Here is a 250,133-nt window from a genome sequence, read left to right as displayed (position 1 = left end):
AGTTGTCCTAGTTACTTTTCTATTACTGTGATGAAACATGACCCAGGCAACTTATCAGAAGTATTTAATTTGACTTACGGTTTTAGAGTGTTAGAATCCAGGACGTGGAGCAAAGGAACAGCGGAGAGTACCTCCAAACTTACTCCCAGTGATACACCTCTTCCTCCAAGGCCCCACCTCCTGATCCTACCCAGACAGTTCCACCAACTGAGGTTCAAGTGAGCCTCTGGGAGCCATCCTCATTCATTCCACCACACTCCAATCCCTGACCACTATAGGTTTGTGGCTCTCACATTGCAAAATGCACTTAGTCCAACTTCAAAAGTCCCATACTATTCCACAGTCTCAACCTTGTTTCAAAGTCTTTCCTGAGACTCGCACTCAATCATAACCCCATAAAAAAGAAAAGCAAATCGCATAGGTCCAATATACAATGGTACAGTGTACACATTACCATTCCAAAAGTGAAGAAGCTTCCAAACCCCTGGTATATCCTTCATAGCTCTAAAGCCAGAACCACATGGATGACACTGCCAAATTTGACTATCTACTTGAGATGGAACCTGGTCCCCTTTAAGTGACATTTGCAGAAACTTTCCTTTGTGGCTGCTTTTTAGCAGAAAATTTCTGAGACTTCTTACAAGTTAGAAGCATAGCTGGCTGGAGTCTTGCCCTTAGGGCACCCCCTCCCTGCCCCCTTTATCCCATTTCCCATCAGGTTACTCTTTCAGAACAAGCCTTAGCACCAACATTATGTTTCTTATTTTTCTTTTTCTCCTGTACATTTTGTATTACTCTTTTTCATTCTGGACCTGCATAAGAGTGCTTACTAATAATCAAACAACAGAGTCAACATTAGGCCATCTTGAAATCTCCAACAAGCCAGACAGTGCACACTTTTAATCCCAGCACTTGGGAGGCAAAGATAGGCGAATCTCTTAATTCAAAGCCAGCCTGGTCTACACAGTGAGTTCCAGTACTGCCAGGGCTACACAGAGAATCCCTGTCAGAGAGAGAAAGAAAGATACATCCACCAAAGAAAATTATTCCATTATTATTCAGCCTCAGGCAGACTCTTAGGACAAGAGCAAAAGGCAGCCACATTCTTTGCCAAAATATTACATGTATGATCTCTGCCCAGTTGTTTCTACTTTACTCTCTCCTAAAACCTCTTGAGCTAGGCCTTCATAGTCCACAATGCTTTTAGTACTGCTGTCCTCTAAGCGCCAACAAGGGTAGTCCATTAAGTCTTGTTTATAGCATTTAAATATTTTTCTAATCCAAAATCACATTTCTCCAAAAACAGTGTGGTCAAACCTACCATAGAAATAGCTCACTTTCTGGTACCTACTTTTGTCTTAGTTACTTTTCTATTGTTATGAAACACATGACCCAGGCAACTTATAAAGAGAAAGTGTTTAATTTGGCTTATGATTTTAGACAGTTTGAGTCCATGATATCAGAGAGAAGAAAACAATTGAGAGATAACAACTTGATCTTTGCCACCAGGCAAAGAGGGAGAGGGAGAGAGAGAGAGAAAGGGAGGGAGGAGACTGGGAACTCCTGTGAATTTTTTGTTTTGTTTTGTTTTTTATTTTTTTTTTAAACTTCAAAGACCATTCCAGTGCTACACACCCTCTTGAGGCCGCACCTCCTAAACCTTCCTAAGCATCTCCATCAACCAGAAACCAAGCATTAAAATATGTGAGCCAATGGAACCATTTCTCATTGGTGGTGGTGGTCTGGTTAGGTTTGATTTTTGTCAAGGCAGGATCTCATGAAGCCTAGGCCAGCCTCAAAATACTACGTAGCTGAGGATGGCCTTGAACTCCTGACCCTTCTACCTCCACCTCCTGAATTCCAGAAATGCAGTCATGAACCAGAGCCAGTTTATGGGATGCTGAGAATGGAACCCAGAGTTTTGTGCATGCCAGATAAGAACTCTGTCAACTGAGTCACAACCACACAACTGAAGTCAGTTGTCCATGTTTGAAGTCAGCACACCAAATTCTTGGTTTCTCTTTAGAAGAGATCACACTCACAGCCCTTCTGTTACTCAAGGTAGTGACTTGCTGTGACCACGTAGTGACGTTCTTCTCTCAACCCTGGTCTGGATGGCTTCCCCAACCTCCCAGCACAGCAGCAGCTTCCCCAGTCTATGACCTGCCCCACCTCGTGTGCATCAGAGCTTATCACTCCTGGCCCATGAAGGGACTTCAGGGAGGGCCTAAAAGGTTCCCCATTAGTACATGGTGCTGTAATCTTAGTGTCTGTGAGAGGAGCAGGGTTTTCCAAACATGTTTATGTTCATCATCTTTTCACTGTGCAACTTCCTGGAAAGATGTGAACCAATATCTAATTATGCCAGGCAGGCCAACACTGACAAAAAAAAAGGAATGATTCCACCCAAACCTGGCTTAGTTAGCTCAGTTAGTTAATTGGCATTACTCACAGAAGATGGGTGGCTCAAAGATAGCTACATCACAGAACAGCTAACCCCAGCACAGGTGGCAGGTCATGAACACAGGCTCCCTGCTCAACCTGCACACAGCTCACAGGACGAATTCCCTCTCCCCACACTTGTTATGCACTTGTTACTTTAATGTTGAAAGAACACTGGGGAGAGATTTGTGAATCTTGTCATCTTTGTTTACTTCCTGAGTCTGATACCCTGTCCCCCCTTGGGAGATGTTTCATTTTGGAGAAAATCACTACACAACATGGTTACTGTGCAACACTCCACTCCAAAAACCTACCAGCCCAAACAGTTACTGTTTACTTTGAAAAATTACCATTTTTCATGATTCTAGCTGCATGTAGACTGTGCCAATCTGGGTTAGGATCAGTGACTTTAGACAAGAAGTTTTAGTATGTGTTGTTTTCTTGCACACTAAGAATGGACCTTGGGATATCCGCGCATGCCAGGCAATTGCTCCCCAGTGAGATACACCCCCAGCCCTTGAAATGGGTGGCTTCAGTTGCCGCCACCAGTATCTAGCATCAGCTGAGGGCAGGCTAGGGCTGTCTGGCCTGTGGTAGTGATTGCCAATGTAGTTTAGCTTCACACAGTGCCTCATCCTCCAGGAGCCTAGCTCAGGCTGGTGGTCAAGGTGGAGGTAGATCTGAGAGAAGGAGGAAGGGGGAAGGAGCATAAAACTCCCACTGAGAATCTCACTTTGCTGTCTTCCAGTAGATAAAACAGATAACCAGTCCAGTCTAGGTTAAAGAGAGGAGACACAGGCAGATGTGTCTAGAGACACTGGGTTGGGTACCTGGGATCCACTTTGGCGTACTCTTAAGAACAGTCCTCAAGCCTGGCTATAGCTCAGAGTATCTTGCATTAGAATGTTCCACAGCTTGAGCTTCCTGACTTTATCTCAAGAGAAATCTTATGGGTGCAGGGAGAGGACTCTGAATCTAAAGCAAGTATACTTGTCAGGAGCAGGGTGTCATGGTAGCAGCTACCTAGTGCCCAGTTAACCTGAGAGCAAGATGTCTTTTTGTTCTTCCAAGTGCTGGCAGCTAAGCTTGGCAAGTGACAGGACCGTGAACCAGCTTGGTAGATGCAGATCCAGGGAACACAGGAGGGCGTGGAAAGGGTTTATCATGGCATGCTTTGGGACTCTGGCAAAATGACTTGAGTAAGCTAAGCTGTATGAACTCCTCATGGCTCTGCAGAGTATTTTCTAATTTGCCTAAGAGTCTGTCTTTGTCTACACAACATCTAGTCACACTTTTAAATTTTTTTTTGAGGAGAAAAAGTCTGTGTAAGGATTTGGGGACCCCTCAGGACCAGTATAGGGCCCACCCAGACACCAAATTCTCACCACAAAGGAGATTTATTATCCAGAAAGACAAGCAAGGCATTGGGGAAGCTGCCTCTAGATTGGGCAAGGCAGACAACAAGCAGAAGATGTTGTTTGCAATGTAAATTGTTAAAGAGAAAAGGAGAAGTCTGTGCTAAGATGGGTTAGTAAGACCTGACTGGATAGGTTAGGCGGCAGTGTAGCCAAGTAATGGATTTTGATTGCTGGACCTTAGTGTTTAGTTTCAGGAATAAGTCAGTGACCAAATAATGGAACAGATCTTGGGAATAGCTTTAGGAATGTAATATAATGGTTTAGTAAGAAAGAGGAAAAGACAAACTTGTCTACAGTGGTTAGGCCTGTTAGAACCCTTCATTCTGGCTGGACAAGAAATTGTTGTATAGCCCAGGCTGTCTTTGAATTTACAATGCTCCTCCTTCTTGATGAATTACTAAGCCTAGCTTTTTGTTTATTTTTGAGACAGTTTCCTGATATGTAGCCAAGGCTGGCTTTAAACTCAGGATCCTCTTGCATCAGCTTCCCAAGTGCTAGGATTACAGCTGTGTGCCACCATGCCTGGCTCAGCCTGTTTCTATGTAGCTGGCCCACCCTGGAAGGACCTAAGCAAGTGGTTTATGTAAAAGGTGCTCCCGAAAGTGCTGGTAGGGGACAAAAGGGGAGGTATCATGTTATAAGAGGACATTGGCACTGCTCAAGGCTAATTTCTATTTTTAAAAGCCTGATATAGAAATTAAACACGTGTGTGTGTGTGTGTGTGTGTGTGTGTGTGTGTGTGTGTGTGTCTATGGCTCATATTAGATTCTCAAAGGAGTTCATGCCTTGGGAAAAATCTGGAATCCAGGAAACAGTTCAGGTTTTCACATTATGTTCCCTGAGAAACATCTTGGTTGGTTCAGAGAGCAGGATCTGGAACAACTGAGGAGTAGTCAGCGCTAGCCACCTCTGTCTCTCTGTCAATCACCTTCACCTCCTGGCAGCTGTGACCCCTGCCACCAAGGCCCTACCCAAACTTCCACAGTGGTTGCTTCTGCCAAGACAGTACCATGACATCCCAGAGGTAGCAGCTCTGGGCCACAGGAAGACTGGGGGCAGGTTTTGCCCTCTCTGGATTACACCAGTAATCCCATAATTTTAGAGGCAGAAGCAGAAGGACCAGGAGTTCAAGGTCATCCTTAGTCTTACAAGAGTTCAAGGCTGGGATACAAGAAACCATGTCAGAAAAATGAAAACAGTGCAAGCACCACAGAAATGGGCCTCACATGTGGCTCAGTGGTAGAGTGATTGCCTAGCATGAACAAGGCCTGGGTTTGGACCTCAGCACTGCAATAACAGCAAGTAATTAACAACGACAATAATAATCAAAATAATAAAGATCATTGACAATATCACCAATTGCTGTCGGTGATTTGGAGACAACTAGTTTATCAGTGTCTCTTGGGAAGATGGACTCACACACACACACACACACACACACACACACACACCGCTGCAGTCCCGTTTCATTGCTATTCCTGAAGAACAGAACAAGGAAGAATTCTGGCCAGGCTTTCCATCAGTGGATCCATCTCCTGCTGCTCCGGATCTGGGGTGAGTGCCAGCATGAAGTCCATGCTTTCTCACCTGGCCTCCAGCCAGAAACCACCCCTTAGCCTGGTGAGCTGTAGAAATGAGCCTGACTCTAAGTAAGGCTGACAGAGAAGAGCAATGAGGGGCTTCAGGGCCAGGTTGGGTCTGAGGCTGAGCACAGAGCTTCCATTAGGCAGAAGTTGGGGCAGTGGTGCAGGTCAGTGCTGGTTGGTAGCGGTGGACACCAGGATGGGCTAAAGAAAACCAGATCTGAATCCTGATTTCAATATGCTGTGCCTCAAGTGTTAAGCCACGCTGCAGGCAAAACACAAAAACACCAAAGGGAAGCTGCAACTAGTGGGAGGTCACCAAACAGTGATCTCACCTTCTGTGGATGCAGGAAAGGAGAAGAATTAAGTCCTTGGTATCCAAGAAGACCCACTACTCCCGTGGAGTGTCTGGGAAAGTAGTATCAATCTTGGAGTTCCTGAGTCAGAGCAACTCCAGGTCAGGGACAACCACCACCATCAACAGGAGCACCCTGAGACCAGATCCAACCTGAACTAAGTTATCCTGAGCTGACCAGGAATATCCTGTCACTCAGAGATATAAGGGTTTTTAGTTATTAAAATATCATAAAGGAGCAGCGCCTCAGGAAGAAAATGGACTCTGGAGGGGGACAAGAACAGCTGGCGTCACCCCATCACCACCTGGAACTGGGCAGAAGCCCTGGGTGGAACTATGTTCCTCCAGTCAAGGTTAAGTACTGCACAGATTAGAAAGAAATGTAGTGCCTGGCAGGTGATTCCTGTAGGAAGTAGAGCCCTGACTCCCCATCACAGCTCTTTGGACGGTGCTCAGCCACAGTTAAACGACCAGGTGCTAAGGTGACCATCTCCAGCCACCTGCCCCCTGTAATCCTTCAGCTCACCTTGCCCTTTCCAAACCATGTGATTGGCCCCAGAAATATTCATGTAATCCAGGCCAGCCAGTCACTACACTGCATTCTATCCCCAAATCACAGTGATTGGTCCAGATTGGTTATATGACCATGCTGGCAATCAAGTGCCTGTCATGCTCTCTGACAACTATGATTGGCTCAGAATGGGCGCAGACCCCTGCAAGCTAAGTGTTCTGGAACTTTGGGAAGGGAAGTTCCCTTCTGGACTCTCCTGGGAGATGGAGGAGGGCCCCAAACAGTGATGATCCCTCGGTATAAAAGGCCTCCCTGAGGAAAGAGCCAACCTATTGGAAGCACAGTAAATGGTGAGATGCGGCCTAGTCCCAGTCGGTCCCAGCCCTTGACTCCAGATCCAGGACATAGGAGATGGAGCATCCATAAGGTCTCAGCTTTTAAAAGAAAGTCAAAGTATAATGTCTGTCCTTGTCCCCTCAAGGGCAGCAAATTAAGGCTCCCTCTGCACACAGGCAGAGAGCTGGATCTCTGCTGTGGGGTCCCCACACCCCAGCTGTGGCATCGTCTGTATCCAGCATGGTTCCAGGTGTCTGGACTGGCTCTCTTTTCATCCTGGACACTGCATGATTCCAGAAGCACTCAAACGGCCAGCAGGTTCCCAGCCAGTTATCTGGACACCATTGAGCCACTGTGGGACTGGCCAGAGGAGGAGGAAGAGGTGGTGGCGCTGAGCTGAGAGAAACGACTGGCGCAGGATTCCAGGCTCGACATGGAGCCCCTGGGGAAGGAGCATGTGTATACCTTAAGTTATCTCCCAGGCAAAAGCTGCTAACACTACAAATGAGGCCCCAGGGCTCCTTCCTCAAGACTGCTAACCACCAGGGGCCAACCAAAGCACGGGGGGAAGCCAGTGGTGCCATAACGAGCAAAGAGGAGCTACCAGCTCCCTGAACCTCGTTCCCAGGGACCAGTCAAGCCTGGGCAGCCAGGAGCTGCACTATCTAGAATGAAGCAGAAAAATACACAGCCTGGGAATATCTCAGCCCCAGACTTGTTCCCTCTGGTCTTCTTCAGTCAAAACTAAGGATGGTAGTGCAAGTCTGTAAACCCAGCACCCAAGAGGTGGAGGCAGGAGGAGTATGAGGCCCAGGCCATCCTGGGCTTCTGTCCAGTTGACTCCACTCTAGATATCAGAGCAGAGCAGGCCAGAAAGACTTTCTAGTTTCTTTTTGTTTTCTGAGATAGTTTCTTATTATGTAGCCCACGCTGAACTCAAACTTGGGATCCTCCTGTCTCAGCCTCTTAAGAGCTACCACATATAGCTACATTTGTTCTTGACAAGTGAAATAAAAGGGGGTGGGCATAGTTCCATTGGTAAAGTTCCTGCCTGGCATGCATTGAACTTGGGGCTTGATTCCCAGTACTACATAAAGCCAGGAATGGAGGTACACACATGTTATCCCAGCACTTGGCAGGTAAGAGGATCAGAAGTTCAAGACCTTCCCCAACCACATAGTGAGCTCAAGTCCAACCTATATTTCATGAGACTCTGACTCAAAACTAATGAAAATTTAAGATTAAATGTGTAAAGGGGGAAGAAACTGAAGACATTGCCTACTTCACTTCTGAGTACCTACTATGTGTCAAGTGAACCATATCATCTGTGGTTCCCAATTAGCAGTTGGGCTTTCTAAACCTCAGGGAGTTAAAGGGACTTGTCTCCTTAGTACAAGGCAACTGGGAAGCTCGGTGAGGGGGGGGGCTCTTAATCTGTTCCAGAATATTTTAGGATAGTTGCAAACTGAAGAATTCGGGGGTGAAGGGTAGTCTCCCCTCTTCCTTCCTGGCCTAGTGCACTGAGATCCTTGAAGGGAGGTTCTGCTGCTACAAAGGGTGAAGGTCCAGCATTACAGCCTCTTTCTCACACTAAGGGGCTCCACTGAATTCTTAGAGAGGGCTATTGATGCCCATCCAGGAGAAATGACCCCGGGCCACTGCATGGTTGGTCAACAATCACAGAAGCAGCCATGTCTGCAGAGCGGGTCAGAGTCCCAGGGCCCCTACCTAAAGTCTTCGGACGCCAGCACTTCACAGTAATACAGCAGCTTGCTCTTGGGGCCAGGGCTGTGCAGAGCTGTCAGAACGTCATCCACACCCGGGAGGCTGCAGGCCACACTCTCAGAGGGGCTGTGAATCTGCCACTGGAGCAGGTATGTGCCAGGCCACTGAGTCACATGGGAACCCTGAAACACAGAACCCACAGTAAGACCAGGTCCTCCTGGGGAAGAGATGGAGAGATGGGTTCCCCTGGAAACAAGATGGGGAGTTGAGTCCCTCTGGGGATAGTTTGGGGACCTGTGTCCTACTGGGGATGATATGGGGCATGGGTCTTCCTGATGCTATGTGGGGCTGGGTCCTCCTGAGGACAATATGGGGCACTGAGTTCCCCTGGACCTTCGTGGATCTCCTGTAACAAGGCTTGGGAAAGGAGTCTTTTTCTATTTGGTCTTTTTCAATATCCCAGGAAATCCTTTTAAGTGTTTTCTTTCCAAAGCCTCCTTGCGGTGACTGCTGTACCCAGGGACCAGAGTTTCCTGCTCAATGTAGGGGAGTAGACACTAGGGTATAGGGACGGGTTTGTGGGATGCTGTTTCCACTAATGAGGTGAGGTCTGCAATCCAATGGCTTCTGAGAATCCACTAGGAGGGTGGGCTGTTAGGAAGAATGTGTGACTGGGCAGGGATGGGGAAGTGGGAAGATTAGGGGGGCAGCTCTGAGGAAACATTGTGGGGTATTCAGTGGGATGGTAGGGAGCTAGCTATGACCTGCATGAATCATTTGTTTCATGGAACCTTTGGTAAGGTTCATGATGCCCATGGAGCCAGAGGACTCTCACTGTGTGTGTGTGTGTGTGTGAGCATATATGTACATGTGTGTGTTTATGTGTAAATGTATTTATGTGTGTATGTGTAAATGTGTATATGTACATGTGTATGATTGAGAGAGAGAGTGAAGAGAGAGAGGGAGTGTGTGTGTGTGTGTGTGTGTGTGTGTGTGTGTGTGTGTGTGTGTGTATGCAGGGGTATAACATTCTGCTGGTAATACTGGCCTTGTGGGGAAATTGGGACAAGCAAGGTAGCTTACAGCCCAGTTACACATCCATGTTGGCCCTAGACCCATGGATTCTCAGCTACCATGAAAAGCTTCATGCCAGAGTCACAGGATGCAGGAGATGTGGACTCCCAGCCATACATTCAGAATGTCATAGTGGGGTTTTTGGGGGGGTTCTGAGGCCCAGGTCTTGGGATGCTGGACCTGGCTGGATCTCAGGACCTTACCACTTGCCCTCCCGTGCAGACCTCTGACTCTACAGCTCACTCCAGCCCCATGCCATCTCCAGCTTCTTTCTCCATCCTGGTTCTTGCCATCCCTTCCACCTCTCCCAGCCCTGGCCAACCCAAGACCCTCTTCTGTAATGAACTCATATGGAGAAGTGGGGCTTGGGGTCCCAAAGCCCCATCCTCCACCCACCATGAAGTGATGACATGGGCTGAACAGTGTTTCCCCAAATCCATGTCTACCCAGAACCTCAGAAAGATGACCTTGTTAGAATATTTCTCCCATTTTTCAGCTAATGATTTAGGGTCAACTAAACACAACTACTGCTATCCTTACAGGAGAAAGGGGAGGGAACTTAAGGCACAAAACAAAGACATGGAGGACAGAGCCATAGGAGGAGAGGATGGGATTGCAGTTATGTGTCCACAAGCTGGGGACCCACTAACGGGCCAAGAAAGAACCCTTCCTCCATCTTTTAGGGAACCCCTGAAGGCCCCTTGACTTTAGACCTGTAGCCTCCTAAATTTAGAGACAAGAAATTTTGTTTGACTTAAATGGCACCAGCAGTTGTCATGTGGGGCCCCCATGTGCATGTATGTGCTTGTGCATGAGTCTGTATGTGTGTCCACACCTGGTTTTTCTCCACATGGGTTCTGAGTATCAAACCCGGGTTTTTGTGTTTACAAAAAAGACAAGCACTTTACTGACTGAGCTATAGCCTCAGCCTCACTTAGGCCATGTAGGCCCTTTAATGACTTCTTCTCCTCGTGGAGAAACTGAGGCTCCAAGATCTCCCTGGGACTCCAGCTGCCTCTTAGCATCCTCCCTCTGTGTAGCCTTCTGGAGTGGAGGGGGAACCTCCTATTACACAGTCACTGTGGGCCTGTCTCCCCAGCCTCCCCAGTCTGCCCAGTCTCCCCAGTCACCCTGTGGGGTCACAGAGACTGGAAGCACATCCACTTTGTCCACAGCTGTCTCCCCAGAGACCAGGCCTAGGACGGATGCTTGATACTCCATGCTGAGTTAGTAAGCAAAGTCCACACCTACACACCTGAATGCTCTGACCTTCCCGGCAGATGAGGGGCGCCTCTACACGGCTGTAATCTGCCCCGAGGACCCAGCTCTTGTCAATCAGCTGCCCACTGGCTCTAACCCCAGGCTCCTGGGGACCGAGATTGGGTGCCTGCTTTACATGGTACAAATTGAACACCACATCTCCTCGAAGGATGTCAAAGTCCCAGGTGATGACTGACTCTCCTTCTGGAATAGCCATGGCAACCTGCATAAGGGGAGCAGAGGTGGAGTCCCAGGGTCAGGGTGTTCTTCTCCGGTCATCTATTTATCTCCCTGTGGTCAGGATGAGCTTCTAAGACTACCCACTATCCACTCCTCCAAGAACCCCCCCTCTGAAAGGCCTGGTTACCTGGGGTGAACTGCAGATGCTGGGGGTATAAGGGTACCCAGGGATTCTGCAACCCTCCCATGTCCCAAAGCTTCTTGGACAGAGCTGAAACTGAGTGACTTGAATCACCCCACACCCAATCTGAAGGATCTGAGACACCACCCCACCCAGACCCTCCCAGACAAGGTAGCACCAAGTGGCACCTCATGGGGGGTCCCGCGGAACACGCTAGCTGCATGGTAGGTCTCACTCCACTGGCGAAGCTGGTCAGCCTGCTCCTGTTCCTCTTCAGTCATATACAGGGACTTGGGGACCAGGCCTCCTTCTGGAACATTACACTGAGAGGAGATTTCAAAAACTAAAAAGATTGGCATATCAGGTTGCCTCATAGGTGCCCTATGAGCCCTGGAACCACTTAGACTAGTGAACTCTATTGAGCTGGGCAGTGTGGCTGTGGCACCACCCTCTGAAGCCCTCAGAACTGATGGCAGGGTGAGATACCCTCTTCTCATTTAATGAAAGAGGGAAAACAGGGTGTTGGAAGAGGCTAGGCTGCTTTCCCAAGATCACACAAGAGAACATGGCTGACCAGGCACAACACTGGGCCAAGTGTGATGGTACAGCATTCAGGAAGTTGAGGAAGGGGAAGCCCAAGCTCTGGACCAGCCTGAGCTAAACAGCTTCAGCAAGTACTCCTAAATGCTGCACCATCTCTCCAGCCCTCTCTGCCTTTGAAAGAACCAAAGGAAAGCCCCACCTCAAGAGATGTCACACCTCTAGGGAAGCTTCTACAACCAGCCCCGTCCCCACTTGAAAGTAAAGGGGATCCCCTAAGGTGCTCTTTGTCAGCTTCCTGACCCCAGAAGTCTGGGTTCCCAGGACCAGCAGCCAGACTCACCACACTCTGTCCTCCTAGGAAGTCGGGGATCACAGCCTTGTCCAGGTAGTCCACCAGGCCGCCAGGGCCCTGGTAATTGCTGCCACTGTAGATGAGGAACTTCCTCCTGGTGTTCTCATTGATGAAGGGGCTGACCTGGGGACAGGACAAGGGTGAGTTACAAAGCAGAGTCAGAACTGGGCACTTTATTGGTTGGTTTTTATTTCATTTTGTTTATAGTCTGGTTGTGTTTTTGTTGTTGTTTACTTTTTTGTTTTGGTTTGTTTTTGCGTTTTGAAAAGGGTTTCACTCTGTGGCTCAGACTGGTATCGAACTGGGCTTCTTTCTGCCTCAGCTTTTTGGATGCTGGGTCTACAGGCATGCACTACCAGACCTAGCTCAGAATTGATCTTTTTAAAAAACGTTTTTTGTTTGTGCTTATTAATTTTAGGGTGGGCATCTGTGGAAGTCAGAGGATAACTTTTGGGAGTTCTTTTTCTCCTCTGGAGTATGTTCCTGGAATTGAACTGGGGTGGTCAGGCTTGGCCACAGCAGTCTTTCCTGCTGAGCCCTGTCACCTGCCCCAACTTGACCCCAAGCATGGCATAACTGGACATGGTGGTACATGCCCATAATCTCAACACTCTTGATGATAGAAGCAGGAGGATTAGAAGCTCAAGGTTATCCTTGGGTGAGTACTGAATTTAGGCTACCTTGGGTTAAATGAAATCCTAGTTTTAAAAAAGGAAACATACTAAAACTACAAAAGTTGAGCTTGTGTGTGTTTATACAACTCCTTTGGAGTTGAACAAGATAGAAATCATATCAATTCAAAATATAGCTGTTTTAGAACTGTAGAGATGGTTTAGCGGTTAAGAGTACTGGCTGATCTTCCAGAGAACCCAGGTTCAATTCCCAGCATCCACATGGGAGTTCACAACTGTCTGTAACTCTAATTCCAGGGGATCCAACACCCTCACACAGACACTTATGCAGGCAAAACACCAAAGTAAATAAAATAAATCATTATAAATTATATATATATATGTGTGTATATATATATGTGTGTGTGTGTGTGTGTGTGTGTGTGACCGGGTGATAGTGGCTCATGTCTTTAATCCTAGCATTCAGGAGGCAGAGGCAGGTGGATCTCTGTGAGTTCGAGGCCAGCCTGGTAGACAGAGTGAATGCCAGGACAGGCCCCACAGAGAAACCCTGCCTCAAAAAACAAAGTAAACCAAAGAAAATTATATATATATATATATATATACCTATTTTGTGTCAAGAAAGTACTATTAAGTGAAAAAGACATCCTGATGATAAATATATTAATCTAAGCTTGCAATCATCAGGAAGTTTTATCTGCTGAACCCTGCTACCAGCCCTGACTTACTTGCTTTTTTGACACAGAATCTCACTATGTAGACCTGGCTATCCTGAAACTCAATATATAGATCTGACTGGCCTATAACTCACAGAAATGCTCCTGCCTCTGCCTTCTGAATGGACATGACTCAGTTAGTGAAGTGCTTGTCACAACTGGATCTGGATCTCCAGAACACACACGCGTTTAAAAAAAAAAAAAAAAAAAAAGCAGGGTTTGGTGGCACCCATTGGTAAACCCAGTGCTTGGGAGTTGGTGGGTCAATGATAGGCGAGCCCCTGGGGCTCTCTGGCCAGCCAGCCTAGCCTTATGAGTGAGCTCCAGGTTCGAGGAGAGACCGTCTCAAAAACTAAGGTGGAGAGCTCTGAGGAAGGACACCCAAGGTTGATCTCTAACTGACACACGAATGTACATATGTGCACATGCACCTGACATACATGTGCAACCATGTGAATACATACCTAAGTAGAAAAGTGTTAAATTAAAAGTGCAGGTTTCACATGCTTTTGTTCATCAGGTCATAAAACCCCTACCATGATCCAGTTATATTTCCATCTCCTGGAAAGGACCCTGACAACCTTGGAGCCGCATCATCTCTGCGGCTCTATGCGTTCAGGATCATTCACCCGCTGCATGGCCCCACTCTGGCTCACCAGCGTCCATAGCACCGGGAAGACGCGGGGCGCGCGCACGATGAGCAGCCGGCCCAGGGTCTCAGGGTAGTTGTCCTCTACCACCTCGATCATCCGCAGCAGGGCCTTCACCCCTGGCCGCCACAGATGCCGCATGTTGAGGCCCTCCAGGTCCAGTAGGCAGGTCCAGGAACTATGACAGACACAGGGCCCCAGGCTCTACCTGGCTCTGCCACCTCCCAGGGCCTCCAGCACTGCCCCCACCCCCTACCCAGGCACCTGGGATGGAGCAAAGGGCTCAGGAAGGCAGGGCTGGGGACAGGGACACAGGACATTTTCACAGTCCCTATCTGAAGGTTACTCAGCCCAGGAATGGAAATGTGCAGGAGGAAGAGGCAGACAATGGGTCACTAGAGGGGACAGGTTATATCAGAGCTGAAGAAGGCTGGCCTTGGAAAGCAGAGGGGTGGGGCTATGGAGCTGAGGATGGAACCAGTCATTAGTTCAGCCAGAGTCCCAGTTTCTCCACCAGCAAAACCCAGGGCAGAAAGGGGCCCTGCCTCACCAGATCATCATAAGAATTAGGAGACAGCACTGTCCCACAGCGCCTAGCCAGCTACCTGACCGCACACATGCGCGGTCAGAGTTAGTTAGCTAGCCTGCTTTGGGGGTTTTGCCCCCAACTCGGGTTCTTGCCTGATGGGACGGCCAAACTGCCTCGTGTTCCCTTCGCATCTCTTCTGTCCTTCCTCGTTGACAGAAAGAACCTAGAAGGCAGGCATGGTACTGACAACAGCTGACTATGCTGCTCCACCCGCAGGCCAATGATGTCAGCAAATGACCCACTCACGTGCTGCAGCAGCGCCTCCTCGCCTACCGCCTTCATCAGGCCTTTGGTGTCCATCTGGCCCAGGCGCAGGATGTACAGGGGGCGACCGTCTTCGCGGGTGGACGGAGCCCAGCAAAGAGAAGACATATATTTTAGGGGAGTGTTGACAACAGAAACCCGTCAAAGCTGTGCACAAGAACTTAACTTGCCTCTTAGGAGCAGAGGTCATGCTGGGGGTTCACCAAGGGACTCAGGACACTTACTGTGCCTGCTTCAGACAGCACCTGGCCACCCCTTATGAAAACTGAACACAACGACACATTCAGAAATGGAGCAGGGAGCCTGAGTCAGATGTGGGGACACCTGCTCCATCTCAACACCTTTTCTGCCTAAAATTGAAATCGGTAGTTTCCTTATCATTTTTGTTTTGTTTTGTTTTGTTTTTAGGGATGGGAAGACTGCTTTGTCCAATGCCCGGGTCCCATGTCTTTTTGTTTGGTTTGTTTTTAAGCCAGGCAGAGCCATGAATAGAGATTCATATGCAGTGGTCCATACGTTCAGTCCCAGCAGGAAGGAGGCAGACAGGTGGGTCTCTGTAAATATGAAGCCAGCCTCGTGTGTGTAGTTGTAATACCAGTGCTGGGGAGTCAGAGACAGAAGGGTCCCTGGGGCTTCTGGCCACCCAGTCTATTGTTGTCTAATCACTCCAGGTTCAGTGAGACACCCACATCAAACAATAAGGTTGTCTTCTTATCTCCACACTCACACATGCACTGTGTGAGAGTTTTGCTCTGTGAAGCTACCTGAATTAGGGAATGACCAACCACAACTTCTGGGGATATAGAGTTGAGTCTCTCTGAGTGTTTGTCACATATTTGTCTCCTTATCACCAGATAGCTTTGCCTCCTGCATTCCTACCTAAGCACGTTATTATACAGATCATGGATTCACTGAACTTGACCTCAAAACTGGAAGCACCGTAACTCAGAGAACGAAACTGACTGAGCACAGTATCTTCTATAGGAGGCCTGCACGCAGGAGCCAGCGCCCCAGCCCTGTGCCCTAAACTGTAACTTGTGTTTGTCTGTCCCTCTTCTGGTACTAAGGTTGGGAGCCAGGGCCTCATGCTGGCAGATGCCCAACCACTAGGTCACATCTCCAGCCCGCTCTTCACTTTATGTTTTGAAATAGGGTCTCACTAAGTTCCCAGACTGGCCTTGAATTCACTCTGTAGCCAACACATGCTTTAAACTTGCAATCCTCCTCTCTCAGCTGCTGAAGTACCTGGGACGTTGGACCTGAACTACTAGGCAAATAGTGCTGGCCATTTTAAACAGCAAAACAGCCAACAAAAAAAAAAATTCAAAAATTGAGAGGTAGAGAGATGGCTTAAGCAATTTAAAACAACACATGTTCTTTCAGAGGTCCAGAGTTCAGTTGCCAGCACCACAGTAGGCAGCTCTGACTGCCTGCAACTACAGTTCCAAGGGATTCAATGCCTCTCTGGCTTCTGTGGAGACACACACACACACACACACACACACACACACACACACACACACACACACAGCATTCAAACACACATAAAAATAAATCTTCCCAAAACACAAAAATGTCACAAATAAGGCACACGAAAAGGACACTTGTTTAGAATGAGGCAGATACAAGAAAACACATGGGCTGGAGTGGTTGGGAGCACTGGATGCTCTTCCAGAGGATCTGGGTTCAATTCCAACACCCATCTACAAAGTAGTTCACAACCTTCTTTAGGTATACATGTACTGCAAAATATACATTCATATAAAATAAGGTTTAAGAGAAAAAAAAAGAAGACACAGCATGGGCTTGGCCACCTTAATAGAGATACTATGTGCTAGATGACTCTGTATGTGTGTGTGGTTTGCACGGAGAGGCCAGAAGTCAACATCAGATGTCATCCTCTATATCTTTTAATTAATTAATTAATTAGTCTATTTATTTATTCTCTCCATCGTGATTTTTTGTGTTGTTTTCTTTCTTTCTTGTTTTTTTGTTGTTGTTGTTGTTTTGAGACAAGGTTTCTCTGTGTAACCCTGGCTCTTCTGGAACTAGCTCTTGTAGGCCAGACTGGCCTGAAACTCAGAGGTCCTCCTGCCTCTGCCTCCTGAGTGCTAGGATTAAAAGTGTGTGCAGACATGGCTCAGTGTCCATCATGGTTTTTTGTTTTGTTTTGTTTTTATGTGACATGATCTCTTGGTAAACCTAGAGCTCACCAATTTTCCTAGATAGACTAGTGAGCCTCAGATAGCCCCCTGTCTCCACAGTGAGCCACAGATAGTCCACATCACTGAGACTACAAACACATGCAACTGCACCTGGCTCTCCAGTGAGTGCTGGGGACTGAATTTGGGCCTCATCTGGCACAGCCAGCACTTTACTGACTGAGCCATCTCCCCAACCTCTCAGAGCACTGAAAATTTTTACCACTCCACACATGTCCTTGAACAAACTCCTAGATCTGGGGATTTCAAAGTAGCAATTAGGGAGAATTCACAAATATGGAACCATGAATAAGGAGTCAACTATGTATTGAGAAATCAACCAGCCTGTTCTTCAGGAGACCAAGCATTTGCCATTAGCATCATGTACACCACTTTTCATAAAAGACCTTAAAGAGCATAACAATCATTGGCTTTGTGGCTCTATACTTTTTAAGTCTGAAAAGGGTACCTATAGTGTTCCCCAAGAACTTATGTCCTCCAGAACCTTCAGATGGAACCTAAGTTGTAAATTTACAATCTAAGTTGTTAATGGAGTTGCAGATGTCAATTAAGGACCTCAAGATAACATCAGGTTGTATGTGGGGTTGATTCTAAATGACCTAGGGCTCCTGTAAGGTGGTAAAAGGACATGCAGGGACACCTACAGGGAAGACAATGTCAAGTGGGAGCAGAAACTAAGAACGATACAGCTACAAACTCGGGGACCATCAAAAGCTGAAAGAGGCTGAGTAGGACACTCCCCTGGAGCTTCTTGACCCCATTTATTTGTTTGCTTATTTGTTTGTCTATGAATTACAGGATATGTAGCCCAGGCTGACTTTGAACTCACTACATAGCTGAGAATAAGCTTGATCATTCTGCCTTCACCTCCTGAGCGTTGGGATTTCAGATGTGTCCCACCAAACCCAGATCTGTGAAATGCTGAGGATCCAACCAAAGACTTTGTGTATGTAGGCAGCCCTCCACCAGCTGAACCACATCCCTAGTCCTGCTGTCTTCTGACCTCAGACTTCCAACCTCCAGAGCTGGCATCTGCTCTTTTAGTACCAGCTTGCTAAGGCTACCTAAGTAAATCCATACTACATAAACAAGAGTGTGATGTGTGATGACCCTGGGGCAGAAACACCTTCCCCAGACCAAAATCTATGCCTATTCCACCTTCTGCATACCTGGGTAACACGTTACAAGTATCCCCAGATGCCCCAGAAATCTAAAAGGGAATTTGAGGTGTCAGCATGGGGTGCATCATTTAGAGAGTCCTCAGCATTCACACACAGCTCAGGTGTGGGACGAACCTAAGTCCTGGTAGTGCCAGCCTCCGGCATAGAACTCCTGCAGGGGAGCAGGAGGCTGCCAGGTCTGCAGAAGGTGATCCACCTGGTGCTGCTTCCTCCAGCTCAGGGACTGGCACAGCATGTCCCGGGCCTTGTCTAGGTGGAAATCTCGTGCTCGCAGGAAGCGCAGAATGTGCTCATCTTTGGGGATCTGAGACACAGAGAAGAGAGAAGACCACAGAATGGTACTTTCAACCCTTCAGACACAGTGACAGAAATGAACCTCTACCTCATCTGCAAAACAGCTGGGGAAAGTAGTCCAAAACAGGGGCAGGGGCTGTGGTGAACAGCTGTGCACTGTGGCTGCCTAGCATCCTTCTGTTTGTCTTAGAAATATCAGCTTTCCTTGGAGTGACTCCTCCTCTCCCCCTTCTCCCCCCTCCCCCTTCTACTCCTCCTCCTTTCCCAATATAACAGTAGTGTAAAACCAGTCCTAGTACAAGCTGTCTTTTCTGAGGTTCTTCCTTTGAGCCAGATTCCACCCCAAGCATTTGATGTGGACCCATGCTTGTGACCCACATGATATGAATAATATTCCCATTTTATATTTGCAGACATGGAAGCAGACAGGTCATACCATGGGCCAACACTGAGCAACTCTTTTGCCTGGCCCCAGGGCTGGGGAGGGAAAGGTAAGCAATCCATGTTAAACAAGAAGTTCTGATTCAATAGCGCTGACAACAGAATCCTGCTTGGAACTGAGGTATGTGGTGGTGCTCATGTTACTGGAGCTAGAGCTTAAAGGAGAAATCTAGACAATCTGCAATCACCCTTATCAAGTCATGTGATCCTTAGAAAAGGACAGTGTCTGTGGTCAAATGAGCATGGTACTATATAGCTATGATTCTCAATTGCACCTGATCTACCTCTCTCTCTCTCTCTCTCTCTCTCTCTCTCACACACACACACACACACTCACACACACACACACACGTATGCATATCCCCAGGGGGGACATATGCCCATGCCAAGGGCCATTTCAAATTGTCATACCTGAATGAGAAAAGGTACTGGCATCTACTGACTGGAGCCTAGGGATGTTACCAGGTACCCTACAACACACATAGTAAACACCTACTCCAAAGAACTTTCTGATCCCAAACATCACTGGCAGAAGGGTGGTGGCATCAGTATGTGTAAAGTACAGACTGGAAAGATGTAATACAAATAAATCGAAATTAAAGTTTTAGTATTACTGATAGCATAAGCTTGCTTATCTTTCCTAGGCTGATCCTTGTCATTAAAGTGCATGCCCAACACCCACCTTGCCTTTGTGAGTCTCCTGTAACCAGTGCCGAAGCTGGACCAGGCAACTCTCCTGCATGGGCGTGAGATGGCCCAGGCACCTCTCGATGTAGTCTGCATCCAGCTTGTCCCCTTGAGGGAGGAAATGGGGATTTCAGGGCAGGAGAAGACAGGGGTCCATCTGCCTCTTCTCCCTCAATTTTCCCTTTTTTTTTTTTTTTTTTTTTTTTTTTTTTTGAGACAGGATCTCATGTACTCCAGGCTAGATTCAAATATATATATATATAGCAGAGGCTATCCTTGAGCTCCTGGTCTTCTGACCTATACCCCCCTAGTGCTAGGCTACAGGTATGTGCCACTACATGTGGTGTCTTAAGGTTACTATTGCTGGGATGAAACACTGTGACCAAAGCAAGTTGGGGAAGACAGGGTTTATTTGGCTTACACTTCCATGTCACTGTTCATCATGGAAGGAAGTCAGGAGAGGAACTGAAACAGGAGCTGGTGCAAAGGCCATGGAAGGGTTTGCTTCCTGGTTGGTTGTTGCTCATCACAGCTTGTTTGCTGTGTTCTTATAGAACTAAGGACCATCAGTCCAGGAGTGGCCCCACCCACAATGGGCTGGGCCCTCCCCATCAATCACTAATTAAGAAAATGCCCAACAGCCAGATCTTATGGAGGCATTTTCTCAGTGGAGGTTCCCTCCTTTCAGATAATTCTAGTTTGTGTCAAGTTGACATAAAACTAGCTAACATGTCTGTTGACGTGGGTCTTTACCACATGGCTGACATTCTGTGTGGCCCTCTCTACTTGTTGAACTCTGGAATGTGGTTCCTAGCCAAGCTGTGGAAACAGCCACAAAGGCTCCAAAATCATCTTTCTAAATGGCTACCTAGATGGTTATAAAAACTTATGCTGGGCAAACCTAGACTTGGTGTGGAGATGATTCTCACACTCTGTGCTGACGACTGTCAACTCCCAACCTTTACTTTCCACTTTTAACATCGTATCGTGAGCACTTTCTATAGCAATAAAGACTTAACTGTGCCCAGACATGGTGGTGCACACCTATAAATTCAGCACTTGAGAGGTAGAGACAAGAGGATTAAGAGTTAAAAATCAGTCTGAGATACATGAGATAATATCTCAAAATAAATATGTCTCAAAAATACATAAATAAGGCCAGGAATGGTCCTAGAACTGTACTCAGGAGGCAGAGGCAAGCTGATCTCTATGAATTTGAGACCAGCTTGATTTACATAGCAAGTTTTAGGTCATCCAGAGACACATGGTAAGACCCTGTCTCCAAAAATAAAATAAAATGATGCTGTCCTATGTATATAGTACATATATTTTTTTCATTCCTTGAGTACAAAGATGTACCACATTATTTGTAATTAAAACACATACATGTGCATATATGCACAACACACACACACACACACACACACACCTAAAACAAGCATACTGATGCACACCTATAATCCCAACACTAGAGAGGAGAAGGGAGAAAGCAGGGGGATGAGGAGTTCATGGTCACCCTCAGCTCCACAACAAATTCAAGGCCAGCCTGGACATTTGAGACCCTGTTTTAAAACAAACAAAACACTAGGGTGTTGGTGAGATGGCTCATTAGGTAAATGCATTTGCTACCAAACCTGATGACCTGAGTTCCATCCCCAAAACCCACATGGTAGAAGGAAAGAAATGACTCCCACAAGTTGTCCTCTGACCTCACGAATGAGCTCTCTCTCTCTCTCTCTCTCACACACACACACACACACACACATACACACACACACACACACACACACACACACACACACACTGATTTCACATACTATATGATGATTTGTGTTAAGTTCTAAAGTAGGCTAAAATGGCTTGCATCATGCCTGTAAGTTCAAGGTCATCCTCAGGTGTGTACTAAATCCAGGGCCAGCCTCTGTCTCAAACAAGAATAATAATAATGAACCGTATTAGTAAGCAAGACATACAGTGTTCATATGGTGCTATGAAGTGTGAGGGTATGCATGCCATGCTATTCTGACATTAGTGAGAAATTATAAAGTACAAATAGGATGCATGACATGCTCCCACCTGTCCCATGTTTCCTAAGTGTGAGTATGCATGTGATGCATGTGCACATGTGTGTGGGGTGTGTGTGCCCCTCATGTGCCATATGCCCCTAGCAGCTTCATGAAACACAAAACTATTGAAGACCCTAGGGAGAGGGAAGGAATCTTCATCCTTTTCTTTTGTGTGTGTCTGTGTGTTCGTGTGCATATATAACAGATGCATGTGTATATGCATACACGTATATAAAAGCTAACCTCAGGGACCATCTTCCTTGGTTTTGTTTGAGGAAGAATGTCTCACTGGCCTAGGGCTCTCTAGTTAGGACCAATTAGGCTCGGCTGGAACCTCTCCAGTGCTAAGATTATGAGTGGGTGCCACCACACCTGCTGGCTTTTTGTGTGGGTGGGGGATGCAATTCATGCAAGGCAAGCACTTTATTGGCTGAACCACCCCTCCGCCTTTACTTCTCTTTTCATCTTCCAGTTTGTTTAGATATTTTGCTACCATGATCTTGCATTACTCATGCAACTAAAAATATCCTCAAACCACCAGAGGTCAGTCCCTGGTCTAGAAACAGATCGACTCTGAGAAGCAGAGGGAGGAGGCTGAGTGGGTGCCAGACTGTCCCCAACTGTGGCAACCGACAGCAACCCTCCCTCCTCTCAGGGAGCCAGGCAGTATGGCAGGCTTCCTAGAGCCAGAGGTGAGAGCACAGACTTGGACACTGACTCTCTGCAGCCTCCTACCGTCAGCTGTGGCCATCTCAGGGTCAGGGCCTGGGGCATCACTGGGGCCATGTGTCTCCATGGAGCTGGGGCACTGGTGCGCAGCCTGGCTTCGGGCATCTTCCTCCCGGACTGGGGCAGGTGTCCAGCGGGGAATGTGAGATGTTCCCTGGGAAATGAGCTCACTCAGGTAGTGCTCAATCACCTCCTTCCCCTGGAAGCAACAGACCCAAAGATGTCACCAAGCAAGTAGCACTGTGACATCACCACACCAGCTCTGAGGAACCAGACATGCTTAGGTCCCAGTCCTGACATATTGCACAGCTAAAACATGGCCAAATGGAGTGGAGATTAGCAAGACTAAACGCGGAACAAATGCAGATAGCTCAGTTTTATATTGGAAACATATCAGGTAAAGTATACCACCAGAAGCTGTTCACCTGGTGAAAGGCCACTATCTGACCTGGAGTCTGAGGCCACTGAACCAAGCAGTGACTTTGGTGAAACCCAATGGAGGATTCTAGGGAGTTTTTTTTTTTTTTTAATTGTTGAGCCACACCCTCAGCCCCTCACTGTGGATTCCAGGCAGGGGTTGCACCCCTAAGTCAGGCCCCTGGCCTTAGTGACACTTTTGCTTTAGTGACCGGTCCTGAGGATTGAAGCTAGGGCCTCATATATGCTAGGCAAGCACTCTACCACTGCCTATGTCTCCAGCTATTTGTCTGGCTGGGTTGACTAGCCTAGCCTTGAACTTGCTGCAGCACCTAGGAGACAATGTCAGGATGCCTCCAGTACAAGCCAGTTCTTCCCACTGGTGACCTCACTGACATGGTCATGACCTCACTGCTTATTTTAGGAACAAGAAGACTGAGGCCCAGGAAAGTCGGGGCTGTAGCCCAATGCCACGGGGTTGTTGGTGGCAGAGTGAGCCTGTGCACCTCCCTGTAGTGGCTAGCACAGCCTCCCTCACCCTCTTGACATTGGCAGTGTACTGCTTCATGGCGATCTTCTCCAAGGTGCTTTCAAAGCCAAAGAAGGACCGGACATCCAGGGATGCAGACTGTTCAAAGCAAGTCCAGTCTTCATTCTCAGGATGGACCTGCAAGATGGGAAGGGACCAGGGCCTCGGTATGGCGGTGTTGTGCCCTCTCCAGAGGCTGGTCTAGCCACCAGAGCCTGCCATGGACAGCATTTCCCACCCAGTCAATGATGCAAAGTCTAAGTCTAGTTTGGCATGGTGGCGTACACCTATAATCCCAGCACTGAGAGGCTGAGGCAAGAGAATCAAATGCTCCAGGCCAGCCTGATCTACAGAGTGAGTTGCAGGGCAGCCAGGGCTATGTAGAGACCCTGTCTCAAAAAAAAAAAAAAAAAAAAAAAAAAAGAAAAAAAAAGAAAAGAAAGAAAAGAAAAGAAAATTATATGCATAAAGAGATAAAATTGTGTATGCATAATGCCCAGACCATTTATATAATATAATTATCAATGTGTTTATATATATTTCAATAGTTGTGTTATATATTTATATTATTAAAATCCTTGTATGTCCATAAACTTATTTATATATGTCAACAATTAAAAGCAATCTTAGCTAGGCACGATGACACACACCTATAGGAAGAGAATGTAATGTTTCCAGGCTAGCCTGGACTACAGAGTGAAATTTGATCTAAAAGGAGAGGGGAATAAAAAACCACTCATGAGGGGCCAGGAGAATGTGGGGAGGGGGAACTGGAGGGACACACAGGGCCCAGCCCTAGGACAGCATCAGGGTCATGCACAAGTCAAGCAAGCTCGTTCTCCATGCAGCGGCAGTTCAGGGGCACACAATGGCCAGGCAAGCTCACTCTCCATGCAGCGGCAATTCAGGGGCACACATAGGCCAGGCAAGCTCGCTCACTGTGTAGCGGCAATTTTCCTTCACTGTCACCCGGCTCGCGAAGGTCTCGTTGTGCGCATCTATGAGCAGTGTTCTCTCTCTCCAGTTCAGGACATTTCTCTGAACGAAGATCACATGCTCCACACCAGCAATCTGCAAAGGAGCCCAAGGGAGAGGAGCTGGCCCGCAGGTCGCCCACCCTGATTCCTGATCTCAGCCCACACAGCCTGGGTCACCCTTTAGCTAGGACTTCAAGTTCCATCTCCTGTCACTCTCTAGCTTGGCTCATGCCATCCCCAATCTAGAAACAGACACCCTGTTCCCTCTGCCACCCAGTCCAACAAGAGGCACCCAGCCTGGGTGTGATGACTCCTGCTCTCAACACCATCCACACTTGCTCAGGCTATGCTCAGTACTGAATTCAGGTCCTGTGGACACACACTCAGCCTTTTCCAAAAACTCCCACCCTGAGGACCCTCAGTACGTTATACTGTCACCACCATCAAGGCAAAGGTCCCCCAACCCAGGCACCTATCAGGGGTCCTTTGTCCTGCCACCAGACAGCCTGGCCCTAGTCGCAGCACTGCCATCCAACCACCTCCACCACCCAGCTGTGGCCCAAACCCTGGGACCGGCACCCCCCACTGTACATGCCTGGATCCACCTACCCACTGCCTGGGCTCCCTGACCTCTAGTCCTCCTAGATCTCAAAGCTCCAGCATCCCCATTTCATCGCAAGTGGACCTGTTCACACCGCGCGCACCGCACATCCAGACGCCCGGTGCCCACCTTCTTGAGCAGCCGCGGGGCATCCACACGCAGCTGGCAGCTCCGCTCCACCGTGTGCACAGCCCCATCTGCGCTTGTCCACTCTCCCAGGATTTCGCTACCCAGGAAAACAGGAATGAGAGGGCAAGTGGGGAAACGCTTCTCGTAAGCCTGTGGACAGAGCCGAGCAACAGTGAGCCGGTATTTCATTCCTGAGAGGGACTCTTCCTAGACAGAAGCGTCCAACCACAATGACAACATGCACATCTTGACTCCTTTTCAGAGCAGTGATACTCACTTTTCCAGTTTTGTTTGTTTGTTTGTTTGTTTGTTTTTGTTGGGGGGGGTTCAGTTTTGGTTTAGTTTTAATTTTTCGAGACAGGGTTTCTCTGTGTATCTCTGGCTGTCCTAGAACTCACTTTGTAGACCAGGCTGGCCTCCAACTCACAGGGATCTGCCTGTCTCTGCCCTCGAAGTGCTGGGATTAAAGGCGTGCACCACCACAACCTGGCCAATACACTCTTTTTAAATTTTTCACTTATTTACTTTGGTGGCATTGGGGATTGAACCCAACCGGGCAAGCACTCTAACACTGAGCTATATCCTCAGACCCCTTTACTTTTTATTTTGAGACAGGGTCTCCATAAATTGATCATCTTGGCCTTGAACACACTCTGAAGTTCAAAGCAGCCTCACAGCCTCCTCAGGCAAGGGTGACAGCCTGGCCAATACTAAAAGAAAAAAAAAAGAATGTCTTTCTCAGGAAAGTTACCTGAGCCTTTCTAACTTGAGCCAGGCAGAATGGCTCCTACACACACACACACACACACACACACACACACACACACACACACACACACACAAAAGGTCTCCCCCTCCAAAATAAGGCTGTTCTGCCAACCACAAGACATTCCTGGGAATATACCACTAACTCTGACATGAGCACCCATGGAGGGGCTTCAAGAAGCATGACCCTTGGCCCTCAGAGAAGTCTGGAAATTTGCATTAAGGATGTGGGACTCGAGATGTGCATATTAAGAAGGAATGTTCCATATCATATGCACATATATTTATCCAGAAAACGTAATGAGAGTGAGGATTCTCCATACAAGCTGTAGTTTGGTCACCTATGGCCCCATTACCATTACCAAGTACAAAAGCCTGTAGTCGGCGTGGATGACAAAGAACTAACTGCTGAGTGTCAGAAAAAGTTACACAACTGCCCTGTGGGTGGGAGAGAAAGACAAACACAGAGACAGACAAAGAGACAGAGAGATAGAGAACCTGATAAAATGCAACACCCCTTCCTGACTGAAAACCACCAATAAACTGGGAGCCACCGAGGAAAAACCCATAGTTAACTTCATACTCAAGGGTGGGAGACTGAATACTTTGTCCAGCAAGTCAGAAGTAAGACTCAAGTGTGAGTCCTCACTTCGGTTTAAAACTGCAGTTCAGGTTCAGGCCAGGAATCCAGTCTGAAAGGAATTGAAACTATTTCTATTTATAGACTGCATTATCTTACATAAAGAAACCTTGAAATATCTCTTCCCACCCTACACACACACACACACACACACACACACACACACACACATGAATTTATTGTGTTACAGGTAGTTCTTTCCTGCCATCCTGGTCCCACAGCCACATTAGCCCCAAATGAACACTCAGAGACATATTAGTTGTAATACTGTTGGCTGATGACTAGGGCTTCTTATTGGCTAGCTCTGTCTTAATTATTAACCCATAACTACTAATCTATGTATTTCTACATGGTCTTCTCTTACTGGAGAATGCTTCACTCACATCCTCTCTTTCCAGGAATCACATGACAACTGCTCTCTGCCTACACCTCCCAGAATTCTCCTCAACTCTTAGACTTGCCTATCTTGCTGTCCTATTGGCCAACAGTGTTATTAACAGTTATTAAAATCTTTTTTTTTTAAGAAGAAAGGATAGCTTGAAAGGTAAAGGCACTCCTCAACAAGCCTGATGAGCTGAGTTTAATTTCCAAAACCTACATAGAAGAGAGAACCAACTCCCATATACACACCACAGACATACCACAATAAATGGGGAAAGTTTAAGAATGAAAGAAAGCTGGGCAGTGGTGATGCATGCCTTTAATCCCAGCACTTGGGAGGTGGAGGCAGGCAGATCTCTGTGAGTGTGAAGCCAGCCTGGTCTACAGAGTGAGTTCCAGGACAGCCTGGACTGTTACACAGAGAAGCCCTGTCTCAAAAAAAAAAAAAAAAAAAAAAAAAAAACTAAATAAATAATTAATTAATTAAAAAGAAAAGAAAAAAAAAAAAGGATTAAACAAGGTTTAAATGAACCAGGTATGATTGCACATACCTATAATCCCAGCACTCAGTAGGCAGAGCCAGGAAAATCAACACAAGTTCAAGGCCTGCTTGTTTTACATTGAGAGTTCCAGGCTACAAATAACACTGTGTCTCAGGGGGAAAAAAACAAAAACAAAAAACTTTGAGTGCACACCCATAATCCCAGCACTTAGGAAATAGAGGAAGGAGGCTAATCTTTCAGCATGTTCAAGGCCAGCTGATACATGAGTGATACATGAGACCCAGTCTCAATAATTATTAATAGTTGAAAAATAAATATCTGATCCAAAAATGTATGTGAATATAGACATATAAATTCAATTATAAATATCACTAGCAAGTATTTACAGTATATGTATAGAAATGATATGTGTCTACAGCTGTATAAGTGTGTGTAGAGATACATATGTTCTACATACAAACATGTAAGTCGTTTAAATATGGTACTTATTTTACATGTGAACATATTTACCATAGTATATACATATGGTTGATTTAGGGGGATGGAACCCATTGTTTCACATATGCTAAGCATGCATTCTACCAGGGAGCTATGCTCCCAGCCTTGTTGACAGGGGGTCCATTGTTTTTCCATTTTTTTAAGAGAGAATCTCATATAGCCCAGTCTGCCTTTGAACTCACTGTGTATAAAGGATGTTCTTGGACTTCTGATCTGCCTGCTGGGATGATAGGTGTGTACCATCTGGCTAGTATGGTATATCTTCTGTGTGTGTGTGTGTGTGTGTGTGTGTGTGTGTGTGATCATCCCATGGATGCTTGTTTCAATCATGACAAATGAGTCTGTACCTGGGTTCCAATTCTTTCATGCATGAACTGTGCAGTTCTAGATGCTTCCAACCAGACTCAGCTCTTAGCCTGGCACAACCCACATGTGCCAGACCTGGAACCAACACAAACTCCAAAAATAGTGGCAGCATCTGAGGACAGTGACTGCCTCTCTGTCCCTTCAGCTCCTGGGAGGAGACACCACCCTGACCCTGAAGGAGAAGAGGCCCCATGAAGTACAGAAAGGTTAGAGGTCAGTGAGGACATTCCTCCACTGGGGGCAGGGCAGACATGGTTCCCCTGGACTGCCAGGCAAACACGACACCCCATCGCTACTATATGTGGGGTCTTATCACCCTGGACAATGCACCCTGGGACTCCTGGTTTTGAGACAAAAACACTCACCCTGGCAGGAATGAAGGAAGACATTCTAAGGAGACACTTGAGGGGGAAAGCCTCAACCCTACACAAAAAAACTACAGACAACTAAGGATGCTGAGAATGGGAGAAACAGTCTTCTCAGGGAAGAACATGCCAGTTGGTTATGATTATACAATGCCAATGGTCAGCCCTGAAAACTTCCACACAAGTAACATTATACAGACTGTCCAGACTGTTTTTTTATATATTTAGAGATATACATATGCATACATAACACTTAATGAAAACAGAGGTCATAAATTTGAAAGGGAGCAAGAAAGGGTATATGAGAGGGTTTGGAAGGTATTGCCTTTTCCAGACAAGGTGGTGTCCTGAACACAATGATAGGGTGGGTAGGATAAGCTGGCTCTTCTCAGGCACCAAATGCAGGAAGGAGGGTGGGGCTGACTTAGACTCCACCTCCCCTCTGGGTAGCAGCTGTAGAGTGCTATCCTCTGAGCAAAACAGCCACCATCTTTATCAGATCAGCGGTGCCTGCTTGCAGTTGTCACTACTGACTAGACGCGTTCTCATGGAAGGAATGGAGATCAGTGATCCTTACCTGAGTCTGGCTACTCCTTCTGCCACTTGTATGCAATTCTTCCCTAAGCTCATGTGGGGGTCTCGGGTGGTGCTAAAGAACATGATGTATTATATAGCTTAACTGAAAGAAGGATTCTGGCTATGTAGCTGTGGGGAAGCCTTCATCCTTGCTGCAGAATCACTCTCCAGTACGGTATCTTTGGGGTCACACACACTCCTATAAGCAATCCCTCTGTAAGTCCAATGAACTCATCAGTTCCCCATATGGAACTTTAGCACATGGTTGAGACCTTATTGAGGGGTAGATGTCATTTATAACTCCCCAGGAAAGAAATGCTCTCAGCAGTAATAGATGTTGCATTTGGGAAGTGGGCATAGTGTTCAGTGCATGAACCCAGGCAGGCCTGGTTTCTGCTATCTCCTAACTAGGGGACTTTGGGTAAGCCACTGATCCTCTCAGAGCCTCCATTTATCCATCTCCAGAATGAGGTGGTTAAGCACTTGTATCACCAGAGATCAGCAAGGATATCACTGATGGGGAATCAAGCAGAGCTGTCACTACAGCAAGTCTGGGCTGTTCTCCCCTGGCTGCGAGTTCTCTTTTGTAGCATCCTTGGAATGATGTCTTCTTTTGGCTAATTAGGAAGCCAGAGCTTGCTGATTCAGCCCAGGTCACACAGAATGAAATGATAAATTTAGACTTGAATTCAGAGTACCCAGCCCCCACTCTCCTCCAGGAATCCCTTGCTCAGCATTCGCTCCTGTGGGAGGCTTAGAAACAGAAACAGACATTGTGCTCAAGGCCTGTCCAGCCACATCTTTTCCTTTTCTTTCTTATGTCTTTCAATTCCAGCCAGGCCAAGGCTGCACCACCCCCTGCCTTGGACTGCTGTCAAGTCCCCACTACCGACTAGTGAAATGAGTGGGCAGGGGAACAAGTCTGCAGCTGGGAGCAGCTCCAACAGTAAAGTGACTGCCTTACAGCTTATAAGCACAAGGATTGACTTTAGTTCCTAAGAACCATGTAAAAGAAGCTGGGTAAGGTGGTGCATGCTTGTAATTCCAGTGATGAAGGGATTCAAAGTGGAGACAGGTGGATCTCTGGGGCTCACTGGCCAACCAACCTCGCCTATTGGATGAGTTCCAGGCCAATGAGAGAACTTGCCTCAAAAAATCAAGATGGACAGCACCTGAGGAACAAGACCTGATGTTGACCTCTGGCCTCAACATATGTAATATGCAAAGTTTCTCTATTTCTCTCTCTCTCTGTCTCTCTCTCTCTCTGTGTGTGTGTGTGTGTGTGTGTGTGTGTGTGTGTGTCCCCGTATCTCTCCCTGTCTCTCTCATACAAAGACACACACACACACACACATCCCTCATATTCCTTACTTTGGCCTCTAAGTCCATCTGCCCACCTCCCTCTTAGCATCCCCCCAACCCTGTTCCAGCAACATTAGCCTTACTAGTTCTGAAACGCATCCAGCTTGCCCTGCCACAGGACCTTATACCTCTGTTCCCATGCTTGAAAAGCTCATCTATTGGGGTGACTGAGAAGAGAGGAAGGAATGAGTCACCAGGACTTTCTGGAGGGAGCTACCCTTCTTCCAGGGACTCATCCTGGGCACCTCCCCTGCACAACTGCCTCCTCTCCATACTTTTGCCCATTCATTTCCTTGACAGCTCTTATCAACAGTCCTAGTGATAGACAGTGTGGGGGGTAGGGACTTCCTACAGAAGTCCTCAGCCCCATCCTTGGCTCCATCCCCAACACACAAATGACAGCGCAGTCAAGGAACCCATATCACCATGTCACAGCCCCAGAATCACCTGAATGGCATTCAGGAAGAGAAGACAGGCCACAGGTTCGCACGCACCACAGCCAAAGGATGGCCTGCTTCCCATGGGGGAGAATTCCATCTGGACACCCCAGATAACAGGCTTGGGGGATGCTGGCTCTCAGCAGGTGGCTCTCTACAACTGTCTTCACCCAGAGGCCCCAGAGCTCCAGTGCAATCAGGGAGGCAGACAACCCAAAGCTACCTGGCAGAGATGAGGACAGTGATCACAGTGGAACACTGGACACCGCTGTTCCCCTTACAAAATACTAACCACAAGGAATAACGATGTGGAAGCCGGTGTCTTCCATCACAGTTCTGTGAGACTCCCCCTCCGCTGGTGCCAGGGAAGGCAAGGGACTAGCCTACGGAGAGGGCAACCCATGACTGAGCCACTCTTTCCTGCCTTTCACATTTCATGTTCTCATCCTAAAGCCAGGAAAACAGGATGCTGCTCCAGCCACAGAAAGATAGGCCACTCCTTCTTACACCAGGGCAGCAACTACAAGGGCCTTTGCCTTCTTACAGAAGAATGTTCTAGAAAATGGTCGCTGTCCCGAAAAGCTTGCTTGAGCTCATAGTGGTGAGTTCCAGGAGGGTCATGTGTACAGTGCAGCTGTCAGCCTGTCACTGTAGCAACACGAACAGTGAGCACTAAGGGTCAGTCACTGTGAGTCAGGATGGAACATTCCAGGCATTTCACACCACCCCTTCCAACAGTCCAAGAAAGTAGGCAATAGTCATGTGGGTGTGAAGAAACCAAATTTCATAGAGGCTGAGCCACTTGCCCACAATCACACAGCTTGTGAGGAGAGTCGGTAACATTTGATCCTCTGACCCCAAAAGTATGGGTTCTTAGTTCTTACATTGTGTTACCTCTCAAGCCACATACAAAATGTACATATACACACCACAAACACACACATGGGGGAGGTATGATGGAGGGCGTCAGCTCATACTTCCATATCATGTTAAATGCAGCCCTGACACTCCTAGCCCATTGCTTCTTGGGTAGTTACTCAAGGACTTGGGAGTGTGTTTGCCCTCCCTCCTCCACCCCAAGCAGCGAGCCTCTCTGAGGGCCTGTTGAGCTAGCCCTGCATCCTCTTCCTATGCTGGGCTCAGAAAAGGCACAGACATTCAAGTGTCTACTCAGTGCATGGCAGCTCTGCCTTGAAGGTAATAGGGTGACTGAGTGCTGCTCCCAGCAGTGGCTCACAACACATGCGTTTGCCACAAACCTACTCCACAACCTCTGCCCTTTCCAAGAAGCCTCAGCCACTAGCTCATATCCCCATACTTGGCCTGGCCACCCACTAAGGAAGCCTGAGCCTGTCAAGACCAAATAGGCATGTGATGCGGCCTTCTGGGGTCAGAGAGCCACAGAAGGATCAAATTACAGCCCCTTTGCCAGGTGGTGCTGGAGGGAGGGGGGTGTTGAACAACCAGGCTTATCTGCTAAGCAAAAGAGCAGGTCCAAGGCCTAGAGCCTGTTCTGCAAGGCCACATCCTATGGGACCTCTATTTTTCAGAATGAGACTGATACCCTTAGCAGGTAGAGAAGGAGGACTGGAGTGGGCAGTCCTGCATCCCTGGCTGGATGCCCGCCTCCTGGCAGCAGGTCTGACACAAGTTTCCCCTCACTGTGGCTTGAATCTTTAACATCCCCCTCTCTCACAAAGGACACATTTTGATTGAGTTTCACTTACTTGGCCCCCAGTGAAACACTACTGGGAGACCTCGAAGACTATAAAAACCAATGCCTGGGCTGGACAGACAACTCAGCAGCCAAGAGCTCCCACTACTCTTCCAGAGGATCTGAGTCTCACTCCCAACACTCATGTCAGGTGCCTCACAACTGCTGTAACTCTAATTCTGGGGCATCCAATGCCTCTGGCCCCCATGGGCACCTGCACTTACATGCACACACACACACACACACACACACACACACACACACACACACACACGGGGGTGGAGCTCTGGGCTTGGCGTGCAGGGTCAGTGAGATGGTTCAGCAGGCAGAGGTGCTTGCTGCTAAGTGACCTGAGATTGACCCACAAGGCAGAAGAAGAAAACTGGCTCAGAAGTTGTCTTCTGACTTTCACACACTTGTACTGTGGCACAGGCACTGCCCACCCCACCTCCTTAAACCCAACAAGCAAAGTTCAAACATTAATACAACTTGGATGGAGCTGAATGAAGTAAACCAGGCACAAAAGGGAAAACACAGTATGCTTTCTTCCCGTCGAGATTCTGAGGATGGCTCAGTTTGTAGACAAAGCAATGTGGAGGGTCTCCAGGGTCCAGGGCAGTGGTGGAGCAAGAGGTGTTTTGCAGGTTGTCTCAGTTGGGCAGTGAGAGGCCTCTGGGGGTGCCAGTTGCCCAGCAATGCATTTGTCCCTAATGTCACTGACAGTAGACTTAAAACAGTTGCCATGGTGGGGCTTTGTCTTGTTGCTGTTGTTTATGGAGCTAAAGCTGGAACCCAGAGGCCCCTGTGCACTCAGCATGTGCCCTGATACGGAGCTGCAGCCCAGCCCGCAGCAGTGAACTCCACTGTGAGAGACAAGCGGTTTCTCAGCATGAGGAATGAGACCTGACGCCTGTTTTGGCTTCTGCACCGAGGCCTCTGTGTTGTTGACTACCCTAGCAGGCCTGTGACACACAGTCATCACCCCAGCACTTAGAAGCTGGGTCAGGAATTCAAGACCAATCTTAGCTGCATATTGCATTTGAGTCTTGCTTACATGAAAGCTTGGGGGTTGCGGGGGGGGGGCAAAATGCCTTAAAAGTGCCAGATAGGAACGTGGAGAGATGGTTTAGCTGTTAATATTGGCTGCTCTTACAAAGGACCAAGGTTTGATTCCTAGCTTCCCCATGATGGCTCACAACCATCTATAACTCTAGTTACAGGAGCTCTAACACCCTCTTCTGAACTCTGTAGTCACCAGACATACATATGATACACACACACACACACACTATGCAATTAAAACACTCATACATAAAATAGTTTTTTAATCTAAAAAGAATTTTTTAATGCCAGACATGGCAGCACAGTACTATAATCTCAGCATTCAGGAAACAGAAGCAGGAGGATAGACACAAGTCCAAAGCCACCCTGGCAAACGAACAATAAAGATAAATAAGAACTTGGGAGATGGCTCTGTGGGTAAGAATGCACAGGCATGAGAATCTGAGCTAGAATTCCAACCCCCAGCACTGTTGTTGGCCGAGAAAGGAGGATCACTGGCACGTACTAACTCAAATCAGTGAGGGACCCTGTCAAGGTGGGCAGCAATGCACACACGTGCACAGACATTACACCATACACACATACACACAAAGAAAAGAGAAAACCCGACCAGCAGACAGACACGGTACCACCTTCCAGAAATTTCTTTAATGAAAAAGATCCTTAAAAACAAGTATACAAGTCAACAGAAGGATGACACAGGTCCGCTGCAAAAGCAACCAATGATCTGGTGCCTGAAGGAGCGAATGCGTACAGGTTGGGATGATGGCTGAGGACCCTCTCCTGTCCACTCTAGCCTCTGACATCAGGAAACTCTTTGCTGGGCAGTGATAAGGATAGTCCAAATCAGAGTTCATCACCAAGGCAGAATTGCTTCCCTTCATCAGTTAGCAACCAGATCAAATGAAGCCCCAGGGAACTCATTTAATCTCACTTAAATAAGGCCCCAGATGCTTTATTAAAAGGATGTCCACAGCAACCAGTCCACTGGAACTGCTTTTGGCCTGAGCTGCAAGAGTATCCTGCTCCTTATTAATGATCCATTTGCTCAATTACGTGCTGTGTATCAAGACAGCACAGCCAAGGTTTTAAATATTTTAACACTAAATTGCAGGAGGATGGAACCATGTCTTCACAACCCATGGAAAATCTACTGCTTACAAAATTCCACTCCAAGCCCTCTTTCCTCCTTATATTTGCAGAACTAAAGGGGATTTGGAGCCCAAAACAACCTGGGACAGTGGTCACACAAGTAAGGACAAGGTCATTTCTAAAGTCTCATTGTCAAGGGTTGGCTCAGGGCTTTACCAAATCTAACAATGTAAGCTAATTCTATGAGTCTCTCAATTCTGGTGCCAGCTCTGCTGTGTGCTGGGTGTTACTGACAAAGGACAAAATGACACCAAAAGTTAAAGGAACATAGTGTTAGCTTTGTATGCAGGTGAGGGCTCAAAAGAACACAGACTGATTTCTGAAGAATGAGGAATTTACTACAAGAGTTACTAAGTCATTGGACAGCCAAAGCAGCAATAATATGCTAGACTCTGCAGAGTTCAGGCTCCAGCTCCAGGGAAGGCAGCATGGCGGAGTTTCAGCAGAGAAGGAAGCCTCTTCCAGGTTCAGAGCAACCAGGCAGCCAGGCTCTCTGCTTCCCAAGCAGGAGGCAGGGAAGAGAGCAGGAAACAGGATCTGTGTGCTCTTTAGTACAGATGTACTTTCCAGGTGAGATTATAGACATTTCCCAGTAGGGGGTCTGTTGGGTTCTACCTTTACATTCTCACACACAGGAAGAGGAAAAAGTCTCTCACCCTGGGGTCTGAAGTTTGTTTCCTGGGTCTGGGTCAAGAAATTTCATTGCAGCTCATAAAGACAAAATCTCCTTCAGAGAGAGTTGAGTCTTGCTAAAGACATCTTAAATGAGAATATCAAAAGCAACAAACTGTGGCTAGTTACAGTGTGGGTACCAAGTGTGGGGCTGTTAACTTCATCCCCAGGCCCACATTTGAAAGCAACCTCAAAAGGTGGGTGTCTTACCCTGTCTCTCTCAGCCCATTCATTCACTTGAAGCAGGTAGGAGCTAAGCTGCCTCAAACTCTCCCTTTTTGCTTCTGTTCAAAACTTTATCAAATCAGCCAGGCTGTGGTGGCACATGCCATTAATCCCAGCACTCAGGAGGCAGAGGCAGGCGGATTTCTGTGAGTTCCAGGCCAGCCTGGTCTATCTATAAGAGATAGTTCCAGGACTGCTATGGCTACACAGAGAAACCCTGTCTTGGAAAAAAATCAGATCATTCTATTATATTAGTCAATATGTAAATTGCATTGCTAATCATAAAATAGAATATAGCTTTAAAACATGAAGGGCCTAGAGAGATGTTCAGTAGTTAAAAGCATTTACTGCTCTTCTCGATGACCCCAATTCTGTTCTCAGCACCAATGTCAGGAAGCTTACAAGCACCTACAACTCCAGCTCTAGTAAGGCTGATGTCTCTAAACTCACACCATAGACACCTCCACATAGGTGTATATGCCCACCCATGGACACATGCACATAACTTGCAATAAAATAAATCTTTCTAAAGTTGTTACTGGATGATGTCATACATACTTTTAATCCCAGCACTTGTGAGGCAGAGACAGGCAGATCTCTTAAGTTGAGGTTATCCTGGCTTACACAATAAGTTCTGGGCCAAGTCAAGTCTACGGAGTAAGACCCTGACTGCCCCAAAAAAGTATTGAAAAGGGTTTTTAATAAAATGAAGGTGGAGAATGATTAAGGAAATATGGCACCTGACATTGACCTCTGGTTTTCTCATACACATACATATATAAGTATACATCCACTCTGAATATACATATATTACATACATATACAAATACACATCAACCCCCCTTTTTCTTTTTCATTTTGAAGTTTTCACTATGTAGCAAAAGTTGGACTTAAATCTTCAATCTTCCTGCCTCAGCGTGCCAAGTGCATGAGCCACCATGCCCAGCTTAAAAAATCCAAGCTCTCTCTCTCTCCCCGTGTGTGTGTGTGTGTGTGTGTGTGTGTGTGTGTGTGTGTGTGTACATCAGAAGTGTTGATACCAGTGTCTTCCTCCATTATTCTCCCTTTTTTTGGGGGGGGTATCTTTCAAGACAGGGTTTCTCTGTGTAGCTTTGCAGACCAGGCTGGCCTCAAACTCACAGAGATCCACCTGCCTCTGCCTCTGCCTCTGCCTCTGCCTCTGCCTCTGCCTCTGCCTCTGCCTCTGCCTCTGCCTCTGCCTCTGCCTCTGCCTCTGCCTGAGTGCTGGGATTAAAGATGAGCACCACCACCACCACCCAGATTCATCTTATTTTTGAGGCAGAATTGTTCACTAAGCCTGGAGCTCAGTGCATTTCTACTAGACTGACTAACCAGTGAGTCCTGAAGATCTGCCTGTCTCTGTACCCCCAACCTGAGGGTTAGAGGTGCACACTATTATACCCAGCTTCTATATGATTGCAGGGGAATCCTAACTCAGGTCCTCGTAGTTGCACAGCAAGCCCTTTGCCCACTGAGCCATCTCCTTGGTCAAATCTTTTAAAATAGTCTCCACACTTAGGCTGATGCAGGAGGATTGCTGTGAGTTCCAGGCCAGCCTGAGCAACAGCCTGAGTGAGATCTTATCTCAAAATAAAATCAATCGTGTTAGTGAGATGGCTAAAGACCTGAGTTCAATTCCCAGAATTCATATGGCAAAAGAATCCAGACAATTGTCCTCTGACCTCCACATAAATTCATATCCTCTTCTCTCTCTCTCTCTCTCTCTCTCTCTCTCTCTCTCTCTCTCTCTCTCTCTCTCTCTCTCTCTCTCTCTCTCTCTCAAACTTTCAGCTTTCAGAAATCTTGCTGGAGAGATAGCTCTTCCAGAGGACCAGGGTTCAGTTCCCAGCACCCACACTCTGTTCCAATACACCCAGTTCCACACCCAGTTCCAATATACTCTGGCCTCAGTGGGCGTCAAATGCACAAGATGCTCATAAACTCATGCAGGCACACATACACACACATAAATACTAATTAATAAATGAATAAATATCTTAAGAGTTTTAGAAGTCAGGAAATCAATAGGTGTTCTGGGAAGTGTTTTCAGCTTCTGCTGCTGGACTTTTGAAGCATGAAGGGGTGATTCAGTTCTTCAGACACTTCTGTTAAACAGAAGCCAACCAGCTCCTCAGATGCCTGGAGGCCACTGAGTTCATTCCCAGTGGTCCAGCCTGGAACCCACGCTGAGGGCAAGTATCAACTAAGGAACAAAGAAGGGCATTAAGGGCAGAAAAACCCTTTTGTGCCTCCAGAGCCACAAGTTCCATGTAGTTATGTAGCTGTTTGAGGGACAATAGCATTTTGTCAGCAGTTAGCAAAGCATCTTTGTCTATGAAGACACTGCAGGATCCGGACACGGACAAGAACAGGACAGGATGAACGAAGAGAGGAGATGGCTATGACCTACCCTCCAGAGAACACTTTGAAGATGATGCAGTGCAATTTGCTATTTAATTTGTTTGTTGTTTGGCTTTAGAGACAGCATCTCTCTAGATAGCCCTAGCTAGTACTCTTCATATAGTCCAGGCTGACTTCAAACTCACAGAGATCCCCTCTGCCTCAGCCTCCCAAGTGCTGGAAACCTTCCTTTTTCTTCTTTTTTTAAAAATTGGGGATGGAGGGGGCTTGAGATAGTGTCACATGTGGCTCAGGCTAGCCCTGTAGCTCACAGTGATTTTGGTCCCCTAAGCCTCCTGTCTCCACCATCCTCTCACCTACTGCTAGGGTTCTGGGCATGCGCCACCACATCAGATTGTGGATATTTGTTATAACCTATGCATGATAAACTGAGATTACATTTATTAAGCCTACACAGCAGATCATTTTCCACCCTATAGACATGTGTGCTGGCTTTGTGGCTGAAAGCCCTGGTTTTAAAACAACCCCAGAGGGTGAGGACAGGTTCTCTTCTACTCAGTAGATGGATGGATTCTGAAGCTTGGAAAGTGTCAGTAGCCAGGAGCAAAGAGGACTTACAGTCACCTACCATTATCCCCTCAGAGATTTTTTAAAATTTTGATATACATTTATTTATTTATTTATTTATTTGGGAGGCTGTGTGTGTGGAGTCTTCCAGCATTCGGGTACCAGGAATGGAACTTGGGTCCACGAAAGCAGCCACCTTTACCCAATGGGTCATCTCAGCAGACTTTTCTCCTTTACTCAGGGTCTCAAGTAGCTCAGGCTAGCCTTAAACTCTTGAGATGATGATAACCTAGCCTCCTGCCTGCAAGCTTCTGGACTGGAATTATAGTTGAGCATCACCATATGAAATCATGAGATTCTGAGGACTGAGCCCAGGGCTTTGTTCATGCTGAGCACACACTCCACTAACAGAGATACAGCCCCTCATCTAGTATTTTTTCCTTCTTCTCTGCTAGGTATGGAGTGAGCTTTGTGCTGGGATGCGCGTGCACATGTGTGCACGTATGTGCACACGCGCGCGCGTGTGCACACACACACACACACAGAGTTAATCACCATGACAACCTTATACCAGAGTGTGGAATGAAACTGTGTGAATCTAGTACTTCTCACCCAAGTGGCTGAGTCTCACCGTCTGGAATTACAGCCCCATAGCAAAGAAGGGGAACCCTATAGCCTGCCTGGAGAAGAGTCACAGTAAGAGCCAGAATTCATGGCTCATTTCCTCTTCATCAAATCCTCTGCAGGAGCCTGCAGATATCGGTACATTCAACTGCTCATCACCATGATTTGGAAAGCCAGGGAGTGCCACTTTAAAGATAGACAGAAGAGGGATGGTTGGGACTGAAATAACCTGTTCCAAGATGACCTATCTTTTCACCTCAGCATCCTGGGAATCAAACATGTGGAATGATGCCTTCATCATCTATCTGACTAGAAAACATAAGATGTGAGCTTGTAGAGTTGGACCAAACAGGACATATGCACAGATCCACCAGCTGAGATGGGTTCTTCGAAAGAAGGCTGGGGTTAGCAGTAGGGATGGGGTGCAGCAGAATGGTTGGACACTAGTGTTGAACACTAGCAGGGATGTCCAACCCTTGGATGGTTGTAGTCTACTACTATATTGGGCTACATTCATAGCTATCCTGGGACACAAGAAGCCCATGGGCCACAAGTTGGACATATTTGCAAGATATTTCAGTATAATTATTTATAAAACTTTGTCTTATGTTCTCTCTGTCTCTCTCTCTCTCTCTCTCTCTCTCTCTCTCTCTCTCTGTGTGTGTGTGTGTGTGTGTGTGTGTGTGTGTGTGTGTGTGTGTACTAGGCATGGAACTCAAAGAATTCTGCAAGCTCAGCAAACATTCACCACTGTGTTTTGCTTCAGCTCTAAACCTTGTGTGATAACAGGGAATACTATATGTCACAGGTACCTACTATGTGTCAATCATTTGGCTTCTGGGACACCAGCCACTTCTGTTACTCTCCACCACAAGCCTGTAGCACTGTCCTTGTTTCTCCAAGGACAGACTGAAGCTCCAGGAGGCAGAGTGAAGGAACCCAGAGAAGGAACCCAAGGCATACCCCAGCTCTGGTCTCAGTGCAAAGACCTGGTCCAGGACTCCAAGGATCTAGGGTCAGTCCTAGGCAATCAACTGCCTCCCTGCAAGACATTCATACTTATTTGCATACTCAGACTTGAAGGCTACATCAACATCCCCTATTTTTGCTTCTGTGTAGCCCAGGATGACTTTGAATTCCTGATCATCCTACTCCAGCCTCTCGAATGCTGGGATTATAGGCACATACCACTACACTAGATCTTGTATTCTATCTTCTAGGCAGAGTTCCAAGAGTCATGACAGATGGAAGGGGGTGGTCAGGAAAAGAAGTCAGGGCAGCTGAATAGTTCAGTAATTCTTTTCCATTTCACAGTCTGAAATGTCTCCTCTCCTTCCCACCATAACTGACCTCCAGTTACAAAAGGGCCCAAGAACTTACCGCCATGACCAGCTCAAATGGATACTTGTACACTCGGACAGGAGACTGGTATTTTTGCACCATGTTCGAACTCAGACACCACCAGGACAGAGTGAGCACAGAGCCTTGGAATAAAGAGTTACTAGTGAGGTGGCAGCTCCCTTCACACAAAGCACGGACACTACATTGTCAGGACAGCTGCAGCCCTCAGTGACCCTGTCCACTCTCCTCCTAACCCTAAAAGTAAGAAACTGATAGAATTTGCAGCTTACCCAGGCCAGATCTACTACCCATTACCCTATCCACACTCACCCCCTGAAAGCAAGCTGTCTCCCCATCCCCACTCTCTCAGAGGCCTCCAAAAGCACTCTCAGTGTCACCCACTCAAACAGGCACATGCATTTCAACGCTGACATTCCCATGATTGTCCTCACATGTTCACCCCATGGCTTGCCATGGATACCTTGCTCTATTGCCCACCCTCCACCCCCAGTATTTTTGTACCTGCCGTTTCATTTTATTCCATAATACCCTAACACATGTACTTTTCTGTAGATTCCTCCTGCACTCCACTCCCACACAGAACAGACCTTGTACATGCAGCACAGAACTTCGCAAGGCACTCAGCTCCCTGTAGCAACTCCACACACACGCACACTATTCCCCAGGTGCATACAGTGCGCACCCACACAAAACTATTCAAACATGCATGCACGCGCAGGCCCCACACAGCCCCGCTCACCCTCAGAGCACTGGAGACACAGCACAATGTTCTGGCACCTGATTGACCAGAGAGCTGAGCTTGCCAGAGTCCCAGCAGGCACGTTGCCCGGAGGGCAGAGCCTTGGAGCTCAACAGCCTTAACCTGGCACCAGCCTCTTGTTCAATCCTACATTTGCAGTGGCCCGGCGCTTAAAAGAGAGACCAGAGCGGTGACAGACGTGCCCCGTCTGGAGAGCTCCAGGACCCAGGACAGCGGGAGAACTTAGTCAGGCATGACCCCGCCCCTCCAGGCTTACCTTGCTCCCTGATTGGTCTGGTCCCAACCCCCGGCCAGACTGCCCCCTGTCTTAAGCCCTGCTCCTGGTTTTTACAAGTCCCTCACTTGGTCACGCCTTCTACCCCGTCCTTTCTTCCAATTGGCCATGGCTCGAGAAAGCCCCGCCTATAATGAACACGTCCACGGCCACCCAGACTCAGGGACGGCTCCGCCCCCAGCCCAAGCTCCGCCCCAATGAGGACCCAGACTCCAGGCCCCGCCCCTTCTCACCTTCTCGGGAATCTGCCCGTAGGTACTGCGCACTACTTGGCTAGTTCAGAGCAAACTCGCTGTGTATAAACCTTTCCTTCATCCCACTGTACCTGAACTTTTTGTTGTTGTTTGGTTTGTTTTGAGACGGAACTCACACGGTAGACCAGTCCACCCTCGAACTGCAGCTATCCTTCCTCAACCACCCGTGTGTTGGGATTACAGATGCGCTCCACTGAGTCGGGCGGACACCTGGCCTTGAGCTCAGCTCCTCTACCTAGTCTCACTTCAGAGGCTGCACTGGTCCTTTCCGCATGCGTTTTAATTCTCTCTTCACATCTTTACAATCTGTCAAGCCCTCGAACATTAAATAAATTCGGCAGGCTGGAGAGAGAGCTCAGCAGTCAAAATACGCGGAGTTTGATTCCCAGCACCCAGGTCAAGCACTCACAATGTCCTGTAACCCCACACTGTGGGGAACCGGCTCCTCTTAAAGCCTCTACAGGCACCTGCATTCACGTACATATACCTACACATACACGTAATTTAAAATAATAAAAATAAATCTTAAAAAATAAAGTAATATTTATTATTTGAGCATTTAGACGTGGTGAAAAGTGCTGAGGAGGAGATAATCAGGAAAGGATGCATGCGGTCACCCTGGGAGGGAGGCACTTGCCCATTCTTCTAACTTCAGCTGCATCCAAACCCTGCCAGTCTTCCCAGGGTGCCCAGGGACCAACCTCACTCCATTCAGCCCTCCATTTTTCCAATCTACTGTTTTAGCTTGCAAGAACAAAGGAGATGGTTCGGGCACCGTTGCCATTATCTTGTCATGGCTGTCCAGGTAGCCACAAGAGATCCTACCAGGATTTAGCAGACAGCATGTGCTAGGTTATAAAGTACAGAAATAGGAGTCAAAATTCTGAGTCTTACCACAGGGTGGCAGCAAAAGACAACCCAAGTTGCCATAGGTGATTGTTTAGTCCCAGGTGTCATATCCTAGCTGGACTCTATGAGGGGACCTGTTCTCTGCCCGGGAATCAGCAAGACACACAGAGACTGTAACACTATCAGCTGGTGTTTTCCCAACGCTATGATTAAGTCACAACCTCTTCTGCTCCAAAACTGAGGAAAATGGATGCATGTGAGGACTGAGCTCCCTCCTGCCCCAGTGCAAGTGGTGTGCATTTATATATCACCACCTCCACCCACACACAACTTCCTAACTCTGGTCTGCCTATCATCCCTACTCCATTTGTACATACCCTTCCAGAACGACTTTCAAATATGAACGTACATACTCCCCAAAACAGGTGCCGTAGTGAGGAAACGGCTTGTCAGAACACTGTGCTGTATTAAACACTAAGATGGCTGATTTATGTTCTATAAAATTCACCTCAAGTAAAACAAAACTGGAGAGCTGGAACATTGGGAGTGCTTGCCTGGCTTCCATGAGGTTCTGGATTCCACGCACTGCATCACAGTATCCCATCTGTAAAATCAGCACACAGAAATGGAAACAAGAGGATCAGAAGTTCAAGGTCATCTTGAGGCCAGCATGGGCTACATGAGGCCCTGCCTCAAAAAAATAAATAGGGGCTGGAGAGATGGGTCAGTGGTTAAGAGTGCTTGTTGCTCTTGCAGAGGACCCAAGTTCAATTCCCAGCACCTACACCAGGTGGCTCACACCTGCCTTTAACTCCAGCACCAGAATCCCCAATGCCCTTTTCTGGCTTCCAACAGTACCTGCACACATCAAATGAATCAAATGAACGGGAGTTATTTAAAAAAAAAAAAGTAAGCCTTAATAAGTGTAAATAGTAAATCAGTAACTTAGGTCTAGGGAGATGGCCCAGTGGGTAACAGCACCTGCTAAGCAAGTGTGAACACAAGAACTCCCTAGCATGCTTGTGAATGTCAAGCAGGGGTGGCTATCCACCTGTACCCTCAGCATGTGTGCAGAAGAAGATGGCGATCCCTGGAGCAAGCTTACTAACAGAATTAGTGAACTTCTGACTCAAGTGAGAGACCCCCCATCTCAAAATGTAAAGTGGGGAGTTCTCAGAAAGACCCCTAGCCAGATGCGGTGGTGGTGCACACACCTCTAATCCCAGCACTTGGGAGGCAGAGGCAGGTAGATCTCTGAATTTGAGGTCAGCCTGGTCTACAGAATGAATTCCAGTACAGCCAGAGCTACACAGAGAAACCCTGTGTCTTAGTTAGGGTTACTGTTTGTTGTGTGATATATTTTACTATGTTAAGGTTAAAACCCTTCTTTTTATTTAGACAGAAAAGAGGAGATGATGGGAGATGTCATTATGTATGTATGTTTCTCATACTGGTTAATAATAAAGCACTGTTGGCCAATAGGAAAGGAAGATAGGAGGGACTAGGAAATAAGGAGGAAAGAGGAAGTAGTAAAGAGAGCCAAGATGGAGAGTTGGGAGAAAGCAGTATGCCGGCCGGCTCCCCGGTAAGAGAAACACATAGATCAGCAGAAATGGGTTAATACTTAAGACAGAGCTAGCCGATAAGAAAGTAGTAACTGGCCAACAGTATAATATCTAATACAGAGTCTCTGTGTGTTATTTGGGGCTGGCGCGGCGGCGGGACAAGACCAGTGGCAGAAGGCAGAAAAACAGTACTCATTACAACTGTTGCTGTAATGAAACATTATGACCCAAAGCAACTTGGGGAGGAAAGAGATTATTTGGCTTACACTGCCACATCAGTGTTCATCATAGAAGGAAGTCAGGACAGGAACTCATAGAGGGCAGGAACCTGGAGGCAGGAGCTGATGCAGAGGCCATGGAGGGTGCTATTTACAGGCTTGATCCTCGAGGCATGCTCAGCCTGCTTTCTTGTAGAACCCAGGACCACCATCCCAGGGATGGCACCACCTACAATGGGCTGGGCCCTCCGCCATCAATCACTAATTAAGAAAATGCCTTACATGCTTGCCTACAGCCAGATCTTATGGAGTCATTTTCCTAATTAAGGTTCTCTCTTCTCAGATGACTTCAACTTGTGTCAGGTTGAGATAAAAGAAGCCAGTACAACCGTCTCAAAAAAAAAAAAAAAAAAACAAAACAAAAGAATGGAAGCAGATACCTAGCTTCCACTCACATTTGCACACACAAGCATCTACATTCTCATGTACACATGTACACACACAGTAAAATAAAAACATATAGAGTGAGAGTACCCATTGTAATCATCTGCAGTTCAGCAGATCTCAGTGTATTTGAAAGACTGTAACCAGAGTGACAGTATGGGTTCACAACACTGCTACTCCCAGAAGGATGCCCACACCCACAAAGCAGTCTCTCCTCTCGGCTTGCCCTAGCTGCAGCTTAATCTAGGGTCTAGATTGCATTCTTTTTGTTGTTTTGTTTGTTTTTTGGTGAGTGGTTGGTTGATTTTTTTGTTGTTGTTGTTTTGTTTTGTTTTGTTTTTTTTTTTGAGACAGGTTTTCTCTGTGTAGTCCTGGCTGTCCCGGGACTCGTTCTGTAGACCAGGCTGGCCTTGAACTCACAGAGATCCACCTGCCTTTGCCTCCCCTGTGCTTGGATCACTCCCTGGCAAAATTGTATGCTCTCTTCAAATCTCCGCACACAGCCCAGGGCCTCCTTGTTGCTCAGGTGTTCCTGGTGACTTTGCAGCCTTGATTGGACAGGAACAGGTCCCTGCCCACTCTGATCTCCAGCCTGTCCATAAAGGCTTCTGGACTCCACTCAGAGTCACCTGTGAGCCAAAGGTCATATAAAGGTGAGAAGACTTTAAGTAAAGGAGGACCCTCAGCCTGGGGTGAGGGGCACACAGGGCTGAGCAGCTGAGCAGGCAGTGCAGATGCTTTCACAGATCCACCCAGTGGATTCTGGCCCTCTGCTCACAGGTGGGTGGCCACACTGTCCCCTCTTATATTTTATTTAACTTTAAAATTAATTTTATTTTAAATTCTGTGTGTGTTTATCTATGTATAGTATGTGAATATGATGACAGATGCTGGCAGAGCCAAAGACATTGGGTTCCCTGGAGCTGGAATTAGAGCTGGGAATTAAACTCTGGTCCTCTGTAAGAGCAGCAAGCACACGTAAATGCCAGACTATCTCTGTTGCAATTATGTCTTTTGACTTTCTTGCTATATAGCCAAGGCTGGCCTTGAACTTACCATGTTCCTATCTTCCCATCCTCTCATCTTGGCCTCCTGTGGTGTGAGCTGCCACTGCTTTGGTCAAGAATTTTGTTTGTTTTGTTTTATCCAGAGCTGGGGATGGACCCTAGGGCCTCTCTCCAGGCTGCTGGGCAAGTGCAATGTCCCCACCCTTCCTTCCTTTCTGTGACTGAGTCATACTCCTCTGAGGACAGGCTACATTTCAGTCATCTGTGGACAAGCATCTGGGCTGACAGCATGGCTTTCACAGGTGGATAAGAAGCATGTGAATAATGGGGAGCTAATCCAGACAGGCAGCCTGCCAGCCAGAGAAGAGTCAAACTCAGACGATGAGGCCACGAGCTTGCTCTCACGGCCACATCACCACAGGAGCCTTCATGCGTTCTGAGCCTGGGCACACTCCCTCCGATTCTCTTGCTTGTTTCTTGTTTCGTTGATTGGAGGTTTCTGAAACAGGGTCTTACTCTATATCCCAGGGTGTAGGCAAGTCAGGTGACTCACTAGGTCATCCAGACCTCAAACCTGCAATGACCTTCCTACATCAACCCCTTGTGTGCTGGAATCTCAGGCATGAACCACAGCTCTGGTTTTTGTTGTTTTTTATTGAGACTTACCATGTAGCTCAAGCTAGTCTTGACTTCACAGTCCTCTGCCTTGGTCTCCTGAGCCTCCAACAAGAGGCTCCAAGGTGCACCACCATGTCCAGTTCTTGGGTTTTGAAACACTTCCAAAAGGGCAGAGATAGGGTGTGATTTGAAAGCATCTCTGCCTGAGCAGTGTCCCTTTTGGGACCTGGGTGGTCACTGCCTACCCTTTGGGGGAATATATTTGGAGGGTAGCTATTATAGGAGACAAAGGCTGGAAAAGAGATCCTCCTTAGTCCTTACTCCCTGCCTTCTCCAAGGTCCTTTCTTCTGCTTGCCCCCAGAGACTGGACAACCCCAGGTACAGGATCCCTGAAGGCTAGGGTAGGAGCCACTGTAGGCAGAATTTTCTGTCCTGCCTGCCACTCCCCAAATAACCACACAATTAATATTAATTATAAAGGATTGGCTAATAGCTCAGGCTTGTTTTTAGCTAGCTCTTACAACTTTAATTGATCCATTTCTATCCTTCTGTGTGCTGCTCCAGGCTCGTTTACCTCATGTACGTACTTCCCATCCTGCTTGTTCTGAGTCCCATGGCATCTCAGACTCTGCCCTTCTTCTTCCCAGCATTCTCTCTATCCTGAAAATCCTGCCTAGCCACTGGCCAATCAGCTTTTTACTAACAATGAGAGCAGCACATCTTCAGTGTACAGAATAATTATTCCACAGCAAGCCTCCGTCCTAGTTCCTGGGCTGCTGTCAACCAGCAGCAAACTTGTGGCTTAAAACACAATACAAATTCATATCTCACAATCCTAGAGGCCTGGAAGTTGAAATGGGCCCCACTAGGCCTTCTACGGGCTCTGAAGGGAGATGGTTTCTGGTCTCACTGGGGCACAAGGCCATCTACAGAGAGGCTTCATGAGGGGAGAGAGCCAACAAATAGAGCCCTACATAGTGTGGCCATGCTGAGGCTAAGGGAGAGCTGGGCACTGTCACTGTACCCCCAAACACACAAACAAGGCTCAGCCTATGCTGGGCCCCCTCCCTCCATGATCCTACAGTAAGGGGAGAGGATCCTGTTACTTCCTGCCCCTCCTTACCACACCCTGAGCTCTCCAGGAAAGGAGAGATAGAGCAATCCCCTTTCTCTCAAGATCAATGCAGGAGGGGAAGGGTTTGGGCACTGGCTTTCATCTCCATGTCCCCAGTTACTAGGCAAAAATGGAACACAGATCCAATATGTGCTGAGGGAGAGCCAGGCAGGTGCTGGGTGTGGAAGCTGCTGAGAAGCAAACAGCACAACTGGCCCTGGGTGCAAGGAGAGACAAGGAGCCAGTTCTGCGGCCCTTGATGGGGCACTAAAAAGCAGGGCGAGGGTAGACCGGAGTGGGGCGAGCAGGCAAAGACTAAGGAGGTGTAAAGGTCCTGCGGCAGGAGTGCATTCCCAGGGAGGCGGCTGAGGAGGAGAATAGATGGGCTGGCCAGGGTCTGAGTGTGAGAGCACAGATTTTGGGGTTGTCTGCTCAGCCTCTGGCTGCTGTGCTTAGAATAGACTAGTGAACAAGTGAGGAGAGAGGAAGGTGTGGAGGAGGTGAAAAGCAGGAAGGAGGGTGGAGAGGGAGAGAGGGAATATCTTGGGAACAGAGAAGATGAAGAGATGAAGAAGGCCTGAAAACAGAGGAAGAGGAGCCCAAAACAGGGAGAGGGTGCCTGGGAAGAGGGAAAAGAAGGAGGGTGCAGGAGGAGGAAGGAAGATCCTGAGGAGGGAGAAGAAGAGGCCTAGGAAGAGGGAGAAGGAGGAGGGGTGTGGGAGGAGGGAGAAGGAGGAGGAGTCTGGGAGGAGGGAGAAGGAGGAGGGGTGCGGGAGGAGGGAGAAGGAGGAGGAGTCTGGGAGGAGGGAGAAGGAGGAGGGGTGTGGGAGGAGAGAGAAGGAGGAGGGGTGTGGGAGGAGGGAGAAGGAGGAGGAGTCTAGGAGGAGGAGTCTTGGAGGAGGGAGAAGGAGGAGGGGTGTGGGAGGAGGGAGAAGGAGGAGGAGTCTGGGAGGAGGGAGAAGGAGGAGGGGTGTGGGAGGAAGGAAAGGTGAGAAGAGCCTGGGAGGAGAGAGAGAGAGAGGAGGGGTTTGGGAGAAGGGAGAAGGAGGAGTCTGGAAGTGCACAGTCTCCTGCAGAGCTGGGAATGAGAAAGAGTAGGTGAGGGGTGAGGCCTTGGATCTAAAGCTCAGATAAATGCTACATGTGGCAGGTCCCAAGGATGACTTTTGTGGATGACGGGGAAACTGAGGCGAGCCTGCAACCGGAGGAAGGAGAATCCCATTCCTGCACACTGTCACCCCTAGAGGTCAGACAGGAGCCTGTGACAATGACAGGGGTCAGGGGGTTCTCACCCTTCCTGTGGGATTCTGTCCACAGGCTTGGACAGATCACAGGATGCCATGGGCTGAACAATTAAAGCCTTGTTCACAGAGCAGACTGCAGGTCCTCTGTCCCCACCAACCAGCTGACTTTCTAGAGCTGCTCAATATGACAACGCCCAACACACAGACAGTCAAGTTTACATGGCACTTCCACATAAGCAAAATAAACAGCCAAATTGTCAGCCCCCCAGTTAGACCTGGTGGCACAGGCCTGCACTGCAGCCGCTGTAGAGGGTGAGGCAGGAGGGTAAAGTTCAAGGCCAATGGGGGATGCGGTGTAAGTTCAAAGCCAGGCTAGACAACTTAGTGAGATACTATCACAAGATATAAATAAATAAGTAAATATCTATTTGTCTTTTTTATTTTGTTTTTGCTTTTTGAGACAGGGTCTTGCTATGTGGTTCTGGCTATCCTGGAACTCACTATGTAGACCAGCGGGTCTTGAATTCACAGAGATCTGCCTCCTGAGTGCTAGGATTAAAGACATGGGCCACTATGTCTACCTATAAATAAATATTTTAAAAGGCTCAGAAGGACACTTGCATTCATGCAGTCTCATGTTCAATCCTCAGAAATGGAAAGGAAAATCCCAGCAGGCAGCAGCCTGCAGCTCCAGGTTCATCCCAGCATCTCCCATGCTGGGGAAGCTCCTGGATAGGGCTCCTCCCACAAGCAGTAGGGTAGGAAACTTTGGTGAGGATAGGGATGGCCAGCCCACAGGAAAGGATGGTGCCTGGACTCTGGGCTGAGTTGTAGGGTGCTTTGTCCAGAGCTGGGATTGATTCATCAGTCTGGGCCCTTGGCCCAGGCCTAGGATTAAGCCCTGAATCTGTGATCTGAGAAGGGCTGGGAGAGCAGCCGATGGGCACTTGGCCACTGGGTCCCAGACTGGAATGTTTGAGCTCAGCAGAGAGGGAACAAAAGTCAAAGTAGACTTAATAGGCAGAGCCTGGCAGGATGGCCACAGAAATAGAGACATTTTAGTCAGGCCCACTCACACTACCTCACGGGCTTTCCTTCCTTGAGCCATTCCATCTCCACATCCCTGCTGCCTGCACGCCTTCCAGATGTGGAGGTTGCTCACTTATCTGCACTCCCTGACTGGGTGGCACTTGCGTGTTTTCTTTCTTTTCTTTTTTTAGGGTGGGAAGTGGCTGGGGGAGCAGCTCAGTGTGTAAAGTATCTGACATGCATGAGGGCCTGGTTTACTGCACCTACATAAAGTTGGGGCTGGGGATGAACTTGACTTAGCAGATAAAAGCATTTGCCACACTTGCACAGGACCCAGGCTCATTTCCCAGAACCCACAAGGCAGCTCACAACTGGTTGTAACTCCCATTCCAGAGATCCAATGCCCTCTTTTGCACAAGAAACACATGTGGAACACATAAATACATTCAGTCAAACCTCATTCACATAAACAAGAAATAAATACATATATTTATTTATTTATTTATTTTTATTTATTTATTTATTGGGCTTTTTCAAGACAGGGATTTTTTGTGTAGCCCTGGCTATCCTGGAACTCACTCTGTAGACAAGGCTAGCCTTGAACTCAGAGATCAGTCTGCCTCTGCCTCCCAAGTGCTGGGATTAAAAGCATGTACCACTTCTGCCCAGCTCAATATATTTTTTAAATGAGGCTAGTAGAGCACAGTATAGTTTCATTGCTAGGGGGGTAGAGACAGGCAGATCCTTGGGAGCTCTCTGGCTACCTGGCAGCAAGGCCCAGGTCACAGTGGGAGACCCTATCTCAAAAGAACTCAAAGTGACCACTGTAGGCAGTGCCTGAGGAACACCTGCCCAAGGTCGTCTCCACATGCACATGTGTGCAAATGCACCCATGCAAACACAAGAATATGCAAATGTATGGACACAGAGAGGAAAAAAAAATCAAAGTGGCCGCCTGCTTTCCCATTCCACCATCTTCCCAATGGGAAGGGCCTGGCACACAGGATGTGTCTTGTAACTCCTGGGCTGGACAGACAGAAGGTGCTATGTAAATGAACGATTGCATAAGAAGGAAGCACAAGGGGCCTTGGGTCCACCTCTTTCTCTGGCAAGTAATGCAGGAGGACATGAGGGACCCCGTGCCTATAACTGAAGGTCTTATCTTCCCCAACACCCTCAGGCCTGAGCCTGACCACCTTCCCCTGTGTTCTCAGGACCCCACTCAGTGGTGTCTTTATGTGTATTGCCCCTTTGTCTGCTGGGCTGCTGTTTGGGGACCTTGAATTTACCCCATCTCCTGTCCTCACCCTGCTTCTCCATAGCAGGGCCCTCTGAGGGCCCCGCCCTGATATCATGTACTGAGGAGTCTGAAGTTGACTTGTCAAATAATATCTGCTTAATAAGTATTGGGTGGTGTGATGGGCTGGGGATGTGGCATGGTTGACCGAGTGCTCACCTAGCACACACTGGCTGCCATCCCAGCACCACAGAAACCAGGTACTCTTGTAATTCCAGTACTTAGGAGGTAGAGGCAGAAGAATTGGAAATTCAAGGTCATCCTCAGCTATATAATGAGCTTGAGGTTGGCCTGACCTACAAAGGGAGCTTGAGGCCAGCTGGATTGCATGAGATCCTGTCTATAAACGAATAAGTAAATATTGGATGGATGAATGAATAAATGAATGAATGAAGAAACCTCTGCTTTAACTCTTGCCTTGTGCTTTGGAGATCTTCCCTGGGGCCACGCTCATTCACTCAGTGAGAATACCAAACATGGTCTTTGTCCAGCAAATGGTTAATGCTGGCAGTGGTGGGGATGAGGGAGCTTGGCCAGCACATGGTCCTGAGTTTCCAGGAGATGCCATGAGAGGCATGTCAGGATCATACAGCTACATGAAAAGCAGGGAGAGGAAGTAGCTCATCCATCATTTCCATCAGGGTTTGACAGCTGGGTGCTTATAGGCTAATTGGCTGTGAGAATGTGCTTTTCATTACCTGTCATTGTTTTGCATCTTCATTGAGTCTATGGAGTTGCTCTCAGGATGCTCCCATTTTGCAGATATGGAAACTGGGGTTCTGAGATTTGAAGATATTTGTTCAGTGTCACACCACAAGGAGATGAAAGAACTCAGACTGGACATCTCAGCTCCCAAGTTCTTCTCATTTAACAGAGGGCAAATCACCTTCACAAGGTCACACAACTGGAAGAATGGCTAAGCTGACATTTGAACCCAGATGGGCTTCAAGCTCACATCTGGTTTGATTTCTAGTTCTGTGCCTTGTAGCCTGACTCATCACTTGGGATTCTGGGCATTGGAGAGAACAAGGCCCTGACCTTCTGACCTGACCAGCCCCAGGGTCATTCACACCCTAGACACTGGCCCAAGAATGCAGCTGCACTGGTCTGGTCTACATGAGCCTGGCAGAGCTCAGAAGGGGAGGAGCGGGCAGCAGGCAGGAAGAAGCAACTGGGTATAGACAGGAGACAGGACAGTCTGTCCTGCAGGGATGCTGTGCCTGGCAGAGCCTGTTCAGCCCCACCTAGAGCCCTGCCAGGGTGATCTCCTTGTAGAGGAACTTTCATGGCAGGTGTGAGAGGACCAGGGATAACCCTAGAGTGAGGTGTCTGAGCTTCAGACTCACCCCTTTGTGGCTAGGTCATATAGGGAGAGAGCCAGGGCCCTGGGACCCAGAGCAATCACTTTTTAATTGTAGTGGGAGTTGTCTATATTTTGGCAACATACACAACTGTACAGATGCATACCAGAGCCTAGGGAGGGTAGCATGGACTCATGGGAGCCTGTCCTCCTGGAGTGACCACTGAGTGGGGCTACCCATCAGGCAGGAGAGGCTGGCAGGACCTCAGTGAGTGAGGACCTGAGGTGAATGCTCTAGGGGTGACTCGGGAGCAAGAAGACTCAATGAGTCAGTCATCCTGGACCCTCTTCTGTGCCTGCTTCCAGAGCTCAGCTTCCCCTCTTGCCAAAAGGAAACTATGGGGAGCTCCAGGGAGGGGGGAGCAACTTGGGGTTAGGTATGAGTCAGCCCATGTGAGCTGAAGGGCCAGCTCGACTTCCCATCTAAAGAATTGTCCTGCAAGAAAAGTAAATATGCGTTACACAATACAGGGCAAAGCTGGGCCAGCCCCCTCCTGTCCTCTGGGGGTGTAGGGTGGAGAGAGGCCTCTATACCCAGGGCTGTGAACACATCCCTATGTACTGACTGCCCCCTACATACAAGGTGAAGCAGTCCAGAGTGGCTAAGCCGCTGGCTTTGAACTCAGATAGTCCCCAAACCACCTGCTTCTGTGGTCCAAAGGATGGCTGCTCACTAAAAAGCAGTTTCCATCTGATTGGTTATCCCAGTGGGTAGAATGTGGTATGGATAAAATGCAGTTCTTGAACCCTCTAAAGACCCATTCAGCCATAATGTTGGAGGACAAACCTGAAATTGCATGCAGAGCCTCACACATGCCAGGCAAGAAGTATACCACTGAACTCTCCGCTTTTTAGGTTTTGCTGTTTGGAGACAGAGTCCTATTAAGTCCCTCAGGCTAGCCTCAAACTCACCCTGGAGCTGCAGCCCTTGGATCTTCCTGCTTCAGCCTCAGCTGAAATGACAAGTCTCTGCCTCCATACCTGGCTGGAATCTGTTTCTGTCTGTTTCTGTTCCCCAGGTGAAGGTGGAACCATGCAGGAGTAAGAGAGGGACTATCCATGAGAGGATGGACCTGGACCTCCACCCGGGGAGGAGAAGGCTCCATCCTGGTCCTGTAAGCATGGCCCTCTGTTCCCTGGCTGAGAGAATGTCGTTCTTCCTGTTTCAAACTGGTTCAAAGTGAGCTTGGAGTGTGCATTCCTCTCCAACTTCTGGGGAAATACTGAGCACAAGGAGGGTGTGACCCTTGCAACAGTGAAGACAGAGCAACAATGAAGTCCCTCCTTCCAGCTTTGGAAAGGGACAGGTATGAGAGACCAAGGGTCACTGGTTGCTGAGCACTGGATGGCCCTGCAGGTGCCTCCTCGAAGGGGTTTGATCATCCTGGAACAAGTATCCACCCAGCCCCAGTGCTGGCCTCCCCACCCCCGCCACAGCAGAGCAGATGAGTCACTTGGCAAAAGACAGCTTGGCAATGTCGAGCTAACCCCATCTGGCCCCCAGAGGATGTACGGGTGAGGGCAGAGGCCCGAGGCCCAGCCCCATCCTGCCTGCCCGCAGATGTGTGTGGAGAACATGTGCACACGCACGTGCACACACACCCAAGCACACACACAGCTGCACCAGCTCTGGGCTGGCTGTTTTAGAACTAGGAGTGAGAAGGTGGGTGAGGGCCAAATGGAATTCCTCCCTTAATCTGTTAATTCTCTCCAACACTCCTGGGCTGGGCCCAGCTGAGTCAGTGGGCACCAGGCCCAGTTGCCCTGAGCCTGGGAGTGGAAGCTCTGGTGGGTAGAGAGAGGGGTGACCACACTTTGGCCATTTGCAGCTGGAAGATGGGGCCACAGACCTGTCAGGCACTATGACTCTCAGTATGGCTCCCTTCCCAAGAGAAAAAGTCAAGAAACCAAGTCCCTGCTGAGCAGGGAGTCCCAGAATCTTCACTTCACAGGCAGCACTTAAGAGAGCAGATCATCAGAGATGTAGCAGATCATCAGTAAGATGCTAGCAATACTGTTGTTTCCCTGCAGCACTCCAAGCTTGCAGGCCTGGAGCTCCCTGTGCAGAGTCTTCCCCAAAGCACTGCACACACACACACCCACTCACCCACCCAGGAATTGTTGAGAAAAGGATCTGAGTGTTTGGGGAAATGTGGCGTTTTAGTCAGAGCTGTACCTGGCATCCAATGAGCTGACAGCCTGTAGCAAAGGACACATCCCTGTTTTTGTTGAGCTCTCTAATCACAATCAGGCTGTGCTAGAGACTCACTGTGAAGGATCTCATCCCACAGCAGTCACTCAGCTTTATCCCACTTCATAGATGGAGAAAACTGAGGCTCAGACAGGCAAAGGGGCTTCATCATTCCCCACAGCTGAAAAGAGGCCTAGTGAAGATTCAGATGCCAGTCGGTCCTGGCTGCCTCCCTCCTTATTCCCACCCACCAACTCCCCGGAGCTGCACTCCTCCCCTCAATCTCCATACATTAAAAAGTATATTTATTTTTTTAAATTATGTGTATGTGTGTGAGTATATATGTCGGTGCATACATGGGTATATGCTCATCACAGTAGGTACCTGTGGAATCCTGAAGAAGGCTTCAGATCTGCCAGCCACCTAACAGGGGTCTCTCTTAGCTGCTGAGCCACATCCACACTCCCTCCCCAGCACCAACCTCCTCTTTTTAAACCCATGGGACTGGAGACAGCTGAACTTGAATCCAAGTCTCTTGATGCTCTAATCAATGCCCGTAGTTGTCTGTCCTTGACTGATCACTCTCAAGACCTCCCCACTTGAACTCTAAGCCCTTTGGCTGTCTGTGGCATCTCTCTAGAGGGCATCTTGGACCCAGATGAGCTCCCACCCCCACCCCCACCTTATCCCCGCCCACCCCAGGGTGGCACTGAGTACTCTCAGCTATTTCTTCCACTGTCACTCCTACCCAGACTTAGTTTTCCATCAGTCAACAAAAACATGTGTCCTTTGCTGCAGGCCCTGTGAGCTCGTGGGATGTCAGTACAGCTCTGAATGGAATAAAACTCCATGTTTCCACCACCAATCTCCTGCTCCCAGCCCTGTCCCATCCCAGAACACTCTGGCAGGATTGTGCAACGTTGCTATTCTCAGCCAGAACTAAGCAGCTTTTATGACCTACCATGAAGTCCCTATCATGCCAGGGCCCGGGGTTATGAAAATTTCAAGGGATATTTATGCTCTCTCCTACCCCCGCCTCAGCTAGCCTGGGTAGCAGTAGTGGCCAAGCTTCTTGCTTGTTTGAGCTTGGCTCTTTGGTGAATTAGCTTCAGGAATCTCCTATAGCTCTTCCTGATGTGGATGGATTATTATTCTTTGTCAAAGGAGGAAACCGAGGCATAGAAATCTTGACTGATCATAGGTGGCCACAGGATCTGAATTCAGTCCCACGCTATGGCTGTGGCCATCAGTCTCGTTGCCCCCACCAGACTGCGATTTGTTGACCATGCACAGACCCTCACCCCCACCTCCAGTCTGCCAGTCTGTCTGAGGTTCCAGCTGGGAGTCATCAAAAGAGGACTGTCTTAGTGACTCGGTAAGCCCAGGTAAGCCCTTCAGCCAGGGGGCTCGCCAGGCCCGACGTGTATGATGAGCGCAGCCTTGTCGTGTTCTGGCACAGGAGGACTGGGAGTCCCGGTTCTGGCTACCCAATGCGCAGCCTCTGCAGTACCAGGCGGCGGGGGCGGTGACCAGCGGGGACCTAGGGAACGCGCCTGAAGCCCCGCCCGCAAGGTAAGCGCCACCTTCCCGGGGAGCGGCAGTCAAGAGAGTGGCGGGCGATCACCCCGCCCTATCCCAGTAGTGACTAGAACCCGCGGCCCTCCTCACTAGGGGCTCTGCGCGCCGCTGCTGCCTTTCACCTGAGCCCGCCGCCCACTTTCGGTGCGCGCCGGACCTGTCGCCCGTCCCAGGTCCCTCTGTCCCAAGCGCCACCATGCACTCGCTCTTCAGGAAGAGAAACAAAGGCAAATACAGCCCAACGGTGCAGACCCGGAGGTGAGGGGGCACCCTGGGCTGGAATGCGGGAGACACGGAGCTGAGCCAGGGATGCGTGGGGACGCCGGGCAGAGGTCCCTCCGGAGCTGGGACGTTCCGCCCTGGTGGGAACAGTGAGGGGCAGTAAGAGACACGAGGGCCTCTAGAGCCCCAGAGTGCGCTACTTGGGGGTCTAGATGGTGGGTCTTGAGTAGGGAGTACAAGGCACTGACTGTACCCCAAGCTGTAGAGTTGTCCTGAGCCTGGAATCTCGGTTGTGAAGCGTTGTGTGGTTACTCTGAGACTTAAAGAAGATAAGCTGGGTGTAGGGTGCTCCCCTGAGGGACTTGTAGACTGAGCAGGTGCGGCTGGCGTTGGGCTGAGAGGGATGGTGGCTCCAAGGCCACCTGTCCTAACTCTCCCCAGCTGTACCTGCCTGCTTTCGCTGGAGCACTGAAAAGACGCGGTGGGTGCAGGGACCACGGGGACCCAGGCTCTCTAGAGTCCAGGCTCGGCCCGACTGGGTGGGGACCGGCCTCTTTCTCGCTGCATGATTTCTGAGGGGTGTGGCTCCCGGCGCTCCCACCCCCCCAACCCCGAAACTGGCCGCGTCTGCGATCCCTGGGTTCCCAGGGCCGCCCGAGAAGCGAATGACATGTCTTGATGCGTCTGGATGGAGAAGCAACCCACGTCGGTTTTGATAAGCCTAATGTATTCATTCGCTTAATAACCGGTTTGGGGGAGACTGGTGGAGTTGCTGAGATCGAGGGAGTGGGTGGGACTCGTGCCTCTGCCTTGATACCTCACTAGGGGAAGTGGGGGGTGGTCCCCCAAAGGACTTTAGGCAGATGAGAAGTAATAAATGTTACAGCTCACCTGGCTAAGGGATGCTACACCTCGCTGTCCTCCTCCATTAGCCCATGAGCAGGTCCTCCCCGCTCCCCCGACTCGGTGTGAAGGCAAGAGGAGAGGGAGGCTCTGGGCCCCGAGTTTCCCCACTGGCTGTCTCTGAGACAGGTGCCATGGGCACTGCAGCCAGGAGTGTGGACCTCAGCGTCTTCTGCTTTCAGAAACACTGCTGCCCGGTGGTCCCACTCAAAGAGCTGTTTGAAGCTCAGGCTAATTTCTTCCTTTGTTCTGAGGTCCCCTCCCCTCTCCTGCCCTCCCTCATCAACCCTGTCTTTCACAACTCCAGACACTGGGCCAGGCCCTTCATACTGTTCCTCTGTGGCTGATCCAGCTGGCTGTCAGACTCAGCTGGGGTCCCATCCAGTCCTTGTGCTGCTCTCTTGAGTATTGCACAATTGGATGGATACTCCATGCCAGTCCCACAAGGGGTCAGGCCCCTGTGGTCCTCAACAAAAAAAGAGTCACAGATCCCAGGACCTGGTCCAAGTCCCACCCTCATACTCCCAGCCCTCCAGCCCTGAAGGCTTGGGCTGGGACCTAACAGCAAAGCCAAGCCATCAAGGGAAGGAAGGAAGGAAGAGCTCCATCTTTTCCAGCTGCAGGGGCTCTGAGAGCCGGTGGTTAAGTACAGGAGTCCTGCCCTCTTCCTGGCCTAGGCAGTCCCACTTTGCCCTTGGCTGGCAGCCTTGGCATGGACCTCAGCTCAGAGGTCTCTTGCTCCATGACAGGGTGAAGCCTCCTTTGGGCTCCCATAGTGGTCACCCAGGCCTGAGTCCTCAGGGACCAGATACACTTCTCTTCATGGTCTCCTAGCCTAGGGTGCCCTCTGTTTGTTCCCACCCCTTGCTGGAGGACTAGCTCCTGACAAAACTGTGGGGTAGAGCCACTTTGTGACTACTCAGTCTCACGCACGCGCGTGCATGCGTGCATGTGTGATTTTCCTTATTTTTGGAAATATGGCCTGGCCTTGAACTCCATCCTCCTGCCTCAGCCTCCCCAGAGCTGGAACTATAAGAATCACTGTAACATTGGATGGTGCCCAGCCAGCCCTGTAGCAAGCACAACGATGGTGGTGGTATATATGTTCCTTATCATGGGCTGGCAAACTTCGGATGCTAGCCATAGGCAACCCCCCCCCAAGTCATTCCCTCACTCTGAGTTCTCTGTGGCTCCTCTGATGTTGTTTGAGGGAGAGAGCAGTCTTGGGGGAAACTGGGTAGGAACTCAGGTCCAGGGAGCAAAAGGCTTCCTGCTTATCCTAGTTTTGCTATACAGGTGGGAAGCCCTGGACCTCAGTTTCCCTGCCTTCAAGGATCAGGGTGATCAACCTTTGGCCTGTGAAGGGCAGGAGAAAAAATTCTCAGCATGTCAGAAGTACCCAGGCAAGAATTATTAGTGTCTTCCCAAGCTCAGGGGACCCAGCAAGCCTGAGGGAACTTTCCACCCAGGCATCCAAGGAGTTGAACAACACAAATCTCTGCCAAGGGACAAAGAGGCACTCCCCCTGTTTGTGTGCCTTTTAGCAGCTGACAGGGTTGAGGGGTGCTAGGCAGGGTGTGAACCCCGCTGCTCCTGTCGCCCTGGTTCCTAATGACAGGTGTGGAAGTTGGTGTTCACACCTGAACTAATGACAGGGCCAGGCTTGGTGGTACAGGTCACTGAGGATAGCATCCAGGCTAACAGGGAAGTTCTGGAGGGTGCATGCTCCCACTCTCCTGGTTGTGCATCTTAGTGGGGATTCTTGACTTTTCTGAGGCACCATCTCACCTGGAATGGGGATAACAGTGTCTGCCTGTTAGTACTGACTAAGGATGAAGGGAAATAACCCAGAGATAAGGGCGAGATGTACCTACTATACCCAGGAACAAGCCATGACATTCCCAGTGGGTGGAGCAAAGCTGAGGGAGGCCTTGACCACTCCCTACACTCAGTTGCTGGCGTCATACTAGGGAGATAAGACGAGGTTAAGCTTAAACACAGGTATGACCATGTGACTGTTGGATTGATGGGGCCAGGAGGACACAGCATCGTTTTAGCCAGACAGGCCTGCAGCTCACCCACTCTGATTTCTGGAGTTGTGTACATGAGGTTGTCAGGTCAGAGGACATCCAGGTCAGGGAGGACTTCCTGAGAAAGATGTCTGAGTGGAGCACTTAAGATCATCTGGCTTTTGGGTCAGACAAAAACTTGACTTCAATGAGCCGTCTCTGTGAGTTCCGGGCCAGCCCAGTCTACATAGAGAGACCTTGTCTAAAAAGTTAAATAGAACTGATCTCACAGCTCCACTTCCAGTCATGTGCCCACCCCCATCCTGCCTGAATATCATGCTCTCTCCCAGGGCTTGACTGCCCTTCTCGGCCCCATCCAGTCTTCAGAAGAAGGCTGTGTTAGTTACTCATTGCTGTGGCAAAATACCAGCGAAAGCCACTAAAGGAGGGGAGGGTTTCCTTCAGCTCACAGTTCTGGGATACAGCCTGTCACAATGGGGAAGTATGGTGGCAGGAGAGTGAGGCAGCTGGTCACCCTGCACCCTCAGTGTGCAAAAAAGGATGAATGCCGGTCCCGAGCTCACTTTGTTCTTTTTCTTTAGTCTGAGACCACAGCTCATGGGTTGGTGCTGTCAGCATTTAGGGTGGGTCTTTGCACCTCAACTAACCTAATCTGGACACTCTCTGGGAGACATGCCTGGAAGTTTGTCTCCAAAATGAGTCTAGATCTTATCAAGTTGGCAGTCAAGAATAGCATCATAAATGGCTCCGCCCCAATGGGATCCTGTATATCGAGAGGGGACTGACAAGAGGCATGTTTTGGGGCACCCTGACCATCTTGGTGGCTAAGAGCAGTGTTTGATGTTCATTAGGCTGTGATACGGTAATGTGTCATTCTGACTGCATGCCCACAGATGAGCTGGGTTCCACTTCCCAGAGGTGAACACTGAGGATAAATGTAAAGGTAACACCCTAGGCTCTCACAAATGGCCTATGCTGGGGCCCAGTTCCTGAGGAAGAGTCCTACCCCCATCCCTGAGGCTGGAGGCAGCCTGTCCAGGGACTCTCAAGCCAGATGGCAGCTACTATGCCCTCCCCCATTGTTCTTAGGGATAGGGTTGGAGAAATTTTGTTTAGGAAGGGTTTCAACTTACTATGTAACCCAAGGAAGCTTTGAACTCACTATATATCCAAGTCTGGATTCAAACTTATTCTGTAGCCCAGGCTGACCCCAATTAACTATGTAGCCCAGATAAGTTTTGAACAGATGACAGTTCTACTGCCTAAGCTCCCCATGTGTTGGGATTGCCTTCATGAGCCTCCCGCTCTGGTCTGGCTGCTCTCTTCTCTGCAGACAATGACAGATGAAGAGATCTGGGACAGAGCTAGGCTCAGCCTGTGCGCAGGCATTGTCACTGGCCAGCCTTGGGGGGAGGGGGGAAGCTTGGGAAGCTCAGCTCAGTCAACACCCTATAAGTGTTAGTTAACACCGAAAGCTGAGGGGCTGGGGACCAGGCACTCCCAGGGTATAGCAATCCCCTGTAGGCAGTGTGGGACCTCGCTGGGGCTGCTGGGGCTGTCTGTGCCCTCCTGCCTGCCTCAGCATGTCCTGGCAGCAGAAGAGGAACTGGCCTCCAGGCTTTGTTCTTTCTGCTTTTGTAGTCTTGGCCTCCTAAGCCTGAGAGGGCTCCTGCTACCCAAGTTCTCCCTTAAATGGCTCCTCACTCACGCTGCCTCCAGAACTCACAGCCCTTTGGCATTCCTGTTCTAACCCAGGGGTTCATCTCCCTGCTGCAGACATGGCCACTGCTGCGCATGATGACAATGCCCACACTGCTTAACTTTACTTTTTGTTCTGGGACACTGGCAAATGCCACCCTGCACTGCCTGAGTGCCTGTCCTGTCTCCATGCTGCTCTGAACCACAAGGCCTTTGGCCAGACTGTGCCTCCTGCCTAAAGTACCCTTTCCCCTTCTCTGTTGCTTCTTCTCCCCAATTTACTTTGGTTCTCAGGGAAGCCACCCCCCCCCACGCACACCCCCCACAGCCTTTCTACTGAGACACACCCATCCTCCCAGCCCATTGTCTCACCTAAGTCAGTGTTATCTTAGGGTCATTTGGGTTTGTGTGGTATCCGACAGGACCATGAATGAAAGAATGGGGGCAGCTATTAGATCAGAGGCTGGGGAATGGAGAAGGTAAGTAGATGGATGGGGTAGTTCTCTCTAGAAAAGGGAATACTAGGGCTTGATGGGTGTGTCCCCACCCCCATGCAGTCTCTGTCCTGGACTAGGGAGGAGGCAGAGTAAACAACATGTAACAATGAAGGGTACTGGGTACCGAAACATAGGAAGGAGGAGGGGTGGGGGAGGGGATGGGAGGTGATCTAAGCAGAGCCCAAGGGCAGGCAGGAGATGGACTGATAATTTCAGAGGGGATTTGACAAGGTGCATTGTACCCTAAGGGGGTCATCTGAGTAGGTAAAGCAAGTGATGAAAGGTGAGAAACATAAGTAGGTTTCTAAAATGCACAAAGAGCAACTGGGTGTGGTGATTGATGCAGGCCTGCAATCCCAGCACTGGGGAGGCTGAGGCAGGAGACTGACTTCAGGGACAATCTAGGCACTTTATTTCAAAACAAGACAAAAGTAACTAACAACAGCAATGAAAATGAAAAAAGAAAAAAAAAAACACAAAGCAATTTTATTGATAACTAATGTTTGGAATTAGATGAACAGATGTATTAAAAATATAAATGAGGTGGCTGGAGAGATGGCCCAGCAGTTAAGAACACATGTTACTTTTACAGAAGACCTGGGTTTGTTCTTAATACCACATGGTAGTTCACAACCTTCTTCAACTCAGTCCCAGGGGGTCCAACGCCCTTTTCTGATGTGTGTATAGACAGACACAGAGGCAAAACGCCCATAAGAATAATAAATATGTAAAAATAAAAATAAAGTTATATATTTCTGAAAGGGGGGATGGATAGGTGATATAAATGGCCTTCAATTTCTTTTTAAAGAAAACCTGAAGTGAAAATGGCCATGGAAGGACATCCACTTAGTCCTAGTGGCAGATAGGGGTGACCAATCCTTTTTGGTACTATTCTGCTGGCTCAACTGTGCCATGATGATTTACCTCTCAGAGTGGCATTCTAATGCTCAGAGGCACCCTGGTTAGCTTGAGCCCTGTAAATACCCATGGAATCTTCAAGATTGGCTTCATCATCCCAAGTGACTTGACCTCTGTGTACAATGAGAACCAGACTCCCAGAGGCCATAAGGTGGGCGGCCTTCCCTGGGCAGAAACAGTTTAGGCCTTAAAAATAGAGCAGGAATTACTACCCCAGCAACCACCCAGTGTAGGATTTACTTCCCCAGTATTAATAACTGGGTGTGGGGGAATTTATTGTGTAATTACTACCAAAGTTTCTAGTAGGGAAAGTATCAGCCAGTTGGCTAATCAATCTGGCATTTGTTGAACACCACCTATATGTGGCTTTCTCTTAAGATTGTCTCCCAGTGGAGACTTGTAATTGTTCTTCATCCATGTTGCTCAGCTTTAACAGTTTCTGTGCTTCAGTTCCTTGTTCTCAGACCTGGCTGTATTTCAGAATACCCTGAGGAGACCTACCAGGATATATCTCACCTCAGACTAGTGAAGTCTGAACCTTCTGAGCAGTCAGGAGTAACCACAGCAGTGATGCTGATGTCATGCTTGGCCCTGCCTTTCAGGGGTGTGTAGATTATACTTCCCCTTTCAGTGGCAGCTCCCTGGAATGCCACCTTCTGTTCCTTTATGCTCATCGTTCTTGTAACACTTAGTTTCAGGTGTGTCTTAAAATGTCATACAGGTCAGGCCTGGTGGTGCACACCTTTTTGTCTTGATTTTTTGAGACAGGGGTTCTCTTCATAGCCCTGGCTGTCCTGAAACTCACTCTGTAGGCCATGATGGCCTCAGACTCACAGAGATCCACCTGCCTCTGCCTCCAGAGTGTTGGAATTGAAAGCATACTCCACTGCAGGTGGTGATGCACACCCAATTCTTGAAAGGTAGAGTCAGGTTGATCTCTGTGAGTTCCAGGCCAGCCTGGGAGGGCTATCTATCCTATCTATCTATCTATCTATCTATCTATCTATCTATCTATCTATCTATCTTTGTACAGACATCTCATGTAGCCCAAGATGGCCTTAAACTTGCTATGTAGCTAAGGATCACATTGGACTCCTGATCCTCCTTCCTCCATTTCCCAAATATTGAATTTACAACAATGAGTCATCATGCCCAAGTTATGAGGTACTGGGGATTAAACCCATGCTTTGTGTGTGCCAGACAATCACTCTGCTAACTTGAACTAGATCCTCAGTCCCTTAATTATAGAGTTTAACTCACTTATATCTATTGTAGTGACCAATGTGTTTGGATCCACTCTGTTGTTTTGCTGTTTATAGTGCTTCTGTCTTTTATTTATTTGTTCTTTTCTCGTTTTTATTGGATTGAGCTAAATTTTCTACAGTTAAATTTAGAATAAGAGCATCTGTAATCCTAACACTCAGGAGGCTGAAACAGGAGGACTGCAAGTTCAATATCAGCCTGGTCTGAATGGGACTAATGAGGCTGAAAATACCCTGGCCTAGGCAATCGTCCTAATTATAATCACTGGGTGTTTTCTTAGCCCTCCTATTAACCTATAAAGTTTAGAACAATAAAGATTTACTCATCTTTAGGGTGGGTCCATCTATAACCCTTAATTCCGTGCTTGTATAAGCTTGGGGCTTGGGATATAGGCATTTAATGGCATGTCTACAGCTCATATCTCCAGGGGCTTATGGTCAAAGTCCTGTCCCCAAGGTCTGTGACAGGGGAAGGGATATGGCAAGGAGTAGAGGAGCAGGAGTGAGATGTATGTCTATGGCATACCTGTTGGGCTGCTGTAATTCTCAGTATAGACATTGACTGACTAGTCTAAAAAAAATACCACGAAGCAATTCTACTGATCCCTCTGGGCACAGATGTACAACTGTTAAGAGAATCACAAGGCCCCCACCACATCAGTCCGCTCTAAAGCTCGGCATTCTACCTCCATGGGAGACAATGTCACCCATCTTGGCAGGTGGCCTGAGGGTCAGAGAGGGAGCCTGTGTCATCACTGGGTGGGGAGTGCGGCCCATGTTCCTGCCATGCTGGTTCCTAGCACTTGAAAGTCCTGTTCAGAGGAACAGGTGGGGAGTCCCTTGTGGTCACTTCTAAAAGAATGACTCAGCCTCAGTTTACCACCACTGATTGTTACCTTACCTGTTACCTGGGATTAATTGTACTGACAAAGATGCCAACAAGATGTCAATTACTTTGTCACTCTTGGTAGTGAATGCCTCACCCTTTTTGTCCCTGGTGTCTCTTGTCACTTTGTCTGGGGTGGGTGGGGTTTAATATTGATGTCCCCTTGGACTAGGGAGGTTGTTTTGAAACCCAGCTGCTTACATCAAATCCTGATACCACACTTTCTTAGCTATGTGATCTTGGACAGGTTTCTAAAGTTTGCAAAGCCTCAGATAACTTCATCTGGAAAAAGGTGTAGGAGTGTAGCAGTGTAGCAGTGTAGGAGTGTAGCAGTGTAGGAGTGTAGCAGTGTAAGAGTGTAGGAGTGTAGGAGTGTAGCAGTGTAACAGTGTAGGGATGTAGGAGTGTAGGGATGTAGGAGTGTAGGAGTGTAGGATTGTGGCAGTGTAAGAGTGTAGCAGTGTAGGATTGTAGCAGTGTAGCAGTGTAGGAGTGTAGCAGTGTAGGAGTGTAGGGATGTAGGAGTGTAGGGATGTAGGAGTGTAGCAGTGTAACAGTGTAGGATTGTAGCAGTGTAGGAGTGTAGCAGTGTAGCAGTGTAGCAGTGTAGGATTGTGGCAGTGTAGCAGTGTAGGAGTGTAACAGTGTAACAGTATAGGATTGTAGCAGTGTAGCAGTGTAGGAGTGTAGCAGTGTAGCAGTGTAGCAGTGTAGGATTGTGGCAGTGTAGGAATGCAGGAGTGTAGGAATGCAGGAGTGTAGGAGTTGCTGATGTTTTATAGAGTACCTGCTCAGTTTAATGCTGCTAATGGAGTCCCAAACACATGCAAGGCCTGGAATTAAAGACCATTGGAAAGTAGTGTATGGTGGTCCACCCCTGCAATTCCAATGACAGGGAGGTGGAGGCAAGAGGATCGTCAGCTAAAGGCCAATCTGAGCTGCATAAAGAGATCCTGTCTCAAAAACAAAACAACACACACACACATTCAAATAAAACAAAACTCAAAAGAGGGCTGAGGAGAGGGCTCCATCGGAAAATGTCTTACAAGTGTGAGTACCTGAGTTCAATCCTGGAACACAGGTAAAAAGCTGGATGTGGTATCAGGCACCCATTGTTCCAGTGATAGTGAGTGTAACGTCGAAGCATGCTGGCCACCTCACCTGGACTACTTAGTAAAGGACCAGGCTATACGTGAGCCTGCTTCAACAGTTGAGGTTGTCCTCTGACCTCCACATGGACATACAGGCACACCCACAAACATGTCCACTCTTACACACACACACCCTGAATGAAATGTAATAAGAAAGGAAAGAAAAGAGCCCTGCCCCAGTAACTTAAAGTGCTACCCTTCACAGGTCCTTAGATTTATTTATTTACTTTTTGAGACAGACTTTAGAGCCTGTCCTGTAGACCAGGCTGGCCTCAAACTCACAAAAATCCACCTGCCTTTGCCTCTACCTCCTGGGTGCTGGGATTAAAGTCTTGCACCACCACCACCCCAGGTCCTTAGGTTTTAATAAATAAAAATTATGACACATGAAAAGGCTGAGCAATCAGCCCCTTGTGCATGCTCTGTGTTTAATTCCTGACATTCCAGTCACGTTCCGAGTCACTGTGTAGAGGAGACCAGGTTGGGGGTGCTACCACACCCAAGTCAGCCTGTATCAAACCTGATGCCCCAGGAGCCAGTGAGCCCATCCCTGGTTCCAGTGACCAGTAAGACCCAGAATGGCAGGTGGGACCTAGAATATGCAGTAGCTGTGGCCTGCAGGAGGCTCTGGGGAGGTGAGCAGTTCCCAGGAAGGGATGGGTGTACATTCCCACGTTCCAGGCATTCCTGCTCAGACAGTTCCCCATCTGCACACACCCAACACTCACCAAGACCAAATTAACCCCAAAAGGGAGGAACTGAGACAGGACCAAGGCCTGGTGCATAGGGACTGATTCAGGCCTGGAGAGTCAGATATCTATGGCAAGAATGGAGTGCCAAATACCCAAGGCCCTACCTCTACACAAGGACGAGAGCAAAGATGTGCTGGGCAGGCAGGGACAGCTGGGGAGGGGTGGTGGCAGAGACCTGGCCTCTCTAGGGTCACTAGGGAGCAACTGACTCTCAGAATGTCTGCTCTTGGGGAAAGGATTTCTCTCAGTCTGGGAACAAGCCAAGTCCCCCATCTCCACCCTGTGTCCTGGGGGCCCAAGACGCTGCAGCTGGTATCCAGAACATCATCTTACACTGGCCCTCTTTACTCATACCAGGGCTCAGATAGGCATGGCTGAAGCTCTGGATCATCTGGGAGTCAGGTTTCAAGGAGCTGGAGGCAAAGGCCTGGCCAGTGTGCGTGTGTTAAGGTGGAGTGGGTGTCAGGGAGTAAATGCCGACTTTATCAAGTATCCATAGGTACCAGACCCTGAGTGAGGCAGATGGATGCACCTACTGCTCGACTGCTTCACCCTAATGCTATACACAGAACCTCCTGGAGTCACCCCCGCCCCATCATGCTGCATGACTTCCATGTCAGACTTGGGAGACTTCATATGAAAGAGTGGCCCCTGATGGTACAGTCCTATCCTAGCTATTCCCATGCCATGGGAAAACTAAGGCTCACTGACAATGTAATAAGAAGGGAGGAACCCAAGCGTTTAACGAACAGCTCTGCTCCCCACCCCTGACTGTGGAAAAGGACAAATGACCCTGCATAAAATAACAGTTGGTCAGGGGTCCAGCATGATGGGAGTCAGGGTCTCTCAAAGACACCTATATCCCTTCCTAGAGTGCTTGTGTGTGGGTATGCCCGGTGGATGTCCCTGTTCCTGGCTCCTCTGATGGGTGTCTGCTGGGCTTGACCATTGAGCTGTCCTTGCCATGCTGTGAAATCACATAGCACAGGGCTTAAATTCCAATTTCCCGCTTTGTGGGGACTATCACTGTGTCCCCAGCATAAAGCAGGCCAGGCTGTAGCTACTGAACTAACAGCCACACCTAACTGGCCAGAACCAGTCTGTGGCTCCCTGCCCCGCCCCCTAGGTTGCTCTGCTCCAAATACATCCTAGGGACACAATGAGATACCTGTTCCTGTTTCGGTCCCCAGGAAGCTCTTGTCAGGTCCTCATGTTCTCAGACCCAGCCCTGGTTATGCCTATTTGTCCCCATTGCCTGTGTTTGCCTGCGTTTTAGGGTTACTATTGCTATGATGGGACACTATGACTAAAGCAACTGGGGGAGCAAAAGGTTTATTCAGCTTATACCTCCACATCAGACTCCTTCATGAAGGAAATCAGGGAAGGAGTTTGGAGGCAGGAGCTGATGCAGGGGCCATGGAGGGATGTTGCTTGCTGGCTTGCTCCATGTGACTTGCCCAGCCTGCTTTCTTACAGACCCCAGGACCACCAACTTAGGACCCACAATAGCCTGGGTCCTCCCCTATCAATCACTAATTTAAAAAATGTCCTATAGGCTTGCCTACAGCCTGATCTTATAGAGGCATTTTCTTAATTGAAGTCCCCTCCTTTCTCACGGCTTAACTAGTCAGAACAAGCTCCAAGGAGGCACCAGCAGCCAGCCTGACCCCACTCCATCCTAGGAGAAGGAAGAGGGACATGAGAGGGCTTCACTGGACTTGCAAGACTCTTTCAGCTGTCAGTCCCAATCCACAGTTAGGCCTGGGCTGAAAGGGCCATTTCTGGGGCCTGCGAAGTTTGCTCCTTCACATTCAATGGAGTGTGAGCCAAGGCTGTGAGGTGGCATTTCTCAGGCCTCAGCATGGCTCCCCAACTGCTTTAAGTAGATGTCTGATGGGCCTCACTGAGCCCTCCTCAGTTTGCTGGAAAACCCAGAAATATAGAAGGAACCATGTCCCTTTAAGGGAAATGGAGATTTGTTCTATTTCTCCAGCATCCTCCTTAATGTCACTGTCTTCCCAGGCCCCTGGTGGCATCAGGTTCCCAGGGTCCTTTGTTCTTTTCTGTCTGCTGTAAAGGAAGTCCCTCTGTCTTTGTGTTTGGGGGCCTTTGCCCATTTGGGCATATATGTGGGATGTAGACCATAGGGTCACTGAGAAGGAGCCCCAGAAGTGACATGGTATTGTCTTCGGTGACAAGTAACAGGTGTCAGGTCCCCTGCTAAGTACCATCTTGGCCTTGCCGAACCTGCATCAGCATGTCAGCAATCAGCCACCCCCCCCCCCAAGAGGAGGAAGGTCTGTCTGCAAAGCCACACAGTATGGTGGCAGTATCAGTCACAGTTCCATTTTTAATGCCAACCCTAGAGGGAGGGATACTGCAGAGAGCTAGTGACCCCAGGGGCATTATTACTGCTGAGGTGCCAGGCCACCCGTGTGCATTCCTGGAGCACACTGGTGTTCCTGTGTGGTCAGATAAATAGTAGTACTGCGCTGAGGAGCATAAATGATCACAGATCCTCTTTTAGATGCCAGTCTGAACCCCCAGCTCAGTCCTTGAGTCCCATAAATGTCTTTGGAAGTCAGTTTGGATGTCAGATGTAGCTTTTAACTAGGCAACAGGATGTACTAATCCCATTGTAGGGATGATGAAACAGGGTCATGGGATAAACAATTCACTTGGCATGGTGATACAGGTCTGTCACCACAGCTACCAGGGAAACTGAGGCAGAGGGTTCAAACGTTCAAGCCTTGCCTGAGTGCAGAGTGAGTTCAAGGCCAGCCAGTACAACTTTGACCTTGTCTTCCAATAACTAAAAAGAAGGTTGGGGGCTGTCGCTCAGGGGTGGAGCACTTTCCTAGCATGTATAAGGCTCTGGGTTCAATCCTCAGTACAAAAAGAATAGAACCATTTTTGGTTGGTGCAGCCAGGATCTGAACCCTATCTGGTTCCAGATGCAGGTCTTTCCCCTCCACAGCTGTCCTCCTGTGTGGTGCCTTTATTTCCAAAATGGCCTGGGCAATGGGCAGATGGAGTTGATGGCTGAGACACCTTCAAATGACAATGTGCGCTGGCTGTCCTGACGGCTCACACCCTACTAACTTCTGGGCATGGAAGTGAGGCTGGGCATGCCCTTTTAGTGGGGTCCTTACTAGTCCTGAGCTCTTCTGGGGATGAATGGGTGGGAGTGCTTCAGTTTCCCTGTTCCAACCAGGTGGCTGCCAACTGTGGGTGGGACAACTGGGGTGAGGGAGGTGGGAAGGGCTGTATCTCAGCCTCCATTGAGGCCATCAAGAGTAGCTGCCCAGTGTGGTTCATCAGTGAGATTAAAAGCCCAACCTGCCAGGCCTGTTCCTATGCCCCTCCCTGTGGCTCCCACTCCCACATTCCTGTGCTGCTGGCATGGAACTCTGCAGCTCTCACAGTGACACACGTGGCCATTGCTCTCTTACTCAAGCCCCAAACCCAAAGAGCAAAAGCACAGAGTGTTCCAGCCCTAACTCTCAGCACTTTTCTATAAAGCAGAATAAATAATGCTGACCTGGAGAGATGGTTCAGCAGTTGAGAACACTGACTGCTCTTTCAGAGGACCTGGCTTGGCATCCCAGTACAACACAGAAGCTCACAACTATCTAGTAACTCCAGTTCTGGAGGATGCAGTGCCCTCTTTTGGTCCCCATTGGACACACACATACATACAGGCAAAACACATATACACATAAATTGTTTTTAAATTACAATAAATGATGCCACTTAATTTTAGAGGGCAGCAGGATTCCTGAACGGTGCCATGTGTACAAGGGCCCTGTTCAGCACTGGGCTGGTGACAGTTCACTCTGGAAGCATTCACTGACATCTTCCGGGTGACTGGGGTTGCCTGTCCCTGAGAAGCCAGGCCAGAAGTCAGACTGGGGTATGTAGCAATTTGGGCCTAGCATGACATAACTGCCTTGTGCTGTCATGCCTGCTGTCTCTGCTGGCCACTGGCCAGGTGGCTCTGCTCCTTAGGGTTGTCAGGGCCACTGATGACTCCTCCAGCTTCTGCTATTCAGCTTCACCAGTCCTAAGGTCACCTCATGGGAGAATAGGTAGCACAAGAGGGTGTCTCCTAAGAAGACCTGAGTGAGCTTGGCTAAGTAGCTGGAGGAGTGTTTGCACCAATCATAGCCTCTCATGCGCAAATAAAGGTGGTGTTTGCACCAATCACAGCAATCCCCATGCTAGGCCCTGCAGGAAGTGTTTTCTCTCTACCTGGGTAGACAAGGTCAGCTCCAGTTCATTGAAGCTTTCATAGCAAAAGATGGCATGCAAACCTTCAGGGTGGAGCGTTTGGCTTTGATCAATGAGTGATTTTCTAAAGGTGTGTACTATGGAGTGTTCTAGTTGGCTGGGACTGGCATGAGGGCAGTTCCTCTGGCTATTTGACTGACAGTATTTTTTGTTCAAAGCAGCAAGCCAGAGTTCAACAATTGCCAGCTAAGGGAGTCACATGGCACCATTCCCCAAACCTTGGCTTATTTGTAGGAAAAGTAAACACCAGCCATGCTGACAATATAAACTTAACTTACTACTATCACTAATAGTGACACCGACAGATTTTGACAATGCTAAACACCAGCCGATCACCCCAGGTAGAAGTGGGTACCTTCACCTGTGTCAGCCCCAGCCTCAGAGAGAAGGGTCCCTTGGTCCCAGTGGTTTAAAGCCAAACCTGGACAACAGAGACCCTGTCTCACCCCTACCACATATCCTTAGCCACTGTACACAGACTTTAGTTTATATTGCAGGAGTAGATTCCTGGGCCTTGTGCACTGAGCCATACCCCAGACTCACTCTAACTATTCTTGTTGTTATTTATCTGTTGTTGATTTTTTTTTCTAAGACACGGTCTCACACTGTATAATTTCCTTTGTAACCCAGGCTGACTTTGAACTTGCAATAATCCCCCTGCTTCAGCTGCTGAGAACAGATGTGTGTCACTATGCCCAGCCAGCCATCTCTTTAGAAAGAATTTTTTGAGACAAAATACACTAACTCTGCAACTAACTTACTCAGGGGACGCAACTGGCAGGTTTAGTGTGTTCATAGATGTGTATAGCAACGACATAAGTAATTCTAGAACATTTTATCATTCCCAACTCCCAATGCCATCCACCATCATCCTTAGCATTCCTGAACCCTCTCCCAACCTCATCTGCTCTGCTTTCTACTCCTGGGGACACATCCATGTGTCCCTTCACATCTGGCATCTTGCCCTAAGTGTCCTTCCCATTCCCAGGTTCATCCTTATTGTAGCAGGTGTCAGAGCTTCCCTTGTATTGTGTTTGAGCCATGTAGATGGGCTACATTTTACTTATCTGCTCAGTGATTGATAGACATTTGTGTTGTTTCAGATTCTCATCTGTTTTCAATCATGTTGGGTAGACAGAAGCATCATTTTCTCTCTCTTAGGTTTAGATCCAGAAGTGAGGATACATTGGGCTGAATGGTGAGTCTACGTTCAGCTATTGGTTTATTTCCCTATTTGTTTGTTTTGAGACGAGATCTCTCAATGTAGCTCTGGCTGTCCTGAGCCAGATATATAGACCAGGCTGGCCTTAAACTCACAGAAATCTACCTACTTCTGCTTTCAAAGTGCTGAAATTAAAGGCATGCTCTACCATACTCCATTTATTTATTTGTTTACTTATTTATTTGTGAGGCAGGGCCTCATGTAGCCCAGGCTAATCTCCAATTTGCTACATATTGGAGGATGACCTTGAACTCCTGATCCCCCTGCCTCTGCCTCTTGAGTGTTGGGATCACAGGTGTGAGCTACCACACTTGACTTTATTCTATGGTGTGTGTGTGTGTTGTGTGTGTGTGTTGTGTGTGTGTGTGTGGTTGCGTGTGCTCGCGCATGTGTGCACATACAGGTACAGTCACAAGAGGCCACCTTAAGTCCTCTATCACTCTCTGCATTGTTTCATTGAGACAGGGTCTCTTAATGAACCTGAGTCTCTCTCATTCTTTCTCTCTTCCATGGCTAAGCTGGCAGCCAACGAGCATCAGCAATCCCCAGCATCTGCCTTTGTTGGTGCTAGGGTTGCAGAGGTGGGTGGTACCATGCCAGCTCTTGCATGGGGACTAAGATCCAAACTCAGATCCTTACTGAGTCATCTTTCCAGTCCCTCATTTTCCCCCCTTTGAAGACAGGGCCTCAGATACCCCAGGCTGGCCTCAAATTTGTTACGTAGCCTCAAACCCCTGATGCTCTGATGCTGCAGCCCTACCTCCTGAGTGCTGGGGTTGCACTTCATGTGTTCAGTGCCCCCACCCTCGGGCCTCTCACATTCTCCCCAGCAGCACATGATGCTGGGTGATTTCCATGTCCTTGTTAGCAGTTGATACTGTTTTTGTTATTCTTTATTATTATTATAACCATTTCAAAGTGGGTAAAAGTGTGGTGGTTTTGAGCACATGACATCTTAAACTAATCTATTAAGTATGAACTGTGTGCTATATGACCTGCAAGATTGTCAAATGGAAATGTTAAGGGCATGGACTCTGGGCACTGCCTCAGTTGGAATCCTGGCTCTGTCATGCAATTACTAAGTGACTCAGGGAAGATTACCTAACCGCTCTGGTCCTCATTTTCCACATCTATAAAGTTGGGATAATAATATGGTTCTCCATCATGCTAATTACAGGATTTTAAGAAGATAATGTCAGAAGGCAGTAGGAACCTGGCATGCAGAAAGTCAGTATTGGCGCCTGTTGTTATCATGATGCATGTTGTTGCCCTGTGTTGGGTCATAAGACTTTTGCAGTATCCATCTGGGTAGCAATCAGTGCTCAGGAAGAGAACTGCTGCTCTCTATCCACAGGCTGTGTGACTCAAGGAGAGTGTTTTCATGTCTCTGAGCCTTTTTAAAAATCTCATCCATAAAGTTCTGCACAAGCTTCTCTAAGTCGGTATGAGAATGATGCCAAGGTAGTGTTGCTGTCACTCAGCCAATGCCAGACGAGCAGGATGCCTTTGTGCTCATCCTCATTCAACAGATAGGGAAACTGAGGCACATTTCCTGTCTGGAATTGCTCAAGTTCCAACTGGCCTCTCTTGGTTCCCAACTCTGTGCGCCCCATCCTGTACGTTGATCTCTGTTGAAACAGAGACAGAGTTCCACAGGTATCAAACCTGTGGCGAGGCTGGCCAAGCAATGACACATTCCCGAGGGGAGCTGGGAGGTCCTGACAGTGGCTCACATTCATTGGCAGGAGAGTGTCAAGGAGAGTCTCACTATCTCCAGAAGCAGTGGACAGGCTGCTGGTTAGTGACAGGTGCAGGAGTCAGGGGATTCCTTCTCCTACAGTCTACCCACAGAGGAATGGGAGAACATGGTGGGCCTTGAGCTCACCTCTCTGGGAAACTCAGCATACCCCTCCCAGTCCAGCTTCTGCATGAATTCCCAAATTCTGATCCCTCTTGGCTCACCCCTCATACACCAGGGTCTATTGCTGGGCTTCCCAGAGCCTGTTATTGGCTTGTGACTTTGTCTGGGTAGGGGAGGCTTCCTAACTGCCTAGACTGACAGAGGTTAGTTCTTGAGTGACTTACACAAAGAGAGCTCCTGGGCCTTCTCTTGGGAAAACCTGCTTCCTCAGTTGATTCTGTAGATGTGGTGGCCTGAGTGGTCTTCTCCATGAGTCTCCATTCCACGTGACCTTTCCTGACACAGGGCAGGCCCTTGGCAAAGTTGAGGAGGTGGGCAGGTGCTGTCATAGTTTCCATTTGCTACTCACTTCTGCCCCCAGCTTTGTTCACCTCATTAGTACCGGCCCAGCTGGTCCTCAACCACTGGTGGGTATCCAAATCCCCAGGAGAACCTGAAAAACAAACAGCAATAGTATAGTGTCCTGAGCTCTGGAGATGGAGGTTTGTGGCAGTGCACAAGATCCTCAGTCCCTACTGGGTTAGGAGGGTCATTTTGAGGATCTAGCACCCCACTTGCCCCAGCCTAACAGAACAGGATGCACCCTGGACCTACCATTCCCTGTAGCCTCTCCTTATTACACACATCTTTCAAACCCCAGCTGAATATTATGCACCTGTGGGAAGGAGTAGAGTTTTCACAAAGATTGTGGCTGGGATGGACCTCATAAATACTGGGAGAATGCAGACATGAAGGGCCACAGATAAAGCATCCAGCATAAAATGCACACAGGTAGAGTAGTGGTTACAAGGGGGTGGGGGAGAGGGAGGTGGGAAGCAGTTGCTAATGGGAATGAGGTTCTAGGGATGACATACATAGTCTTCAGTTAGATAGTGGTAATGGCTGTGAAACTCTAAATACATTAAAGCTCACTGTGTGTATATTTTCAATGGGCGAGTCAATGTGGTGTGAATTACGTCTCTAAGAATATACTGAACTTGGCCCAGTGGCCTGTGCCTATTGTCTTATCAGTCAGCCAGCCAGGTCCTTCTGCTCTATTGAAATCATGGGTGGGGGAGGAGCTGTGCGAGGGTGGGGCTTTATTATTAACAAGGTTCTAGGTACTGCCCCTGGTTGAGTGACAGCAGATAGTTATGATGGCAGGTAGGTGCAGCAGCAGAAGCAGCCACTAGAGTCTCTAGCCTTGGGCAGGCCTCAGGGACCAGGACCTTTGGCCCTTAATGCTAGGGCAGGCACTCCATCGCTGACCTGATCGTCAGCCCTTTTTTTGCTTTTTATTTGGAGACAGGATCTTACTATGTTGCCCTAACCAGACTTGAACTCACTGTGTAACCCTGTCAGGCTTTGAATGTGAGAGCCTCCTGCCTCAGCCTCCCAAGTAGATGGGATGGTAGACCTGTACCACCAGGCTCAGCCATACTGCAACCGAGGCAGATCTGGGTCACTGGGACTCTCAGCCCCCTCAAGTGTTCCAGTGCTCTGGTTGGCTTAAGAAACCAGAATTCTGGCCAGGTGATGGTGGCACACACCTTTAATCCCCACTCTCAGGAGACAGAGACAGGTGCATCTCTGAGTCAAGGCCAGCCTGGTCTCAGAGAGAGTTCCAGGACAGTCAGGGCTACACAGAGAAACCCTGTCTTGAAAAACGAAACCAACCAACCAACCAACCAAACAAACAAACAAAAACAGAATTCCTCAATCCTGATAGCCTAGCACTACAGATCTCTATGGCCTCACATCACAGCTTTTGTTCCCTTTGCCATTGTTAACTGCTGTTCGTGCTTAACCCCATCTGCTTTTGGGGCTGCTGGAATCCTCGCTTTTGCAATGATACCTAATCTGACAATTTCAGAGGAGGCAGCATAGAAGGGAACCTTCCAGCCAACTCCCCAAGTGAAGTATCACGGGCTTATATAGGCAAAAGAGGTATCTGCACCAATCACAGTATACCCTGCATGCAAATGAAGGTTCATAGTTGCTCCAATCACTGCACTTTCTCTTTAATGCCAATCACAGCGGTCTTTGATAGAATGCAGGGGAAGTGCTCCTGCTCTGCCTTGGGTAGGAATAGCTGTAGGGTCTGTCATCTTGAGTACACCAAGTTCTGTGACATCAAAAAGTCTAATGCAAAACTATTTCAAACAGTTCTTACTCCAGCTGCCTTCAGGAGCCATGATAACTAACTGTGGCTGTCATGTAGTTTATTCATGGTGTCCATAGAGTCCTCAGAACACACAGAGCTGGCATAAGGGTAGTCCTGTATGTGCCTGACCCACAGACAACCAAGGCATGAGGCAACCAGGGCAACAAGGGGGAGTCCATTCTCAATGTCTTTGTTTATTTGTTGGACCATGCACATCAGCAGCATCTACAATAAGAACCCAAATGACTATCAATAATACCCATAGTGTTTTTTTGTTTTTTTTTTTTACAGACGTCAACAGTACTTTAAGGGTTAAGCGTTCCAACTTGCCAAGTGTCACAAAAAGAGCTGGGTCCCCTCATTTATGTCTCAGTTCCAATATGGATGGCTTGAGTTAGGGGTGGAAGCCAGCCAACCCAAAGAGGTCAACTCCATAAAAATAAATAAATAAAATAAATAAACAAGAGATCTGTGCTTTGACATCATGAACGAATATAAGCTTTAAATCCAATGGACAAAGTGAGGTCTGGTGCCCCTGCCTTGTGCACTGTTTGTGGTGTTGGTGGCTTTATCCTGTGTGGGACAAGGCAGTTCCTGGAAGTCTGGCTGGGTTGGCAGGTCCTGCTTGGAACCTAGGATGGGCCAGCCTGGGAGGCTGGAGGCTAGGGGCTTGCACTGAGCAACACCTCCCTGCTCCTTCCATCCACAGCATCTCCAACAAGGAACTATCAGATCTGATTGAGCAGCTGCAGAAGAATGCGGACCAGGTGGAGAGGAACATTGTGGACACTGAGGCAAAGATGCAGAGTGTAAGTGCCCAGCTCTCCCCGTCAGGGCCATCTCCGTCTTAGTCTTCACTTAGTAACACCAGCCCCAGGGTCACCCACATCCAGAAATCTTTGTGGTTGCTACAAGAAGCACAGCTCTTGGCATCTAGAGAGTGAAGACAAGAGTCCTGCAGTAGTCAGCATAGCTGTGGCTGAGACTTATCCAGCCCAGAGCCTATAGGATGCTGAGTTCCTGCACTGGGTCTTACATAGACTGAGAAATCGGTAGGAAAAAATGGGAGAGGTGAATTGGTAACACAGTAGTGGGTTTTTTGGAGTTTTTTGTTTTTGCTTTTTGTTTGTTTTTTCCAGCTTATATCGTCCTCAAGGACATAGGCAGAGCTTCTCATGGGGGGGGGGGGCGCTTCTTCTGGGCAGAGCCTTCCTGTGGAAGGATCTTCCAGGTCTGGAGGAGGACTCTTAGGAGTCTAACATGGGGTAGGATCTGCACTGAGTGATGTCTCCACTGTCTGACTCCTTCTCAAAGGGTAGGAGCTCTCACCTAGTCAGGGTGTTACAGGTTCCAGAACAATGTGGGGTTCCACAGGGACACCAGGGGCATTCTCCCTGTGCTGGGGAATACATATCACTTTCCAATTCTTTTTCCTCCGTCCACCGCCTGGAACTCCAGCTCCGGGGAGAAAACCCAGGGCATTGGGCATGCTAGGTGAGTCCTCTTCTGACCTTCTAGACGAGGTGCTGGGGACTAGTCAGTGACAGCGGCCCCAAGAGTGCCTACAAGGGGGACTGCTAAACTGGACAGAAAACGAAAGGTGAGAAGCCGGGTTACATTTGAATTTCAGAGTACATTCTCCCTGAGTGTCAGCAGGCCCTGGTACTGTCCAGGGCTCACTTACAGTGTGGATTGTTGTTTATCTGGAATTCAAGTGTAGCCAAGAGCTGTGTTTCATTTAGCATCTTAGTCACTAGGTGACTAAGAGCCAGCTCTGAGTGGTGGTGAACTGGGGGTGGGGAAGCCGTGGTCTGTAAGGCACCTCTGTTGTGGCTGCTTTTGCTTCCACAGCCACTTCTGACAATGTGTGCAATCCCAGGGCCAGTCTACAGACAGCCCAGAGTGCCCAGAAGATGGGGAGGGGGGGAGTAGCAGGTGGCAAGTAGGGACACTGGGGTCAGGAAACAAGGGAGTCAGTCCTAGCCCAGGATGGCTCTGTAGGGACTCAGGAATGGAGTCACCTTTCCCCTGTCTGGGATCCTGAAGCACTCCTTCCCAACCTCTATCCCCCACCACTCAGAATGCCTGTCCCTCCCAATGTTCCTCTATAACTGTTTTTCCGCTATCCCCTCTCCTGGTGCCCTGCAATGTTTTGTTTGTTTCTTTCCTAAATGAAAATCATCTTGTTGGGCTGTGTCTGTTTTTCCTTACAACCAACGTCGTGTGAGCTCATTACTAACATTTTAGGACAGATAAACAATATGATGGAGGGACATTATCCATCTGCAGAGGTGGCCAACCTTCTGCAGATGTGTGCGTGTGTGCGTGTGTGCGTGTGTATACATGCATGTGTGGAAGGGTGCATGTTCATGCTTGCCCTAGGGTTTCCCGAGGAATGACTCGAACTCAAAGTAACAGTCTGCCTGTGCTAGAGATGGGCCCCGGGACAGTGTGCGCATTAAGCAGGTGCTCTCACACTGAGCAGCACCCCAACCCTGAGCTGCTTCTTTTTTGTTTGTTTTGTTTTGTTTTGTTTTGTTTTTTTCCAGACAGGGTTTCTCTGTGTAGCTTTGTATACCAGGCTGGCCTCGAACTCACAGACATCCACCCACCTGAGCAGCTGCTTCTTAATTTCAACAGAACAAAGTTGAAAAAGCAGCAGACACTTTTTTGGCTTTTATTTTATTTTTTTGACACAGTGTTTCTCTGTGTGGTCCTGTCCGTCCTAGAGTCCTAGAACTCGCTCTGTAGACCAGACTGGCCTTGATCCACCTGCCTCTGCCCCCTCAGTGCTGGGAAAGGCACTAGAGCCCATCCACTTTTTGAAGAGTACATGGTCCAAACCATCTCCTTCCTCTGACCTTTCCTTTCTCCATTCCCCCTCCTTCCTTTCCCCCTTCCTTCCTCCTTCTCTTGTTTGCCGAAGACATCATTATTTATTCATTTACACTGCCCAAACGGTTTCCTGAAGTTTTTCATTTTTTGTAATTAGTGAGAATTACTTGTGTAACAAACTTAACTGCTTAAAGGGCAATAAAGACAAAGTTGGCACCATCCGCATCCCCCAGGAGCGCCCTCCACCCTGAGGTAATTGCCTCCTGCTCTCCCTTCCCCAGCCCCTACCCCAGTCACTCCCCTACTCTGTCTTTGTGGTGCATGACCTGCATATCCCTGGGACAGAGCTATCCAGTGAGGTGTCCTCTGTGCAGATATCTGCTGCTGCAGACAAGCCTCAAGGATGGAGCAGTGTCCCTTCGTAGTTCCTCCTCCAGACCTGGCTGGTGCCCACACTGGACCATCTCGCCCGCCCTCCCACCTGTCCATTAGTGAGCCTGTCAGTCCCTCTGATCTGAGAGACCGTTTTATCGGGATAAAACTCACAGAAAGAGCCCAGAAGTGGCTTCCAGATATGATCTATAAATTCACCCCTGTGAATCTGCTTTGGTGGACAGTCACCTAGATATGATAGAATACCTAGATAGGAATTTTCTAGAAAGCTGTTGGTGCTCATCCCCTAGGGGCAACCACTCCCTAACTCCTCTCACTCATTCCTCATCCATTAGTTTGACTGACTTGAGCTCTCAGTCCCCAACCCAGTGTCCCCTGAGTAGGTCTCCTCATCTCAGCCAGATGTGTTCCACCCATATCATGTGTGGGCCTAAGTAATGATTAACAGACTCTCCTTCTGTTGAATTAATCTTTGACACTGGAGCTACCCAGGTTGGCCTTGGGCCTGTCAGTGATTGAGAGGATGAAACTACACCAAAGCCAGGAAGCATGTTGTGTTGCCTGCCTCAGTCTGGTATAGCCCAGGCTGGCTTGGCAGTGACTATGTAGCCGAGTCTGGTTCTTTCTCCTCTCCTCCCCACCTGTGTTTGTTTTTGTTAAAAAAAAAAAAAATCATTTATTATTTATTTATTTTGTGAGTCTGTGTGTGTGTGTGTGTGTGTGTGTGTGTGTGTGTGTGTGTGTTCACACCATGGCACATGTACAAAGGTCACAAAGACAACTTGTAGGAGTTGGTTTTCTCTGTCTCCTGTGCAGGTCCTGGGATGAACTCAATTCATCAGGCTAATGGCAGATGCCCTACCCACTGGACAACCCTATCAGCTCCCTTCCTTAGTTTCAGTTTTGATTTTAAAGATTTGTTTTTGTTGTATGTGTGTGGATGTTTGGTCTGCTTTTATATCAGTATGTCATATTCATACCTGGTTCCCATGGAGCCTGAGGCCTGAAGAGGGCTTTGGGTCCTCTGGACCTGGAGTTCCAGATGGTTGTGAGCAGCTGTGTGGGTGCTGGGAACTGAGCCCAGGCCCTCTGCAAGAGCAGCTAATGTTCTTAACCAGAGCTATCTCTCCAACACCTTTTCCCTTTGGGTTTTAAAATAAGGTCTTGCTGTAAAGGGTTGGCTGACCTCGAATCGATTCTCCTGCCTCTGCCCCTCCGGTGCTAAGATCGCCTTCATACACCACCACACCCTTTCTTCTCACTTTAAAAAGCGATGCCTGCTTTGCACCTTACGAGGTCCCTGTGGCCTAAGGGCACCATCCAGTATTCGTAGGACCTCTGTAGAGTGATGGTCAGGGTCAGTGGACTCTCTGCCGTTTCTTTTCATGCTCTTCCGCCTCCTGCCCGAGTCTGCCTCTTGGAGAGTTTTCACTTTAATGGGATCCCATACCCCTGGTCCCTCTGTCTTTCTCTCTGGTCTTGTCTCCCTGGTGGGATTACCTCTACCACTGAGCTCTACCCCCAGCCTGCTTTCTCTCTTCTGGGTTTTGTGGTGCTGAGATAGAATGCAGTTCTTGCACCTGCTAGGCAAGCATCCACACACTGAACTGCTTCCGATCCTCAACTTTCCTTTTCTGAAATCAGGTGGAGATGGGGACCCCAAAACCAACTAGCGGGAGCCCCAATATTGTCTACCCTGCATTCAGTCCACTCACTGCCATCCTTACCTCCCCTTTTGAACTCAGAGACTCTTAGGGTTTCATCCCTGGATGCCAGGTTGGTGCTAAAACACCAGCAGGCTTCACAGCTGCTGTAGTAGACACACTGTATTTAGATATACTGTCCTGGAGCTGGAGAGATGGCTCAGTGATTAAGAGCACTTGCCATTCATTCAGAGGACCAGTTTGGTACCCAGCACCCATGTTGAACAGTTCACAACTACCTGTAAATCTAGCTCCAAGGGATTTAACACCCTACTGGTCTCTTCAGGTACCCAAACATGTGTGTACACACACATAAGCATACATAATAAATACAAAATAATTCCTTTTAAAAAGACAGAGATTCTAGACTCACAAGGACACCTTCAACTCTAAGTAAGTATCTACCACCCACTCTTCCTTCCATCACCACTGTGGCCAGCCCAGCACAGAACAGCCCAGCTCACCCATATCAAGTGCTTCAAACACTACCCTCTATTCCAGTTCATAACCAAATGCTGACAGCCTCATGCATGGCTCCTGAAAGCCTCAACTCAGGCATAAAAGGAGCCATGTGATTGGCTCTTCCTTGGATTCCTTCTGTGCTGGGCCATGTGATTGGCTCTTCCTTGGATTCCTTCTGTGCTCAGGGCCAAGTAATTGACTCTTCCTTGGATTCCTTCTGTGCTCTGGGCCATGTGATTGGTTCTTCCTTGGATTCCTTCTGTGCTCTGGGCCATGTGATTGGTTCTTCCTTGGATTCCTGTGCTCTGGGTCCACAAGTCATGTGAACAGCCTTCACTCTGCTCTGGTTTTTCCTCTCACCGTTGCCTCTGGCCAAGTAGCCTCTCACAGATGCCTCAATCATCGCTTGCTTTCTCTTTCCTCAGGACCTTTGTACAAGCAGTTCCCTCTGCCTAGGACATACCTCCCTTCTTCTGCCCTTCATCCTAGATTATGTTAGCACCTCAGAGGGGCTTCCCTGAGCTGGAGCTAAAGTGGGTCGGTCCCCTTGTTCCCTCTCTGATGCCTGTGAGGTTTCTGTCAGCTTGCCTTGCAGGGCGTCTCCCAGCTTGGGTTATGAACACCAAGAACGCAGAGTCCCGCCTAGGTACCAGTGGGGCCATTCACCCCTGTGTCTCGGTACCCAGCTATGTTTGCTGAGTGCCAGTCTGGACAAAGCCAGAAGAGCCCCTGTCTGGCCCTGCCCCCCCCCCCAGGCCCTGTGGTATCCACTATTATCCTTCTTTTCCTTCTCAGGACTTGGCCCGACTGCAAGAGGGGCAGCCCCCTGAGCACCGGGATGCTTGCCTCCAGAAGGTGTCTGATTCGGAGAAGCTGCTCTACGTGCTGGAGGCAGATGCGGCCATTGCCAAGCACATGAAGCACCCACAGGGGGACATGATCGCTGAGGAGTAAGTCCCTTCTCTGTGGTTCCCCAGGGGGCATGCTAGGCTGGGGTTCAGGAAGGAGGGCTGGTGCTCTCCAGCTCTAAGGACCACGCTCCGCTGTAGCGTGCACACAGCACAGGTGGACAGGTGTATAGCAGAGGCCTTACGTTATACTCAATGACAAGGCCATAGCTGGGGACTCCGGCTTTGGCAATTGCTGTGTCCACTGCTAAAGCACGGTAAATAAGAATCTGGGAAACGATAGGCTGATGGATGTTTATTTGGGGAGAGGTTACTTACACCAGAAACATGACCGCCACAGGTTCCCATCCCATTCTGTCTCTGGCCAGGAATGTAAGAGAGCGAGCTGGGGTCTGGTACCCCAGACCTAGTCTCCCTGGGTCACGTCCACACCTGTCCCCACGCCCAAATGGGCATGGTCAGCACAACAGGTGTGGGTGGGGTGGATCTCACCACACACTGCTTCAGGATTCCATGGTCTTTGTGTCTTCTGAGCTTATGGCCCACGCGCAGCTCACCATGGCTGAACCAGCACCCACTCCATACAGTCAGGGGTCTTTCCATGCCCCATGCCCCATGCCCCCTGTGCTTGTCCCCATGTGACATACCCCTGCCTGTACCTGTGCTGGGCATGTGCTCTAGAGAACAGTGGTCTTGCCTATTTCCTCAAAAACCTTCTATAGCAGCCCTTCAGAAAACAGAGAGGGAAAGTTGGGGAACAACATGATTCAGAAGCAGTGTGGTGCCCAGGGCCACTGTCCCCCTCCTCAGGTCATTGATCTGAAGCCCAAGCCGAGACCCAAGGCTCCTCTAGGGCTTAGATAGTGCTCATTTGGGCAAGTCCCACTAACTCGGTAGCTTATTCCCCCACACAGCATCCGCCAGCTGAAAGAGCGCGTGACCAACCTACGGGGAAAACACAAGCAGATGTACAGCTTGGCAGTGAAGGAGGCAGACCCGAAGGTCAACTGGGCTGCATTGGTGGAGGAGAAGCTGGTATGGCCTGGAGCAGGAGCATCTCACAGCACCCTGGCCCTGCTGAGTGGGGGTCACCATTATGAAGTCTCCTGAAATTGCATAAGGAGAGGAGCAGGACTCAGAGAAGGACAGTGCCCAGCCTAGAGTCCCACAGTTAGACCTCGCTCCCCTCCAACTATGCCCCTCATGCCCAGCTCATTGGTGTCCTAGCAGGACTATGTGGGCAGATTGGACAAGCTGAATGTCCTTGTGGCATGTCTCAGCAACTGTTAGCAGTGTGACCCTGGAAAGGGACTCCCCCTCACCTGTTTACCTGTAAAATGAAAACAGTGACCAGGGTCCCACAGGTCACTGTGAGATTAAGGCATGAACATCAGCAGTGGTTCAGATAGATGCCTGCCACCATGCACTCCAGAAAAAGTGAAGGGAAAGGCACTCACTGGCTCCTGTGGGCTTGCTTTAGTCTGCCCTCACCCACATCTTCTTCCTGCCATCTCTCCACCTACCCACCAGGATAAGCTGAGCAGCCAGGGCTTTGGGACTGACCTTCCTCTGGTGGACAGCCAGGTGGAACAACACAACATCTTCCACAATGAAGTCAAAGCCATCGGGCCCCATCTGGCTAAGGACAAGGACAAGGTGTGCATGTGGTGGACTCTTGGAGGTGTGGGGTGGAGAAGGGCACACTTGGTCTAACCTCATTCCTTGGCTCTACCTACAGGAGCAGAACAGTGAACTCCAAGCGAAGTACCAGAAGTTGCTGGTGAGAAGCCCTGGGAGATGGGAGAGACCTGGGGGGTAGGGAGACTTCTGGGCTGGGGACTCGGGACATCATGACCTTCTGAAGGTGACACTGTACTCCAGTGCCACCATAGCAGTCTGTGAGGTGCTGGGAATGGAAGCTAGGGTTCCATGCAATCTAGGTGAGCATTCTACCAAAGAGCTATACTAAGCCTTACTGAATTCTTTATGCAGCATTGCTACATGCACTTTCTAGAGCATGGCCCAGGCATATGTGTTCACATGTGCCTGCATGTATGAATGTGTGCATGCTTGTCATTTTATTTATTTATTTTTTTGTCTTGTTTTGTTTTTGAGACAGGGTTTTTCTGTATAGTACTGACTGTCTTAGAACTCACTTTGTAGACCAGGCTGGCCTTGAACTCAGAGATCTGCTTGCCTCTATCTCCTGAGTGCTGAGATTAAAGGTGTGTGCCACCACCACTGGGCATCATTTCATTTTACAGGATGACTGCAGGCTTCCCTGCCTTCCACAACCCTTCTTTGCCTTCAGAGGCCTCAGATGCCCTCTGAACATAACCCTAAGGACCTGAGATGGAGCTTGGTTTGGAGAGTGCTTGCCTAGCAGACACAAAGCCCTGGGCTCCATCCCCAGCACCAAATAAAGTCGGGCATGGTGGTGCACACCTCTCATCCTAGCACTTGAAAGAACGATCAGGAGTTTGGGGTCACCCTCAGCTACATAGCAAATTTGAGGCAACCTAAGCTACTTGAGACCCTGTCTTAAGTGAGCAAATGAATGATTAAAAAGCAAATGTAGAAGATATGGCTGCTGAGTGCCAGCTATGTGCCAATCCGTATGCCCTGTGTGGGAGCAGTTTACAGATGTCAAACTAAAGCTTCAAGGAGACATCAGTCCCAAGGATATGTTTCCTTTGTTCACTGTTATGTCCCCGGTGATATGTCCCCAAACTGTGCTGCACATCTAGTTAGTGTTCCATAAACACTGTGAATGTTCAAAGGGTCATGTGATTCATCCAAAAGGGGTCTGCCTGGCTGGGAAACTGCTGACCTGGGCCCTGTAAGAGGTGGGTCCCAGTACTGCCTTCACCTCACGCTCGTCCCACAGGCAGCGTCACAGGCACGGCAGCAACACCTGAGCTCACTGCAGGACTACATGCAACGCTGCACCAACGAGCTGTACTGGCTAGACCAGCAGGCCAAGGGCCGCATTCAGTATGACTGGAGCGACCGCAACCTTGACTACCCCAGCCGCAGGCGCCAGTATGAGGTGGGCACAAGGCCAGGTGCAGTTCTGGTGTGGGACCCAGGGCTGTCAAGCGAGGCGCTGACCCTCACCTGCTTCCTGGTAGAATTTCATCAACCGGAACCTGGAGGCCAAAGAAGAGAGAATCAACAAACTGCACACGGAGGGCGACCAACTGCTGGCGGCTGAGCACCCAGGGAGAAACTCCATTGAGGTGTGTGATGCCCAGGAGATGGTCTGCTGGAGCTGGGGGCTCCTAGCTGCACCTTATGACCATTGAGCCATCTGTCTTTGTCACCAACACCCCCACCCCACCACCACCATTGCCTTGGTCCTCTCCCAAACTTTACCTGTGCTGCTGATTTTGCCTGTTTGTTTCCTGAGGCTGCCATGGGATGGCACGTGCTCACAGGTCTGGAGGCTGACCTGTGAGCCCCAGCCCCAGTGCTGCCCCTCAGAGGCTCCCCTCTCTTCCATCCATGGCTGGTCCTCTTATCTTCATTCGGGAACTGGACCTCCATCTCTGCCGGCAGCTTCTCCTTGCTTTTTCTTCTGCCTGTCTGTGTCATTTCTTCCTGTTTTCTGTTGAGACAGCCTCCCTGTGTAGCTCAGGCTGGCCTCAGACTCACTCTCTGTATGTCTCTGTCTGTCTGTCTCCTCTCCTTGCTGCTTCCTCTCTCTCATCTCACTGTGTAGCCCTGGCTAACCTCAAACCCAAAGAAATCCACCTGCCTCTGCCTCCCAAGCGCTGGAATTAAAGGTGTGGGTCACATGCCAAGCTTGAGCTGTAACTCTAGATCCCCTTGCCTTACCCTCCTGAGTCCTGACCACCACACAAGCTGTTTCCCTCCTTTTAAATGACCTAATTCCACCATGATTTCACATTGCAATCTTCATTCATTCCAGTCTTTACCCTATTTCCAAGTGGTTCAGGTGGAGAGAGCCTAGGGGGCACTCAGCCTGCTCTAGGCAAACACCCATAGAAGCTTTGTTCTTTTCCAGTGCTGGGGATAGGACCCCAGGCCTTGAACATACTAGGCCAGCATTCTATTATTCAATTTATTCTTAGTCCTCTATGGGACTCAGTTGAGACTGAGTTTCACGTAGCCCAGGCTAGCCATGGACTTGCTATATAGCAAGGATGGCAGGATACTTCTGAGCCCCTGCTTCTGCCTCTCCAGTACTGGGATTGCAGGTGCATGTTACCATTCCTATTGTTTATGTGGTTCTGGGTTGTGCATGCTGCACGGTACTCTTTGATGGAGCTGTAGCCCTCTTTGTGGGAATTTGTTAAAGGCACCACTTTGAGTAGACAGAACCCTCAACTTGGTTTTTTACATGCTATCCCTCCTTGGCTTTGCAGTATGTAACCCTGTCTTTGTCCCATCTCAACATGAGCTGGCTACCTTGTGGGGGCCTTCACCTTGGAGGGAGCCCCCCTTTCTCTACCCTCCCCACCTGATTCCCACCAGTCCCTCTCTTGGTGTCCCAGATACCTGGGCCGCAGTAATGGGTCTCTCATCTCCCTGGCAGGCACACATGGAGGCCGTGCATGCGGAGTGGAAGGAGTACCTGAACCTACTCATTTGTGAGGAGAGCCACCTGAAGTACATGGAGGACTACCACCAGGTACCTGCCTGGCTCCCGGCATGGTAGAGGGTTTGGGAGTTCCTGGGAGCATGCAGGACCTCTCAAATACATGTGGAGGTCTGAGGACAGCTTTCCACAAGTGAGTTCTATCAGGGAACTGAACTCACGTCATTGTGCCTATGCCATGAGCACTTTTACCTGCCAAGTGATCTCACTAGACCAAGGTTTTTATTTTTTGATCCTATGTAGCCCAGGCTAACCATTGTCTATGTAATAGAGGATGAACTTGACTCTCAATCCTCCTGCCTTCACTCCACATGTTGGGTTTAATTTTGCTGGGTTATATAAAACATAAAACTTGCCATAGAAAACTATCATTTCTACCCCCACCTTTTTGAGACAAATTCTCAATATATAGCCCAGATTGTCCTTGAATTCAAACTCTCAACAATTCTCCTGCATCAGCCTCTTGAGCTGCCATAACCAGTTCATTTTTTACCACTTAACCAATTGTTACATTCACAATACAGGACAACCTCACCCTCTGTTTCCTCAACTTTCTCATCAGCCAAATAGAAAACTGAGTACCCAGCACCCTCTTCCTTCCCCCATCCCCTGATGACCTCTGACTTACTCCTTGTCTCTGGATTTGCCTGGTATTGGCAAGAGTGGGCATAAGGGATACAGGGACCATGTCTCTTGTCCTTGTGTGTCTGGCTTTTCTCACTGAGCACAGTGTCCTGGCACTCACCTCTGTGTAGCATGTTTCTGCACTTCGTTCCTTTTTATGGCCTATTGTCTGGGTGCGCACCTGTTTACATACCCATCTATCCATACAAATTGACATTTTTATGGGACTGTGTGTTTCTAATAAGAGCTGTAGGTGATTGTCATAATGGAGGGTCTTCCCCAGTACTAGGGATTGAATCCAAGATCTCACACTTGCCAGGCAAGGGCTCTGTCTCTGAACTACATCCCCAGCTTTCCTTTTACCTTTTGTTTGGAGACAGTCTTACTAAGTGGTGAACTTGAACTCACTGTAGTCCAGGCAAACTTGAACTTGTGATCCTTCTGCCCCAGTCTCCTGAGTGGCTAGAATGACAGTACCACCCGGCCTGTTTGATTTGACATTTTAAGATTGGAACTTGAACTCAGCAGACACTGCATGTCTCTTGGTGGAATGTCTGCGCCACACGGGACTTCACAAAGGTCCCAAAATCCTACTCAAGGCAGCAGTCTTGAATCAAGACTAGCTAGGCATTGGTGGTCCATGCCTTTAGTCCCAGCACTTGGGAGGCAGAGGCAGGCGGATCTCTGCGAGTTTGAGGCCAGCCTGGTCTACAGAGTTGGTTTCAGGACAGGTTCCAAAACAATATAGAGAAACCCTGTCTCAAAAAAACAGAACAATAACAACAACAAAGAGTTAATAGACTGAAGAATGGGCAAGGGCACTTTCTAGAACAAAAAAGGGAGGTAGCTAGCCAGGCTTAGAATTGAAGTATGGTTAGGTGCTGCTTAATGGCTTAACGGTGCAGATAATTTCTGGGAAATGCATGGTTGGGTGAATTTGTAAGTGCAAAAACCCATGGAGGATACTTACCCCAACGTTTTCAATGTGTGAGATGTTTGTAAGGTACCTGTCATATGGAAGGCCCTTACCTGAAGGTTTGCATGTGACTGTATTGTTAGGGTGTTCCTGGCACACGGAGAGAAACCTGAACTTACCAGTATCCAAAGGACAGTATCCAAAGGAATACAATATAGAAATGGGGTGTTGGGGAGCCAGCTTCTTCCCTGAGACCCTGGGGAGTCAGGCTGAAGAGGGAGTGTCCCACAACTCAAACAGGTCACATCTTAGGTGAAGGGTGAGTGGGAGGCCCAGGCATACCTAGAAGATATGCATGAAGCCACAGCCAGAAGTCGGGGTGCTGTGGTAGTTTTCCATCTGTGATGGTATCCTTGGGTCTCCCCCAGTTCCACAAAGACATGAAGGATGCTCAGGAGCTGCTCTGCAAAGTGGACTCGGACTTGAACCACAAATACAGCCCTGACTTCAAGGACCGGTATCAGATAGAGCTGCTGCTGCGGGAGCTGGATGTGAGTGACAGCATGAAGGGGTCCTCAAGCCTCCCCTGCCCTGGACCTGAGCAGACCCACCCAGGGCCTGCCCCACCCTCCTCTGGGGCATGGAAGCTGGCCTTACCTGGCCCTGCGCTGCTCTTACAGGACCAGGAGAAGGCTCTGGATAAGTATGAGGATGTGGTGCGGGGGCTGCAGAGGCGAGGACAGCAAGTGGTGCCACTCAAGTATCGCCGCGAAACACCGCTCAAGCCCATTCCTGTGGAGGCCCTCTGTGACTTTGAGGGTGACCAGGTCAGTCACTACCTGGAACCCTAGGCAGCCTGGACCTACGACACACAAGTCTTAGGAGTAGCTAGGCCTGGGGCCTCAACAATCATCTCCCATGGCTGTCATCTTTGTGCACCCTTTCACCTAGGGGTAGCTATGCTCCGCCATGCCCTCTTCCTGTCCATACTGTCCTGTCTTCATCTTAGAAGCTAAGCCACCCTAGTCATTCTAGCTAGAGTCCTGGGGCCCCTCATTGGCCCACTTTGTAATGTGAGCCACCTCTAACCTGCCCTTGTGGCTGGGGAATGCCAGCTTCTCATCGGCCAGGCCTCAACCACATGTTCGTCTGGAGACTGGAATATAGGAGAGGTGTGCCACTCGGACTAGGGATGAGCAGGGATGGTTCCACAAAGTGAAATCAAGGGGCTGGGGATATAGCTCAGTGAGTAGAACACTGATCTAGCATGCCTGAAATCCTGGAGTTCAGTCCTCTACATTGCAGAAACCAGGCTTGGATGATGCACACACTTGTAAACTCAGCACTCTGGGAGTAGAGGCAAGAGGATCCAAAGTTCAAAGTATCCTCAGCAGCACAGTGAAACTGAAGCTAGCCAAGGCTACATGAGACCTTGCCACAAAAACAAAACTGGAGTTGAAGTTGAGATTGGTGTTGAGCTGGAACTCAACAGTGTTCTCTTTTTGCTGGCTCATGCCCTCTGTGGCCCAAATAAGAGGTGGGCTAAGACTCCCCACATCTAAGAGTTAAGAGGACAATGAGGCAGGGGGAGACTGGGCTTCCAGTGCTGAGGTGAATCATGACTGTTGGGTCTGTCCCACCAGGGCCTGATCTCTCGGGGCTATAGCTACACGCTGCAGAAGAACAATGGAGAGAGCTGGGAACTGACAGATAGCACAGGGAAGAAGCTGAGCGCACCTGCCGTCTGCTTCATCATTCCGCCCACCGACCCAGAGGCCTTGGCTTTTGCTGACAGGTACAGGAGGACATGATATTGGACCCACGCCTGGGCTCCACAGGCCTACCCCTATTCCAAGGGGTAGCGTTGTCTTTGGCACAGTGGCTGTGCCTTAACCTGCTATTTCAGCCAGTAATTGCGACTCAGCAGCTACCAGCCAGCCTCCATGGCAGCACAGCGGTTCAGCCACTCAGGCCATAGCCTGGTGGGAATTTTGTTCCCGCAGGCACCAGCTCTGTCACTGTCGCTAAAGGTAGCTTTAACTAAATCTCTATCATTCTATTTATAAATAAGACTGGAGATTCAAAGGCTGGGGTGAAAACCTGCTAGCTCAGAGAGGTTGAGTAGCCACTAGCTGACCTCTCCTTGTTGGCATCACCAAAAGGGAGTATCCTTCTTTTCCACCAAAATAAAAAAAGCTGCCCCACTCAAGATCCCTCTCTACTGCATCTCTCCCTCTGATGATCTATGAATAGCAACTAACTCAGCCTCGTGACCCAAAGTTAGTTTTATTTAAGTACTGCAAATGCACACTCGGGGTTCACAGTGTGATCAAATATACCCCAATAATATCTCTCATCCCGGCCTCCCTTAAAGGCTCCAGGAACAGTGGCAGCTTAGGCTGGCTCGCTGAACTGGCTGGCTGAGGGCCAGCATAGCAAGCATTTCCTCTTAGTAACGCTAGGCCTTTGCAAGTTTTAGCATCCCACCCGCAGCACCCATGCCCTGCTCTGCTGACTCCAGTCATCATTTTGCAAACTTATTAGGTCCCCACACTTCCTTTCTGTTTTCAAGCTCTTTCAACACTTCTGCTACGATCTGTGCTTTGGCCTTGCTGGGCCCTGGCCCCTTGATGACAGTATCTGGTGACAAGTCATTCAGTCGCTTGAGAATTCCTTTCTCAATGAGTAGACTCAAGGGAATGCCTTTATTTATTCATCTCCTAGACATTTATCAAGCACCTACTGTGCACTGCCCCCTTGGAGGTCACATGTTAGAGAACACTAGTGAACAGGTGGTTTTAGATAGAAGGGCTTGCAATGAAAGGTAAAGGAGTGTGGAAAAGGATAAAGGCAGAAGCGATTCCTCCCAAACATTGCTGCAGTGGCTCACATGGGACTTTCATTATATTACTTATTGGGGAGGGGGTACATGTGCATGCACCAGCACATGTATGGAGGTGAAAGGACAACTTGATAGAGCTGTTTCCATCTTTCCACCATGTAGGTTCTAGGGATCAAATGCAAGTCATCTGGGCTTGGTGGCAAGCATCTTTACCCACTGAGCCATCTTGTCAGCCCCACATAGTACTTTTGACTTTTAAAACCCTACAGGGAACTGCTTGGCTCCCATGGGCTGTTGCCCAACCCAGGCTGGGGACCTGGAAAGAGGGTGGTATGAGGCCTAGGTCCCCAGTACGTTCTTGTTCTCACAGCCTGGGCAGCCAGTACCGAAGTGTGCGGCAGAAGGCAGCTGGAAGCAAGCATACACTCCAGCAGCGGCATGAGGTGCTAAGGACAGAGAACCCTGGAGGTGGGTAGCAGGGCTTCCTGCAAGGGGTCAGGGACATGGAAGAGGGGCTGGACCAGACGCCGTGCTGTGCATGGGTGATAGATATCTGCTAGAGGGCTGAGCAAGGGAGGCCAGGCCAGCCCAGGGTCCCAGCTGGTTCTTGGGGCCTCGTGCTCCTCACTGCCATCCCTGATTGTTGTCTCTCCAACAGATACCTCTGACCTGCAAGGGCGACAGCTTCTAGCTGGCTTGGACAAAGTGGCCAGTGACCTGGACCGACAGGAAAAGGCCATCACAGGGATCCTAAGGCCACCACTTGAGCATGGACGGGCAATAGAAGATAGTGCTGAACGGGCCAAGGACCTCAAGGTATTATCAGGCTGGGGCTCAGGTTAGGCCCTTGACTCTCTGGTGTTCCTGCTCAAAGTTCTACCTCTATGGCATCTTGGGATATTCAAAGCAGATGCTAGATAATTATGGAGGTCAGGTGAGGGGTTGTCCCAAGGATCAGGCTCCAAATAGATGTCCTGTCCTAGTGTTTGGCCATGCCCCGAGATGTGACCTAGAACTGCTTGCGAATGGCTTTTTAGCCTGAGGTTATGGCCATAATAATGGTAGCAGGAACTGGTAGCAGGAACAGCGAGGCTGTGGCCAAGGGCTATGTGGGCTGTGGAATTGCAGGCCAGTTCACTTCAGCTTGCCCTGAGATGCCAGTGTTTCTAAAGCAAATGGTCCTCATGTGAGCATTGCAACGACCAGGCAAGATGTAGATGTCTCCATTTATCATCACCTGCTTTCATGCCCTTCTGCCTGACAACTCTTTGTGGTAGGGCCTGTCACCCCTGTTTTAGAGGTAAAAGTTCAGAAAAATTCAGTGGTCTCTGCTGCCTGGTACAGAGGTGAGGGATAGGGGCACAGGCCCACAGTATCCCTCCCCATGCTCTGTGGAGTCATGGGATGGGTACTTCAGTGTATCTGCCTGGCAGGCTGGCCAAGATTCCATGGTCTCTTCCAGGAGGGGTGTATGGAGTATCTGGTATACACTGACAACCTGCCTGTTGTCTGAGCCACTGTCAGTAAAGTGCTAGCCTTGCATAACTCACATGCAAGAATGAGGGCCTGAATTCAGTCTCCAGCACTCATATAAAAAGCTAGGCTTGGGGGGGCAAACTTGTAATTCCACTGCTGAGGAGGCAAGATCAGGAGGATCTGTGAGGTTTGCTGGCTGGCCAGCCAGCCTGATTAAGAAGCCTCTGTTTCTGTCAAAATCAAACACTAACAAACAAGGTACAAGAGAGGCTCCGTTTATAAAGTGCCTGCACACAAGTGTGAGGACCTGGATTCAGATTCTTAGCACCTGTGTAAAACAAAATACCCTAGCATGGTTGCACTTGTCTGTAAATCTGACTTTGCTCACCAGTAAGTCTACCCCATCAGTACACACTGTTCTCAGTGAGAGACCCTGTCTTGGAAGACAAGATAGTAATCTAGAAAGAATTGGCATTGACCTCTGACCTCCACCTGCACATTCATTCCAACCCACTCTACCCCACCTCCCCCTCACTTCAAAACAAGGCAGATGGCTTTCAAAGAACATCTGAGGGTGACCTCTGGTTTCCTGTAAACGCACATATACTCACCCATGTTGTGCACATCCACACACAAACACAAAAAGACCACAGAGCACTGGGCTGGTGACTGGGCCTCAGATGGACACCCCAGTGAGGTGGACCTTCTCAGCCATTCTCACTGTCCCAGGGAAAGTCCTTGGGGAAAGAGAGCTAGCTGCTGAGCTGTGGTTGATCTGGGAAGTCTTGATACCCATAGAACATTACCAGTGAGCTGCTGCACATTGAGCCAGAGAAGATACAGCGTACAGCCGAGTGTGAGGCCTTTGTGCAGGCCCTCCCAGGCAGTAGCACTGCGCCCTTGCTGAGGACCCGGATGGAAGACACCAACCAGAAATACGAACGACTGGTACAGCTGCTAGATGCAGCCCAGGAAAAGTAGGTGGCAGGTGGACAGTAGGGTGGACACTGTGTGTGGGGTAAAGGGGCCACCTAACCCCTACACATATGATGTTAACCTGTGTCCTTAGGATGGATGTGGTCAACCGCTTGGAAAAGAGTCTTCATCAAGGCAGGGGACTACTGGCTTCGCAAGAGAACCGGCTGACCCAGGATGATACAATGCCTGAAAGTGGCCACATGTCAGACAGCAAGAGGCAGGAGCTGGAGGTAAACCTAGAGCCTGGGAGCCATGAAGTCCTTTATCTGGCTCAGGACAACTGCCTCCATCACTAGATGAGGGTGGGAGAGCCCTAAACATTCAGAGCATCTGGTGTACCAAGCTGGAAGTTAGAAACATAGGAAGTGGCATCTCTCTTGGCTGTTCCTAGGGCCGGTGCATCCTGGGAGGTATTAGTTACTATATTTTATATATATATATTAATATATTATATATATTTATATATATTACTATATTTTTTATATATGAATGTTTTGCCTGCATATTTATCTGTGCACTACCTGCCTGGTGCTCACATAAACCAGAAGAGGGCACTGGGTCTCCCTGGGACTAGAGTTAGAACAGATGGTTGTAAAACACCATGTGGGTGCTGGGAATTGAACTTGGGCTCTCTGGAAGAGCAGCCAGTACTTTTAACCTCTGAGCCATCTCTCCATCCTGGGCAGGGGGGTGTTTAAGGCCACTATTTCACAATGGGGTTTTATAGAAAACAGGTTTCTGAATCTCTGGTAAGCATCCTGGACCTGCAGCTTCTGGGCAGGTCCACAGTGGCTGTGGCCTAAGCACAGGTCTGCCTGCCTAAGCACTAAGGCACTTCAGTGAGTGGCCTGCGGCAGGCCTCATCTATCTCCTTCTCATGACCAACCTTGGAGCAAAGAGATTGGGCTCAGTGAGGACTTCATGGCTGGAAGAGGGCAGGTACATATGCCATCCCTTTAACAGTTTGCACAAGTTAACTTTTTATTGTTTATTGTAATACGAAAGGACATTGCAAAAGTGGCCTAGATTTGATAGGTGTGGGGGCTGAGCCATCCTTCCTGCTCCTAGCCCTGAACCTCCTCCCAAAGCAGGAGGTCCCAGTGCTCTAGTGATGCTGCCAGGCCCTTAGAACTCTGGCCACGACATGAGTCTCTTTGCCCATCTGACAGGCCATAGCTTCTGAGCTGCAGGCCCAGAAGTCCCTCCTGGATGAGGTGGAACAGAACCTGCAGGTGGCCAAGCAGTGCTCCAACTCACTGGCCAACCACTTCCAAGAGCATTGTCCTGACCTGGAGCGCCAGGAGGCCGAGGTACACAAACTGAACCAACGTTTCAACAACCTCAGCCAGCAGGTGGAACGCAGGTGAGGGGTACCACAGACAAGTGGGCTGGGGCAAGGGCCTGGCTTAGCTAGCCTGCCTTGAGATACTAGGGGGATGGGGATCCTCTGGTATCACCCAAGACCATCTGTGTTTGTTTGTTTGTTTGTTTTTTTGTTTGTTTTGAGGGGTTGGTGTGTGTGTATGTGTGTATGTGGTGTGCATGTCCATAAGCATGTTTGTATGTGTAGGTACAGGTGTATGTGTAGGCATGTGGAGGCCGGAAGTTGGCATCAGTAACCATCCTTGATTATTCTTCGGCATTATTCACTGAGGCAAGCTTTCTCTGTCAAGCCCAGAATTCACCAATATAGCTAGACTCACACCGGTCACCTTGCTTTGGGGATCCATGTCCACATTCTAAGATTGAAATTACAGTTGAGCCACATGCCTACTCAGAATTTACATGGGTTCTGAGGATCCAAACTCCAGTCCTCATGCATGCACAGTATTAACTTTTAACTGCTGAGCCATCTCCCCAGCCCTAGTTTCCTTTTTAAAAATAAAGTGATACACAGAAAATAAGTCAATGCATTGTCCCTAGGCAAGCTATCCGCACTGTGTGTGTGTGTGTGTGTGTGTGTGAGAGAGAGAGAGAGAGAGAGAGAGATCTGTGTATGTGTGTGTGTAGATGTCATGGGATATGTGGAGGTCAAAGGATCATTTTGGATGTTGGTCCTTTAAAAATATTTATTAATTATGTATACAATGTTCTACCTGCATGTATGCCTGCATGCCAGAATAGGGCACCAGATCTCATTAAAGATGGTTGTGAGCCACCATATGGTTGCTGGGAATTGAACTCAGGACCTCTGGAAGAGCAGCCAGTGCTCTTTAGCACTGAGCCATCTCTTCAACCTCATATATTTTTTTTCCTTACCATCTACCTTATTTACAGGGTCTTAGTTCACATGGGATAAGTCAAGCTAGCTCAGTCAGGTTAGCTGCCTGGGAGTTTTCTGAGCTCCTCCCATCTCCTGCATCATCTCCCATCTCTTCCCATCTCCCTGTAGCAACACTGGGATTACAGATACCTATGTTACTATATCTGGCTTTTACATGGGGTCTGGAGAGCTGAACCCAAGTGATCAGGCTTGCATAGCAAGTGCTTTTTCCCATTGAAGTACCTCCCTAGCCTCACCTTACCTCTCTAGCCCCACCCATCTTTCCATGTCTCTAAAGCCAGGTGGGTGTGGCAGCATCAGTGTGAACTGTTGCTTGTCTCTCTGTCAAAGAAGAGCTGTGCTGTCAGTATTGTTTCCTCCACTTCTGCTTGCATGCCACAGTGTCTATCCCTAGTAAATCTGTCTGAGGTTAATAGGGTTATGATCATTTCAAAGAACTTGGTGTTCCAGAGCTTTCTCTCCTATGTTCCTTTCCCTTGGCTTCCTTTATGTAGCTTACATTGGGTTTAATGTGCCTGTCTTCTTTTCTAAGGTGGGAGCTTAGATTGTTGTGGTTTCAAAGAGGTTTCCCTTCCCTCACGTAAGCTTTAACACTATAAAAGCACTGCAATGCTGAAATTTTCATCTTGAGGGAACTGGAGGATTCCCCAGCCGCCACTGTGGCCTCCCTTTGCTTAAGTGATACACACTGGGCCCTTGTGCCTGTCAGGATGCAGCTCCTAACCCTCCCATCAATAATCCATGTTTAACCATTGCAGTCTGGAACTGTTTAAAGTTTGTCCAGCTCAGTTACAGCTGGCTTTTCTACTCTATTAAAACTCGGTGTGGCTATGAAGATAGCTTCAGTCAGAATAGGCCTTGTCACACAAACATGAGGACTGAGTTTTATCTCCAGCACACATGTAAAGGGTAGGAGGCATGATGACACAGATTTATAATCCTAGAGCTGGGGAGGTGGAAACAGGTGGACCCCTTGGAGCTCACTGGCCTACATACATACCTACATATATACAAACCAAGAAAGAACCCCCAAACAGAGAGATCAGTGAGACTTCCACCTGCTGTATAGACCTGATTGGCTTTGTCCCCTCAGGATCCAGAGCCTGCAGAGTGCTAGGGCTGCCTACAATGAGTACCGCCGTGGTTATGATCAAGTGCTCCAGTTCTTGGCTAACACCCCCAGCTACCAGCCCCAAGAGACAGACAGCCTCAGCCAGGTGGAGACCAAGCTGAAGAACCAGAAGGTAAGATGGCTGCTTCTACTTTGCATAGTCTGTTTGGATCAGAAATCCTCAAGTCCAATGGGGCAAGACAAAGGACCAGCCACAGCTTTCAGTATCACCTCACAAGCACTGCATGTCTCGCTCCCCTCTTCCCTCTCGGTGCCCTTCATAGGGCTTGACCCAACAGATATTCATGTGGCTTGGCTACATGGTGCCTGATGAGAAGAACATAGGGAACCTTGTTAGGGAAGATCTCCTTATATAAGTTGGGCTTCCTGCCTCTTTGGTGCCACAAGGACCTCAGAAATCCAATGGCTGCAGCTAAATGACTTAAAAAGTACTTGCCATGCAAACATGAGGACCTGAATTTGATCCCCAGAACCCACTTAAAAAGCCAGGCATGGCCTAAGCATGTCTATAATCCTAGCACTGAGCAGGAGGAAAGAGGGACAAATGGATCCCTAAAATTTACTGGCTTGCAAGCATAGCCAAATTGGTTGAGTTCCAGATTTAGTGAGAGATCCTGTCTCAAAAAATAAGTAAAGCACAACAGAGGAAGGCACATGATGTAGACCTCCACATGTGCACACACAGAGATAGAGTCAGAAACAGAGAAATCCAGTGGCTGACATTCAACTTGCTGTTCTTTCCTGGGCTTCTGTTTCCTCGTTCTCAAACAAGTTCCTCAGGCTTGGCTCACAAGCCCACTGGAGGATTACATGCTCTGTCGGAGCAGTGCCTGGCATTTCAGAACACAATAAACACCTGTTTCCTGGCATAGATAAGCATCTTCGTGTCTCTTGCTCCAGGCCTTGGCACTGCCCTTTGTGGTAAACAAATGTACACAAGAAAGCCATCATTACACTTGTTGACTTTAGGTTCTAAGGATTCAGACTTTTGATGGGTGTGTGTGTGTGTGTGTGTTTGTATACATGCATGCACATGCAAATGCATGATTTGGTTTTGGTTTCTAGTATCTTTTGTTTTACAGAATTTACTTGATGAAATAGCAAGCAGGGAACAGGAGGTGCAGAAGGTCTATGCGGATTCCCAGCAGTACCAGCAAGCTGTGAAGGTGAGCCATGAACCCTATTAGAGTACACAGGAGGGGATTTTGCATTAAGAGATGCAGAGAAATCTGGACAGGTTACTGGGAAAACAGGCAGTAGCCAAGTGTTAAGTCCAGCCCTTTGACAAAACAGTATGGCACCAAGTACACAGTATCATCAGAGTTATACTCTTTGAAACAGTAAACTCTTTGTAGGCATTTACCCTAAAAGAAAATAAAACAACAGAACAGTGTACACCAAACAAAATTATGTGACAGTTCTATAGCAAGAAAGCAAACTAGCAAAGCCTGTGCAGAAACATTTGTGTGAATGATCACATCTACTTGATGGGAAATGTCAAGGTCTGTGATAGAGGAGAGGAAGAAGAGTTCAGGATATAGTGTTCACTAAGAAAGCAGCATCTAGCCTCTGGGCCTGTTGGAAAGCTTCAAGAGTCATTTGGTTTGTCTCTGCAATAGTGGGAATTTCAGGGCACATTTTCTTGAATGTATGTAACTGTCTTAGTAGCTCTCAGGACCTCCTGTCAGCCGGCTCAGGTACAGATGTGAGGAGGATGCGCAAGATTGTAAAATGGCTCCTGGCCAAGGGCAGGTCAAGATCCTTAGAGGGAGCATAAATCATTACAGCTTCTTCTTTGCTGCTGTTAACTGATTACTGCACTGCCTTTCTTTTACCCAGGACTATGAACTTGAAGCAGAGAAGCTGAGGTCCCTGCTAGACTTGGAGAATGGACGGAACAGTCATGTGAATAAGAGAGCCAGGCTGCAGTCTCCTGCTGCCAAGGTGAAGGAAGAGGTAAGCTGTGAGTGCAGACTGCCAAGGGCTCTCTGGATACAGGCCTCTGTGATACACATGGAAGAGGAGGAAGAACTCATTTTTGGGCAGTAATAGCAAAACTCCTAAGAGGAAGCCTGGTAGGGGTTCTGGCCCAGTGCCAGACACACGAGAAACTCCCATCTTGCTCCCCTGTGTGAGTCTGTAGTGCAGAACAATACATCCTGCAACACATGTGAAAAGAATATTTTGAAAGATTTTTCTCAAAGGTCATGGACCAAGACTCAACCTGGGTCTTTTGAGTCTATCTCTTCACCAATGGATGGAGCTATGGGTAGGAATAGGGAAGTACCACTCCTTTCCCCACTTGCCAGGCTCTTCCTAGCCTGTGCCCAAGTGCTCTATTTTTCTTCTAACCTGTTAGCTTACCTGTTAACTGCTCTCCTAAAATTTCTCTGTAGGAAGCTGCTCTTGCTGCCAAGTTCACAGAAGTTAATGCCATCAACAGACAGAGACTGCAGAACTTGGAGTTTGCACTTAATCTCCTGAGACAGGTAATCCATTTTAGTCAGAACTACTTCAGATTGTCCTACAAGATGAGAAACAAAAGACTTCTCTGCCTCAGAGACACAGCCCATGAATGGAAAGAGTGTCCTCTGTTGACATTTCTGACAAGGACCAATGCAAATGCTAGCCTGAGCCAGCCTTCTACACAAGCATGGAATAACTTCCATACCAATTCAAAAGACATTTGCTAAGGACCTATCAAAGGGGTTTTTTGTTTGTTTGTTTGTTTGTTTGTTTTTGTTTTTAATGAGTGTTTTGCCTGCTTGTATGTATGTGTACTACATGTGTGCCTGATACCCAAGGAGGTCAGAAGAAGGCATTGCATCCCCCAGAACTGGAATTTCAGATGGCTGTGAGTCATGTGAGTGCCAAGAACTGAACCTGGGTCCTCTGTAAGAGCAACAAGTGCTCTTAACCTCCAAGCCATCTCTCTAGCCCCCAAAGTTATTTTTAATGGTATGTTTGTATATGTGGATTCACATATATGCAGGTGCATGTACATGCTCATTTGTGTGGAGACAAGAAGGTTTTCTATTGGCTTGGGACTTATCAATTAAGCTAGACTAGCTGGCCAGTAAGCCCCAGGGAGCTTCCGGTCTCCACCTCCCTGGTGCAAGGATTATAGGTTCATACACACTAGCACACCACACCCAACATTTTCACATCAGTGCTAGGGACAGAATTTAAGTCCTTGTGCTTCCAAGGACTTGATCCTTCCAGTCCCAAAAGTTACCTTTTAGGACCTTATGACATTTATGACAGAATTATCTGACATATCAAGAAACTATCAGTAACTCAGCACTCCTCAGCAGTGTGCTGGCTATTAAGCAATGACGTGGCACCTTAAGCCAAGATGGTACTCTGCCTCTCCAGTCAATAACAGCAGAACAGACTACTGTTTGCATAGAAAAAGTAAATGTGAGCAGGGCATTGGTGGCACACACCTTTAATCGCAGCACTTAGGAGGCAGAGGCAGGTGGATCTCTGTGAGTTCAAGGCCAGTCTGGTCTATAGAGCTAGTTCCAAAAACCAGAGAAACCCTGCCTCAAAGAAACAAAACAAAACCAAAAAAAAAAAAAAAAAAAAAGAAAGAAAAAGTAAACATGGAGGTCACTAAAAATATACATTGAAAATGTCTCCAAGGACAACAGATATCCCCTAGGGACAGGGCAGAGATAGGAGACTGGTGTCACTTCAAACTCCTCTGTGCCTACAAAATTTTGCCTTGTTCAATTTTTAAAGGAGTAAAAGGAACCTGGGAAGACTAGTGGAGTTCCCAGAAGATCAAAGGACAATAGCCTGACCTGTTCTAGGTGAGGAGACCTACTTATCTCTAACCAGACATTCATTGTCTTCTTTGTCATAGCAGCCAGAAGCAGGAGTGACCCATGAGACCCTGCAAGGGGGCAAGGTGAGCTCCAGCACAGAGGAAACATGGAAGATTAAGAAGGAACTGGAGGAGGAGATGGAGCGAAGGCAGCAGCTGGAAAATGAGGTCAGGAGTGCCCAGGAGGAAATCCAAACCCTGAAGGATCAGGGGCCTCAAGAGTCATTGGTGAGGAAGGAGGTGCTGAAGAAGGTGCCAGACCCCAACCTGGAAGAGAGCTTCCAGCAGCTGCAGCAGAACCTGGCTGATGAACAACACAAGAACCAGCTGTTGCAGGAGGAGCTGGGAGCACTACAGCTTCGGCTGCAGTCCCTAGAGCAGGAGACCAGGGATGGGGGACAAGAGTATGTAGTCAAGGAGGTCTTGCGCATTGAGCCAGACAGAGCCCAAGAGGATGAGGTCCTGCAGCTTCGGGAGGAGCTGGAGGCACTGAGGCGACAGAAAGGTGCCCGAGAGGCTGAGGTGCTCCTCCTACAGCAGCGTGTGGCAGCCCTGGCTGCTGAGAAGAGCAGAGTGCAGGAGAAGGTCACTGAGAGGGAAGTGGTAAAGCTGCAGAATGACCCTCAGCTGGAGGCAGAATACCAGAGGCTGCAAGAGGAGCACCAGCAAGAGGGCACACTCAGGGAGAGGCAGGAAGAGGAGCTGAGTTTCCTGCAGGCCAAGCTCAGGAGACTGGAGAAAGAACGGGCCATGGCAGAAGGCAAGATCACCGTCAAGGAGGTGCTCAAGGTAGAGAAAGATGCAGCCATAGGGAGGGAGGTCAATGAACTCACCCGCCAGTATGAGGATGAGGCTGCCAAGGCTCGCACTGGCCAGCGGGAGAAGACAGAGCTTCTTAGAAAGATATGGGCACTGGAAGAGGAGAATGCCAAGGTGGTGGTACAGGAGAAGGTCCGAGAGATCGTGCGACCAGACCCCAAGGCAGAGAGTGAAGTGGCCAACCTCCGACTGGAGCTGGTGGAACAGGAGCGCAAATTCAGGGCTGCTGAGGAGCAGCTGAAGAGCTACCAGAGTGAGTTGGAGGCCCTCCGGAAGCGTGGGCCACAGGTAGAAGTCAAAGAGGTGACCAAAGAGGTCATAAGATACACAACTGACCCAGAGACCGAGCAGGAGCTCCAGCGGCTCAGGGAGGAGATCATGGACAAGACCAGGCTAATAGAAAGGTGTGACCTGGAAATCTACCAGCTGAAGCAGGAGATCCAGGCCCTGAAGGACACCAAGCCGCAGGTGCAGACTAGAGAGGTGGTCCAGGAGATCCTGCAGTTCCAAGAAGACCCCCAAACCAAGAAGGAGGTAGAGTCACTTCGTATAAAGCTGTCAGAAGAACAGAAGAAACAGGTGGACCTAGAAGGGGAGCGGGCATCCCAGGAAGAGAAGATCCGACGCAAGGAGGAAGAGTTGGCACAGGGCAAGGAAAGGGTTGTACGCCAGGAGGTGGTACAGTATGAAGATGAGCCAGACTTAAGAGCTGAGGTGACTGCCTTCACAGACAGCATTGATGCTGAGCTGCGACAGATCGACAAGCTTTATGTGGAGCTGAGAAAGCTACAGCACCGCCGAGCAGAGCTAGAGAGGCAGTTGGAGGAACTAGAGCGTGAGCGGCAGGCACGCAGGGCAGCTGAGCTGGAGGTGCAGAGGCTGCAGCAGCGGCTGGCTGCACTGGAGCAGGAGGAGGCCAAAGCTGGTGAGAAGGTGACCCACACACAGAAGGTGGTGCTGCAGCAGGACCCACAGCAGACTAGGGAGCATGCCCTGCTCCGAGCCCAGCTGGAGGAAGAGCGGCATCGGAGACAGCTACTGGAGGGCGAGATTGAACCTCTTCGTAGAAAGCTGGCTAACCTGGAGAAGACAGAGATCAAGGAAAAGGTGGTCTTCTCTGAGAGTGTCCAGGTGGAAAAAGGTGACACTGAACAAGAAATACAGAGGCTCAAGAAGAGCCTGGAAGAGGAAAGCCGGAGCAAGAGGGAGCTGGATATAGAGATGACCCGGCTGGAAGCCAAGTTATCTGAGTTAGAATTCTACAATTCTAAGTCTTCCAAGGAACTAGATTTCCTAAGAGAAGAAAACCACAAGCTGCAGCTAGAGCGGCAAAACCTGCAGCTGGAGACACGGAGACTACAGTCAGAGATTGAAATGGCAGCAACCGAAACTCGAGATCTGAGGAACATTACAAAGATAGACTCTGGAACCCACCTCAACTCTAGGCTGTGGACTCTAGAGAAGGAACTGGATGATCTCAAGAAGATGTCCAAAGACAAGGATCTAGAGATAGATGAACTACAGAGGCGATTGGGCTCTGTGGCCGTCAAGAGAGAGCAGAGGGAGAACCACCTGAGACGCTCCATAGTTGTTATTGACCCTGACACAGGCCGCGAGCTGTCTCCAGAGGAGGCCCACCGGGCTGGGCTCATCGACTGGAATATGTTTGTGAAGCTCAGAAGCCAGGAGTGCGACTGGGAGGAGATATCAGTGAAAGGCCCTAATGGAGAGTCATCAGTGATTCATGACAGAAAGTCTGGCAAGAAGTTCTCTATTGAGGATGCTCTGCGTAGTGGAAGGCTAACCTCTGCTCAGTATGACCGCTATGTCAACAAGGATATGTCCATTCAGGAGCTGGCAGTCTTGGTTTCTGGGCAGAAGTAGGCCTGGCTCTTCTGCCTGGCTCTTCTTGGAGGGTGATGGCTGGCTTACTCCTACTCAGCAACCTCCTGGGTGTCTTCTGTTCCCCAGTCCTCATGCAGGCTTTTGAGCTAAGTGTTTTATCTACACTGTATCAGGCTGTTTACAGTGCAGCTATGGTAATACCAGCACAGACACCAACTGGGTAGGCAACTCTTAGCTCAGCATTATCCAGTCTGAGTAAGTGACATGCTCCCACTCTGATGATTTAATAACCTTGATATTTTCTTTCCATTTCCTATGTGCTCCATCATCAGAGCTGGTAACTGGAAACTACAGCACAAGAAAATATTGCAGACACTCACAAAAACAGCATGGGCTTTTTAGCATGTCACACAGTAATGCTGAGAGCAGTAGTCCTCTTTTCTACCTCTTTCTATTCATCAAGACTGGGTCATTGGGGCTGCTGACCCTCCTCACCATTTCAGTACCTGCTCAGTAGTCATTCCTCCCATGAGACAGACTGGGCTCTAAATGTGTCCAGAATCCATAATGCCTGGCTTTTGGTGCTAGAAAGCTAGCCAGGATGTGCCAAAAAGACAGGCATCAACAACTATTTCCCAGTTCTGAAATGAAAAGATCTTAGTAATGGATGGTATGGTAGCCTTACTTTTAGTACCTTACAAGTCCTCATTATCTCACTGGCATTTAGATATACGAAAGTTGATTGTTAATCAAACAAATTTCTGCTTCTCTGTATCTCATGTATTAGTAAGAAAATGGGAAGTGATGGGGAACTTTATGGCATGAAAATAAATATCTGGTGGCTTGATTCTAACTCAGAGTAAGTATGATTCCTTTATATGAGGCTGATCCTTGGCTCTCAGCCACAATGGGCATTCCATACATCGGGGCTCCTATCTACTGAAGAATCACTTACAAATACAATAAAAACAAAAGAATGAGGAAAGACATTTTGGAAACCTCAAAACAATTTATTGTGTTGCTTTATACAAGATTAACAATTTCCACACCACCCCCTAACACCAACCATAGTTGCTGCACAAAAGCCACAGCCCCTCTCACACCTAAGAAACGGCCATGCCTGGTTTAGTGCTCAGAGCCTTACACCCACCAAAGAAATCCTTGCATCCCACTGAGCGCTCTCTACCCCCACCCTCTGCTGTAGCCGGGCTGCAGGTCTCCCTGGCCATGGCTGTTTAAGTCACTCACTCTTTCATTACCACAAATAAAGCATAAACAAGGAAAAGAAATCTCATAAACTCCCCATCAAAGAAACGTTTCCCTGAGGCAAGAGGCATCGCTAGATTCCTAAAGATGAGGGCATCCTGTTCTAGCTGCACACGCAGTGGCACATGGGGAGAAGGGAGCACCAAAGGGGTGGGGTGCTGGGGCCCGTTGTTTGACGGGCAGAGGAGCCTGGAGAGTTCCCACTGCTCAGCTTTGCTGGCGGCCTCAGCTCGGCTTAGAGCTCAGCTATACAAATCTCTTCTTTGGCTCTTTTTGCTACTACCTAAGACTATTCTGTAAACAAACTGGAAATCCAAGTTGCAAAAAATATATGTAATAAAAGGACAAGGAATCCACATGGCCCAATGTAAAAACAATTGGTTCTTTCATACAAAAGGAATCAGAACAGAGGCCAGACCAAAGAACTGACAAGGTCTTGCTCCCAGTAAGGTGGAAAGGTGACCACCTCCCCAGAAATAGAGAGCTGAGTTCCAACCCTTGCAGCAGGAACCAAAAGCACACCAGACTCACCCTGGATGGGCAGAGAGTGGTGATCACCTTCCCCAATGTTGTCTGGCTAGGCAGTCAGCCAGACCCACTGTGTGGTAGATTTACAGGATAAGCAAGGGCCCTCCAAATCCATATGAAACAGCCACTGGGTGAGTGTGGTAGCCTAGTGATGGAAGCTCTGCAGTCACTATCTTTGTCCTCTGTCCACTCTCCAGACTCTCTGCACATCCCCCTGCACACAGACGCTGGCTGTCCAGACAGCACCAGTACCCCAGACCTGCTCTCTGTGACAAATGCTACAGAGAGGCCTGTCTTGTGGCTCTGCCAGAGAGATTTCTAATAAGACAGAGTGGAATGTCTGCCTGTGGCTTGGAACCCCTGGGCTCTCAGACACAAGAGGACTGAGGAGCTCCCCTGTAGCCCACCTGCATCAACTCTAAAAAAACACAACAGATCTGTAGTTTCATGGGAACCTGGGATTTGGGGGCTCAGATGACTTTCAAGTCAGGACAGCACAGATTATGATGTGCAGTCATAAAAAAACCCAATTAAATAAAACTGTCTTAAATACAGACTAGCTTTAAAAAAGGTCTTCATCTCAGATCCACTCAGTGGGCTGAATGGATAGATTCGAGTTGTCAAAGTCTGCTCCACCAAAAAGGCACTGGAATTAAGTCTTCCTATAATGTGATGTGTGAAGAGCAGTCCCATTCTATCCAATGCATTCAATGGTAATGACGAAAACAGCCCAAAATAGTTGTCTTTAAAAATCCTACCACGATTGTTGAATCTATAGACCTCTTTCTCTATAAGAGCTTCATTGTCATGTTCTGAGGAGAAACTGGCCCCTACAAGAGCACACATTAGGTGTTCTTAGTATTTTGCAAGGTCTCCCACCTGTGGCTCTGGCCTGGGTCTTGTCCTCTTGAGCACAAACACAGCCTGAGGATGGGATGGAATCACAACCATCCAGATTTCAATGTGGCCAGGAGGAGTCCCTGACCAGTAGGGAGCTCTGACATACTCACACCAAGTGCCAGGAGTTGGGCAGACCTAGACCCCAGTAGCCAACAGATCTGCCACAGGAGTTCATGCACACTGTGCTTCCCAACACAGTCTAGGCACACTTCCCAGCCTAGAGCTGCCCCTTGATGTCGTCCAGCGACAAAGCCATAAGGCCCAGAGCACCAGGTCAGTAAGTGCTTTGTAAGCAGCAGAAGCTGCCCCTTGGTTGAAGGCCCATCAGAAGTGCTAAGAAGTGCTCCATTTCAAACTCATTCCTGCTCCAGAAGAAAAGCAGTGGACAGGAAGAGCACAGCAAATGTCTGTGATCAGAGACCTACATGTTGAACTTCCTCCCAGACCTATGTCATTTGATTCCATCCTCTAAAGTGGTCACAATTTCCTTGGTACAACAGGCCCTTTCCCATGAAGCTGTGAAGCATCTGGAAAAGAATAAGCAAAAAGAGAACATTCTTTAAGCACTCAAATTCCTCTAGACAGCATAAACAAACTTCACAGGAATGGTAAGTAGCAAATATCCCCAAAAAGTGGCTGTGTGCATTACTACTTGCAACATCCTGCATCATGCATGAGCACTAGCATTGTGCAGGCAAGGAGCTGAAGAGCACTATCTACAGAACAAGAACTCTGCAATATGACAGGGGCCACTGCAAGGCCTGATAACCACACAGAATGTTCATTCTCTTGCCATCAAAATGCACTCAGGTACCAGAGGGACAAAGGCAAAAGCAACAGCATCAAGTCCACATGGGAAGAAAGAAAGCAGAGCAGAAATACGTCTCAGCTCCCTGCTAATTATTTTGCATAGCTGTTCTTCTGATTGCCTACAATGTTTTTTCTTTTCCTCTTTGTGGTACTGGGGCTTTATATATACTAGGCAAGTGCTTGACCAATGAAATACATCCTCAACCCTTCAGATAGCTTTGGAAGACCCAGGAGGGAAAACAGGAAAATGGTACAAAAAGTGGCTTTGTTTTTTTCCACCCCATCCAGTCTCCCTCCCCGCTCTGTTGAATGAAAACTCCACAGACCCAGAGTCTGTTTCTACTCTTCAATTACTTTGTTTCTCTCAAAGAGGGCCATTTCCAAAGAAAGTGGAGGTGGCACCATCTCACTTTCTCACCACACAGGAGATGAGGAGCCACCCACACTGCACTTAATTTAAGTGCAGAGGAAGTCCTCAGATGTGACTGCTTCTTCAGAGGAAAGGAATGACAATTGACACTGGCTTTGCTCCTCAAAGAAACCTACAAATTCACCCTTACCCTAACAAGACCTCTGATATTCACTAGAGTTCTCAGCTTTTAAGACAAGGGTACAAGGGGCACACAAGCAGATCGCAAAGCAGACAAGGAGCTGTGAGCCCAGATTGTCCATGAGCAGTCAAAGGCACACATAGCCCTCGATTCTGCCCTATACAATTCCCCATGATCCCTAAGCTCAGCCCTCCTCTCCCAAGTACAGCCCTGAGTTCTTTTCAGAACAAGTGTAAAGTGTTAAGAACACTAGGTCAAAACACTAGGTTCTCATCAGGCTCCTAAGCCAAAATCCCACGAGGTTCCTATATCTAAGAATCCAGGAATCAGGACAGAGTGAGATCAGTCCACTTACTACAAGATGGCTGCCTGCAGCAAATATTCCCCATTCTCATGTTCTCAAGCTGTCAATACATGTACCCAGGGCTTTTAGAGCTGCCTACTTCTACAAGCACCATTCAGTCAGGAGACACTTGCTTCATTCCTGGTATGCTTCCAAATCTGTTTTAAAGGAAGGTTTACACCAGGGTAGATTGAAAACTGCTTCTCTTTCTGGTCCATACTAACTCTCTCACAGTCATGTATTATGTTCCCTTCCAGTCCTGTGAATATTTATTCCTTTCAAAGAGTATCTGCCACCTGACAATGCTTGGCAGGTACTTAGTATTTCACTATGAAGGCCCTAAAGTGCTTGGTTAACCTTTGGACAATAGCCACCATTATCTTCCTTCTCTTTATATACATATTAAGAGTTGGAGTACCTGTTTCACATTCAGGCTCTACCATATACTGTTGTCACACAGGTTAAGTCAGACTCTGTGGCTATTCCAAAAGGAAACCAGGAAAAGCCTCTGGTAGTACAGGCTTCTTTTATTCTGGAACTCAAAGCCAAAGAGCCTCAAAGGACAAAGCAAATACAAAACAGTGATGGTGAAGCAGAGATGGCTAAAAGCGCCACAGCAAAGCACCTAAGGGTGGAGGGTTATGGCCCACAGGGCTCATGGCACACTGCCCACCTGGCATTTACCTGGCAGACTCTGTGGGACATGGGTGGACACAGCAGTATGTGGGAGAGGCGCTGTGTGGGGTGGGCTGGAGTGCAAGCCAGCCAGAAGACCTGAGAGAAAACAGGAGGGGAGAGAACAAAACACACACATTGAAGACAGAACAGAAAAGCAGCTCGGGAGATTCAGAGCCCCAGGCAACCTGTGGGCCAATCTGGAACAAAACAGCTATACCAGGTAATAAGCAGCTTCCCAGGAAAAGGGGTGCTCCCAGTCACACCAAACACACAGAGGACCCAACATGGCACACAAACAACATAAGAACTGAGACAAGAAACAAGAACTTACTGTGGCTGAGGCCATGATGGAAGGTCCCAGGGGCTGGGCCTGTAACAATGGCATCCTTAGAGACCCCTGCTTTGGCAGAGGAGTCTGAACTGAAGGAGAGCACGTGAAATGGGACAGAGGTTATGATTCCCAGTGAGTTTGAGTTCATAGTCCCCTGAAGCTTGGGGTTGCTGGATTTATAGGATGAAGACAGCAGGCTTAAGGAAGGAGTGTTGGACAGCAGCATTGCCCCTCCGGTTCCTTTCTGGAGAGGAAACACAAACACAATAAGAACCTTACCTATGAGAGTACCTACTACTCAGCACTCAAAAGAGGAATGGGGCAGTCTCTGAGCCAGCATTTAGGGGCTTCCAGTGCACAGAGATAATTTTTAAAATAGGAAATATGTTTCTTTTATGAAGCAGAGAAATAATATATCATGTATGACATCCCAGAAGTGGTGGCAGATGCCTTTAATCCCAGCACTCAGGAGGCAGAGGCAGGAGGATCTCTGAGTTTGAGGCCAGCCTGGTCTACAAAGTGAGTTCCAGGACAGTCAAGGATACACAGAGAAACTCGGTCTCAAAAAAACAAAAACAAACAAATAATATGTATAGTTATTATATATAATGCATATACCATGTGGATATCCATAATTCATATACAAACTAATAAATATAAAATAAATTTATATACATTAATTTAAATTTATTACATAAATTTATGTAACACATATATGGACTGGGATAGCTCAGTGAAGACCTTTGAGGTTTTGGTTTGTTGGTTTTCTCTGTGTAGCCCTTACTGTTACTGTAGACCAGGCTGTCCTAGAACTCAAAGATCTAACTGCCTCTGCCTCCCAAGTGCTGGAATTAAAGGCATGCACCACCACTGCCTAGCCATTGTAGTTTTAAAAAATTGACTATTCTTCCCTAGGACCCAGGTTTGATTCCCAACACCTATTATGATGGCTCACAATGGTATTAACTACAGCCCCAAGGGATCCAACATCTTCATCTGGCCTCTGTGGGCACCAGGCATGCAACATGATACACATGCAGACAAAACACTTATAATTAAGCATACACACACACACACAAAACAAACAAACAAACTCCACCCCCACCCCAGCCAAGAAGTTATCTTCATGATGAATTTAAAATCTAGAGGAGCCCTGGGTCCCACCCAAAGCTTTCATGAATATGGACAGTATGGCAAGTTTCTCATTTAAAAAGATCCAACTGAAAATGGTTCCCCACATATTCATGTTCACGTGAAAGTGAACAGTTCTGTCCCATCGATGGCCTTTTAAAGTTAATTGGAAAGCTTCACTGTAGCACTATGGTGAAATGTGGCTGGTGAAATCTAACTGCACCAGATCATACTCAAACTTTCAATGAAACTAGCTAGTATGTATTCATGAACCCTGATACTAAAGTAAGTTAAAGCATAAATGAACTAAAAGAAGTCCTGTTCAACTAGGCATGGTGGCACACACCTTTAATCCCAATACTCAGGAGGCAAAGTCGAGTGTTTGTGTGTGTGTGTGTGTGTGTGGTTTTGTTCATTGAGCTGAGTTGCAGCTTATCACACTATATGCCCTTATCTCGCTTTGACAGATTACAGACACCTCAGAAAGATCATGGATTGTCACCAAAAGCATAAGTTTGATAGCTATCTTCAGCATGGTTGCAAACCAAGGGCTCACAGGAAACAGAAGTCCTTGTTCTATTTTTGAGACAGGGTCTCATAATAGGCCCAAACTGGTCTTTTATGTGGCTAAGGATGACCTTGAACTTCTGATCCTGATGACTCTACCTCCCAGCATTCGGTTATAAGTATGCATCACCATGCCTAGTTTGTGTGCTGGGACTTCATGTACACTGATCAAGCATTCTACCAACTGAGCTAAAGAATCAACCTATAATGTATTGTCACGGCAACATTACGTCAATGGTTTCCTTTTGCCTTTTTTGTCGTAGCAGTAGTAGGGATAGAATATAGGGTCTTGTAAATGCTAGACAAATACTCTATCACTGAGCTAGAGCCTCAGCCCTGAGGCCTGGGTTTAAATCCCAATACTCCATATACAACTGGGTGTGGTAGCATGAGTCTATAATCTGATGCATCCATAAAAGGATATGTCCTATAAACTCAATGGCCAGCTAGCCTGATGCAACAGTGAACAACAAAGAGACCCTGTCTCAAACAAGATAAAGGGTGAAGACTAACCTTAACACACCATGGCACACATTTGCCCCCACTCATTCTACCACATGTGTACACACACCATTTTTTTTCTTCTGAAAACTGATGTGCACAGTCACTATTCAGGTTGGCAAGAAGAATCAAGACCTTGCTGGACTGACCTGTCTACACCTTTTTTCCTTTTGCTCTTACAAGACAGGGTTTCTCTGTAGCTCTGGCTGTCCTGGAACTCACTCTTTAGACCAGGTCAGCATTGGACCCATAGAGATCCACCTGTCTCTGCCTCCCAAGTGTTGGGATTAAAGGCGTGCATCACCACAGCCTGGTTTATGTGCTTTGTAACTGCTGAACCAACTCTCAGACCTCTTTTCAATTTAAGGCAGGGTCTGATGTATCCAGGCTGTCAAACTAGGTATGTAGCCAAGACTGGCTTTTGAACTCCTGATTCTCCTGCTTCTATCTTTGGGATTATAGATATGCAACACTACCCTGGCCAGACTTCTAGTTTACACACACAGACACACACACACCCCATAACACATCTTCCCTGATAGGGTCTGTCAAAATACCTTTGACCTACAGAGTTCTTTCAAGCCAATCAGAGAACTGCAACCAGAAGGTACTACCAGTTTGTGCTGAGGCATAAACACTTCCTGATTGCCACCTAATAACTGAAGGTATTTCCATCTTTGATTCAGAGGGCAGAGGCAGGTTCTGGCACTCACTCTATTTCTCACAGGCTCAATCTCTCCAGGGACCCAATAGCAACAAATATTCCCTTCTGTTTTCCTTCCTGCTAAGAAGATGTTCAGGTTATACTGGTCCTCCAACCACCAGTAAAAGTGAGACTAAACAGGAAATCCAGTACTCTCTCCTGGGTCTAATCTCACTTACTGTACCACCTGACTGTTTCAGACCATCTGCAGACTAAGGCAAGGTAAGCAGCCTTGTCCCCAAATCTCCTGCAGCTGGGGCAGGTTGCAATGCTGGGATACTCACTGGCAAGGAGGTAGACGATGTGAGGGAGGAGGTGAGTAACTTTGCCACTCCCTGCGTCCCACCACCAGAATCTCCATTTGGACCTCCAGGTGGAGCCACCAGGGTCAGCTTCTGAGAAACAGGTGTTTTTTTCACAGCAGAACTTGGGGCAGCTCGGCTTGAAGGTTGTCCCACTGAGGGAGACTGCATACTAGGGAGCAAGGTCCCAGAAACGGAACTCTGCACTTGGGCTCCTGCAGGTGATGGACTGCTAGAAGAAGCCCCATGTTTAGAGACTGAACCACTAAAGGGATTATTCTTATAAGATGACCCCACAGAGCTGGCTGTATGCTGCTTTGCTGGGTGGCTCAAGGGAGTAGAGGATAAGGCTGTGGTCTTATGAGAGCTGCTGCTGGAGGCTGGTGAACTTCCAGAGGATGGCATAGTGGCATGGAAGGTCTGGCCTTTGGCTGCTGTCTTTACCAGCTGCACGAAGGAACGATGACACTGTGGAGAGGCAGCCTTTGGGCCTTGCAGCTTGTTGACAAAGGGGGCTGAGGGTGTGAAGCTTTTCTGCTGTTGAGTGCCTGCATGAAAGACTTTGACTTGGGAGCTAGGCATGGGGGCAGCTGCCTGGGGTCCATGAGACGTCCGTGGCAAACTGTGGTGCTTTGCTTTGGACTGGTGCAATTCAGACATACTCTTGCTGAGGGTACCTTGGCCAGACAGCTCTTTGTAGCCAGAACTTTCTGGCTTTTTCTCCTGAGAAGACTGCCCCAGTGCTAAAGCCTGTTCAGCTAGAAAATTGAGAGGTGACTGCAAAGCATTAGTAGGTGGAGGTGCAGAAGAGCTCGTCTTTGCAAAGTTCCGTTTCTCTTCTGTACACAAAACACCAGCAACTTTTTCTGCTGGTGCTTTGGAGGGTGCAGGCAGTGTGAATTCAGAACTGTTGGCTGCTCTGCTGTTCAATACAGCCAGCTCTTTAGACACGGTTTCCACAGAAGAGGCTGGATTCCGGACCAAGTCTTCATCCAGTGAGTCCTCCAGGGTGACAGAAACAGGGTCACTGAGGCCACAAGTTGCCTGGGATGAAAGCTCCCTGTTGGTTGCTCCAATACTCAGGCCTCCACCCTGATGTTCTGAGAGCAAAGTAATGGGACCACCAAGCTGTCCTGATGAGATGGAAACCTTTTTATCGGGCTTAGCAGATGATTCCTAAAGGAAAGCAGAAATGCTCATAGTGAGAAGTACCAATACTGGCCTGTTACGAAGATGTCAACAAGTAAATTCACGCTTACTGGGTAATTATAAGACAAGTGATGGATGAGAGTAGGTACCATGTCTGCCTTGCTTTGTAGTACTATCTGGCATGTATTTAGCTGGTGGAGGTTGGTTTTAGGTCAACATGCTTTGCACTAAATATACACATGCCCACAGTAAAATTTTTCTTCTTTTAGTTTTTGAAATAGTACAAGATTTGCTCAGATATTGTGTTGGCTAGTTTTATACTAATACAAGCTAGAGTCATAATCTCAGTTGGAAAAAATACCCACACAAGACTGGTCTGTGAGCATGCCTGTGGCACATTTTTTTGATACATGATTGATATAGAAGGGCCCAGCTCACTGTGGGCAGAGCCATTCCTGTGCTGGTGGTCCTAAGTGCTATAAAAAAGCAGACTGAGTAAGCCATGAGGAACAATTAGTAAGCAGCACTCCTCTATGACCACTGTATCAGTTCTTGCCTGCAGGCTCCTGTCTCCTTGAGTTCTTGTCCTAACTTCCCTGGATGATAGACTATAAACTGTTGCTTTTAGTCATAGTATTTTATCACAGCAATAGAAAGCTAACCAAGACAAGTCTATAGGCATTCACACTATCTTGAAATGTTCCTGGCTGAAATTAGACTGATGAGAATTACTTTCAATTAACTTACTTTTCCTGAATACCTGACTCCCTAGCCATTCTCATGGGAACAGAAATGGAATCTATACCGTTGCTCCTGAATTCCAGTACTGAACATATTGTAGGACAATTTAAACATCTGTTCTAAAACCTCTTTAAGCAGGGCTAAGGAAACCCCAAGCCTCATCTGGTAAAAGTCTAGCAAGTACCAATGTTCCCTGTGATGTCTAAGATGTTTTTCACATTTCTGTGCTCCATCCATTGTAGTTCCCGGTGGTTCTCCCTGGTAACTAACAGAGTCACTTCTCCTTCCTGCTACTGCTACAAACTAACTGGCCCACAGGTGTATACTTCCTCCCCAAGAGGTCTACTACACTGCTCAACTTTCACATTTACAGTGACCCTGTACTGCACTCAGACTCATATTGAGTCCCACAGGAACTGGGCTGGCTGATTACTGCTGTGAAAAACTGAGGCTAGAAAGGGTTAAATGGCTCAGCTCAGATATCTGTCTTGTTCAAGGGTGCCATCTGAGTAACTGTTCTCAATGAAGCTTACCAAGCTGCCATGATCACTCAAGAGATTTCCTGAGCATGGCTTCAGAACAGTTGGCTCATGGCCAGAGCAAGCTGACTCACCTTCACCTTGATTTTCGATGGAGCTATTACTTTCTTCTTGGCCCTGTTTGAAGAAATGAACACAGAAATGGTTCAAATGAGACCCACAAAAGGAGATTAAAACAGCAGTGTCCCAAGAAATAAAATTCTAAGGTACTTACAGGAGTGATGTTAGGTGCCCATGGCCTCGCCGGCTCTCTTTAAATAGAGTCCTAAAAGAAAAAGGGCTGGTGTATCTTATCTGCCCCAGTATGCCACAACTCTGCTTCTAGAGCTTTTCCTAGAGGCCCTGGTACTCAGTAGCATTTATTCTAGCTGACTAGAGAGCCACTAGAGGGCCTAATGTGCCCTCACCAACTCACCTAAAGCCAAACATCTAGGCTTTACCAAGAAAATCAATGACTGTGCTGCAACCTCTCATAGCTAAAAATTCCCTAAGGCAGTGGTGCTTTTCTTAATGGTATTCTAACCCTACCCAAGGAGAAATGCGAAGTAGCATACATAGCATGCCCTTATTTTTTCAGAGACACTCAATAAAAATTAATCTTTATATAACCTAACCTACAAAGAAAGAATACTAATTCCCAAGGTTCCCATCATCTGTCCAAATCACTGATGAATCATTATCTATCTTTATCTAACCTCCCAAGCCCTCCATAAGGTAGACATAGTCCATTCATGGGTGGCAACACATGTGAAGGAGCTTCTGGGACAGAAGCCCAACAATAGACTTCAACATGGAGTCAGCACTGCTCCTTGTGAAACTTTTTAGAACTATGAGGAAGTCCATCTCTCAGCCTCTGGTACGGCCACTGAATCAAAACAACAAATCCTATACTGTGAAGAAACGAGAATGCAGCCAATCCTCCCACTAAAGTGGGACAAGAACTGAAATCTCCAAGTAAGATTTCTCTTCTAGGTTAAGAAAACTCCTTTATATATATCCCAGTATGTCCCCAGGTTCTCAAGTGATATCAGAATTGAATCAGTGAGACAGTGACTTCTGAGGTAAGGCATCATTGTCAGCCCAAACTAACCTGCCTCACCACAAGGGCCTCACCTGGCTTGCATCCAGCCTTTGGGCCAGAGAGGCTTGACCTCAGCATCCAAAAAAGCTTTCACACAGTCCTCCCAGGCCTGGGCTTTGCTGTTCCTCTCCAGATCACGGCTCTCCAATTTGATCTTCACCACCTGGCACAAAAGCTCCCTGAGAAGCAGACAGAGATCAGAAACTTCCTACCACCCCAAATGCTGTTTCACAGTTGCCACTGTGTGCTTTCAGCAACCCATGAAAGTAATTAATCCTAACCTTCATTAGCAATATGGGGACAGGCTCAGATACTGGTCTCACAAACCCTCCAATGATGCAAGATCCCAGTTTGTGCACACCTGATTTCATCATTCCACTGGAATTTCTTCCGGGGTCCCATTATCCTCCGGCCCCCCTTTTCTTCATCTTCTTCCTCATCAGAACAAATACGTTCTCTCTGCTCCTTGTCTTTCTCTTCTTCCAGCATCCTACAGAGGAAACAGAAGGAGCCCTGAGGTTCTCCTGCCCACCAGCTTCCCCTTTCTCCCTTCTACAATAGTCTCCTTGATTTAAGATCAGAAAGTGCTGAAAATCCTAGAATTGTGTTGGAAATGTAAGTAAATATTGAGAAGTGTAGAAAGAAGAGACAGAGACCCAGAGAGATAGCTCAGTGGTTAAGAGCATGTACTGTTCTTACAGAGGATCCAAATTCAGTTCCCAGTACCCCAGCTCACAACCACCTGTAACTAGAGCTCCAGGGTATCTGACTCCCTTCTGGATGCTGCAAGTATATGCACATTTCCATATACAGACTCACACACACACACTCACACATTCTCTCTCTCTCTCTCTCTCTCTCTCTCTCTCTCTCTCTCTCTCTCTCTCTCTCTCTCTCTCTCTCACACACACACACACACACACACACACACACACACACACACGTTATTTTAAGAGAGGGTAGAAGAGATACAGAAAGATAATGACACCCAAATGAGATGGGACACACTTACTTAGCAACTTTTGCTTGTGTGTGTGCTTGGCATTCATCCTGGTACTTGGCCACTTGCTCAGGCATGGCCCTACCAATGGCATCCTTGAGCTTCTGGAGTGGTTCCTTTAGTCGCCCACCCTAAGAAAGGACACAGAACAGATTTGGCTCATGTTATCACTTTTGCAGTGAGGACCCACAATGAGCTATCAAAAGGAGACAGTGTAGCATATATGATTCCTATGCAGACTCTGCCACTCACCTGTTCATAAAGGTGAAGTTTCCGAGCACGCTTGACCAGAGCATCCTTGCTGCAGGGCAGGAATGAAGCCAGATAAGCAAACACTCCAGAACGGATTTGGCTAGTCAGCTCCCGTGTTTGCACCTCTATGCTGAAGAACACAACAGTCATTAATGGCCTACAGTTTGCTGCAAGTTTCCTCTTCCTTAGGTTGCAGACTGGAGAAGAAAGCTAAAAACCAAAAGTAGTCTGAACCTTATCTTAATGGTCACACAATGTAACCATGTGACCACAGCAGCAACATAAGGAAAAACTCAAGCTTACTGAACTTGGCTAGGAAAAGTGGGTAAAGGCTCTTAGCTCAAGGACAAGACCAAGGCAAAGGTAGTCAAGAGAACAAAGCCAAGAACTAGGCAGTGGTGGCATGCACCTTTAATCTCAGCACTCAAGAGGCAGAGGCAGGTTAAGATCTGTGAGTTCAAGGTTTTCAGAGTGAGTTCCAAGGCTACCTGTCTTGGGAGAAAAAAAAAATAGAGAGAAAGAGAGGAATAGAAGAGAGAAATAGAGAGAACAAAGCCAAAGATAAAAAGGTATGAGCATTAAATTCCATAAACAAAGAAAACATAAAAGCTTTTAAAAGTGAAAGTAAAATTGCCTGAGATTGTCAGGAAGTATTTTTCAGTAATATTTTGAAGATTTATTTTTCTTTTATGCAGGACATTTTACCTGCATGTACATATTGCTAATCATGTGCATGCTTGGTACCCATGAATCCCTGAACCTGGAGCCAGTTGTTAAGGGCAATTGTGAGCCACCATGTGTATGCTAGGAAACAAATCCAGGTCCTTTGAAAGAGTAATGGCAAGTTCTCTTATTCATTAAATCATCTCTCCAACCCATGCCAGCATGTTTTGATTTTTCAGTTACTAGCTCTACCCATGATCACAAGATCAGGGAAATCCTCACCTCTCTAGTTTCTCCAGCTGACAAACAGGAAAAGCCTGAACTTTCTGTATGTGGCACCTTCAAGTAGGTTCTTTGGTTGACACAAAACTCTCAGGTGCTCTTTGAGGCCCTGTTCTTCCTGAACCAAAATGTCCAACCATATCCTATTCAGTGCAGACCATTTGTGGAAACATTCTCAAATCTTGACAAATGTTCTTACATAGGCAAATGCCTCTGTTGACCTGACATAGAGATTTGGTTTAGATATGTATATTTGCTGCTGTCCTTTTAATCCAGTTTATACAGCAAAGTACCTCAGATGTTTGGGGCTCAAGGCAGAGAATGACAAGATGAAATGTGCTGGAAACACAAGTAAAAATAAGGATGAACTCTGAGAGGAATCCCAATGCAGCCTGAGATTACCAAGCTATCACTCATTCATCTGGATTCTCTCTTTTCATCTCATACTTGCCAAGTAATCCTCTTCCAAAGGCCATGACAGTACATATATTACAGCATTTTAATAATATCTGTGGCTGAAGATTAGTAAGGCCTAATATTTACAGAGACAGGGATCTAGTGTCCCTGTTTCATTCTAAACAGGAAAACAGAGACAAACAGATACTCACTCTAGCAAGATGCCATTAATATCTTGAGTGAAGAACTTCTGTTTGCTCTCTCCCTCAGCAGCTCTGGCAGCCTGATTCACAGGAGACAGACAGTAACAAGTATTAGTGCCCTTTTTCAAGCATCCCTCACACTCACCAGCAGGCACAGGTGTTACAGCACCTGTGGGCAAGTTCTTGGGACTTAACAATACTAATCATGGAAGAGAAAGCAGTGATCTTGAGTCTATCTGGTTAGAAGTCAACTCAACCAGCAATACAGCTTCTGTGTACAGGCCAACTACACTGTAAACTGGGATCTCTATACTGTCAATGGTAGAAAAGCAACTAAGACCTTAAGCAAACCTACAAGATTTAAAGCAGTGGTTCTCAACCTTCCTAATACTGTGACCCTTCAATACAGTTTCTCATGTTGTGGTGACTCCCCGTTTTCCAGGTGCTTTCATAGGCTCTTCTTCTTCATTGTCCTCATCATCTTCATCCTCTCCATCATCATCCTCTTCAGCCACATTCTTGGTTTTCACAGGAGTAACTTTTGCAGGAGTTTTCTTTCCTTTGTCAGGTGTGATCTCCATAGCTTCTTCAGTCATTTTACTCCTCCTCCTCCTCTTCATCATCATCATCCTCATCCTCTGAGGCAGGAGTAGCAGCTACCTTTGCTGATTTCATTCCCTTCATTACTGGTGGCTCAAATTCCTCCTCCTCATCACTGTCTTCCTTCTTGGCATTCTTACCGTTCTTAGCCCCCTTTTTACCAGGTGTTGCTACCAATGCTTTTGCTTGGTGGCTCCCTTCTTTCCAGGTGTAGCAACTGCCTTGGCTGGTGTAACTGCTTTTTCCCTGGGGTAACAGCAGCTTTCTTAGCTGGTGTGGGAATTGCAACTTTTTTGTTTGCGAAAATAACCAACTTCTTTGCTGGAATTGTGGTAGCTTTTTTTCCTTTTTTTTTTTTTTTTTTTTTTTTTTTTTTTTTCCCTGAGGGATGACAATCTCTTCTTCACTGCTGTCATCTTCTCCATCTTCTGACATTTCTTCATCTTCACTATCCTCTTCCACCTCCTTTGGGGAAGGAGCCATTTTCTTGGAATCACCGTGGGTTTTGCCAGCCTTTGTGAGTTTCACCATGGTGGCGGGTTCTGACAACAGCACATGTGGTGGAGTGCGCAGCTCAGAAGAGCCTAGAACCCAGTGGAACTCGACGGCAGCAATAGGCTCTGAAGACACTGGAGCACGTATGACTGACTGCAAGCTTCAGCTAGTATCTCAAGCAAAAACCCAACTTACTCTTTTGCTTAAACTTATACTACTAGTTCTAAGATAGAATCCAGAAGTATCCTTAATCAATTCAATCTAATTCCTTAAACAGATAGTCAAATGTTATATTGTTCACCAGACTCATCAACAGGCTTTTATTAAGTCACGAATGAACTTGAACTCTGTGTTTATATGCACTTTGTGTGTTTGTGTGTGCATATGCACACACGTGCTCATGCTCATGGTATTTATCTGTGTGCTATGTGTGTACATGTGTGCACACACAGACATCAGAGGAGCATGTCACTCTCTGCTTTATTCCTTTGAGGTGTGGTCTCTCTCTGAATCAGTCATTTTTGGTTAGGCTTGTAGTCAGCAAGCCCCACTGATCCTTCTGTTCCACCCCATCCCAAGGTTGCAGGCACATGCTAGACCACACTTAGTTTTGTTACATAAGTGCTTGGAATCCAAAACTCAGGTCCTTATGGTTGTGCAACTAGCAGTCTTACCCACTGAGCCATCCCTCGGCTCCTAGCCTTGAACTCTTGATTCTCCAACCTTTACTCTGTGAACTGTAATTATAAGGACATGCAGTACCACACCAGGTTACACATTTATTTTTTAGCCATTAAGCCATTTCTCCAGCACTTAAAAAGCTTTCTGCCTGTATAACTTTTTTAGAAATGTTTCTTTCTGAAGCCTTTTAACTGCATAGCTATATTTTAGAGGATCTGGAGATTACCTGGGTGCTACACTTTAAAATAAATCCAAATTAAAAACCAACTGAAGTAGGACTTGGTGATACACACCCATAAGCCCAATTGCTCCAGGGTCTGAATCAGGATTCCAAATTGGAGAAAAGGCTGAGTAACTCAGTGAGACAACCATGATCTCCTGAAAGCCTTGATAATGAGGTCCAGCCAGAGTCTGACTAGGCTAATGTGTTGTTTGAATGCAGTCACAAGTGTGAGCTCTGACAAGATCAGAAAAGAGCCATTTAGTGCCAGCCTAGTCAGGTTTTAGGATTCCTTTTTTTAATGTAAGCAACAGAAATGGACAAGTACCTCTTCTAAAGTCAAGATTTAAAATTTATCTTATTTTTAAAAAGAGAGGAAAATGAAATTAGGGAAGTTAAAAAATAAAGCAAGAAATACTTAAATGCTACCAACAATTATGCACACCAAGTTTAATTTTGGAGTCAAGACAGGGTCTCACGCAGCTCAGGCAAATCTTGAACTTCCTTTGTTGCCAAAAATGACCTTGAACAACACATTCTCCTGCTATCACCTCCAAACTATTGGAATTATAGGACTATCTAATTTAATCTTTAAAATGCCATGTTCATTTCAAGATCTAGCCTAGAACTCTTTATTAAGAATACAAGTATCAGCCAGGCAGTGATGGTGCATGGCTTTAGTCCCAGCACTTGGGAGACAGAGATAGGCAGATCTCTATGAATTCAAGGCCAGCCTGGTCCAAGTTCTAGGACAGGCTCCATAGCTACAGACAAACAAAAAACAAATATCTACATGTGGCTTTTGGAATTCTATGTAATGGTCTGTGTCCAAATACATTCTTCTCTGGAAAGACTACCTTTCCCAGTAAACTGTTAAAAAGGATTAGTTATCCATGCACACATATGAAGGGCTCCAGGTACAGCAAAATCTGTAATGCCCAGGAGTCATTATTCAGAAGAGACAACTTGCCAAATAGCATGTTTACCCAGAGAAGCATTCTCACTAAATTCTCTCCCCCCAAAAAGTGAAATAATAGGTTACTACTCTTATCATAATCTACTATGGGAACGAAGACATACCCAAGAATTTTATTTTGACTTTTCTGTAAAATAAGCAATGGTCTACTATTGCCTAGTATTTTTCATTTAATTAACAAGACTTTGAGAGACTACCAAAAAAAAAAAAAAAAAAAAAATAGTGCTTACAAATTGAAGCATTGAAAAGAACAAATGATTTTTAAAACATGAATTCTGAACAACAGACAGTATGTTCAAACATGCCATGTACAGAATCAACTGCTCTCCCTGCAATAGAAAATTATACTATAAGTCCCTGACATGGCACAATTCATTAAAGCATTACATTCAAGAAGAACACTTGTGTTCAATACTACATACACATGGGCTAACATGGAGGAACCACAGATGTAAATAAGATGTTTTGTTTGCTTTGTATATTGTGTTTAATGTCTTCTCTAAGTGAGATAAACATTTCTAGATGAAGCTAACACTTTACACTGTCTTAAAATATGAAATATCACTAGTTGAAATACAGTTCTAGGAGCATTTGTGCTCAACTGCTATATATTTTGAACTAGTGATTCTTATAGTATTTTCAGCTATCTCATGCTAAAGACTGCTTGCTCTTCTTTGGAACAGGAACAGTGCCCATAATGTTAAGCTCCCATGTGTCACCATGCAGGTTAACATCTGACGAACCCAACACAAGGGATCAAGTAAAACCCAGTAGCAGCTAAGCATATGCTATGTTTATGCATGTGTTTACAAACCAGTAAATTTTCAAAATCTCTGGAAGAATTCAAAGATGACACTCTACCTCAACTACCTGCTGGCAAGAGCAGGGCTGATCAACCACAAAAGCAAAGGTGAGTTATGGGAAAGAAACGAATAGAAAACAGATCAAGAGAAAAAAACCTCCCCAAAGTAAAATTCCAGAGAGGTGGAAAAAAAAAAAAAAAAAAAAAAAAAAAAAAAAATGAAGCCTGGTAGGCAAAGCTTACACTGTGTCCTCCTTGGGATTAGATAAGAACTTGAAAACTTTACACTTTCACTTCCCAACTCACTTTCTTGGGCATCAAGCTTCACAAGATATAGAGCTATTATCAACCTACCCAAACAGCTTCCAGGAAAGCCTAGCCATACTTTGTCCCCATACCTGAGCCAGCTCCTTAACACGCTTCTCCAGGGGTGTTGGAAGGCCTTCAGGAAAGGAAGAGGGCTGCCTGAATTCCTGATCCAATCCCACTCCAAGGGAATCACTTCCATCATCCATATCTTGGAAAGGGCTTCCTTCTGGAGACTCACTTAGAAGCTGTTCCAAGTCCAAATCTGTTAGGGAGTCCATGGCAGTGGCAGCTTGGAGCAAGTCGTTGTCAGAAGTGGAGCCAAAGAGTGACAACAAGGGGTCAGAAGTGCCCTCCAATTCCCTCAGGCCCTGAGCTTCTATTGACGACACAGCTACAGGCTTATGTTCCTCCTCCCTCTTTTTCTGAGCCTCTTTCTCCTTCTGAAATTTCTTTAGCATCTCTCTAACATTTAATGACCCAGAGTACTTCTTCTTCTTTTTCTCCTTACTGGCATTTAAGGCTGTGAAGCTGTAAGCAAGAGGAAAAATGATTACTCAGGTTGCAGGACTCTCCATGAGAAATTCAGTAACCTTCATCCCTGTACCCAGGAAATGGTCTCCACAAAAGCCTCTGTTTTGTCAGTCCACTTGTTAACATGCCTCCATTCTCTTGGCATAGAGAATTCATTCTTGCTGGACCAAAGCTTGAGTGTGAATAGAGATTAGCAACACAGTGTCATATACTGCTAAATATCCAGTGGGCTTTTAAGAACCATTTGCAGGTTTAAATAAATGTGAAAAATGGGAGGGACAAGAAAAGTATTTTAAGGAAGAAAACATGAAAACCAAAGAAAGAACAGCAGCAACGTGAAGGTAGCTGGGCTAACTAAGTAGGACTCATGACCACAGACATAAGAAAATAGCAGAAAACAAAAGAACTGGGGCAGAGAGGAGTTCTAAGAGAACAAGGAGCATCATTAATCATATGGTGACAGAAATAGCTGCTGACACTGACAGAGGCACACAGGCACACAAGCTGACACAAAAGGAGAGTGGCTGACAGAACAGCCCTGTCAGAGGAGAGGTGAAAGGAGAGTCAGCCCCTATAGCTTCTTTTGAAGCTGGAGAAGAGGGAGAGGGCAAGTCAGCTCCTGGTGTTGTGCCCTCATAGACCACTTTATCCTAGTGGTCTGCTGCCTCTCACCCGGCTTTGGAAAACTTGGACTTTTTCGATTTCTTCTCCTTGTCATAAGTGTCATCTTTTTTCTTCTTCTTTATCTTTTCACCACTTTCTTTCAACTTCCTCTTCTAAGAATTAAAGACAAAGTACAGTTATACAACTTCCTGAGTCAGAGAGCAAATACACTAGACAGCACTGGTCTTGCCCCAAATGAGGTACATCTTCAGACCCATTTCATTTCCTTCATGAACAAAAAAGGCTTCTATCTCAAAGCAGTCCCTGGACAAAATCTATAGCATCCCATCAACAGTGTTTCCTTCAAACACTCAAATGGAGACCATGGTAGCTGTTCTGAGGCAGATTTGGAATAAGATGTGGGTGAGCCCTCTCATTTTAAATAATGGGCAGTGGTAGGCAAACTCTAAAATACACTTAATCTAAGGCTGAACAGTTTTCAGTGGGTGACAAGCCCTAGAACTAAAGTCCTCTCCAACTCCACAGTAAAGAAGCCAGTAAGAGTGGGGCACACTTCATTGGTCCACATGGATAAAATGACTGAGGCCTGACCAGTATCCCCATATTCACATCATGTTAAGACAATTCTACCTTTCCACTAGTTTCCTAAGCCATCCTAAAAGGTTGCATATTCTAGAGTCACCTACTGATCTCACAGTCACATCAAAAAGTATCTCTGAAATACAAAAGGAAAAATATCCTAACCTTTGGAGATTTTTTCTTCTTTTCCTTAATGAAGTCATCCTCAGATTCTGAAGCTTGTCTAAACTGTAAGGTTCCCGAGTTAATGTAAAATCCTCCATACTTTGTGGTCAAAGAGGCAGGGACAAGTTCATCATACTAAGGGGGGAAAACATACCATCAGCTCCCATGTCTAGTTCAATAGCTCAAGGTACAAAGAACACCTTAAGAGATGCAACTAGGATTTTCTGTTACTCTTCATACACCATGCTAAGACATCCTCTCCTCAATCACCAACATGCAAGCTACTTAGGAGTTTTACAAAGAAGAGGTTGTTATTTTCATAGAAAAAAAAAAAAAAAAAAAAAACAAAGTTCAGGAAGACCCTTCCTCTCAAGTTCAGGGTTGTTTGTGCAAGGAGGACAAACTGAGATGTCACAACCCTGCCACACTATAATACATTCATTCATTAACTACTCACCGCCTCAGAGTTATCAATGAAAGAATCCGATTCATCATAGCCATACCCCATATCAATCAAATCCTGTATACGGTCTTTCCTACGTTTCTTTCCACCCTGAAATTTAAAAGCAAGGGGTCACATGCTTTTTGATAAGTACAATGAATTAAATGTTGTCTTGAGTCTTATCAGCTAGTGATTAAAGGTTGAAAAGCACTAAACATACAACCCTCACCCTGTCTCTCTCCTTTCTCTCTCTCTCACACAAACACACACCCCCTACATATATCCCAATCCCTTCTCTAAAGATCTCTGAAAAATAGGGCAGATTTGTATCTGCATAAAAAGCCTAACACAGAAGAATGAAATAAATGAATTATTCTGCTCTGAAACAAAACACATCCTCTAAGGCCTTATTTGCCCATTTAACTCACACATTTCTCCTGCCACATGAGAGTCTGAACTTAATACATTTGTTTAATAGCTGTTTTCTATTTCCTCTGAGTGCTACATCTATTTCCAGATCACTTCTGACTATATGATAATCCACTAAATGAACATGAAAATGCCTGGAGACTGCTCTCACTAATGAGGGTTGTTCTGCCCACACATAAGTCTTACATATTTTTCTTCGAATTTCCGTGCAAGGGCCTCCACCTTATGCCTTTCTTTTTCTTCATCGTTGAAAGGATCCAACACATCTTTTTTCTAGAAAGAGTTTATTCCACAAAAATAAATCACACACATATAGAAGAAAGTCATAGTCCTGGTTAAACACCCTTCAATGACTACCCAACACTTATAAATTGGGTAATGAAAACTATTATTCAGAAATAGCACGGTGTTGCCATCACATCATGTTTTAATGTTTAAAAAATAATCTCAACAAGAATATCAGTTCATTGTAATCCTAGCTACTAGAAAAGCTGAGGACAAGGACCTCAACTTCAAAGCCAGCAGGACTACAGAGTGAGGTCAAGGCTAACCTAGGCAATGCACTGAGAGCTTGTCTTAAACTAAACAAAAAAGAGGCTGAGGGCCTAGTTTAGTGTTATTGCCCTTGCATGATCAAGGCCTTAGGCTTAACCCAGTAGCCATGAACACATTAAAGAGAGAGAAGGTGACCAGGAAGTGGTGGTACATGCCTTTAATGCCAGCATTTGCAAGGCACAGCCAGGTAGATCTCTGAGTTCAAGGGCAATCTGGTCTACCCAGTGAGTTCCAGGAAAGGCAGAGCTATTATACAGTAGAGAAACTCTGTTTTGAAAAACAAAAGAGTGAGAGAGGGAGGAGAGGGAGGGAGGGAAGGAGAGAAAGAGAAAGAGAAAGAGAGAAAGAGGAAGGAGAAAGAAAACACGAAAACTTGATCAAGGTCTACAGAGCAGAGAGCCTTTCTAGAGATGTTCAATGTCTACAGAACTGTGTTCAATAAAGTTGATTCTTTTTGTAACAATTTAAGGTACTTGAAAACATTTTAAGGTGTCTAAAGGTTTCATAAAACTTCTAAAATAGTCAAGGTCCCAAAAGGTTAAAACTGGTGTCTGGGGAAACAGCTCAGGAATTAAAAGCACTGACTTCTCTTTAAATGCCTTGGATTCAACTCCCAGTATCCACATTAAACAGAGAGACAAAAAAAGTTTTAGGTTTTTTGGGGTTTTTTTTTTGTTTGTTTGTTTTGACTTTTTGAGACAGGATTTCTCTATGTAGCCCTGGAACTCAACTTGTAGACCTGGTTGGCCTCAAACTCAGAGATCTACATGCCTCCCAAATGCTAGGATTAAATGTGTGCACCAGCAAAGATTTTTTTTTAAAAAAATAATAGTTAAAAACCACACTTTGGCAGGACATATTAAAATTGAAATGATACAGCAAAGATTAGCATGGTCCCTGTTGTGATGATAACATACAAACTCATGAAGCATTCCATATTAAGAAAAAAAAAAAAAAAAAAAGGTTAAAAACCCACTGAATGGCCAGGCAGTAGTAGCACAGCCTTTAATCCCAGCACTCGAGAGGCACAGGCAGCAGATGATCTCTGTGAGTTTGAAATCAACCGAGTCTACAGAGGCAATTCCAGGACAGCTAGGGCTGTCTAGTAAGCACAAGGCATTGAAGAAAAGGACCAAAACCATACTACTCTTGGAAACATACCTTCAAGGACCCACTGTCATAACCTTCATCTGCCAACCTCAATTATCATCCCAAATATTTTCATCTAGTCTTCTAAAGTTTACCTTTACTCCATAAATTTACTCATGCAATTTTTTAATGAAGTAATTTTCCATAGCTGGATTTATGTTCTTAGACAAGGAGTTTTAATATGCCACAACTTCAGAGTAGAAATAAAATACTGACAAATGTATGTTTGCTTCAAAAGTCTCTAGGCCAGGCATGGAGGCACATATCTGTAATCTCAGAACTTGGAAAACAGAAGCAAAAGAGTAGAGTTCTAGGCCAGCCCAAAGACTCAATTTCCAACCTCAAACAAACAAAAAAGAAAAAATTCCTTTATTCCACATTCCTGTCTACTAAAACCCACCCACCCAAAAGCTCAGTTACATGATTTTATAGTAAGTGTATATACTGTGATACTGTGGTATATACAAAAATACAAACATTTAAAAATGTAATACATGAGTGGATTTTATTTTTTAATTTTATTTTTGTAAAATGCTTTGTCTGAAAGTATATATGTGTAGCATATGTATGCCTGGTGTCCAAAAAGGGCAGAAGAGGACATCAGATCCCCTGGAACTAGAGTTACAGGTGGTTGTGAGCCACCATGTGGATGCTGGAAATGGAACTTGAGTCCTGTATAGAAAAGCAGCCAGTACTCTTAAGCATACAGCCATCTCTCCAAAAATACAGGCTGTTTTTAAAAACAGGTACTTGTTTGTATCTTCTAACATTTCTACAATGATCACATACAACTTAAATGGCTAAAATAATGTTAGAAATCCCGTTTTTGAGCTGGGTGTTGGTGGCGCATGGCATTAATCCCAGCACTCAGAAGGCAGAGGCAGGCGGATCTCTGTGAGTCCAAGGCCAACCTGGTCTACAAAGACAGAGAAACCCTGTCTCAAAAAAAAAAAAAAAAAAAAATCCCAAGAAATCCTAGTTTTGAGTTCTACCCAATTCAACATGAATTCCTCAAAGCCAATTTCACACATTTCAATTACTATTCTGGATGGAAGGTTCCCCTCTGTCCAAACACAGCATCCTGGCCATTATTAAGCTCAGCCAAAGCCCTTTGGTGCTTAAATCTCAAAGTTTAACTATTGCTATCTGTTCTGCTAGATTTTCTTAAAATACTGTAAATTTCCATGAAGCAGGGGCAGTTTTTCCACTTTTAAATGGTCCTCACCATGCAGGACTTCACATTGCAAAGAATATGTGCTAGCTGAACCAACACACAAATGTAGCAGATTATACTAGGGGACCTCATGCATGACTATACTCAGGACATGTAAAACTGACTCAGGAATTGTAAAACTGAAGTTCAGGAGTGATTCCCATGAAACTTTATCCAAATTTCTCTGTGTATATTCCATACAGTTTTCTGCAATATTGAATATAATATGGAGCTTCTCTACCCCAGCTGCCTAAACAAACAAACAAACAAAACAAAAAACAAGGTAAGTTAGAGCACTGGAGTTCTAATTTCAATTGCTCTACACATCTGGTTTGAGCCCATGGATAAATGTTAACCTACTCCTGTTAATGTCTCTTTCTCTTAGGGAAGAGGATATTATTCCTATATTGAAAAAGGAACTGTAAACAGATTTTAAATTATTTTTCTCATTCTGCTTACTGGCCCTTATACAACATGATGACTCTTTATATAGATGCATTGATTTATTCTGTTAGGAAGCTATCAATCAAGACAACAGTTTCGGCTGGAAAGATGGCTCAGCAACTAAGAGTATTTGCAGAGGACCTGGGGTCTCCTTCCAAGCACCCACATAGTAGTATACAATCCTCTGTAACTCTAGCTCCAACTTCTTCTTCTAGCTTCCACACCCAACACACAGGGTACAGACACATGTAGTCCAAACATTCATACATAAAAATAATGGAGCTGGAGAAATGGCTAAGTGTTTGAGAGTGCTGGTTGCTCTTGCAGAGGACCTGGGTTCAATTCCCAGCACCCACATAATGGTTCACCATCATCTATAATTCCAGTTCCATGAGACCTGACACCTTCTAGTTTCTATGGGTACCAGGTACACAGGCAGTATACACACACACACACACACACACACACACACACACACACACACACACACACAAAATGTGTGTGTATGGAAAACACTAATAACTTTAAGAATAATAAATCACACTTTCGGTGTGGTGGCATATGCCTTAATCTCACCACCCAGAAGGTGGAAGAAGGTTCAGGAATTCAAAGGCATCTTGCTATATGGTAAGTTATGAAGCCAGCCTGGGATACATGAGACACTGAGAAAGGAAAGAAAGAAAATGATAGATAACCCTATACATAGGAAAGTGGAGAATTCTAACTAGACATGGTGCCTCCAAACACCCCTAAAATGAGTCAGGCTAAGTGAGTACTTGGCACTGAGACACTATGCTAGAGACTTTACCAACATGACCTCACTCCACCCTCACTGTGAGCCAGGTGCTTTATCCTTGTTCTAGTAAAAGCCATTCTAGAGACCAAAATATCACAAGTGTGATCCTACTCACCTTCTCCTCCTAGCCTAATACAGTACACTAGTATACAGAAAATGCTTAAAATGCTCTTCATCTAGCTCCTACTCCTGATATATGATTCTATATACATACAACACAAAGATATACAAAACTTATCTTGAGTGACAGTGGTAGCCTATAAAGATGTTCTTTGAGGCAAACAGAAGTGTTTCTAGTATCCTGCTAAATGTTGTATTTTGTGAATCATATACAGTTGCATGGCTTGTGCTGAGTTTGTGGAAATCCACAAACTTTATCAAATGTATCCTTCCTGTATGTATGACTTAACTAAAAATTGTACTTAAGATTTTTAGTTGGAATACAGTGGTATAAGCATGCAATCCTGTCATTTAGGAGTCTGCCACAGGAGAATCCTAAATTCAAGATCATCCTGGGTTATAAAGTAAGAATATGCTACTTGGTTTTTGAGCAATCTTGGATGAAAGACCTCAACAGAGAAAATGTGTTCATCAGATAGACCCTACGTAGGCATTTCTTGATAAATGATTGATGTGGGAATGGCAGCTCTGGGTGGTGACACCCCTAGGCAAGTGGCCCTAAGTTGTGTAAGAAAGGTAACTAAGCAATGCAAAAGGAACAAGCCAATAAAACAGTATTCCATAGTCCTACTTCTGTTCTTGCCTTAATTTCCCTGTAGTGTAAGCTGTAAACTGAAATAATCCTTTCCTCCTCCCCAAGTTGCTTTTGTGTCTCTGTTTGTCACAACAATGGAAACCAAAGACTTGAAACTATATAAAAACACACAATTTTAAAAAATGTTAACGAGCCAGGTAATGGTGGCACATGCCTTTAATCCCAGCTCTTGGGAGGTGGATGGATCTCTGTGAGTTCGAGGCCAGCTTTATCTACAGAGCAAGTTCCAGGACAGCCTCCAAAGCTATACAGAGAAACCCCATCTCAAAAAAAAAAAAAAAAAAAAAAAAAAAGCAGATTTCTACATATCCAGAAACAAAAAAACTACTCTCAAGGCACTACTGGTCAGAAGAGACGTCCATAAATCAGGAGGATTCTTTTTTGTTTGTTTGTTTTTTGAGACAGGGTTTGTCTGTGGCTTTGGAGGCTATCCTGGAACTTGCTCTTGTAGACCAGGCTGGTCTTAAACTCACAGAGATCTGCCTGCCTCTGCCTCCGGAGTGCTGGGACTAAAGGTGTGCACCACCACTGCCCAGCTAGAAGGATTCTTAAAAGAAGTCTCTTCCCACCCAGTGCTTGCCCTAGATAAGTGGTAATCTTGGGGAAGTCCAGGCCTCTCTAGTCTCACTTCCCTGATGTAAAGAAAGGCCCATGTGAACATTTTGGTGTCTCCATATTAGGTCTGCAGAACAACTCTGGATCTACTGGAATGTACCTTGTCTCCAGGATGAAGGCCTTTCACCTTCCCTCGGATGTTCTTCACCAGCTCTGGGTAGAAGAACTCTGGGCAGCGTTTGTGATCTGGTTCAAAGAGGGTGAGTGTAATCCGAACAGCAGCTGCAGCTGGCTCACAGTCTTGATGCTGTTCTGTTCCTCCAACTTCCTCTTTCCTGGACTTCTTCAAAAATGCAGGATTCAAAGAACCTGGGAGAGAGGTGAACTGGACCCTGTGGGGCTCCGACATGGCTACCAACAAGTCTTAGCAGGTGTCACTGCATGATTTCTGTTAACAATGAAAAGAAGGGCCAGGTCAAACTAAAATAACAAAGATAAACATTTTCAAAGTAACAAAAATAGTTGTCAATTACACAGATTTTAAAAAATTTCCTTGTCAAGAAGAATTCATTGACAAATTAAAATTTCCTTAACTCATTTAAGTAATAGTTATAAATATAAAGTTTTCCTATTTTAGAAATAATCCCACATCAAATAATTCAGGTCAAAGCCTGTGTATTAATGCAGTCAAACTTTTTTTCTCATTTCCTTTGTACCTAGGAAGCCCTTTACAAACAGACCATATTAGAAGAAATCACCCAGTCAGTCTTCTATAGATACTCACTTTTAACTCTAACCTAAATTGAACTAAATATACTCTAAGATCTAAGGTCTGAAGACAGGCTCTAATTTGTTTGTTCCCCAGTACCAATTATTGAATAAGCTTCCTTTCCCTACTGATTTGCCATAGATCAAAGCAGACTTCATATACTTACAGTCCATGCAAAAAGCCATGTACTTGAGAGATTATTTAACTAGTACTACTCTGTCTTGAAAACTCTTACATTTTTAGTATACTAAAGTTAAAAGTTCATCTTTGTTTTCTTTTTAAAAATAATAACTGGGGGATGGAGAGACAGCTCAGCAGTTAAGAGCATGAGCTGTTTTTCCAGTGGACCCGGGTTGAATTCCTAGCACCCAAATGACAGTTCACAACTGTCTGTAACTCCAAGATCTGACACCCTCACACAGACATATATGCAGTTAAAACACCAATGAACATAAAATAAAAATAAATTATTAAAAAATAACTGGCTTTTAACCTATTTCAGAACAACTTTAGACTCATTTCCCTCCAAAATATGATTGTAATTCACAAAATGAGTAATAAATACGAATTCATTCAGGATGATTTGTCTATCTCCACATAGATGCATATATACAGATGTACTAGGATATAGCCAAAATTCATTATCATCATAAAAAGGTGATAAAGATCAGATAAGGGAGTAAAAACTATACAAATGAGTTTTAAAAAAATCATTCTAATCAGGCACGAAGCAGTAAAATAGATTGGCCTGTGGAAAATGTTTACCAACATGCACCAAGATACTGAAAAAAAAAAAAAAAAGAACCCTAAAAGAAACTTCCAAGGGTCTCAGGACATGGGTAGAAATTCACCTGACTGTGAAAATAAACCTGAACTGAAAGTTAAAAGCTTACAGGCTCCCCTTTGAGAGGAAGCACAATCTTACTGTAAAAAATGGATCAGCAAATTACTCAAATGGATGAAGAAAGTGACAACCAGATTCTAGTCTTTCTGTCCCGCCAAAAACTTTTAAATGTAGCCTCATCTCAGTCCAGGTTTTTAGAAGGCACACCTCAAACCCACATAGCTAGTAACAACACTCCTGTTAGCTGTAAAAGTCTCCACAAGCCTTAGCCAGCAGGAGACAAACTAGAAGACAAAGTAAATCACCTATTAACTCTTATAAGTCCAATTTTGGTTATCACAACATACTATTTTGCTCTTGAACTAGGCCATTTAACTTACTATAAGGCTTACAAGTTTACCTCTTTAGAAATATGAAGTAGCAGGGCAGTGGTAGTGCATGTCTTTAATCAGAAGGCAGAGGCAGGCATATCTCTTGTGAGTTTGAGGCCAAGAACTACAGCCTGGTCTGCAGCCAGGGCTACACAGAGAAATGCTGTTTGGAAATATCCCCACCACCAGAAGAAGAAAAAAAAAGAGAGAGAAGAAATATGAAGTACTTGAGAGAATTAAGAAAACAGCTACATGTAGTTTAAAATACTTAAGATAATTTAATTCACCTGGTTTAAAATAGTTAAGAAAGTTTAATCTGTTTAAACTGATGCTGAAACATTTGTCAAAGTTTTACTTTCACATGCATGTATGCATGAGTGTGCATGTGTAAAAACTTACAGAAGTTGGTTCTTTCATTTCATCATGTGGGTTCCAGGGACTGAATGTAGGTCTTCAGGCTTGGAGGCAGGCACCCTTATCTGCTGAACCATCTTGCAGACCCTCAAGTAATTTTTTGACATATAAATTCTTAAATTTATAAACAAAACATCAACAAAATTTCACAAGTCTTAAAAATAACTAAGACTGGACTGGAGATGTAGCTCAGTAGAGTGCTTCCCTAGTACACCATGGGCCCTGAGCTCAACTGCCATAGTGTTAAACTGGGAACGGTAATATACACCTGTAAACTCAGCATTATGAAGGTGGAGGCAGGTGGCTTGAAAGTTTAAAATTACTCTTGCTACATAAGGAGTTGAATGCCAGCTTGGATTGCATGAAACTATCTCCAAATAAAATGACCCCCCCCCAAAAAAAAACCCACTAAATATTAAGGGTTTTCTTTCTTCTTTCTTTCTTTTTTTTTTTTTTTTTAAGACAGGGATTCAGTATAGCCTGGCTGTGAGATTAGGTTTTAAATATTCTGAATGAGTTGAATATTAGAATGCCATAAAGTGGGGGGGAGGTTCTTTTTTAAAAAGAATGTTCCTGGAGAGAGGTGATAGTACATGCCTTTAATCCTCCCAGTAGAAGTGGGCAGATCTTTTTTGAGTTTGAGGCCAGACTGGTGTACAGCGTTTTATTGTCTGCAGAAATGACAACTTTTCTTTCAATTTATTTTTGTTTCCTACCTTATTTCATTAGCTAGAATTAGACAATGAATCCTTTGCTCTATTCCTTGCTTTAATGGGATCACGTCTAGGTCTAATTGTAAAAATTCACATTTAATTCTTTAATTCCTCCAAAATTCTAATTTCTAAATTAAGAAAACTTGAATTTTATGAAATATTAAATACGTTTTAAATGGTCAGTTTGTGTTTAAAATAACACACAGTATAAATGAAAGTCCCTACAACTAATCTGTAGTATTTCTGAGAAACTTATTTCCAAAGGAAAAAAACACACTGGGGTCAATCAACCTAAGGCACCCACCCAGCTTCACCCTACCGTCCCCAGAGCAATTTACAATCAAAGCCTCTACATGGGGACACTGCCTTGGGGGTAATGGGCATGACCCCACACCTTCCGAGCTGGCACTGACTCAAGAAAGTAAGCTGTAAGTTAAGTCCACTCTTAAGTCCACGTACTCCCCAGCCGTCTGTTCTAGAAGTGAGACTTAACTCAAAAGTCAGGCTTCAACACCTTCTGCGGAAGTTAGGGCAGCCGCCCTGCCCCTGTGTAGCTAACAGTTCCCACTACGCTGTCATCTGTCTTCCAGCTGTCACAACTTCTTGCAAAGTGTGACTCTACTTACAAAGGCTAACGCGGGAGGCTGGACCAGACCGCAGCACACACCGTTGTCCACAGAGCCGACGCGGGCCGCAGACGTCCCCCCGCGGCGGTCCTCATGCCGGCCCGGGACCCCCGGGCTGCGGCGCGGCTCAGCGGCCCGCTCCCGAGAGCTGCGAGCGGGCGCGCGGAGAGCCCGCGCCGCGGCCCATGGCCGGGTCCCCAGACCGTGGGAAGGGAGCCTCTCTACAAACCGCCGCTTTCTCTCGCCAGCCGGGCGGAGGGGGGTGGATTGGGAGGGAGCGGAGATATGCCAAGTCCACGTCCAAGAAAACAAGTCAGGCGACGCCGAGGTCGCTTGGCGCGGACGCCGCTCCGGAAACTGACCGTCGAGCGGGGCGCTCCTCAGCAGGCTGGAGCTCCCGCCTCGCGCGCGGGCTCGCGGGAAACCAGCGCCTCTCGGGCCCCCCGGCTTAGACCGAGATGGGCTTCCAGGCCGCGGCGGGGTCAGTCAGGGCAGCATCTGAGCTCCAACACCCGTCCGCCCGGCACCTCAGGCTCAAGAACGGCCCGCGGCCCGCGCCCGACTAACCGCCGTAACGGAAGCGGCCAGAAAGACTTGAGATGAGTCCAGAGCCCCGGAAACGAGGTGGTCAGCTCAGTCGGCTCCCTTTCGCGCTAGTCCGGCCGCGCCGCCTCCGCCGCGGCTGCTTTGGACCGTGGACGCTTCGTTGTCACGAGCCGGAGGGAGGAGGGGACAGGAGCCGGGAGCCTCTGGGCTTCGACGCGCTGAGAGCGCGGCGCTTAAGTCACGGGTCTCCACGCCGCCCAATGAGCGGCAGCGGCGCGATGACGTCAGCACACCCGCTTGCCGGATGACAGCAGACTCCCGTCACGTGGTCAGGCCCACTCCAATGGGCGGTGCCGCGGCGACCTGGAGTTCCCGGCTGCCTGTGCGGCGGCGGTGGTTGGGTGATAAGATGGCGGCTGTGAGTCTGCGGCTCGGCGACTTGGTGTGGTGAGTCCCGGTGGCCAGGGCTGAAGGGAAGACAAGACGGCTCGAAGCTGTTTTTTCCTAGGTGCAGCGTTGGCGGCTGGCCCAGGAGTTTCTTTATTATGCGCTCCTGGCGGCGCAGAGTGCGGAAGACGAGGTGCCGCCGCGCTGCGAACGACGCTTGGGCGGAAGGGGCTGTCCGGTCCCCGGGGGACCGAGGCCGAGGGTGGCCGCGGCAGTCCGGGCTCTGAACCCAGAGGCCATCCCAGGGGAGGGCTATGGCTCTGGAACCCGGACGCTGGCTGCCAGGGCAGAGAACTCCGTTGTCGTGCGGGTTTCTGAGTCCCGGGGTCTCTCCAGGGCTCCTCTCAAAGCAGGAGAGGCTATCTCGTGGGGGACAGAGCAGTACAAACCCGCGTTCCGATGGGACAGATGTGGGCTCGAGGCTCTGTCCCAGGTGGCGAAATCAGACTGCCTGAAGCTGCCCCATGAAGAAACCGAGAGGAGGGGGCACTTTTCCTTTGCAAACGATGGCTAGGCGGTGACCAGTGCCTCTTGTTCTGTTCCTTGTGTCCCCGACAACAGCCCGAATCAAGACTGACCATTGTCTCCTTGAAGCTGCGTAGTTTCCCGATCTAGAGGAAGGTTTCCATGATCATTTGTCAAAGGAAGGCTGATCTTGTGGCGTATTAAACCAGACCTAGGGAAAGTCTGTTTACAAAAGAGAATTGTATCCAACCCTGTCACCGGGACGCCCCAGACCATTGACTCTTAATGCTTTTGTTATTCTGTGTTCCTTCTCAGTGGAAGAATGCATACACACAATCTATCTCTCTCTCCCTCCCCCTCCCTCCTGTATTCCATGTTTGAGGGTCCTGAACCCAGCTGTGGAAGTTTGCCTGCTTTTGTTCTAGCCCTTGAAAGTGACAGGCTAGAGTTATAGGAGTATAAATTACTTGTTGAGTGGGTTGAAGGAGATGGACTGGCTTTTCCAGGACAAGTTCTGACTCTGTATTATTTTCTCTAGGGGGAAACTGGGCCGATATCCTCCTTGGCCGGGAAAGGTGAGTGTATTGCTGCTATTAAAGGAGGACATTTGAAGTTAGGGATGTGGGAGAATGTGCTGCGTTTCCCTCAGTCTCCAACATTGACTTAAAATGGGCTCATTCAGATAAGACTTAGTATTTTACTCTAGTTATCAGTCAGTTTTGAAAGTATATCAAACCAGAGTATTTAATGTGTGGTAATCATCACATCTTTCTTCAGTTAAGAGATGTTTTTTGTTGTTGTAAAATTTGTTGTTTATTATCTTGGAAATCAATTGTGATCAGAATGTAGTAGCATTATGCTTAGATCAAGAGAGAAGAAACAGATTCTCCAGGAAGAGAGAAGTCTAAATGTAGGTTAGTAGAAAGCCAAAGTATTTTTGTCCCAACTAAGTTTAAATCTTCTTCCCCTGTTACCATATGTGCTGCTCTGCAGAAGTTGACATTCCAGATTTTTTGAGAAGTGATCCATCAGAACTTTCCAAATGTTCTGGTTTTTTAGACTTGCTAGCAATCCAGGAAATGTCTGTAGACTTTTTGCAATATGGTGTTTCCTATGCCTCAGTGGTCCTTTATTTTCACCATTTCCTGTCTTTAACTCTTGCTGCACTGAACGTATTTTGAGTGATGTTTTCTGTTTCTTCATTGATCACATATCACATGGGGGTAGGGGTGATATTGCTGCTAATTTTAACTGCTTGTATACCAGGAGCCATAGTAGTAAAAACTGTATCTACTTAACAGTACACAACCTGTTAGCTATTGGTTATTTAAGGAATATTTGCACATTTCCACACATCACAATAGAAAAGTGCCAGATATGGGACAAATATAAAGCCTTGGTTTCTTTGGGATTTTTCCCCCAGGCAAGTTAGAGCTATGGCAAATTACTTTTCTAGTAGGCTCCTTTGTTATCATTCCTTTTTTCCCTTTTATCCTTCAGATTGTTAATCCACCTAAGGACTTGAAGAAACCACGTGGAAAGAAATGCTTCTTTGTGAAGTTTTTTGGAACAGAAGACCAGTGAGTAGTAGTATTCCCTGAGAGTTCATTTTGCCATTGGGTGTTCCCCTGAGTCTGAACTGCTTTGGGAATGTTCTAAGACTTCTTAGTTCAGGCTTACTGAAGTGTGTGAAAACTGTCATCTCATTCTGGCTTCATACCTAAATAAAAGGTGGTATTCTTTCATATCTGGCAAAAATTATTCTGGGCATAATAGTAATATCCCTCAGGTAAGAACCAGAATTCATAACATATTATAGTCACATTGAAGTAGTTTCTTATATCTTCAACATTTCTTGATTGCTTCTCTCTCATCATTTTTTAAAAATTGTGTGGCCTTGTGAATGGAACCTAGTGTCTTACCCAGGCTAAACAAGCCGTTGACCACTAAACTACATACATACCCAGATGATTTTCTTTTAATGACCATGTAGTGTGGTCTGTTTCTGAGGTTCACTAAAAGCTAAGGTGTTATTTGGTAAAAGTATTTGTTTAGTCCTGTTCTTATTTGTAAGACAAAATAACTTGCCTTGTCATTGTAATTATAAAGCTTTATTTCCCAATGTGTGCTGAACTGGAGGAATCTAGAACCATTACTTTGAGGGTCTCTGATATTACAGAAAGCAGTTTTAAGAAGTTACACAGAGGAAAGGATGTGTATTAATTTGAATTTGCAGTGGCTTAACTCTCCTCAGTACAAGATGATTGTCTCATTCTGGCTAGGTAACCTGATTTAAGCTGATGTTTTTAAGTTTAAAATTTGATTTTTCTGCTAAATCTGATACTGATGGCTAAAATATTTATTCCTTAAAAACAACATATAATATTATATATGAAAGTCCCTAACACATGTGCTTCACACATTCAGGAATTTAAGTGTTGGAGTACTCTTCCAGGTTTCAGTTTACATAGTATATTGACCTTCACAATACAGATGTACCCTGCCCCCATATTCTTCTCACCAGCCAACTTACCAGCTTTGTGGTGGCAATGGAAGGTTACTCTGAGTTGTAAGAGCAGAGCCTGTGGAAGAGGAATATTGTTCAGTACCATGAATTGAGATTGGACTATAGCTCAGTGGTAGAGCACTTGCCTATCGTGTACAAAGCCTTGGGTTCAATCCCCATTACCACCACTACCCCACCCGCCTCAGGAAGGAAGGAAAGTGTTATTGCCATAGACTACTTAAAGATTATCCTGATAAGAAAAACAGGTATTGGTTGTATTGCCAGTGCTAGATGATGAAAGAATTCCTAGGACAGTGAATATTGTGGTCCTCACCTTTTGGGAGCTCAATAAGGGAACGAGGTTTAATAGTTCAGTGGTGATAGTGTGCAGAATAACCAGGGTAACTAGGAACCAATGAAGGAAGAAAGCAAGGTCTAGGAAAGCTGATGGATGACAAGACGGGAATCTAGTTCTAAAGCATGAATAGAGTTTGGATGATCAGGAACAAAAAAGGCAATGTGAACTTTTATTGGGCAATGGGAAAGAAGAGGCTTCTTGTCTGGGATAACTGATACTAGGGAATCATAGGCTAATTTTAACTGCTTGTATACCAGGAGCCATAGTAGTAACATAGTAGTGACTAATTGAAAAACTAGACATGTCTGAAAGAAATATGGGAACTCATTTGGATTATTTAAAGTCTGAAAGCCATTACTTGGTAATTTTTTTAGTGTAAGAATCCTAGAGGGATATAGTGGTTTCTCTACATACATAAAATATTAGAACTAAGTAAGACACAGGGAATCTGAGTTGCATAAACTTGAGTACCCAGTGATAAAGAGCATGTGCTGAATACATATGTAATAACCTGTTGCTGGTAGTGATGGTATGACTTCTAAACAGTAAGCTCTCTTGAGTAGGTTGCATAGCAAATAGATACAAGGCAACTAGTACCTATAAATGACTTTAAGCGTCTTAGCTCATTGATCGAGTCCACATTTAAAAAATTCTTTTAGAAGGGCTCAGGATAAAGCTTAGTATAATATGTGTTTAACATTCATGAGGCCCTGGGTCAATGTCCAGTACTTCCCAAAAGATGAAACCCACTGTGTTTCTTTGTTTGTTTGTTTGTTTGTTTGAGTGGGCAGAGAACAAGTGATAAGGGTTTCCAGCACTGCTGTTGAGGACAGCCTCCTTGGTGCTCAGTGTTAAGGTTGATTTATTTAGGGGTCAGTGTACTATCTCTGCAGATCAGCTGGTAGCAACTGAGTACTTGGGGTAGTAGCTCTGATTTTCTTGTCTGCCTAACATGTATCAGATAACTGATTCTACCTGCTCTTTGATCTAAGCAAGACATTTCACCTTTCTAAGCCATCATCCTCATATGGGAATGCTTTGTGAGGAAAAGCAGCATCACTTGTAACATGAAAAGATATTTTTTTCCACTTTTGTACTGGGCTCTCCAGGAAAACTGTGCGGTGTAGTTATGTCACCCAGATGACCAGATAGAGCTAATCAAGATCCAGAGAACCCAGGAGAGTAGGGCTCTTTGCTATGAGAAAGCAAAACCTGAAGAAAAAAAGGAAGCTGAGTTAGGAGCCAGCTAGTGACTATCAAAAGTTCTGCAAGGGACAGTGTTGTATGATTGATTATTCAAGAACAGCACAAAGACTCCTGTGTGAAGTAGTTACTTTGAAGGTGATTTAACTGAATGTTTTAGAGATAAAAACCAGTTTCTAAAGGGCAACTATGTCTGTGGCTGTGGTGGAACCTTTAAGGCTGACATTAGGGATGAGGGTAAGTGTGACCCTGGCTGACTTCATCGGTGACTGGACCTAGCCCAATGAATGGGGTTCAACCCATGCTATTATATTCCTGAGAAACATAGCATTCAGTCAGATATACTCAATTTCAAAACTGACACATAAATTAATGGAAAATATATGTAATTAAATTTTACTTTAGCAAGAGCCTTTATTACAGAATATGTATAATACATAGCCTCTTGAGTAATATTATTAGTATCTTATGATGACCCTGAAAAGATGGTTCAACAATTAGGAGCACTTACTGCTTGCTCTTTGGGACAACTGAATTTGCTTCCCACATTAAGTGATCTTTTGACTTCCAAGGGCACCTATATGTACATGGAACACATTAACTCACATGGCGCACACACATACACATAAATAAAAAGCAAAAATAAGTGTCTGTGTATGATATATTATTATCCTAAAATTTTGGACATTTGGCTTTTCGTTTCCTTTTTTACCAAAACAGCTAACAAATTATGTTGGCATCCCACAGTTAGGAAAATAAGGCCAAACCTACTTCATCAAGCCTCCATGTTGAGGACAGGACTTAATGAGATAGATTCAGCTCTCCATAACAACTTTCCCCACTTACTCTAAAATCTAAAGGAAAAATAACTTCAGCAAAACTTTATTAACTATACCATAGACCACAGTTTAACATCATGAATCAGTGTCCAACTTGGTCAGGTCTGTTCTTTGTTGCCACTCATCAAAGAAGAAACGAGGCTTGGAGTTTAAAATTTTGACCTGACATTGGCAAGATAGCTGCACGGTTTAGAGCACTTGCAGCTACCCTAGAAGACCCTCATTGGTTCCCAGCACCCATGGTATATAGCTCATAATTACCTATTACTCTAGTTCCAAAGGGCCTGACACTTTCTGCTCTTCATTAGCACCTGTACACACATCAAATACACACACACTTACACATGCAAATACAAATAAATAAATCTTTTTAAAAAAATTGATCAGGGCCTGGAGAGATGACTTGGTTAAGAGCACTGGCTGCACTTCCAGAGGACCTGGGTTCAATTCTCAGCAACCACATGACAGCTCACACCCTCCAGTTCAGGACTTCTGATACCCTCACACTGATATATATGTAGGCAAAACACCAATGAACATAAAAACAAATTAACAAATTATGTATTTAAATTTTTTTTTTTTTTTTTTTTTTTTTTTTTTTTTTGGCTGGGTGGTGGTAGCACACGCCTTTAATCCTAACCCTGTCTTGAAGAAGAAAAAAAAAGACCTGATTCTTTCAAGTTGTTTCCTAACCTCTACTTGTACTGTCATACCCACAAACACACTCAACACTATTGAAAATTTTTGGTTTGATCCATAGCTGGAGATAGTGAAATGAGAAAGTATTCATTTAGTTTGTAGGTACTCAGAGCCACCAATTTAAGAATACTATTGCAGGAGCTGAAGTGATAGCTCAGTGGTTAAAAGCAATGGCTTCTCTTTCAGAGGACCAAGGTTCAATTTCTAAATACCACATGGTGCTCACAACTATCTGTGACTCCAGTTCCATACAATTCCATGAGCACCAGACATACACATGGTGCACAGATATACATGCAGGTAAAACACAGATAAACAACAAATTAAAATAAATAAATCTTTAAAAATAATGATGATAAATCAAGGGAAGGCCCTAAGGAGTTTCTCTTTAAAAGAATATGGTAGACCAGGCAGTGGTGGTACATGCCTTTACTCGCATCACTTGGGGAGGCAGAGGCAGGTGGATCTATGGGAGTGCCAAGACAGACTTAAAAGCTACACAGAGAAACCCCCTGTTTCAAAAAACCAAAAAAAAAAAAAAAAAAATACTATGGGCAAATTGGTTGTGACTAGTGACCTCAGTTTCCATGGCAATCTTTATGGCCAGTTCTTCTCCCCTCTGCTTTCAGGAAGTGGATAGGGGTGGTGTTCTGATTCTTCTCACATGAGGGCCAGGAGCTGCAAGTTTAAATGGTAAGATGTCCAGGATCCCAGACTCAGGAACCTTTAACATCAAGCCACATATAGGGTGAGCCAGGCCTAGTTGATATAAGGTGAAGGCGCTAAAATCCATGGTTGATGATGAAAAACGTACTGGTTTAGAACTGTGTGAGCATGCCTTTTTCTTTTCTCCTGGCATTAACCAATCCACTTTCTCTAAATCTGACACCCTTTAAATAGTTGAAAAAGAATTGAGCTAAGTAAGTAGTGAGGTCCAGTGTTCTGGATATTTGACTAGCACAACCTCTGCCTGTGCCAGGGCAGAATGGATTAGATTCTCCCTCCCTATAACAGGAATACCTCATGTCCAAATATGGCTAATGACAGTGCCATGAGTGAACAGATGTCATGTAAAAGAATTATAGAAACTGACCCATAGAGGAGTGGTGACTATTGCTTAATGTAAGCGACACAGCTAAAAGGTCCCTTCTGACACTTGAGGATGTCACCAAGTATCCTAGTTAAATTTCTGTTGATGTGATAAACACCATAACCACAAGCAGTTTCAAAAGAAGGATTCTTTCGATCTTATGCCTCCAGATCACAGTGAGGCTTTGAGAGAAGTAAGGTAGGAACCATAGAAGAATGCTGCCTATCTGCTTATTCACCCAGTTGTCTTATACAGTCCAAGACCAACTTTCCAGTTGTGACACTGCCCACAGGGTGCTGGACCCTCCCCTATCAACAGTCAAGACATTTCCCCCATGAACTACAGGCCAGTCTGATCTGAGTTCTCCCTCGTTTGAGACTTCCTCATCCTGAGAAGGGATTAGATCAAATTCATTAGATCTAATCCATGCTTGATTATATTAAGTGGACAATAAAAACTAACCAGGACACCAAATTCTAGAAAGAAAATTTTCTAAATGCATCTTAATTGCAAGTCTGTTGGTGTTTTCTTTTGACAGTGGTGGTAATGATAGTGGTGTTTTGTTGTTGTTGTAGTTTTGAAACAGGATCTCTTATAACTTACCCTGACTTAAAACTGGTGATCCTCCTTCCTCCACTTCCCAAGTACTGGACTCACAGAAGTGCTCAGCCACACTTGGCTTTGTTGGTGTCTTTAAGGTAAACTTTGCTTGAAATAAGCTGAGACATTTCCATATTGCCTTTGTGTGAGTATGCATGTGTCTGTTTCCTGGTGCCTTCATTTCTAAATAGCCCTAAATTGGAGGTGTCACACGTCATCTTCAGTGTCTAAGTTCAGATCAAGAATGAGACCCATATAGTCTGATTGGGCTTTCTGCTCCTGTGTCTTTTTATGTCATCCCATCCTATTGTCCTATTGTCATGTATCACCATTTCAAAACCCCAGCCCAGGTTCTTACCTCTAAGCAGTAGCAAAGGTTGTCATATGGTTTTTCACTTGAGAAAGCAGCTCCAAAATAGAAAATTTTATTTAAGTGGACTAATCTGTGAATGGCTTAGTGGCAGATCTGTCCTGTCTTCCTTTTGAAGAGTTTGTAGGAAGTATGACAAGACACCATGGTAGGAACATACTGTCAGCCATGTCAGATGTCACATAGGCCTCTAAGCCAGGAAATCTGGGGCAGCATCTACTGAGCAGCTGGAATGGCTTTTACAATTACTTTTGAATCAAGTGATACCTTTTCTTTAGCCCTTCAGGTAAAATAGTTTCTTCCTGAATTTTTTTTTTTTTTTAAGACAGGGTTTCTTTGTGTAGCCCTGGCTGTCCTGGAATTCACTCTGTAGACCAGGCTGGCCTCACCTCAATCTGGCTGACTACTTCCTTTTTTTGTTTTGTGGTTTGGGAAGTGTTTTTTGTTTTTTGGTGTTGTTTTTGTTTGTTTGTTTGTTTGCTTGTTTTGTTTTGGGTTTTGGGTTTTTTGTTTGTTTTGTTATTTTTTGTTTTCGGGGGGTTTGTGTGTGTGTATTCTTGTTTTGTTTGGGTTTTTGAGACAGGGCTCTCTGCAAAACAGTTCTGGCTGACCTGGAAGTCAGAAGAAATCTGCCTGCAGCTGCCTCTCAAGTGCTGGGAATAACACACCCAGCTCAGATAAACTAATTTCTTGGGTTGTACCATTCCAGAGATACAGAATCAAGAAGTTGTGTATTCCTTTCGTGTGACTAGTAGCACATTACAGTAGTGCTCCTTCTGCTGTTTACATTTAACAGATATCTGACTGTGTGACCCCACTGATTGCCAGTTAGAGCTTGTTTTCCAGCATTTTCTACTACAATGTATAATTAACTCCCTTGTACATAAAAGTAAAGCTTCATACTTTAGGCATGATTCTTTTTGACTTCCCCATCTATGGCAAAATGGTCTTGAGTGAGTACAGCTTCTAAATCCTAGGAAAAGGTGGTGAAACAGTAGCTCGCTACAGAAAACAAAACAGCTTTGTAAGTCTGAGTGACCAGCTTATTGGTAGAGCAGAGCAAATGACTAGCATGTACAAGCCCTGGCTTCATCCTAGCACTCCCCCCCACCACCCCAAAAAATGAGAGCAGTTTTTAAATTGCCATCATCAGATCTAGGAATGTAACTTAAGTAAAATCTTTGTTTAGCATGTATAATGCTCTGGATTTGATCCTGATTACTGCATTAATCAGACACAGTGATATACACCTATAGTCATAACCCTAGTAGCACTTGAGAAGTAAAAATAAAAGGATCAAAGATTTAAGGTCATCCTTAGTAACATATGGAGTTTGAGGCCAACCTGGGCTACATGAGATCATTGCCTCCAAAAATTAAAATTAGTGTGGTAATGAATGCCATTAGTCCCAGCACTTGGGATACAGTCCCAGCACTTGGGATACAGAGGCAGGCAGATCTCTTGAGTTCAAGGCCTGGTCTAAGGACTGAGTTCCAGAAAAGCCAGGGCTACATAGAGAGACACTTTGTCAAAAAATAAATAAATTTAAATTTAATTAAGGCCAGCTCTGGTAATGCGCACACTTTTAATTGCAGCATTTGAGAGGCAAAGGCAGGCAGATCTCTATGCATTTGTAGGTAGCCTGGTTGACAGTGAAAAACCCAAGGGTCTAATGAATACCAAGCTAGACCCCGTCCCTCCCGATTTATTGATTTATTTGTTGCTTTTATTATTTATTTAGTTTTTAATACTGAAGAGTTACCCAGCCAATGGGCTGGAGAGATGTTTCTGTGGTTGAGTGTGCTGGCTGCTCTTCCAGAGGACTCAGGTTTGATTCCCAGCACTCACAACCTTCTATAACTCCAGGTCTAGGGACATCACCTTCTGGCCTCCATAGTAGTACTAGGCACATGTGGTATATCAACATACATGTAGACAAAACATCCATACACATGAACTAAAACAAAATAAAATAGTTGCCCATATGAGTAACTTTCCACCCACTGGCAAAGCAGTCCTTCTAGCTCCTAAAAATGGCTGGAAGGTATCATTTGCCAGCATCAGTTTCATACCAGCCTAGGCTGCTTTGCTGTTCCTCCAGGATTAAGCAGATGGGGCTTTGTGATGTGACCATAGAACACATTTTGTTTGGATGGCCAAAGTGTGGTTTGCTTTCTAGAGGTGATCCTTCTGGGTTTTGGTGAGCTAGCATTTTATTGGCTGTATTTTGGTGAGGCAGGATGCCTCTCTGATACTTGATCCATTTTCTGAGTAGATTAACATTTCTCTTTTTAATTCTCTCAAAGTTATATTTGTATTGTCAGTTTATTTGAATATTTCAAAGATCATTTTATCGAGGAAATTTTCATTGTAGTTTCTCAAAGTCCTGTGAGGAAGGTGAGTAGAATTTTGTGTGTATTTCTTCTTACAGAAATCATAAACCTTTTAAAACATTTTGACCAAAAAAAAAACGGGCTCTGATTTATTGGTTTTTCTTCCACAGAAGCCTTCATCCTTGCCCCTAAATCAGAAGTTAGTCAGAGGAGGCAAGCATGGCAATGACATAAAGGACTGAATGGGATTATTGCCTGTAGAGCATCTAATGTAGTTTTGCAGCTCTGTAAAGGGTGGACAGTAAGGGTCTTGAGAACCATGATGCTTTAGGCTTCATCCTGACACTGGTGTGGTCTCAGAAATGAACCACCAGTTAGTACTGCATCTTTACTGCCTTTACCTCTGTCTTTAGAATTCTGTAAATACAGTGAGAAGTAGGGATTGGGGTCTCTAGAGACATATTGGCCAGCATTAATGGATCAATACTTTAGTTCATGTTTCTTCCTTGTGGATTGGATTCATGGCTCTCTTGTCAGATTGCAAACTATAACTGAGCTGGCCACTGGAAAACATCTCACTCCACTGCTGTGGTTGAGCCTGTGTGTCAGAGGCCAATGCCTATCTCTGTGTGTTCTTTGCCTTAGTCATAGATAACCATGCCTGCCTTAGTGTGCTGTCTCAAATTTGTGGGCTAAGGTCTCAGGGCTACCATATTTGTTCTTGACTCACCCTCAAAACTGCTTGTACAACACTCAGAGTGCAGAAAGATGGAGGTGGATAAAAAAAAAACACTTTGGCCATTATGCATGAATATTCTCTGGCTCTTTTTAAGGAAAGAAACTTCACCTATTGATGTGATCCAGTTTCTATATCCTTAGCCTGGCCCACTTTTTCTGAAGGATATGCTGTGAGATCCTATGAGTATTACAGAGGAAAACATGTAAATTGTCCTGTACCTTTTCAGGTACAACTAATACATGTAATGTGTTCTCATTTGCGCTTCAAATCTGGAGGATCATAAGCCACAGAAAGTCTACTTCAGGAGACTTGCTCAGGGTTCTGTGACAGACCAGATACCTCAGAAGTACAGCTGACTGCTTTTTTTTTTTTTTTTTTTTTTTTTAATACTTTAATGTGCTACATTAACAATTAAAGGAGTTCATTTTGCATTTCAAGAAAAATGCCATTTAAAGCCTCCATTTATGACTGCTGCCCTCATCCTGAACCATATGTATGTATAGGTTAGTAGCCATGGATACCATCATTTAAGAACAAGTGTAGGCTCAATTGCTGCAAATATCTAAAAAACAGCTAACTCGTTGCATTTGGGTAGAGTTCTCAGTTGATAGCTAGTAGTTCAATCCTCAGCACTACCTTTAATCCCAGCATTTGGGAGGTGGAAGCAAAAGAATCAGGAGTTCATGAGTCCTTGTCTTTTATTATTATTATTATTATTATTATTATTATTATTATTATTTGTTATTGTAATGTGGGTGGATGTTTTGCCTGCAAGTATGTCTGTGCAGTATGTATGTGCAGTCCAGATCCCCTGGGTGCTGGGAATTGAACAAGGGTATTCTGGAAGAGAATCCAGTGATCTTAACCACTGAGCCACCTCTCCAACCTGAGTCTTTGTCTTTTTAAAAAAAAAAAAAAAAGTGTTTCATTAGTCTGATTACATTCCTAACTATAGATAGGTTCTAGGTTGTTGAACAAATTTTGTATATCTGATTCAAATAGCTGACTAAGCCACTTATACCAGTAATTTCAGTATTCAAGAGGTAAAGATAGAGGAGTGCCTGGTCTACATGTGAATTCCAGGACATAGAGAGCTATGTATTGAGAGCCTGTCTCAAAAAAAGAACAAATAAATAATAGTTAAGCAGCAACAGTTGTTTCCTTTTGTGGAAGTGATCTCATGTTTTATAATGTTTGCAGGTATCCTTGGCTTTCATGCTGCACACTGAAGACAGCAGACTGTCTACAGACTTCTCCTGCAGTGTGTGGTTGGGTGCGGAAAGCCATCAAATGAGAGTGAAAATAAAGTATATGACCATGATTCCACTTAAGGAAAATTCTGTTTGTTTCAAGAAAATATACTTTGGGCTTAAGAGTTTGAGACAAATGGTTGGTGAGGTTTATACCTCTTTCAGTTTCTAACTAAAGCAAATGGGTGTTCAAATCCTACTCTGGTGAGATCACAGGAATGTGTTGACAAATGCAGTATGAATAAAATTCTTTCTGTGTTTGTTCTCTACTAGCGCTTGGATCAAAGTGGAACAGCTAAAGCCTTATCATGCTCACAAAGAGGAAATGATAAAGATCAACAAGGGCAAACGGTTCCAGCAAGCTGTGGATGCTGTTGAAGAGTTCCTCAGGAGAGCCAAAGGGAAAGACCAGGTGAGAGAGACTTCAGCAGTTCCCCTCCAACATCAGGCCGGTGGTTTTGCATGGTTACTAGCAGATGAACTGTGTCATAGACTCACTCCATTACCACGAGATGCCTAGTAAGAGAACAACTGTGGTCCCAGATCTTATGCCTGTGGCTCACCTTTCTGAAGCCACTTTTTTCTGAGGCATGTTGCTTTTAGAAGTAGCTCAGCTTTGGAGTGCAACTAAGAGCTTAGGAGCACAGCCACATCCTAGCTTTGGGGCTGTAGACAAGTGACTTGATTTTCTTTTTAAAAGCTGTTTTTCCAGTGCAAATGGGTGAGCAGGGATCCTGTTTCTCAGGGTGACTATGAAGACAGTTCACAGAAGTGCCAAGAGTACTACATGGCCAATGTTGGTAGTGGCTGTTTAGTGGTCATCATTATTATTGTTGAACTTTCAGACATCATCCCACACTTCTGCTGATGATAAGAACCGGCGTAATTCCAGTGAGGAGAGAAGTAGGCCAAACTCAGGCGATGAGAAACGCAAGCTTAGCCTGTCTGAAGGGAAGGTGAAGAAGAACATGGGAGAAGGAAAGAAGAGGGTGACTTCGGGCTCTGCAGAGAGAGGCTCCAAATGCCTCAAAAGAGCCCAAGAGCAAAGTCCCCGGAAGCGGGGTCGGCCCCCAAAGGACGAGAAGGTTTGTCTTACCACTATAGCTTCCCCGACTAGTCCCTTTTTAAAGTAGAGCCATGCTCTGAAGTATCATGTTACTCATCTAGTAGGTTTGGCATCTATAAATAAAGTGAAAGCAAAATACACAGACATAGTAGGGGCAGGAGGTGGTGACAGAATAGCAGTCTGAGTTGCTTAGGTACCCAGACCTGGGCAGGAGGAAGGGAGGGAAAGCACTGTAGAGGTGAGCATGCAGATCATGTGAGGCATGATTCTTGCATGAGTATCCTAGTAGGTAGAGGAAAGGGGCAAACAGGTACAGGTAGGTTAACCCAGGGTCGCGGAGGACTATGAAGTAAATTCAAGATAGTGGAAGCACCTAAGAAGCTATTTGAGCTGGTTGTTGAGATGGCATTGTATGCTAGGCTGGGCCTTTGTGATTGTGAGGACAGAAAAGGGGGCTTGAAGCCAAATAGAAAGCCAGAGTCACTGATAAATCCATAAGAGATGGTAGCATTTCCTGGAAGGAATAGGGAGAGATGTGTCAGAGGAAGCCCTTCTATGATTTGGCAGTTGGTTATATGGAGGGGTGTAGATGAAAAGGAAAGAGAAAGTGGAGTCAAGCTTCACTCCTAGAAGATAGTGCTCTTGCTTTCTTACATGATCAGGAGTCAGGAAATGGAGCTGTCTCACAGAAGAGTGAGCTGGCTTTTGGGGAGATTTGGGGTTTGCTGTTGTCATTGTTTATGGAACTAAGGGTAGAGCCTGGACCTTCACACATGGTAAGCAAACACTCTACCCTAAGCTACATTCTTCATTTTTTGAGTGTAATGCATTTGAAGCATGGCCCAAACCGTAGTAGAGCTGTAGACTTTGGAAGCCATCTTGGATGAACAACAGCCTTGGAATTTGAGAAGGGGTGCTCAAAAGAAAGGCTAAACTGTAAAGAGAATATTTGTTTAGGGCTAGTAAAGTTGGAAGTGTGGCCAGATGAATCCAGGAAGAAATGACACATCTCTCACCTGTGTCTAACAAGTCTTGAATTTCAGGAAGTAGAAGTAGGTGGCCTTTGAGTTGTGAGGAACACATTAGGAAACGTGCAACTAGAATAAAAGAAGCAGAAGCCAGATGGCTGATGAACAGTGGGAGATAAAACCTTGATGAAACACTAGATGCCAGAGCAAGACTGGCAGGTTCAATCAAACACCAGTGAACATAGAGCAAATGAAGCTGCCTTGAGTTTGCAAAAGAGCAGGAGAGCTTACTGCGTCTTGGGGCTGGCCCAGTTACACTCCATCCAACTGCTGCCAGATTGTCTGCTTTCCATGAGAGGAAGGAGCTGGAAATACAGAATTATATGCGAAACACCCTAAGTTTAAATATTTAAATCTGATTCACATTTTTAAAACATTTCAGGGTTCCAAAAAAATATTTTTGGCTAAGTTCAGCCTGGCCTGCCTCTGTGGGGGGTAGGGGGGATTCTCTGATTAGAGTAGGCCCATCATACTACCCTAAGGCTAAGAGAAAAGAAGGAAGAGAGCAAGAGTCTCCCTGTGAGCATGCTCAGGAGGTAGGGAGCTTCAGAGAACTGCAAACCCCCAGTGAATAGGGGTCTTTGCAAGGAGTGTGGCCTGAAAGAAGCCCCCAAAAGATGTAATGTAATTTTCAATCAAAAAGGAATTGGAGCTGTCATGTTTTATACTGTCTTCCATATTAATACCATCTTCAGGCAAGCTGCTCATAGATTCCTGAATCATCCTGGACAGAAACAGTTTCCTATTATATAAAGCAGAATACAGTGGCCAGGTTAGGACAAAGGACCTATGTTTGGATTATAACCTATGGTTTGTTGCAACTGATTGACTATGGCCAAGTTCCTTTCCTTCAGTTTCCTAGTGTGATCCTGGTATCTCATAGGTTTACTGTGAGAATTGAGTGGGTCCACAGGTAGTGTTGAGAACCATACCTGGAGAGCAGTGGGTTTCCAGGATAGGAGCCAGGTATATAGTGAGAACTGAGGTGGAAAGTCACTTAAGTCTAGCCTTCTCAAGCTTGCTTCTCCTATCTCAAGAGTTCCCTCAAGCTGATAATGAAAAGTAGTCCACCCCTACAACAGGGTAACTCATTGGGTGATAGTAACTTTTAACCAGGTTTCAGTCTAGGGAAAACCTGCTCTTAACCCCTAGCTGGGTCCTTTCTGGGTGGTTTTAGGCTGGGCTTGTGCTCAGTATGAAGTGCTGGGAGTGTGCCCTGGTAATAGAGTGACAGTGCATCTGACCTCATCTGTCCTGTAGCTCAGAGTGCGGGTGTGTTGCCATAGCAATTGTCATTTGGCTGGCAGTAAGCAGCACAGGCTCCTAGCTGTAGAGTCCCAGATGAGTGCCATTCTGTTGTGGTGTAATCTTCTGCCTGCTATAGATAACTGAAAAAAGCCAACCTTGATCTCAGAGGTGGCAAACGCTTGTCTAGACTGCTATTTCAGATCTTGCTTTGATCCCATGTCTTTGCTGGGCTCTGTTGCTCTGACCATGCCCACTTGGGTATGGTCACATATGAGGACATGCTGAGTAGGCTGGTCTGGGGTCCTGAACCCCCAACTCGCTCTCTTGGTTCCAGTGGGGTCACAGAGAGCAGCCTGGGTGTGGATCCTTGGAGGGAGAACTTGTGGGTCATTGGTTTCTTATGTAAGTGACTTCTCCCAGAATAAAATATTATATAAACCATATTTTATCCTCATCCTGTGTATCTTAATCTATGCAGCATTAGGGCTTTCCTTTCCTACTTCTAACCTAAGAACTACAGCTTCAGCCTCAAATGAATACAATCCCAGAAAAAGTACAGTTAGGCCTGTGGTACTCCTAAAATTTCACATTCACACCAAGAAGAGTGAATTAGGGATAGAGGTCTTTCTTTCATGTTTGGATCAAAAGCTACAAACTCCTTGCTCCCATTCTCTCATCTGTGGAACTCTACTGTCCCATCTTCTTTGAATACAAATTAAAATTCACCAGCCTTTTGTCAGATGCTGTGTAGTAATGCTATTGGAGGCTTCTGTGTTAGTTCAAATAGAGATTGTATCTGCCACTGCAGAGTGGTCTTTGGAGCAGCACTACACTAGCTTCTATACTACACAGATGCTTGTTTGGCAGCTTCACCACAGACCAAATGTCTAGACAGGAAGCCTAAGAGCTGTACAGACATGGCCCCTCAGGAAGAGAGATACCCAATTCTCTAATACATGTTCAGCTTCATCTACATGCCAGCAGGATTCTCAGTGTGCAGTAGAGTGGAAGGAAAACACACTTATAATAGCACCAACCCTGGGTCCAAATTGCTGGAATTTGAATTGTTCTGTTTATTTTGGGGGGTTGGTTGGTTGGGTTTGTTTGTTTGTTTGTTTGTTTTTGGTGGATGTGTATATTTTGAGGCCTTGAACTGTGCAGCCTGGTCTCAGGCTGGCCTCAAACTCAGAGATATACCAGTGTTTTCTTCTTGGGGGGCTGGGATGAAAAGGTATGTGCCACTATTCCCTAGAGTTTGAATTTTTAATCTAACTCACAATTGATAAATACTACTTGATCTTTTTGCACCTCAGTTTTCTGTAAAAGGAAGACAGTATTAGTTCTCCATTGTGAGTAATGGAAACTACACAAGACCATATATGTAAATTAAGACTAAGATGACTTTTAAAACCTTTGCTGTCATTATAATCAACATCTCCTTCAAATGGGAGAAGGTATAGAGAGGTCAGCTAAAGCTACTTTGATGAGGGGACTTTTCCATGGTGCCTTAAAGTAAGCCTGTGAGTCACGTAGACATGATGGAAGACCATCATCAATAATACAGAAGTTCTGAGGCCAGTTCATGTTTGCGGTCTTTGGGATGGAGGAATGGAGTGCTGGTAAATTAGAGAATGGCAAGGGAAGAGAAGGAATTAGGATTCAGACCAGGCAGTGGTGGTGCACACCTTTAATCCCAGTGCTTGGAAGGCAGAGGTAGGTAGATCTCTGTGAGTTTGAAGCCAGCCTGGTCTACAAAGTGAGTTCCAGGGCAGCCAGGACTATTAACAGAGAGACCCTGACTCGAAGAAAAAAAAAAAAAAAACACCACCCCAGAAAAAAATAAATAAATAAGGAAAAAATAAATAAATAAGGAAAAGAATTAGGACTTGGGTCAGATATGAGAGTAGACTAAGGCGACTGACTGACTTAGAGCCTTCCCTGAAGGCTGCCATAGCAAACTTTAGCTTCATGGTGAGAAGTGGGGATCTGGCTTTGGGCAGATACAATAAGCTCTGACTTGGGCTGGGGTGCAGAGACTAAGTTGCATGGGACCAGAATGAAGCAGGAGATTAATTTTTCAGCTGCTTGCTGACAATGATGTTGGTATGACAGCCAGTGTAGTATGAGTGACAAGGGAGAAGGGTGGCTTTATAGTGGTAAAGCAGTGACCACCGTTCTTTGAGTCAGAGGGTAATCAAAGTAGTAGAGGAAGAGGCCTGGCTCCAGGAAAGTGAAATTGGAGCTAAGCGGCTGTGGGACCAGGCAAGAAAGAAACTCAGTCAACAGTGGAATATTTGTGGGTACATGGGCATTCACCCTGATACCCCACCAAGGTGGGTGAGGTATAAGGTATTATCACAGTGGTTATGGTAGAGGCCAGACCAGCTTTGTTCAAGGGAATGAGACACAGGCCATATATATAAATAGCTGCTCATTTGAGACCACCCCAAATATATTCTGGCATTCATCATCACTTTCAAATCTGGGCAGGTCCTCAGCAGTACCAGGCAGTTTTTGTTTTCTTAAGACAAGATAAATTTGCTCTGAAGCCACTATTTTCTTAGTGATTTTACTTGTCATAAAGAATTCCCTTGTAACTTGCTGGCAGCTTCCTAATTGACCTGCATTCATGTGACATAAATGTATGAGTGGGTTTTGTGATTATAGGACTAGAGAAGGCTCACTTTGTGTGGACAGGAAGCAGTTGCCTTTCTTCTCCCACTTAGAGCTTTGCCCAGGAGTTTCCACTTGAACTTACACTTAAACTGTGGAGCTTGTCAGGAGCTTAGTTTGGGGTTGAGTGGCCAAAAGGGAAACCAAGTATCCTGATGCTCTCTCTGGTTTTCTCCTGTAGGACCTCACCATCCCAGAATCTAGCACTGTAAAGGGGATGATGGCTGGACCAATGGCTGCATTTAAATGGCAGCCAACTGCAAGCGAGGTAAAGAACTTTGCCTGCTGGTAGGACTGGCCACAATGTCAGAACAAGCACACAGCAGATTTTTTTGACTTCTATGTGACCCTCTCTCCCTTCCCCCCCCCCCCCTTTTTCTGGTTGTTTGGTTTTATTTTATTGGAAAGCAGTACAGAAGTCTAGGAGGTAAATACTGAAATCTTCTATCCTCAGTATACTCAAAAAGTGTTTTAGGTTTGAGGTTCTAGGAAGTTTGCCTGCTTAGCATCATATATGGGATTATAGACCCACTATCATTCTTATTGTTTGGGGTAGGATTGCTCTTATATTTATTGTAAATACCATCTCTTCCATAAATACTCTTTTTTTGTCCTCTGTTGCCCCCAACCACCACCTTTGAGAAAGTAGTTTTTTCTGGGGATGGTTGAGATAGAGGTTATTCTGTGACAGAGTCTTCCTAGGTAATCCATGCCAGCCTCAAAGTAGAGAGCCTTCTGCCTCAGATACCGAGGTAAGGTACTATGATTATAGAAATGTAGCCACCAAGACCAGCTAATGTTGATGTTTTGTAGCCTGGGGTCACACTGTGCCTCCACCTGATACTAGGTGTAGTTTTCAACAGTTGTGGAAATCTATGGTCGTGACCACTATAATTAGAATTGATCCCAGAAAGCTGAGCCCTACAAGAATCTGGCCTGAGACCCAAGGAGACCAGAGCTCTGAAACCAGAACTGGAATTGCTGTGGCTTATATAGCCAGGCCAATTCATGCCTCGTGAATGCTTAGTACTAAAATGAAGAAGAGCTTTGTAATATTTCTCCACAGAGTTACTAGAGTAATTGATCTTAACCTGCAGAAACATCTGTCTTTTTTGTACTTGAGCCAATTTTCCCTTAACTAGAATGGCAGTTTATGAAAGGCAAATCTAGTAGAGGCTGAAGCGAGATGATCATAGGTTCATAGCCTGCCTGAGTAACCAAGTGAGTTGAAGGGCCAGCCTGAATAACTTAGATACTATCTCAAAACAAAAAGCAAAGAGACAGCATTCTGGAAGCATGGGTGGATCTAAGTGAGAGTGTTTCCAAAACACTGCCTTAGAAGTAGAACTCAGTGGTAGAACACTTGCCAGGTATGGACAAGGCCCCTAGATTCAATCATTAGTATGGGAAATAAAAAGAGATAACTGGGGTCAGGGGATGGCTCACGCTTTTAATACCAATAAAGAGTCAGAGGCAGGTGGATCTCTGTGACTTTGAGGCCAGCCTGGTCTACATAGCAAGTCCCAAGAAAGCCAGGAGTACACAGAAAAACTCTGACCCAAAAAAATAGAAGTTTCAATTAACTGAAAGTTCGGTCTACAACTTTAATCCCAGAACTCGGGAGGCAGAGGCAGGCAGATCTCTGTGAGTTCGAGGTCAGTCTGGTCTACAAACCATACCCTGGAGAAAAAAAAAAAATAGAAGTTACCCAAAATCTTTGAAGGAGACTTGGTTGGAGAAACCATGCAGCAAGGAGGGTGTCCCTCTTCTAGACAAGAGGAAGTGACTTTCATAGAGGGCAGCTCATTTGATTTCCTTGTCTTCTGATTTCAGCCAGTCAAAGATGCAGATCCTCATTTCCATCATTTTCTGCTGAGTCAAACAGAGAAGGTAAGTCTTCACTTGGGGCAGACCTGTTTATGAATGCCATATCAACAAGCTAAGTAACAGTGTAGGCCCATGAGAAAATCAAGTGCCAATGAAATTAAAAATCAAAGCTTTTTAAACTCATGCACTTACATTGCCGAGATATCAGCAGTTGCCTTCACAGCCTAAGGCAGGAGGAGCTAGACATGGAGGCTGTCTCCATGAGGTTGCCCATGCTGCCTGCTGGCACACCCTTTGACTCTGTGGTCAGGATAGCTTCCCAGCCCTGTGGCTATGGCAGGGAACTTTACTAAAGTTTGTGATGCAAAGATCCTGTAGCAATGAATGGCTTTAGGAGTTAGGCAGATTTGATTTCCAGCTCAGCTTTTACTGACCAGCTCCATGGTGATGCATATAAGTTGGCACCTCTGATGCTTAGAGTCAGACAGAGACCTTCAAAGAGCTATGTGGAGTATTGAGATATTGAGTGTTTTTTTCTGAATTTGTTAAAATTATGCAACAAAGAAATACCCTGTGTTATTGCCTCTCTTTAGGCCTAACCATTTAGAGAAATTACCATGTAGAATTATTACACTTAAGAAGTTGTCTGTTTTCTCCCTCTTTATTAGCCAGCTGTTTGTTACCAGGCGATCACAAAGAAGTTGAAAGTATGTGAAGAGGTATGTAGGCTCCCTGCCTTCGAATTTTCATTTCACCTGTGGCCTCACTGTGTGTCAAACTGCTAGATGATTATCTGTGCTTCCTGTCCCTAGGAAACTGGCTCCACCTCCATCCAGGCCGCAGACAGCACAGCCGTGAATGGCAGCATCACACCCACAGACAAAAAGTAAGACCTTGGATGATGAGGCCTCTGGATTCTGTTAGAGCTGAGGAAGTGGCACCAAGGGAACCCTGAAGGGCTATGTATAAACCTGATAATAATTTGGCAACAGTTTCACTTATCAGAGGAAGTTGTCATTCCCAACCCACTTCCCATGGGGTCTTCCCTTGGGAATAAGCTTAGGTCTTGAGTCCCTAATAATCAGTGAGTCTGAGCTACTTCAGAAGTTCTCATAGCCTCCTAAAAGATGGCTTGCAAAGCCCATCCTGGATAGGGCTTCTCAATTGATAAGTGTGTCTAGGGTGCAGCCCAAGAATTCATTTCCAGCTGGGTGATGGTGGCACACACCTTTAATCCCAGTATGTAGAAGGCATAGGCAGGCAGATCTCTATGAGTTAGTTCAAAGTTAGCCTGGTCTACAGAGCGAGTTCGAGGACAGCTAAGATACACAGAGAAACCCTGTCTCAAAAAAAAAAAAAAGAATTCATTTCCTTACAAGTAGCAAAACTGCCTTTACAGCCACTGCTAGTCTGGAGCCACTCTTGGAAATTTGGCTCAGTATATAAATTTTCCTTGCGTGATAGGAACTCCAAGATTAGCCATGGGGAGATGGGGAGAGACATGCAGGTTTTTGGAATAAGGCCTTTGTCTTGACTTACTCATTTCTCCCTGTGTTACCTCCCTGCCCTTTCTATGCACCTGTCAGCTGCTCTCCACCTTGCCTACACAATGGGCCCCAAGCCTTCCAGAGACTTGTCTTTACGGCCTCATTGTTGCTTCAGCTGAGCCTACAGTTATTTGGTAAAAAGGGTTTCATTACTAAAGAAGTGTGTTGTGAGTGATATAACAGTATGAATTTGTATCTTCCACATAGTTCTCTCACAAACTAAATTCAATATATCTTTTGACATTCAAACTGTTGAAATCCTAATTATACAAGTTCTTCTTGAACTCCCCTCCGCAGAAGAGACAAGCTTTTAGAAACTGATCAAAGGTTTTGGGGTGGGAGGCTAGGGCACAGAAGGATCGGGAGTTCTAGGCCAACATGGACTGTTTAGCACAACCATATCTCAAAATGGTGAGGGCCAGGCATAGAAGGTATGTATTCTTTAGTAAGGATTGTATTCATTTTAAAAACAAGACCAGCACAGGGCTAATGCTTAAGTCCTCATATTCTCACCCAAGACCTTGACTGCCTCTGAAGGCAACTCTTTTTTTTTCTTGTCGTTTTGTTTTGTTTTTCTGGATAGGCTTCTCTGTGTAGCCCTGGCTGTCCTGGAACTCACTCTGTAGACCAGACTAGCCTCACTCATAGCTGCCTGCCTGCCTCCCAAGTGCTAGAACTAAAGGCCAGGAGGTGCCACCACCTCCTGTCAAGACATGTCTTCCTTAATATGAGTTTGGAGTCAGTCACTTGAAGCAACTAGTCCACATTAATCCACACTGACATAGAGACTGTTGGACTGTTACTTGTCGTGTTGGAAATAGTTTGTTCATAGATTCTTTTTCCTGTCTTGATAGGCTTTATGGGGGAAATTGTACTACAAAAGAGAGCTGTGAATGGCAAAAACGTCTTAGCATAAAACCTAGTGGTCAGAGAACCCTGTTTTGTTGAGAAAGGTGGTAGCTTTGATTCACATAATGTGTGTGTTGGGACAGAGTGGTGAATACTGGGTATTCTTGCTAGGGTAAGGGAAACCTCCAAGTAGTCATTTTCCAATTGTGCCTGCCAGTGAGATTCCAGAAAAAACAAAAGTATGGAGAGGATTCAGAGAGCCTTTCTAGGGGAGAATGTTGAGAGCTGAGAAAAAAATAAAAATAAAAAACAAGAAGATAGTGAAATTTCTGAAAAAAGGAAAGCATTTAACTATAGTACCATGCAAGAAGAAATAAAGGTATATAAAAAACAGTTGGGTATAGTGGTTCACCCTGGATTCTAGCACTCAGGAAGCTGACTCAGAAATATTGCTCTAAATTGAGGTTACTGAGCAACCTATCTGGCCAGACTGGGCTACAAAGTAAGATCCTGTCTCAATTAAAAATAAAAAGTCTGGAGAGATGGCTCAGTTGGTAAAGCTTCTTCCACATAATCCAGTACCTAAATTCTGTTCCCAGTACCACATGAAAAAGCCAGGCATGGTGGTACATACCTACAATCTCAGTGCTAAGGAGACAAATAGATCACCAGGGCTCACTGGCCAGCCAGCTTTGCCTGCTTAGCAAGTTTCAGACCAGCGAGAACCCTTGTCTCCCAAAAAAGTTATTTGTGTCTGAGGAATGACACTTAAGGTTATCTTCTGACTTAAACATACTCATAAAGTACAAGAACCGAAAAAGACATTTAGAGCTAGGTGTTGGCGCACTCCTTTAGTCCCAGCACTCGGGAGGCAGAGGCAGGCAGATCTCTGTGAATTGGAGGCCAGCCTGGTCTACAGAGCTAGTTTCAGGATAGACTTCAAAGTAATAGAGAGAAATCCTGTCTCGAAAAAAAGAAAAGACATTTAAAAGCAAGATGAAGATCTCTATACACGTACATAAAGATAGTAGTAGTAGTAGTAGCAAGCAGTTCCACTGAGTTCTCCAGTAGCAGAAAGGAATAAGGAAGTCAAAGGTAGGCAAAATTTGCCATATGCACTTTAGTCACAGAGAGTTGTGATGGGTTGAGAAGGAGCAGTGCTTTGGAGGACATGTAGGTGAGGAAGTCAAAGATGAGTGCCTGGGAGAACACATATTAGTGCCTCCTGCGTTTTGGAGGTTGCCTGGCTATCAACACTGTCTTCAGTGGTTTGTGGATTTGGGGCACACTATGTGTGGATTTGGGCCTAGTGCAAGGGATTGCTGAACAGGAAGCCATACAGGAACTGATGACAGTTCTGTTTGTTACTGGAGTAGAATTAAAAGCTCCAATACTCTGTCAGAAGCAAGGGAACCCACAATTGTAATACTTGCCATGAGCCATGGAAGTCATGATGGTCAAAGATTTAGACATGGCCATATATATTTAGGGACCCTTATTGACCATCCAGAAGAAGAAGAAAGAAGTACAGTGCTGGACCAAGGCTGTAAAGCATTTCTTAACATGAAACTGCCCTGAGTTTGATGCCCAGTGTCATAAAAGAAAAATACATTGTTAACATTGTTAATTGTGCTGCAGGCTGGACATGCCTTTCTCTGGACCAATCAGTCTTTGTCTCTTTCAGGATAGGATTTTTGGGCCTTGGCTTAATGGGAAGTGGCATCGTCTCCAACTTGCTAAAAATGGGTCACACAGTGACTGTTTGGAACCGGACTGCAGAGAAAGTAAGTATTAAGGGTGAGGTTTGTCACTTAAGGTGGAGTAACTAAGGGTAACTTAGTTTCTACTCAGTGTTCTGCACCTAGGAAAAACAACCTAAGCTTAGAACAGGCAGAAGGATATATAAGATGTTGTTATGAAAATTTAAGTATTTAAAACTACTCAAGGTATACCACACATGATAGATAGCACATGTCGTAATTCCAGCACTTAGGCAATTGAGGCTTGAGGGCTGCCTTTCATTCTAGGCCTGCATAGGTTATGTAGGAAGTCCCAGACACAGTGAGACCTTTTCTCAAAAATAAAAAGAAGAAGCCTGACATGGTAATGCATGCCTTTAATCCCAGCACTCAGAAGGCAGAGGCAGGTGGATCTCTGTGAGTTCAAAGCTAGCTTGGTCTATAGGGGACGTTATAAGAAACCATGTTTCAAAAAAAAAAAAAAAGAAATGAAAAAAACCTAGCTGCAAAGGTGGCTCAACAATTAAAAGAGTGTTTATTGTGTACTACTCCTCCAGAGGTCTAGAGTTCAGTTCCTAGCATATACATTAGGTGGCTTACAACCACTTGTAATTCCAGGTCTTGTAGCTCCAATGTCCTCTTCTGGCTTCTGGACACCTGTGTTCATGTGTCTATACATACATACACATATATAAAAAAAAAAAATCTTTTTTAAAAAAAGTACAGATAACAATAGCAACAGAAATACCCATTGCTATAAAATGAAGGGTTCCCTATCACATGGACCATGTAGGCAGACCAGCTTCATTCTTTGTAACCACCACACCATACCTGGGATGTGGTCCATTCTGAGCAGGGTGAGCAGCACGGAATTATGCAGTAATGAACTGCAGCAGGAAATGAGAGAGCATTGTTCTTTCATGGAATAAAGAACCAGAGATTAGAAAGGTGTGTTCCCTTTTGAGACATGTGGTATGCTTTACCCCTGTGAATGATTAATAACTACAGGAGAGCTGATCACTAAAGGAGGCATTGGCACTAAATGGTGACAAAATATTAACAAAAATATCTTAGGGACTGGGTGTGGTGGTATATGCCTTTAATCCCAGCAGAGGCAAAAAGATCTGGGTTCAAGGCCAGTCTGGCCTACAATATAAGTTCCAGTCCAGCCAGGGCTACACAGTGAGACCTTGTCTCAAAAAAGAATATTTTAGGGTCTGGAGTATAGGTCAGTGCTAGAGCGAAGCCCTGGTTCTTTTCCCCAGTACCTCCACTCCCATTTTTTTTTTTTTTTTTTACTGAATTGGGTGCCTTTCAATAACAGAAAAATGATTGGGTTTTGTGGGGAACCTGGAATCATGTGTTGAGCATTGAGTAGATGCTATGGGGAACTAACCCAGGTAAGACCCTAAAGCTCCACTGTAGTCTTTGTGACTCCTGCTTTCTTCTCAAGACTGAAAATGCTGCAAGTAAGGGAAAACAGGGTGTCTAGGCATGTGTGGTAACTGGGATGTTTCCCTTTGAGAGAAGTGCCTCTGGCTGCCCTTTTTCTTCATTAGGAAACATGGACAAGAAAGTGAAGCATCTAAGAATCAAGTCAGACAGGCCCAAATTCAAATCACAGATGTGCTGTTTACCTTATGTGGCAATACACTCTGCTTGTCTCCACCTGTGTGAGTAGCAGAGTGAGAGCACCTATTTTATAGAGGGAAGAAAGTACTCAATACAGGGCCTGGCAAGAGACTGCTGTAAAAAGCCGTTTAGTCCTGTAATAATTAATCCCCTTGGAATTTCTTTTAAGACTGTTGACAAGAAATGGTCTTTTTGGCTGGGCATGATGGTTCTTGCTTTCAAACCCAGCACTTGGAAGGCAGAGGCATTGAGTTCTCTATGAGGCCAGCCTGGTCTACATATACATAGCAAGTTACAGGCCAACCAGGGGTACATAGTGAGATGCTGACATACACACACTCACTCATAAAAGAAAAGGTTGTTGGGCAGTGGTAGGGCACACCTTTAATCCCAGTGCTTGGGAGGCAGAGGCAGGCAGATCTCTATGAGTTCAAGGCCAGCCTGGCCTACACAGCAAGTTCCAGGACAGGCTCCAAAGCAATACAGAGAACCTGTCTCAAAAAAATAAAAGTTCTGGGACTGGGGAGATGGCTTAGTAGGTAAAGGTGCTTGCCACCAGTTCTACCCACCTGAGTCCTGAAATTGATCACTAGGACTCATATTCTAAAAGGAAGGACTCCTGACCTCTGACCTGTAACAAGAAAAATAAATAAATAAATAAATGACCCAGAGACTGATATTGGGGTTCAAACTTCAAGCTGAATATCAGAAAAGCAAAGCACCTGGCCATTAGCTTCTTACCTCTACCTCAGGCTGAATGGACTGGTCCTGTCTCCATGATTTCTCACCAAGACTCAGACCGTAACCTCTCCCCAGCATGGCTGAAGAACGAATGCTACTATCTTCAGTGTGTCTGGAAAATGAATGCCTCTCTGAGACCTTGCTTCTGTCTTATACACTACCCTAAAGTTGGGATTAAAGGTGTGAGCTATAATTCTTTTTTGGACTGATTCATTCTTGTGTAGATCTGGGTGGCCTTGTACTCACAGAGATCCATCTATCTCTTAATCCTGAGTCCTAGTATTAAAAATGTATCACCACTGCCTGATCTCTATAGTTTGAATCTGACTTTGCTTTTCTGAATCCTCAGTCAAGCTTTAATAAATCATAAGTAATATTTCACTACACTGACCCACATGTTCACATATACATGTCATTAAGTAAATAAATATAAAAGCAAGAAAAAACTTTGAATGGTTCTTTGGCCAGGTATAGAGCCACAGCTGCTCAGGAGGCTGAGGCCAGATTTCCCAGGCCAGACTGGCTGCACAACACAGTGAGACTCCAATATCAAAATGACAGCAAAATAGAGTGATCTGCTTATGCTTCTGAAATAATAAATATGAAATATGGTTTTAATTTCCAGGGGGAAAAAAAGTAAATGGGGTAGTGATGGTGTATGCCTTTAATTTCAACACTTGGGAGGCAGAGACAGACAGATCTCTGTGGGTTTGAGGCCAGCCTGGTCTACATAGCTAGTTCCAGAACTACCAGAGCTGTTACACAGAGAAACCCTGTCTTGGGGGTGGGGGAGTAAAACTGAGTTATGATGGCTCATGCATAGGCAGAAGGATCATCATCAGTTCAAAGCCAGCCTGGGCTACCTAGCAAGTTGAAGACTAATGTGAGCTACAGAATTAAACACCGTCAAAATTTCTCTTTCCCTTCCCTCCTTTCATTCATTCATTTTTTGGAGGTGGGGGGGATGTCTATTTGAAACAGGGTTTTTCTGCATAGACCAGGCTGGCCTCAAATTTACAAAGAGCCACCTGCCTCCCTCTCTCTCTCTCTCTCTCTCTCTCTCTGTGTGTGTGTGTGTGTGTGTGTGTGTGTGTGTGTGTGTGTCTCCGTGGTCACACGCACTAACCCCACACACACACTGCTAGGATTAAAGGTTTGTGCCATCACCACTGCCTGAGGTAGGGGGGAAATAAGGATAAGTGGTGAGCTAAAGAAATGGCTCAACAGTTACTAATACTTGCAGAGAACCAAGATTCAGTTCTCACTGCTATTGTGGTAGCTCATAGCCAATTGTAATTCCAGTTTACACCTTCTTCTGACCTTTAAGGCCACCAGGTGCACATATGGCATATATACTTATATTCAGACAAACATTCATCTATTTAAAACATCTGTCTTTAAATAAAAGGAGAGGGAGCCAGTGGTTCTCCTGTTACTTCCATGCCCACCATTCTTTGCAGGAAATACATGTAGACCTGTTTTCTCTCTAAAATATAATTGAGTTGCTGTTCACTGAGGTCCCAAGTTCAAAGCCCTAATATCCATATAAAAGCTGAGCTTTTACAATTAAAGTTGAGGCCAATTTAGGAAGACATTGGATATTGATCTCTGGCCTCCAAATTTATGTGTACATGAGTCCACACATAGTACGCCTGTAAATGTAAACACATAAAATAACATTTAAAAATTCAAAAGATGGACACTCAGTGAGAACTCTTGCCTAGCATGGAAAGAAAACCTAAAGCCTCACTACCTGATGGTTACCATAGAACTCTAAGCCCCCAAATAGACTATACAGCACTTGCCTCCAACAAATGCTACTTCATTGCAAGGTAGGGAGGAGCAGCAAAGGCTGATCAGAGAACTGTCTTTAGGAAATCTGCAAAGACCATCTAAAAACAATCAAAATTCTCTAAAGAAAAAGATAAATAAGGGGACTAGAGAGATGGCTCCGTGGTTAAGAGCACCTGATTGTTCTTCCAGAGATCCTGAGTTCAATTCCCAGCAACCTCATGGTGGCTCACAACCATCTGTAATAGGATCAGATTCCCTTTTCTGATTTGCATGAGGACAGAGCACTTATACATAAAATACTTGAATAAATAAATATTTAAAAAAAAGATAAGTAGGGAGTTTTGTTGTCGTTATTTTAAACGTTTTTGAGACAGGGTCTTACTATATAGCTCTGGCTTTGCCTAGAACTCAGTATGTGAGTTAAAGACTGACCTTAAACTCCCAGAGATCCACCTTCTGCCTGCCGAGTGCAAGGATGAATGGTGTGCACCACTACATCTGGCCTTAAATGTACTTTATATTTTATGTATACAAAAGTTTTGCCTGTATATGTGTATAGATACTCCATGCATGCCTGATGCCCTTGGAAACAAGAAGAGGGTATTGGATCCTCTGGCTGGAGTTACAGAAGGTTGTGAGCTGCTCTGTGGGTGCTAGGAATAAAACCCAAGTCCTTTGGAAAATGAGCAAGTGCTTTTAACTGCTGAGACATCTCTACAGTTCTAGATCAATAGCTATTGGGTAATTTCCAAAACAGAAATTAGACAGTATTGAATGTCCACCAACTAAAAGTAGTTGTGGTAATATGATAAAAAAAAAAAAGACAAACATGGTTCAGTGGGTAAAGGTACTTGCTGCCAAGACTGACAACCAACATCAGTCCCCAGAATCCTTGTGGTGGAAGGAAAACTGACTCAAGCAAATTGTTCTGTGACTTTCACATGTGCACATACATGCACACAAATAAAATTAATGCAATTCAAAAAAAAAAAATTTAATGGTCTTGGAGGGATGGCTCAGCAGTTAAGAACACTGCTTAGTCTTTCAGAGGATATAGTTTCAGTTCCGGAACCCACAATGGTGGCTTTCAAACATCCATAACTCCAGATCCAGGGGATCCAGCACCTTCAGCTGAACATCAAGGGTACCAAGCAGACATGTGGTGCCTGTACATACATGCAAGCAAAACACTCGTACATAAAAATAAACCTTTTTTTTTAAGGTTTTTTTTTTTTTTTTAAGACAAAAACCTGCTTACAAAATTGTATACCCAAGTTATTCTGATTATATCTTTCAATACCTTTTTGGGGGGGTTTTGAGACTGTTTCTCTGCGTGGCCCTGGGTATCTTGGATAGATGAAGCTGGCCTCATACTCAAAGATTTGCCTGCCTCTGCCTCCTGAGTGCTGAGGTTAAAGGCAGGCACCACCTCTGCCTAGCTTTCTCTTTCAGTATATTTTATGGGGGGGAATGTACATTGAAATGCCTGTGTTCTAACTTAAAGGATATTCCGGATGATTTTAATTTAGACACAAAGATGGTAAGTCTTCAAGACCCTTTATAAGTCTTAACCCTGGCTAATGGACTTGGGACCAGCCCAAGAGGGAATGGTGGTCAGAAGAAAGGGACTGTACAGCCTAGGCCTGCTCCTCTGCATGTGCTAGTGGCTCAGGTCACCAGGCTGTTTTGTGACAGCTCTACCAGCACAGAGGAGCTGGCCATAGGCACTGTTCATATCCTGCTCTTCAAACTGGCGGCCTTCAACAGACATTGGCTTTGTGTTTGCGAAGCAGCATATTCTAGATACCATGTCTATCTACAAAAACAGGATAGTCTGTAAAGTCTCTGCCTTCTTATACTCAAGAAGTCAGGCCTCCAGCTCCAGTGTCCTGGGGCCTCAGCCTGGGAGACCAGCCAGGGGTCCACATAGGCCAGAGGGCCTGTCCAGCATGTTTGTTGTGCATTGCATGCACCTCACGTTAGGATCTGTGACTTTTGCAGTGTGATTTGTTCATCCAGGAGGGGGCCCGCCTAGGAAGAACCCCCGCTGAAGTTGTTTCAACTTGTGACATCACTTTCGCCTGTGTGTCGGATCCAAAGGCAGCCAAGGACGTAAGGATCCCCCTTCCCTCTACACCTCAGGTCGTAGCCAAGAGAGCTGCCTGGCCTTCTCCCCTTCTCCCCTGCACACTGAGTGAGTGTTTGCATGAGGGGGAATATCCCATCTGGGGGCCAACTCCTATTGGGAAAGTTGTTGTCAAGGTTAATGCAAAACTTCTAGAGTCCCTAAAGTCTACTGAAACATTTTTCTGAACTAGCTCTAGTATTCTATTGAACTAGACTGTTGGTAACTGAGTGTGCCTTCTTTTGGTCCAAGGGCCAACTCCTGTTTTAATTATTGCTGAATTTACATGTGTTACAAAGTCAAGTGCACTAGTGATCCTATTAAACTGAGTGATCTAGTCCATAGAAGCCCCCATAATAAGTAAACCATTGGAAGAGAACACAAAGGTAAAGGGGGACATTCTGGAGTGACTTTTTATTGTTATTGTTTTAAACAAAATGTCACTATGTAGCCCTCACTGGTCTGGAACTTACTATGTAGGAGATGAGACTGGCCTGGAACTCACAGAAATCCATCTGCCTGGAATTACTTTTCTGTTCCATACATTTTGATTTTTCGAGACAGGGTTTCTCTGTATTGCTTTGGAGCCTGTCCTAGAACTAGCTCTGTAGACCAGGCTGGCCTCAAACTCACAGAGATCTGCCTGTCTCTGCCTCCCAAGTGCTGGGACTAAAGGTGCGTGCACCACCAATGCCTGTCTTCTGTCCCATACATATTAAGTGACCCCTTCCTTTTCATTTTTAATAATTAACTTCTGATCAGGAAGTGAGCCCCCCAAAACCAACAAACTGTGTTCTGCAGGAACTTCTGAGCACTTAACTGCAAGCCTGGGCTATTGCTTCTCCATTGTGTCCCTACAGCTGGTGCTGGGCCCCAGCGGTGTGCTGCAAGGGATCCGCCCTGGGAAGTGCTATGTGGACATGTCAACGGTGGATGCAGATACAGTCACCGAGCTGGCCCAGGTAGCAGCCTTATCTAGGCTGGCTCTGGATCATCTTTTCAGTGGGAGCCCAAGACCCAGGCTGACCACACCCAAGTACGGGCAGTTTGGTTACACTAGAGCCAAAGCCAGAGCGGACGTCGGGAGCCTTGGGACTAGCCTTTTGACTGTCCCCCTTCAGAGCCTCAGCTGGTTGGAACTGCCATGGAAGGTCACTGCAGGCTAGTAGACAGGAGGCCCCATGCTGTCAGCCCTCCTGCAGTGAGAAGCCTCCAGACTGCCTATGTAGCCTTTTTGGCTTAAGCAACTATCTACAGTTGAGTCTAGCATAGTGTCCTCCTCCCAATCTTCTGGGCCCACTGTGTTCTGAGGGTGGCTGAGTTCAGTAATGGGCAGGGTCCAGTGGGCAGGAATTCAACCAAGGTTTCTATATGACTACGTTTGCCCCTTGGTCTCTGAGAACCAGAATGCTGGAAATCAAGATGCAGACTGTAGCTTCCTTCTTCCTTTCTGTGACTCACTTCTGTTTAGAGGATATGCCGTCTGACCCACTATAGTTGTGGTAGGCTTTAGAACCTTAGTGTAGATAATCACATGCTAACATAGCCTATGATGAGGCACCATGACCCCCATGTTCCTTCCTCCATATTTGGAGAAACAAGACCCATCTAAAGTTGTGGCTTTCCTTACAGGTGATTGTATCCAGAGGGGGCCGCTTTCTGGAAGCTCCAGTCTCAGGGAATCAGCAGCTGTCCAATGATGGGATGTTGGTAATTTTAGCAGCAGGAGACAGGGGCTTATATGAGGACTGCAGCAGCTGCTTCCAGGCAATGGGGAAGACTTCCTTCTTTTTAGGTAATATATCTGCCCACCTGTCTGGACATGTTGGGCCTGAAGACTTGGGGGCAGGGGGACACACTGGTGACAGTGTCTGTCCCACATAGCCTTCCCACCAGGCTCCCTAAAAGAAGGCTTCTTTTGCCAGGCACAATTAGTACCTGGATGTGGAAAGGAATCTGTTCTGTCCAGGACAAATGAAAGAGATTTTCAGGGTGGTGCGTGATGGCAGATAAGGATGACCTGCCTATAGGATTCTTGAAACATAGCCTTTGTCCTGCAGGTGAAGTTGGCAATGCAGCCAAGATGATGCTGATTGTGAACATGGTCCAAGGGAGCTTCATGGCTACCATCGCTGAGGGGCTGACACTGGCTCAGGTGACAGGCCAGTCACAGCAAACACTCTTGGACATCCTCAATCAGGGACAGTTGGCCAGTATCTTCCTGGACCAGAAGTGCCAAAGTAAGTCACCTTTGGCCTCTCTTGCATTTTTTTTTATTTCATTAGAACTGAGCAGCTGGACCAGTCCATTCAGGAGAGAGAGTCTTTTCATGGTTCATTATGTTTAAGTCAGTCCTTGACCCAGTCAGAGGAGTCCCAGAGACACAGTGAATGGTTTTTTAAGGCCCCAAGCTGGGGCTCCCAGTCTGTAGGAGATGGGGAAGGACAGGGCTATACCCTTGGAAAGGTTGGAGGTGAGCCTGATACTCCAAGGCAATTTTCATATAAGTCTTTAGACTTCTGATGAATGGCTTTCCCCCCTCAGATATCCTACAAGGGAACTTTAAACCTGACTTCTACCTGAAATACATTCAGAAGGATCTCCGCCTGGCTATTGCACTGGGTGATGCAGTCAACCACCCCACCCCCATGGCAGCTGCAGCCAATGAGGTAACTTGACATCAAGGGGTCCAGGCCCTAGATCCTTGCCTTTAGTTATTATTTCTGTCCTGCTTGCTTAGCTTTTCTTTCCATTTTATGGATCTTGTAGACCCTCCTGCTGCTCAGCCACTTGAGTGTTAGGATTACAGATGTATACCCCCACACCTGACTCTTAAGTTGTTTGTTTGTTTGTAGTTTTTGGTATTTTGGTTTTTCGAGATAGGGCTTCTCTGTGTAGTCTGACTGTCTGGAACTTCTCCATAGACCAAGCTGTCCTTGACGCATGTGCCACCACCATCTGGCTAAATTTTTATATTTTATTCTCACTACACTGAGCCAAGAAAGGAAAAGAACACTGTGTGTAGAATTTCACTATTTCTGTCTTTAAATTAGGATCTGAATTCTTTCTATCTAGTCCTGAAGGAGGAACCCTAGGTCTACCTCTGACATGAGCCATAGTAATTTATTGTTACTATTTCCTTCATGATGTCTTCTTTGCTCTGTGAATTTTTTAGTTTGTCTAGCCAGGTGTGGCAGTAAATACCTGTCTGTATCCTTGGATTGGAGGCCAGCCTGCACAACTTCATGAGAGTCAGTCAGAAATAAGTTTTAAAAGGAAGACTGAAGCTGGGAGGTGGCACACACCTTCAGTCCCAGCACTTATGAGGCAGAGGGCAGCCTGGTCTACAGAGCCAGTTCCAGCCAGGGCTGTTACACAGAGAAACCCTGTCTTGGGGGTGTGGGGGGGGGGAGAACAGGAGTGACTGACGATAACATTTCTTGGTAGAGTGATTGCATAACATGTATAAGACCCTGGGTTCAATTCCTAATGCCACAAAAAAAAAAAAAAAAAAAATGGAAACATAATGTGAGTTTGTGCAGTGGCTGGTTTGTGTTGTTTGGTAATTAATCAAAGTGGTTGACTGTTCACATATTTCAGCTGTGACTGCAGGACAATATCATAGTGCTAGGGTTACAGGTGTACCTGTTTGAATCGTGTCATGTTTACATGGCCTATGGTTGTATGGTCGAGACTTACATTTTTGTCCATCTTCAGTATCCACTTACCAATTACAGTGTTGTCCATTGACATCATTTCATATCATGTAATATGTTATATCACATGATCACTTTTGAGAAGCTTCTTTGGAAAAGGAGTCCCTGTTGTCCTGGCTGCTTCTTTAAGCCTAGGCTAACATATTCTCTCCTATCAATCTCCTAAGTAGGTGGGATTTTAGTTCCCATTTAATTTCTTTTTTTAAATGCTTCTTTAAAAACGATTTATTTTTAATTATGTATGCACATGAGTGCTGGTACCACAGAGACAAAAGATGCTGGATCCCCCAAGAGACAGAGGCAGCTGTAAGCCAACTAAAGCAGGGCCCTCTCCAAGAGAGAACAGCAAGTGCTCTTCACCACTGAGCCATCTCTACACACACACCCTCCACCCACCCCACCCCCACCCTCACCTTACCCCCGCATTTAATTTCTAACCATGAGCTCTTGGCAGAGAATTCCTTTTATATTTGTAGCTTCTTCATAAAATCCATCTTAGATGTGGTTAGGAAGGGTTCTTTGTGGGCTTGTGCTTGGGCGAGCTTCTTAGTGGTTCCAAGTTGTTTCTGCTATGGCTGCAGAATTTTGTTTATTTCACACTGGAACATAGACTTTGAAACCCCTGGAATCATGTAAGTTCAGGGTCTGCACTGCACAAGACCCTGAGTGCAGGTTCCCAAAAGTAGCGCCTCCATTAGCGTGCTGCCCCTCTATTGAAGAACAATTGGATTTGGAGCTGTCCTTTTAACATTTGTTTCTGTCGGTCCCTTTCTTTGTGCCTTCTTTCTCATCTTCTCTAAGTTGTGTGTTTGTGGTAGAATTTCATTTTCATTCATATCTTTGCTTTTTGACAGTACTTTGCTTTTCTGCAATGGTTATTGTCAGTATTCGATGGATAGCCTTAACTTGACCTCAGAATTCATCCTGTACTAACTTGCAAAAATAAAACAAACAAAAAAAAAAAAAAGAAAACCTAACCACCTTGTTCACTTTACCACATACTTGACCCTAACCATAGTTTCTCAACTAGTTCTTCTAGATAGCTATTTCCATCTTTCTGGGGATTTTTTTGTTAAAAATTAGGTTTCTCTGGCATTTTTCCTTTCAGCTGGAAGGCTCCTAAGAGTTTCTTGTCAAACCCGGCAGTAGTGCATACCTTTAATCCTGGCACTCAGGAGGCAGAGGCAGACAGATCTCTGAGTTTGAGGCCAGCCTGGTCTACAGAGTGAGTTTCAGGACAGCCAAGACTACACAGGAAAAAAAAAAAAAAAAAAAGCAACAAAAAATAATTTCTTATCTCATTCCTGCCAGTGATGATTTTTTTAGATGTTGGGCCTAGAAAGCTGTTCAGCTGTGTGCATTGTCCTTTCTGTGTCTCACCCTGTGCATTATAGCCAAGCATATCACCTCAGCAAAACTGGCTACCCTGTTACCTGTCACACAGTAGCTTTGATTCTTTTCAAGCTTTTATATGACTAGAGTCTTGGATGGCTGCTATTGTCAGATTCTTCTCTAGGTTCTGGGAACATGCTGATACACAGGCAGCTTCCCCCCCATCCCCCCCCCCACTTCTTCACATCACTTTTATTTTAATGAAGGAAATAGAAAAATAGGCTGAAGCTTTTAAACAAGTAAAGATTTCAGGGTGTAAGAAATAGAGTTTGGAGGAGGTAGTCTGTACTGTAGAAAATGCTCAGCAGGTAAGAGTTTGCACAGATATAGTGAAAACATGCATACACATAAAATAAACAGCACCTTTAATCCAGGAGGTAGATCCAGGGATCTCTGTAAGTTTGAGGCCAGCCTGGTCTACACAGGGCTGTTACACAGAGAACCCATCTTGAAAAAACAAAATAATTAAACCACGCACGGTAGTGCCTTTCACCTGTAATCTCAGCACTTGGAAAGAAGAGACAGGAGAATCAGGAGTTCAAGATCATCTTCAGTTGTATCTTCAGTTCAAAACAAGCTTAGGGTGTAGACAAAAAATAAAAAGCTGGATGTGGTATCACACATCTTTAATCACAGCTCTCTAGAAGCAAAGGCAGACAGATCACTGAATTCAATGACAGCCTGGTCTACATAGTGAGTTCCAAAACAGCCAGGGCTACATACATAATGGGAGGGTGGGGGAGACAAACATGTGATCATTGTAGGAAAGCCCTGTTACAAACAACAGTAAAACTCAAATACTGGGGCTGATGGCTCAGTAGTTAAGAGCACTGGCTGCTTTTTCAGAGGACCTGGGTTCAATTCCCAGCACCTATAGGGCAGGTCACAACCATCTGTAACTCTAGTTCCAGAGGATTCAACACCCTTTTTTGGCCTCTAAGAACACTGGGCATACAGATGATGTAAAGACATACATGCAGACATGTGAAATAATAAAAAATTTAAATTAAATAAAACAAGATAACAGGTAGTGAGTAAATCACAGGGGCACAGCTGCTATGTTGATGAGGAGCTCAAGGGAGCCTTTGTGAAGTTAGATGCCAACCATTTTTAAGAAAGTATTCCATGCAGCAGGAACAAGAGGGTACATTGGTGCTGGGAACAATAAAAACACCCTGGAGAATTTTCTGCATTGAGGGCTGCCACCATGACTCCTAATGGCACTGTACACGTCATATCTCTAAGTATGTGTAACTCTCTGAGTAAAGCCATTTGGGTTGTGACCATTGCTTCTGCAGATCAGGCTGTGACAGAAGCCCATGTAGGCTGGGGCATTTGCCCCACATAGAGCCAGGATTCAAACCAGGATCCAGACATCCCAGCCAGTCCTGCCTGCTAAGCAAACGGCAAGAATCATCTGGAAGTGTCTCCATGTTATCAGGGCTGAGTCTTCACACATTAGCTCTGAAGCTATAGACTAACATGTACCTCTTTTTTTCCAGGTATACAAAAGAGCCAAGGCACTGGACCAGTCTGACAATGATATGTCTGCCGTGTACAGAGCCTACATACACTAAGCCTTGCCCACCCATCTACCCCTCCCATCTTCCCTCTGGCCCCTCTTCCCAGTGTGGGGTCAGGGTTCTGGGACTTAGCTCTGGACCAGTCACCTGTCTCCATTTCCTTTTATACAGACTTTGAAACTTGCATCAGCACAGTAAACAGCAGCAACTCTCCTTCCCTGAGACCCTGGGCAGGGATTTAAGGATCTCCACAGGTGACTGTGAAGAAGCTCTTGAGCTGGGCATTGGCCCTGCAGCAGGAGGCTGTGTATTCTGTTTCTCTTGTGTTCTCTTTCTCTCTCTCTCTCTCTCTCTCTCTCTCTCTATTCTGTTTCTCTTGTGTTCTCTCTCTCTCTCTCTCTCTCTCTCTCTCTGCCTCCCCCCCCCCTCTCTCTCTCTCTCTCTCTCTCACACACACACACACACACACATTCTCTGTCTGTTTCTCTCTCGCACACCCACCCCAGGATGCAAGCTGCCCAGAAACTGCTGCCTGGCTGTTCTTCCTCCAAGTTTGTCTCAGCCCCCTTCTGGTCAAGGAACTAGAGTTGGCAGGGAGCACAGGAGGCTGTCTCTCAACTTCCCCAGGAAAGGGGCTGTCAGAGGGTCCATGACCCCCACTGGACCCCTGGAAGGAAAGACCCCTGAGCCATAATGAACCAGTAGACTCCCAAAGGAGGCACTGTGGGCCTCCAGCTGAGGAGGATTTTCCTGTAGACACTACCATTATGCAGCAGCTCCCAGAACACTTCTGTGAACTGAAGATAGACAATGTGACCACACAGACACCTCTTCAGGGGGAGCAGAGTCCACAGGCTCTGTTCACTGGCTCAATGGCTAGAGCCTGCTCCTCCCTGGAGGTTTTGTTTGGATTTGCATTCCAGCCCATGGGAAGGGGTCTTGAGGGCACTGGGAGCAGTGGAGTGTGAGGGTGGCCACTTCCTTTTTCCGTTAGTGGCAGTCTCTAGCTGGGCCACCTGTTCAGCCTGCTCTACACAGGTCCCCTGCATGCCCCTCTTTCCCTTTTCCTCCCATGGAGATAGTATTTCTGTCCCGTCCTGTTTTGACCCAGACCCAGCCTGACCACCAATAATAAACATTTCATAGATGAGCACTTCATAGGCTGGGCTTTTGAGGTGGAACCTCACTTCTGCCAGTATCAATGTTCCAAGTCCTGGGTTTGTTGGGACAGAAGAGACTGGGCCTTATTCTACTAACCTAACTGCTCCTCAGAGGTGGAGCCAGTCATCCGTAGGCCCTAGCATTTCTCCTTGGAGAGGGACCAGAGAGGCTTAAAATGTCAAATGAGAGGAATCACCTGAGGTGTCTGCCTTCCTCCTCGTGAGTTTGTGTTTCCAAAGCCACAATTTGACTTTTCCACTGGGAAGAACCTGGGATAAAGATCTCAGGACATGGGCATGGAGCAAAGAATGCTTGTGGGATTCTGCACAATTGCTCATTCACTGGGAAGCTGAACCTGTTTCTGTCTGAACACATCCTGTCTTGGTCCTGGGTTTTGGGGGTGGGGAAGATGCTGTAAGGAAACCGGTTAGTCAATGTTGTCTTAATATTGTTGACAATTCTGTAAAGTTCCTTTTTATGACTATTTCTGTTTAAGCTATTTCACCTTTCGTTTTGAAATCCTTCCCTTTAAGGAGAAAATGTGACATTGTGAAAATGCTTGTAAGAAAGCCCCTCCTCCCTCTTTTCCTTTAAATGACAAATCTAGGTAATTAAGGTTGTGAATTTTTATTTTCGCTTTGTTTTTAATGAGCATTGTCTTTCGGAATAGGATTGTGTGATAATGTTTAAATGGCAAAAACAAAACATGATTTTGTGCAATTAACAAAGCTACTGCAAGAAAAAAGAAAAATAAAACATTTCTTGGTACCACAGCTGTGACACTTGTGCCAGAACACTTTGGGGACCTAGAGCGGGAGCCAGAGGGCGTCCATGTCCAGGCCTCCTTCCAATGTCAGCCCATCTGAGTCCTCCATCTGCATCCCTGCTGGGCGGACGCCACCTGGCGGAGCAATACAGGGACAGCGCAATGAGGGACGGCCCCGCTGGCCAATCAGTAAGCAATAGGGAATAGGTCGGTTGCCATAGCGGCCCGCCCTTACTTTGGAACACAGCTTAAGGGTTGATGGGCGGTGAAGCGTGGCCAGTCCGCCTTCTGGTGAGTCAGGATCCGGAGCCATAGCTGGTCTTGTGAGGCGGAATCGGCTTGGGGGTGGAGCTTGTGCCCAATCTGCCAGTCAGTCACGGGAGGAGGAGAGGGGCGGGCGCGGCGCACCAAGCTCCAGACTACAGACCTCAGAGACGGCGCGGGGCCGCGACTATGGCGACCGCGATGGCTGCGAGCGCCGCGGAGCGGGCAGTGCTGGTGAGACGCGGGCGGCGGGTGGCGGGTGGCAGGCGGCGGGGACAGACGGGTTTGACGCTTAACTGTCCGTAGGAGGAGGAGTTCCGCTGGTTGCTGAACGCTGAGGTGCATGCCGTGCTAAGACAGCTGCAGGACATCCTCAAGGTAAGGGCCGGTCACGCCCGGCCTGCCATGCCTCTTTCCACCGGTCCGCAGCGGCGACTGCTGAGCGTGGGGCGTTCAGGTACCCACGCTCTCAGAAGAATTACAGTGCAGATGCAGGCGGCATGCGTGTGTGCCGCGAGGTCTTAGACCCCAGAGTTAACACGGGATTTTGAGTGGGGACTGCTTTGAAACGGTGACAGCTTGTAATCCCAGCGGCTAGAGGATCATGAGTTAGAAGCTCGCCATGGGCTACATACATCATGAAACACTGTCTCAAAACAAAAACTGATAATCCGGGCTCTGAAGGATCCCCCTCCCTTCAGTGTTATCTCAGCCAAGTTACCCACATCTCTGAGCCTGTACCCTCCCCCAACCAGGCTCACAGAGCTGTTGTGAAGATGAATAAACCGTCTCCCAAAATGTCTAGCACGGTGATCTAGGAAAGCATGACTGTGAATACTGCATGATTCCATGCCTCTGCCCCCAATATCCTAATACTGCACTCCAGTTAGCTAGGTAATGTGCCTCTCCGTTCTGTGTTCCTACCTGGCTGCTCCTGGTAGGTACTCTGGACCATGGAATGAACAGGTGTAAGCTTGGAGGATTGGTGGGGCAAAGGTAGAGGAGCCAGGTCAGGCCTGCCCACCTTGTCCTTTCCCTGGCTAATCTGACAAGGTATCTAGGGCCTTAGAATGGAGCACTGACCAGACTGAGGTGTTGGGGATGCCCTATCTTCCACAGGAGGCCTCTCTCCGCTTTACTCTCCCAGGACCCAGCACGGAAGGACCTACCAAACAGGAGAACTTCATTCTAGGCAGCTGTGGGTGAGCTGGATTGGAAGGAGCTTTTGGGAGGGTACTCTTGGAGCACCTGGGGAAGGAAATGCTGGTAATGCTATGAGACAGCCTGCAGGGGGAGGGGGCAATAGCAGGCACCCCTCTGACTCCTGTGTGTTATAGCACAGACCAGGTGAAGGGTGTGCTGACTCTTCAAGGGGATGCCCTCAGCCAGGCGGTGAGTTATGTCTCCACCCCCTCCCCCGGGGGCCCTATCCATAACAGTCCTGCTGGTGATGAGGATGGCCTCTTAGCTCTGCCACCAGCTAGCTGCATGACCATGGGCAGGAACCATGTCCTCTCTGACAGGCAGCCCTCACACTACCTCATGAGACAGGTGTATAGATTGTATGAGGGACAAGAAATGGGTGGCTTTACATTTAGCTTAACCTGGCATCTGGACTGTGTGCATTGTGAGCATTAGCAGCTTGGGCATGCTGGTCCTGGATCAGAGTTGAAATGGTCAACATCTGAGCTATGCACTATGCAAGGCCTCAAGGCATGGGGACAGTCCCTCTCTGTGCCTCAGTCTTGATTTTACAGCACTCCCCTCCTCTCCAGACCTTCCCCTTTCTCAACTTCGTTTCCCTTTCACTGCTTCCTGGTTCTCCTGGGCCTGGTTTCCTATTTCTTGACATTCCTGATCACTTAACCCCAAAGTGAGGGCTCAGCCACCCATCTACTGCATTCCTGGCTTGGGGGTTAAGAAGCACAGGGATACCTCTGCCTGCTTATCACACTCTGGCCCTTAGGATGTAAATTTGAAGATGCCTCGGAACAACCAGTTGTTACACTTCGCCTTCCGGGAGGACAAGCAATGGAAGCTACAACAAGTGAGATCCCTTTCCCAGCACAGGCCCAAGCACAGGCCTCCCTGGTGTTGCCATCCATGGGGAAGTCTGGCAGTAGGGACTTGGACCACAGCAAACATAGGCTGTTTCCTAGCAGAACTACTAGGGTGGTGGTGCTTTAGGGGCCCACAGCCTGCTCCACATGAGGGATGTGAAACTGCTCTACCTTAATGACTTTGGCCATGTGAGGACAGCTAAAAGTCCCTTTGAATGTCACTTACTCAAGAGGAGCTTCCCATGTACCTGGGATTATATGCAGGCCTTCTGCCTACCCATAGGCCATAGGACACACAGGGGCATGAATACACACACCCTGACCTGAAACTGGTCCATACCTTAGGGTCTTTGCCTATGTGTGCTGGCCTTTCTGAAGCCCTACTCTTTCCTACTCCTGTGGGTTTTTTTTTTTTTTTTGGGGGGGTTGGTTGGTTGGTTGGTTGGTTTCTCTGTATATCCCTAGCTGACCTGGAACTTTCTCTATAGACCAGGCTGGCCTTGAACTCAGAGATCTGCCTCTGCCTCTGTCTCATGAATGCTGGGACTAAAGGTGTGCACCACCACCCACTCCTGTGGCCTTTCCTAATTCACAGGTCTCTCCCATCCTTGCTTGTTTCCTCCCTTGATCCCTGCAAGCTTATTACTTTGTGGCTGTACTAGGGGTTGTCTTTTGCAGGGCCAAGAGCCAGTGTACCTTGGCAGCCAGGATTGTCCAGGGCCTGGCCATTCAATTTCAAAGCTACAGCTCTGGAGGGTACTGTGACCATAGGTGGCACTACCTCCTCCTGAGAGGTTTGCCCATCAAGTAGGGTCCTATGTTAGGGGATCAGGCAGAGAACCCAGAAACGGGACTGCCCTAAAACTAATCGACTTTGGTTATATGGGTGGTGGGGCTATTCCCAGATCCAGGACGCCAGGAACCACGTGAGCCAAGCTATTTACCTCCTGGCAAACCGGGATGAGAACTACCAGTTCAAGACAGGAGCCGAGGTCCTCAAGGTGACTCTTCCTGTCCTACCCACTTACCCTGAACAGTGCCAGTCCCCATGTGCCCAGGCTTCACTGGAAGCCACTCCTTCTCCACTCAGTGCTCACGGGTCTGGCCACAGTTATTGGCTTATAAGCTAGATCGCAGTATCAGGCCTGGTTCCGGTCCCGGGGCCTCAATGTGAGATATGCAACCTTAAGTTCTTTGCTACTCTGATCTCCCATTTGCTCGTGTGTTAAAAGCTCATCTGTAGTGATACCTGTACTAATTCAAGCAAAGTGCCCCATTCCCTGAGATCTACCTGTTAGTAGTCCTATTGCAGTGGTGGTAAAAACCTGTTACAGAACAAGAGCCACAGGGTATGTGGGGACAGCCAACTCAGATGCCTAGGACTCTAGCTTTTTTTCCAAGAGCCCCCAGGTGATAGGCCCTCAAAATGGCAAGTACCCCTGCTAGGGTTGCAAAGTTTAGGCCTGGGAACCATCGTCACCTGGCAGGAGCAGAAACTACAGATGCTGCTCACTGATGCTAGGGGGTGGGACCTGAGGGTCCCCACTGCTACCACCTAAGTAGCAGCAGTCACCTACCCCTTCCCAGCTCATGGATGCTGTGATGCTGCAACTGACCAGAGCCAGAAACCGGCTCACTACCCCAGCCACCCTCACCCTACCAGAGATTGCTGCCAGTGGCCTCACGGTTAGTAACCCACAGACAGCCCTTGTCCCAAGAGAAATGTCCCTACTGAGAAGCCCAGCCAGTTAGAGTTCTGTGCCTGAACAGTTTTCTGGGTTAAGTTCTTGGCCTCCATCCTACATCCTGCCCCCAATGTGAACCCAGTTTCCAGCCAGTGGTTTCCAACCTAGCAGCACATGGAGATTATGGAGACACATGGGAGCCTTTAGTACCCCAGCCTATGGAGATAGGGGATAGGGCTGGGGTCCCCTCCCCAGGGTAATTCCAGACCCTGTAGTGGTACAGTCTAAAGTGGGAGAGGGCCTCATCCCTGCTCCCTCCTCCCCCCAGCGGATGTTCGCACCTACCCTACCCTCTGACCTGCTGGTCAATGTCTACATCAACCTCAACAAGCTGTGTCTCACCGTGTACCAGCTTCACGCCCTGCAGCCCACCTCCACCAAGGTAAAGTTCTACCTGCCTCCCAGTGACCCCCACACCAGCCCTGCTGGAGACTCTCCACCTAGACCTCACAGTCTCTGTTGCTTCTGCCTAGAACTTCCGCCCCTCTGGAGGTGCAGTGCTCCACAGCCCTGGGGCCATGTTGTAAGTATATAGTAAGATGTCCTAAAGCCCTTTCCCTCCTACCCTCTTTGCATCTTGGGGACCAGGTCCAGACCTACTCTCAGGAATCCACTTCTCATCTTTTCCCCAGTGAGTGGGGCTCACAGCGCCTAGAGGTGAGCCATGTACACAAGGTAGAATGTGTGATCCCCTGGCTCAATGACGCCCTGGTGTACTTCACTGTCTCCCTGCAGCTCTGCCAGCAGCTCAAGGATAAGGTGTGTCCGGGGCATATGGGGAAGGGGAGGCAATTCAGGGGCCACATCACACTTCCCAAGTGCCCCCAAGTTGTACTGTACACACTAGTTGACTGGCAACAGTTCCTAGACAGGCCCCTCCTCTCTAACGTGGCACCCCACCTGGGCTCTGGGGGATAGCACCCACTGACCACACCTGTAGCACCTCCTTGGTCACACCCGTTGAAGCCAGTGGACACACTCACCTGTTGGTGACCACACCCCCTTCCCCTGTAGATCTCTGTGTTTTCCAGCTACTGGAGCTCCCGACCCTTCTGAGCAAGCACCTGCCAGAATACTACTCCCAGGATGGTAGCCCTGCCTTAGAGTCCCTCTCCCCAACACAAATCCCTTGTAGTGCCTGTCACTGTCAGGCACCCCCAAGTTATTGCTCTCAAAACTCACCACCCTGTGACACATTTGCACTGCTGGAAGAAAATATTAAAGAGAGGGGCTGCTGGCTTGGTTGTTACGATTGGAGGGGGTTAGAGGAGAGGCAGTCAAGTAGGTGGGCTGAAGTGTGGCCATGCTCCTAACCCTGCCTTCCTGGACATGATGGGAACTTTTGGACTAAGGTGAAACAAGGCCCAGGGCTCTCCTCTCTCCCGTTCTCTCGGTGAGAGATGGGGGTTGTGAGATGCAGGAAGGAAGAGGAGCCCAGGAGGGGGAAGTATCCCTGTGAATAAGCTGCAGGGCCAGGATGGTTTGTTCTGTGACTTCAGCCCAACTCTAGGAAATAAAGACCAGATTTTGACTGGAGCCCTGTTTTCTGTCCGTTTCCTTGCTTAGTAGGGACTAGGTTGAAGGATCAGTGGCCTTTCGTGTTCCCTTCACCTGACTTCCCCCACTCAACACCATGTCAAGGCCTTGGAAGTGCAGTCTGACCTGGAGTTTACAATCCTCCTGCCTCAGCCTCTTGTGTGCTGGCATCATAGCCTGCAGCACAGCAGAACACACCTTTGAGAAAGGGACTCCTGGCTGCAGAGCAGCCTTGTGGAGTAGTGGTCAGAGTCAGCCTGAGAGGTCAGGTCCTGAGTGCAAGGGGCCACATGTGTATCGTGGCCACCACATGGTCACGGCGGGGTTAGAACACAGTCCAGACTCAGGCTTTGGCAAACATTGGCTATGTTACTGTCATTCAGCAGGACCCATGCCGAGATCTAGTGTTAAGGTTCCAGAGCCAAGTTATCCACACCCTTGGGCTTTTCCTGCAAGAGAGACGGAGAAATCCTGTGGATAACACTCCAAAGCTCTGCCTGAACCCTCTGCAGCAGACCCTGCCCCTGCCTGCTGTCACTTATGAGGCTGCTCTGAGTGACACCCACCCCTTCCCGGGTTCATCATCCCAGGCTCACCTTCCGGGGCCTGGGGGAGGTGCTGCAGCAGCAGTGAATGACAACCAGTAACAGCAACACCATCACAGTGCCTGGGGACCAGACAGGCAGGCATCCAGATGTGGCCCCTGCCCCCGCAGGTAGAAGCCTGGGATCAGGAGCCACACTCACCCACAAAAGTGAGAAAGATCACAAAGGCAGTGATGTCCCATTCAGACTGGAACAGCTGGTGACTCTTCAGCCTCCCCAGTACTTCCTCAGCAGTGGCCTCCAGCTCCTGCCTCAGTTCATCAGCAGACTGTCCCATTCTGGCTACCTGCCCCAGCCCCCAAAGGGCATCTCAGTCCAGGCCTCTCTCAGGTCATCCACAACTCTGACCATACCCTAAAATGACCTGACCCCTCCTGCTTTCCCCTGCTCTGCCCCATGAGACCAGCACCCCCTCCCTTCCTAGTTACACCTCTCACTTCACCTCCTCCCCCAGACCTGCTTGTCTCCCCCACCCCCACCCTTACCTGAGCAGCCCCTACCCACCCACCATCCCCTTAACCTTCTGTCTCCCTAGCAAGGCTGTTTCCAGTGTATCGCCTGCACTCCAGTGGGGCCCTCTCCCCAAGCCAGGCAACTCACACTGCTTCCTGCTTCCGGATCCACACCACCTGAAACCTTAGCAACCAGCCCCGCCCTCCCCTAGGGGGCCATCTGAGGCCGTAGCACTGGCAGAGGCCAGGGCTCAGCTGACTGCAGGCGTTGGGGAAGAAAGCCACAGGCTGTCATTTGGCTCTACCCCAGACTTTTTCTTCACCTATTCGCAGTATCCCAGCTGTTTTACTTACTTTTCTATTGCTTTGACAAAACACGATGACCAAGGTAATTTATGAAGGAAAGCATTTAATGGGGAATCACAGTTCCAGAACTTAAGAGTCTGTAAGGACATGATGCCCTTGACTTGGAACCTCTGGCCTTCCCCCCAATGAAAGCAGATCTCACTTTCCCCTGTATTCTTAACACCTGAGAGTCCAGATGCTATCTATATTCAGATAATGCTCACACATGTGGTTAGGGTTAGGGTATGACAACAATTTCTTTTTTCCTTTTGGTTTTTCAAGACAGGGTTTTCCCATGTAACCCTGGATATCCTGGAACTAGCTCTATATAGACCCAGCTGGCCTTGAAGTCACAGAGATCCACCTGCCTCTGCCTCCCGAGTGCTGGGATTAAAGGATGTGACACCATAGCATGGCCATGCCACCACTGCCTAACATAACCACTTAAAAAAAATTATTTATGTATATGAGTGCTCTATCTGCAGGCCAGAAGAGGGCATCAGACCACATTATAGATGGTTGTGAGCCATCACATGGGTGCTGGGAATTGAACCCAGAACCTCTGAAGAGCAGCTAGTGCCCTTGGCCAATGTTGGGCCCCTCACCTTACACTTGTCCTGGCTTATTCACAGAATGCTCCTAAAGAGATAACCTCACTCTTCCCAATTTTTCAAATGTACAAACAGAGGACTGGGAACACAGTGCAGTTAGTAAAGTGCCTGGCAGCCTTGATCCCTAGCGCCACATGAACTGGGCTTGTAATCCCAGTGCTTAGGTGTAAAAAAGACCAGACGTTCAAGGTTATCCTCAACTACATAATAAATCTGAAAACATGAGACCCTGTTTCAAAGAAGAATTGGGGCCAGAGGTGGTGACCCACACCTTTAATCCCAGCACTGGGGAGAAAAAGGTAGCCGCCTACCTCTTGAGTTTGAGCCCACCCTGGTGTACAGGGTGAGCTCCAGGACAGCTAAGGCTACACAGAGAAACCCTGCCTCAAAAAAAAAAAAAAAAAAATGGGGGAGGCTGTCAAGAGAGGTCAGCAGGTAGTAAATAGTGCCTACCAACAAGCTGAGCGACTTGAGTTCAATCCCTGGGGCTCACGTGATGGAAGGAGAGGGCTCTGTCAAGCTGTCCTCACCTCCACATGCACACTGTCTCACACACAGTGAACTAAATCAATAAACAAGTGGCATTGTAACATTAAGCAACTAATCGAGGTAAAGCCTTATACTCCTAATGGATTCATTTTCTGCTGTGATGTACACACCACAAGCTCAGTGGCTCCAAAGAGGTCGAGCAGATCCTCTTGGTTGCATAGGTCACCCTCCAATGTGGACTGGCTGGGCTGTGCAGGGGGGGGGGGGTTGATAATGCTTGCTTTCCCTAGCCTGCAAGACCCTGCCAATGTGTGATCTTATTAGGCACATCCTCTGGCCCTGTTTTAGTAGTCCTATCAGTAAAACTGAACATGAACAGTGTCTGTTTCCTCAGGCACTTGTTTGTTTTATTCCAGAGAAAGTGTCTCTCTACATAGGCCTGGCTGTTGTGGAACTGACTATGTAGACCAAGCTGTCCTTGAACTAATAGAAACCCACCACTGGGATTGAAGGTGTGTACCACCAAACCCAGCCTCAGGATATGGGAATTCCACACACTGACGATCCCATGGAATTTTCTCAGGTGCAGTGTTAAGATGCTTGTATTTCATTATGACAAAATAGCAAAGAAAAACCAGGAAGGCAAGGTTGATTTTGGTTCATGGCTTTAGTTCATGGTAGCAAAATGTCTGTCCTAGTTAGGGATTATATTGCTGTGATGAAACTCCATAACCAGCTGGGGTTGGTGGCACACGCCTTTAGTCCCAGCACTTGAGAGGCAGAGTCAGGTGGATCTCTCTGAGTTTGAGGCCAGCCTGATCTACAGAGCAAGTCCCAGGACAGCCAGAACTGTTACACAGAGAAACCCTGTCTCCAAAAAAAAGAAAAGAAAAGAAAAGAAGGAACGCCATAACCAAAAGCAACTTGGGAAGGAAAGGGTTTATTTGTTTTACATATCCTGAATCACAATCCACTGAGGGAAGCCAAAGCAAAAACTTACACAGGGAAGGAATGTGAACAGAAGTTTCTGTTCCGCCCATTCTGTTCTGCAGCCATTTATTCCAAAAAACAAAACAAAACACAGAAGCTATGTTAATTACTATTAATTGTTTGGCTGATGGCTTAAGCTTCTTATTGGCTCTCTCTTAATTATTAACCTATTTCTATTAATCTATGTATTTCCGTGTGGCCTTTGCTTACCTGGTGATGCCCATTTTATCTTGAGACTCACTCTCTGTGTCCCTCCTCCCAGAATTCTCCTAGTCTGACAGTTCTGCCTATACTTCTTGCCTGGCTACATGCTGCCTGTCCATTGGCAGAAACAGCTTTATTCATCAACCAATAAGAGAAGCATTGAGTTCAATCCCTGGGACTCACGTGATGGAAGGAGAGGGCTCTGTCAAGCTGTCCTCACCTCCACATGCACACTGTCTCACACACAGTGAACTAAATCAATAAACAAGTGGCATTGTATCATTAAGCAACTAATCGAGGTAAAGCCTTATACTCCTAATGGATTCATTTTCTGCTGTGATGTACACACCACAAGCTCAGCATACAGCACGACATCATCCCACATCACAGGAACATGGAGGCCATGCTGTGGCTGGTGGTGGTGGTGGCACATCCCTTTAATCCCAGCACTCGTGAGGCAGAGGCAGGTGGATCTCTGGAGTTCCAGGCCAGGCTGGTCTACAAATCAGGTTCCAGGACAGCCAGAGCTGTTATACACATACCCTATCTTTAAAAAATCACAAATAAATAAAAATTTAAAAAATTAAAAGGCAGGTGATAAGGCAAATTTCTCATTTTGAGTCCAGCCTGGTCTATAGAGTGACTTCTAGGACAGACAGAGCTACACAGAGAAACCCTGTCTCTAAGAAGGAAGGAAGGAAGGAAGGAAGGAAGGAAAGAAGGAAGGAAGGAAGGGGAAGGGAGAGAGGGAAGGAGAGGGAAGAAGGGAAGGAGGGAGGGAAGGAGGAAGAAAGGAAAAGAAAAAACTTTTGTAAGGTTGGGCTGTAGAGCTGGGTGTGGCAGCACATTCCTTTTCTCCCAGCACTCCAGAGGCAGAGACAGGCAGAGAGATCTCTGTGAGTTCAAGGCCAGCATGGTCTACAGAGCTAGTTCCAGAAGCTGTTACACACAAAAAAAAAAAAACAAAAACAAAAAACAAAAAAAAACCTGTCTTGAAAAACCACACATACATACATGTAGCCGGAGTTTCTGTTCCGCCTGGTCTCACCACCCTTCAGCCCCAAATAAACACACACAGACTTACAGACTCATATTAATTAGAAACTGTTTGGCCGATGGCTTAAGGTTCTTACTGGCTAGTTCTCTCTCAATTATTAACCCATTTCTATTAAACTGTGTATCCCCATGTGGTTTTGGCTTACTGGAGAATGCTCCAGCATATTAAATCTTTCAGCAACTACTCATGGCATCTCTCTGGTAGCCTCTCTCCATCTTCCTCTGTCCACAATTCTCCTAGTCTGGTAGCCTGACTATCTTTCTACCTGACTACTGGCCAATCAACCAATAAGAAAAACATATATACAAAAGGACATGCCCCCCCACACACACACATACACACAATTGGGCTGTAGTCAAGCCTGTGGAACATTGTCTTACTTAGTGGTTGGTGGGGGAGGGCCCAGACTATTGTGGGTGGTGCCACCCTTGGGCTGGTGGTCCTGGGTTCTATAAGGAAGCAGGCTGAGCAAGCCATGAGAAGCAAGCCAGTGAGCACCACCCTTCATGGCCTCTGCATGAGCTCCTGCCTCCAGGTTCCTGCCCTGCTTGACTTCCTCTGATGAACTGTGATGTGGGTGGAAGCTTAAGCCAAAATAAACCCTTTTCCTCCCCAGCTTGCTTTTGACACAGTGTTTCATCACAGCAACAATAGACTAAGACACCTTTACCCCCTGAGCCATCTCACCAGCCTAGAAATCTTGGGTTAAAGCCAACATAGTCAACCACTCTTGTAGCTTCTCTATGTGTGAACTTTGCTGGTTGGTAACCCCCAGCAATCCAAAGACCGACAGGCCTTACACAGGCCCTCCTTTGCTGAAGCCCCACCCCTTCCCATACCGCTCTCTCACCCAGTGAGGAGGTCGGTGCCCTCACTCTGGTCCAGGGAATGTACCCTGCCACTCTGTCCCTGCTGTCTCAGAATCTGGGCCTCTGCCATGTGGTTCCCATGTAGAACAGCCCAACCAAAGCCCTCCTTGTCTAGATTTTTGGAAAGAGTTATGTGAGAAAAGCTAACTGAGATGGAGCACACTGGAATCCTAACACTTGAGGGTCACAGACAAACAAATCAAAGTTCCAGATCACCCTGGTTACATCTGGACATTGAAAACAGCCTGGGCATATGGCGCCCTGTCTCAAAAGCAAAGCCATATGTGGCCCATTCAAGAGGGCAGAGTGGCCAGGGCTTTTTATTTATTCTTGGGTTTTAGAGTCAGGGCTGTCCTGGAACTGGCTCTGTAGACCAGACTGGCCTTGAACTCAGAGATCTAAGTTTTATTACCATTATTCTATTATTCTAAAAGATGTCATCAGATTCCCTAGGACTGTAGTTATATAGATGGTTGTGAGCCACCATGCAGGTGCTAGGATCAAACTCAGGTCCCACTGCTCGAACTGCAATCCCACCCACCCTACAATTTTTTTTTTTTTTTTTTTTTTTTTTTTTGAGATTTGATGTAACTGTATAGATGAAAATGGCTTCAAGTTCAAAATCCTCCTGTCTCAGCCTCTCAAGTCATCTAAAAATATACTGGTGTAGGACATATCCCTGTAAACAGGAAACAGGAGGAACAGACTGCCTGCCTCCCCAGCTCAGCTACTTCCCCCTCCACGTGCGACGGCAGGCTTCCCGCTCTTATCTGTAACCTGAGATGAAAATCATGACTTCATAAGGTGCAGATTACTTCGAACCCCAGGGTTTCCCAGCAGGCAGGCGCCTGTTTACCCATGGAGTGCCTGTTTCTAGGCCAGGGGATCTCCATTCACAGATCCTGAACAGAAAGCTAAAGCACATGGACTTGGACGTGGAAAATGGCTTTTATCAACCCAGAGTCTTGAGGAAGTTGATTGGGCTCCCATCTGGGAGTCTTGGGTTATGAGGTCAGGGCCACTGCCTGGTATTAGGGTTTAAGAGTTTAGGGTGAAGCAACAGATCCCTGGCCTTAGCCCCTCCTGCATGAGTGGGAGGGGGTAGGTCCCTGGAGGAGGAAGAAGGAAGGAAGCTTAGATTCTGTGTCTAACTGCCAGCCCTCCCCTCCCCCTCAGCGCACCCCAGGGCCTGCCAGCTGCTCCTAGCTCCCCCAAGGGACTCATCCACCAGGTGCCACATGAGTCAGCTTCTCTTTCTGTGTTTTCTGTTGCTGCCCACTGGTGCCTGCCCATTTTAGCCTGTCCCCCAACCCCTGTACTCTGTGTGTGTGTGTGTGTGTGTGTGTGTGTGTGTGTGTGTTTCCTTCATTCAAGATCTGTCCCTTCATCTCTTCCAATTCAGCTCTCTGTCCCCTGGGGAAAGTGAAGGATCTGTTCACAAGCTCCTTCCTCAAGTTCCCTATTGAGACATGGGCAGCCCATCCCCCTAACTGTGCCTCTTTAAGGGCTCCAGTCCAGCCACAAACACTGGGGTCTGAGCAGGACAGTCACTCATAAGAAGAGTAAGGGAAGAGTAGATTCCTGAGACAAGAGTATGTCAGGATGGAGGACTCCGTCTGACCAGGGGGTATAGAGCATAGCCAGGAACAACATGTTCAGTTATGGTTTGGAAGTGAGAACTCCAGGATGTAGCTCAGCTGGTAGAGTGCTTGTCCAGTGTGCATGAAGGCCTGGTTCCATCATCAGCACTGTTTAAAACTGGGCATGGTGGTACATGTCTGTAATCCTTGCACTTTGCAGGTGGAGGCAGGAGAATTAGTAGTTCAAGGTTATCTTCAGCTACAGAGTGGAGAGAGGATAGCCTGGACTACTTAAGAACTTCTCTCAAAAGGAAAGTTTACTCAGAATAGCCCCTCCGAGACCCAGCCCTAGCAACACAACACTTTCCTCCAAAAATTCCCCTGCAACAGGCACCATTGTATCCTCGGCCCCATGGACGAGAGGCGATCACCCTCTCCCTGCTCTTCGAGGCCTTCCAGCCCAAGGACCCCACCCTGTGAGATGCTTGGTTCTGTGGGTATTGAGGCTGTGCTAGACCAGCTGAGGATCAAGGCCATGAAGACTGGGTTTGAGTTCAACATCATGGTAGTAGGTAAGTTAGGGGCAGAGCCACAGAGGGGAAAATGAAACATGGGCATGGTCCCTCACCCGTCACCTGTTCCAGACACAGTCTTCCACTCTGACCTACCAGCTCACAGGAGAGTTGAAATTAAATATATGAGTGATGTTGAGTAATTAGATACTAAACCACCCATAAGTGGATTACCCCAGCCAAGGGCAATCATAGGTGAGGGTCCTTCCAGACACAGCAACCTCGAATGACCTTGCTCTATTGCTGATGCTTATGCAGTAGATGGCTCAGAACCCACAGGCAGAACCAGTTCTAAAACGTTGTCCTATTATCTTCCTGCCCCCCCCACCCTATGATATATATATACATACATATATATATATATATACATATATATATATATACACACACACACACACACACACACACACACACACACACACATACCTTGGCCACTGTGTTCTGTGTCTCCCAGGGCAGAGTGGGCTGGGCAAGTCCACCATGGTGAACACGCTGTTCAAGTCCAAAGTGTGGCAGTCAAGTCTACCCAACCTGGAGGTACCCATGCCACAAACCCTGGAGCTGCATTCTGTCACACATGGTGAGTGACCCTGCCTGCCCCCATGGGCCCTGCCAGGGCCATATCATAGTCTTCCATCTCTCTCCCTCTTACAGTCATCGAGGAGAAGGGATTGAAGTTGAAGCTGACAGTGACAGATACACCTGGCTTTGGAGATCAGATCAACAATGACAAGTGGTGGGTCCTGTGGTGTGCAGCCCCTGTCCCCGCAAGGTTGTGGAAAACCAGCCAGGAGTGACCTGTGCCATCTGTCTGTGTCACCTGTAAACCTGTTTCCTATACTCACCTCACCCTCCAAAGCTGAAGAGTCCTGAGTATGTACAGGCCTCAGCCAACTGTCTAGTATACAGTTGGTGCTCAATAAAAGCACTAGAGGTCCATATTTCTATAATCTCTGTACTCTGGCAGCTGAAGCAGAAGAATCATGAGTTCAAAGCTGGCCTGAGCAACATATCAAGACTCTTATCTCAAAAGAAAAAGTGAGAACAGGGCTGAGCACATAGCTTAGTATGATAATTCAGCATGAGCAAGGTCCTGGATCAATCTCCGAGAGCAGAACCGGTCAGGCAGTCTGGTGGACTGTTGTGCTGACAAGAGCCCAGAGTCGGAAGGCTCAACAGAGGGTAAACAGTCCCTTCAGTGAAGTACTTGCCTTGAAAGCATGAGGACCTGAGCTTATTCCCAGAGCCATCATGGTGGTGGGGAAAGTGGGGGGGCAGTGGGGAAGTCTGTTTTTTTCCTGAGATCCTATTGCTGGAGAGACAGAGACAAGGGATCTCGTGAGCCCCAGGTCAATGAAAGACCTTCTCTCAACATACCAGGTCAAGTCAGTGGTACCTGCCTTTTGTTTGTTGTTTTTGAGATAGGGTTTCCCTGTGTAGCCCTGGTTGTCCTGGAACTTACTCTGTAGATCAGGCTGACTTCAAACTCAGAGATCCCCTGCCTCAGTCTCCTTAGTACTGGGGTTAATGCATGCACCACCAAACCCAATTGGCATCTGCCTTTAATCCCAGCACTTGATCTGGAGGCAAAGGCAGGTGGATCTCTCTGAGCTAGAGAACAGCACGGTCTAATAGAGAGTTCCAAGTCATGGGCTGGAGAGATGCTCAGAGGTTAAGGGAAGTTGTTGCTCTCACAGAAGACCCTGGTCCAGTGACCTCTTCTGATCTCCATTGTGCCATTATCTTAGTTAGGGTTTCTATTGCTGTGAAAAGACACCATGACCTCGGCAACTCTTTTTTCGTTTTGTTTTGTTTTTTGCTGTTCAAGGCAGGGTTCTTTGAATAGCTCTAGCTGTCCCAGAACTAGCTCTGCAGACCAGATTGACCTCAATTTCTGTCTGCCTCTGCCTGCCTCTGCCTCCCAAGTACTGAGATGAAAGGTATGCACCACCACCACCCAGCTGACCATGGCAACTCTAATAAAGAAAAATCACTTAGTCCATTATCATTATGGTGCGACATGGTGGCATGTGGGTAGACATGGTGCTGGAGGACTTGAGAGTTCCACATCTTGATCTGCAAGCAACAGAAAGTGATCTGAGACACTGGGCATGGCTTGAGCATATATGAGCCCTCAAAGCCTACCCCCACAGTGACACACTTCCTCCAACAAGACCATACTGCTGCAACAAAGCCACACCTCCTAACAGTGCCATTCCCTATGAGCTTATGGGGGCCAATAATATTCAAATTACCACAGTCATGCAGGTAAAACACACATAAAATAAGGTAAATCCAAGCCAGACATAGCTACATGGTAGAGAACAACTAAAAAAAGCCAAAAGTGACCTCTGACCTCCACACAGGTGCACACGCATGAACACACATACATACACACAAACACACACACACAGACTTTTGCATCACTAGGTGAGAACCAGTGGTGTCTTGGACCATGCTGGTGACCAATTGTCATTTGATGACCACCTTTCCCTCACCAAGCAAATTTTATACATATATATGTGAAGTAGATATTAGGACATGCATATATGTTAGAGCTGGAGAATGAACCTAAGATGTGGAACATGTTAGCAAACACTGAATGCCATCCCTAGCTCCAGTTTTTACTTTTTGTTTTTGAGACTTGGTTTCCCAAAGGCTGGCTTTGAACTTGTAATCCTCCTGCCTTAGTTTCTTGAGTAGCTGGAATAACAAGCCTGTGGCACCAGGCCCAGCCAGTAAGTGCTATTACTATGCTGGCTTTATGAGAGCAGAGGTTTATGTGTGTCTCTGAAAATGTAGATAGACCACCGTGAGGCCAGGTGGTGATGACTCCTGGGGGTGGTACTGAGGGAGCATCTCTGCCCCAGCTGGGACCCTATCCTGAGCTACATCAACCAACAGTATGAGCGGTATCTACAGGAGGAGCTCCTCATCACCCGTCAGCGCCATATCCCCGACACCCGTGTGCACTGCTGCGTGTACTTTGTACCACCCACTGGCCACTGGTGAGATGACCCACTGGCTGAGGGAGGGTCACTTGATGGGAGCTTTGGGTTGACTTTCATCCCTCACTCATCCATCTACTACCCCCTACTGTTACTGTCCTATCCTGGGCAGCCTACGGCCCCTGGACATTGAGTTCCTGCGTCGGCTGTGCCGGACTGTGAATGTGGTACCCGTGATCGCCCGGGCTGACAGCCTGACCATTGAAGAACGAGACGCCTTCAGAAGCAGGGTGATCTGGGTGTCCAAGGCGGAGCTGGGTCAGTGTGCAGAGTGCAGAATGAATGAATGATGTGCTCAGTTCACATATGCTTGGTTCCCCAGATCCAGCAAAACCTGAAAACTCACTGCATCGATGTGTACCCACAGAAATGTTTCGATGAGGATGTCAACGACCAGCTCCTTAACAGTAAGATCCGGGTAAGATGCCCCAAAAGGTGCAGAAGGCCAGTGACACTAAGGACATTCAGTGATTTTCTTCCACACATCCTTTCCATCAGAAAATTGATCTCTTTCCTCAATTTCAGGAAATATGTGTATACATTTAAAGATTCTTCATCCATTCACAAATTCAAGATGAGCAATAAATTACTCTCATCAGAGAACCCATAGAATAGGAAGAAATGTTTGCCAGCCATGGCTTTCCTTGGAACTTACAATCTCATATATAAAGAACTCTTACTACTCAGCAATAAAAGATAACCACATTTTAAAATGGACAAGGGAAACCAGACATGGTGGAGTATACCTTTCATATGTACATACAGGCACAAACTCAAGTGTAAATAAAAATAAAACTATAATGTAACTATAATTGTTAAAAATTGAACTATTAGTTATTGTAACCCTAGCACCCAGGAGGCTAGGCAGGATTGTGACTGCAGGGCCAGCCTGGGTTACATTAGCTTGAGTTAGATAGTGATCCCTTGTCTCAAGAAAACTGAATGAAGACTGGGGGCTGACAAGTTTGAATTTCTCCTTTCAGCCACAAGTGAGAAAACGAGTAAAGCACCTGGCAAACTACTGTGTGGGCGGCAAGGTGGTGAATATTTTAGGCCAGTCTCTAGATGTACTAATCAGCCCTGAGGTGTGACCCGAGAGCAACTCCAGAGGAGTTGTTTTGGTTTGGTTTGATTTTTGAAACAGGGTTTTTCTATGTAGCCTTGTAGACCAGGCTGCCCTCAAACTCACAGAGATCTGCCTGCCTCTGCCTTTGGAGTGCTGGGATTAAAGAGGTGCACCACCACCACCCAGTTACAAATAGGCTTTTGTGTCAATAAAGTTGCATGTTTGTAGAGTGTGTGGAGGCCCTGAGCCTGGTCCCTATCAACACAGAAAGGAAACATCTCAGGTCCATGGTTTGTAGCTCAGAAGCAGAGCACATGCCTAGCATGCCGAGGCCCTGATTTCATCTCCAGCATTTCAAATAGTAATAATAAAATTAAATAGTGTTTTAAGTTGAAGAACATGATAATGCACACCTGTAATGCAGTACTTGAGAGGGGAAGGCAGAAGGATCAGGCATTCAAGCTTATCCTTGGCTATGTAGTGAGTTCAAGGCTAGTCTGGGAAACATGAGATCCTGTCTCAGAAAACAAATTTTTGAAATTCAAAGAATAGGGGCTGGTGAAAAGGCTCAATTTAGTGGTGCTTGCTTCAATCTGAGTGACTTCAGTGCAATCCTGGGACCTACATTGTGGAAGAAGAGAACTGCTTCTGACCTCCACACAAATGCTCTTTCACCCTCTCCCTCTCCCTTCCTCTCTTTCTCCCTCCCTCTCTCTGTCTGTCTCAGACAGACAGTCAGACAGACGGTTAGAGTAATGTCTCAAAGGTTAGGAGCCTGGATGCTTTTCCAGAAGACCCAAGCTCTGTTTCCAGCACACTCAGATCCAGCAAATAACCATCACCTGTCTATTGTGGTTTAATAAGGATCAGGAAAAACAGATAGGCTCAATAGATGTTTATTCAGGGAGAAATAACTTACAACAGAGACAGATGAACACCAGCAAGTTCCTGGTCCCATGGTTGCCTCCAGATCTTCTGTCCCAGTGCTGCAAGCAAGAGAGCGCTAGGGCCCCTTCCCCAGACCTAGTTCTCCCAGGTGGTCAGTGCCACAGTTGTGGACGAAGTGAACATCTCACTACACCTGTCACTCAGCTCTGGGGATCCCATACCCCTCACATGCACACATACCTATATGAACACACACATGTACAGAATTTAAAATAATAATTTTGAAACTTTAAAAGTTTTTATTATTTATTTATGTGCATATATGTGTGTCTATATATGTGCCCAAAAAGGTAAAAGAGGACTCCCTGAAACTGGAATTCTGGGCAGTTGTGAGTTGCTTGATGTGGGTGCTTGGAATTGAATTTGTTTCTTTTGTAAGAACATGTGCTCTTATGCTCTTAACAACTGAGTCTTTTCTCTAGCCCCTAATTTTAAATCTTTAAAAATAAGCACATAAGTGTAATTTTAAAAAATCAAAGCCAGGCCAGGTGGCACACACCTTTAATACCAGCACTTGAGACGTAGAGGAGGAGGATCTCTGTGAGTTCAAGTCTGGCCTGATGTGTACAGCAAGTTAAAGAAAAACTTAGGGGTACCTAGTAAGATTCTGTCTCAAAAAATAAATGAATAACTTATAGTTCAAATAATACATTAAAATATTTTTTTAGTTGGTGATGTAGTTGGTAAGATGGCTCAGTGGGTAAAGGTGTCTGCTACCAAGCTTAATGATCTGAATTCCATCCTCTGGACCCACATGATGTCCTTTGTACCCACACATACATACATGGACACATACACACAAATGAAAACTAAATGTATTTAACATTTTAAGTAAACTTCTCCTTATCCTGAGAGTTTTGTTGTTGTTTATTCGGTTGGTTTTTGAGCCATGGTCTATCTACACAGTTCTGGGTGTCCTGGAACTCGCTGTAGATAAGAATGGTCTCAAATTCACAGAGATCCCTTTGCCTCTGCTTCCCTAGTGCTGGGATTAAAGGCTAGTGCCACCACACCTATCCTTATGAGGTATTCTTAAAAGTTTATAAAGGAAAACATGAGGGGGCTAGTTCAATTTGGCCATTAGTTACAAGTTCCTATTTAGCCCTTGATTATAACTTCTGAAAATTATTACTGTCTTTTTCCTAAGAAAGATATTTGATATTACCAATATTATATAGTCTGTGTGTGTGTGTGCGTGTGTGTGTGCACGCACATTTGTATGCTTGAATGCTTGCATTTACAATGGGGAATCAAACTCAGGGCCTTGTTCATGCTAAGCTCTGAACCACATTCTTATCCCTAAGTCTATATTATTATGAGGGAGTTAATAGCAATACCATTTCCTTGGATTTTTCTGCTAACGCTAACTATGCCAGGTACTTCACCATCAGCTGAACAGCCATGCACTAGCATCATTTATGCCCCGTTTTATAGAGGAGGTGAGGGCAGCATGAATTCCACTTGGTGTTTTGGGACTTCCTAGTTTTATGTGCCTACCTCCTGCCTCAGTTTCTTCTCCCCTCTCTTAGGAGCAGATCCCTTTTGCTGTGGTTGGGGCTGACCGAGAGCACCTAGTGAATGGGAGGTGTGTCCTGGGCAGGAAGACCAAATGGGGCATCATTGAAGGTAAGTTTGGGGACATGGTAAGCGTACAGCAGGTGTGGGGTTGGAAACGGCATACTCTACAACCACTGCAACCTTCTTACCCCTAGCCAGGCAGCTACACACACCTGGAAGGCAACCTTGGGCTTGCCAAAATTTAATGTAGCCCCTCCATGTGCATGGATGTAGGATTTCCTCCTACCTCAGCTCAAGTGCTGTTATTACAGTTCTGGTCTACCTCCCCCAACTCCCTGATTTATTATTATCATTATTAAAAGCATATGAAACAAAGCATAGTAGCACATTTGTAATCCTAACATGGGAGAAGTGGAGGTAAGAGGATCAGAAGTTCAAGGTCATCCTTGGCTACTTAGCAAGTTTGAAGCCAACCTGGGCTATCTGAGACACTGCCTACAAAAGACAAAAAAAAAAAAAAAAAAAAAAAAAAAGAAAAAGAAAAAAGAAAAGAAAAAAAAAGAAAGAAACATGAATTTGTTTTTGGTAGAGGGTGGGTTCACTAGTTTAGCAACTATTTGTAGGAGCCAGGCCCCAGATACAAAAATGAATAAATGAATAAGTGAATGAATGAACCAGGGAGGAGGAGGTGGGGCATGGCATGGCAGATCCAGAAGACACCATAACATGCAGCAGCCTTCTACTTTGTCCTCTCTGAGAGGACAGAGCCGTGCTAGGCCCCATGTCTTGCAGTGGAGAACATGGCACACTGTGAGTTTCTTCTCCTGAGAGACCTGCTCATCCGGTGAGGTGTGGGGTACCCTGTGTTTGGCTGAAAGGGGGGGACCATTATGGCCTGGGCTGACTTGCCTCCTATTATTCAGTTCCCATCTCCAGGACCTGAAGGACATCACCCACAATGTGCACTATGAGAACTACCGGGTCCTCAGACTCAATGAGAGCCACTTGCTTCCCCGAGGGCCAGGCTGGGTGAACCTGGCCCCAGCCTCCCCAGGACAGCTGATGTCCCCTGGACCAGGGAAGGCCGGAAAGCGAGCTAACAAGGATCCTAGGGAAGATGAGTGCTGAGGGGTCATCTAGGCCTCCTAGGCTTCTCCACTCCCCAGTGGCCAGCCCCAACACACACTCATGTGCTAGAGCATCTATGAGAAACTGATGTTGCTTTGTACAAGAAGCTGTGCTTTGACAACTAAAGGGTTTGTAAATGAGTTCTCTGAGCCAGTCTGATATAATAATACAATGCTTGGACCTATGGATGTGACTCAGTTGGTAGAATGACTGACATGCCCAGAGCCCCGGGTTTGCCATCCAGCACACATAAAGCTGGTAGAGTGCACATCTACAATCCTAGCACCCAGAAGGAAGAGACAGGATAAGAAATTCAAGGTTTGGAGGTTTGTTGGTCTAGGGGTATGAGAGGTTTCTGATTCATATCCAGAATAAGCCCAACTTTTGAGTAGTAAATTCTCACTGAAAAAAGAATCCAAGCATTGGGGGGGGGGGGTAACACATGCCTTTAATCCCAGCATTTGGGAGGCAGAGGCTGCAGGTTCTTTAAGTCCAAGGCCAGCTTGGTCGACAGATCAAGTTCCAAGACAGCCAAGGCTACACAGAGAAGCCTTGTCACATAGAGAGAAAAAAAAAAAAAAAAAACGAAAAAACAAAAAACAGAACACACACACACACACCACAAGAAATGCAAGGTTATCTTCAATTAGATGGTCAATTAGAAGCCATCCTGGTGTATGTGTATTCTTGGGCTGAGGGTGTAGTTCTGTAGAACAGTACTTACCTTAGAATATGGTAAATATGCTGGGTGGTGGTGGTGCACACCTTTAATCCCAGTACTTGGGAGGCAGAAGCAGGCAGTCTTTGAGTTCAAGGCCAGCCTGGTATAGAGAGCAAGTCCTACACAGTCAGGGATGTACAGAGAATCCCTGTCTCCAAACAAACTAAACAAAAGCAGGTCAAAAGCATGGTCAAAAAAGCAGGGTAGTGGCACGTGACTTCAGCCTCAGCCCTGGAGGCAGGGTGGGGATGGCAGTGGGGGCAGAGGCAGGCAGATCTCTGAGTGTGAGGCCAGCCTGGTCTACAGAGGGAGTTCCAAGACAGCCGGGGCTACACAGAGGAATCCTGTCTCAAAAAAATAAAATAGAATATGATAAATATGTTTTATATATTGCTACTCAAAGGATGAAGCATGACCTTCCATGTTTACTTTTATTTTAAATATGTATTTATTTAAATACTTAATTTATTTAAGGGGTGTGTGTGTGTGTGTGGTGTGCTGTGTGCAGGGTTTTTTTTTAGACAGGGCTAAGTTATTTAAGCTATGAAATACACTTTAAAAACTGGTCATCCTTTGTCAGATTCCCTATTTCTGAGATTTCAGATGCATGACACTATAAGTACTTCTCTTTAATAGACCAGAGATCCAAGGTAGGAGAAAGGATGACCCTCTCTATCCTGTCCTTCTTTTCCTCCCCCAACCTCTCAAACCAGAGCCTCGGTACCAGTCAGGCTCCTCCTGCTCTCATGGCCTCTCACTCCTAGCCCAGGTTAAGCCATGAGAACTTATTGCTGCCCTGCCCCAACATTATTGGTGTTCTGACCTTTGTCTCCACTCAATCTGAGCTACCATTGCATTGTAGTTGGTGGGAAATCCCCAGGGTACAAGACACTTACTCTTCCTTTTCCTCGGTCTCCAAACCTCCACAGTAGGGATGGCAGGGTCACACTTGTAGCACCGTGTGATGTTCAGATAAACAGACTGAGTACCAGAACATGCCTGCTGCAGTCAGTAGAAGTGGATTGGAGGCAGAGCTACACAAGTGAAATGGAATATGGGCACAGGAGTGAAGGTCCATGGCAGAGCCTATGAGCTGTATTCTCATAGAACTCTCTGGAACTCTCAAAGATAGATGGGCTAGGCTGGGGAGAGGGTTCAGTAGGCCAAGTATTTATTTGTTGAACAATCGTGAGGATTTGAGTTTGTGTCCTGAAGCCCCAGCTCTGGGGAAGTGGCCAACCATTCTAGTCCAGTCAGTGAGCTCCAGGTTCAGAGAGAGACCCAGTCTTTAAAAAAACAAGGTGAAGGGGCTGGAGAGGTGTCTCAGAGGTTAAGAGCACTGGCTGCTCTTCCAGAGTTCAATTCCCAGCATCCATATGGTGGCTCACAACCATCTGGAATGACATCTGGTGCCCTCTTATGGCCTGCAGGGATACATGCAGGAAGAACATTGTACATAAATAAATTAATCTTAAAAAAAAAAAAAAAAAAAAAAAAAAACTGAGGTGGAGAGCGACTGAGAGAGACATTTGACATGAACATCTGGCCCTCACACACATGTGCATGCACACACAGAAATACATACACATGTAGCACAAAACATGAGCATCAGACCTGGGCCTGCAGCTCCTGGGTGAAGCACTTGTCTAGCATGCACAAAGACATGGGTTTGATCTGTAGGACTAAAAGCAAAAGCAAAACAAAGAACCAGACAGAAAGAGACACAGAAATGTGCTGAGGTGCACATATCCCACTTGGTGAGGCTACTTCTAGAACCCAAGAAGCTGGAATAACACTTTGTATCCAGGAGTCAGGGGATACTTTGTGGCCACAGTTAGCAATAATATTATCCATGCTACAAAGGCCATACCTCCCCATCTGAAGAGATGTCAACTGTTAAGAGCACTTGTCATTCTTATAGAGGATCCAGGTTTGGTTGTCAGCACCGACATGATAGCTAATGACTTCGGGTAGCTCCAGTTTCAGAGGATCTGACACCTTCTGGCCTCTGAGGTTCCAGTACACACACACACACACACACACACACACACACACACAGAGCCATGCAGACAAAACATGTACATAGATAAAATAAATCTCTTAACTCATACCTTGGGGAAGGGAGAGATGGCTCAGTCATTAAGAGCACTGGCTGCTCTACCAGAGGTCATGTGTTCAGTTTCCAGAAACCACATGGTGGCTCACAATCATCTATAGTGGGATTTTATAACCCCTTTTGACATAAAGTTGTCCATGCAGATAAAGCAGTCATAAAATAAATTTTAGAAAGTCCTTTAAAAAAGACTCGTACCTTTCATGAAGCACTCTCTACTGGCTAGTTTTATGTCACCTTGGCACAAGCTAAAGCCATCGATTTAGAAAATATCTCCATAAAATTGGGCTGCAAGCAAGTTTGAAAGGCATTTTCTTAATTGGTGACTAGTTGGGTAGGGCTCAGCCCAGGGCAAATAGTCCTGAGTTCTATAAGAAAGCAGGCTGAACAAGCCATGTGGAGCAAGCGGGGAAGCAGTATCCTCTATAGCCTCGGCATCAGCTTCTGCTTTCAGGTTCCTTCTCTGGCTTCCCTCAATGGAATGTGTCTCAGGATATGTGAGCCAAATAAACCCTTTCCTCCTCAAGTTGCTTTTAGTCACAGCGTTTCATCACAATAGAAACCCTAACTAGGACATCATCCTTAACTTAAAAAAAAAAAAAAGTTGAAGCTGTGCTGTGGTGGCACATGCCCTTAATCCCAGCACTCGGAGGCAGAGACAGGCAGATATTGTGAGTTCTCTGTGCTGGGGATCAAAGCCAAGGCTTTGTGCATGCTAGGCAAGCATTCTGCCAAGTCTGAATTCCCAGGACTCATCCTTACTGTCCTCAGACCTTGCTATGTGTGTGCCCCATGGTTTATTGTCTTCCACACTAAGGGAGCTATGTATCCTAGGTAGGGTTTCTATTGCTGTGAAGAGACACTATGACCATAGCAACTCTTATAAAAGGAAACATTGAATTGGGGTGGCTTACTGTTTTAGAGGTTTAGTCCATTACTATCTTTGGCAGGACATGGCAGCATGCAAACAGACATGGTGCTGGAGAAGGAGCTGAGAGTTCTACATCTTGATCAGAAGGCAACAAGAAGTGAACTATGACACTGGGTTTAACTTGAGCATAGGAAACCTCAAAGCCCACCCCCACAGTGACACACTTTCTCCAACAAGGACGCACCTCCTAATAGTGCCACTCCCTTTGGAGGCAATTTTCTTTCAAACCACTTTCAAACACTGTGGGAGGACAAAAAATTTCTCAACTTCATCCCTGTATTTAGCTTCATCCCTGTGTCTAACACATAGCTGGTGCTAGGCAAACAATGGACCCTATACTGCTGTTTTTCTTTTTTGCATAATGAATCACAAGCCTGTCTCTCTACCCCTGTCCTTGGCCGACTCCAGACTTAGGGAACTCCTATCCCCAGGGCTCAAGTGGACACACAACACTCATCACCACCATCTCACAGGTGGTGTATTGCTACACAGAGGTTGAGACATTACCATGAAACAATGGATTCTGAAGCTTCAGATGAGCTTCGGGCAACTTGGCAAAGCCCATAGTATTTCAAGAACACAAACCCTTTTGACTCAGCAATTGCATTTCTAGGAATGGATATTATATGTAACACAGCTGGTCATAGCATCAGCACTGCTCTGTCAGTCCTGGTGGTAAAGGGACTCCCCTGCACTCTTGTAGGACGGTTACCACCATCCTTGTCTTTCAGCTGCTGGATGTCAATACTAACTTCCCGGTTGTGACAACTGAAAATTAACCAGGATGGGTCCTGGAGAGATATCTCAGTGGTTAGGAACACAGGAACAGAGGTCCTGAGTTCAATTCCCAGCAACCACATAGTGGCTCACAACCATCTGTAATGAGATCTGGTGCCCTCTTCCGGTCTGCAGGAATACATGCAAACAGAACACAGATTAATAAATTAATCTTAACAAAAGAAAGAAAATTAACCACATGTTCTTTACAGGGACACATGTGTGTAAAGAGTGTGCCTTCCAAGGCTATTCACTGTAACAAAGGGTAGGAAACTGTCTGTCAAAGAACAGCAATGCCATAAGGATTAGTAACCCATTGCTACTCTGACAAATTAGCACAAATGGAAGGTTTGTCAGCAAAAACAACTCAATAGTGGCTGGGCCAAAATTAAGGTTTCAGCTGGAAGTAGGGGAAGGGGGACTCAGCCTGCTGCTCTTATTTGTGCTGTCTTGGGTTTTGAGACAAGGCCTCACAATGTAATCCAGGTAGGTGGTTTCAACATTGCAGAAAATCTCCTGACATGAGAGGCATGAGGCACTCAGCTAGGCCAGTGTGCAATTCTGTTTTGTTTTGTTTTTCTTGTTTGTTGTTGAGACAGGGTTTCTCTGTGTAGCCCTGGCTGACTTGGAACTCAGCCTGCCTCTGCCTCCTGAGTGCTGTAATTAAAGCATGAGTCACTACCACCCAGCTCAGTCTCAGTGTGCAGCAGCTCTCCTCCTCCATCTCCTCCTCCTTTTCCATCTCCTCCTTCTCCATCTCCTCCATCTCCTTCCCCTTCTCCATCTCCTTCTTTCTCCTCTTCCTCCATCTCCTTCTCCAACTCCTCCTCCTCTATCTCCTTCTTCCCCTACTCCTCTTCCATCTCTTTCTCTTTCTCCATTTCCTTCTCCATCTCCTCCTTCTCCATCTCCTCCTTCTTCTTGTCCTCCACTTTCTTTCCTCGTCTTCTTTTAAGATTTATTTAACCGGCCTTTAATCCCAGCACTTGTGAGGCAGAGGCAGACGAATCTCTGTGAGTTCGAGACCAGCCTGGTCTACCAAAGCTACACAGAGAAACCCTGTCTCGAAAAACAAAACAACAGCAAAAAAAGCATTTACTTATTTTATGTGTATGAGTGCTCCCTGTGCATGTGTGCCTTTATGCCAGAAGAGGGCATCAGATCTCACTATAGATGGTTGTAAGCCACCATGTGGTTGCTGTGAATCAAACTCAGGACCTCTGGAAGAGTAGCCAGTGCTCTTAACCTCTGTGCCTTGTCTACTATCTAGTGTGCAACTTCTAAACAAATAGGTCAATGGATGATTGTGAGTTATACAATTCAGAGTGAACATCCCCGTTCATCAACATGAGGCTAAGAGTGCGCAAAGACCCATAGAAAAGCAGCAGCCAAGAGAACAATTCTCTAAAACTAGGATCCAGAGAAGACTTTAAAAAGCACTGCCCAACCCAAAGAGTTCCTGGAGCTTCCTTCAGCTGGCTTCGGCGCGCGGTGTTCTGGGAAATGTAGTCCGGTTGTTGGGTCAGCCTAAGCCAGTCACTTCCGCAGGTCCTTGCTGCGCACAAGACTGACAGCTAGGGAGGATCCCGGCTGAAAACCTGTGGAACTGAGGGAGGAAGGGGCGAAGCCTGGGCAGACCCATTGCCGGAGGCTAAATCCAGTGAATCCTGTCTACTGTGTGCGCAGCGCTGCTGATCCTCAAAGGCAGGGTGAAGGAGACTTGACCCCTGGGTTAGTACTGGGAACTAAACTAACTGTAGGATTAAAGATTTGGGTTCTCATTCCATCTCTGGATTTCTTGAGTGCCGGTCCCTACTTGAGTGCCTAAAACTCGTGTTGTAGCTGTTCTTTACCTATAGAGATAATTACCTACAGTTTTACTAAGTTAAGTGAATGGATATTCCTTTTTTTTGGGGGGGGGGGCTTCGGGACAGTGTGGTTCTGTGTAGCCTTGGCTGGCCTGCTCTGTAGACCAGGCTGGCCTCGAACTCACAGAGATCCGCCTGCCTCTGCCTACCAAGTGCTGGGATTAAAAGTGTGCGCAAATTTAGGTTTTCAAGGTGCATGGTGAGCCATTCAGCAACTGAGCTATATCCTCAGCCCAGTGAGGCCACAGACAAGAATAAGTCGTTGTGATACAACATTACAGTTTATTAAGAGGAAAGTTCATGGGGCTGGAGAGATGGCTCAGTGGTTAAAAGCACTAGCTGCCTTTCCAGAGGACCCAGATTCAGTTTCCAGCACCCACAAGGCAGCTCGCAATGGCCTGTAACTCCAGTTCCAGAGGATCTAGTGCCCTCACACAGACATACACGCAGGCAAAACACCAATGTACATAAAAATAAATAAGGGGCTGGAGAGATGGCTCAGAAGTTAAGAGCACTGGCTCTTCTTCCAGAGATCCTGAGTTCAATTCCCAGCACTTACATGGTGGCTCTCAACCATCTACATGCCACAACACTGCATATATAATAAATACATTTAAAAGATAAATATTTTTTAAAAGGAGATTTTTACAGCCAGTGATGGTGGCACATGACTTTAATCCCAGAACTTGGGAAGCAGAGACAGGTGGATCTCTGAATTCAAGGACAGCCTGCTCTACACATAAGAGTTCCAGGTATGCCAGTTCTACATAGTAGGACCCTGTCTCAAAAAAGGATTTTTTTTTTTTAACATAGATTTAAGCATAGACGTTAATAGGTACTCAGGGAGAATACACACCCAAGCATGGGTGTGGGATTCTCAAGGTATAGTCATGCTTAAGTGTTAGCCACAGTGTCAATGGCTTCTGAAATTACACTGTCCACAATCCTAAAGGAGGATATTGTTTTTGTTTTTTGGGTTTTTTTTTCTCTCCTTCTTCTTTGGGAAATGAAATCATAGAGTGGCTTTTGGGGAATTTTGCTTTGTTTTTTGGTTTGGTGTTTTGAGACAGGGTTTCTCTGTGTAGTTCTAGCTGCCCTGGAACTAGCTCTTATAGACCAGGCTGGCCTCAAACTCACAAAGATTCATTTGCCTCTGCCTCCTGAGTGCTGGGATTAAAGGCATGAGCCACCACTGCCTGGCCATAGAGTGGTTCTTGAGGTGCATAGGCCTTGAATAGAATTATAATCTAGTAAGGAAAAACAATGGGTCACAAGGTTGCACATGGGAATTAAGACGTCTTTTACTGTAAATGGAGTCTTAGAAAATTGCATTTTTATAGCCAGGGAAAAGTGACATACTTTGTTATATATGCTTAGGCATCAAGCATGATTCATTGCCCTTTTAGCATTTTTATTTGAAGTATCTATGTGGAAGGAATATTGTCTTCATGTAGGTGATCTTCACAGCACTTTTTAAAATTGAGCTGCATTCCCTTTCTCTGTTTCTGAGTGCATAGACCCTGGACTTCCACCACAACTCAGACCAGGCAGAGCTGATTTGTGAAGGAACAGTCAGGGTTGGACTCACTGAGGGCACATGGGAATTGACCAGAGACCACTAACTCTTTATGGATGGTGGCAAAAGCACTTAGCATATGTTTCCCTCTTTTGCTTTGCTGCCAGCTGGTTCTTTGTTACCCAGGCTGCTCAGCCCTCTTCCTACCTCATCCTGAGAGGTAGCTGGAACCACAAGTGTGTGACGTTGCTCCCAGTTTATTCTGAAATTTTGCTTTTTGGAAATTAGAGTATCAAGGGGGCATTTCCTACTCCTTGAGAACAGTCTGCCTGCTTGCCTGCAGAAACAGAAAAACTCAGTTGCCCTAGGTATGCTTTCCTCAGGAATCTATAGCCTCCTAGTCTCTGCAGAACAGTTCAGTCCCTAGATTCCATGGTGAAGCCCAACACGTGTTTCCTTTCTTTCAGTCCTGACATCCATCCTTTCTAAGGAAGCCTTTAAAGAATCAAAGCTTCCCTTTGAGTCAGAGTCTAAGTGAGTTAGGAGTCCTCTCTGTAGTTGGATTTTTCTGTAGGCCACTAACCAGCTTCCCAAATAAAGACAGAAAGACTTATTATTAATGATGAATGCTCGGCCTTCTCCCTCTAGCTCTTTTAACTTAATTAAACCTGTTTCTAGCCTTCTATGTTTTGCCTTGGGTTTTTTTTTTTTTAACCTTTCACTCTGTCCTACTTTCCTGTTTCCTCTGTGTCTGTCTGACCCCTGTCATCTCCCTGCCATCTCCTTTTATTTCTTCTGTCTGTCCCCCTTTGTCTCTGTCAAGCCTAGATTCCTCCTACTTACTCTTTCTGCCCAGAAGTCCCATCTATATTTCCTCCTGCCTAGCTATTGGCTGTTTCGCTTGTTTTTTTATTTTTTGAGACAGGGTTTCTCTGTGTAGCTTTGTAGACCAGGCTGGGCTCGAACTCAGAGATCTACCTGCCTCTGCCTCTGCCTCCTGAGTGCTGGAACTAAAAGCATGTGTCACCATTACCCAGCTGCCTGTTTAGCTTTTTATTAGACTAATCAAGTGCCTTAGGCAGGCAAACAAATGCAGCACATTTTTACATAGTTAAACAAATGCAACACATCTTTGCATAGTTAAATATTCTACAACACCTCTTCTTTAATATTTTCTCTTTCCCAACAGCATCTTTTCCTTCTCTCACTCTTTTGTATATTTACTCCCAGTGTCATCCCTGTCAACAACATTTTATATGCTCCTGTACACATGTTCATTTGCATATGTAGATACAAGTAAAGAGTGCACTGATGTATACTTCCCACAAGACTTAAAACTGGATATCCAAAATAACAGACTCACTAAAGACATGTGAAATGGGGCTGGAGATGTAACTCAGTAGGTGGAGTGCTTGCCTAGCACACACAAAGGCCTGGGTTAGATCCCCATACCCTACCTACCTGGTGTGATAGAGTGCAGGAAATCAGCTCTTGTGAGGTCAGGGCTGGAGGGTCAGAAGTTCAAGGCTAATATTGGCAACATAGCTAATTTGAGGCCTACTTGGGTTACACGAGACTGTCTTTGGAGAGAAAAAAATCAACATTCATGCCTTTAATTCTGGCATTCAGAAAGCAGAGGACTTTGTGAGTTCGAGACCAGCCTATTCTACATAGTAAGTTTCAGGACAGCCAGAGTTACAGAGAAAGACCAAGTAAATAAATAAATAAACTTTCAAGGTTTCTTTTATCATGATTTTCTTTTTCTTTCTCTCCCCCCCCCCCCGCAGACGGGTTTCTCTGTGGCTTTGGAAGCTGTCCTGGAACTACCTCTTGTAGACCAGGCTGGCCTTGAACTGACAGAGATCTGCCTGCCTCTGCCTCCAGAGTGGTGGGATCAAAAGACGTGCACCACCACCACCTGGCCCATGACAATTTTCTTATCCCCACTCAGGAATGGATGAAATGGAGATTGAGTGACTTAGCAACTGAACTACATTATCCACAATGCATACTGCAGATCAGCCTGTAAAAAGAAGGCTAACAGCCATGCAATGTGTTGTAGGCAATGTAGACCTCCTCTTCATGGGCTCAGCAGCCTGTCAGGTCTGGGATCCCGTCTATGACAAGCATTATGGACAAAGTAGTCATCATGATGTTGGTAGTCATCATGATGTTGGCTGAGTCAGCTCCCGATGCACCTGATATGGCTTCACAAAGAATGCATTTGTTGCCAGCGTTACAGACTAGTGGCTTCTGAATGGAACCCTTTCATAATTCAGTCAAGATGTTGATGGTTAGCAGGGGGCTGGCAGTGGTGGTGCACACCTTTAATCCCAGAGGTAGAGGCAGGCAAATCACTGTTGAGTTTGAGGTCAGCCTGGTCTACAATCGAGTTCCAGGACAACCAGGGCTGTTATATAGAGGAAACCCTGTTTGGGGGGTGGGTAGGGGAGATGTTGGCAAGGATGTTTGTCCCCACAGGACTTGGAGAACCCATCCCCACTTACAGCTTAAAGTGGTTGCTAATGCCCCTTTAATTGAAACCTTCCTTCCTTCCTGTTGGGAAGCTCCACCCAGCCCCACTCCTCCCATTCTAAACCCTGCTTCCAGAAAGCTGGCCAGCAGCAACTCCATCCCCAGAGGGCATAGAAAACCTCCTTAATGGTTTCTCCTGGGGCCACCTAGAAATGCTTTGCTCAGATTAAACCTGGATTTATTAATTCAGCCTGATCTGATTTACTGCATTGGCGGCGGAGGAGGAACCCAACAACCAGGGAGCCAATGTTTATCAGTGGTTACTGGAAATTGTGAGGCAGCTTTTGAAGCTGTGGAGCTCTGGGATATTCCATCCAGAAAGTATATCTGTTCCTCATGGCTGAATACATTTATTTTATTTTATTTTTTTTATCATGGGGTTGGAGAGAGATGGCCTGAGTTCAATTTCCCAGCACCCACAAGGCAACTCACAACTGTAACATCAGTTCCAGGGGATCCAACACCCTCACACAGATATCCACATATGCAAAATCAAAAGAAAAAATGATCACAGGTATAGAGATGGTTCAGTGGTTAAGAGCACTGGCTGCTCTTTCAGAGGTCCAAAATTCAATTCCAAGCATCCAATGAAGATGCATCATTGCCAAGGTTCCTTCTGATTGGTTTAATAAAGGGCTGAATGGCCAATGGCTAGGCAGGAAGAAGTTAGGTGGGACTTCCAGGGACAGAGAGGCCTCTGGGAAGAAGAAAGGCAGGGTCAATAGCCAGATGCAGAGGAAGCAGCATTGGCAGTATGAAGAGATGAGGTAATGAGCCACACCACAGAATGTAGAGTAAAATAAATGGGTTAAGTTAGGAACAAGCCTTAGCTATAGGCCGAGCTTTCATAATAAGAAGTCTCCTCTGTGTTGGTATTTGGGAGCTGGCTGGTGGGACAGAAAAGTCCCCTTAGGCATGGTGTTTACAACCATGTGTAACTGTAGTCTCATGGATCAATGACCTCTTCTATGTGCAGATAGATGTACATGCAGACAAAGCATCCTATACATAAAATAAATCTTATTAAAAGACCATTTATTATGTGTTATATGTGTAGGAGGTGTGTGCCACCGTGTATATGTGCAGGTCAGAGGACAGCTGGTTGGTTGTCTCCATCCACCTGTGGGTCCCAGGCAGCAAATACAGGTTACCAGACTTAGCAGCTAGTGCCTTAACCCGCTGAGCCCTCTCCCCAGCCCCAGAGTGTCATTTCCGATATTTCATTCTGTCTGTCACCTACCTTTTGCTTTCACCATCACTCAGGATTGTTTCTTGGTGTTTCTTCACTCCCATAAAGAAATGCCAGTCCTTGTCCTAACCCCATATGCTCTAGAGAATGAAGCTTTGGTATATATCTCCTAAATCAGCTTCAAGAGCACTCCGGTGCAGGTGCACATGGAAACAGCAGAGGCACCCCCCCCCAAGCACAGGTGATGAAGCCCAGCTTCCCTGCTAATGGCATAGGGAGCAGTCAGACGGGCATGGGCATTTCTTGGGCTTCTCATATGGAGCCCTTCCCCTACTACACACTGCCTACTGGGTCCTTTCCTGTTTGGGATCTGATTGTCACCTCATGCCTTGTCATTGCTGATGAGGAAACCCAAGAACTTGGGATGCTAGTTGTGTATCATGATGACACTTGCCCTGGCCCTACAAGTGACCCTCAGTTTTATAGCCCCAAGACCCCACCTTTAGAGTCCTTTTGTAGTTGTTTTCTCAGGCCCTCTGATTTCCTGCATGATCTTCTGAGGCATGGTAATGTTGCCCAGGTGGTAGATCTGGTTTTGGACCTGGATCTGCTTGCCAACCACCACCCTCCAGATTTACCTGAAAGCCAGTGATTGACAGGCACTGTTTAAATTGCAGCAGAATTTATTTCCTATCACTATGCGTCATTCTCAACAGGGTTTCTAGCATTAAGTGGGGTGGAGTTGGGAGAAAGTGGGTTTAGGAACAAGGCACTTTTACTCTTGATGACTAAGTGGTTGAAGTAGAAGTGGCTGGGCAGAGGGTGGAGGCATGCCACCCTGGACCTCTGCACTTGGGCAGGGCAGCCTAGCTCCCCTTACAAGGCAGCCGCCTGTGGCCTTGGTGGAGGCCTGACTTGCATGTGGCTTCTAAAGGATATGTCTTGGGGTTGGGCCTAATGGTGCAGTCCCTGTGGCCAAATCAGATGGGGTTTGTGGAACAGGAGCCTATGGACTTGATGCTGGCCATCAGTGACAACAGTGATATGTCTGTAATCTTGCCATAGGACCTGTCCTTTGTGTGGCTCAGGACTTGACATGATGATCCTTGTCTATCTTCAGTAGCTGGACAACTGGCAGTGACACTTCCCCACACATCCGTCCTGCTACAGCTGAATGCTAGCTAAAACATTTGTCAGATGCCAGTACCCTACCCTGCCACCTGAACCCTGCCATGCCAACCAAGCCCTGCCTTGGTAGTGGTTTCTTTGCTCTTCCATGGAGCAGGCCTGGTAAGACTCTGGAGAGATGAGGTGACAGGAAATCAAGGGGCTGAGGAAGCAGGTACAGAAAGACCCTAAAGTTGGAGTCTGGGGAGGGGAGTCAAGTCTTGTAAAGTAACCAGGTGGAGGAAGCTCAGGTGTCCCCTACGGTACCTTTCATTGGTACCAAAGAGGGAGAGTGGGTACCATTGCATTTCACAGTGTGACTTCTGATGTTGGAACTGCTGGTAGATATGGTGTTCCATCTCCAGACTAGAAAAGATCAGTGCCACCTTCAACTTGGAATGACCTGGAGCCTATGTGTGCTTTTGTGTCTTGGGTAAAAAGACAGAGAAAGAAAATTTCAGTCATTGCCTCCCTTTTTTTTCCCAAAAAGTACATCAAGTCTGCAGGGGTGTGGACATTTGTGTGTGTTAACTTAGGTACATAAAATATCAGAAATCCAAGAACCTGAGGAAAGTTTTTATAGGGAACTATAGATATGTTCAAATATGGGAGCTGGAGATGTAAGTTCACTGCTAGAGTAGTTGCTTAGTATGCATGAGGCTCTGAATACAGTTCCCAACACCAACAACAACAAAAAAAAAGTTTAAATATGTTTAAACTGTCTGGGTGGGGTCCAGAGTAAGGGTCCCAGCCCCCAGAGGCCTGTGCTATTAAAAACAGGTGGGCTGTAGAAGGACCATCAGAGCTGTGTGGATAGAAATCTGCCACCTGGCCTGATTTTCAGATCTTTTACCTGAGTTGAATATAGCTGGCCCATAGCAGGTAACAGCACCTCTCTGGCCGGCTGTATCCCAAGACATAGATCCAAGGCATTTTGCTTCTCAGCCCAGAGTTTTATGTGTTTCTTCCTTCCAGTTTGTGATCCAGCAGAATCCTCTGGGGCTTGAGCCTTTTGGCCTCCAGGACTGTCACTGGTAGATAGCTGGGATGCAACAGCCCCCTTCCGAAATGCCCTCAGCTGCTGGAGAAGCTGGCTCTTCCCTGTACAGTCCCTGTGACACAGAAAGACCAACCTAACCCCTGGCATCTGAAGGCCAGAACTCCCAACCCTGAAAAAGGAGGAACATCATATGTAGTTTCAGTTCCCACGCCAAAGATCCAGCAATGTCTGGCAGCCACTGAGATGCCAATCCTTGTGGATTTTCCCCTTAGCAATGTGTATTGCCTTGGCTAGTTTTATCCAAATCCTGAGCCACCACATAGTTGGCATCAACAGCATTTCCCATGTGCTCTGAGGTAGGAACTACAGTTCTCTCCTCTATCTGGATGAAAACACCAAGGCCTGAGGAGATGAAGCAATAAGCTGAAAGGCCAGTCTGAGCATGGCCCAGTTCTCCTGGCTGGAGCTGCAGCCATCATAGGAGGATCTAGGCCTGGTGCCTGGCAACAAGATAGCTAGTGCCTCAGAGTAGGGCAAAGGAACACACTGGCCTTGATTCCCTTTGCTTGAATGAGCAAGGCCTTGACAGGGGTGTTGTGGGAGCAGGTAAAAAAGGAAAAGCCAAAGCTCTGTAGCTGCATTTGTATCAGGCTCCAGCAGGGAACCTCACAAGCCCCCCCCCTTTTTCTTGGGATGTCTAGATTCTACATCTCAGCTCTGTCACATACTTCACAGCCTATGCCTTGAAATTCCCAGTGCTGAACTGAAGGCAGCTATGACCCACATGTCTTGTTCATCCCATGTCCACAGTCTGGGGCCTCAGGCATGTCCCTGATTGGAAACTGCTCTTTAATTTATAGTTTTTTTTCACATCTGGCTAACAACTGACCCTACATTTTTCTCTTTCCTACTGCTGCGACCAGCAGCAGGGGAAAGATCATATTGGGGAACTGTTCTCAGAGGCTGGGGTGGGGAGCTTGATGTCACTCTTGATGCCTGGCCACACAGGCTTCCCATATGCCAGGTTATAAAACACAATGATACCCACTGCCACCACACCAGACATCTAGGGGGCTCGGAGCACAGAGACAGAGCTTCCCAATGCAGAGGAGGAGAATCTAAGAGGTTAGTTACCTCCATTTCTGGAAGGATGCCCCCTGTTCTGGGTCTGCTGCCTCCACATCCTCCTCACTGTCAGAGGAGCTAGATACAGAGCTGCAAGTACAAGAAATGGGTTCTCAGGGTGTGCCTCAGCCACCTTGTCAGGCCTGCCCCTCACCTGGGGATCCAAAAGGAGTGGTAGCCAGCCAAAGCTAAAGGGCCCCTGGGCTTCCTGCCATTCACTGAAGGAAAAGTACAATGTGCTTAATCCAGATGAGCTTTGCCTCCTCCCCGCTCCCCCTTGGCATGCACAGTTCTTAGAACTGTTTGTACCTCTCCCAGGACTGGTGCTCTTGTGGTTCCGATGGCTCTGTCTGCCGCAGGTCCATGAAAATGGTAGGAGGCTCTGTCTTCAGTCTCCTACTCCCTGCCAGCTTCTGGGCTGGCACAGTTTGAAAGCCAGGTTCTGCTAAAGCACTTCTGCAATGGAGGGGTGAAATGGCCCTTCTATGTGATTCCTGCCACCCACTAGGCGTGTCCAATATTGTGCTCACAGCAGCTACTGACGGTGTGCCTATTGTGTGCTGGTGGGCACTTGGAACCCATCTGTTCTCAAGGCCACCTATTACCCACCTACTACAGGCCAGCACTACTACCCAGAACTAAGCAAGTCTGACATGCTGTGTATCAACTAGGCTTGTGGGCAGGCCTGTCCAAGTGATCAGGAAGCTGAGGCAGAAAGATAGAAAGTTCAAGGCCAGCCTAGGCAACTTAGCAAGACTATACATGCACTTTAAAAAAGATTTTTGTGTATGAGTGTTTTTGTCTGCACACATGTTTATTTACTACTTGTATGCAGGTAGTGGCCAGAGAGGGCATCAGATCTCCTGGAACTGGAGTTGTAGACAGTTGTGAATCAATATGTGGGTGCTGGGAATCAAACATGTGTCCTCTGGAAGAAAAACCATTGCCCCTAACTACTTAGCCATCTCTCCAGCCTCTTAGCAAGACTTTAAAGGTAAAAAGTAAAAAGATGACTTGGGATACCATGTAGAGCAGAGCATAGGCCTAGCATCGGGTTCAGTCCTCTATCATAAACTGTCAGTTTGTTCCACTCAGTTAGGGACCACTTAGCACAAGCTAAACCATCCAAGTAGATCCATAAAATTAAGCAGTTCTCATCCCATTAGCCATATTCCCAGTGCTTAGTGGTCATGTAGAGCTGGTGGCTCTCAGACTAGAAAGCACAGGCCCAGCTATGTCTCTTTCTTCAGCTAGCCAGGTAGAACCCACCACCTCAGGAGAAAACAGTCCTCAGACTCCTGAGCACAGTGGAAGAAGCAGCGTGGGAAAGGCAGGGATGTCGGGCCTCAGGGAACCCCATCTCCATCTCTGCCATTCCCAGCTTTACTCTGCCCCAGCTTGTTTTTCTCCTTGTCTAAGGACAGGTGGCAACCCACAGCTCTTCCATCCTCCAACCTGAGCCAAACTACAAGGTTCTAGGGAAAGGCTCCCATTGGCCTGCCTGGGTTCACTTGACCAAGCCTAGACCAATTAACTTGGCCAGAGGATTATGTGCAAATTCTGCTGTACCCAGGGAAGTCATGTGGGAGGCTAAGAAAGTGCCTATAGTGTTCAGGAATGAGACACAGCTTTGGGACTCCATACACAGCTTTGCCACTGATGGCCTGGGAGGGACATGGCAATCTGAACCTCAGTTTCCCCATCAGTAAAAATAGATAATGGAGCATTTACCTAATTAGATGCCTTATTCAAACAGAAAGTACATGCCAAGTGCCCCAGCAATAGGTACAATTAACACTGCCTAGGGGCAGGTTGGTTCTGAAGAAATGGCTGTGGGTATAGCTGGTGGGAAGTCCCACCTGTTTCTGGCTTCCTGTTCTTCTGTGTCTCTGGGCTTGTCAGCAGATGCCTTCCAGACTCTGGACTGAGAGGCACACAAGAGGTCCAGCTGGTCCAGGAGTGTGTCCTGGGAGAGTCCAATGGTGTGCCCTGGGGATCGCCAGGAGAGGGGGTTGCTTAGTTCAATCTGCCACTCAGTGGCTGAGCTTCAGGCTCCAATGTGCCCACCCGGATCTTTCTGAGGCTTCTAGCTCTACTTGGCAAAGTCAGGGAGTAGTCATGTCTTCAACAGGGGCTACCACACTTGAGCCTGTGACATAGGCTCACAGGTGACCACAGTGAACAGATGTTTGTACCTTTCCCAAAGTAGCAAACAGGCATACGTACATAGATGTGTCACAGGGATGGGGTCCCTTGGGATTGAATTCAGAGCCTTGTGCATGCTGCCAAGCACTTGTGGCTAAGCTACATCCCACCCCCCCCAACTCATCTTTTTACATACTATATCCTTCTATGAATAGACTTTGTTCATTGAGCTGAGTGTATTCTATGATGAGCTTGATTTAGCAACCCCTACTGAAAATAGGCTGTTTCCAAGTTTTCAGAGTTTTGTTTGTTTTTAGGGTTTTGTTTTGAGACAGGATTTCTGTGTGCAGCCCTGGCTGTCCTCCTGGAACTCGATTTGTAGACCAGGCTAGACTCAAACTCACAGAGATCCACTTGCCTCTGCCTCCCGAGTGCTTGGATTAAAGGCATGCACCACCATGGCCAGAAAACTTTTCAGTTTTAAAGTGCACAGCAGTGAACATCCTGGGGTACGTGTTCATACAAGATTTTCCAAATAGAATAGCTTGTCTGGTGGAAGTGGTAATCTCACCACTTGGGAGATAGAAGCAAGAAGATCGGAAGTTCAAGGCCAGTTTCAGCTACATAATGAGTTTGAGCCAGCTTGGACTACATGTCTCAACAAAATAAAACTAAACAGAAAGGATTAGCTTGATCAAAGAGCCATGAGTATTTAAAGTGGAGCCTAGGTCCTACTGTGCCACCCTCCAGAGAGGGTGCTCATTTTATATGCCTGCCATCCTTGCAGAGAACCCACTCCACCACACCCTGAAGCTCTGCAGAAGCAGGACACTGTCACATGCTCACTAATGGCAGCATCTCTGAGGTCTGCAGCATGAGAATTGCCAAGCGAGTTCCAGGCCAGTCTGGGCTACTATGTGAGATCTTGTTTCAAAATAAAAGCCATGGTGCTGCACACACCTTTAATATCACCACTCAACTCTTCAAGTTTAACATATCTGGCCAATACAGCGAGTTCCAAGTTCTAGGTCAGCCAGGGCTAAACAGCGAGACTCCCATCTCAAAAGCAATACAGAGGTAGGACTGGAGAGAGATAGCTCAGTGATAAAAAAAACACTTGCTACTCTTGCAGAGGACCTGGGTTCAATTCCCAGCACCCACACAGCAACCTACAACTGTATCTCACTCCAGTTCCAGGAGATGTGCTGCCTTTTCTTGGTGCATGCATGGATGTGCATGTGGTGGCATATACATACCTACAGGCAAAGCAATTACACAGAAGAAAAACCAAAATAAACTTTAAAAGACTTCTTACTTCAAACAGTCAGTTCAGTGGAGTCTGCTCTGGAACTGGATATGGATATCTAGCCTGTCCTTGCTCCTCAGCTCAGATGTGTGTCCATCTCTCTTGGGGCCTGGGTAGGTGGGGAGTGCTTGCTCAAAAGCCAGGCAGTGGTGGTGTAGGCTTTTAACCCCAGCACTCGGGAGGCAGAGGAAGGTGGATCTCTTGAATTTGAGGCCAGCCCAGGATACAGAGTTCCAGGACAATCAGGGCTACACAGAGAAACCCTGCCTCAAAAAATCAAAATAAGTAAGTAGGTAAGTAAACAGAACTGTTCATAGCAAGGCCATGAGCACAGTGAGAGTATGACATCCTTAGCTTTCATTTTCAAATAGGATGAGAATGTGTGAGTGTTGGAGCTTCTGAAAGGGAGCAAAGACGGGATCTGCTTTCCCCCAGAAGATGAACAGGAAAAAAGAAAAGGGGGGGGGACTGGAGGGAGAAAAAGGGTAGACCACAGGGCAGATCAGTTTGAAGGCCTGAGCAGGTAGCCATGAATATGAATGAAGGATTTTGTAAGACTGGGCAATGAGTGTGCTGAGGAGAGTAAGGGACGGGAGCCCTGGCCATCTCATAGCCCCTGCCACTGAGCACCTTGGAAAGGGGTACTCATGGGAGTTCACTTGCACTTGAGTGCACTTGACTGAAGGTCAGACCTTGGTTTTGGCAGTGGTCAGCTAACCACCACGCAGTTCTGGGAGCACTGTCACCCGAGCAGTCCTGTTGCCCTGGCAGACTCTGAAGGATGTAATCCAAATCCCAGTCTTCAAGATGCTGAAATGATAAAACTGGTGATTACAAGGCTGCAAGAAGGTCTTGCTGTAGTGTGGAGGCCCATAGATGTGGCTCCATTCCATCTTAACTTAAGGTCAGAGAGTTCAAGCCTATTATTGTTCCTTCAAGGTTAAAACACATAAAGTGTGGCTATTGTATGTCTTGCTTAAACAATAGGATATTTGGCCTAAGGTGTATCCAATGGCTGTCTTACCTTGACAACATAATATTTGGTTTAGGGTGTGGTTACTTGATGTTTTGGGTATTAAGGAAGTAATTACATTTGTCTGTTCCTTGGATCATGGTAGGGAAGTCTTTTGCCTTCCCCCCTTTTGATTAGGATATGTAAGAACTTTGAAGCTGGGCGTTGGCGGCACACACCTTTAGTCCCAGCATTCAGGAGGAGGCACAGGCAGGCGAATCTCTGTGAGTTCAAGGCCAGCCTGGTCTACAGAGCTAGTTCCCAGACAGGCTTCAATGCTACACAGAGAAACCCTGTTTTGAAAAACCAAAATAAAGAAAAAGAACTTTGAGTAATAAACTTGTATTTACTAGATGCCCTCCCAACCCCATCATGTTCCTTGTCTATTTCTTTCCTCAATCCACATTCCTCCTTTCAAGCATGGATCAGATAAGTTGGTTGGCCTGAACACAGTAGTTTCCCCCACTTTCACAGCAGCTGCAGCCAGGAAAGGGTAAAAAGATTCATCCATTGTAGTGAGGTAGGCAAATATAGGAAATAATTTAGCTTAGGCATCCACCCCACCCCTCGCATTTGGTTTTGGGTTGCCCACACCTCCATTTTAATTTGGCAGTGCAGTTCCTTCACCTGCATGTACTAAACAGGTGCACACTTCTTCAAACACTGCACTGAGCAACCTCAAAACTGCCCTGAAACCCCCACCTGCATCAAGCTATATGTACTCCCATCTCTCTGGACTATAGTATAAATCCTCCCCCCTCAACTCTGTAACAATCGAATTTAGACAGTTTCCATTCAAGTGTATTCACAGTGTATCTAGGTATGAAGAGGGGGTTATCTTGCCTGAACTGGTTTTGGATGTTTAAGGCAGTAAGGAATAACTGTCTCTACTATTCTTTTAGGGGAAACCCCCTATTTATTGTAATCTTGTACCTGTGCATAACTAGGCATTCAGATGATTAAAATCAGTGCATTATGGGAAAGGAACATGGGCAGTAGGAAAAATGAATACACAATCTCATCGATTAAAACAGAACACTATCCAAATTATGGCCCTTTAGCTGGGTAGTGATGGCACATGTCTTTGATTCCAGCACTCGGGAGGCTGAGGCAGGCAGATCTCTGTGAGTTCAAGGCCATCCTGGTCTACAGAGTGAGTTCCAGGACAGGCTCCAAAGCTACAGAGAAACTCTGCCTCTAAAAAACAAACAAAAAAAGTATACCCACTTAGTAGCCAGCCCCTTCTTCCTTTAGACCCCATAATATAAATCTTGACAGTATATAGCTCTTTAATCTGTTATCACCTAGGTCCAATAAAGTTTATCTTGCTTCTTCTGCACATCTGTGTGAACCTTGTTTTCAATTCTTCGGATAAAAGGGCAAGAATCTGGAAGTACTCAGCCCTGACTCCAAACATACAAGAGTGGCGTTGGAATCTGTGTGCATCTAGCATATGGATACACTGTTGTAAATGATTATACACCAAGCCCTTCCTTTAAGGTGAGACCTGCATTCTCCCCCATACCCACACCACACCAACAACATGGTTTCTTTGTGTAACCTAGGCTGTTCTGGAATTTGCTCTATAGACCAGGCTGCCTTTGTCTCCTGACTGGTGGAATTAAAGGCATGCACTACCACTGCCCAACTAGACCTGCATTTCTTGCCACTTTCTTCCTCAAGTTTTTTTTGGGTCAATACTTTTGGGTACGAAAATGGCTTACCTAGAGGAAAACCCATTTCTTTTTCAACCAGGATCTCATTATGGCTAGCCTTGAACTCTATATGTAGCCAAAGATGACCTTGGATATCTGACCCACCTACCTTCACCTCCCAAGCTCTGGGATTTCAGACCTATATCTTTACATGCATTTTTTTTTTTTTTTCATGCAAGGCAAACACTCTATCAACCAATGCTCATCCTACTCTTCTCCTTTGTTTGTCTGAACTGTTTAGGTTCATGCCAATTTAAAGTGTTTAAGAAGTTTTGCAGTGTGGAACCTGGTGGTTCTAGCATGTGTTCGAACTGGCAAGCTTGACCCAAATGGCTCTGCAGGCATAGATGGACAGGAAGAAAGGAACCTACAATGAAAGGTTAAGTGAAAGTTTTCAATTTCTGCAGCCATACAGATGAGGAAGAATTAAAGCTGTGAGGGCAGAAAGAATAAAATTTCTGGGTTATGTAGACAGCAATGAAGAATTCTGTGCATGTCTGTGTGTTCCCATTCTCAAAGTTGTTAAAGAACATGACATAGAGGTGTATGACCTTCCCATGCTAGGCTGGAACATCTTCAATATGTTCACCTGCACCTGGAAGGAATTGAATTTGCACAGCAAACCAGGGTATTCTTCATAGCCTTTGAAAACTGGGCAAGTATGACAGGTTTCTTTTCTGTCCAGTGGGCAAGGTAACCTTACAGATCACAGCTATGCTGTTCCAAGGCTGCCCACCCACCAGAATGGGAAACAGACTCACCCCTGAGGGACAAGGAGTCACTGCCCTGGTTTACAGATCCACTTTCACAGTAGTCTTCACACTCCTTTCTCTTCTGCAGTATCTCACAGAATCAACTGTGTTTCTGCCAGTTCTCACTAATGTACTTAGTCTGACTTGGACAGCTGGTCCTAGTGTGTGGGGTCTGCCCACATGGAGGATGTCACTTCAGCAGCACTTGCTACTGACTTATGTATAACTGTGTGAATTCAGCACTCATATTTGGGGTCATCTCTCTGTACCCTCTAAAGAAGGTTAGAGTTGGCTTTTCTTCCTGTTGACACCAATTCTTGCTGAGGATGAGCTCCATGCCAGCCTCTCCACATGCTGTTAACAGCAGCAGCTTCTTGCTGGCCAATGGACCTGGGATTTGGGCCTAAGGTCCTAGAGGAGAAACTGGTTCTAGCTTTGACAGTGTGGCAGGACTGTGGCCATGCTGCAGGGGACTGGCCTGAGGGTAGGCTGGCCAGTAGGGAGAGACCTACCTGGAGTGAGAGCACTGGACAACCTTTCCAGGACTGTTCTGAGGATGCTTCTGGCCAGGGTCCTGACTCTGGAGCCTGGCGTTGGTCACCACAGGCTGGGTTCTGGGAAGCCTGGGTCACTTTCTGAAGAATATCCTTCTCTATCATCTTCCTCCTTTCCCTGCGGAGGGCTCTGTGCTTGTCAATATCTGAGGGCTCTGTCTTCAGCTCTCCTTCCAAAGGAAAGGTGGCTTCTTCTCCCTGGGAAGTCCACGGGGGACTCTGGGATCCTTTGGGATTAGACAGGCTTCTAAGGTTGCCTTCCAGCCAAGGTGGGCCCTCCTCAGCCTCCACAAGAATAGGATTGATCTTGACACAGCTCGGGCAAGCCCAGCTAGGGCCTCTTCTTTCCTGAAGTGCTAAGTCCTTCTGTTTTACCTTCTGTCCACTTCTGGGTTCTATGTCTTGTCTCCCAGGAACCAGAAATGGCTAGAAAAATAGAAGAAAAAAAAAAAAAGGCATCTTCTGTGAGCACCTGCAAAGACATACTTTAGAGACAGCCAGCCAGCCAGCCAGACACACACACACACTCACAGAGGGAGAGAGAATGCATGATTAAGTAGAGGTCAGAGGGTAGCTGAGAGTCAGTTCTTTCTGTCCTCTCTGTGGATCTCAGGTATGGAATGCAGGGTATCAGTCTGAGCAGCAAGTGCCTTTTCCCATCACAGCATCTCATGGGCCCTGTTTTGATCCTTTAACAACTTGTCACATCATATAGACATTGCCACTGTCTCCAAGACAATTCCACTCCCTATTGCCCCTCTCCCAGAGGAATTGGTAGTCCTTATGGGAAAGAAAACATTTCATGAAGATCATGTCACCTAAACTGACCAGAGCCCTAGCTGCCTTTCAGATTTTCCTGGGGAGAACTTGCTTCTATGAAGGGCTGCACTTCACACAATGTTGTGGGTCAGGTGGTCTTCTTCAGTCTTTGCATACCTAGTTTGCCTCAATGATGATGGGAAGAACTGAGCAGAGGGAGGTTACTCAAGGGTTGAGTGGCTCTTGGAATCCAAACTGGCCTTTGGAGATGGGTTTTGGCCTTTCCAGTGTTTTCATCAGAAAGTATGTTAGTCACAACCACATCAAGAAGAATGAACAAGTCTGACAGGTTGGGATAGCCAAGGATAAAAGCTGTAGATGGGATTTATTAGGATAGCAATCCATTCTCATTATCCAGCCACTGATATTTTGGAGTTTTGGTTCATTTATAATTTTATATGTATATATGCATGTTTATGTGCACAGTCTGTGTGCAGGAATTCACAGAGGCCAAAAGTGGGACTGGAACCAGAGTTACAGGTGATTGTGAGCTACCATGCAGATGCTAGAAACCAAACCTGGGTCCTCAGCAAGAGTGACAAGCTCTCTTAATTACTGAGCCATCCTCTCCAGCCCCTGCCTCAAACTTTTGATTCTCTTGATTCAGCTTCCAGGAAGCTCAGATTACATACTTATGCTATCAGGTCTGGATAAATCATTGTTTAGATAGAGTTCTTGGTGTTCCCCAGGGACCCGAGAGAGAAAGCTTGTACTGTGTTTCCCCCTTCTCCCCTGACCTCTTACTAGGGGTGCCAGCATTGGGTACTACTGTGATGGCATTTATGGAATACTTCCCTTTTGCTTCCTGCTGGAGCACTTAGTCATTGAATATTCAGCAAGCTTGAGTGGCCATGACTTAGCTAGGTTAGAGAGAGACATTTGAGACAGGCAGCTGTGACAACAGCCAGACAGTGTCTTCCCTTGGGGGAGGAAGAGGCAACACCAGTGGTTTTAAGTACTTTAGACCTGTATTGTTGGTAGAATCCTTGTGAGAATTGCAATCACCACCCCCACTACCCCTCCACAGTACTTGACTTAGTAAGTCTCCAAAGCCTGTGTCCCACAGACCTCAAGTGTAGAACTCCCTACAGCAATCCAGGCCCCAGATTCAACAGGGTCTTCAGCCAACTCCTCAGCCAGGTCTGGAATCAGGACAGGCTGGTTTCGCTGAAAGATGAAGGTTTCTTCTTCTTCTTCACAGTCAGACTGCAGACAGACCAGAGGGCTTCAGAGGAAAAGGCAGCCATGCTTTGCCCCACCTCCCCAGGAGCATTTGGGAAGTTCTCTACAAAAGCTAACTAAAAAACAGGCTCAGAAGCACCGTCTCATGTTGGTGAGATAATAATTTCTGTTTCCACAGGCTATGCAAAGGTCTTGCACACAGCAGTGCTATTAGCAATGCCGGAATCGAATAATGGTAGTGGAGGGGTAGCTAAGAGTGGAGGCCAGCTCACTTTCATACTGACTTATCACTTGGCTGTCTCTAATGGAGAGAGGCTGACACTGGCCTGCCACCTTACAGGGACACAATGACAGCACCAAGGCACTGAGGTACTGTCATCGTCTACTTCTTTTGATGCATTACGCACTGGATAATACCCGAGTTTCAGTTCTGTCATGTTCATCGTTGCAAATGCCCAGGTAGGGCACGATCAGCTGTCTTGTTTCTAAAACCCCTGTTATTCACCCTAAATAACCTATGCTAACCTGGATGCTGAGTCTCTGACCAGAGGATCATCAGGTGTCCCTTTTACCTATGTAAATGGTCACTGGTACTGTGAGTGACCCCAAATCACCTCAAGTAGCAGAATCCCTCCAGGACCATATCATGGTGCCCTGGTACAGTCATTACTCTCACAGGTTGGCACTGGCCCCGACCTGACCCAACAGAGTTGAGCACAGCACAAAGATCTGGGCTTTGGCATTGAGTCTACCTGGGTCCCAGGTGAGAGTCAGGACCAATGCAGGAGAGGATACAAGACACTAATACCCATACTCAGGAGTTCTGGCAAACCCAGGGAGAATCCTAAAGGAAGTAGGTACCCAGAAATAATTCCAGGGACTGATGAGTGGGGTCTCTAGAAAGGAACGTCCAAAGTTGTCCTTGCTCAAGCTGGACAGTTGACATTCACAAAGAAGCTTTTGCTCACCAAGGAGGAGTCTGAATCCAGGGATGGCACCTGGTCTTTGGCAGCCTTAAGGATGGCATCCCAGGGAGAAAGTGCCAAGGACACCACATCTTTGTCTTTGGATGTCATGGGGGTCCAGGCTTAAAGGATCTTCTCTTCATCAGACACAGGATGGGGTGGCAATGTCTAGCTGTCCAGGACAAACAAACATGGGCAGCCTTTCCAAAACCTTGATTATCTAAAGATGAAAACATATCTGCAGATATCTATTTCCCACCAATTTCCTTCTGGTTCTGCAAGCTTGTTTTACTGGGTAATAGGACTGTATGTATGTATGTGTACAGTAAGGAGTATACAAGAGCATGATGTCTATATATGTATGTGATGAGCTTAGTGATGGGCGTATATGAAAACAGGTGCATATATTAACAAAAATGACATACAGATATAAACATATGAAGTGCTATTATATATATTTGTGGTGGTATGAAAGAAAATGGCCCCCATAGGGAGTAACACTATTAGGAGGTGTGACCTTCTTGGAGAAAGTGTGTCACTTGGTGGGGGGGGGGGGCTCTAAGGTCTCCTATGCTCAAGCTATGCCCAGTGGCACAGTTCATTTCATTTTGCCCGTGGATCTCTTAGATGTAGAACTCTCAGCTCCTTCTCTAGCACTGTAAGCCACCACAATTAAATGTTTTCCTTTATAAGAGATGCTATGGTCATGGTATCTCTTCATAGCAATAGAATCCCTAAGACACACACACACATACACACATATCTCCTATATAACAAACATTATTATCTCAATTTTATAAGCATAGAGTGGTTGATATATAGCAAAGAGAGGTTGAATCAATGTTAAGGTCTAGGGATGAACCTCTCAGTAGAGCATTTGCCTGGTACATATAATGTACAGGACATGAATCCAACCCCTAGCACTGAGAAAAGGGGATTTAGGGGCGGAAGAGATGGCCCAGTAGTTAAGAGTGTGAGTGTCCTCTACTGCTCTTGTGGAGGACCGGAATCTGATTCTCAAAACCACTACTACTTATAGCTTCAACCGCGGGGAGATCCTGTGTCTCTGGTGTCCTGTAGTGCCTGCACTCGAGTACACATACCCACTTTCACACACTTACATATAATTAAAAATAAAATAAATCTGTAAAAGTTAGGGGTTTAAGATCCATTATCCAGGCGTTGGTGGTGCATGCCTCTAGTCACAGCACTCAGGAGGCAGAGGCCAGCCTAGTCTACAAAGCTAGTTCCAAGACAGGCTCCAAAGCAATACAGAGAAATCCTGTCTCAAAACAAAACAATCCATTATCCAGGAGATTTTGTTAGTTATCATCACTCAAATGAGTCGCTGGCTCAACGCTACCCTTCGTATCTCACTCTAAAAAATTTGCTCGGCCCTCAGTGGACAAAGGGACTTTAGTGTGGGGTGAAGGCCTAGCAGATTGAACCAGGGCAACAGCAGGGAGGTGAGGGCTTTAAGCCTCTGAATCTTGGCGGTCCTGACTTGAGAGCCACAGGTGGGGACACTTTTGCTATACCCCCAGAGGACGTACAGAATCACCGAGGTGCAGAGTGCCACCCGAGACCGATCGTCCTTGAGGTTGCCAAAGCGGCGAGGCTGAAGGAAGACTTGACCACAGAGGAAAGAGCATGAGCTGCCTCCTCACGGTTTCTTCTCGAAGCCGGTTGGCCCCGCCCCGCGCCAGGCGTCGTTGTCAAGGGGACTGGAAGGCAGCGGGACAAACCTGCCGGCGCTAAAAGAGGGGAGGCTCACTCTCTGTTACCCGCAGCGGGGATGAACCCCTCGTCTCGTGGGTTTCCGCAGTTTCCCACTCGCCTCCGGTTGTCCACTTGCTCTGTCCCCGGGCTGAACAAGGCCACCCTCCGCAACCGGGCGACCCCTCCTCCTCCTCTTTGCTGAGCGCTGCCATCTCATTGGCTGCTGTGGCGGGCCAATAACAGGGAGTCCGCCATCTTCCCGGAGTGCTCCGCGCGCTCCACAATCACTTCCGGGGTGGGCCGGGCGCAGGGCTGTTTCCCTGTGAGGGGACGTGCGGCTGCATCTGGAGGGTGGCGCGGGAAGCGAGTGCCTGCAGGTAGGCCGGGCCCGGCTGGGATCTCTGAGAGGCGGTGCCTGAGGCGCCCTGAGTCCGCTCCAGCGGCCAGCCGCGGCGCTCGCAGGGCTCGGGGACGTGGGCCCGGCCCCTTGGTGCTGGACTGATGGGTCGCGCGAGGTGCCTGCCAGAGCGTTCAGCCACGCGGGACCCGATAGGGCCGGACCCGCGCCGCGCTTCTGGGCTGCAAGCGCTCCCCCGAGGCCTTGACGGATCTCTTGAAGGAGTGGAGTTAGTTGCTTAAGAAGACAATTTTTTAAAAGAGTAACAAGTATCATTGCTGCTATTGAAGTTCTGGTAGTGAGGTGCAGAAGGCTCGAGTCGATTTTTGGGGAGTTGGTTTTTTGAGTTTGGGTGGGTGCGGTTCTTGTAGACCAGGCTGTCCTGGAACTCACAGACATTTGTCTTCCAAGTGCTGGGATTAAAGGCATGTGCCACTATGCCCCTCAGATCGTATGTTTTTTTTTTTTTTTTTTTGTTTGTTTTTTGAGTAAGCATTTCATGTATCCCAGGTTGGCCTTGAACTCCTAAGCAGTCCTGTTTCAGCCTCACAGCTGGAATTACAGGTGTGAACCCTTCCAGGATTATGCTTATTTTCCCCATTGGGGGAGCATGTGTCTTCTCTGGTCAGGCTCAGGAGTCTCACCCGTGGGCCTGAAGTACTACTTGAGCTTAGGCTCTGCAGCATGAGAGGCTAGTGGTTCCAGAAAGCAGCAGGCCTGTTTTCAACTCGCCAGCACACTTCAAGGGCTTGCATACTGTCCCCCAGATTGGTGGTTTGTCCTTTATTATTATTTTTTAAACTTAAGGTCTTGCAAGCTATTTATCTGTGATGCTTATCACTGAGACATATCCTCAACCATCTTTCTGCTTTTTAAAATCTCACTAAGTTGCCCAGGCCGTTTGTGATTTTGAGCCTTCTTCCTCCATCAGGAACTGTGCTGCCAGACCCAATTTTGTCTATTTTGGCACTCACCAACACTGAAGACTGCTGAGGTGTTTAGGAGCAGGGAACTAATACTTTCTGGGTACACACTTCCTTCGGGCTTCCTTCTGGGTTTGCCAGAACTCTTTGAGTATGGGTGATGGTGTTCTGTATCCCCTTGGTCACTCCTGCAGTGGTTCTGACCACCAGCTGGGACCCAGGTGGGCTCTATGCCAAAGCCCAGATCTTTCCAACTTGCTGTTGTGCTGCGCTCAACTCTGTTGGGTCAGGTTGGGGCCAGTGCCAACCTGTGAGAGTAATGACTGTACCAGGGCACCATGATTGGGTCATGGAGGGATTCTGCCACTTGAGATGGTTTGGGGTCACTGAGGATCCTTAGTACCAGTGACCATTTAGCTGGGTATGGTGGCACATGCTTTTAATCTCAGCAAAGATAGGTGTATATTTGTGAGATCAAGTTGATGGTGGTTTACAAATTGAGTTCCAAGCCAGCCTGGGCTACACAGTGAGACCTTGTCTCAAAACAAAACAGTGGCCCTTTACACAGTGAGACTAGAACACAAAGCTGAGGCCCTTCTCCCTGTAAACTGCCATTGTATCTTCTCCCACCCCCTTTGTAAGGCCTTATGCATGGGGCAACTGCTGTATCCAGAGCTCTCCTCTCCCTTTTCTGACTAGCTTCCTGTTGCACCTAGACATAGGAATCTACTAGGACATTAATGGCTTGGCTTTGGATTGAGCAGGGTTCCCCAGAATAAAGGACTCACACACTTGTTGCCATTGTGGTGGTCCATTTTTCCTACTTAAAAGAGTTGCATAGGTAGATTCTTGCTCAGGTAACATTTGCTGAACATCAGGGATCACTTCTATAGTCTGTGCTAGGAATTTTCTTCCTGCTCCCCTTCCTTGTCCTATTTTTCCTTCCTTTTCCCCCTTCACTTCCTCTTTTTTCTTTCCTGTCTCCACCTCCTGAGTCACATACTTAATGGCATCTTCATACATAGCCTTCCATCTGGCTTGTTTGTGGATATGGAAGTGTTCAACCACTGCATGACTAGTCCTTAGAAAGTTTTAATTTTAAAATTTTATTTTTGTGTTAATTATATATGTATGGGCGGGTATGTGCATATGAGTGTTGGATCCCCTGGAGCTAGAATTACAGGCAGTTGTAAGCTGCCTCATGGATGCTGGGAATTGAACTCAGGCCCTCTATAAGAGGGGTACACTTTCTCAACTCTTAAACCATCTCCAGCCCTGGTTTGTTTTAAAAGTCTTAAAATTATATATATGCATGTGTGCACCAGTGAATGCAGATCCTCAAGGAAGCCAGAAGGGGTTGTTGGATCCTCTGACACTGGAGTTAGAGGAGGTTGTAAGCCACTGTTCAGGGAGTTGAACTTGGGTCCTCTGTGCAATTAACACCGGAGCCATCTTTCTGGGTCCCACTCTTAGTTTTATTGAGAGGGGATCCCTGTGTAGCCATGCTGGCCTTAAACTTATATACTCCAGGCTGCCCTGAAATTCATGATCCTCCTGCCTCTGTTCTACCTTCCCAGTGCTGAGATGACATGGTATGCCACCATATCCGACTTCCATGTATTTGTAGCAGTATCCCTTTTAGACATCCATGTTAGTGAGGAACTAGGGACTAGAGATGCTGGACACAGAGCTAAATTTTGATGCACACCCAAATTCAGCAAATAGTTCTAAATAACTCAGTTTGCACTATTTTACTAGCAAAGGAGAGGTTTTAGGCTCCTGGAAAATGTGACTGTAGAACCTGTAGTGTGAAGCAGATGCTCCCATCTCTGTCTGGTGGCAAGCTTACCAGTGGTCCTGTAATGGCACTGCTGTTTGAAGAAAGCTAAGTTAGCCTCAGTGGCTTTAGTTTCTTAGGAATGTGATGATAGACTGCCGTTAGTAGTAGTCTTTTATCCTTGGAACATCCAGGGAGGAAGAACTAACCCCTGGGCCTCCCTCTGCAGCCATGTCTGAGCTCAGTGATGAAGCCAGTGAGCCGGAGCTCCTGAACCGAAGCTTGTCCATGTGGTATGGGCTTGGTGCACAGGTCAGCCGAGAGGAACTGGATGTACCCTTGGATCTTCACACAGCTGCCTCCATTGGCCAGTATGAGGTGGTGAAGGAATGTGTACAGCGGTAAGAGGGCTTGGGGAACATCCCTTTACCTCATGTTTTAATTAGCACCACAGTGGCTTCAGTTCCCACAGGCTGGAGTCTTGCAGAGCTCAAGCACTTTAATACACATAGATTAGGCTCACCACCTTGTCGCAGATGTCATTGATGTCTCATGTTAGACTCTTAGAAAAAAGGACTTTAGATTCTGAGGAGGGAAACCATGTTTAAAATTTATATTGTGCTCTATGTTATAAACAATAATTTATAGTTTACTTCAACCAGAGACATTTGGGGGTTTCCTCCCATAGAAAACAAAAATAAGATTGGAAAGCCAGCACTTTAGCCCTTTGAGAGGCTTGCCTTCTGTCCTCACTGCCCACCTTCTAGCTTTACCAACCTGCATATGAGTATGTAGTTCCAGAGCCTGTCTCTTAGTCCATGTGGTCTGAAGGTTCTGTAGGAGAAGGACTCTCTTCACTCCTTTGTGCTCCACCATACTTTACACTTAGTTTGCTTTACGTGCTCATTTGATACCTTGGTGAGATGATGTCTCCCAGACCTCTTTGTGCCTTCTCAATTCCTGATGAGCCCTAGGTCTCTGGTTGCAAATCAGAGTCATCCATCATCCTTGGACAGTAAAGTATGAGAGCTCTTAGTCTCTCATAATGCCCTCAGGGATGGGCAGGTAAGTGTGTAGTCAGCCCATATCTTCATAGGATCACCAAGAATCCTGCTATGATTCTTTAGAATCTCAGGTTCTTACATGTTGAGTGTCCTGTTAAAAAACATGGCCCCAGAGCAGCCCAAAGAGGAGTGAATAGGAGAAGTTCTGTGCTCTCAGTGGAGTTTAGGCCCAGTTGAAGAGCAGACTTGCTCATGGAAGCCCAAGCTGGGGCTGGGGGGTAGTGGAGGTCTCAGAGAACAGGGCTGAAGGGTACATGCTAGCTCTGTGGAGGCACTTGCCTCTGTCCCTTTGTGAAATTGCCACTCATGAAGGGAGGTAGTGCTGGATGCCAAGTCCTTTCAGTGATTCCAGAAGTATCTGCATGTAGCTCTCCAGGCAGGGCTTGAGCTACTTGAATGGCCAGTCATCAGGAGCTGCTGTGGGAGTAGCTGCCTGACTTAGCATAGTATGGATCCCACAAGAGGTATTGCCCCTACAGCAGATTGCCACTTTTTGCCAGCCACCACTGGAGGCAAGCACTGTGAAGGGGAAGGCCCCAGAGCACTAACTGTACCTTTGGAGTAGGTGGTGGGTGTTACTGAGAATGGGGGGACTCCCATCCCTAAGCCTTAAAGTCTGAGAGCCCTTCGCCCCTGTTTTCCTGAGTGAAAGTGCATTTCCAGAATTAAAATGAAAAATAGGATACTCTGGTGACAGGGTTTCTTTTTTTTTTAGGACAAAGGAGAAATCAGTGGCAGTAGTGTTTCTAGTCATCAATTCTTTCTCTTCCCCTGGCTGCTGTGCATAGCTCTGCTGACATGCTGGTTATTGATTTGGTGGCTAGTGGCTAGGGTATCTCACCTCACCTATACTGGTAAACTAGGCAGCTAGTCTTGTCTGTGGTGGGTTCTTTGTGCTGTAGGATGTTTGGTTAGCTACATAGCCCTAACCTACTGTGTGCCAACAGCTAATTCCTTGGATGTGGTAATTGGAAGGAATGACCAGACTTTGCCTAACTCCTAGCTTGAGCATGGTAGTTATTGCTAAGGTACAAAAATGGGGAGATGGTAGGAAAGATAAGAGTACTAAAATAGAGGTGGGTTTTTTTTTGTGTGTGTGTGTGTGTTTTTTTTTTTTTTTCTTTTTTTTAAACTGGAGTCTCCTGGTATAGCCCTGTCTAGCCTGGGACTCACTTTGTAGACCAGGCTGGCCTTGAACTCAGAGAGATATACCTGACTTTGTCCCCTAAAGTTTTGCAAGTAAAAGTGTGTATCACCACACCACATAGTCACTTTTTTTGTTGCTATGTCAAATACTGGCAAAAGCTGCTTAAGGAAGGTAGAATTTATTTTAACTTGGTTGAAGATACAGTCTATCATGGCAGGGAAGCATGGTTACATTGCATCAGGAAGCAGAAAGAGATGGATGCTGGTGCTTTGTTCCTTCTCTTTTATTTAGTCTGTAAGCGCAGCTCATGGAATGACACTGCTTATATTTAGGGTGGTTCTTCCCACATCAGTTAGCCCAATCTAGAAAATCCCTCAGACCTACCCAGAGGTTCATCTCTTAGGTGATTTCAGATCCTGCCAAGTTGACAGGCAAGATTAACCATTGTAACAGTTGAAGACAGAGGATGGAAACATTTACCACCTGTCATCTCCCTATTTGGGTATGCCTTTGGGCAAGTGATTGTTTTCTGGAAGGTCAGCGTGTCCCATCAGGCCTGGCACCGGGCTCTGATGAAGCCCATATGTAGGATGCTGGGAATATCTAGCACTAGCATATCTTGCATTTGTTTAGGAGAGAGTTAGATTTGAATAAGAAGAATGGTGGTGGTTGGACCCCGCTGATGTATGCTTCCTACATTGGACATGATACCATTGTCCACCTGCTGCTCGAGGCAGGGGTGAGTGTGAATGTGCCGACCCCGGAAGGGCAGACTCCACTGATGCTGGCCTCCAGCTGTGGCAACGAGAGCATCGCCTACTTTCTGCTCCAGGTGAGCTATGTACTCAAGTGGCACAGGCCCACACACCCAGGGCTCCCTGGCTGCCCTGACAGGACACAGTGTGCATGTATAATCACTTAATATTCTTTTAGCCAGCTGGGTGGTGGTGTTGAAGGTGATCTCTGTGAGTCTGAGGCCAGCCTGGTCTACAGAGTGAGTTCCAGGACAGCCAGGACTATTACACAGAGAAGCCCTGTGTTGAAAAACCAAAAAAAAAAAAAAAAAAAAAAAACCTTTCAGATGAAGGCCTGGTGGGTGCCTCTCACCCACTGCTCACCTTTCCTGGAGACATGGGGTATAACCCACATACTGTTCTTTTAAAGCAAGGTGCAGAGCTTGAGATGAAAGACATCCAGGGTTGGACTGCACTCTTCCACTGCACCAGTGCCGGCCACCAGCAGATGGTCAAGTTCCTCCTGGACAGTGGAGCCAATGCCAACGTGAGGTGATTGTTGTAGCTAAGTGGTCACAGGAGTGGGCTGGGTTTCATCCAACTCTAAGCAAGGAGGCAGGATCATCCTGCTCCAGTATGAGAGGTAAGATGGAGTGGAGTGGATGAAACTTTGTGCATATCTGTCAGTCATCTGCACCACTAGGCCCTGAGCCTTGTTTTATCTGAAAATTGAGGTTAGGAAAGACCATGTCAGAGCATTGAAAAATGTTATTTGGATGATACACATTAGGTGCTAATTCCTTTTTCTTTCTTGTCTTTTTGATTATCATCTTGGAGATGAGGCTTTGTGTGTGTTAATGCAAACAAAACCCTGGACCTCATGTTTGCTAAACAAGCATCCAGTCACTGAGTCATATCCCAATCTCATCAAGACTAACCAACTCATCTTGCCTTTTTTTCTTTGCATGTATGAGAGAGTGTGCACACCTGTTCAGGGTGCAGATGCATGTGGGCCATGGCACATGTTTGGAGGTCAGACAACTTTCAGGTGTTGAAGACAAGCTGGGTATCCCAGGCTAGCTGGCTTGTGAGCTTCTCCCCACCCCCACCCCACCCCCAGCTTCCTGTTGGAGTGCTGAGGTTGTAGACACTTGCGTGACTTTATCCTACTTTTACAGTTGTCAGGCTTGCATAATACGTGCTTCTACTCACTGAGCCATCTCACCAGTCTCCATTATTTTCATCGAGTTACTGTGCTCTGACATGTTATCTAAGAATCCCTTCTTAGCAAGTACCAACTGAGCCCCCCATCTGATGTTGGCATGGCAACTCTGGCTCATGATACTCATTGGAAGTTGCCATTAATTCTGAGTGACTACAAGGAATAAAAAAGCTAGAAATTAAAATTCAATATCTAAAATGACTTTAAGATAGATTCTGACTTGAACAGTGTTAAGATGTGAAGAGTATGTGTCTTACAGTGGTTGAGATCCAGGTTTAGTAATGAACAGTGAAGGGGCTGTTTAAGATCAGTGTTAGAGTAACAGAAAGCAAAGACAGGATTGTTAGTGTATGGGCTTATCATAAACAATAAATAATTCATGGGCTGCTGAACAAAAGATGAGGCTTGGGTAGCTGGGAGGAGACAATTAGAATCTGTGAGAAATGAAGAACAGTAGTGGCTGCTTTAATGTTTACTTACTTAGTTTTTTGAGAGAGGGTCTCTTCGGGTACCTTGGATGTCTTGAAACTAACTATGTAAACCAGACTGGCCTCACAGAAATCCACCTGCCTTTACCTTCTGTGTGCTGGGATTAAGGGGGTTCCATCAGGTCTGGCAGTAGCTGCTTATTTAGTGTGATTCTAGTGGGGAATTTAGAATGTGGTAGGGATGCCTTTGAGAGAAGGAAGATGGGAGAGCTTGGTCTTTGGGACTGTTAATGAACCAGAGGGAGTTAGTAAAACTCCTGCAGTCCTGTTTTGTTTTGTTTTTTCAAGACAGGGTTTCTCTGTATAGCTTTGGAGCCTGTCCTTGAACTCACTATGTAGACCAACCTGGACTCAAACTCAATAGAGATCCTGCCTGAGCCTCCTGAGTGCTGGGATCAAAGGCATGCAACACCATGCCTTACTATTTTTTCCCATCTCACTTCATTAGTTTCTTATGGGGAAAGTGTTGGGTGGGCAGGTGTATGTGCATGTGTGCAGAAACTAGAAGTGGTTGTCTTTATTGGGAATCATCTACCTTTTTAAATTGAGACGGGGACTTAGGGTTCACAGTTTGGACTAGTTGCCTGGCCTGGGATCTGCTTGTTTTTTTCTCCTAGCCCTATGATTACAAGCACACAGAACCACACCGATCTTTTTACCTAGTGCTGGGGATCAAACTCAGGTCTATGCTTATGTGGCAAGCACTTTAGCAACTGAATGGTCTCCCTGATCCAACACCCCAGTGGTTCCAAGTACATGAGAGCCTAGGCCTGTGCCTACATCCCTGCTCTGCCTGCAGGGATCTTGAATGGCTTTTTTGTCTTTGGCAAGAGCTTGTTCATTGCCTCACTCCTCTCTGCTAGCCATCTTTCTGATCTCATCTTGCAGGGAACCTGTATATGGATTTACTCCTTTGATGGAAGCAGCTGCCTCTGGCCATGAGATAATTGTGCAGTATTTTCTGAATCATGTAAGTAACTATTTATTACCTTGTAATTTAATCACAGCAAATGGGAATCATTGATGAAACTATAAACTCTAACTGGGCTTTTTTTTTTTTTTTTTAACATGGAAACCTATGTAGTCAACACATGTGTGTACATACATATAATCTGTGGAATAGAGGACATTTGTTGGGGTCTGTTTTCTCTTGTAAAATAGATTCTGGGAATTGAACTCAGGTCTTAGGCTTGATGGCAGGTGCTTTTGCCACTGAGCTATCTTGCTACCTTGTAAGTGGTACATTTTCATTGAAAAATGTACAGTAGTGAATAAACACATTTCTTTTCTTGTGTTTTTTTTTGGGGGGGGGTTTACAGGGTTTCTCTGTATTGCTTTGTAGCCTATACTGGAACTAGCTCTGTAGACCAGGTTGGTCTCGAACTCAGAGATCCACCTGCCTCTGACTCCTGAATGCTGGAATTAAAGACATGCGCCACCAATGCCCAACAACATTTCTATATTTATAATGATTTTGAAAACACATATTTTTTGTTTGTTTTGTTTTTTTAGGTTTTGGAGAAGTGTTTTCTCTGTGTAGCCTTGGTTGTCCTGGAACTTACTTTATAGACCAGGCTGACCTTGAACTCACAGACATTTGCCTGCCTCTTTTTCCCAAGTGCTGGGATTAAAGGCAATTACCACCATCTGGCTAAAGACATGTTATAGAAATTATGGGAAACTTTTCAATCCTGGTGCATGTGATTTGCAAGCTCTCTATCACTGAGTTAGAGCCTTAGTCCTTTTAAAAATGTTTTCTTTTTCTTCTTTCTCTTCCTTCTTTCCTCCTTCCCTTCTTCCCTCCCTTCCTTCCTGTCCTCAAGACAAGGTTTCTCTGTATGCTTTATTGCTTTGGAGTCTGTCCTGGAATGCTTTGTAAACTAGGGGGTGGCCTCGAACTCATAGAGATCTGACTGCCTGAGCCTCCTGAGTGCTGGGATTAAAGGTGTGTGCTATTATGCTTGGCTAAAATGTTTTCTTTTGAGACAGGATCTTACTAAGTTGTCCAAACTGGCTTTGAACTCTTATTTTTTTAAGATTTATTTTATTATGTATATAGTGTTCTGTCGGCAAGTATCCTTGTGGGCCAGAAGAGGACACCAGAGCTCATTACAGATGGTTGTGAGCCATCATGTGGTTGCTAGGAATTGAACCCAGGACTTCTGGAAGACCAACTAGTGTTCTTAACCAATGAGCCACCTCTCTAGCCCCTTGAACTCACTTTTTAGCCCAGAAGGACTATGAATTTCTGATTCTCCTGCTTCAGCATTCTGAGTAGCTAGATTATAGGCCTGTGCCAACCAAGTTCCATGACTAGGATAGCATGAAGGGGGAGGGACCAAGTGTTAGTGACAGTGTCCAATGTGAACCTCAAAGGACTCCAAAGTGGCACGGCTTCTCAGGAAACAGTCTGGTAAGTCCTCCAATGGATATGTTAAGAATTACTATAGCATTCACCAGTTTTCCCAGGTGTGTACCCAAGAAAACTGAGAACCTGTATCTACATAGAACTTGTACCCAGTGTGCACATCAGGAGTCTCCCTAAGAACCCCAAAGGGAAAACAGTATGCATGCTTTGTAATTTACTTTTGTTGTTGTTTGGTTTGTGGAGTTAGCAACTGATGTAGCCCAGGCAGGCCTCAGCTGAAAAGCTGTCCTTGGCTGGGTGGTGGTGCACACCTTTAATCCCAGCATTCGGGAGGCAGAGGCAGGCAGATCTCTGTGAGTTTGAGGTCAGCCTGGTCTACAGAATGAGTTCTAGGACAGCCAGAACTGTTACACAGAGAAACCCTGTCTTGAAAAAAACAAAACAAAACAAACAAAAAACAAGCAAACAAAAGCTGCCTGCTAGGAAGATTAGGAAAGTCTGCATTCTTTTACTACTTCATCAGTAATAATGTTTCCAGCTATGTATTAATTACTATTTTCATTGTTGTAACAAAAGGCCATTGTTGTTTTTTTGATTTTTCAAGACAGGGTTTCTCTGTGTAGCTTTCTAGACCAGACTGGCCTTGAACTCACAGAGATCCACCTGTTTCTGCCTCCTAAGTGTTGGGGTTAAAGGTGTGCACCCACCACTTCCTGGTCTTTTTTTTTTTTTTTTTGATGAAGAACAGTTTAAAGAAAGAAAGGGTTATTTTGGCTGACAGTTCAAAGGGAAGTCCACCATGGAGCGGAGGATATGGTAGCAGGAACTGGTGGTAGTTGGTCACATTGTGTCCAAAATTGAGAAGCCTGCTTTGGTGGTACATGCTTTTAATCCCAGCACTCAGGAGGCAGAGGCAGGTGGATTGAGGCCAGCCAAGGCTATACAAAGAAACCCTGCCTCAGAAAACCAAACAAAACAAAACCAAGCAAAAACCATTAACAACAGCAACAACAAAAACAACTCCTCGGGAGGCAGAGGCAGATTCAGATGAATCTTATGAGTTTGAGGTCAATCGGGTCTACAGATCAAGTTCCAGGACAGCAGGATTACACAGAAAAAAAAGAAGCCTAGAGAAATGAATACAGTTATCAGCTCACTTTATTTTTTTTAAATATGTTTGGGCCTTTAGCGCATACTGTATTGCTACCCATGTTCAATATGGGTCTTCAGTTTATCTAAACTCTAATCTCAGCTAGCACTTGGAAGATTAAGACAGGAGGATTGTGAGTTCAAGGCCAGCCTAGATATACAATGAGACAATTTTAACAAAATAGGTGTGGGGATACACACCTGTAATACCAACAGTTGTGAGGTGGAGGCAAGATCAAGAAGTCAAGCCATCCTTGTCTACATCCAATATCACAAAATCAGGGGATAAGAGATGTCCAGTTCAGTTTGTGAGGATGGGCTGAATGACCGGTTCTATATCAGGAGACAGATATGGAACAGGCAAGTGGAGGGTGAAGGTAGGCCTCTGTAGGTCCCAGCTTCTTTCTTCTTGCCACAACCATTAGCATCTGGCAGGCAGTACTCAGGAGGGGAGAATGGCTACAGATGCTTGGATGGGTTGGTAACTGCTCTTCATGACAGATTTTCTGGCCCTCTTCCTTGTTGTAAAGAAGACAGAAAGTCACCAGTCCCACTCATCCCTACTCTCACCCCATGGGATCTCAAGCCAGGAGAAGTGATCGTAAACCCATTTTGTTTTCTCATTCCTCCTGGCCAGCAGTCCACTGAGCTGGGGGATTTGATGAGGAGTTTCTGATTCTACTTTCCTGAATCTTCTTAGGGAGTCAAAGTCGACATAAGAGACCACAGTGGAGCCACAGCCAGGATGCTGGCCAGGCAGTATGGTCACATGAAGATAGTGGCCTTGATGGACACTCACTCACCTGCACTGCCTAAGAGCCTTTACCGGAGCCCAGGTAAAGAAATGCCTGTGTCCTTGTGGACTCAGACCTGCCCTAAACATTCGGGATACTAGAAGACAAGGAGAGCCCCTTCCTGGATCCCCTGCTTTGTTCAGGTTGGACTCTACCAGCCCCACCTTGAGGCTTTCTCTTATCACTTCTGCTGGGGAGCTGAGGTTGAGGTCCAAGGCCTAGGGCCAGAGATAAGCAGACCTCACCACAGAGAACATGCCTGCCAACTGAGATCTTGCACAACATAGCTGTGCAGCCTAAGGATGAGGAGAGGAGGCATACCTCACAGAGAGACTCCTCCAGCTTTTGACAATCTTGTGCTATGTATGTTTTAACTTTTATAATTAGGAGTCCTTTATTGTCTCTAGATGTTGAATCATAACCAGTTTTTCTCAGGGGCTTGATGGCCATGTCCCTTCTAGCATTGTATGTTTAATTATGTACATTTAGATATCTGACCCACTGATAGCTGTTTCTTTTGTATGAGGTCTGGAATCAATTATCTTTACCAAATGGTCACATATTTGTGCCAGCATCATTCAGCATGATTGACATGGGGGTTAGATACAGCATCTTTTTCACACATTGAATTTCTATCTTATTAGGGTCTCTCCCTAGAGTTAAGATTCTGGGGGTCTCTTTATCAGTGCAGCCAAATCACAGTTTGACTAGAAGCTTTTTTTGTTTTGTTTAAGACAGTGTGTCTCTGTGTAACCCTGGCTGTCCTGGAAGTCACTCTGTAGACCAGGCTGGCCTTGAACTCACAGAGATCCACCTGCATCTGCCTCCTGCATCTGCCTGCTGGGATTAAAGGTACATGCTGCTGCCGCCACACCAGCCACCAGAGGCATTTTATAATGTATTTTACTATTGATTAGGATTTGTCAGCGTTTCCTCAGTTATTATTTATTTACTATTCTGTATGAACCTGAGTGTCAACCTGTCTCCATCCTTAAAAAGTGTTAATATTTTAAAGCTGGGCAGTGGTGGCACTCGCCTTTAATTCCAGCACTCTGGAGGCAGAGGCAGGCTGGTCTACAGAGCTAGTTCTAGGACAACTAGAGCTGTTACACAGACAAACCCTGTCTCAAAAAACAAACAAACAAAAGGTGTTAATATTTTAATAAAGATGTAGAAAAAACAATGTGATGGTGTACAGCTGCAACCTCAGAATTTGGGATTGAGAGGCAAAGGTAGGGGGATGCAAGGTCAAAACTGGTTGGGCAACACGAGCATATGTTAAAGAGACTATGGGAAATTCACTGTTTTTATGGTGTCAGCTTGTCCCTTCTAAGAATACAGGCTTAAATTTTTCCTGATATATATTTTGTGTATAACTGAGTTTATTCTGGTCTTTATCATCTTGACTATTGTAGATGTGTCACTACTATTATTTCCTTCTGGTTGACGGTATTGCTCCATGTTTTTGGTGTTTCCATGTAGAAGGCAGTAGACTTCCACAGCTGATCTTGTCTGGTCAAATTAGTTTCATTTCCATTTCTCTGGGAATTCCCAGGTGTGCTCCCATGCTGCCAGTCTCTAGGCAGAGCTCACTCACCCTCTGCCTGTCATGCTTTTGTGCCTGACTTCATTCAGTTGGCAGTGCCTCTAGAACTGTGCTAAACACGGGAAATAATGCACCTTTGTGTGTACACCATATAAGAAAGTTAAGTCTCCATTGATACAGATATTCCTTTTTATTTGTTTATTTTTCAAGGTCTGATCATCCATTACCCCTAAAGATTTATTTTTGACCGGACTCTTGCTTAGAGAAGGAGAAGCTCTCAGAACAGTATCTCTGGCAGTCTGTTCCTGGCATTTTCCTTTGGATTCTTTCATTCTCTTGAGCAAAGTTTAGCATATTCTAAAGCCTCCTCATTTTTCATAGTGTTATTATTTCTTCAGAGAAGTACATCTGCATTTATGTTGCAAGACATATGGAGAAACAAGACCATGAATCTTAGGTGCTTTGGTCCTGGACTTCTTACCTTCTTTGATTAAGGACTTTCTGAGAAAATACTGGCAGACATCATCTTCTTTAGAGAGACTGAAAAGTTTTCAGATTCTGCTAGATTTTTGGGCCCCATCTGACAAAGCATAGTGCCATCTGTCAGGTCAGTAATATCCTTGTCTCTCTGTGTTTGTCTCTTTCTCTCTCTCTCAAACTCTCTTTTTTCTTTCTTTCTTTCTTTTTTTTTCTTTTTTCTTTTTTACAATAACCAAGTTGAATGCTTAGATTGGCACCCACAGTACATCCCCTAATAAACTTAAGCTTCCTTTCTCCTGTTCTTGTTGGTCTATAACAGGAACGCCCCACATTTAGCAGCAGGCACATTGTGCTGTTGGTAAAAGCACCTTGTTTCATAGGAAAACCTTGTATGTTGTTCCCACCACTGATTGGGACCATATATACCTTTCACTCTTCACCCAGAGCATCAGCAGCTACTTCAGTGGTCATGCACATCTCATACAAAGTAAAAATCTTACTTTCACAGTCCACTTCAGTGAGTTTCTGACTGCTAGTGTCTGGGAGGGAGGTATTCGGCTTTCTTTTGATTCGGCCTTGGGAGTGCCACAAAAAAAAAAAAAAAAAAAAAAAAAAAAAAGATTCTCTTATTCTTTGGGGCAGGATTTTTAACTCAGGTCTTCATTCTTGAATAGTAAGTACTTTACCCACTGAGCCAACTCCCTAGCCAGCTCATTTTATTTTCTCTGTTTGCCTTTGCTAGTGAAAATCTGGCAATAGTTTTCATTTCCTACTGGACACATGGCAGGAGTTTGGAATATAGTTGATGTTCTCCAGGAATTCCGTAATTTTGATTTGTATTTTCTCTTTCACTTAAGAGTTGTTTAATAGAGGTTTTGCTACATATTTTTGGTAGTTTTTATTTTTATTTATTTATTGAGACAGGGTTTCTCTATGTAACAGTTCTGGCTGTCCTGGAACTTGCTCTGTAGACCAGGCTGGCCTCAAACTCAGAGATCCATCTGTCTCTGCTTCCTGAGCACTTGGATTAAAGGCGTGCGCCATCACTGCCTGGCTCTTGCAGGGTACTTCAACAGCTCTTTGCAGAGGACCCAAGTTCAGCTCTCAGCACTCACATTAGCAGCTCACAAATACGTGTAATTCTAGCTCCACGGGATCTAATGCCCTCTTTTGGCCTCCTTGTGCACCTGTCTCAAAAACAATAAATGGTGGAGTGGTGTTGGTGGCCTCACATGACTTTAATCCCAGCAGAGGCAGGTGGAGCTCTGTGAGTTTGGGGCCGGCCTGGTTTACAAGTTACAGAGAAACCCTGTCTCAAAAAGCAAACACAAAAATACAAACAACCCCTCCCTTCCAAAAAAGGAATACATATTCCTTTTTTTTTTTTTTTTTTTTGTGGGGGGGGAGGGCATTTCAAGACAGGGTTTCTCTATGTAGCTTTGGAGCCTGTCCTGGAAGGCACTCTGTAGACTAGGCTGGCCTTGAACTCACAGAGATCTGCCTGTTTCTGTCCTTGAGCACTAGGATTAAAGGTGTGCGCCATCACCGCCCAGTTAAGAATAGATATTCTTAGGTGCTGTTGAGCCTTCTCTCCAGCCAAACCATCTTGATGGTTTTAATTAAGAGAAGAGTGTGTTGAGCTCATGGTGATGTGGGAATAGCCTTAATCCAAGCACCTGGGAGGTAGACGCTGTCTCAAGAAAAAGGTTCACCTGGACTGTACTTGGAGATATCACAACAGGCCACTCTTGTCTGTGTGTGTGTGTGTGTGTGTGTGTGTGTGTGTGCATAAGGATACCCACAGAGGTCAGTAGAAGGCACTGAGTCCCCTGGAAGTTCCAGAGGTTTCTGAGCCACCAAATGTGCACTCTGGAAACCAAGTTGAGCCATCTCTCCAACCCCTATGGGTCAATTTCTCAAAGCTCCCAGAAACTACAGAAAATGCAAGGAAAACAGAAATAAAATCAACAGATGAGAGAACACAATTCTTTTCCCCACATACGGATTTAAAATCACCGATGCGTAGGTGACAAGGCAGCAGTAGGTTAATAAAGTGGAATGAGTAATAACTCTCTAGGTAGATAAGTTAGAATAAAACTGAATAGGATAAAATGATACATTAATTTAAAAGGAGCTTTCAATCTAAAAATTTAAAAAAGCTAGGCCAGGCTGTGGTGGCACACACCTTTAATCCCAGAACAGGTGAGTCTCTGTGAGTTCGAAGCCAGCCTGGTCTACAGAGGAAGTTCCAAAGCAGCCAGGACCACAAAGAGAAACCCTGTCTTATGTTTATGTAGGCTCAGGCTGGCTTCAATCACCTGGCTCTACATCCCTAATACTGAGGTTATGTATAATGCCACCATATTCAGCTTAATATATCTTAAGATTTTTTTTTTTTAGTTTGTGTGTGTAGATTGCAGCAAGTTCAAGGACAGCCCGAGTCTACATTGTGAGTCACTGTCACAAAAGCACACACAGACATATTCCCTTAGATTTTAGTGTTGGCAAATGAGCTCATCACTGAACCAACTATTAATTTTCATGTTTGACTTATAGAAAAATATGAAGATCTGAGCTCTTCAGATGAGTCCTGGCCTGTTCCTCAGCGCCAGAGGCCCTGTCGAAAGAAGGGTCTCAGCATCCATGAGGGGCCACGCGCCCTGGCCAAGATCACAGCAATTGGACTTGGAGGCAAGCCCCAGACCTATGGTGAGAGCCACAGTTCCCAGAGTTCTTTGGTATCATATCCCCAGGAACATGGACCCCTGACCTCAGGCTACAGTAGGATTGGATACTATAGGAGTGAGGCTCAAAACTGATCCAGTGACAGGCTCCAGGAGTCACTGCTAGCTCCTGGTACATGATTTCACTCTGTGAATATCCCATTCACATAGCTGGCTTAGGCTTGTTTCTCATTATAACTTAAATTAACCCATTTTTATTAGTATACTTTTTGCCTTGTGGCTTTACTACCTTTACTTACCTATATTGCTTTATTGCTTCCTCTGTGTCAGGCTGGCAACTCCTCACAATTCAACCCTTCTTCCCATCCTTCTCTCTGTACCAAAAACCCTGCCTAGCTATTGGCTATTTAGCTTTTTACTAAACCAACCACAGTGAAATATCTTTACACAGCATAAAGGAATATTCCACAACAACTGTCTGCTTCCTGCCCTTAGAAAAACAGTAGCAGGTGCTAAGGGGTTCTGGCCTGGCCCTGGGTACTAGCCTTGGCTACACCAAGCTCATTTCATGTGATATACAAACTAATCTCTCTTGGAGCATGACCAGATTACTGTGCAAGGAGATGAGGTGGCAGCTGTGGGGTTCCCCCCACCCCCAAGATCTCAGAGGCATGATGTCTTCAATCATGTCTGAGCATTCATATGCACATTCTGTACACAGAGCAAGTTCCTCCTCGGGGCTATGTGACCTTCACCAGCAGTGAGGAGAACACTTTGGAAGTTGAGGGCCTCTGCTACCGAGATGTCACCTCCCCCATTAATGAGCGGGATGTGGAGAGTAGCAGCAGCAGCAGCCGGGGTATGTACCCCCATCCTGTTGGGTTCCCATAGAGGATATAGAGAAAGCCCCAATTCTTGTGAGGTAAGGCAGAGTTGGCCATGGACAGGTAAGGGAAAACATCCCAATCCAGGGTTCCCACAGACCAAGGAAGTATTCTGTACTCACAGGGTCAGTCCAAGTGTTTCTTGGAAATCTTCCCAGCAAGTGGAACGTGCTTATGCTCTGGCAGTGCTTTATCAAGTTCCTGCTTCGTGCCAAGCTCTGTTGTAGGTGCATGAGATTTATGAGCACACAATTAAAAATTACAAGCTCTGCCCACACTATAGTGTGACAGGCAGCCAGGCCAGACAAGTAGTACTGAGCTGTGTAAGAGGCAGTTGAGAATAAGCTAATACAGCACATGCAGCCTTACTGGGGAGACCTGTCATCAGGTGTTTTCTGTTACTAGAGGAACCCACTTTCTGTGCCAGTCTTGGGCCTGTGTGGAGGAGCAGCAGCAGCGATGGCCTGGCAAGAGCCCAGGGGCTCAGCAGTGAAGCCTCCATAGAAAGCAATGAGGTAAAGGTTCCTTCCCTTCCTTCCTCCTTGGTGTTATAGGGGATAGGTAAATATTTAATGTGTGTCTACACCATGCCTGGAGGACTCCTAACCTTGATTGTGGGGATCCAGGCTGCAGGTAAGTCATGATAGGTTTCAGATTTTACCCCTGCTATGAGTGAAGGAGGCCAGAGGCTTATGTCCAGAGCTGCTCCAATACACCCCTTTCACTGCAGGATTCTGATCATACCCGCAAAAGCTCGGTTCGAAGACAAACCAAGAGTTATCTGAAGAGTAAGAGTCGTTACAGCAACAGTGACAGTCAGTGGCCTTCCAGCACAGGGACTACATGCACTCCAAAGTCTGAACCTCAAGCTGAGAAGTCCCCCTACTCAGGACCTCAGGTAAGACCATTTGAGAACCCAATGGCTTTGTGCTTAGGGAGGTGGCACTTCTATGACTGCAGGGTAGAGGTGTTGGGGTCATTTATTGTGTATTCATGACAGGCTAGGCACTTTTGAAAGAAGAGGCTACTGGGTTCTCCCCACAAGGCTGAGGATTCCTCATGAGCAGCAGGCCAGCTGTGGGATTGGTATCCTTTTCTTTCCCTTTGCTGTCTACCCTCTCTGGGCCTCCCCAAACATAGGGAGATAGTTACAGGATGCTCGTGAGCTGGGGACAAAGAAATGGCATATGGTATGTCCTTAGCAAAAATGAAACTATCCACTCACTGTGGGCCACACTGGTGGTCCTAGATCGGCAGCCCAGGTGTAATACACACCTGTCCTACGTCCCAGCTCTGCTGCTCCTTAAGAGCTAGTAAACTGGGCTGGCTCCTGCCTGCAGCCCTGTCCATGGTCTCAGGCCTGGAACACAGGTGCACCTCTCAGTTGTACAGGCAGTTGTGCTGGGATCTCAAGGCCATTTCTCTGAGGAAAAAAAAATGGTAGTGGAGCAACCTTGGGACATTTTTTTCCTCCCTTCTAAGCAACCAAACATGAACAGAAATAGAAACTGGAGCGTTATTTGTTTGTTTTGTTTTTTGAGACAGGGTTTCTCTGTGGTTTTGGAGCCTGTCCTGGAACTAGCTCTTGTAAACCAGGCTGCCTTGAACTGACAGAGATCTGGCTGCCTCTGCCTCCCGAGTGCTGGGATCAAAGGCGTGCACCACCACCGCCTAGCTGAAACTGGACATTCTTGTGTTGAAAGCTAGTTGAGAGGCTAAGCAGTTGATCTCAGTAGTAGCTGATGTGGCAGGGTCAGTAGGCAGCCTGGGCTGTCAGTAGCCATTTAGTCTGAAAAATGAAAAGCTCGTGCCATCACTAAGCAGTTCCTCACATGGTGTTTTGGAAGGAGCAGTGTGAGGGTCAGGTGGCGTCAGGGTAAGCACAAGGATGGCCACACAGCCATGGACTTAAACTGGCCCCAAGTTCAGGGAGTAAGAGGCTGGGTAGAGCCTTTCTGAGGGGATCAAATGTCCCCTCAGACCCAAGACCAGGCAGCGGAATAGTAGAGAGCTGAGCCCACTCTCGAATTCCCAAGCCTTTAGCTATTATCAGCACTCATTCTCCTCTGCTGGAGAGGCAATAACCCTGGAAAGGGTAGTGTAGGGGCTCTAGTGTAGGGCTCTAGTCAGGCTTGGGGTCAGAAGTAGGAGACCAGTTCTCTATTCCTGGCACCAGGCCTCCCAGTTGTCTCTTCCACTCAGGACCTTGCCACACTGCTAGAGCAGATTGGATGTCTGAAGTACCTGCAAGTGTTCGAGGAGCAGGATGTAGACCTTCGTATCTTCCTGACCCTCACTGAAAGCGACCTGAAGGAAATCGGCATCACGTGAGTCCCTAGGGCCACTCCCCACCCCAAGTCATTTCAGCCATCCTTCCAACCTGTATTCCATCAGTAGGACGGTCTATTTAGACAGGCTTTCTTCCAAGTTGGTCTTTGTGCCCACATAGCTCCAAGATGTATGCTTGACCTTTGGGCTTTGTTTTTGTCGGTTTGCTTGTTTGTGATTTGTAACTTTTTTTCATAACTGTCACAGTTGTGGAGTTAGTATTTTTATAGCACAGGTTTATTTCCTGAAAGCTTGGATATAAAAATCCTTTAATAAAAAGTCCAAACTGTGTAATATGCCTTTTGTCCCAAAACATTCCATATACAGAATTATAGTTTGTGTCTTGGCTGTAATTCATGGTGACTCATACTTGAAGTGTCCTCAGGATCTGTCCTCAGCAGGCAGGGCTTACTCAGGGCTTGCCTGTCTGGGAATGTCTGACTCTCTGCTGCACTGTGGAAGGACAGTTTTGCCAGGTAAAGGACTCTTAGTGACAGCCGTTTGCTTTGACACTCTGGCTGCCTCAGCCTTCCACAGTTTTGAATAAGGAAGTACTCGGGTACTTTTACTGAGGTTCCCTGCATGGGACAGGTTGCTTTTTCTTTTCTTGCTCCAGGACTCTGGATGTCTTTAGTTTGGCTGTGTGTCCAGATATCTATCACATCTTCCATCAGTCGTGGAAGTTTCCAGTTGCTAGCTCTTGAGACTGTGTCTGCCCTTCCTGTCTTCGTGAGGTCCTCACAGGAGAGATGTGGGCCCCATGTGGTGTCAAGCTCTTCTTGTGGTTTTCAGTCTCATTCCTCAGACTGAATTTCCATCATGCTCCAGTTGGCTGGCTCCTTCTTTGCCTGCCTCGGGCTGCATCTACCATACTTCTATGTTTCATGATTTTCTGTTGTATTTCCATTTTTATTGAGTGTTTTCACATCATCTTTTAGGTCTTTGGTTGTCTTTAAGATGATGTTTCAAAGCCTTTGTCTAGCAGATGTGCTGCAGGGCTTTCTTGGAACTTCTATAGTTTGATTTCCTCTGAATGAGCCATGCTCTAAGTGTCTTTTAATTTTACTGCCAAAAATAGGTATTTCCCTTTTATGAAATAGTAACCATCAAAGTCACAACCTCCCCTTTCCATGGGATTTACAGTTTTGTTTTTAACTAGTTGTGTTGGCTGCCTCTGCAGAGGACTAGCTTGAGGTTGAAACCCGCAGGTCCTTGAGCCTGTACTGTCCCTAGGCACATCATGATGCTAAGTTTCCACCCATCTGTGACACAAGCTGCTTTTATATAGTCAAGGGTGATCCTGAACACTGAACTCTGTTGTGCCACCTTCCAAGTGCACCAATTTTCTGAGCATGCAGGTACTTTTCAGTGCCCTAGTCTTTACTCTCTGGCTCCTACACAGGAGAATGGAGAAAGGCAGTGCCCCTTAGACCCCACTACTCATTTCCCTACCCTCATCTCTACACACAAAGGGCAAGTGAGTATGGCTGATAGCAGTGGCCCTCAGTAACTACTGTAGTTGCATTCCATGCTTGATACTGGGAGGACAGGGTCTGCCTTGTCTACCCTGCTTCCTGCATGCTGGGTCTGGGTGGTTTCTGCTATGCAGAGCTGAACTTAGCCTCAGCTGGCTTACTCACAGTCAAAGCCTGCAGTGAACTCCAGACTGCCAGGTGGCCCATGCAGATTCTGCCAGTGCCCTTGTCTGTAGGGGAGAGATTCCTAGAAATCTCCCATGAGAGCACAGCCATGGCTGTCCAAGTCTGGAGCCAGTGATGGTAGAGGCTGTTTGGACACTTGTGTTTCTGTCCCATAACTAGGTGTTCCCTAGTGACTGGCCTTGGTGGCAGGTTGGGACCAAGGTCTGTGCTCATGATAGAAACTGACGGGAACCCTGATTCACTCCTCCAGGTTGTTTGGGCCTAAAAGGAAGATGACCTCTGCCATTGCCCGCTGGCACAGCAGTGCCCGCCCCCCTAGTGATGCCTTGGAGCTGGCCTATGCTGACCGGCTAGAGGCTGAGATGCAGGAGCTCGCCATCCAGTTGCACAAAGTAAGTGGAGAGGTCCAGGTGGCTGTGGACACAGGAGGCAGAGCATATCTAGAGTTACACCTTTGTAGCAGAGGAGATAGCATCGGTAGGTGAATGGAGACAGGAAACTTGAAGCAGGTATATAGAACAGTCAAGTCAGGTGGATATAGGAGGAAGAACAAGTAGCCCACACAGAACCTCAAATCTGTAGGATTGAGCCAAAGGAGCCATTCCTAGAATGGGCTGCAGAGAAGCAGACAGGCAGCCTAATAGACTCTGTCCTTTGGGGGGATCAGGAAACACGGGTCTTGGCCTCCTGGCTTAGGCCCTCCAGCCTGGTATTTGCCTGCAGTGCTGTGAGGAGGCAGAGGCCCTTCGTGGCCAGGTGTCCCAAGAGCAGGAATTGCGGGCTGTAGTAGAGAGCTGCCTCCTGGAGCAGGATAGTGCCCGAAAGGACATCCATGCCCAGCTGCAGGAGGCCCAGACCCTGGCCAAGGATGCTGCCCTTGTCCTGGACCAGCTGCGGTAAGTGGGCTCACATACTCAGGTAGTCACCCCCCACACACTTGTCATTGTCCCTTCCTAATCCTCTAAGTAGGTGGAAAGTTGGGGGAAACCATATTCCTAGGCTCTGTCTCCCACAGGGCAGACCCAGGCTTGACTAAAAGCAGGCTGGAGATGAGCATGACTGACTGGTGTGGGACTTTCAGGGCTGAAGTGGTTTTTGTTGCCCTTTTTGGGTTCGGGTTGACAGCAGGGCCTCTTTGACACTAACACTTGGTCATATGTCTGGCAGGGCTTGTCAGGCTGAATTGTCAGCTCGAGTGAGGCAAGACCAGTCCCCCAGTGAAGTGACCCTAAGTCCACCCTTTCTCTCAGCAGGTAAGAAGAGCAGCAGCCTGGCTTTGGACTAGGACAAGGATGGTGGGTAGGAAGCCTTAAGTTCCAACCAGTGGGCTCTGCATGGCTGTTATAATGGCAACTCTGTCCCCAGAGCAAGCCCACTTGTGACAAGAGATGGACTATTACACTTAGGGGGTAGATGGCAACTGTAAGGGCCTTTGTTTCATGGCTGACTACTATCTTTAAGGCCTCTAGTAGAGTTGGGTAGCAGGAGCTCCCAGGGTTGAGCTCTACTTACGCCTGAGCCTTACATAGGTAGTTGCTGAGCTTGTAGCTAGGTACATCCCTGCCTGGTAACCGCACACATCTGCAGCGAGTGAGTGAGGACATACATACGTGTGGCCAACTTGCCCCTTTTGTACCACAGATTCCAAAGGCTGGCCTAGTCCCCTGCAGGCCTTGAGCCTTCCTGAGTTGTCAGGGGCCCTGGAAGACTGTGTCCATGAGATGGGTAAGTCTCCAAGAGGGCAGCCAAGGCTTTAAACTCACCCTTCCCCAGACCCTCTTCTAAGGACTGAGGCTGAGAGCTGCCATACCCAATCAGCTCAGACCCCTGGGTAGTCTCACCCAAGCCTGACCCCAAGGCCACCTAATCCTAGTCCCTGAGTTTCCCTTCTTTCCTGCTGCTGAGATTTGACACAGAACACTAATTGGCCCTATCCTTAGGGCAGGCATTATGCTCTGTAACACAGAGCCTGGAGAAGCTACAGACGCTGAATGGGAAGAAATGGCGGGAACCGTAGCCAGGAGGGATGGTGAGAGTACCCACATGCCCATGGGCACCCTAGACCACCTAACCTTCCTGTCTCTTAACAGGCTTTTCTTTTTCTCTTCAGATTCTGACGTTGGGTGATGGATCCACCCTGAAGTTATATGTGCCATGCAAGACAGGGCAGTGAGCAGACGGCTGTAGCCGCCCAGGAGATGGAAAACCAGCCCAGGGAACAGCTTGTGGACAGGAGGACAGGACTTCAGCCCCTGCCTGGGCAGCTTGGGCCAGCCCTGAGGCACCCTGAGGCAGGATGAAGGGCCTGGCACCCAGGTCCTGGTGAAAAGGCCCCAAGAGAGTAAGCAGCTTGGGCCCAGGCAGAATTGTGTGAAGAGTGTGTGTCCCCTGCACATGCAGGTGCCACACTGAGGTTTGTTTAGTCTTAAGGTGAGGTCTGGGTGCCTAGAAAATGTGCTGTTTGTTGGAAAATAAAATTACTTCCAAGTTGGTGGGGGCTCATTTATGATATGACATGCATTCTTGGCTGTCACAGCAGATCCTAGTAACCCATCTGTAGTCTCTTCTGATCTCCATATCTCTTGCTCCAAGATCTCTCCCCTGCTTGACAGCTGTTGTCCTAAGCCCTAAAATCAGTATTTCTAGACAGGCTGGAAGTCGGCCAGCAGTGGCATTCCTGTTCTGTGGTGGTGCTGTTTTACCTCTGCACACAAAGTCTGTAAACCACTACAAGGGCTGAACTCAAGCTACTAGCCAGATTGCTCACCCTCAGAGTTCAAGCTGGTCGTGTTCTTGGACCCAGCTTCCACACACCTCAGAGAAAGATGTGGCCATGCAAATGTAAGCATCAGAGGAATGGCTTTATTGTCTTCTTGCTTCCTCAATTCCACAGAGTTGAGGCAAAGCCCTCCTGGGGAGAACCAAGCCATGTGGGCCACTCTGAAACCAACCCACTGTTCACACACCAAGAAAGAAAAATCTAACCAAAATCCAACAACCCAAATGAACAACAGCCTATCTCGCAAGCTGGATCAGGTTCTGGGCTAAGGGAAGGAGTGATGTAACATGGGTCACCTCCATTGACTGAAATCCCTGACCAGTCCAGGAACCATGTACCAATCAAGTGGTTGCCTTGGAAAAGTGGGCTGTACCCGGGCCTCCAGCAGTCATGAACAGACTCACACAGGGCAGTCTGAACCCTGGAATGGGTGAGAACATCCTCAGCTTGAAGAGTCAGGCCCAAGCTATTCCACTGAACAACCTGAGAGGGTAGCTAGGTCCCAGGGTCTGCTTGGGACAGTAAAGATGAACAGCTGCCTGCTTGTCCCTTGCAGTCGAAAGGGACAAAACCAAACACGCTAGAAGGCACTCTTCTTGGGAATTCCAGGGCCTGTGGGCAGAGACAGCCAAGGGAGGGCAAGAATCGCACAGGAACCTCAGGATGAGGCTGGGAGTAGCTTTTCTAGGGCTTTCTTCTGTTTTTCTGTGGCTGAGGCCAAGGCCTCGGCCAGCTTTTCCGAGGGCATCATGTTGAGTACCTTAAGGGCAAATAAGAGCTGGTACTTGGCAGTGCTGACGAAGGCATTGCTCAGGAAGTTAGGAAAGCCTCCTACTCGATCCTTCTGGGTGTACAGTGGAACGCGTACAAGGCCCAGCACCTATGGGACAGAGAGCATGGGGTGAAACTGGGCTCTCCCTGTAGAGGTAGGAGCCTGGCAGATGCCTGACAACCAGTTTGCTAAAGAGACGGGAAGACCCAGGCAAGGCTGGTAGCAGTAAAGCCTATGAACTCCCCGCCCTATCAGCCAGCACCCAGGATTACTGGCCTCACTCCAAACCCCTTAGACCACTTTTATATTATCTCACAGGATAAAACCCCAAGCCTTATAACCTAGCCTTTTTGGTCTGTCCTCAATTACCCAAGTAGGCCCTGACTATCCCATCTTTCTCATATCCCATTTCCCACTCCCAGGATTGACAATGGCAGGCAGCAAGGCAAATGTAAACGGCCCCGGACCCAGAACCCAAGTCTCTTCCCACCCAGCATGGCCAGGGTGAGGACCCTGAGGGGCACTTGTTACCACATCGGTGCCTTCTGCGGTGCCAGAGCCAAACCTCAGGAGTGGGGATGGGGGCGGTCCCCAGGCAGTGGTCCCACCTCCAGACCGTGGTCCCGCGAGTGCACAGCACTGATCTCCACAGCATGCAGCTGCTCCAGTGTCAGCTGCCTTGCATACAGGTGTGCCACCACACGTTGTGGACCCTCAGTTAGATGTGAGCTCAGGTAATCAGCTTCGGTAAGGCGCAGGCCGCCCAGGCCCAAGCCTAGCACCCGGTTTAAGCCGTCCTCCAGCGACCAGAAGCGCCGGTCCACAAAACCCCCAGGGAAGCCCAGCAGCCCGTCGAAGCGCATCTGCATCTGCAAGGTAAGCCGGATCAGGGCGCGGGGTCCACAGGGCGCCCCAAGCCTATGTCCACCCGCTCACCCACCCAGCTCCTCCTCACCAGCACTGAAAATCGCATGGGAATACGACCGAAGAGCTGCCCGGGGTTAGCGGCGTACAGCATGGCGTGGCACGAGTGGCTCCAGCCGGGCCCCAAGCGCATTGCTTCCTCCCGGCTAATCTGCTTTAGCTCTGGAACCGTCGTGGTAGACATCTTGATAAACTCCAGGCCCACCGCCCAAATGAGCATGCGCAACCCCGCCCACGACACGCAGGCCCAATCCACGTGCATGGGCCCACCCCCACCAATCCTGAGAGCCTGAGGTTGAACCCAGAGAGGACGGGAGTCCCTAGCGGGAGGGTGGAGTCTGTCACCCTCCAAACTGCACAGGAGACCTCTCCCACAGACCAGAAAACTACAATTCCCAAGATGCACTGCGCGAAGCCAGGTCATCACAAGGAGGTACACTGAGCATCAAGACTTGCCAGTCTCTGAGTCCTGGACATCCCTGAGGG

The 250,133-nt window shown here is 46.7% G+C and overlaps 9 protein-coding genes and 1 non-coding gene across 17 annotated transcripts; 6 read left to right on the top strand and 4 right to left on the bottom strand.

Moving 5' to 3' along the window:
* Nucleotides 1–6,744: 6,744 nt before the first annotated feature.
* On the bottom strand, nt 6,745–41,591 carry Sec14l5 (SEC14 like lipid binding 5). Its single transcript, XM_051181361.1, has 16 exons — nt 41,515–41,591; nt 40,756–40,859; nt 25,085–25,234; nt 24,317–24,448; nt 23,387–23,515; nt 22,438–22,630; nt 19,632–19,744; nt 18,329–18,518; nt 14,794–14,882; nt 14,640–14,710; nt 13,965–14,136; nt 11,949–12,083; nt 11,254–11,388; nt 10,700–10,927; nt 8,374–8,552; nt 6,745–7,087 (listed from the first exon to the last, which is right to left on the bottom strand). Exons 2-16 carry the CDS (start codon nt 40,816–40,818, stop codon nt 6,976–6,978), a joined length of 2,091 nt encoding a protein of 696 aa, XP_051037318.1. The 5' UTR covers nt 40,819–40,859; nt 41,515–41,591; the 3' UTR covers nt 6,745–6,975.
* A 15,058-nt stretch (nt 41,592–56,649) lies between these two features.
* On the top strand, nt 56,650–104,955 carry Ppl (periplakin). 2 transcript variants are annotated; one of them, XM_051181350.1, is made up of 22 exons: nt 56,650–56,798; nt 77,145–77,244; nt 82,624–82,778; nt 83,651–83,771; nt 84,267–84,392; nt 84,475–84,516; nt 85,624–85,785; nt 85,868–85,975; nt 87,295–87,390; nt 89,326–89,448; nt 89,578–89,724; nt 90,541–90,692; nt 92,110–92,207; nt 92,398–92,555; nt 94,014–94,192; nt 94,285–94,423; nt 95,363–95,556; nt 97,571–97,721; nt 98,692–98,775; nt 99,449–99,565; nt 100,006–100,098; nt 101,481–104,955. In XM_051181350.1, the coding sequence occupies exons 1-22, from the start codon at nt 56,737–56,739 to the stop codon at nt 104,139–104,141; spliced, it is 5,268 nt and encodes a 1,755-aa protein (XP_051037307.1). In that variant the 5' UTR covers nt 56,650–56,736; the 3' UTR covers nt 104,142–104,955. The 2 variants fall into 2 exon arrangements, with proteins under 2 accessions (XP_051037307.1, XP_051037306.1); XM_051181349.1 differs by having other exon boundaries at nt 101,478–104,955.
* A 136-nt stretch (nt 104,956–105,091) lies between these two features.
* Nucleotides 105,092–135,799, bottom strand: Ubn1 (ubinuclein 1). Of its 4 annotated transcripts, none has more exons than XM_051181352.1 (19): nt 135,097–135,799; nt 133,743–133,871; nt 131,520–131,807; nt 126,059–126,145; nt 125,459–125,554; nt 125,002–125,136; nt 124,306–124,409; nt 123,192–123,630; nt 119,029–119,099; nt 117,476–117,605; nt 117,236–117,354; nt 116,585–116,713; nt 116,256–116,402; nt 115,357–115,407; nt 115,217–115,259; nt 112,696–113,889; nt 109,510–109,753; nt 109,185–109,274; nt 105,092–107,323 (listed from the first exon to the last, which is right to left on the bottom strand). In XM_051181352.1, the coding sequence occupies exons 3-19, from the start codon at nt 131,766–131,768 to the stop codon at nt 107,274–107,276; spliced, it is 3,378 nt and encodes a 1,125-aa protein (XP_051037309.1). In that variant the 5' UTR covers nt 131,769–131,807; nt 133,743–133,871; nt 135,097–135,799; the 3' UTR covers nt 105,092–107,273. The 4 variants fall into 4 exon arrangements, with proteins under 4 accessions (XP_051037309.1, XP_051037308.1, XP_051037311.1 ...); XM_051181351.1 differs by having other exon boundaries at nt 133,743–133,844; XM_051181354.1 differs by lacking the exon at nt 109,185–109,274 and having other exon boundaries at nt 133,743–133,844.
* Nucleotides 127,267–127,370, top strand: LOC127219925 (U6 spliceosomal RNA). The gene has a single exon (XR_007834344.1). It is a non-coding gene; the product is annotated as a U6 spliceosomal RNA (small nuclear RNA).
* Nucleotides 135,800–135,931: 132 nt separating the features above from the next.
* Glyr1 (glyoxylate reductase 1 homolog) lies at nt 135,932–175,375 on the top strand. 4 transcript variants are annotated; one of them, XM_051181356.1, is made up of 16 exons: nt 135,932–136,089; nt 137,093–137,129; nt 138,055–138,134; nt 148,815–148,953; nt 149,387–149,626; nt 154,738–154,824; nt 156,390–156,446; nt 157,052–157,102; nt 157,196–157,269; nt 160,464–160,563; nt 166,705–166,797; nt 167,671–167,772; nt 168,443–168,605; nt 168,871–169,050; nt 169,355–169,479; nt 173,421–175,375. In XM_051181356.1, exons 1-16 carry the CDS (start codon nt 135,947–135,949, stop codon nt 173,493–173,495), a joined length of 1,746 nt encoding a protein of 581 aa, XP_051037313.1. In that variant the 5' UTR covers nt 135,932–135,946; the 3' UTR covers nt 173,496–175,375. The 4 variants fall into 4 exon arrangements, with proteins under 4 accessions (XP_051037313.1, XP_051037312.1, XP_051037316.1 ...); XM_051181355.1 differs by having other exon boundaries at nt 166,687–166,797; XM_051181359.1 differs by lacking the exon at nt 149,387–149,626.
* Nucleotides 175,376–175,767: 392 nt separating this feature from the next.
* On the top strand, nt 175,768–180,973 carry Rogdi (rogdi atypical leucine zipper). Its single transcript, XM_051181360.1, has 11 exons — nt 175,768–175,866; nt 175,939–176,010; nt 176,752–176,834; nt 176,970–177,024; nt 177,599–177,679; nt 178,598–178,693; nt 179,280–179,378; nt 179,706–179,819; nt 179,911–179,960; nt 180,070–180,196; nt 180,452–180,973. Exons 1-11 carry the CDS (start codon nt 175,822–175,824, stop codon nt 180,491–180,493), a joined length of 864 nt encoding a protein of 287 aa, XP_051037317.1. The 5' UTR covers nt 175,768–175,821; the 3' UTR covers nt 180,494–180,973.
* Nucleotides 180,974–181,751: 778 nt separating this feature from the next.
* On the top strand, nt 181,752–196,555 carry Septin12 (septin 12). The gene is given in 11 exon segments (XM_051181348.1): nt 181,752–181,873; nt 181,875–181,934; nt 188,563–188,747; nt 189,202–189,327; nt 189,402–189,483; nt 191,618–191,755; nt 191,868–191,985; nt 192,078–192,173; nt 195,299–195,395; nt 196,080–196,131; nt 196,211–196,555. Coding segments are annotated over 11 exon segments (1,281 nt in total). The 3' UTR covers nt 196,416–196,555.
* A 13,374-nt stretch (nt 196,556–209,929) lies between these two features.
* Nucleotides 209,930–221,934, bottom strand: Dnaaf8 (dynein axonemal assembly factor 8). Its single transcript, XM_051181347.1, has 8 exons — nt 221,811–221,934; nt 220,729–220,866; nt 218,800–219,267; nt 215,501–215,618; nt 213,217–213,346; nt 211,667–211,813; nt 211,367–211,447; nt 209,930–210,344 (listed from the first exon to the last, which is right to left on the bottom strand). The coding sequence occupies exons 1-8, from the start codon at nt 221,916–221,918 to the stop codon at nt 210,032–210,034; spliced, it is 1,503 nt and encodes a 500-aa protein (XP_051037304.1). The 5' UTR covers nt 221,919–221,934; the 3' UTR covers nt 209,930–210,031.
* A 4,883-nt stretch (nt 221,935–226,817) lies between these two features.
* Nucleotides 226,818–247,663, top strand: Anks3 (ankyrin repeat and sterile alpha motif domain containing 3). Its single transcript, XM_051181346.1, has 16 exons — nt 226,818–227,024; nt 229,468–229,666; nt 229,999–230,120; nt 232,167–232,248; nt 235,496–235,631; nt 240,172–240,324; nt 241,021–241,158; nt 241,589–241,698; nt 241,914–242,081; nt 243,386–243,510; nt 245,423–245,564; nt 245,896–246,068; nt 246,340–246,425; nt 246,814–246,897; nt 247,118–247,201; nt 247,283–247,663. The coding sequence occupies exons 1-16, from the start codon at nt 226,855–226,857 to the stop codon at nt 247,297–247,299; spliced, it is 1,989 nt and encodes a 662-aa protein (XP_051037303.1). The 5' UTR covers nt 226,818–226,854; the 3' UTR covers nt 247,300–247,663.
* A 351-nt stretch (nt 247,664–248,014) lies between these two features.
* Nudt16l1 (nudix hydrolase 16 like 1) lies at nt 248,015–249,924 on the bottom strand. Its single transcript, XM_051181342.1, has 3 exons — nt 249,679–249,924; nt 249,332–249,592; nt 248,015–248,831 (listed from the first exon to the last, which is right to left on the bottom strand). The coding sequence occupies exons 1-3, from the start codon at nt 249,907–249,909 to the stop codon at nt 248,610–248,612; spliced, it is 714 nt and encodes a 237-aa protein (XP_051037299.1). The 5' UTR covers nt 249,910–249,924; the 3' UTR covers nt 248,015–248,609.
* Between the last annotated feature and the right edge of the window lie 209 nt (nt 249,925–250,133).

The sequence above is a fragment of the Phodopus roborovskii genome, unplaced genomic scaffold (assembly GCF_943737965.1).
Source record: "Phodopus roborovskii unplaced genomic scaffold, PHOROB, whole genome shotgun sequence".
Taxonomy (NCBI): domain Eukaryota; kingdom Metazoa; phylum Chordata; class Mammalia; order Rodentia; family Cricetidae; genus Phodopus; species Phodopus roborovskii.
Note: the sequence above shows the minus strand (reverse complement) of the source record. Positions and strands in the feature narration are given on the sequence as shown.

What these genes read in the sequence shown, in the direction of transcription:
- Rogdi (XM_051181360.1), top strand. Translation starts at nt 175,822, where the DNA reads ATGGCGACCGCGATGGCTGCGAGCGCCGCGGAGCGGGCAGTGCTG. An exon ending in TTCATTCTAGGCAGCTGTGG is followed by an intron (nt 176,835 to 176,969) that starts GTGAGCTGGATT and finishes TGTGTGTTATAG; the next exon opens with CACAGACCAGGTGAAGGGTG. An exon ending in CACAGCCCTGGGGCCATGTT is followed by an intron (nt 179,961 to 180,069) that starts GTAAGTATATAG and finishes TCTTTTCCCCAG; the next exon opens with TGAGTGGGGCTCACAGCGCC.
- Ubn1 (XM_051181352.1), bottom strand. Translation starts at nt 131,768, where the DNA reads ATGTCGGAGCCCCACAGGGTCCAGTTCACCTCTCTCCCAGGTTCTTTG. An exon ending in GCCTTCATCCTGGAGACAAG is followed by an intron (nt 126,146 to 131,519) that starts GTACATTCCAGT and finishes AACTCTTTCTAG; the next exon opens with AAAAAAGATGTGTTGGATCC. An exon ending in AAAGGCTGGATGCAAGCCAG is followed by an intron (nt 115,408 to 116,255) that starts GTGAGGCCCTTG and finishes TTTTTCTTTTAG; the next exon opens with GACTCTATTTAAAGAGAGCC.
- Nudt16l1 (XM_051181342.1), bottom strand. Translation starts at nt 249,909, where the DNA reads ATGCACGTGGATTGGGCCTGCGTGTCGTGGGCGGGGTTGCGCATGCTC. An exon ending in CCATGCGATTTTCAGTGCTG is followed by an intron (nt 249,593 to 249,678) that starts GTGAGGAGGAGC and finishes CTTACCTTGCAG; the next exon opens with ATGCAGATGCGCTTCGACGG. An exon ending in CGCGGGACCACGGTCTGGAG is followed by an intron (nt 248,832 to 249,331) that starts GTGGGACCACTG and finishes TCTGTCCCATAG; the next exon opens with GTGCTGGGCCTTGTACGCGT.
- Ppl (XM_051181349.1), top strand. Translation starts at nt 56,737, where the DNA reads ATGCACTCGCTCTTCAGGAAGAGAAACAAAGGCAAATACAGCCCAACG. An exon ending in CAGGGAGAAACTCCATTGAG is followed by an intron (nt 85,976 to 87,294) that starts GTGTGTGATGCC and finishes TCTCCCTGGCAG; the next exon opens with GCACACATGGAGGCCGTGCA. An exon ending in GCAAGAGGCAGGAGCTGGAG is followed by an intron (nt 94,424 to 95,362) that starts GTAAACCTAGAG and finishes CCCATCTGACAG; the next exon opens with GCCATAGCTTCTGAGCTGCA.
- Sec14l5 (XM_051181361.1), bottom strand. Translation starts at nt 40,818, where the DNA reads ATGGTGCAAAAATACCAGTCTCCTGTCCGAGTGTACAAGTATCCATTT. An exon ending in CAGTTTGGCCGTCCCATCAG is followed by an intron (nt 14,137 to 14,639) that starts GCAAGAACCCGA and finishes TGTCTGTCATAG; the next exon opens with TTCCTGGACCTGCCTACTGG. An exon ending in GGGAAGGTCAGAGCATTCAG is followed by an intron (nt 8,553 to 10,699) that starts GTGTGTAGGTGT and finishes TCTGTGTTTCAG; the next exon opens with GGTTCCCATGTGACTCAGTG.
- Dnaaf8 (XM_051181347.1), bottom strand. Translation starts at nt 221,918, where the DNA reads ATGACATCCAAAGACAAAGATGTGGTGTCCTTGGCACTTTCTCCCTGG. An exon ending in TGGATTCAGACTCCTCCTTG is followed by an intron (nt 220,867 to 221,810) that starts GTGAGCAAAAGC and finishes GTCTGTCTGCAG; the next exon opens with TCTGACTGTGAAGAAGAAGA. An exon ending in GCATCCTTCCAGAAATGGAG is followed by an intron (nt 210,345 to 211,366) that starts GTAACTAACCTC and finishes TCTGTGTCACAG; the next exon opens with GGACTGTACAGGGAAGAGCC.
- Glyr1 (XM_051181355.1), top strand. Translation starts at nt 135,947, where the DNA reads ATGACAGCAGACTCCCGTCACGTGGTCAGGCCCACTCCAATGGGCGGT. An exon ending in ATCCTCCTTGGCCGGGAAAG is followed by an intron (nt 137,130 to 138,054) that starts GTGAGTGTATTG and finishes TTTATCCTTCAG; the next exon opens with ATTGTTAATCCACCTAAGGA. An exon ending in GGCAGCCAACTGCAAGCGAG is followed by an intron (nt 154,825 to 156,389) that starts GTAAAGAACTTT and finishes TTCTGATTTCAG; the next exon opens with CCAGTCAAAGATGCAGATCC.
- Anks3 (XM_051181346.1), top strand. Translation starts at nt 226,855, where the DNA reads ATGTCTGAGCTCAGTGATGAAGCCAGTGAGCCGGAGCTCCTGAACCGA. An exon ending in TAGCAGCAGCAGCAGCCGGG is followed by an intron (nt 241,159 to 241,588) that starts GTATGTACCCCC and finishes TTCTGTTACTAG; the next exon opens with AGGAACCCACTTTCTGTGCC. An exon ending in CCCCCTACTCAGGACCTCAG is followed by an intron (nt 242,082 to 243,385) that starts GTAAGACCATTT and finishes TCTTCCACTCAG; the next exon opens with GACCTTGCCACACTGCTAGA.